Consider the following 262,641-nt stretch of genomic DNA (forward strand, 5'->3'; position numbering starts at 1 on the left):
GCAGGCTTCCTCTTCCCTTGCAAGGAAAAGGAACACATTATTGCTATACCCCATATCCTTGCATGACTGGTTCCACTGCATGGTTAGTTCTTGGCTCAACAATTACCTCCCACTAGAGCAGCACCCCAGGATCCATCACATTACGCTTTCTATTTTTATTTTTTTACAGCACTTCGATCATCCGAGATGACTTTGTTTATTTGTTTTCTTGCTATTATCTTTCCACCTCCCTCCAGGATGTAAGCTGCCTGGCTTTCCTGTTCATGGTTCACTGTTGTTATCTCTGCTGCCTGGATAGCAGTTGACACACGACTGGCTTTCAAAAAGCATTCTGCATAGAACCAGTTGTGCTTCTTTCACGGTCCTACATCTTTTTTTCAGAATCAAGTACACATTCCTCCACCTGCCAGTGAAGAACCTGCGTGGTTTTGCCCAATCCGCTTGCTATAAATAAACTATGCTCACATAGCTTCCTTTTTATTATAACAATTTACACATGAAGTTGAAATTAGCCACCTGGGTTTCTGTCTCCTAACCTTTGCTCCTCAAGGTGAAGGTTGTGGATCAGTATCATTGGCATCACCTGGGAGTTCTTGAGCGTTACAGACCCTGAAGCCTGCAGACCTACTGACTCCCCATTCCTATTTTAACAAGAGCCCAGGTGAATGGAACGCGCCTTGGGCCACACCTCATAATTACTAAAGGGGTAATATTAGACCACACAATCACCCAGTGTGTTTGGGCTAAACTATTCAGTATTCCCGCTTGGACACCTCACAGGCATCTCAAGCTGACAGTGTCCAAAACCGAACTATACTATTCCTCCAAAAAATGTCATTCTTTTCCAGTGTTCTCAGAAAATGAGAGCTATTGTCCTAAAATAATTTGTGAGCTATTCAAAGGCACAAACTCAGTATTATTCACCTTCATTTCCTATATGGAACGTCCTCAATGTTCGCTGAGCTGAATTTATTTTATTTTTAATTGATATATAATAGATGCACATATTTCAGGGGTACCTGTGAGAATTTAATGCATTTATATAATTTGGTTTTGTGTGTATGTGTGGGTGTTTGAGACAGACTCTCGCTCTGTTGCCCAGGCTAAAGTACAGTGGCACGATCTCAGCTCACTGCAACCTCTGCCTCCCAGGTCCAAGCAATTCTCCTGCCTCAGCCTCCCCAGTAGCTGTGACTACAGGTGTGTGCCACCACACCTGGCTAATTTTTTTTGATTTTTAGTAGATTTGGGGTTTTACCATGTTGTCCAGGCTGGTCTCAAACTCCTGACCTCAAGTGATCCTCCCACCTCAGCCTCTCAAAGTGCTGGGGTTACAGGTGTCAGCCACCACGCACAGCCCATTCATATAATTTGTAAAGATCAGATCAGTGTAATTGGGATATTCATCACCTTAAATATTTATCTTTTCTTTATGCTAGAAACATTCAAATTATTCTCTTATAGCTATTTTGAAATAAACAAACAATTGTAAACTGTAATCACCCTACTAATCTATCAAACACTAGATCTTATTTCTTCTATCAAACTGTATATTTCTACTTGTTAATCAACTTCTCTTATCCGCCCACCCTCCTACCCTTCCCAGCCTCTGGTAACCACCAGTCTACTCTCTATCTTCATGAGATCAATCTCTTTTAGCTCCCACATATGAGAGTGAGAAATGTGGTATTTTTCTTTCGGTGCTTGGCTTATTTCGTTTAATGTAAAGACCTTCAGTTCCATCCATGTTGTAGTAAATAACAAGATTTCTTTATCTTTTCTTTTATTTTCTTTCTTTTTTTTTTTTTTTTTTTTTGTGAGACAGAGTCTTGTTCTGTCACTTAGGCTGGAGTACAGGGGTGCGATCATGGCTCACTACAGCCTTGATCTTCAAAGCTCAGTCAATCCTCCCACCTCAGCCTCCTGAGTAGCTGGGACTACAGGCATGTGCCAGTACACCCCACTAAGTTTTTAATTTTTTGGAGAGATGGGATTTTGCCACGTTGTCCAGAGTAGTTTCAAACTCCTGGGCTCAAGTCATTCTTTTTATGGCTGAATAATATTCCAGTGTCTACATATACCACATTTTCTGTATCCATTTATCCATTGATGGACACTTAAAGGTGGACTCCTTATTTTGATTAGTATGAATAGTGCTGCAGTAAACATGAGAGTGCAGATATCTTTTTGATATATTGATTTCCTTTCATTGGAAGATATACTCAGCAGTGGAATTGCTGAATTATATGGTAGTTCAATTTTTAGTTTTTTGAGGAATTTCCATCTAGTTTTCCATGGTGGTTGTACTAATTTACATTCCTACCAACAGTGTACGAGGGTTCCCCTTTTCCCTACATTTTTGCCAGCATCCATTATTCCCTGTCTTTTTGATAAGTGGGATGAGATGATATCATCTCATTGTTTTTTGGGTTTTGTTTTGTTTTGAGACAGAGTCTCACTCTGTTGCCCAGCCTGGAGTGCACTGGTGTGATCTTGGCTCATGCAACCTCTTCCTTCTGGGCTCAAGCAATTATCATGCCTCAGCCTCCCAAGTAGCTGGGACTACAGGCATCTGTCACGATGCCTGGATAATTTTTGTGTTTTTAGTAGACATGGGGTTTCACTATGTTGCCCAGGTTGGTATGGAACTCCTGTGGTTTTCATTTGATTTGCGTTTCTCTTATTATTAGTGGTGTTGAGCATTTTTAAATGTACCCATTGGCCATTTCTATGTTTTTTCTTTTTTTTTTTTTTTTTAGAAAAGTCTATTCAGATCTTTTGTCTATTTTTTAATTTTTTTTTTTTTGCTCTTGAGTTGTTTGAGTTCCGTGTATATCCTGTTTTAAACTTTCTTGTCAGATGGATAGTTTGCAAATATCTTTTCCTACTCTGTAGGTTGTCTGTACACTCTATTGATTGTTGCCTTTGCTGTACAGAACCTTTTTGCTTGATGTAATCCCATTTGTCTATTTTTGCTTAGATTGCCTTTGCTTTTTGAGGTCTTATACAACAAACCTTTGCCCAGACCGAAGTCGTGGAGCATTTCCCCAGTGTTTTCTTCTAGTAGTTTAATACTTTCAGTTCTTAGATTTCAGTCTTTAATTTATTTTTATTTGATTTTTGTATATGTGACAGATGGGGGTCTCGTTTCATTATTTTGCATATGATTATCCAGTTTGTCCAGCACCATATATTGAAGAGTGTTGAGCTGAATTTTTAAAATTTATAGTCTAGTGGAGGAAATAGCCTAAGCAATAACAACGTGACAGCTACTTAACTAATCCAGTGAGAACTGGCAAGGCTCTGAACTTAGGAGGAAAAGTTAAGAAATACTAAGGAGCTAGAAGTGACAAAATGTGGTCACCAACTGGAGTGATAGTTTATTTACTGGAAGGAATTTTAAATGACTCCCAGCTCTCTGCTTTGGAAACTGGGTGCATGGGAGCGACAGTCTCTAAAACAGGGACTGTAGGAAGAGCAGGCTGAACTCAGGAGAGATCTCAGGGTTCAAAACAGATTGTAGAGTTAACGTGCGACAGCCAATGTTGACTCAGTAGTTACACACCAGTGATCCTACCACGTTCCCCGAGTCCGTTACTCTCCTACCCTCCAAAGTGTTTATGTCACACCCCATTCTTTCTCCTTGAGCCTTCATCACCTCCTGCACAGACTTAGGTCTTGGCTGATGGCCTTATTTTCTATTTCGTGGAAATAGCAGAAGCGGCGAGAAGAGGATGTGCTTAAACTCACATCCCCACACCTATAATCTGCCTTTTCTCTTGATGAAAACTAACCAACTTTTCTGTTAGTTTTCTGGGTCTCATCCCTTTTCCCTTTCCCAAGACCTCATTTCAGTAATTCTATTCCCTCTCCACTGCATCATAAAAATGTCAGTGTCTATTAGCTTATTTCTATTATTGGTCAAGCATATTGAATCTCCTACCTTAAAAGCAAATGTAAAACCTCCTTTGACTCCACACCGTCCTTTAGCTATCACCCCGTTCTTCTCTCCTTAACAGCAGAGCTCCTTGTCAGAGTTGCCTATACTTCTGCCTTCACCTTTTCTCTTCCCATTCCCTCTTGTACCCACTATTGAAACTGCTTTGTCAAGGTCATCAATGACATCCACATCACTAAATCCACCACTCTGTTCTCAGCCTCCATTGTACTCCCTCTATCAGCAGGGGACACACTTTTCACCTCCTCCTGGCCTCTCTCTCTGCACTTGCCCTTGAGGACCCCACACACTCATGGTTGCCCTCCTTCCTCCAGGGCCACTCCTTAGTCCCCTTTCTTGGTTTCCCTCCTCTCCCTGACTTCTTCATATTGGCATTCCCAATTCTCGGTCCTCAGTGTGCTTCTCTGTTTTAAGTGCATACCCTTGGCGACCTCATCTGGCATCACTGCTTTTGAAATCCACTAGGTGCTGATGACTTCCAAAGTTCTAGCTTTAATCCAGACCTGTTTCTTAAACTCTACATTCACATATCCAATGTCCTTCTCAACAGCTACACTTCGATGTCTAATAACCATGTAGAATTGAATTTACACCAAGTTGATCTCTGTATTTTCACCACTCTGTGCTCCCCCACAGTCTCTCTCTCTCTCTCTCTTTTTTTTTTTTGGAGATGGAGTCTCACTTTGTCACCCAGGCTGGAGTGCAGTGGCACGATCTTGGCTCACTGCAACCTCCACCTCCCAGGTTCAAGCGATTCTCCTGCCTCAACTTCCTGAGTAGCTGGGATTACAGGTGTGAGCCACCATGCACAGCTATTTTTTTGTAGTTTTAGTAGAGATAGGGCTTCACCACGTCGGCCAGACTGGTGTCGAACTCCCAAACTCAGGTGATCCACCCGCCTCAGCCTCCCAAAGTGCTGGGATTACAGGCGTGAGCCACTGTGCCCGGAGGGTCTTTCTTATCTCTGAAAATGACAACTCCCCTTCTGTTTACTGGGGCCAAAACCTTTGAGCTCCATCTTGATTTCTTCCACTCCCCACATCCAACAGAAGACAGTGTTGGTCTCACCTCCAATTATGACTCAAATTCATCGTTTCTCACTACTCTACCACCACCGCCCTGATTCAAGCCCCCACTATCTCTCACTCTGATTATTGCAGTGGCCTTCTAGGAGCATAAATCAGATTATATCGCTCCTCTCCTTAGAATCTTCAACAGCTCCTGTTTCACTCATGGTAGAGGCCAAACCCCTAACATTGCCCTCGCAACCCTGACTGATCTGCCTTCCTGATCTTTTCATCCTCTTTCTCCCTTCATTCTAGCCCCATGATGATTCCTTCAAGATGCCAAATGCAGTCCCACCTCGGGGCATTTGTGCTTGTTATTGCCCCTGCCCAGCCTCATGGTATAATCCCTCCCTTATTTTAAGTCTGTGCCTAAATGTTGCATTATTAAGGAGGCATTCCCAGGGACCCCATAATGAATAGAAGGGTCTGCTCATGGCCGCCCTATCCTACCTACCCAGCATTATATTTTTCCACAGCATTTCCTCCATCTAACATATGAAATGTTTATTTCATTTATTCATTGTCTGTCTCTTCATTAGAATGTAAGTTTCATGAGGGCATGGATTGGTCTGATTCGTTTATTGCTTTATCACCAGCATAAAGAACAGCACCAGGCATATAGTAAGCACTCAATAAATATTCGTTGAATAAAAAATGAATTAAAACAATGTGCATTGAATGTCTCCTATGTGTCATGCACATATAAATAGGAGTTGAAAGTGTGGGAAACAATGGGACCTCACCTCAGGAATTGACAGGTGAGATTGAAACATAGGGTGAGAACACAGTTTGGGGGGGAAAAAAAAGAGGACCCTGGAAGGGAGCATGAAAAGGAGTTGCTAGAGAGGTAGATAGTAAACCGTGAGAAAATTGTCATGGAACACAGGGCAAGAGGGCAAGGTAGAGTTTAGAGGAAAAGGAATTGACGGCTGGGTGTGGTGGCTCACACGTGTAATCAAGACCAGCCTGACCAGCATGGTGAAACCCTGTCTCTACTAAAAATACAAAAAAATTAGCTGGACGTGGTGGCGGGCGCCTGTAATCCCAGCTACTTGGGAGGCTGAGGCAGGAGAATCGCTTCAAGCCAGGAGGTGGAGATTGCAATGAGCTGAGATCGCGCCATTGCACTCCAGCCTGGGCAACAAGAGCAAAACTCCATCTCAAAGAAAAGGGAAGAAGAAAAGGAATTGCCAAGAGGAGTGATGCTGCAGAAAGGTAAGGTAAGAGAAAGAAATGGAAAGCACCCATTGGATCTAGAAAAGCATTTGGAGGACCTTAGTGGCTCCTAGCAACTGTGATAGTATTTACTCCCCTAGGAAGCCTCTTTACATACCTTTATCATAATGCTTAATAATCAGAATGTGAGCTGACTGACCTGTCAGTTATCCAGCAAGTGAGACTGTAACCTGCCCAAGGGCTTTGGGCAAAGAAATGGTATTTATTGGACAAATCTATGGGCCAGGCACCTGCCAGGTAATTTGCATATACTAATATACTTGATTCTCACTGCAACCCAGTGATATAGGTGTAATTTCCCACTTCACAGATGCAGAAATTGAGGTTCCACAAGGCCAAATAACTAATCCAACATCCAACAACTACCAAGTAGCAATGCTGACCCTAAAATTTTGGTCTTCCTGACTCTGCGCTTACTAGGGAGTGGGGTTGGGCGTGGGTAGTGTATCTTCCCCTCCCTCCCAGGTCATCTGAAAGTCTCTTATTGAGGCAGCCACTGCTGGTTTCTAATCCAATAACTATCCTTTCTCCCTGCTAAGGGTCCTGAATTGTGTTTCTGGATGGGGCATCTTTGTGCTTTGGGAAAGACTGAGCCTTTTATTTTTTAATTTTTATTTTTAAATTTTACTTTACGTTCCAAGATACATGTGCAGAACGTGCAGGTTTGTTACATAGGTATACATATGCCATGGTGGTTTGCTGCATCTATCAACCCGTCATCTAGGTTTTAAGCCCCACATGCGTTAGGTGTTTTTCCTAATGCTCTCCCTCCGTTTGCCCCTCATTCCCCAACTGGCCCTGGTGTATGATGTTCCCCTGCTTGTGCCCATGGGTTCTCATTGTTCAGTTCCCACTTACGAGCGAGAACATGCAGTGTTTGGTTTTCTGTTCCTGTGTTAGTTTGCTGACAATTATGCCTTCCAGCTTCATCCATGTCCCTGCAAAGGACATGAATTCCTTTCTTTTTATGGCACAGACTGAGCCTTTTCTTAACCCCAGGAGGTAAAATGTGACGGTCCTAAACCAATTAGGACCATTTCATTTGCTTTGTTGTTGACAGGCTTAGGAACAGGCTTGGGGTGCAATTCTGCCTCTAGGGCTTGTGGATATGTCTGCTGGGGAGTAAGCCTTGGAGGAAGAGTGTTTCTAGGAAAGGAATCATCTCTCAAAAAGAAACATAGGGATCCAAAGAAGAGTGGGCCTTCCTTTTGGGTTTTTAAATTTATTTTCATTTAGATGTGGTTGGGAATGCACCGCCTAGAGCTATTGTGACAGTTTGCAATCATGAGGGAACCAAGAACTTCAGACCAAAGCTGATATGAAGAGTTCTATGGAACTGTTGAATTAACAGATGCTGGGTCCACCCTACTCCCTGGACTCTTGCTTGATGAAGCAGCAAATACCTATTGTTCAACCCAGTATAAGTTGTATTTTTACATTATTTGGAGTAAAAATATCCAATCTACGTAGTCTCCCAGACCATGTCTGTTTTTACTCACCAGTTCATTCCAACTCTGAACACAGTGCTTATTGCTCGAAAAATATGTTTTGATTGACAGCAGGAAGACTGTTATTTTAAAAAAGTAAAAATGAATGAATTTGGTTAATTATTATAAAGTGTAGGAGGCTGAGGACACAATCATTTTTAGAGAATTCTCTCTAAAAGCGCAACAGGAAGAGAAAATGTAGCATACCACAAAGACAAGTTCCTCCCAACGCTCCGCCGGCATAGTGCCACTGGGGACATTATGTGCTATGACCCCTATGGATCAGATGGCCATTCACTCCCATGTAATTAATTAAAATGAAATCAGCTTTTGTCCCCGATTACCGAGGCTCAAACTAAAAACAGCCCAGAATGTATTCTCAGTCAGGAGGTGGCTGTGTTGGAGATTTGTGTTGGCATCTCTGAGCTGTGGCCACAGCACACATTTTTGTGGGAAATATCGGATGACACTTTTCCAGCAGCGTTCTTCCATTAGGAAGGTGGGGGAACGGGGGGTGGTGGCAGCATTCTTCCATTAGGAAGGTGGGGGAACGGGGGGTGGTGGCAGGGCTCAGTGGACCCAAGAGACCTTTTCTCCTTCTAAAACTCATTTAAACTCGTTCTTCCCTAGTTAATGAGGCCATTTTGCACCCCTTTCAGAGCCAATGTAACTGGAGAAACCAATGGGTGCAAAATTTGGAAACATCAGAGTCCCCTTCCCAAAGCCTTGTTTTGCAAGGCCCTATGTGGTTTGTGGGAGCAACTTGAGGTCCTGGTTACTGATAAAAATGATATAATTTTAGAACTTTTCAAATGCCAGTGTGGCCTCCTTGTTAAAGAACAGCAATTAGAGCCTTGAAGTACTGAGTGCAGTTAACTAAACTGTTTTCCAAATGCCCATATTCAGTCTTGGTTCTGGGGACTGATGTCTTCCTCCCATTTGGCCCCTTCTCACGCTCATTCATTCAGCTACATTGTTCTAGCTGTGGTCCCGCAAGAAGGCTCAGCTTCAGTATATGCAGGGGTGAGCCAGGAAGAAAATTCCAGCCCAGGATTTGGAGAAAAGTCTCTCTGTGCCTGCCCTGCCTGTGGTGCTATACTGAGGGAGGTGACCGTGAGTGATTTCGTACGTGCAGATTGTCACGTTTGACCCCATGATCTTGGCTGATGGAACCAGGAAATGGCAGTTGTCTTTGAAGACAGTCATCAGCAAGCTGGCTGGCAGCCAGGAAGATAACACAGTGGGAACCTCTACACGATAAGGGTTGCCCAGTGCCCTGTAGCGAACAATGAACTATATCAGATACTTTCTTTTAGGGAACTTGAAAATGACACAGAGAGAAATGCAAGTGGCAATAGGATCCAGAAACCGAGAGACTCATGGAAAGGAGGCAGCTGGTGGAAGCAGGAGACAGCAGAAACCAAGCCAAACAGCAAAAGGATATTGAAAGGAGCCAGAAGGGGTCATCTGAGAGATATCAAGAGTGGCAGCAGAAACAGACAGGGGCCTCCTGTGCCAATGCCTGCTTTTGAGAGATCAAGATCATGGTATCTGCAGACTGAGAACAAAGTGTGAGGCTCAGACCTAAGTCCATTCAAGCTCCGCATTTCTTCGTTATGTCTCTTTCATCAGTAATTTCCATTAGTTCCTTACATCTCTTTCATCATGAATTTCCATTAGAAAATCTAATTGCATCAGACTCTCTGAAAGAGTTTAACTAATAGATCCAATATTTACGAGCTTTGTGATCTTGGGTAAGTCACGTATCCTCCATGAACATCAGTTGTTTCATCTCTATGTGTGATAGGCAGAATAATAGCCCTAAACATGTTCATGTCCTAATTCTCACAATTTGAGACTATGTTACCTTACATGGCAAAAGGGATTCTGCAGATATGATTAAGTTAGGAACCTTGAGATGGGGTCCTATATTATACATGTGGGCCCAGTCTAATCACATGGGTTCTTAAAATCAGGGAGAAAATTTCCCAGCTGTGGTCAAGGAGAGATGTGACGAGGGAAGAATGGTCAGAGAGATGCAGCACTGCTGGTTTTCAAGATAGAGGAAGGGGCCATGAACCAAGGAATGTGGACTGCCTTTAGAAGCTGGAAAAAGGCAAGGAAGCAGATTCTTCCCGACCCAGGGAGGAGGAACACAGCCCGGCCAAACACCCTAGCTTTAGCCCTGTTAAACCTATGTTAAACTTTTAACCTGTAGAACTGTAATATAACAGATTTGTGTTGTTTTAAGCTGTTAAGTTTGCAGTAACTTGTTACAGCAGCAAAGAAAACTAATACATTCTGATGGCTAACACTACCTATCCATGGGAAAATGTCTAAAAGAATATATTCTCCAGTGTAACACTGGTTTTGTCATCTTTTCAAATTATTTATTTTTTCTGGTTTCAACAATGACTGTATGTTATTTCTATAATAAAGAAATGATGGAAATGTAAAGAATAAGTAATATGTACTAAGTTAAGTTAGATTACCTCTAAGGCTCCACCTAACTGTGGCATTATCTGAGCAATCCAGCTGGTGGCTTAATTGCCAATCCATATCCTATTTCTTCTTGGATGCCATGGACAGGTCTTAACTCCTCCACAAAGGAACCAGAAAGAGCAATTTCAAATCACTCCTGGTGTCTTTATTTTCCATATCTCAGATACAAATAGGTATTCACCTGTGTATGATATCAGTGTGTTTCTACATATTTATGTGTCCTTTATTTATATATATATATTTTACAAATTATAATCAGATATAATTATGGGGTGCACAGTGATGTTATGGTGTATGTATACCACATGGAATGTTGGAATCAAACTAATTAACATATCCATCCCCTTAAATACTTATCATTTATTCCTCCTAACTCTTTCTAGCCCTTCACCACCACCTCCCCATTCCCTGACCTCCAGCTTCTTGTATTTTTACATTATTTGGAGCAAAAATCATTTTACCATCACTTTACTCTCTATTAGTTAAATTATTCTAGACTCCACGTATGAGTGAGAGCAGGCACTATTTGTCTTTCTGTGCCTGGCTTATTTCACTTAGCATGATGTCTTCCATGTCCATCCCTGTTGTTGCAAATTATAGGATTTCTTTCTTTTTAAGGCTAAATTGTATTCCATTGTGTGTATATACCACATTTTCTTTATCCATTCGTTCACTGATGGACACGTAGGAAAATTTCCTATTTTAGCTGTTATAAACAGTGCTGCAGTAAACATGGGAGTGCAGATATCTCTTCAACATAATTCCAAGTCGTTCGGATATATATATATCCCAAAGTGGGACTGCTGGATCTACATGGACTTTTTTTTTTTTTTTTTTTTTTTTGAGATGGAGTCTTGCTCTGTCACCCAGGCTGGAGTACAGTGGCCGGATATCGGCTTATTGCAAGCTCCGCCTCCCGGGTTTACGCCATTCTCCTGCCTCAGCCTCCCCAGTAGCTGGGACTACAGGCACCCGCCACCTCGCCCGGGTAGTTTTTTTTGTATTTTTTAGTAGAGACGGGGTTTCACTGTGTTAGCCAGGATGGTCTCGATCTGCTGACCTCGTGATCCACCCGGCTCAGCCTCCCAAAGTGCTGGGATTACAGGCTTGAGCCACCACGCCCGGCCACGTGGACTTTTTAAAAGATTTCATTGTCCAGGCGCAATGTCTCAAGCCTGTAATCCCAGCACTTTGGGAGGCTGAGCCGGGTGGATCATGAGGTCAGGAGTTCGAGACCATCCTGGCTAACATGGTGAAACCCCGTCTCTACTAAAACTACAAAAATTAGCCGGGCGTGGTGGCTTATGCCTGTAATCCCAGCTACTCGGGAGGCTGAGGCAGGAGAATCACTTGAACTGGGAGGCAGAGGTTGCAGTGAGCCAAGATTGCGCCACTGCACTCCAGCCTGGGCGACAGAATAATATTCTGTCTCAAAAAAAAAAAAAAAAAAAAAAAGATTCCACTGATTGGTAAGTAATGATACACAATACATACATATATACAACAAATATGTGTTGTCTTTATGTTGTGTAGTCTTGAGGTCATTCAGATGATGTATGTTTTTAAAGTCTTCATGGGTCCTGCTATGGTGCATTATGACAGATCTCAAAATTGTGTTGCTAGCGCTCAAGATTAAAAAGGACATTTTTGAGAGTTTGTGGCCAAAATAAGGCTTGCCTATTGTTACAGTCTCCCAGCAGCCTCACCTAAAGTCTTAAAAAGCTCATTCACGATCCACTCGATGTCAACAGGTGAGGGCTACTAGCTGATACTAGAGTTATCAATACTGATGACAAGCACAGCAAATGGAACTGTGCAGCTCATTAGAAGATACTTATGAACCACTTAAACTTAAGAACTTGGCTTTAGTGAGTTAAAAATGCAGAGTATGCCCTGCAAAACCAGTTCCCACTTGAGCAAGAATTTGTTAGTTCTTATCACAGCCAACCATCTTCCGGACTTTGAATGGCCCTAAACCTAATTTGGCGTTTTGGACAGGACAATAGGTACTTGCCTGACATGGTTGGGGAATAACGCACAGCTGTTTCCCATTTAGGTCACTTTGATCTATGACTGAGCCAAATACCTGGGCCTGTCCCCAGCCAAACTACATCCCAGAGGAATGAAGGAAATAGAGCAGAATTTTAGGAGTAGGGATCTCAGTACATTTTTAAGCATGTTTTTATTCACCAAATATTTGTTGGATGCTGTAGATGTGTTCTCAAACATTTATGTGCATAAGATTTACCTAGGAGAGTCCCACTACCCAGACAGACAGAATTTGGCAGCTCAGTCATGGGGCCTGGGAATCTACATTTAACCAGCTTCGTAGGTGATTCTGATAAGAAAACTCCATGGACTACTTCGTAAAAGTACTTTGTTTAGTTTGGTCTCCAGAATGAAGAAACAACAATTCCCTGCCCTCTGGAGCCTCAAAGTCCAGGGAATGGAGATACACTATTGTGACATTACGTGATTAATGCTATATAGAGGGCCTGGTGACAGTGAGGGAGGAAAGGATGATTCTGTCCAGAGGATAGCAAGGGGTTGCCAGAAAGACAAGGAGAAAGGGCATTCTAGGCAGGGGAACAGCCTTTACAATGCCCTAACCATGAGAAGTTATAGAATAGGAGGGGACAGAGAGCAACCTCAATGTTTAACAAATTAGCAGCCTCAGGTATTTCTTTATAGCAACACAAATGGACTGAGACAAATGGAAGTGTGGGACGAGAAGGCTTGCCCCTGATTTAAATGGGATGAACTTATCCAGAGAAGGCAGGAGCGTGAGCATGTGTGGGGCCCAAGGGTGAATCACAGTTTGATGTGATGGGAAGGTGAAGGGCACTGCAGAGGTGGACAAGGCAGGAGAGAATGTAAAGAGAAGAGTGGACTGCCATTCACCGGCGCAATCATTTCAATTCTGTTTTGTAGGCAACAGGAAGTTGGTAAAAGTCTTTAAGCAGAAAGTGAACATGAGAAGATATGAAGTTTGTCTATGGAAACATCTAATATTTTGAAGATGTTCATTCAATTAGTATCTCCTGAGGACCTGGTGTCTTGGCCCTTTCAGGCTGCTATACCAAATAACTAGGACTGGGTAACTTACAAACAACAGAAAGTGATTGCTCCCAGTAGTGGAGGCTGGAAGTCCCAGGTCAAGGTGACAGCAGATTCAGTGTCTGGCAAGGTCCCTCTTCCTCATAGATAGCGCCTTCCAGCTGGGTCTGCATGTGGTGAGAGGAGCAACAGGCTCCTTCAGGCCTCTTTTATAAGGGGACTAATGCCATTCATGAGGGCACTGTCCTCATGTCCTACCCACCTCTCAAATGCCCCACCTCCTAATAATAACACCTTAAGAATTAGGTTCCAACATATGAATTTTGCAGGGGGACACAAAAATCTGAACACAGCACCTACCATGTTCCCAGCAGTACTCTATAGAGGCCAGAGGAGGACCTCGCAACTAGGAATTGTTGTAACAGTCTGAGCAATTAATGTCTAAACTAAGAAAGTGGCAAGGGACACACAGAGAGGGAACTGAATGAGTCAACAAGATTTGATTTGAGATTTAATTAAGAAAAACAACAACACAGAATATGGTGACTGGTTGGCTTAAAGACACAGTGAGGAAAAGATTTTCGGTGTTTGGGGGCAGAGGGACTGAGAATATGGTAATGGCATGAATGGTGCTATAGTTTGGATGTTTGTCCCTCCAAATCTCATGCTGAAATTTAACCCCCAATGTTGAAAGTGGGGTTGAATTGAAGGTGTTCGGGTCATGGGTGCAGATCCTTCATTAGTGCAGATTAGATTAGTGTCTTCCCGTGACAGGGTGGTGAGTGGGTTTTTAAGCTGTTAGTTCCCACAAGAGCTGGTTGTTAAAAAGAGCCTGGCACTTCCGCCCTTTCTTGCTTCCTCTCTCATCACGTGATCTCTGCACATGCAAGCTTCCCTTCCTCTTCCAACATGACTGAAAGCTCCCTGAGGCCCTCCTGTCCCTCCCCTAGAAGCACTGGCACCATGCATCTTGTACAGCCTGCAGAACAATGAGTCAAATAAAGCTCTTTTCTTTGTAAATGACCAGCCTCAAGTATTCCTTTATAGCCATGCAAATGAACTAGGACAAATGGAAGTGTGGGAAGAGAAGGCCCCTCTTTTAAATGGGATAAACCTACCCATAGAGAAAGCAGAAGAGTGAAAACGTGTGAGGCCCAAGGGTGAATCACCACAGCAGTAAGCGGTGAAGTGTACTGAACCAGTAAGAGGGGAACCAAGGCAAGACATGTCCTCCAAAGAAGTAGAGAGGGGCCAGAGAGGAAAGAAGTGGTCAACCACTTTCAGTGCAGCAGAGAAAAAGACTTTGTAGTGTCTGCTGGTTTATCATCCAGGTTCCTGAGGGTGATCTTAGCAAAGACGATTTCAGCAGAGAGCTGGGGGCATGGACCAGATGTCAGGATGGAAGGAATGCAGTGAGGAAGGAAGGAATGAAAAATGTGGAAGTGGAGGTATGGAGTGTAGACAAATGTTTTAGGACAACTGAGTATGAAAGAAAGAAGAGAAAGAGGCCAAGAAGAAGATGGAACTAAGGAACTGAGTTAGGACTGCCAGGAAAATGTGGACATAGGTGTTTGTTTATAAGATAAGAAAAGTTGTGGTGAGAATAGAGGAAGGGTAAGTTGGATTTCCAGTTTAAATTTCCATTGTCTTAGAGAAAAAAATAATTGTATAAAAACTAAAGGGAACAAACAGGGAGTGCTGGAGTTTTAACTATTAGGGATCAGTAAAAAATATTTCTCAATTTAGAAAGTAGTTAACCCACAATATGGGACTGTGAAATGGAGGCTGCTACAAGAGTCAGGATAAGGGAAACGTCCAAGGAAGGAGAGAGGTAAACAGTTGGTCCTTGTGGAGAAAAAAGTGGATGTAAGTAATCACGGCACTTGGCATCCCTCCCTGTGTCTGGGGTCATTGTCAGGGGCAGCTTATGTATGTATCAGGGAAGGGTTGTGATTTGACTTGATGTTTTGGCTAGGTGATTGTGAAGGCAGAAAGGAAAATCCCCGAAATCATTTTATCAAATGGCAAATAGACCTTTGGTATTTAATCCAGGAATCTCTACCCAGAGGTAAATCAGCTGGATGTGAATCCACATTTTTATGTATTTAGAAAACAAATGGACGAAATTCAGAAAAACTGGGGAGCCCCACCTCTTCAACCATCTAAAGCAGCAATGCAGTTTTGTTTTTTACATTCTCGTGAATAAGATGTTGTTTTCAAGTTGCTATTTCATGTGAAACCAGAACAGCAGTTTATACAGTTCCCTCAGAAACCGAGGATAGTACGGTATGGTGGTTTCAGTCTCAGGTTCTGTTTGTGTGCACACGCATGCTCAAGGGCAAGGGTACACATGTGCACAACTGCAAATTGACAGTGGTGACATATATTTATATGAATGCCTGAAAATGTCTTAGTAGAACATACCTCAAACCAATAGCGAACGTTCCCTGTGGGCAAAGCAAGACAGAAAACTACAACTAGGGCTGATGGGCAAAGACACTTTGGAGAATTTCATCTGCAATGTTAGTTCTTTACAAGATAAATTTTATTACTTGTAGATTTTAAAATTTTGTCTTAAAGTTATAGAGAGATTAGCACTAATTAAGTTTTACCAAGCATTTCTTGAGAAGTCAAAGATGGTTATTATCTAGTGGAAAGGTAGGCAAACAGGGTGTAAACCATGGAGAAATATGTGCTTGCCAGATTCCTAAATGCGATGAAAGCTTGCAATAAGTCAAAATCTTTACAATTTGCCATCACTTCCGTCTTTAAAAGTGTTCAGTCTTTCTTCCTTTTGCTCTTCTAGGTGCCCATGTTTTCTCAAACAGCTGTTCTATGACAAGAAGAATGGTTTCATCTTTGCCAATGTTGTTTGCCTCCTGCTGATATAAATTTAAAATGGTAGCTATTACTATCGTTATTAATTGGGTGGTGATGCTTGAAGCCGTCATTCAAAGGACTGAAAATGAACAGAGAATGGGGAACAGTATGGAAGAAATGGTGAAACTGCAGGGATCACAAGGCATCCTGAAAGAGCTCCCATCAGGAGACCTTACCCTAGGCATGACAGGAGGCAACGGCTAGGCTTAGAGCTTTTAAAACATGAGAAAAGTCTGGAAAGGATACCACAGGGGACCTGACAGACAGCAGGAGATGAGAAAGAAAATTCTTGAGCAGCAGAAGGGCCTCAATTAAGGTTATTGGGGAGAATTTGCAAGGAAACAAGTTGCCTTTATTAACTTTCCCAGTGAGTCTGGATAGCTTTGGTGCAGGAGAGAAAGTGGACGGACAGGGATAGAAATGGGCAAGGTGAAGACCCCGAAAAACAAGAACAAGGAAATCTACATTGTACACATTGCTGAAATAGGTCATGGAGGTCGGCAGTGTAGGAGGGCTAGAGAGCCCAGGACTTGGCTGAGGGACTGGGAGAACAGAGAGGCAAAAGACAAAGGTGTCCTGTTAGGGGAGAGAGAAAAATAGGTTTATAAGGGCAAGAGAGCAGAAGAAGAAGGTGAATAAGGCTCATTCTTCCATGCGTTCCAGAAGGTCATCTCTCTTAAGGGAGAAACCGATTCTCATTTCTTTTTTATTTATTTTAGCACATGTTAAATAATGCTTTTAAGATCACGAATGAACTAATTAACAGAAATAGTATCTTGCTGGTTTGTCTCCCGCTGAGCTACAGGGTTCTGGAGGGCGTCCTGTGGAGGGACATATGGACAATGCCCGGGAAAGCTCAGGAGACTTCGCAGGTGTGCAGTAGTTAATGAATGGGGAAAAATGACCGGGATCTTTTTGAGTTCTGATGTCCTCATCTAAAAATAAAAACCACAAGACAAGCTCCCATTCCCAAGAAGGGAGGAGGCATCCTTGATAATACTAGACAACTTTGCTCTTAAAATTTGCCAGACCTGCCCTTGAGCATTTTCATTTAAATTCCTCAGTGGGCAGTTGATTCCCCATGGCTCATACTGTCTTCCATTGTGGAGGGGAATGAGTCAAGCAAATGGAATCATAAATACCCACATGCGCATGCGTGCACACACACACGTGCACACACACACGTGCACACACTTTGGCCGTAGATTTTTCAACCTTGGAGTCTTCTCAAATTCTCCTCACTTTTCCTTCCCCCACCCTCATCCTCCACTCCACAACAGCTGCTCCTTGGACCAGACCTCCAAAACAAATTCAAAACAGTTGCCTGGGGTTTGGCTACTGCTTCACAGGTAGTTATAAAGCATTTTGTGGTGCAAACCAAGATTCCAGCTAACTGAGATGGCATGAAGGAGCTAATTAAAGCAATCAAGAAGCTGGTTTAAATAAAGATGAAAATGTAAGCCCTGTCCTCATTGGACAGAATGATTAGAAATTAAAGTTGTTTGTTTTTTGTCAGAATCATCTGTGGTTTGCCAAAATGTGGACATGCAGCATAACCTGCTACTAATCAAAAAGAAAATAAAACAAACCAAAGAAGAAGAAGAAAATCTAGCACTGTAAGTAGGAAAACAGACATAGAAAACCGGCATCTTTGCAAATGGGAAAAGTATTTAACTTGTTTTTCTAAAATAAGTCTGATCTGTTTTTGGACAAAGTCTCAGTTCCTTAGTTTGCCTTGAAAGACATGCTCTCTCTCTGTGTGTGTTCTGAAAAACTCAGTAGTGGGAGGTCCAGGCAGCTCAAAGTGGGAAATGAAGCCATAGGATGAAGATGAAAGAACAGAGTTCAGGATAATAAGGCTGTCAATCTCAAGTATTTTATGTAAAAGGAGTCCAAGCTTAGCATTTTTAATATCTCTAGTGTGTCACTGACTTATGCAGACAACTTGATGGCGTTAATATTCAAGTCATACTATAAAATTATGTTTTCTAAAATTTATACATTTAAATTTGTACTAATTAAATGCCTAATGAAGAAAGTAATTCCTTACCTGATATGGTATAATGGGAAATGCATAAAAGGACATTTTGATAAAACATGTACTATCCGGACTTCTCTGCCTCCATCAATTTATTATAAATACTCTGTACTATAAAATAAAAACTTCAGAGTAGAATAATTCTAACTCAAATCTGGAACCATGTGGATACATAGCACGTACTCAAGAATGGTTTTGTAAGGAGAGAGAAAGAGAAGAAGGAAGAATAAAAGCATACCTTGATGAATATTGTTCATTGCCCTTAACACGTACAATATATGTATGATGATTAATACTGATGTTCTTGTTACTGACTTATTCATAAGACCCAACTGTACATGGCACTGAGCTGAGTGTTTATTGCTTTAAGTGTGGCATCTTTGTATGAGCAGAATATTCTTTAGCAAGATTTGAACAAGCTCAAACATTTAAAATTAAATGAATTTCAGAGAAGTCTTACAGAAAATTAAAACAAAACAGAACAACAACAAAAGAGATGCCACAAGAGCGCAACACACATGAGCTGAGTCTGATGGGTGGGACCAAGGGCGGCCCTTTCTTTGTCTTCATGATGGAGCAGGAACAAGTTGGAGCAGAAACATCAGGCACCACAGGATCATTTGGGGACATCCATTATTCAAACCACCTCTCTCTCTTTCCTCTCAACCCTCTATGTCCTCAAGGCATTTGCTAGGCACGAGCAAGGAGTGGAAAATGAGGAAGGGTAGGAAAATAGCAAAGATCTCAGTTGATAATAATACAAAGTTGCCACTAATGATCATAGCAAACACTTACATTGTGCTTACTCTATTTGTGCCAGGCACTCTTGGAGTGCTTTACATGTACTAATTTGCTTAATTCTCACAACACTCCTGTGACTGTTCCCATTTTACAGATGAGGAGGCCGTGGCACAGAAAGGCCAGAAGTGTTTAAAGAGCAGAGTTATAATTCAAACCCAGGAGGCTTGTCTCAGAGCCACTTGTCTGCTACTCGAAAGCACAGAATGAAGAAGACAAAAGGTGTGGGCTTTCAAATTCCCGTCCACATACACAGATCTAGGCTTCCATATCACATTGTAAGTAGGAAACTCTTTGAGCACCTAGCCCCTAGCATAGTGTCTATTCCAGTGTACAAGCTCAATAAACACTTGTCTTATGAAAGAATGTTTTGTGTCAATTAATAGTGGAACCCTTTGCAACATACGAAGTCCATAAAACCATAAAATCCCAATTCAGTTGGCTTGGAAATGCCTAACTTTTGCTTCAGTGCAGCCTAGGAGGGAGCTTATGCCACGCAGAAAAATACATTTTGACAAATTTCCTTGCAATACTAATTTAAAGATCACCTTTCTAAAAATAGCAAAGAAGCCAGATGAGAACAAGCTTTCTTACCTGTCCCTAAACTACAATGTCCTCAGCGAATCAGAAAGTGTGACCGAGAAAAAAAAGAAGAGGCACAGAGAGGAAATGAACCAAGACAACATCACTTCACAGCAACCGGAAGGAAAAACACACATATACATACGCCACTCACATCCGACGTGTGTGGTGGCTCAGTAGGGAAATGCTTACAGCTGCCTTTAGAAGCAAGTCCGCTCGCTGCATGGAGAGGGAAGCATGAGCCTGCAGCAGGACTAGCTGTCACCTCCCGCCCGCCGGCCCAGAGACAGGGCCAGAGCGTCAGGGAGGCAAAATGATCCATCGACGGTGCCATCCTGCCCTTGGGTGAGTTCTCAGCCACTTGCCGTGGCCTGTGGGAGAGGAGGGACTCACTCAGGCTCCTACTTCCTGAGTCGGTGCCAGACATCTGGTGGTGTTTCCCCACTGTGAACACCCCTCAACTGGGTCAGGGAGGATCTCCACGTGCCCCAAAAGAGGAATGAGTGACTCCAGGTCTCCGAGTTGACCTGGAGGTGCTGGTTTTAGTGCAACATTCAAACCCGCAAGATTTCTACTTTTGAAATTGTTCTGGGTGGATGCTTCCTGGTGCGTAAGTACATGGCCCCTCCCCTCTTCTTACTGTTGTCAGAGAGCTTACCTGACAGCAACTAAGCTTTTTTTTTTCCTGAATTATTTCAGTACTTCAAGGTGTGAGCCGTCACTTATTCTTTATGATGGATTAGAATCATTTACGTCCTTTTCAGCCTCTTTGGGCATGAGTCCTGACTGGCTAGAAATGGTGACTGAGAATTGGATTCTGTGTGTCCTATCCCTGTAGTCATTAGCATCATCTCCAAGGGACTGAGGACAAGTGACAGCACACTGTGTTCTCCCTGTCCATAGTGGGCCACCCAAGAGTTCCATCCTTACTTTTCTCTATGTTTATTCTTTCACTTAACCCATTCATTCATTTCTTCCTTCCTTCATTCATTCAATTGCCTTTCTTCCATGAAGGACTTGAGGCAACCTTTTCATCTTGCTGAAATTATTTCAAAATGAAGACCATCTATAATCACAAAGGGGACGATCGTTCTGAAAGGGTTATATGTAGTTCCAAACTATGCAGAGATCGGCCACCAATCTTTTCCCTTTGCTTGTGTTGAGAAGTGAGAGTAGGCACTCTAGTCATTTAAACTCCTGCATAAAGAGGCCCTCCTTCCCCTGCCCAGAAGCTGGTTTCTCACCCAGAATTGGGTGTAAAGAGCAATTGTCCATGGCAGAATCCTGGAAATCAGCCAAATAGTTTTCTTCTTTGTTTCTGTTTTCTTCCAAGCTTGGTTACTTTCAAGGACATTCCCGTTCTAAGAATGTGGGGAGTAGAGTTGGTGGAAAAGAAAGGATATGAAATCAGTGTTCAGCTAGCGCTCCACCATTTCTTGTTAATTGGTTAATTTATTTAACACCTATTTAGTGGCTGTCACTTTGTACGTCACTACTTAAACAAGATAGCTGGGCGCAGTGGTGTGTGCCTATAGTCCCAGCTTTGCAGGAGGCTAAGGTGGGAGGATTGCTTGAGCCCAGGAGGTCAAGGCTGCAGTGAGCTATGATTGCACCACTTCACTCCAGCTTGGGTGACAGAGTGAGATCCTGTCTCAAAAAAAAAAAAAAAAGAAGAAGAAGAAGAAGTAGGAGACTAGGAAGATAGAAGCAGAGGTGTAGGAGAGGACAGGCTGTACGGGTCAAATGATGTAATTCCTGGTGTCTCTTCCTCTACATGTAAATAAGGGGAAAGAGCTATATTGAATGGCTGTGGTAAGGATTAGATTGGAAAGCAAACATTTAAGCATCTGGCAGAGAAGGGGTGTCCGAAGTAGTCAGTGTCCTGCCTCCCTCCTCCAGGCCTCACTGACTGAGCTGGCTGCTGACAACCTGAGTCTTTAACTCATGACCTGAGAGCTTTCTCCAAGTCACATAGGGCCAACTGCAATTGCCCAAATGACAGACGAAAATTCCCAGAAATGAACTCCTCAAAGGCTGTAAATATTTCAGCTCCCTCAGTCCTGAGTGGAATAATCTACATGGGATCAAGCTCCAGTTGCCCACAGTGGTGGGGCCCTTTATGGCTTCTCTCCTTCCCTGTATACTCCTTCACTCCCCGTCAATGCTTCCTGGGATCATTTCTTAAACTACGTGTCCTCGAACTCTGCATTGGGTCTACTTCCGGGGTAACCCAAGCTAAGACCACCAGCCACCTCCTGCTGTAGGTACTTAAAGAGTTTAGTACTCTGTTCTCCAATGATCAGCTCCATCTCCATTTGACCTTAGACTCTGAGTTTTGATTTCCCACATATCCATTCAAGGATCCCCCTTCTCTTCTTCTGGATTTGGCTTGGAGAAAGGGCACAGGCACAGCTCAGGGAGAGCACCTTAGGCTCAACGTTTCTTCATGCAAACCCACACAGCACAAAGATGTGTCCTACTGCAAATGACCTTCACTTTGTCCTGCTTGTCTGTCACCTTCACAACTCATTTGATCAAAATTTCTGTAGTGTGAAACACAAATAGGAGAATTTTGTGTAGCACAAGATGCATAGACAAAGCATGAAGTCACATTGAGCCTGATCTTAAAGCCTTTCTAACTCTTGGCTCCTTACTGTTTTAACAAAGAGAAACTCCATCTGAGGCTCGGAGCCATCAACAGGCACTGGTAGCTAGCTACAAATTATTAACATGGCTTTATTTTCCTGTACGTGTTTTTTATGATTACCTTGTATTAAACCACAATGGCCTGTTTTTTTTTTTTTTTTTTTTTTGTAGGAGTGGTATAAACATTTCTTTTAAAATATAAATGTATTTAAGTTTTTTAAAAAGTGAGTTTATGATTATTATTTTTTTTGAGACAAAGTCTCGCTCTGTCACCCAGGCTAGAGTGCAGTGTGACTCACTGCAACTTCTGCTTCCCAGGTTCAAGTGATTCTCCTGCCTCAGCCTCCCAAGTAGCTGGGATTGCAGGTGCCCACCACCACGCCTGGCTAATTTTTGTGTTTTTAGTAGAGACAGGGTTTTGCCATGTTGGCCAAGCTGGTCTCAAACTCCTGACCTCAGGTGACCCGCCCACTTTAGCCTCCCAAAGTACTGGGATTACACGTGTGAGCCACCGCACCCAGCCCAAAAGTGAGTTAATTTAAAGAAAAACTCTTTGCTGACAGTTCTGAAAGCACACAGAATATGGCAAACCCTGGAAAATGGGGTTTAACTAAGAGAAGACTAGGAAAACCACACTAGAACGCAGGCTCCTCAAGGGCACGTCTGCGTCTCCCAGCGCCTTCCACCCAGGGCCTGCCTGGCCTGTGCCACTGGGCTAGAATTGTGTGGATTGTGGATATCCCAGGAAGCAGGGGTCCAAGCTGCCTTTGTTAGCCACTGGCTTTTTTGGTCTTCAAAATATAAAACTTCACTTTGCCCACAATAGCTCCCAAATGTCCCAGCAGTGATGCAGGATAGTATAGACTCTTAAAAATGGGTACAACACAAGCTCCCTTGTATGGTAGTTCCACCCTAAGTAAGAATCCATGGGACTCTGACGTAACTCAGCAATGTGAACCAAGGGGACGGGTGAAGGTATTTGCTGATCTGCATTCCTTTTCACTTTTGCTTCAGATTAGAAGCTGTGGTTCCTGAAGGTCTGTATTTCACTTAACTAGAGGTCAATGAATGAGAATTTTTTTAAAACAGCTACAAAACCCTCTACTTTCCAAGGAAAGTGATACATGAGGGTGAATCATTTAGATAAATTTAGCTGAAGAAATTTTTAAAATATTGTAACATTTTATACTGCAAAAAAGTATATATAAGTTATCCCTATATTCTAAATAATAATAGGAATAAAAACATAAATACACATCCACCTGTTACCCCACTACCCAACCCTGAAAGCCTGCTGTGTGCCCCTAAACAATTGTATCCATCTCCCCCAATGCCCACTGGGTTAGTCTATGTTTGTGTGGCTATAAATACCTGAGGCTGGGTAATTTGCAAAGAAAAAAGGTTTAATTGGCTCCTGGTTCTGAAGCTGTATAAGAAGCCTGGTTCTGGCGTCTGCTTCTGGTGAGGCCTCTGGAAGCTTACCATCATGGTGAAAGATGAAGGGGCGCCAGCGTCACTTGGCAAGAGGGGGAGCAAGAAAGGTGGGAGGTGCCACACTCTTTTAAACAATCAGTTTTGTTTTTTTTTTTTTTTTTTTTGAGACAGAATCTCACTCTGTCGCCCAGGCTGGAGTGCAGTGGTATAATCTCGAATCTCGGCTCACTGCAACCTCCATTTCTGGGGCTCAAGTGATTCTCCTGCCTCAGCCTCCTGAGTAGGTGGGATTACAAGTGCGTGCCACCACACCCAGCTAATTTTTGTATTTTTAGTAGAGATGGAGTTTTGTCATGTTGACCAGGCTGGTCTTGAGCTCCTGACCTCAAGTGATCCACCCACTTCCACCTCCCAAAGTGCTGGGATTACAGGCATAAGCCACTGCACTTGGCCTAAACAACTGGATCTCATGTGAACTAACTGAAGGAGAACTCACTCATCACCAAGTAGATGGTGTTAATTCATTCATAAGGGATCCACCCCCATGCTCCAATACCTTCACTAGATCCCACCTCCAAAATTGGGGATCACATTTCAACATGAGACTTGGAGAGGACAAACATTTAAACCATATCATTCTGCCCCTGGTTTCCCAAATCTCATGTCCTTCTCACATTGCAAAATACAATCATCTTCTCCCAGTAGTCTCTCAAAGTCTGAATTGATTCCAGCATCAAGTACAAAGTCCTGTCTCATCTAAGACTCAAATCTGTCCACCTATGAGACTCTAAAATCAAAACAAGTTAGTTACTTCCAAGATACAATGATGGTGCAGATATTGGGCAAACATTACCATTCCAAAAGGGAGAAATTGGCCAAAAGAAAGGGTGTAGAGGCCCTACACAAGTCTGAAACCTAGCAGGGTAGTCATTAAATCTTAAAGGTCCAAAATATAATCTCCTTTGACTCCACGTCCCACATTTAGGGCACACTGTTATAGCAGTGGACTCCTAAGGCCTTGAGCAGCTCTGGCCCTGCAGCTTTGCAGGATGCAGCCCACATGGCTGCTCTCATGGGTTTACGTTGAGTGCTTGTGGCTTCTCCAGACAAAGGGTGCAAGCTGCCAGTGAATCTGCTATTCTGGGTTCTAGAGGGTGGCAGCCCCCTTTCTGCAGCTCCACTAGGTAGTGCCCTGGTGGGGACTCTGTGTGGGAGCTCTATCCCCACGTTTCCCCTGGCATTTCCCTGGTAGAGTTTTTCTGTGGTGCCTCTGCCTCTGAAGTAGGCTTCTGCCTGAGCACCCAGGCTGTCCCATACATCCTCCAGAATCTAGGTGGAAGCCACTAAGCCTTCTTCACACTTGCATTCTGAGCATCTGCAGACTGAACCCCACGTGGCAATCACCAAGGTTTATGGCTTGAGTCCTCCAGAACTGTGGCCCAAGCTGTACCTGGGCCCCTTTGAGCTGAGGCTGAAGCCAGAGTCTGAAGTTCAGCAGGGCAGTGGGGCCCCAGGTCTGGCCCCTGAAGCCATTCTTTTCTCCTAAGCCTCTGGGCCTGTGATGGGAGGGGCTGTCCTCAAGATTTCTGAAATGCCTTTGAAGCCGTTTTCCCTTGTCTTGGATATTGGCTTCCTTTTAGTCATGCTCATCTCTTTAGCAAGTGATTGTTTCACAGCCTACTTGGATTCTTTCTCTACCACAGATCCAGGCTGCAAATTTTCCAAACTCTTACACTCTGTTTCCCTTTCAAATATAAGTTTCAATGTTAAGTCTCTTCTTTGCCCCCATATGTGATTTAGTTTGCTGGAAGTAGCCAAGTCACCTCTTGAAAGGTTTGCTGCTTAGAAATTTCTTCTACCAGGTACCCTGGGTCCTTACTCTTAAGTTCAAACTTCTGCAGATCCCTAGAGCATGAATACAGTGCAACCAAGTTCTTTGTTAGCGCATAATAAGAATGACCCCACTCCAGTTCTCAAAAACTTTCTCATTTCCATCTGAGACCTCATCAGCCTGAACTTCACTGTCCATATCTGTATCAGTATTTTGGTCACAACCACTCCAGTCTCAGAAGTTCCAAACTTTCCTTCATCTTCCTGTCTTTTTCTGAGTCCTTTAAACTCTTCCAGCCTCTCCCTTACCCTGTTCCAAAGTCACTTCCACATTTTCAGTTATTTTTATAGCAATGCTCCACTTCTCAGTGGAGCCACTGAGAAAATCATACCAATTTTCAATTTTCTGTGTTAGTCCATTTTGCATCACTATAAAGAAATACCCAAAGCTGGATAATTTATTAAGGGAAAAAGTGGGGACTGACTCACGCCAGTAATCCCAGCACTTTGGGAGGCCAAGGCAGGCAGATCACGAGGTCAGGAGATTGAGACCATCCTGGCTAACACGGTGAAACCCTGTCTCCACAAAAAATACAAAAAAAAAAAAAAAAAAATAGCCGAACGTGGTGGTGGGCACCTGTAGTCCCAGCTACTCGGGAGGCTGAGGCAGGAGAATGGCATGAACCCGGAAGCCAAGATTTTACCACTGCACTCCACCCTGGGCGATAGTATGAGACTCTATCTCAAAAACAAAAGAGAAAAGAAAAAGAAAAAGAAAGAAAGGAAGGAAGGAAGGAAGGAAGGAAGGAAGAAAGGAAGGGAAAAAAGGATTGATTGGCTTATGGTTCTGCAGGGTATACAGAAAGCATGGTGCTAGCATCTGCTTCATGTGAGGCCTCAGGAAGGTTACGACCATGGCGGAAGGTGAAGGAGGAGCCAGCATATGACACGGCAAGAGAGGGAGAAAGAGACAGGAGGGAGAGGTCCCAGAGTCTTTTAAACAACCAGATCTTGGGTGAATTAACTGAGTGAAAAGTCACTCACCATCAAAGGGATGGTGCTAAGCCACTCTTGAGGGAACCGCCCCCATGATCCAATACCTTCTACTAGGCCCCACCTCTAACATTGGGGATCACATTTCAGCATGAGATTTGGAGGGGACAAACATCCAAATTATATCACCTACCACAAAAGGAACTATTATCTTAAAATTTTGTTAGTCATTTCCTTACTTTACTTTTTGATTGACCTCCTAAGTCTAAGTGTATGCATAGACATATATGCATAAGTACATACGCAATTTGCATATAGTCCACTTCTGCCTGTTTGGAAACTGTAAGTAAATGTAATTATATATATGCATTCTTCCAAGACTTGCTCTAGGGTGAACATGATGTTTCTGAGGGTTATCCACGTTGATGCCAAGAGATGTTGGTAATTCATTTTCACAGCTGGATAGTATCCTATTATATGAATGTATGACAATCTATCATTTCTATTAGCTGGCAGTGCTAAGTCATTGACAAAAATGATGGTTCAGAGTTAGGATTTCAGGAAGGCACAACGGCCACCAAATTTATCCCTGTTTCATGCACAAACTACTTGAGCAGAGAAGTGAAGCTTTGCCTCAAGTTAGAAACAGGGTTTAGCTAGGGGATATCAAAGGAGGGAAGGGGTCTTAAATGGGAGAGGAAGAAGGGGATAAAGTGACTCCCCAAGATTAAAAAATAAAAACAAAAAGAAAAAAAGAGTCTCCCTGGACAGACAATTTGTGACTGGGCCAGCCCATGCTGATTGTGGGCAAATTAAGGCTTTCACTCTCACTGTCACTTCTCCTCCAGATAAACCCTTGGGGAAAAGTTCTATGTGAATACTTAATTTACAAAAGCATTGTTCCCCAGACCAGCAGATTGGGTTCAATGAAGGTTCATCACTTTGCTTGATCCTGAAGAGAACCAGGTTTCATATAGTGCTCATCTATAAGCTTCTCATTGATGTATTTTTTATGTTCACCTTTTTTTACAGCATATGGGACTATGTAGCTACCACACAGTTATCAAATAGTAGTGTCCATGAACCTTTAGTAACCTTTGACTAGTTTCCATGACTCTGAAATTCCCCACCCACAGCTTCACTTGTAAAGAGTGGAAATATTTAGAGGAAGTGAGACTATCAGCAGCTTAGCGTCACCATGGGAAGCATGTTCTTCTCAAAGCGCAGTAGTAAGCTGGTGCCTTCTGTCACACTATCAGGACATGGCTTTAGCAAGTGCAGTGTCCTCTCTGCACCTGTTCCTCGTGCAGGTGCTTTGCATCACAGAAGAATCGAAATGTTAAGGAGGTAATGCTCTTTGTCACTCCACTGGAGTGGAGAAGTTAAAGCCAAGAGTGTACTTCAGGGGTTGTATCACTGGTTTGACTTTACTAGTTGTGAGGTCTTGATGGGTGAGAGTGATCTCTGGCAAATGACATATTGATTGATTCATTGAGTTAGGAAAGGAGTAAGGTGGGTGTATTAGAGTTCTCCAGACAAACAGAACCAATGGAATGTGTGTGTGTGTGTATTTTATATATATATATATAAAATATAAACTTCATAAAATAAATCTCTCTGTGTATATATACACATATATATGTATATATACATATATAATAAATAAAAATAAATAAAAAGAGGTCGCTCTTTTTTCTATTAAGGTCTTCAACTGATTGGAGGTCCACCTATATTATGGAGGGTCCTTTGTTCTGCTCAAAGCCTACTGATTTAAATGTTAATCTTTTAAAAAAGATAGCTTCACAGTGACATCCAGAAGACTGTTTGATCAATATCTAGGTACCTTGGCTTAGCCAAGTTAACATGTAAAATTAACCATCTCAGATATTGTATCTCATTTCAGAAAATAATTTAGTAGTTATTAATATTCATTGAACATCTGTTAAGGACTCTGTATGGGCCAGGCACCATATTAGGTGCTGGGGATTCAGCAGGAAAGCCAGTCGAACAACATTCCTATTTTCAAGGAGCTTACCTATGGGAGGGTGGGGGTCCAAGTAATTACGAACACTTGCAGTAGTTTTCATGCCTTCAAGAAGCACTGCAGATACAACTTAAGTCAATCAAATCCATTCTCCCATATACATATGGTATTGGGGTGTAGTGAAAAGAGGAACAGAGGTTCTGACTTCTTGGACTTCGTCTTCTACTGAGGACTTCAGGTCTAAATTATATGATGACCATAGACACATTTAACAATTATATACAACATGTTATTCATTATGTAGCTTTCAAAAGCACATATAGTTCAGTTATAAAGGACAATGAAGATGAACAAATTGCATACAATTGTATTTAAAATAAAGTGACAAAGGTATTCTGTACATAGTTATTTCATTTTCTTCACGAGGTTTTTTTTTTATTATTATTTTTATGGCAAAACAGTTCAAAGAACCACTTAATGAAGGTGTTTGATTTCAAAAGAATTGATTTGGAAAGACAGAACTGCTTGATGATGTCTGTTTCTTTGTTGGCTTTAAGTAGCTGGTTTACTCAATCGGCCTCTTCCTTCATTGTGTTTTGGGGTTTTTTGACTGAAGCAAAGACAAGCATTAGAAATAAAGAAATTAGTTTATGTTGTTTAGAACTGAGAATCCATTTCTTAAAAAAATGAATTGGAGTATCTATGCCAGATTGCTCCTGCATGATATATGTAGCCATGGGAAGAGGAGGGTTGCATTCTTAATTTATGCCCTGAAAGAATATCAGTCTTATTTCTCAAAAGAAAAAATACAAATGGCAAGCAGGTATATGAAAAGGTGCTCAACATCGTTGATCATCAGAGAGATGCAAATCAAAACTACAATGAGATACCATTTCACCCAGTTAAAATGGCTTCTATGCAAAAGTCAGGCAATAACGAATTCTGGTGAGAATGTGAAGAAAAGGGAACCCTGATATAGTCTCAGTAGGAGTGTAAATTAGTATAACCACTGTGGAGAACAGTTTGGAGGTTCCTCAAAAACCTAAAAATAGAGTTGTCATATGATCCAGCAATCCCACTCACATATACCCAAAATAAAGGAAATCAATATATTAAAGAGATATCTGCAGTCCCATGTTTATTGCAGCACTCTTCACAAGTGCCAAGATTTGGAAGAAACCTAAGTGTCCATCATCAAATAAATGGATAAAGGAAATGTGGTACGTATACACAGTGGAGTACTATTCACCCATAAAAAAGAATGAGATCCAGCCATTTGCAATAACATGGATGGAACTAGAGGTCATTATGTTAAGTGAAATAAGCCAGGCACAGAAAAACAAGTTTCGCATGTTCTCACTTACTTGTGGGAGCTAAAAATTAAAATAATTGAACTCATAAAGACAGACAGTAGAAGGATGATTACCAGAGGCCGGGAAGGGTAGTGTTGTGGGGGGGTTATGGGGGGCAGGGTAGGGGAGATAAACAATGGGTACAAATCATAGAAAGAATGAGTAAGACTTAGTATTTGCTAGCACAACAGGATGATTATAGTCGAAAATAATTTAATCGTACATTTAGAAATAACTAAAATATTGTAATTGGATTGTTTGTAACATAGAGGACAAATGTTTGAAGTGACGGAGACCCCATATAATGTGATTATTACACATTGCAAGCTTGTATCAAAATATCTCATACAACCCGTAAATGTAAACACCTACTATGTATCCATTGAATTTTTTAAAAAAGAAAAAAAGTATCAGACTTTAATTAGAATATTTGCAGGCTAGGGCTAATAATCCAATTACAATTTTAGGTAAGGGCTGGAGGACGCAGGGATGCATAGCACACGTTGATGTACCTCAAAGAGAGGAATTCTTCTAAGAAAGCATCATCATGATTTCTCACCTGTTATCTACAACCTTCAACCCACTACTCTAAAAAAATCTTACATTTGAGTTGAACCAAGAACATATATGTTTGTAAAACAAAAATCTCATTTAAAAAATAGCTAAATATGTTGCTAAGTGAAAGAAGCCAATCTGACAAAGCTGTATATTGTATGATTATTGTATCTAGAACGTTCTGGAAAAGGTAAAACTATGGTACCAGTAAAAAGAGCAGGGGTTCCCAGGGACTGCAGGGAGGGAGGGATGAATAGGTGAAGCATGGAAGATTTGAGGGCAGTGAAAGTCCTCTGCATGATATGATGGTGGTAGACACGTGTCACTGTGCATTTACCCAAACCCACAGAATGTACACCACCAAGTGCAAACCCTACTGTAAACTATAGACTTGGGGTCATGATGGTGTGTCAATGTAGGTTTATTGATGTTAGCAAATGTGCCAGTCTGTGGAGAGAGGTCAACAGTGGGAGAGCCTGTGTGTGTGTGGGAGCAGGAGGTATATGGGAAATCTCTGTACATTTTTCTCAATTTTGCTGTGAACCTAAAAGTGCTCTGAAAAATAGTCTTTTGTTAAAAGAGCTAAGTAGCCTCTTTGATGTTTCCCCCAAAGGCCAAGAAAGTGTCCAACACTGGACTTTTGCACTGACAGTCCCTCTGCCTGGAAGGACTTTCTGGGAGATCCCTGCCAGACTCCGCCCCCTTCCTCATTCAGCTCTGGGTCACAGGTCGCCTTACCCAGCAGTCCCCCCCCACCCACATGCCATGCGAAATGGCCCCGGGGCCACCTCTGTCACCCTCCCCATCGTCACCTGTCCTCAACACCACCCGACGCAGTGCAGACTGACATACTGGCTTACGGTCTGTTTCTTCCTCTGAACCGTTGGCTCTGCGGGTGGGTGAAGGACTTTGTTTTGTTCGCTGCTGTGTTCTTAGCACATGGGAGGTGCTGGAGGGACATCTGCTGAAGAACGAGTGAGTGAGCCAGTGAGTGGATCACCGGGTGAGCGTGAGGGACGGGTGCTACCAGGCAGAGAAAGAAGCAGGGAAGCCTGCTCAGAAGTGAAGCTGGTGTGGCCCTTGCAAAACGGGAAAGATATAGAAAAGCATGAGGAGGCCGGGCGCGGTGTTTCACGCCTGTAATCCCAGCACTTTGGGAGGCCGAGACAGGCGGATCACGAGGTCAGGAGATCGAGACCATCCTGGCTAACACGGTGAAACCCCGTCTCTACTAAAAAATACAAAAAACTAGCCGGGCGAGGTGGCGGGCGCCTGTAGTCCCAGCTACTCGGGAGGCTGAGGCAGGAGAATGGCGGGAACCCGGGAGGCGGAGCTTGCAGTGAGCTGAGATCCGGCCACTGCACTCCAGCCCCCGCGACAGAGCGAGACTCCGTCAGGGGAAGAAAAGGCGGCTTGAGCAGAGCCGTGTACAGCCAGTGGGTCTGTGAGGGGACCCTTTGGACTGGAAGGCAGGTCTGGGGAAGACAGGGGTGGGAGCCATCCGTCTCGCACACCTCGTGGAGCACAGCAGGCCCGGCAGGCCCGGGGAGAGGCCAGAAGCCCACGCCCTCCCGCAGGGTGTGCGTGCTGTAGGCAAAGGCAGGCTTTTCCTCAGGAAAGCAAATTTGGATCCATTCCAGCATTTGAATAACAGCCTGATTGAAAAACAAAGCTCTACTCGACATAGCAGAGCAAAGAATGGTTCTGGTCAGAGCATTTTTCAATGTTCCTCGCTGCTTGCTTCAGCATAGGAAAACATCAGCTGAGCTTCGGTGCAGTGTCTTCTTCTAAGCAGGCCTGTGATTCCGGGACTGGCCTCCTGGGTTCCTGCAAGCATGATTTAGCAGAGAGATGTGTCTATTTCATCATTAAATGAAATATTTCTTAGGGAAATGACGCTTTATGTACCTCAGTGAACATCCCTAAGGATATTCCCTGAATACCCAGAGTGTTAGCCTCCTCAATGTCATACTTTCTATCTGCTGAGAAATTTCTTTCTTAATTGCACAGAAGAGCTACTTGGCCCAACACCGCCTATTTGAGTTCAACCTAGCACAGATTTCTTTCTTTTGAGGCTATGTGAAATGCAGTTGAGCATGATATTGGAAACATGAACACAATCCAAAAGTCCATCAGTAGGGTCCTCATGACAATTTGGCAGTCCACACTGTGGAGTACTGTGCTACTGGTGAAAAAGAATAAAGAGGAGATACACAAAGATATGAAAAGATGTGAACCAAATACGAAGCAACAAATGCAAAAGAACACACAGTACAAGCCCATTTTTATCTATCTCGTTTAGAATAAAAGTCTAGCAAAATATTGACCTCCAAATATTTTTAAATGTTTTGGGGTTGGGATTATAAGACAGGTTCACTTTCTGAAGTAGACACCGTCTGTCTTTGGATATTTAAAAATGAGTTTATGTTGCCTTGTGATTGAAAACTGGCTCAAATTTTTAAAACCCTGTGTGCGTGCGCGTGCACCATCACTCATGCATGTCAGGTTGTGTGGTAGACAGAAGCAATGGTTGGAGAAATGGGGAGTTCCTAATAAAATTTAACAGTAGGAATGTGTTTTTAAGATTATTTTACTTAAAAATAATAATTCTTCTACCCTCATCAGGCTTATCTTTTGACCATTTTTGTTTTGGTTTGTTTTCTTGTTTGTGAATACATAATTTGTACTTTGTGAATACATAATTGACAAAAATAAACAGCAAAGCAAAAAAAAAAAGTTCTAAGCAATGTAAGAAAGAGTCATGGGCAGACTCTCTAAGGAGATTCTTTCTCTGCAGCATGGGAACATTCACAAAGCAATGATCAAGCAACATAAGTTGGGGAAATGATCATCAGGGTTCAGGAAATGAGCAGATTCAAGAAGGCTGGAGTGCTTAAGAGAGAACCAACGGCCTGAGTTCAAATCTGACCTCTACCACCCCCCTGCCATGTGCTATTGAGCAAATTACTTTACTTTTCTGTTTCTCAGTTTCTCATCTGCACAAAGGAGGTAATAAGAGCCCTACCTAACCGGTGGTTTTGAAGGTTTTATGAGTCGATGGATGACTTTGAGTGTTACATGAGTCAACACACACACGGCACCTAAAGTGGTATCTGACACATTAAGTGCTCAATACATATTAGCGAGTGGGAGGAAGAGGAGGAGAGGGAATGAGGTTTCATAAAAGAAAAGGGATGTAAAGAATGAGTAGGGTTTGACAGAAAAAAGAATTCCAAAAGAGCAAGAAAAAAACAAAAACCAAAGGCTTATAGGATGCATGAAATGATCCAGTTAAATTCAGCCCAACCTCTGTAAAGAAAGCCGAAATGATGTTTCATGACTAGATAATAAACATAAGCAGACAGGTACAAGCACTCAAATGAAATAGACGGAGGATGTTTTAAAGTTAGCTTTCCTTCATTATTCTGTAGACCCTTCTGTGTGTCAGTCATCAGTCAACAAATTCATGTGGAGCCCATACATATGTGTGCTAGTGGTGGCATAGCCCCCACCAGCATGGAACTTTTTCCAAGTGGATTTAAAGTTGGAAAACCATGGCAATCATTTGTTTATTGTGTGTTGATTAATAGCGTATCCAAGAGTTGTGGTAGTTACTTCAGCGTGACTCATTCAGGAATAGAAGAAAGATTCATTGTATTACTTTTAAAATATAAACAATTCTTAATTTTTCTGTGCTAATGAAGAACCACAGGAATAAATATAGTCGATAGGTTAGATTACATTTATTTTATTTATCAGTAAATTAAGCAAATCTTCATTGTTTTGCCTTTTTGAACCTTTTCTCCATGTTTGCGTTTCTGGTTACCCCCCAGCCCTGGTATCTTCTTCCCAGCTTGCAAATAGCAATCAGGGCCCAAGAGCAAGGTGAGAAGTCACTGAGGGCCAGGTTGTGCACAGGAGCTTCCAAGCAGGCCCTTGGTAATTGAGTTGCTTGACCTTGGCAAACACAGGGCCAGCCTCACCCACGAAAACACATGTGACTAGGTCCCTGAGACTGACGCTTTTGATCACTACCCTTGACCACACCGAAGAGCCCTTTTAAGAACTAAGGTCCAGTCTTATACAATCCTGAGAGTTCAGACAAGAAGGTCAGAATTTCATAGCTCTGCAGGACTTACTTGCAAGGGGTGCTGTGTAGAAGGTGCCAAAATGGCTAGTACCTAGGTTTAAGAAATTACAGTCACTTACAGTCACTAGTTGGTTCAAAGGGATGCCATTCACTCCTGGAATTCTACTGTCAATGATTGGGCTGGGGAGTTTGGTCTCCAGGAAAGAGTTAAACATCAGACAGGAACCATTACAAAAATTTTCACTGAAAAATACGTTCCTTGTAAGAGAAGTTGAGAGACTTGCTAATTGCAGCTTACTCTAAACCTAATGACAGTCTGTATCATTTGCAAAGAAAGTACAGGACGTGTGAATGATGGTGAGGGGAGTGGGGAGTGTTGGCAGATAGATCTGACTCTGATAGACGCAGTTGGTCCTCTAGACTGATGATCCATTTTGGAGTAAACTAGATTGGGAGATCGGTCAAATTTCCTTTCTCCAGGATTCTTACCAACAGTAGATTGATAAAACACATTTATGCTGCTGTGTTTTCCAAAAGTTCGACCATATAATAACTTTAACAGACTCCCTAAATTTCAAACATTTCCTTGATGTAGGATGATCACAATAGAAAGGAATGTTATTCTTATCCAGCCATCGGTAAAGTTTTGTCTTCCTTAATCCCAGAAACTAAATCACTGGCTACCTCAGAGGCTCTGACCTAAATTTTAATTGATGCCCACTGCCCATTTAGACCACTGTGTGTGATTTTAACCAGACAAACCCAGGAGGAAGGATTAATGAAGAAAGGCTAATATTTTAACCAATCATAGAGTCCATTGGAATGCCCTTTCCATTTTTAACTGAGCTTTATAAGGCTCTCCTCTCGAGGTAACCCTCTTTTCTTAATGTTCAGTACAGCAAAAAATAACCTAGGTTTTCTTGTTAATGTTTGATTTATCTTTTCAATCTTGGTGCTAGGTAACAACATTGGATCAAAATATTAACAGCCAAGATTTAGATATTATTTTACAATTAACTCACTACATTGACTCACATCATATTATTTCAGTTTCACAGTGGTCCTGGGGCATGTTTATTGTATTTCCCACTCTACAGATAGCGAAACTGAGGAGACTGTGGTGGGATAGATGAGGTAACTCACATGAAGTTGGGCAACTGATCAGATGACACAGCTAGGACTGAAGCCTGGGTCTCCTAAGTCATTTGCTTAGAGCTCATTCAATGACGAGGCAACTCCTTGCTGTGCCTCCTTTCAGCACACGTCATTGGTGTGAAGACACTAGTTTTCATCAGATTAAAATGCATCTTACTTCAAGATAGGCAGTTTCTGTTTTGGTTTCCACCTCTCACACATTGCTTTTAAAGTGCTAACCTCCAATGGCTATCTCATGAGAAAATCTACGGTAAGTATGAAGTGACCCTTGGTACTACCAGTTTTTCATCCTAAATCTCCTTCCTTTCTTCCTTCCTTCCTTCCTTCCTTCCTTCCTTCCTTCCTTCCTTCCTTCCTTCCTTCCTTCCCTCTGTCCCTCCCTCCATCCCTCCCTCCCTTCTTTCTTTCTCTTTCTTTCTTCCTTTCTCTTTCTTTCTCTTTCTCCCCTCCCTCCCTCCTTCCCTCCCTGCTTCCTTCCCACTTTCCTTCCTTTCTTCTTCTTCTCCTTCTCCTTCTCTCTTTCTTTCTCTCTCTCTTTCTTTCTTTCTTTCTCTCTCTCTTTTTCTGTCTTTCTCCCCTCCCTCCCTAACCCTAACCCTCCTTCCTTCCCTCCTTCCTTTCTCCTTCTCCTTCTCCTTCGCCTTCTTCTTCTTCTTCTTCTTCTTCTTCTTCTTCTTCTTCTTCTTCTTCTTCTTCTTCTTCTTCTTCTTCTTCTCTCTCTCTCTCTCTCTCTCTCTCTCTCTCTCTCTCTCTCTCTCTCTCTTCTGTCTCTCTCTGTCTCACTCTGTCACCCAGGCTGGAGTGCAGTGGCACCATCTCGGTTCACTGCAACATCTGCCTCCTGGGTTCAAGTTATTCTCATGCTTCAGCCTCCTGAGTAGCTGGGATTACAAGCATGTGCCACCTCACCTGGCTAATTTTTGTAGTTTTAGTAGAGACATGGTTTCATCACGTTGATCAGACTGGTCTCAAACTCCTGACCTCATGATCCACCCACCTCGGACTCCCAAAGTGTGGGATTACAGATGTGAGCCACCACGCCCTGCCTCTTTCTTTCTTTTTTTGACATTGTCTCTGGCTCTGTCACTCAAGCTGGAGTGCGGTATCATGATCTCAGCTCATGGCAACCTTTGCCTCCTGGGCTCAAGCAATTCTCCAGCCTCCGCGTCCCAAGTTGCTGGGTCTAGAGATGCACGCCATCACATCCACCTAATTTTTGTATTTTTAGTAGAGACAGGGTTTCACCATGTTGGCCAGGCTGGTCTTGAATTCTTGAGCTCAAAGTGATCCGCCCTCCTCGGCCTCCTAAAGTGCTGGGATTACAGGTGTGAGCCACTGCGCCCGGCCCCATTTTCTTTTCTTTCTTCTTTTTCTTGGCATTTGTTATGATCAAGCCTTTTTTTTAAAGTACTGAATATCCATGGACTCCTTCCAGTTTTACTTCATCAAAATGTGCTTGCAGGGAAGGATTTGGTCTCATTGATTTCAATTAATATAACTCCAAGCCACTACTCTTCTGCTATTTCCCTTTTAATCTGTATTTCTTACTATACATAAGAAGCTTTGCTTCTCTACTGAAGAAGAATTTCAAGGAGTGTAGGGTGAAGATGAGGTTTTTAAATTACAATATTTTTCTTCAGTCCCTTCCTCCAAATTCTACACGTAGATGTACTGTGCTTCAGCCAACTTATCTCTAACTAGGACATTCAGATCTACCAACTAAGCTATGACTTATTATAGCCAGGCGGTCAGCAGGAAGAGCTGTTTTTCTTTGAAAGTAGGACAAGAATAGGTCTATGGAATGCTGGGGTCACTTGGTTTCCTCAGTGGAAAGAAACGGGATGTTTCTGCATTAACTAGAGTACTTGAAAGCTAGGGAGGGGTGAGGGTGATTGAGAAATAATGATTTCAACAAACAGAACATTAAGTACTCTGTCAGACAGCGTGTTCCCATCTGGGGGGTGAGTGGCAGAAAATATAGTCGCCATCAGGAGAAGGGCTCCCCTAAATCTGCCCACCCACCTCCAACTCTCGCTCCAGTCAGTCTTTCTGAATGCCCAGGCTGCTACACTGACCCTCACTGCTCTTAGCCCTGTGCCAGGGTGAGAGAGGCCAGGCAGCAGGTAAGGAAAGAGGAGAGGAAATGCAGAGGCTCCATTTGGCTTATAAAGGAACTGTACTGTAATAGATACTGTTGTTTAAAAAAATAGCATGACATCCATTCCATTTCTCTCCCTCTTCTTCAAAGATATTTCAGCCTCAGGGACTTTCTGCTTGTTAGTGGGTTGATGAAAAATTCATGATAGATTTCTAGTTAGCAGGTAGAAGGGATGGGAGATTACATCCTAATATACTAGGGTAACTATGTCTTATTGAGCACTTAATGTGTACTGAGTGAACATACCTGCTTTCATTCACAACCATTTAATGAGGGAACTTTGGAGCCTCCTTAGGGGTTAGAAGCAAAAGCTGCGGAGCCAGCTTGCCTGGGTTCAAATCCTGGTTGTGCCATGTACTTGCTGTGTGACCTTGGTGTAGTTACTTCACCTCTCCATGAATCAGCTTCCTCACCTTAAAATGGAGATAATTATAATGTCACACACCTTTCGGGGGGATTCCCAAGGCCACCCCCAGGTTCTATAACTCATTAGGAGGACCCACAGGATTCATCATAGAGTCATACCCACTGCTAAGTTCTATTACCTCAGAAACATACATCAGAATCAGCAAAGGCGAGAGCAACAGAAGAAACCAGGCATGAGCTACCAAGAGTCCTCTCCTAGGTGAGCCACACCGGACACAGTTAACTCCTCCAGCAACGAGTTCTGACAGGTATGAAATGTTGCCTACTAGGGAAGCTCAGTAGAGACTTAGTGCCAGAGTTTTGATCTGGAGCTGGTCACTTAGACATCCTCTGTCTGGCGTGTAAACAAATTCCTGACTCCCAGAAGGAAAGCAGGTGTTCAGCATAACCCATGTTTTTTGCACACACAGTTAAGTCACAGTGAGCCACTCATATCATGGACCAGCAGGAACCCCGCACATGTTCCCAGATGCCAGCCAAGGGCCAGCCTTGCAAGCAGGATTGAGATAGCAGTCTCAGGCCTGCTACGTGAACTCTTCTACTTGCTACTTTTTGATTGCTGTGAGATGACATAAGGTAATATATATCCATTGCTTACAACAGTGCCTTATTTGTGGGAAGCCCTACAGATTTTTTTAGCCCTTACTATTATGTGGAAAAAAATACTGAGGTTTAGAATGACTACACAGTCAGAATTGGACCAACTGGAATCTGAATTCACATTTCCCCCAAAAACGTTCATGCAATCTATTCACATCACTGTAACATGAGCAAAATAGCATCCTTCTTCAAACTGTAACTGGATATGGAGTTGGTGGGTCCCTTCCTTTTCAGGTTCACAGCAGATGGAGCCTTTCAGTCCAGTTGTGTTTTGAAGACAGAGCTTCTTGGAGCTATAGGCACCATCAGGTTGCTTCTTTCTCAGGTTAAACCTACTCAGAGTACATTTACGGTCTGGTAATGCCCCACATGAGCATATTTTAGACTCCCCCCTACTCCATGAGGCACGCTTTGTTGATGCCCTTCATTTTTCAGGATACGTATCCACAAAGCCATAATAATTTTCTTCCATAAGATCTAGATAGTGCTAATCATCTCACCGTAATTGAAATCATCCCATTGTAAACCATTTTTAGGCTTAAAAAAAATTTTGAGAAAGTAATTTCTCCCACCTACTTCTCCCAATGCAAAGTAGTTAGTCAATCTCTTCAATCATAGGATTACCTCTGTCTTACCTTTCTCCAGGTTTTCTGGTCTTTGGTTATGTCAATGGGCAGGGCAGCAGAATGTCCCATAGCTAGCTGTGAACGCTAAGCAACTGTAGTAGAGGTCAAATCAGTTGCACCACCAAAGTCTGTGCACTGAAATGAAGTCATTGACTGCAACCAATTGAGAGGTACCTTTTAGTATTTTGTTTTGTTTCTGTTTTTGTTTTTTAAAAAAGAAGAATTTCAAAACGGGAACAGGGCTAGAAGAATCCTTTCAATTTTTATGTTAAAAAATACGCATCATCAATGCAGATTGCCATATGGTCATAGAGTAAGATGAAACAGTCTTAGAGCAATCGTTTATTTCAACATTAGCATTGTTAGTTGTTATACATCTGTCCCTTCCAATAAATAAAAATTTTGTAAACTTCTTAGTCATTTCTAATCCCACAGATCCAAGAATAGAATTCACACATGGTGACTGTTTATTAAAGGTCTGCTCCATTAACACTCAAATGCTAATGCACTTCCATTTAATAAAAGAGCTTCATCTTTGGGTCTGGCAATTCATGGCATATCCCAAGTGAGTAGGTGGCTATTTCCCGGGTGACTGTAGTCAACGCAGTGCCAGATTTTGACACCTACACAAACATCTCCTTTTGGTGAGAAAAGCAAGCAAGAGTTGTAGTGAAAGAATAGTGTGACTGTGGTTAATACCATAATTTGAAGAACAAATAAGGGCATCTAGAAAAAAATAAGATGGTTAGCTTTTAGAATATAAGGATCAAAGTGCTTATGGTAGCCCTGGTTGCTACTAGCTGAGTCTAAATGGCTGCGACTAAATGGCTGAAGACATGCAAAGGTGAAGCAAGAGGCAGAACACAGAGAACAGAGAGAGAGAGAGGGATGAAAATGGAATTATGTCAGTGTCCTCATCAGTTTGGGCTGCTAGAACCGAGTAACATAGACTAGGCGGCTTGTAAACAACATACATTTATTTGTCACAGTTCTAACATTCTGAAATCAGGGTGCCTGGTGAGGGCCCTCTTCTGAGTTGCAGATTGCTGCCTTCTCATTGTATTCTCACATGGCAGCAAAAGAGGTAGAGAGCTCTCTGGGATCTCTTTTATAAGGGCACTACATCCATTCAGGAGGCTTCACCCTCATAATGTAATCACCTCCCAAAGCCCTACCCTTCTATCACCATCACATTGGGGCTTGGGAGTTCAACATATAAATTTGGAGGTGATATAGCCATTCAGTTCAGTACAACCAGCACAGCACAGTTCATGAAGACTTTTTTCTGGTGTGCAGTCTCCTAAATATTCCTTGAACATCTGTAGCTCTGCCTTTGCTCAGACTAATTTCTCCTTTCTCTCCATATGCCAGGCTCAGCTCACATACCACCTACTTCTTGAACACCCCAGCCCATCTCAGCCCCCAGTGCTTTCTCCTTCCTATAAACTCCTAGAGCTTCCAATGTAATGTTGAATGTTGTTCTTTAGGGTCGCAATTAGATTGTATAAATGTTCTTTGTATACTCCTAAGTTTCTTAAATAAAAATGACATGATTTTTTTCTTTCATCAGCTATAAGCATTTCCTAACCACCACTGTGAACAGGGATGATATAGTTCAGGTTTTTGTCCCCACCCAAAAATCTCATGTTGAATTGTAATCTCCAGTGCTGAAGGTGGGGCCTGGTAGGAGGTGTTTGGATCACGTGGTGGATCCCTCATCACTTGGTGCTATCTTTGTGATAGTGAGTTCTTATGAGATCTGGTTGTGTGAAAGTGTGAGGCACCTCCCCCCTGCCCCCTGCCACTCTCTCTCTCTTGCTCCTGCTTTCACGATGTGACGTACCTGCTCCTATTCCACCTTCCACCATGATTGTAAGCCTCCTGAGACTTCCCCAGAAGCAGAAACTTCTGTGCTTTCTGTACAGCCTGCGGAACCATGAGCCAATTTAACCTCTTTTCTTATAAATAACCCAGTCTCGGGCATTTCCTTATAGCAATGCAAGAATGGCCTAATACAGGAGATAAAGAGGATATGACCTAGAGTTTGGCCAGACTTTAACCAGGACCCCCATCCCTACAGCTCTGACCCCATGACACTGCTGTCTGAGGACACAGGTGTCCTCTAGCAAAATCCCAAACCAGCCTTGTCAAAGGCTGTTTTCTTATTTCCAGAACAAGTTGCTTATTTCTGGAGACCATTCCTCCACTATTTCACTTTTTGAATAAAGCTTGAGTACCCCAAAAGTAAATGGCAATAAGAAAAAAGTACCACTCATGCATCACACACATGTACGCATATAGTCATACACACAAACAAGCTGATACATTAGTTTTACTTTGGCCCACCTCTAGGATCTGGGTGGACACTCCTCTCTGCCTTTTCTGTTCTTTCTCTTCCATTGCCCACAGAATGTGGAGACCAAAGTGCTCATTGTTGCTTCTTGAATGCTCCATGCAGGCAAGGAGTGGTACCCTTCCCTGATGTATTAGTTAGTTCTCACACTGCTATAAAGAAATACCTGAGACTGGGTAATTTATAAAGAAAAGAGGTTTGATTGGCCCACGGTTCTGCAGGCTGTACAGGAAGCATGATGCTGGCACCTGCTCAGCCTCTGGGGAGACCTCAGGAAACTTTCAGTCATGGCAGAAGGTGAAGGGGGAGCAACTACATCTTCCATAGCTGGAGCAGGAGGAAGAGAGAGAGAACATGGAGGTGCCACACACTTTTAACCAATCAGATCTCATGCGAACTCACTCACTATCAGGAGAACAGCAACCAGGGAAAAATCTGCCCCCGTGATCCAATCACCTCCCACCAGGCCCCACCTCCAACACTGGGGACTATATTTCGACATGAGATTTGAGTGGGGACACAGAGGAAACCATGTCACCTGGCTAAGTGGTGACCACACAGTTCTCACCCGTGTGTGGGTTATTCATTTTCTGCTCTGCCTTAAGACTCTTCTTAAATCCCTGGCAGACTCTTACTCATACTCTCCTTTGGGAGTTCTTCTTCTGCTCTACAATACTTTCTGTATTTGACCCCTTTCCTCATATATCACACCCTCTTCACCCTGACAGAGGTTTCTTTTGCTTGATCGCTCTTTAATCCATCCACACTTTCCCTTTTGAGTGGCACCCAAGACTGAGCCTCGTTCCAATAGCAGTGCCCTGGAACCACAGATTTGGGAGCTGGATAGGACTGTCGTCTCTTCGCTGTGTCACACACTAGTGATGGAAGCCTGCAGAATTCTCCCACAGATGGACAGTTTAGTTATGAATCCCACACCAACTTCTGCTCATCAAACATCCTCCTTTCATGATACAGGCAGGAATTTCAGAGGATTATTTGATCAGGCCTTATTTTATTTTATTTTTTGACACAGTTGTCAACCATGCCACTTCAAGATGTGGTTTGTCCCCCATGGCATGAAGCAGGTCTCAAACGACTTGCTATCTGGCAACAAAATGGTGCACCAATACATTAAACTCCCTCAACAAGAGAACATCTTCATGACAAAGCCAGTGGTTCGCAGGTTGAATGCCAATCTTATAGGATGGGTTTCCTTGGAGTCCAGGGTTAACATGTGGCAACTTGTTTGGGATATTATGAAAGACAAAATTATTCAATTCTGCCTTAACCATGGCGGAAGCGGCCCTTGAGGAGCTGCTGTAATGACTTCCAGCCATCGTTCTAAAGGAAGATGGCTGGAAGAATGTGGGGGCAAAAGTAAAGTTTGTACAGAGAATGAGAGGAACTTACAGATAACTTTGAACGGGTGTATCTGTAGTTATCTCCATTAATGTGAATTTACAAAAAGTGAACTAGTGAAATAGGGACAGATAGGGATTTGTTCTCTGAAGCCATTTGGGTACGTCTTCAGAATTCCAGGACACTGGGCAGAGGCTTCCTCTATCCGCTTTCTCAGAGAAATCCAAGTATGGCAAATGACCCTGTAGCCTCCTGGGCAAAGGCCCATTTGCTTCTGATTCTTTCAAGGGTAAACAGGAAGGCTTTATAGAAAGCTTCAGCTTGTTTCTCCAGCAGTTTCCTAACACAGAGATAAATATATACCCTCCCCTGACATTCCTCCACCCTGTACCACGTGAAACCATTGCTGGCTCTCTGTCTCTGTAACCCCTCTAGCCTTTCCTTTCTGGGGGGTTTGCCAGCTTGCCACTCTACCTGGAGAACAGAACAGGATAGAGTAGAACAGGAATTTTAAATTCTCTCCATTATATACAGAAGCTCTCTCAAGTCTCTCTAAGCTTTTCAGACTTAATGTGCCTCTTACAAAATATTTGTTCCCGACTCACCATTAAGAAGATGAACTTTGAGAATTGCACAGTTTGCCTCTCCCCCGTGATAAGATACATAGCTAAGCACAGCAAGGCTGCCTTTCTCACTCTTCCTGCCTGCCGATGGTGTGACCTTAGCCCCCCTCTCAGTGTTTGAATTTCCTAGGTCTTTATGAATGGTAACAGTTGTTTAAAACTCTCGTTGCAACACTCCCTCCGCCCCCCTCATCCCATAATCTTTCACATGGAAGACTACATGTATTTTGTAAAACCCGGGGGGAACGTCCTGATTCTAAATCAATAGGCAATTATTAAGAGTGGCACGCAGGTCAGTTATAGTCCTTCCTCCAACCACCCTGTCAACCACCACCTCCCATGTTCACAGAGCCTGCAAGGCTACCTACGAGAAAATACCCAGCTTTCCTCTAGGGTGATTTGACTCTTCAAACTGCTTCTCAGTGGAAAACTTTTGAAACGCTCCATTTTATTTATTCTCTAACACAGTTTTCCTGTCAGCCAGGTTTGGAGGTGTTTTCTGAAACATGGATGTCATTAATCCAACACCAAAAAGATTCCAGAACTTTCCAGGGCACACATGGCCAAGCCTTCCAGAACAGTTTGCACTGGAGGAGCACTCTGCACGGACAGGTGTTTCTGTAGCTTCTGACATCAGGAAAGGGGGGTTATTCCTGCAGTGCTGCTCACGTTATATAATAGTAGAGTCATTGGAGTCTTGCTCTGTCACCAGACTGGGAGTGCAGTGGCTCCATCTCAGCTCACTGCAACCTCCCCCTCCTGGCTTCAAGAGATTCCCTTGCCTCAGCCTCCCAAGTAGCTGGGACTACAAGCGCACACCACGCACACCTGGCTAATTTTTTGTATTTTTAGTAGAGATGGGGTTTCACCATGTTGGCCAGGATGATCTCGATCTCCTGACCTCGTGATCCGCCCGCCTTGGCCTCCCAAAGTGCTGAGATTACAGGCGTGAGTCACCGTGCAGCCTCATAGCTTCTTCTTCTTCTTCTTTTTTTTTTATTTTTTTGAGACGGAGCCTCGCTCTGTCGCCCAGGCTGGAGTGCAGTGGCGCGATCTCGGCTCACTGCAAGCTCCACCTCCCGGGTTCACGCCATTCTCCTGCCTCAGCCTCCTGAGTAGCTGGGACTACAGGCGCCCGCCACCTCGCCTGGCTAGTTTTTTTGTACTTTTTAGTAGAGACGGGGTTTCACCGGGTTAGCCAGGATGGTCTCGATCTCCTGACCTTGTGATCCACCTGCCTCAGCCTCCCAAAGTGCTGGGATTACAGGCTTGAGCCACTGCACCCGGCCCTCGTAGCTTCTTTAGTTGAATGACTGCCTCCGGAGGCGGGACCCACAGGGACAGCCTGGGTGGAAGAAAGGCAAAGGCTACTTTGACTCATCACCACAGACTCACTGCCATTCAGCTAGGCCGTTCTTGTAGAACTGACTTAGAAAAGATTACTTCTCCATAAGTATATGTTCTGGTCAGAACCAAACTCTCTTTCCAAGGAGGAGTTGGGAAGGCCCGCTGCTTCCTGCCTGTTTGTGCACACATCTTGTTTTCTTGGGGGCAGTAAGACTAGATACTAATTAATCGACCGTCTGCATAATCAGCACGGAAGCAAGAGCCTGAAAAGAGAGGGAATCTTTTTTAAAAGTTACTTTATTATTTGTATTTATTTTCTGGGTGTTGTTTCTGATTCCAAGTAGTTACATAAAAGTTGCAAAGCCAGTTAAACACCCTCTGAATGTTCCTGCAGAACTTGGACCGGGCGCTCCCTATTTAGTGGTTAATAATGGTCAGTGGCTTTCTCTTCCTTTCTAACTTTATTTGGGGTGTGCCTAGCCTTGAGGTCTGGGTCGTGGCCATGAATAGGTCTCTGTAGTCCAAGAAACATTTCTCAGACTGCTGAAGATGTGTGGAAAGACAGTGCCAAGCTGCCCGCCGCTGTGGCAGCACCAACGGAGAAGAAAAACAAGCCAAAGGATGCGGGGGTGATCAGGGCCTGCGCAGGGATTGGAGTGGTCATTTGGGGCTTCCAGAGGGATAATGACAAGTTTATCCACAGGAGTAAAGTGTTAGAGCAGCAAGAAGACGTTTGTGTAATATCCCAGCAAATCAATTTAAAAACTTAAATATGACAACATGCTAAAGAAAGCCAGAAAGGAATTGGTGGGTGAAAAGGAAATCTGCCAGCCTTCAAAAGTGAAAAACGAAGCAAAATGGAGCTCCAAGAAATGGAGCCTTGACGAGACCCCAGTGGGCTTGGCTAGAGGCTCCAGAACAGAAGGCGGCAGTCGCCTCATTGTACTCAGCACAAAGTCTCTAAAGCTGAGAGCGGGAAATCCTGTTGCCCCACCCATGTCCTCAGCTGAGGTCCCATGAGACAATACTCCTTAGATACCAGCAGGAACTTTTCTTACATGTGAAAGGGTGTAATTCACAATATTCTTTAGAAAGATGGTTGAAAGGTCACGTCATTAAGGCCATAAAACATTTATCCACACATTTATTCATCAGTAATTTACTGAGTGCTGTACCAGGGGGAGGAGAAAGGGTGGGGTGTGGGTTATAATGATGACACCGATTAAAGAGACCAGTCAAGACACTCAAGTGAACCTGTGATCTAAAATGATGCTACTGGATGCTACTGAAGGTGGCAGACGCCCACCTGGGAGTATCTTAGAAATGCAAATTCCAGCCCCGCCCAGCCTTACTGAAACGGAAACCCTGGGGGTGGGGCCCAGCCATCTGTGTTTTAACAAGCTTTCCTGATGCATGGAAAATTTAAGATGTGTGGGAACATGGTGTCTCAAACAAAGATGTGTCCTGGCCATTTGCGAGATGTGTGGAAAGTAATATATTCTTAATGATAGTTAGCATACCGACATTTGTGAATAATTTATATGTATGACACCTGCAAAGATTTTTTAAAAATACAGATCCCTGGCTCCACCCAATTCCAACGGAGTAGAAATATCCAGGTGTGGTAGCTAGTAATTAGTTTTAAGGCTTCCCAGGTGACTCTTAGGATCAGCCAGGTGCGGGAACCAGTGGTCTATAAGAGCCATTTGCCCCATAACAAAGAGAAAAAGTCATGCAATTCTAGAGGGAGGTCCCTCAGAGAGCAGGTTTCCCCACCCCTAACAAATGTTAGGCAGATCTCGATTGAAACACATAGAAAAGAAACTCCGTTGACTGCAGCAGAAGTGGAGTGGAGGTTGCTTCATACTTTCCTATCCGCAGTGGCCGTTGCAGCCCTTTATAAAAATCTAGAGCTCTCAGCTGGGCACGGTGGCTCACGCCTGCAGTCCCAGCACTTTGGGAGGCTGAGGCAGGTGGATCACGAGGTCAGGAGATCGAGACCATCCTGGTTAATATGGTGAAACCCTGTCTCTACTAAAAAATACAAAAAATTAGCCGGGCGTGGTGGCAGGCGCCTGCAGTCCCAGCTACTCGGGAGGCTGAGGCAGGAGAATGGTGTGAGCACAGGAGGCGGAGCTTGCAGTGAGCTGAGATCCGGCCACTGCACTCCAGCCTGGGTGACAGAGCGAGACTCCGTCTCTCTCTTTCTCTCTCTCTCTCTCTCTATATATATATGTATATATATATATCTAAAGCTCTCAAAAATATGGTATGAAAACCATGGATGTTTCTACTACCACCTCCTCCTGCCACATAGGCCCCATTCATTGATGAAGAACCAAGGCTCAGAAAAGTAAAATGACCTGAAAACATGTGACTGACCATTCAGGTCTGCCCAAGACTGAAGGTCTCCCAGAAATTAGAGCGTTCAGTTTTAAAACAGTGATAGTCCCAGACCAACCAGGATGAATTCGTCACCCTAGATTGGAGACTTCACTACACCCACAGTTCTTGCATTTTGGCTGATTTATTATTGTTGTTGTTGTTGTTGCTATTATGCCATATTACTGCAAGAAGAATTCAAATTACTATTGGTTTTTATTTTTATTTTTTTATTTTTCTAGCCCCCTTGAGATGTTCTTACTAAATTACTATGGTTTTCTTTTAAAAACCATATTTGTTTTTATTCCCTCATTCCAGAAGGATTTAAGGGAGTAATACCCTTATTTTATGTGTTTTGAAATACTCATAAGTATTCTAAAATACTCTGGACTATTCCTGTGTCCATGTCTCCTCTATCTGACTTCAGACCCACCATACCATGTACATTTTCTCTCTAGTTTCCATATATTTGTGTGATGTTTGCTATGGCACCTACTGTGCCCTACTGAGATCTGTGTATTAGTCAGAATTCTTTAGTTTGCCAGTAAAAGAAAACAAAAGGATGGAGTATATCGGCTTAGGTAGCAGAAAAGAGCTTCAGGCACAACTGGATACAGGGGCTCCATCTCATCAGGACATGTCCCCCTTTGAACCCATAGCAAGATGGTCAGATGCAGCTCCACACACCCCCATCCTCCCAGAAACCCAGCTGACGGCATCTCGTCCCCAGTAGCTTTTATACAAGTCCCTAGGATGGACTCTGTTTGGGCTGACTTGTGCTATGCCCCTTCCCTAAACCAGTTGCTGCCCCCAGGACAATGGAATACTCTGACTGTCCAAACTGTGACCATGCACCCATCCCTGGCACCGGGGTCTAAGAATAGAGAAATGCAAGTCCCCCAAAAGAAAGTCCAAAGATGGTTCCTAGAAGCAGAGGAGGAACAGATGCTGAGTAGGTGAAAACAGCAAATGTCCATGGTAGTCTTCAACAGTTCAAGAGGGCTGACCAGCTGATTGGCTGAGGCACGGGCAACAGCGTGCGGCCCATGTCTTCCTCTGTCCCCGCTCTGCTGAGATCTAGGTACTATTTTCCCCTGAAACACTAAGTTGCATCATTGTCAGTTCTAATTTTGAAGACACGCACCACGTTTAGCTGAAGCTAGCAGCAGCCCCAGAACCCACGGGACTCCATCCGAAAAATGATAAGCCCTTTGCTGGGCTCCCAAATATGGAGCTCCTGAGAGCGAGGAGCTGGTGACTCACGTTCTCTGTTCTTTGGTTGCCCCCACGTTTTCCAGCTGGGTTGGTGACATGGGACTCAGTACTTTCTTCAATGCGTCCTGTACACAAAGAATAAATAGCCCCGGAGCTCTTTCTTTTTCTTCCTGCCTTTCTTCCTGTAATTCATTCTCAGCCCAACTGGGCTTTGTTCAAACCACAGTATTTCATGTTGCCTGGCAAGTTCTGACACAGCTGCTTGCTTTATTCTTTCAGTCTTCTGTTAAGCCAGAGGTAAAGTTATACCTTGTGGCTAATTTTTAGTCTGTAAACCTTATCCCTTGTTCAAGCTGAAATCTTAGATTAAATCAGCATGAAAATGCCAGCTCCCCGAGACCGTTGAATTATGGCCCCCATCACTCTTCCTGCCGTGACATTCATTTAATCCTTTTCAACTTTTACGAGTTGTTTTCTCTTATCCATGAGCAAGGTGGTGGCTTGGGTCTTTTTAAGCAATTTTCTTTTTTTCTTAATCACCCTGCCCCGATTCCATCCAATCTATTTCATTTTCTATATAATGATGTAACACAGCTCCAATTTGAGTCACCAGGTTTTCCATGTTAAAGGTGGACTTTAGAAATGTTTGTTTTACAAACTAATAAACATTTCAGTCCTATGGACTCTAGTAGTGGGGCCACTATGTCAGCTTCCCAGAGCTGCTGTTACAAAGTACCATAAACTGGGTGGCTTCAGATCCAGAAATAGATTTTCTTACAGTTCTGGAGGCCAGCAGTCTAAAATCAAGGTGCTCGCAGGGCCACACTCTCTCTGAACCTTCCGGGGAGGATCTTCTTTGCCTCTTTCAGCTTCCAGCAGCCCCGGGCATTCCTGGGCTTGTGGCAGCATTTCTCACACCCGTGCCTCCATCTTCACAGGGCCGCCTTCTCCCTCTATGTCTCCCAGCATTCTCTTCCCCTTTGACAAAAATTGCAGTCATATTGGATCAGGGCCCATCTTCATGACCTCATCTTAACTTGATGAAATCTGCAAAGACCCTGTTTCCAAATAAAGTCACATTCACAGGTGCAGGGAGATAGGGCTCCCACATACCCTTTCATGGGGAGGGAAGACACAATTCAGCCCCTAACAGCCAGGAAAGAGAAAAACAGGGACAGAAAAATAACAATCTGATCTTGGTCAACCGAAAAGGGGATCCCGATGTTCTCAGAGGACATTCTCTGAGAAAGAGACTGGGACCCGACGGGAACATCTGGAGATGGAGGCGAAAGCCTAGCAATAAAGGTGATTGTTCAAGGGGACAGGAGAATCCACTGGCGGGAGAAAGGCAAGGACACATTCATGCTTGAAGAACCTACTGTGTGCCGCATGTGCCTTTATCCCATTGAATCCTCACACAACTCTGCCTGGGGACTCCTGGCAGCTCCCTAAATATGCAAAGATCTCAGCTTTCATGGAGAAACTGAGGCTCTGATTAAATAATGAGTCCAGATTATACACCTGTAAGTAGAAGAGCGAGATCGTCATTGCTATTACCGCTGCCACTTCTGTTTTTAATAGGCATTGGATCGCTCGTGGTACTGTATACCAGGATGTTACCTATATTAACTGAGATCTTCACAGCTCACAAAGCTAGATATTGATGGCCTTATAGAGATGAAGAAACAGAAGCTCAAAGAGGTTTAGTCACTTGCCTGAAGTCACACAAGTATTACATAATTGAGCCGAAATTTAAACTCTGGTCTTTCTGACTGACAGTACCATTCCTCACCATGATGCCATGTTGCTGGTGGACATTAGGGTATCTAAATTAAGATATTCTTAGCTTCAGATAAAGAAGTTGTATAAAGCAACCAAATGATTAAACTTGAGGCTTAACTAAAGCAATATAAAAAGTGTATGTTCTGGGGGGAATAGGCAAAAGAGAAGAGAAAGAGGCCAGCCACCGAGCCGCTGTGGGTAAATGAGTTAACCAAAGAGCAAACGTCCAGATTGGATGGTGAAATGGCAGAGCAAGTGGGCTCGGTGTCTGTAAACATCTACACTGCCCACAAGGACAAGATCTGTATGCTCCATCTACACCCAGAGGCTGAAGGAATATTAGTAGACAACCAACTTTTCTAGAGAATGGAGAAGGGATTAGACATGTTAACCCTGAAGAAAAGGAAACTTGGGGCAGAGTAGGCTCAGAAAGTCTTCAGAGATTGGCAACATGGCCGGTGGAAGAGCAGGGAGACTGGAAAGGGCCCCCACCTGTGTCTGTGTGGAGGCAGCTCTGGGACCCCCTTGAACATACATGGGTGAACCACTTGACCCACCTTACAGTGAAAGAAGTTGGCGCCCATGGGCCACTGGAGAAACCTCAGTAGCCATCTGGTGTTCCCCGATGACTGTGTTGCTCACAACCCTCCAGGGTCCCTTGTTGCTTTTGGGATTGTAGGGCTGGCAAGATGTCTTCTCCCACTGCTAGATTCATGGCTGAGGCCCCTATAATGAAAAACAGACGAACAAGAGAAGAACATACAAACACATAGAGTACAAGTTTTACATGACACAGAAGTCTTTGAGAGGAAATGAAGACTCAGAGAAACGGAAACCTGTGGATTTGCTATGCTGGGTTGGATGAAGAGTGGACAGTCATGGAGAGGTGTGACCGAGCAAAGCGGGTGATAACCTGGAGAGAATGTCGCCAGGTCTTTTGGCTCAGAGTCTCCTCTGTGTCCTTGTGTCTTCAGAAATGAGGATGTTCCTTTCCTCTGAGTATGTGGACATCACTCACACCAGGGTCCAACTTCCTACTTCAGGGGAAAGTCAGGAAATCCTTCCTGGGACTGATGACCTGCCTCAGAGAGGAGGGCAGAACAAGGGAAGGTGAGAGTGGCCTTCCTGCTTCTGCTGTTTTCTCAAATGCCAATGTTCTATTTTGGGGGGCAGCATGTCCTGAACCCCATCAGGATGAAGTCCTGACTCCATGAAGCCCCTCCTGAACTCATCCATCTTACTGCTCCAGCCTCAGCTCCCTCTGCTCCTGGCCTTGAACTTCACATTCCAGCCTGGGGACTCCTGGCAGTTCCCTAAATATGCAAAGAGCTCAGCTTTCTTTCCTGGTCCTGGTCCTGGTCCTGGTCACTTGGCCCTCTCTGTCTCTCCCCTCCTTCTTCCCATCTCTCTTCCTTTCTGGCTCACGTCCCTCTCACATGCTGTAAACTCTTCCTGGAACATCTCTCTTCCACCTGTGAATCTCTTGCCAGCTCACTTCTTTTCTCCCTTTAAGAATCCACTTCTCCAAAGAAAATGGCAACTCTGTGAGGTGATAGAAATGCTGGTTCATTTGATTATTGTGACATCCACGATGCATACATAAAACAAATTGTACACTTTACCCTGTATAAATTTTTGTTTGTCAATTATATATCAAGAAAGACAAGGGAGTGTGGAAAGACTCCACCTCTGCCAACACAGCTTTCTGACCACCACCGCCAACCCTGGGTGACATTCCCTGACATGAGCCCCCGAGTGTTTACCTACGCTATGTGTATCAGGGCATCCCGACCCCTTGCTCACTCACCTGTCTCCCCACTGTGAGGTCAGTGGCAGGGCCTTGTTCAATGTCTTAGTCATATCCCCTCCAGCACCCACCATGACCTCTGGCACTAAGTAGGGGCTCAATAAGTCAATCATTGTGTTGATGTACCAGTGACATTGAGGGAAGACCAGGCCTGCCAACCTCCAAGATCCTGCCCACTCAGAGAGTCTGTGAGTCTGTATTTCTGCTCGACAGTTAGTCATGGAGGAAATTGCCAAAGCAGATGATGAGATTTCTGTTTGAGGTTGCCCAGGTCTGCCTGGCCTTTGCAATTTGTAATCAGGTCATTAGAAAGAGAAACTGAACTGAGAGAAAAACACAGTTTGGATGAGGCAAGAGTTGCAAAATAATGAGTTATGTAATGGTGATGGTCGCCTTTGGTAGCATCTTTGGCCCTGCCCAGATGATACAAGACTTTGTATGTATACCCTTGAGCTTGGCCAAGAGGATAATTGTCAAAACCATGGCTTGAGTGTTCAACAGCCTCTTTTCCCGTAAGGTGTTGCCTTTTGAGGTCAGACTGAAATCCTGTACCTGCAATAATTTCCTCCTTAGGACTGGATATACATGAAAAGATTGGAGAGATATATATGTTACCTTGTTTGTATACCATGTAAATGGTATAACCCTTGCACTCTTTGGCCATTAACAGCCAACTGTCAATTAGTTTATTGTGTATTAGATCAAACTGTATTGCCCAGGCCAGTTACTCAAGAACTGTGAACTGTGAACCTCTCAGCCTAGAAGGATAATGTGACCTTCAATTTGCACACCATCCATTGTCCTTTTCAAACTAAGAGCCTCTCTGAGCTAGATAGTCCAGGGATTTTTTTTTTTTAACTTTTACTTTAGGTTCAGGGGTACATATACAGATTTGTTACATAGGCAAATTCATGTCCTGAAGGTTTTTTGTATAGACTATTTGGTGACCCAGGTACTAAACCTAGTACCCATTAGTTGTTTTTTCTGCTCCTCTCCCTCCTCTCGCCCCCACCCTCAGTTAGTTCCCAGTGTGTGTTGTTCCCCGACATGTGCCCATGTGTTCTCATCATTTAGCTCCCACTTATAAGTAAGAACATGCGGTGTTTGGTTTTCTGTTCCTGTGTTAGTATGCTGAGGATAATGGCTTCCACCTCCATCCATGTTTCTGCAAAGAACATGCTCTCCTTCTGTTATATGGCTGCATAGCATTCCATGGTGTGTATGTACCATATTTTCTTTATCCAGTCTATCCTTGATGGCCATTTAAGTTGATTCCATGTCTTGGCTATTGTGAATAGTGCTACAATAAACATAACGTGTGCATGTGTCTTTATGATGGAATGATTTCTATTTCTTTGGGTATATACCCAGTAGTGGAATTGCTGGGTCAAAGGGTATTTCTGTCTTTAGGCCTTTGAGAAATCCCCACACTGCTTTCCACAATGGCTGAACTAATTTACACTCCCATCAAAGGTATATAAGCATTCCCTTTTCTCCACAATCTTGCCAGCATCAGTTATTTTTTTATTTTTTGTTAATAGCCATCTTGACTGGTGTGAGATAGTATCTCATTGTAGTTTTGATGTGCATTTCTCTAATGATTAGTGACATTAAGCTTTTTTCATATGCTTGTTTGTCACATGTATGTCTTCTTTTGAGAAGTGTCTTTTTATGTCCTTTGCCAAATTTTTAATGGTGTTGTTTTTTCTCGTAAATTTGTTAAAATTTCTTATGGATTCTGGATATTAGACCTTTGTCAGATGCATAGTTTCCAAATATTTTCTCCCATTCTGTAGGCTGTCTGTTCCCTTTGGTGATAGTTCCTTTTGCTGTGCAGAAGCTCATTAGTATAATTAGATTCCATTCGTCAATTTTTGCTTTTGTCGAGATTGCTTTTGGCATCTTTGTCATGAAATCTTTGCCAGTTCCTAAGCACAGAATAGTATTGCCTAGTTTGTCTTTCAGGGGTTTTATAGTATTGCGTTTTACATTTAAGTCTTCAGTCCATCTTGAGTTGATTTTTGTATATAGTATAAGGAAGGGATCCAGTTTCAATCTTCTGCAAATGGCTAGCCAGTTATTCCAGCACCTTTATTGAACAGAACTCCTTTCCCTGTTGCTTGTTTTCGTCAACTTTATCAAAGATCAGATGACTGTAGATGAACGGCTTTATTTCTGAGCTCCCTATTCTGTTCCATTGGCCTATGTGTCTGTTTTCATACCATGCTGTTTTGGTTACTGTAGCCCTGTAGTATAGTTTGAAGTTGGGTAGTGTGTTACCTCCTGCTTTGTTCTTTTTACTTAGGATTGCTTTGGCAATTCAGACTCTTTTTTTGGTTCCATACTAATTTTAAAATAGTTTTTTCTAGTTCTGTGAAGAACGTTATTGGTAGTTTGATAGGAATAGCATTGAATCTGTAAATTGCTTTGGGCAGTATGTCCATTTTAATGATGTTGATTCTTTCTATCTATGAGTATGGAATGTTTTTCTATTTGTTTGTGTCATCTCTGATTTCTTTGAGCAGTGTTTTATAGTTCTCATTGTAGAAATCATTCACCTCACTGGTTAGCTGTATTCTTAGGTATTTTATTCTTTTTGCAGCAATTGTTAATGGGATTGTGTTCTGATTTGGCTCTCAGCTTGACTGTTGTTGGTGTATAGGAATGCTAGTAACGTTTGTACATCGATTTTGTATCTTGAAATTTTGATGAGGTTGCTTATCAGCTCACGGAGTGTTTGGGCAGAGACTATGGGGTTTTCTAGCTGTAGGATCATGTCATCTGCAAACAGAGATAGACTTCCTCTCTTTCTATTTGGATGCCCTTTATTTCTTCTCTTGCTTGATTGCCCTGACCAGAGCCTCCAATACTATGTTGAATAGGAGTGGTGTTAGAGGGCATCGTTGTCTTGCTCCAGTTTTCAAGGGGAATGCTTCCAGCTTTTGCCCATTCAGTGATGTGCTGGCTGTGAGTTTGTCACAGATGGCTCTTATTATTTTGAGGTATGTTTCTTCAGTACCTAGTTTGTTGAGAGTTTTTAACATGAAGGGATGTTGAATTTTATTGAAAACATTTTTTCATCTATTGAGATGGTCACATGGGTTTTGTCTTTAGTTCTGTCTATGTGATCCATTGCATTTATTGATATGCGTATGTTGAACAAGCCTTGCGTCCCAGGGATAAAGCCTAGTTGATTGTGGCAGATTAGCTTTTTGATGGCTGCTGGATAAGGTTTGCTAGTATTTTGTTGAGGGCTTTTGCATCAATGTTCATCAAGGATATTGGCCTGAAGTGGTTATTTTTGTTTGTTTGTTTGTTTTGTTTTGTTTTTCGTGTTGTGTCTTTGATAGGTTTTGGTATCAGGATGATGCTGGCTTCATAGAACGAGTTGGGGAGGAGTCGCTCCCCCTCAATTTTTGGGAAGAGTTTCAGTAGAAATGGAACCAGCTCTTCTTTGTACATCTGGTAGAATTTGGTTGTGAATCCATCTGGTCCTGGGCCTTTTTTGGTTTGTAGTAGGCTGGGGATTTTTATCCCAGATTTATAAATACAGAAACTGAGTCTCAGAGAGAAGTGACTTGCCCAAAGTTGCAGTTCATGAAGATAAAAAGAAGTGGCCAGACATCCAATCTTTGTACCCCAGTGCTCCTCTCCACTCCGCACCTCTTGGGCCTGCTCTTCTGGTGGAAACACAAGGACCTGAGGTGAAGCTGGAGAGTGGAGGGGACGGTGGGGAGGGTTGAGGAGAGCAGGCTGGTGAGCTGTGCTTTGGGGCCTCTTAGCCCATGGGGATACATGAAGGATGAGGGGAAAGGGTTGGAGCATAGAAATGGAGTTTGGGGAACAGGTAACAGGAGAAGCTGGCTGACCTTTCGCAACACAACTTTCAGGCCAGTCCTGACTAAGATGCTCTGGGCCGAAGCCAGCTGAGCGTGAGCTCCCACAGAGAAAAGAGGTTTGCACATCCTCTCCACATGGGTGCCCATGAGCCGGGACCCTGCTAAGCACAAACTCAGGGTTCCTGCCCTGAGCAGCTACTGGCTGAGTGATCAAAGCAAGTCAAGAGCCTTGAAAAGTTGAAAGTGGCTGCTCAGCCAGCAGCCAGTCCAGATCCTATCTATAACTCCAGTCCTCCCCAGACCCCTCCTTCCCCGACAAGAGTCCGGGCCAGCCTCAAACAGAAACTATGGAGATGAATCAAAGACAGAGCCAAGCCATCTTTGCCTGTGAATTCTAGTGTATCCATCACAATTGGGTTTATTTTACCCAGTAAAGAGAGGGCTTTCAACTCACCTGGGGGGGCCTCTGACCTTCTTATAACAACACAACGAAAGTGAACCACAGACATTCGCTCCCTTAATTAACAGCGTTGCTCTTTTGACTGGGTCTTGAACTGTTAGCACTGGTCTCCCACATTCTTTAGTTAGTTAAGGGCTGCCACCATCATGACGTGGAATAGTAGGACTGGGAGAATCTACTGGATCAGTACCTGGTGCAGAACAAAGCCCTTCCATGGAAGATAAGAGGTACAAATATTACATTCACAGCCATGTTTGTTCATTCAAAGAGAATCTAGTGAGCACTTTCTGTGTGCCAGACACTGTCCCCAGTGCTGGAGAAAATAGACAAGATCCCTGTTATCATGAAGCTCATATGCTAATGGTGGAGACACAAAGAAGCCAAAGAAATAAATAAACACACTAGACCATGTCAGAGAGTGACAAGTGCCATGAAGAACCTAAAAATGAGACATGGTGTTGTAGGAGATGCCTTACATAGGGAGGTCCTGGAGGCAGAGTACCTGGAAGTCTGAGATCAGAGCTTTTATGCAAACAGAGCAGGTGCAGAAGTTGTGTTTGAGGAACAGCCAGAAGGCCAGTTGGCCTGCAAGGCATGAGCCAGGGAATGGTGGTACAAGATAAGCTTGGAAATTGTTTATGCTCTATCTCTCGCACCGACTTGGCCTTTGATCTCAACTAAAATGCTGCTTTACTTCCTACTGTATTGGTGTTTGCAACCAATGCATGGTGTGTCACGTACTTTCTACTCAGAGAAAAGTCCTCTACCAGTGTTGATGAGGGTGAAAAGATCATTCCTCCTCCAGGAAGTCTCTTTGGAAACTTGGTGGCAGAAGACAGGAGAGCTAAGAGCGGGTCCCATCTTGTATGATCTAAGGTTCCCCCTGGATGTGAAGCCATGATCCCCTGCGGCTATCACAGCATAGGGATGTGGGGAGATCCTGGCTCCATATATAGTTGGCAGGAGGCGAGTCTCCTTTAAGGTGTTCAAATGTAGCACACACACACACAAACACACACACACACGCACTCTCTCTCTCTCACCTGCTGTCTTGCTTGATGCTCCATCTCTTCTACTGCCGTCCTGAGAACCAAGACAGCTCCATGTACAAGTAACTCAAAACCCTGACACTCCCTCACACTGCCCAAAGCAAGACACTGTCAAAATAAGTCACAGATGTCACCGTTCCTTGCCACTCAGTTTTCTTGGCTCAGATTTAAAGCATTAGATCAGCTCATCTTCATCTCTCATTCCCCAGCCCCAGCTCTTCCCTGCTGAGTTATCTTCAATATTCCCATGGGTGGATTTCTTTTTCCTCCTTCTTCTCTAAGAATCTCTAAGTTTATTTTCTCTCTTACTCTCACCCCCCTTCTCATCCTGCCTCACCCCGGTCCCTCTTTCTAAGCCCCCTTCTCTGCCACCCTATTCTAGACAAGATCTTACAAAAATACCTTTCTTCCATAATACCTTCTCTACTTCCACGAGAATTCCCCCAGATTCCTTTCCTTTGTATCGAAAGGGTCGACTACTGGCATTTATAATTTTAACCATCGGAAGGACTTGGAATGAGAAGTATGAGTACTCCCGACTCTTTTCCACACCTGATTCCCAATCTCCAGTTTTCTTGAATACTGACTCTACAGTGGGTGGAGAGTAAGGGAAAAGAAGGAGAGATGGAAAAACAATAAATGAAAGGGTTTTTTAGTGATAAAAGCGATGAGGAGATAAGGTAGCTATGTTCTGAACATCAGGGCTGGAGAGGCTGATGCTCATGATGGACAGGGGAGGAGAGGTGCAGTGCTAGCTAACAACCCGGACACAGCACCAAGCAGGTTGTAGTTACATGCTAAAGTATGTGCTGTGCCATCTAAGTGCAGTAGAGATCAGCCATCGGCTGGAGTTTGCCCCGAAGGAGGTGGCATTCAGGTCACACACTGCAGAGTCATCCACCTGACTTTGTAGGTTGGAATCTTATTTTATCAACTGCTTACCTGAAATAAACATGCCCCACCTGAAATTTAAATGCAGCTTGATCTTTTCTTTGGAAGAGTGTGATGCTTAGGACAGGAATGTGTTGCCATGGGATGCTGCTATATTTTGTCCCCACTCCTATCTGAGCCTTTCGCCACTTTGAAGGTGCCCTCTTTCTCCAGGATAAACATCTTCAATAGCGGGGACTTTCCAACAGAGTGGACGAGGTGAATTTTTGTAACTGTCTGGAATTCAATGCTATGTGAGATTTCTAACTCTGTGGAATTGCGCTCACATTCATGTTAGAATATTATGTCTATCACGCGTTCTTATCAGCACATTTTTGTAGCCAGAGATATGTGCAACCCAAGTGTCATGAGCCCACTACACCTAAGAGTTGATACTTACGAATTCCCTGAGAACTTAAAAGGGGCCTGAATGTAGTAGCTTGCTTGGTGATAGATAGCAGCCTACTCACCCTGTCTCTTGAGAAATAACTTCACTTCTCTCCCCCTTACCCTAATTCCCTAAAACACCCCTATCTTCCAATGGATAAAGTACAGACAAATATCTGGTTACCTTTATTGTAAACATCTATAGTTCACCCGAGAGCCTAGATGAAGCACCTTACACAGCATGCCAACTGTTGGCCCATGTATTTAGTCTATGTTTAATACCCTTTTACTTGGGTTTCTCGCCCTGTAAATTTGAATTAGACTAAAATCTGGTGTCTTGAGTTTCACAGCATATTAGTACAGTATGATTTTAGCCTGTCTACTCCTCTTACATCTGATAACAGTAAAGAAGGTAAATTCATTCATTCATATATTCCTTTATTTATTCATTCATGTAAATGTATTGAGCATGCATTATGTGCTAGGCACTGTTCTTGGTATGGTCCACAGCTCTGAACATAACAGGCAAAAGTTCTTGCCCACATGGAAGTTACACTCTAGGAGGGAAGATAAAGCAAGACAAAAATATGCAGTGTGTTAGACAGAGATATGTGCTAGGGAGTAGTGGAGTAGTGGGGTGCAGTTTTAAACAGGGTACTCAGGGAAAGCCTCATTGAGTAGGTACTTTTCTGTTTTCTTTTTTTTTCTTTTTTTTTGAGATGGAGCCGCCCTCTGTTGCCCAGGCTGGAGTGCAGTGGCACCATCTCCACTCACTGCAACCTCTGCCTCCCAGATTCAAGCAATTCTCCTGCCTCAGCCTCCTGAGTAGCTGGGATAACAGGTGCACGCCACCACACCCAGCTAGTTTTTTGTACTTTTAGTAGAAACGGGGTTTCACCATGTTAGTAAGGCTGGTCTCGAACTCCTGACCTCATGATCCACCCGCCTCAGCCCCCGAAAGGGCTGGGATTACAGGTGTGAGTCACCGCACTGGGCCACAGTTACCTTTTTTAAGGGTTTTTATTTTTTTTCTCAACCAGTGTTACCATGGTAAAATTTATCTTCTGTAAAATTCCCACATTTTAAGTGTACAGATGAGTGGCTTTTGACTAAGGTATACATCCACTACCCTAATCAAGCTATAGAAAGTTTCCATTTCCTTGAAACGTCTTCTTTCTCTTTCATAGTTAGTCTCCTACTCCCACTCGAGCTACCACAGATATTATTTACATCATAATAGGTTAGTTTTTCCTGTCCTAGAATTTAATATAAATGCAACTATGCATGTTAAGTCTTTTGAATGTGGCTTCCTTTGCTTAGTTTAAGCCATGTTACCACATTTATCAGTCATTTTTTTTATTACTGAGTCTATTGTATGAATGCTTTATAATTTGTTTACTCAGTTACATATTGTTTCTAATACTCTTCATTCTTTGTGTGGTTTCTTCCGGGTACTATTCTCTTTATACTGAAGAGCATCCTTTAGCATTGTCTGTAGTTCAGATCTGCTTATGATGAATCTTCTCAGATTTTGCTTATCTGAAAATGTCTTCATTTCACCTTTGATTTTGAAGCCTATTTTTATTCAATTTGTATAGAATTCTGTGTGAAAAGGATTTTTACTTCAATACTCCTTGTCTTCTAGCCTCCACTGTTTCTGATGAGAATTAGTAGTAATTCTTAACTTTGTTCCCCTGTATGTGTCTTTTTCTTTGGCTGCTTTTAATATTCTACCTTTACCTTTAGTGTTTAGTCATTTGACTGATGTCTTACGTGGGGCTTCCTTTATCTTCATCCTGCTTGGGCTTCGTGGATTTTTAAGTCATTTTTAAAAATTTTGGGAAGCTCTTGGCCACTATTTCTTCAGATATTTTTTTCTGCTGTCTTTCTCTCTCTCTCTCTCTTCTCCTTCTGGGACACCAAACACACGTAAGTTAGACTGTCTGATATTTTTCCACAAGTCTTTGACCCTTTGTTCATTTTTCCTTAATATTTTTTATTTCTGTTCCTCAGATTTGATATTTTCTACTGTTATGTCTCCAACTTCACTTTTTCTTCTGTCATCTCCACCCTGCCATCAAGCTCCTCCAGTGAGTGATTCATTTCAGGAATTACATAATTCTAGAATTTCCATTTGTTTCTTTTCATGGTTCCCATTTATCTACTAAAAATTCCTCATTTACTCACCACTTAGGACCATTTTTCTCTAATTAATTAATATATATTTTGACTATTTTGACTATATATTGTAAAATATATATGTTTTAATGTTTTTATTTTCTAAATCCAACATTTGGTCCATGTTAGAATGGTTCCTTTGCTTTTATTTTTTTACTATGGATTACATTCTTCTTGTATGGTTTTTGTTGGTTTTTATGTCTAGTGATTCATCTTTGAATACTGGGCATTGTGAATGTTACATTGTAGAGGCTCTAGCTCAGCCCTCGTCAATAGCACCTGCAATGAAGAAAGTGTTCTATGTCTGCACCATCCAACAGGACAGCTGCTGGCCACATGTGGCTATTGAATACTTCAATGTGACTAGTGTGACTGAGGAACTCAATTTTAGTTTTCATCTAAATGCTTGCATATTTACCCCCAGAACTGCTCAACCTCTGTTATATTGTTTCAGTCTCAACCTCATAGCAGCTGACATCTGGCAAGCCTCAGATGGTTTTGCCTGCACATATACAGTCAAGCCCTCAGCCGCGGACTCATGGAGGGGCTTCCCACATGCATGCACAGACTTTTAGGACTTTCTCTTTGAACAGATTCCAGCTATTTCAGTTACCTCAAACTCTGATCCTTGCCTCTTCAGCCTAGCAAGAGACTTGTGCTCTGCTCAAACTCAAGTCTCCAGACAGACAGCTGGACTACTGTGAGGCTCACCTCATACTCCCATCTCCCCATTTTTGCAGTCTGTTGTTGTTTATTTTCCATTGTCTGAAAACTATCTTGCTTCACATACCCTGTCCTGTTTTCTAATTGTTTACAGGGGACGAAATAGTCTGAAACTAGTTACTCCATCACAGTCAGTAGCCTGAGAAGTGTCCCTTTAGGTCATACGCCAAAGAAGATTATGGGATAACTAACGAGGGAAAGAGAGTTTCAAACAGGAGGACGTCAATGGAAGGGGTGGGAGGCAGAAGCATGCCTGGCTTAGAACGGTAAGGAGGCCACATGGCTGAGCACAGGAGCTAAGGACAGAGAGAGAAGGACAGGAGGTCAGAGAGGCATGGTGGTGGGAAAGACACTGTTTGATTTTATAGGCCATTATCAGAACTCTAGCTTTTACTCTAATGAGAGGAAAAGTCATTGGAAAGTTTGGGGCCAAGAACTGATTTGGGTTTTAACAGGATCACCCTAGCTCTTGGAAACACCTCCAGGACAAAAGCAGCGTGCTGAATTAGAAGGCCATTGAGAAAATCTATTGACTAAACTTGAAAATCTAATTAAAATTCTGAATTATTCAAGGTCGATGGCTGAGTTTTTATCCGTTTCCTAGAATTTGGGGCTCGCGAGCAGACAGGTACCTTAGTGTGGAAGATCACATCATCTAAAGCCTGATTAGCTGTGTGAGTTTAGGCAAGTGACTTCAACTGTCTTTCTTTATTTCTATACAATGGAAATAATAAGAATACCTATTATGTAAAAGATATTATGACAATTAAATGAGATAATTCCTGTAAAATTCTCTAAATGATACCCAGTGCGTATGAAGTAAGCGTTCTACAAATGTTAACTATTACTATCTGAGAGGCTGAATGTCTGATGATTATTACTTTACCCTGTGGACATTGACCTTGGTCTGCTCTGTGAATAAAGGGTACCACACTCAATTCTGATTCTCAAGAGATATGGGCAGCTGGCATAGAAAAACTATCTCAAAGACAAGACTGAAGGAAATAAGAGCCAAGTAGAGGTCCATACTGTCAGCTCTTGCATAAGGAGGGAAGGCTGAGGCATTATTCATTCAGGCTGAGGAGATCTTTGAAGACTATTGAGAGACAATGAGTTAGGGTTTGAAGAATGGATTAGATACAGAGACTGTGGAAAGGGAAGGGAATTCTGAAGGTCACCTGAACTTGCGGCCATCACTAATGTTTAAAGAGCTTCTTAAATTCAAAGTGAAAAATTACGAGTTCAACATGGTTATTATCCCCTTAAGCTCACATTTGGAATCAACCATATGAAGTAGGAGGATATCATTACCGTACAGCTGAATGGCTTTATTAACTTATTTTTGGAAATTAGATGATAAATGCAAGCACAGTCTTGTTTAACAACAAGCATTTCCCAGTTGCTTCTATGAGAATTTAGGAAAGGTTCTAGAAAAGCCAATAGAGAGAACCCAGGCAAGTCCTGAAATCTCAGTGCAGCAGAATTGAGAAAGTGAATAATGGCCCACAGGTCACAGGAAGGCAATCAATACACTAATCAAAGGTTGTGATGAATCTATGTTGTCTCACATTGCATCTGGCATAACATGTATCCAATTGATCATTTTTAGCATAGTTCATCAGAGGAGAAAAACTTGGTGAAATATGATGTAGTGGGGCAGGGTGTACCAGTTGTACAACAGACATAAGCTGCTCTGCTTTGCCACACCTGTATAAAACATGAGAAAATAGGTTTTCATAGAGTTTGAGGCATATCCAACAACCTCAGGTAGAAAGACTATCTATTTATTTAATGGGGGAGAGAGCAGTGGAAAGGCTCAGCCTCATCCAGACTGAGAAGTGATTACCTTGGAAATGTTGTTTGTTTTGATTGAGAAAGTCAGCTGAGAATGTATTTTAAATGGGCAGAAAATACATCCATCAAAGAAATAGTATGCAGTCATCAAAAAGAATGAGGCATGTTTGATATTTTAATAGCGAGTTATCTCCAATGTCTATAATAAAGTGATAAATGCAATATATAGATAATTGTATAGTGTGTGACAATTATGAGAAAAATGAAATATACATTTGCACATACATAAGGTTGTACACACAAAGGATGCCTGTGGGGGAGGGAAATTGGATAGCTGAGACTGAAGATAAAGATAAACAGGAGACTTATGTTTTAGTCTATATCTTTTGAATTTATTTCTATATGCACCTAGATTCAGATAGTTTTATTTATCACTTGAAAAAATTTAAAAAGAATAGGAAAAAAGAAAATAACAACCATAATTTAATTTTTTTTTTTTTTTTTGAGAGAGAGAGTCTCTCTCTGTCACCAGGCTGGAGTGCAGTGGCACGATCTCTGCTCACTGCAACCTCTGCCTCCGAGGTTTAAGCAATTCTCCTGCCTCAGCCTCCCGAGTAGCTGGGATTACAGGCACACACCACCACGCCCAGCTAATTTTTGTATTTTTAGTAGAGCCGGGGTTTTATCATGTTGGCCAGGGCTGGTCTCGATCTTTTGACCTCGTGATCCGCCCGCCTTGGCCTCCCAAAGGGCTGGGATTGTCGGCGTGAGCCACCGTGCCCGGCCTACTTTAATTTTTAAAAGAGCTGGAATACGTCCATTCCTTTCCCATTTGCAAAGGGCTCCAGAATCATCCCAGATGATGGCTTTCAAAATGATAGCTCAATAAGGGAGATTTAGGAGAAAGTGGCTTCTTTCTCATGCTTCACTTAAGGATCCCTGAGAGTATTAGTTTGCTAGGGCTGTTGTTTTAAAAAAAAACACACACACACAAACTGAGTGACTTAAACAGCAAACATTTATTGTCTCCCAGTTTTGGAGATTAAAAGTCTGAGATCAAGGATGTCAGGAGGATTGGCTCCTTTCGAGGGCTGCAAGGGAGAACCCATGGCTCTCTCCTAACTTCTGGTGTTTGCTAGCCGTCTTTGGCATTCTTTGGCTTGTAGAGGCATCACCCTAATCTCTGCTTTCATTCTCATATGTCACTGTCCTTGTGCGCATGCGTGTTTATGTCCAAATTTTCCACTTTTATAAGGACACCAGTCATATTGGATTCGGGTGTGCTCTAGTGACTTCTTGTTAACTAATTACATTTGCAACAACCCTATTTCCAGATAAGATCACATTCTGAGGCACTGGGGCTTAGGACTTCAGCATAAGAATCTGGAGGGGACAGCACTCAACTCATGACACTGAGGGACACTTACCCAGAGTTACATTGCTTACTGAGAGCGGGTATTTTGCTATGTGTCTATGAGGTACCGGTAGTAACATGCATCTCTTCATGCCCCAGATGTATAAAGTGAGTACACACTGGTATGATTGAATACCTTAATATTTTTTAATGCATTACTGTCCTCTGAGGAAAGAAGAGAGCTTAAACCTGATTAGCTAAGAACAACAGCTTGTTAGAGCAATAAATCCATGAAACAAAACTCAGATCCCCTGCTCTTCCCTCCCCATCCATGCCAGCTAAAGGCATATGCACGCAACAATGTTTATTAAACACCTACTGATGCCCGATGCTGCACTGAGAGCCAGGGAAGGAGCTGGACAGAACATCCTCCTGCCCTTCAGTTGGAGAAAAGACACTTAAATTAATGCACATATGCACCAAGTGACTATGCTTCAGTCAACGACAGACTGTATATAGGACCGAGGTCCCGCAAGACTATGATGAAGCTGAAAATTTCCTATCACCTAGTGGCATTGTAGCCATCCTAACATCACAGAACAACGCATTACTCACATGTTTGTGGTGATGCTGGTGTCAACAAACCTACTGCGTTGCCACCACATACAATCGTGTACAGTCTATAATATTTGATAATGATAGTGAATTACTATGTTACTAGTTTGTTTTTACTATAGTATACTTTTAGTCATTACTTTAGAGTGTATACTTTCTCCTTACTTTCAAAAATTAACTTTAAAATAGTCTCAGGCAGGTTCTTCGGGAAGTATTCCAGAAGAAGGCATTGTTTTGGTTTTGTTGTTGTTTTTGAGACAGAATCTCACTCTGTCACCCAGGCTGGAATGCAGTGGCATGATCTCGGCTCACTGCAACCTCCGCCTCCTGGGTTCAAGCGATTCTTCTGCCTCAGCCTCCCGAGTAGCTGGGACTACAGGCACGCTCCACCACGCCAGGCTAATTTTTGTATTTTTAGTAGAGACAAGGTTTCAACTATTGACCAGGCTGGTCTCGAACTCCTGACCTAGTGATCTGCCTGCCTCAGCCTCCCAAAGTGCTGGGATTACAGGCGTGAGCCATCGTGCCCAGCCAAGAAGGCATCCTAGGATATGGCAGGTCCCTTTGTGTCATCACTCCTGAAGACCCTCCAGCACGGCAAGATGTAGAGGTGGAAGACCGCAATATTGCTGATCCTGACGCCATGTAGGGCTAGGCTAATGTATGTTCTTGTGTCTTTCTTTTTCATTACAAAAGAGTAAAGAAGTTTTAATTTTTCTTAAGTTTATAAAGTAAAAAAAAGTTATAGTAACCTAAGGGTAATTTATTATTGGAATAAGAAAAATTGTTTGATAAATGTAGTGTAGCCTAAGTGTACAGTATTTATAAAGTCTACGGTAGTGTATGGTAATATCCTAGGCCTTCACATTCACTCTCTGACTCACCCCGAGCAACTTCCAGTCCTGCAAGCCCAGTCATGGTAACTGCTCTATACAGATGTGCCACTTTTTACCTTTTATATCCATATTCTTACTGAACATTTTCTATGTTTAGATAGGAAGTATTTACATACACAAATACTTACCATGGTGTTGCCATTGACTACAATATTCAGCACAGTGACATGCTGTCCACTTTTGTAACTTAGGAGCAATAGACTAGACCAAATAGCCTGGATGAGTAGTAGGCTCTACCATCTGGGTTTGTGTGAGTACACTCTATGCGCTTTGTACAATGACAAAATCACCTAACAATACATTTCTCAGAACATTTCCCCATGGTCAAGTGGCACATGGCTGTAATTATATCAATATATTATAGTAAATGTAGAGCTGTGACCAAGGCAGAAAGAAAACCCTTAACTCCACCTGGCGATGCCGAGAAAGGTGTCCTATGAGAAGTATCATAAAAGCTGACTGTGGAAGGCTGACTCCGAGGGAGGTGAGGGCAGGGGGAGGTGAGGAGGGAAAAGGGAGTCCTGGGGCATGTCATGTCTTAAGCGAGGGAGCCCAGACAGACTCCTGGTTACCAGGAATGGAGACAGGAGTTGGAAGTAAATCTCAGGTGCAGATGAGCTTCTGAAGGATCTTATTTTCAGCCTGAGGATTTGGGACTTCTTTATCCTCCAGGAAACCCTGGAAGATTTAGAGGAGTCACTTGGTCAGATATCCTTTTTTGAAAGATATTAGATTGGTGCAAAAGGAATTGTGGTTTGGGACTCTGAATTTTAGATCCTCATAACTAGGCTCAGACACATCTTTATTAATTAAAGTAGGAACAATTACATTCAACACATTTTTGCCAATGAGAAATAAGTTTGTTTATTCCTGCAGCATAAAGATCTATGCTTTGGGATTCAGCGAACTCTTGAAAGCATTTTCTGCACACTGCTGGTTGTGGAAGCAAAAAGTTGTTGAGATGCTTGAAGAAATGATAGTCGGTTGGCGAGAGGTCAGGTGAATATGGTGGGTGAGGCAAAACTTTGTAGCCCAATTGGTTCAACTTTTGAAGCATCGGTTGTATGATGTGCAGTCGGGCATTGTTGTGGAGAAGAATTGGTCCCTGTCTGTTGACCGATGACAGCTGCACGCATTGCAGTTTTCCGTGCGTCTCATTGATTTGCTGAGCAGACTTCTCAGATGTAGTGATTTCACCAGTATTCAGAAAGCTGTAGTGGATCAGACTGGCAGCAGATCACCACACAGTGACCATGACCATTGTATACAATGGACCATCACTGGTTGTTGTATAAAATCTACTTTTCATCGCATGTCACAATCTGATCAAGAAACGGTTCATTGTTGTTGTATGGAATAAGAAAAGACAACATCACCAAACGGTGATATTTTTTACTTTGAGTCAACTCATGAGGCACCCACTTATCGAGCTTTTTCACCCTTTGAATTTGCTTCAAATGCCAAAGGGACGGTAAAATAGTGGATGTTGAGTTCTTCTGGCAACTTCTCATGTAGTTGTAAGAAGATCAGCTTTAATGATTGCTCTCAGTTGGTCGTTGTCAACTTCCAATAGCTGGCCGCTACACTCTCATCCTCAAGGCTCTCGTCTTCTTTGCAACACTTCTTGTACCCCCCTGCACCGTACATCCTGGGCCAAATGTGTTGTTGATGCTGCGAGTTGTCTCTGCTGCTTTACGTCTCATTTTGAACTCGAATTAAAAATTTGCTTCAGTTTGCTTTTTGTTTGACATCATTTCCATAGTCTAAAATAAACATAAAATAAACAGCAAGTAATGAATCATTAGCAAAAAAACATAAAGCGAGAAATGCTCATTAAAATGATGTATAACATAACCACATTTATTTAAGAATGTATTCCAATATCAAACAGCAAATTCCAACAATGCAAAAATGCAATTACGTTTGCTCCAACCTAGTATTTTCAGAGAGAATGAATAATGGGGAAAGAAATTGAAGAGAAAATAACAGGCAAGGAGATTTTTGCAGGTGAGAAAAAAATTATGACCGGTAGTCTAAACTGTGATAGTGGTGGCATGAATAGAGAAAACAGGGGCACCCTTATCTTCTCCTATTTGTACAAATTCAGTTAATTCTGTTTTAACTTCTTTATTTTTTCAGATGGCAGAACATAAGACATACTCACTGTAAAAAATTTTGGATTAAAAAAGTTAAAATGTGTAAGGAATAAAACAAAATCACCCCTTAATTATCCAGAAATAAGCATTCTTATTAATGTTTGTGTATCCTATGAAGTTCTTTTCAAAATCATATCTATGTGCATATATAGACATTTAGTCAAACTGTTTTATAAACAGTTTTTTCCACTTTATATATTTCCCTATTAGTAACTTTATAGAAGTTGGTTTTTGGTTGATGTGCTATATATATTTATTTAGCTAATCTAGAAGACAGATTTGAAAACTGTGAAGGAATTATAAATAGCAGTAGGAGGTGATTAATTAGCTGATGGGGTATGAGGGAAAGGAAAAAAACTGAGCGACCCCAACTTTTGGGCTAAAGCCCTTCTTTTTACAGCTTTCTTCTTGTTTTGGCCAGAATTGGAGGGTCCATTCTGCGAAAAGGAGGTGGCAGAAGGATCCGTGAATATATATTACATTCAACCTCAACAACGGTGAACATAATCACCGTTCAGGACATGCAGACACAGCCCCACGTTCACAAGCTGCCAGAGCATTCATTAAAGTGGATAAAAATGGCCTGCAATGAAATCCTCAAAGGATGTGGTAGATAAAGCAAATGCCCTCCTAAACACAGCTGCAGGCTGCCAAAACCCCCAGCCACGCCTGATGAGCATTCTCGGAGAGGAGCAAGTAGAGACAGCCTTCCCCGCCAGGAGGGAGGCCCTCTCCAGGCTGTGTGGCCCTGGCTGTGGTCTCTGCACCTGCCACTCACCTGATGGCTTTCTTACATTCTGGGAGCGCATGCCTGTCCGAGCACTTCCTCTGCTCAGTCTTTCCACAGCGAGAGGAGGAAGAGCAAAAGGAGTCAATATCTGTGAGGTACAATCAATCCAACTGAGGTGGATAGTAAAGCATATTCATTTCCAAAAACTTAAAAGGCAATGTTAGGGGAGATATTAGGAAAGAAACTGACTAATTAACCCAGGCTTTCATGTCAGGCTCAGTTTGGTTTCCATTGCCTAACGCAAATCTCCTACGCTCCTGTGCCTCTTCAGAAATGGCTTCTGGTTGAAACACAACCTGTGTCTTTTGATTGATTGGGAACTGAAAGATGTTCCTCTTTTAATCTCATGGATGGAATCCAATATATTTCACTTTCTTCTTTGTGCTCATGGACAAAGCCTCAGAAAAAAGTACTATTTAAATAATATCTTTCACTGACAGTAGACTCATGGGAAAACTGTCCTTCCTTCCTTCCTTCCTTCCTTCCTTCCTTCCTTCCTTCCTTCCTTCCTTCCTTCCTCCCTCCCTTCCTTCCTTCTTCCTTCCTTCCTTCCTTCTTCCTTCCTTCCTTCCTTCCTTCTTCCTTCCTTCTTTCTTCCTTCCTTCCTTCCTTCTTCCTTCCTTCCTTCATTTTTCTGAAGTGTATGGAGCATTACTGCTTTTACTTTGTCTTATTTGGCTTATGGGAAACTGTGGGACTTCTCATATATCTACGTGCTGAGCTGACGTAAGGGGGACTATTAACTGCTTCTATGCAGCATTTATTCTGCTGAAGAGAAAACATGGGGTGTGGCTTTGTTGAAAAGCTCCCCATCATTCACTGTTCACTGAAACTCATCCATTCAGTCGTCAAGCACAGATCTACCTCTGCCCCACTTGTGCCTGGGATGGTGCTAGATGCTGAGAACGTGCCATTGCCTGCATGTTCTCAGCAGCTAACAGAAAGCTCAGTTCCAGAGCACCTTCCCCCAGCTTCTGGAATCTCACAGGTTAGTTGGGAGGTCACTTAAATAGAACATGATGTGTGCTGTAAACAAGTTAAGCACAGAGTGCAAAGGAGCATCTAATTTGAGAGCTGCTTAGTAAGATGGTTTCACAGAGAAAGCATGTATGATTCTAAAATGAGGGCATGGCATGTGTAAGGCTGTGGTGTTACAAGAGAACATGGAGCATTTGGAGAAGTGGACGTAGCTCAATGTGAGGCAAAAGAAGAGAGTGGTACATCCTAGCAAGGAGATTTCCAGTCCTGGAGGTAATGGAGAACGATTGATGAATTGTAAGTGTTTTAAGAATAGGCATAATGTAGTCAAATTCACACTCTGTGAAGTAGTCCTTGAACCATTGTTCACTGCACCACATGGTCACAGTCTTATTAAGCTGAGAGTTGAAAGGCTCATTGGAAAACCAACCTGGCAGCTCTTGTAATGGAAACATGAAGGTAATGCAGGGCCTACAACTCTAGGTTTCAAAAAGATCAAGGACATTTCATAGATCTTGCTTACTTTTCCTCTCAGGGCAAAACACACATTACAAAGACCCTCAAATGATGCTCACTGTTACCAACATTTTTTTCTAATCTTACATCTTTCATCCTAAATGCTCATGAAAGACATGCTGCTTCTGGTTCAAACTTGGGCCAATGACAATGCTTTTCATGTTTGTTGACCCAATAATCAGCCATTGCACTCAAAGACTTAGAGCGGATCAGTTTAAAAACAGCTATTACTGCATTTGAACTACAGCTCCCCTCCAGTCCCCCGTATGTCTGGGCTTGCTGCTGCCACAGGAAAGCTCCCAGTTCTACCCAGGGAGGGATTGTGTTTCTCAGCTTGTTTCAGCACCAACCCGTAAAAGCTGCTTATGTCAAATGTCAGTAAATTGCAAACTTACCCGTGAGGTTTCATTGACCTTATTTCGCAACAAGAGTGACCATATGAAATAAATCCAAAGACTCATGATCAGGCAGGACTAAGTGTTGCGTTTTGGAGAATGGCAAGGGGTCGTTTCAGGAAGGAGATGGAGCACCTTCCTATGCTAATCTCATGAGATTAGCTTTAAACATCTTTAGTTTCTCCAGTCAATAATTTGTTATGGAACTGTCATTTTACACTTAAACATTTTTTTGAACTCTTAGTTTTGCACCCTTTAGCACTGGGATAAAAGATTCTTAAGTCATATCTCCTCCCCACTCCCACCACCACCACACTGTTTTATATAATACTTCCTTTTACTAGTTTACTGTTTTAAATTTATCTACCTTCCTCTCCACACCCCTCACCCCCTCCTCACCCTGTTGCTTCAGAAAAACTCCTGATTTGTGGAGGAGTAAATGCTCACAACTATCTATTCTCTCAGCCCTACATCTCTCTCAACTTGCGCCTCTCTGGACAGAACAATTTTTATCTTTTTAGCCATTCTTATACCGCAGTTCCCCTTCACTGCCATAATTCTGGTGAACTCACTGTTTGAGATCAGTCTCCATTGTTCCCCATGGAGATCACCAAAACTGATACTAGCAGGAGCTTACATTTGAGCCCCGCAGAGCATTTAGGAAGGAGCATTTTGGGTTTGGTTTGAGTTGTTTCAGCTATTTTTTTCTGTCTCTAGAAGCATGGGTAGATGGAGCTTGCCAGGTGAGGTTAGTGGCTTTCTTCTCTGGAATCTTTCACAATATTCCATCTGTGAAAATTTGCACAATAGACTAGATAAACAATGGATTACGGAGAAAAGAGTCCTAACACTCAGACCCTAAAGCAGTGCTAGGTTAACAACAAGGTGCTTACTTGCTTGGGGTGCCAGCCGAAATCAGAACAATGAGGCTTTCATGGACTTATCCAGAATTTTATAATTGATAAAAAGAAAAATCATTTTATGTTTTGTGGTTTAGTATCACTTTAATTTGGGTTTATACATGGGAGGAGGCACCAAAATATTTCAGTGCTTGGGGACTTAGACTAAGAACCACAAGGAGGTGGAGAGAGAGCAGGAAACAGGCTGCCCTTTGTCACAGACCTTGTCTTTTCTGGCACTCTTTGGTTCTGGTTTTCACGGACGTGAGTCTGATGAGAATGCTGAGTAATTGGCTTCTAGTCTCAGTGAGTTGCCTTTGCTATCTCTAGCCTATGTCTCCCCATCCGGCACCCCCCTCCCCCCATCCTAGTTAGCCCCTCCCCAGGCTTACCCCCTGGTCATTCTCACGGGGTCCTGTTTTTTACCCTAGGCCCCTTAGTGCTCTCTGTTCCCACCAAAATATCTTTCAGATCCATTAGTCATATTAAATTAGCAACAGCTCTTTACAAGTTAAAACTCATCTCTCTCCTACAGATAATGTCATACAAATACGAGTTAAAGTCTTAGCTAAAGAAGGAGTGTCTAACTGTGGACTTTCAGTCATAAACCAGTGGAAAGGACATCTGACTAGGGGCAGGTGATCTCAGTGCTTCTAAGCTCTCATTGTATGGACTTGTGCTGTCTGACAGAGTAGCTACCAGTTGCAAGGGACCATTACAATTTAATTAATTAAAATTACATAAAATAAAAAACTCACTTCCTCAGTCACACTGGCCACATTTGACACACTCAATAACCACATGTGGCTGGTAGCTCCCACATCGGACAGCACAGATACTGATCATTTCTTGTCTGACAGGAAGCTCCACTGGATGGTGCAAATCTAAATAATTTCCTTCTTGGCTTCCTCGGAGGCAAGGCCTTCCCCAGTGCAGGGTTGCTCAGGCTTAGCACTATTGCCATCTTGGACTGGATTCTTCTTTGTTGGGGGGTGGGGGCATCCTGTGCATTATAGGATGTTTAGAAGCATTCCTGACCTCTATCCCCTACATGCCAGTAACAGCCACCCCCACCACCCAGTTGTGGCAATCAAAAAATGTCTCGAGACATTGTCAAATGTCCCCTAGGGGACGTCTATGCTGAAGCTGGCTGGAGCTCTGGGGATCAGGGAGGACGTCTGTAAGCGTGTTTATGAGTTGTAAGCTCTAAGACGGTAGGGACATTGCATAGGGCAGGTCAGGCACATTGTAAGTGATCTTAAAACATTACAATTGAGAAGAATTTCAGAGTGACGTTTATAGCCAAGAAAGATATTCTTCCCCCTACTGGGGCATTCCCTTGATGTTAAATTGTCATGTGTGTCAAAACCCTAAAGAACTGCAGGGAAGCCTATAACTCCAAAGGAAGGCAGAGGAAGGTCCCAGGGGACAGGTTGTGGGGTGAGTTCACTTATTCCAGTCAAGGTGAAGGAGTTGCCTCTGGGCTTCACTCTGAGACTTGCAGCCTAGTGTGCTAAGCTCCCGGTTCCCAAAGTGGCCATTCCCACGCTGAACGGCATTACTGCCTCATCAGCAGCTTGTCAGCTGTAAATTCTAATCCCAGGCCGGGTCTCTCTTCCCAGGACCAAAGTCATAAAGATGTTTGCCCTTGCACGGGTGTTTGACATGTGCTAGGCCACATTTGTGTATTTGTCTTAGGGCCCTCTTGAGAGCTTAGCACTTCTCTCTGACCCAGGCTAGGCTTTATGTGCTGCGCATTCCTCCTGAACATGATGTCATGTGCCTCACCATGGAATTCTGCAGCCAGGCACAGGGGCTCAAGTCCAAAGATGGGAGGACTTAAAAGGCTTAAACAAGCAAATGTTTTCCATTATTTAAGGTTTTAAGAAAACTGAATTCTGAAATATTTATGGTCCTGGACTCCTTTGTGGGTCATCAATGACCTCTTTCTTTTTAGGAGGTATCTCATGGAGAGGGCGTCTTGGCCTGCTCCCCTCTGGGGCCACTAACTCACACCAGAGCTGACTCAACCATTCCAGGGGAAGACTGGTAAAAAGTTTACTCACCACACACGTCTAGCTGAAATGAATGAAATCAAACTCAGCAGAAGTCAACACTTAGCATGGAAGGCAAAGTAGGGATGAAGGGTCACCCAGCTGCTGCACACCAACCTTTAGCTTTAGCTCAAGTTGTTCTGCTTTGAAGGACAATGCCAATCATCTTGTAAGTAAATGAAGACAATGGTTCAACAATGCTGTCAAGTCTGAGAGAAAAGAGAAGCCATCCCTATGCCCAAAATTTAGTATATGTTAGGATTGGGGTGGGTTGCCCAGTGCCTTCTGAGATGACCTGTGCTCTTTTCTTTTATCCAGGAGCAAATAGAATCAATGTGCTCCATCTGGAAGTTCTGCCTAAGGGTCTGGCAGCATAGGAAGTGGTCCAGGATGATTTTAACCCTGTTACAGGATCCAAATAATTCCTGATATGTATGAATGTAAAGCCCATTCTTGTATTCAGCATTTCTCAGTGGAGATGGTTTTGACATTTTGGGTGGGATGAATCTTCCTTCTGGGAGTGTCTCCAGCACACAACAGGGCACAAAATGCAAGTGGTGTCCTCCTCTGGTCATTGTCACAACCATCCACCCACCAATGCATGCATTCCCGGGCACCACGTGATGGGTGGCCCTGCCCCCACTGAGCACATTGCAAGCTTATTGCCGTAGAAACTAGAATGCTAGTACTACCCATGGGAGCAGGCAGCAGGCCTGTTCTTTATTTATTTTACTCTTTGATTCTGTAGACCTCAGATTTACCCACTGTTATTGATCTGTGGAGGGCTTTTGACTGCCCATTTTCCCCCTAGAGTGAGCTCATATGAGTGGAAAAGAAGCAAAGAGGTAGCTATTACACAGCTGTTCCATTCCTGCTCTCTGTTCATCTCCTAATGTTGTGAATACATCCTAAGAATTCTCCCAGGTGTGGATTAAGATGACTTAAGCCAGGAAGAAATTTGCCCCAAGGTAAATTTCCCCATCTAACATCCTCATACAGGCCCTCTTGCTAGACCCACATTAATGAACTACAGCTTCTGACTCCCAGCAGGCCCTCTTTCATTTTCCATCATCTTTCTCTGTCTGTATTTTATAGCACAAGCTACTGAAATTATCAGGTGATCAGAGAAGTCTAGAACTGGATATAAACCAATAGATCATCCAGGAACGTGGCTTTCAACCTCCAGACTTTGATGTCTATTGACTGTGAAGATACTGGAGGGGACTCAAAAGCTATTATCATTTTTAAAAATGGTGTCAGAACTGTTCAATGTACTTTAAATAGGACTCACAGGTGTATTAAAATGTCAAGCTTTCTTTTGCCTAAAACTGTATGAACACGGTGCAGTAACTGGTTGTTTCAATGCTGACAACAGTTCTGACTGACAGAACTTGCACTCATTATATATCACTCAGTACCTAACGGATATGATAATTTCAAAATCAGGAAGATTGTGGAGAGAGATTAGTAAGAGGTCCTTAGTGGTAAAAGGACTAAGGAAATTGTAGCCCGATTGTCTCTTTCTTCAAAAGTTGAGGCCCAGAGATGTGAAGTGACTTGCTGACAGTTGGATGATTAGTGCTCTAGAACTGTGGTGGCCATGCCACACCAGGACAGTTCCTATGTGCTCCTGTTGTCCCAGTACCATCACCAATAGGAATCCCTGTCGCTCTCAAAAGAAATCCAGTTTGATTAATAAATTACATGGTCACTCTACCTAAAACCCAAGTCTCCCACTGCCAATTCATCCCTTTTCTCGCCACAAAACTCTACCTCTTTCTCTCTCTTTCATGGTTCTCAATATTGTTCCTCCTCCCTGATTCCATCTCCTATGTTTTCACAAGTAGGTCATCCTCCACATTTGGGTGACTATAAATGACAGCTCCAACTCCAGATGGCCTGAACCATGGGACCTTTTGTTTCTGAGTGGAGGAGGAAGGAAGATGGTACAGGGGCAGGAGCAGCTGGGCCCCAGGCAAGCCAGGGCCTTGCCCGAGCCTCAGATAGCCACCCACGTGCTCCTATGTTCTCAGTGACAAAGGCTGGGAGGGGCAGAGGGAAGCTGGTGAATTTTTATGATTTAAAATATGTGAATCCACACTGGATAGAAAACACTACAATGTAAAACACCACCCATGCAGCTCTGAAAGTCCAGAATGTCCAGGTGACTCCAGTATGGTATTCATAGACTTTGGCAATACTTTGAAAACCTCTGTGAACAATAAAAGTTAAGCATGAGAAAGAAAAGATTTCCCATAAGAAAATATAAACCAAACCCTTTTCCTTGTCTGCCACATGGGGCCAAACATACCAGTGTGTTTAATTGGTAGATCAATACCACTCTCAAGAATTTCTTAGATGCCATAAACACACAATGCAATTTTGGTGGAGTCCCACAGCAAGCTATAATCATGAGAGGGGAGGACCTGGGTTCAGCAGCTGTGCTTTATTCCTGTGTTGCTTTGAACTCACAGCAGAGCTAAATACCCGGCTCACAAGACCTTCTGATAACAAAGTCCAGCAGACTTGGGAGTAACTTGGTTGTTTTTGGTTGTTGTTGTTGTTTTTTGAGATGGAGTTTTTGCTCTGTTGCCCAGGCTAGAGTACAGTGGTGCAATCTCGGTGCACTGCAACCTCAGCCTCCAGGGTTCAAGAGATTCTCCTGCCTCAACCTCCCAAGTAGCTGGCATTACAGGCATGTGCCACGACACCTGGCTAATTTCTATATTTTTAGTAGAGACAGGATTTTGCCATGTTGACCAGACTGATCTCGAACTCCTGGCCTCAGGTGATCCGCCCGCCTCGGCCTCCCAAAGTGCTGGGATTACAGGCGTGAGCCTCTGCACCCAGCCGAGAAACTTGTTAAAATGAAAATTGGGTCTATGTAGACTGGGAGATTAAAAATGACTCCTTTTTAATATAAGGAACCTTGCTTTACTGTTTCATTAAAAGGTTTGCCAGTGCAAACTGAAAATGTAGGAGCCCTTTTTAAAAAGCAGGAACAAAAACAACAACCTCTGCTGTGAAAGGTACTAAAATAAAAGCTGCTTTTTTTTTCTGCAGTCTCTCTTTTGACTTGTCACAAGGCTTTTAAAATCATTCTTATTTGCTATTTAATGCCAGTCTAAGTAAAGGAAAATTAAAATTTTAAATTGTTAGCATGAATCTTACCTTTCATCTTTATATTGTGCAAAGCCAGCTTTAAATGAAAATATAAGAGCATTTAATTTGTATGCTAAATTGTTCAAAATGATGTAATTTGCATATTTCATTCTTATCAGAACAGTGGAAAACGCTGCACTAAACTAATTCAATGCTTTCATTTCACTTCTCAATAATGCACATTTTTTTTTTTTTTTTTGAGACACAGTCTCGCTCTATCCCCCAGGCTGGAGTGTAGTGGCATGATCTCAGTTCACTGCAACTTTTGTGTCCTGGGTTCAAGCGATTCTCATGCTTCAGCCTCCTGAATAACTGGGATTACAGGCACCCGGCACCACGCCCTGCTAATTTTTGTATTTTTAGTAGAGACAGGGTTTTACCATGTTGGTCAGGCTAGTCTCAAACTCCTGACCTCAGGTGATCCACCACCTCGGCCTCCCAAAGTGCTGGGATTACAGGCGTGAGCCACCGTGCCCGTCCTGATACACGCACATTCTATCAACACTCTCTATCTTTGGCTTACTGAGAAGTAAGGAAGAATTGAAAAAAAAAAAAGGCCTATGGGTTGCTTTATCTTTCCCTTTCTCTCTGTGTCTTCATTTTCAGTGTAAGTTGTTTGCAAATGCAAAGAAGTAACATGAGTAAGAAAGGACAAACCAAGTTTCCTCAGTCATATGTGTTTCTTAGAATACCATTGCTGCCTTTGTGTTTGAAGCAAGTTTTGGTTCTCAAATGGAAAGTGTGGCCTCTCAGGGCTGTCAGCGTCCCTCCCCCTCCCCAGCTAACTCAGTCATAGACAAAACACACTTTGTAGTCACTTAGAAGCTCCATGAACTCCCACATATCATGAATACACCAGAATTCTGAGCTCATGGACAACGCTCCATGTGAACGGGGTGACAAGAAAGGACGGGCACACGTATCTCCTGTTTCTGCTCCTTCCATGTTGTCTTATCAGAATTCACTTACAAAATACAAGTTTAAAGAGGAAATTATTACAATTTTAATATGGTGGCCGCAGAGCATGAAACTCATCAAGAAGTCCTTCTGAGCACCAAGTCCTATGCAAGCACACAGGCGATGTGCCATGAAGCTGGCCCTGCACACGGGGTGGCAGCATGCATGAAAATGGTGAAGAGATCACACGGGATCGGGTGGTACACTGAGAAGGAACTGCGGGCATCCGGAACTGCACACTGGGCAGTGTGCACAGCAGGAGTCCAGGGCAGCCAGAGATTCACTACCAGAGGTACAGCCCGAGAGCACAGGCATGCCAGGAAAGAGGAGACAGGCAGAGACAGGAAGATCAAAGTGGAAGGAGAAAAGCCATAGCGCTGGTTAACTAAGACACTCAGCCGGCAGTATCGGGAGAGATCCACAAAATGAAGGCAAGGGAATCACGGCAGCGAGATACTAGCAAAGGGGCATTGGAAACCAGTGGCCACGTGGCTCTGATCCCAAGCACTGAGTGCCCTCCCCGGCATCTCTGTGGGGCTGTGAGGTACGTTTCATGTGTCTGGACGCGGCTCCTCAGCGTGTCCTTCCAGCTCCTCTCATCCCTCTGCCCTCTTGGTAAAAACAAGACATTTTCTAGGAGTGAGGCAACCTCCCTCCCCGCTGCCCTGTAGAGAGCAACCCTTCTGCTTTTCCAGTGTTCTGAGAATACTTTTCCTGATTTATCGTAATGAGAACAGGCGGGAAACTAGCTACGTTGAACATGTGATGTACAAGGTGGTTAATGGTGACCCGCCAGTGAGCAGGACGCCGGGACCTTGTGCAACCGTGAGACTTTGCAACACCGCAGCGGAAGGCTGTCCCTCAGAGGTGTGTAGCCACCTAGGGGCCTCCTTCTATCACCCATGACTAAGTCTGCATTAGCTTAGAGCAGGGTTTCTCAGCCTTGAAACCATGAACACTCACGGCCAGACAGTTTCCTGTTGTGGAAGACTGTCCAATGTACCGTAGAATGTTTAGGGGCCTCGCTGGCTTCTGCTCACTACATGCTAGTAGCAACCCCCTTTCCCCACCGTGTCACAATCAAAAATGTCTCCAGACATTGCTAGATGCCCCCTGTGGGAGATCATCACCCTGGGTGAGAACCTGTGACTTTGAGCACATGAGCCCTGCAGAGGATCATGTCTGAGAGGACGCCACTCCCACCACGTGCTCTTCCAGCTGGAATGGCTCTTCGTCTTTGCAGTGCCTGCTTTTCTGAAAGTGTCTCTTTATTGCTTTGTCTTCCTTCTAACACTATATCTCCCACTCCTGGACAAGTTAGTAAGGCCTGGGGGTGTAGTAAAATCACTCAGTGGGCAGTCTCCTTGCTCTGTGTCCACCCAAACAGAGTTAGGTCAGCCTTGAAAGTCACTGCAAAATATACATATCCTGAGGCCTACAAAGATTTTTGTGAGTTCACCATCCCTTTTCTAACTCTCTGGGGTACTGTGTACTACTATGTACTATGCTCAGTGTTTGCCAGCCTTGTCATATGTTTTGTCTCATTTAATCCTCAGAGGAAAAAAAAAAAAACTCCTGTAACATAAAAGCATATCTCCTATAACTCTTAAAAAAAAGTTCCCATAAAATAGTATTGACTCCCATGCTGGGAATTAATAAGTAACTTGCCTAAGACCACCCAGGTAGTAAATGGATTTGAACTTGGGTTTTTTGGCTGCTGATCTAAGACCTTTTCTATCAATGTTTCTCTGGCTAAGTGCATGTAAGAATCACCTGTGGGTGTTTGCGAACAATGCAGGTTCCCAGGCCTCGTCCCTAGAGCCTTGGTAGGCAGGTTTAGAGCAGGCCCCTAGAATCGGAATTTGAAACAAGCAATTCCGATGATGGCGGTGCAGGTGACTGCCCCTTGAGAAACACTGAACTCCATTATTCTGTGATTCCTGGAGAGCTGTCGGGGAAGGAGAGAACAGAAAAGAGAGGAGAAGGACTGAGAGAGATTGAAAGCACTCAGACTGATGCAGGATTGAGAGGCATTGGTTCCCTCCTTCCTCTCTCGTCCTTGCAGGCTTAGCCACATGTCTGACAAGGGCAATACCATGTCCAAAACTCCACACCCATGAGATGCCCCTTGACCTCTCCTGCCTCTGTGTGCTTGGGCAGCCTGGGTGTGGGTTCCCCCAGCTCAGTCCTCAGGTGCCAGGACCCAAGCTCCCATCAGCGAACCTGACTAATTCACAAAGCAGTTCTTTTTTTTTTCCTAAAGTTCTGGGGTACATGTGCAGAACGTGCAGGTTTGTTACATAAGTGTACATGTGCCATGGTGGTTTGCTCACCTATCAACCTGTCATCTAGGTTTTAAGACCTGCATGCATTAGACATTTGTCCTAATGCTTTCCCTCCCCTTGTCCCCCACCCCCCAACAGGCCCTGCTATGTGATGTTCCCCTCCCTGTGTCCACGTGTTCTTATTGTTCAGCTCCCACTTATGAGTGAGAACATGTGGTGTTTGGTTTTCTGTTCCTGGGTTAGTTTGCTGAGGATGATGATTTCCAGCTTCATCCATGTCCCTGTAAAGGACATGAACTGGTTCATTTTTATGGCTACATAGTATTCCATGGTATATATGTGCCACATTTTCTTTATCCTGTCTATCATTGATGGGCATCAATTCACAAAGCACTTCCATTAGCTTCATTTGATTATGGAAATTAGCCCACTAACATTGCATTTGTTTGTCCACAGATGCTTTCTAAAATCCTTGGCCTTCCCTAGAGATTTTTCCTGGAATCTTTGTCTCCGCTGGCTAGATCATGAAAAACCTGGATCAGCCTTAAGTTGGATATCTGTTCATTTTTGCATTTAAATAGTCTGGCAAAGCAAGAGGTACAACACATCCTGGTTTAATGTACTTTCCAGCAAAAAGTATTAGCAAAACAATAATAATATTCAGAGGGCTCAGTTCCCAGTAGAATTCAGCACATACTCCAGATCTCCTGAGGTTCAGGTCTAGTTGAAGGGAAAGGAATGACTGAGATAGGTTTGAGTTTCAGACTTGTGTTTCTCCCAGCTCCCTTGAAAGACAAAGAAAACCTGCCGATAAACACAAAACACAGCTCATTGCTCTGCTACTTATTTGCAAGCAATCGTATGTCTGTCCTACACACCTCACCGGGCTCATGGCACTTTAAACAGCTTTCTGTGTCGGAGTCATGACTACGTGGTCCTTCACTGCTCAAACCATTGCTGCTGGTGGCCTTGGCTTTTATTTGTTAAGCTGTAACTTCAGGAAAGAGCCAATATCCTCCCTCCCTCCCTCCCTCCCTCCTTCTTTCCCTCCCTCCCTCTTTCCTTCTTTCCCTCCCTCCCTCCTTCCTTCCCTCCCTCACTCCTTCCTTCTTTCCCTCCCTTCTTCCCTTCCTCCCTCCTTCCCTCCCTCCCTCCTTCCCTCCCTCCCTCCCTCTTTCTTTCTTTCCCTCCCTCCCTCCTTCCTTCCCTCCCTCACTCCTTCCTTCTTTCCCTCCCTCCCTCCTTCCTTCCCTCCCTCACTCCTTCCTTCTTTCCCTCCCTCCTTTTCCTTCTTTCCCTCCCTTCTTCCCTCCCCCCTTCTTCCTTCCTTCCTTTCTTTGCCCCTCCATTTCTCTGCCTCTTCTTCTTCTCTTTTTCCTTCTTTCCCTATCTCCCTCCCTTCATATTCCCCCCCCCCCCCTTTCTCTATCATGGTTAACAACACATGCTTCAACAGGTTTTTTGACCTCTTGAGAAGTATGTGGTTAAAAAGTCTCTTTGCTATTCCTGTCTTGCACCTAAGCCACCTGCCCCTACCCCACCCCTGCCATACACACATTCATACACACAAGTAAACCACTGGTACTGACTTATTGTTTTTCTTTCCAAAGTGTTTTCAACATATATGTAAGCACATTTGAATAGATGTTGTCAGCCCCCAAACGACAGCCTGTAAAACACAGTGTTTGCACCTTACACTTTCCACTCACTATTACGTCTTAGAGATCTTTCCAAACATAAAGACCTCATTCATTCTTTATTATGGCATCTTAGTACTCCAGTTGTATAGATTAGCATAATTTATGTAGCCAATCCTTTATTAACAAAAATTCAGGTTGCTTCCAATACGTGGCTATCACCAACAATGTTGTAGCAAGTAGCCCTGCACTATGTCTTTCTGCACATGTGCCAGTCCGTGTGCAGCATAAACTCCTGAGGATGGCATTTGGGGATGCGTGGGTGTGCACACGTGCAATCTGGATAGATATGAACAAATCGCTCGTCGTAGGCACTGCGTGACCCTCTCTTCACCAATAGCACAACAGGGCGTGGCAGTCCCTATTGCAACGAGTTCCTGAGACTTTCCTGGGATAAGAAAAAGGTGAGGGAGTATAGAAGGTTATTTAATTGGAAGTCCAAGTTCCCCCTCTCACTTCCCATAGCTGCAACCATCAAAATTCTCAAATCCGATTCTTTATTATACAACCCAAGAAAGATGTATTTTTATATTTAGAATTGTAACCTAATGAATTAAGATTTTTTTGACTGTGAGTAACAAAATACAGTTCAACTCAGCTTGGTGGCGGGCTGGGGGAGAAAGAGGGGCAGGGGGTGGTCACTGTAAGGAGAAGGACACGTTTCATGGTACTGGACGCAGGAGTGCAGCCACGCTCCCAGAAGGGACAGCATCTAGGAGCTGAGAGACCCCAGAACAGCTGGGGATACAGGGCCTGTCACCCATTGCTGCTTCTATTTGGGTCTTCTTTCTTGAAATATTTTTTTCCTGTCTTCTCTTCAATCCTTACAACAGGTACAGGTGGAAGCTCACAGTGACCAAATTCACAGTTGGAGAGACTCACTGACTTTGTGTGCACGTGTGCATGTTTGTGTGTGAGTGTGAGTGTGTGTGTGTGAGTGTGCATGAGTGTATCAGTGTGAGAGTATTCACTTGTTAGTGCGAGTGTGCACCAGTGTGTGAGTGTGCATGTTAGTGTGTGAGTGTGTGTGACTCCATGTGAGTGTGCGTGTGCGAGTGTGCACGAGTGTGAGTGTGAGAGTGTGTATGTTAGTGTGCATGTGTGTATGTGAGTGTGTCAGTGTGTGAGAGTGTGTGACTCCATGTGAGTGTGCGTGTGCGAGTGTACATGTGCGAGTGTGCACGAGTGTGAGTGTGAGAGCGTGTATGTTAGTGTGCATGTGTGTATGTGAGTATGTCAGTGTGTGAGAGTGTGAGTGCACGGGATGCTTTTCTGCTTTGATTTCCCGTTCCCAGAAAAGGGTGTTGGCCCTGAACTTGGGGCCAGGCCCCCATGCCTGGGCCAGGCAGCTGTGAACAGCAGAGCTTGGTTATATTGTCCAAGCCGAAATGTGGGTCCTGCTGTTCGGAGTGGGCAGAAGAGCCAGGGGAATCTCTCCAAGCTGGGCAGATATTCCACATGGCATCTGCACAGCCACAAATACAGTTGTTTATCTTTGTCACTTTAATTTTATAACAAACACATTATAAAAACAAGGCAGAAACATAATGAACTCTAAGTGTCTAATAAATCTCTCGGTTAAATGGCCCTAGTGGTTTCTGAAGTTATCCCAGAATAGGATAATGGCAGAAATGAAGCAGGTATAAACTGGACAAATTCTCACCTCTCCTGTTGTTTCTTTTCAGCAGATAGTTTCCTAAAAACTGGGTTATCAGAGACACTTTTTTAGAGTAAAACAATTTTTTTTTACATTTTTGAAAACAAAACTTCTCTCCCATGAATATCCAGAAAGACCATACATTTCAGGGCCGGCCTACAGGACATATTTCAAAATGACATGTAATGTCATTTTAGAAGAGTGAGCTGGTTTTTTTTTTTTTTTTTTTAACTTAAAGACAAAATGGCCAGGGAAAAAGCTGCCAAGTCTCTGAGTAATCTTATTGAGGGTTCAGTTTTCTAAGTATGACCTTATGCTAGCAACAGCCCCTGAGTAACAAGAAAACAAGCCAAGCTAGGAAGCCTTGTTTCTATGAGACAAATTTGTAAGACAGCAAAGTCTGAAGGTGAATTCTAATTATGTAACATGAATGAGTCATCAATGCCGTCAGAGATCACAGACAATGAAGCAGTGACCCGCCGTCTCCCCACATTTGCAAAGCACACAGGCTCTGTTTCTCATCCCCCCCACACCTTCCTCTCACCCTCCCTTCCTTCCTTCTTTTCTATTTTTCTCTTTTCTTTTCCATTTTGTGCTGCATTACTCAGGGTTCTCCAGAGAAACAGAACCAATAGGATGCACATATATATTTAGAAAGTGATTTCTTGTAAGAACTTGGCTCATATGATCACGGAGGCGGGCAGGTCCCAAGATCTGCAGGATGAGTCGGCAAACTGGGGACCCAGGAGAGCTGATAGTGTGGTTCCTGTCTGCGTCTGAGGGTGTGGGACCCAGCAGAGCTGATCACGTAGCTCTAGCACAAAGGCCAGCAGTCTTCTGACCCAGGAAGATCTGATGTCTCCATTTAAGTCCAAAGGTGAGAAAAAGCCAATGTTCTAGTTCAAAGACAACCAAGCAGGAGGATTTCTCTCTTACTCAGGGGAAGGTCCACCTTTTTCTTCTATTCAGGCCTTCTACTGATTGAACAAGGCCCACCCACATCGGGAGGGCCACCCGCTTTACCCAATCTACTGATATACACATTAATCTCATTTCAAAACACCCTCATGGGAACACCCAGAATAATGCTTGCCCAAATGTCTGGACATCCTGTGGCCCAGTCAAGTGGACATGTAGAACTAACTATCACATGTGCCTTCCTGTTCTTGGGTGCACTGGTCACACATGCTATCACCCATTTCCCGTTTATAATCTTTTCTTTACAGCAAAGTTTCTAGAAAGAGAAGTCTAGACTCTGTCTGCAGTTTCTCATCTCTCATTCGCAGGTCAACCCAGCGACAGTTGGTGCCTGTCCCCATCATTTTGTTGAAACTGATCTCAAGAATCTCCAAAATTTAATTGTCAAGTTATTTCCTCTCATCTTTGTGTAATAACACACCATCCTGAATCTCCTCCAGCCCTCTTTCTTCTGTGTGGCCCTCTAGGAGTGATAGTCCCCAGGATCCTGCCATCTTCCTCTCTCTCTTTTTTTTTAATTTATTTTTTTGAGACAGAACCTCACCCTGTTGCCCAGGCTGGAGTGCTCACTGCAACCTCCACCTCCCAGGCTCAAGCGATTCTCCTTCCTCAGCCTCCCGAGTAGCTGGGATCACAGGCCTGCACTCCCATACCCAGTTAAATTTTGTGTTTTTAGTAGAGACAGGGTTTCACCATGTTGGCTGGGTTGGTCTCAAACTCCTGACCTCAGGTGATCTGCATTGGCCTCCCAAACTGCTGGGATTACAAGTGTGAGCCACCATGCCCGGCCCCCTATCTCATTTAAAAAGCTCTGTCTGGCTGATGTTATAAGCGCTCTTGCTTTAACCACCAGCTCTAAGCTCATGACTGTAAAATCTCTGTCTTCAACATTCTCTCTCTCTGAATCTCAGACTTGGGATATATAACTGCTTACAGATTCTCTCCCCATTGGACATTCTCCACATGAAACTGGAACTTAACATGCCACATTCAAATTCACCATTTCCCCCATAGACTCAATTTTTAATTTCTTCTTTCTCAGAATGATACTAGCATCCATGCAGTCTCCAAAGGTTTTTTCGGGAGACATTTATGACCAACGGCTCCCTTGTAATTCAAATCAGTTACTATGCTCTTTTGGTTCTCCTTGCTAAATATCCGTTTCCTCTCCTCTTCACTGTACCTGTCTCCGGCTTAATCTGAACCTTCCTTATAATTCTTATCTGGAGCACAGCTTTATAATGGATTTCTCTCCACCTCCATTTCAACTGCCCCTTTAATGAATTAGCGACTATTTTCAGTGTGATTCTTATGCAAGAAAATGTAATCAAGTTAATTCCCAATGAAAGCGTTTCCAAGCCTACCCCACTGCCTTTAGGATACAATGTGAAGACAATTGCAACAGTCCGGGAAAGAGGCTGTGAGCTAAGACAGAGGCAACTGAGATGGAGACACAGGGCAGAATGAAGGGAGCTGGGTGATCCTACAAGCTAGAAATGCCAAGATCCCATTACTGGTGAGACGATCAGACGTGGGAGTGAGAGTAAAGGGAGATGAAGGAAATCCTCTCCATCTTGACTTTGATAATAAAGTGAATCATAGTCTTGTCCTCTGAGCTGGGGAACTCTAGATCCTGACTTTCCTCAAAGCAAACAGCAAGTGAACTTACTTGGGTGGGGCACCCTGTCTGGGGAAGCAAAGCCTTCAGGAAACTCAAAGGTCTGCGTAGAGATGAATCAGAGACCCAATAATGAAGAAATCAAAATTAATACCAGATGGGTGAAGGAGGCAGTTGAAAGCCCTTGTAAATAGTCAGCGTCCAAGAGCACTGGAGGAGTAGAAGGTGCCACAAGCAATGCTCTTCTGCCAGGAGATTCCTAAAAATCTGCTGGCAAAGACCAGAGAAAGAATCAGAGCCATGTGCCCAGCAAGACATTACCTAAGCTCAAAAGGGTTTAAAGGACTTATAACCCTGCCTTTTACCCTCAATTATTTCATGATCACCACCATGCCCTTTTTCCTGGTCAGGTGGTTGGCAGTAGTTTGGAATATCTTGCTGTTTGTAGAACACGTTAAAGCATGAATGATGTGTTGCTTTGCCTTCAGGGTGCATATTTGGATGCACTCACAGATGAACTAATAGCTCTTTTCATCTCACTTTCCTTATTGAGTCTTGCCCATTTACAACAAAGGAAAGGCTTGTTTTGTAGATCTTTAAAACACACCTGAGGATTTTGAATTCATTTATAAGCCAATCCCCTCTAGTGATCATTCAGTAAGAACCAAAGTCATTTGCAAAGCTATACACCAACAACATGTAAACTGGTTAAATGGAGCCAAACCACCCAATTTGACTGTTCAGCCAAATTCAAGTACATCCAATGCATTGGGATATTAAATCCCAACAAATTCTTCTTTGGCATGGCCTGACAAGGTCACTGGTATTTATTGGTTGCTTTTATACAAATGGAAAGAAATATATCATAACCAAAAAGTTTTCCCAGGCAACCTTGGTAGAATCTTGCATGAGACCCAAGAGCGGGCTGAAGAACACGATCTTTGCTGCCAAAGAGCAACCTTTTGCTCTGCAAGCAGGTGGCTGATGAGCTGTTTTATGAAGGGTTTAATGATCTCTGTCTGCCTTAGTTACCTACCAAAATAAACTGTGTGAATCCCATCGTGGTAGAAGGACTGACTCCCTCATCAACTGCCAAGCAAAATCTTGGTAGGGCTCCACAGCCTGGGGAAATAAAGTTGCTAAGGAAGACAAGTCAGTGACTCTGTAGTTTCAAGGGACCTCTGCTTCAGATACTGTCAGCAGCCCAGGAAGTAGCTCTGCTGGCTGCATTGATCCTGGGCCCAGAATTACCCTCAGGCAGAACCATCAGGAAGACAGAGCTAAATCAGTCTCCATTCCCTTAGGACACTACTCATTTGGCGACAGGCTAACCAGAGAGCTTCACTCAATTTATAACATTCATAACTGATAAAGGCCTTTTCTGGTATCCCACTAATTATATATCCAGGTTATAACCTAAATAAGATACAAAACTGAGGATGTATTTTTGTGTGATTTCTTTATTTTACACACGAGGAAACTGAGACTCAGGAATGGCTGAATTGCCCGAAGTTGCACACCTGAGAGTAGAGCCCAGGCCTCCTGACTTGCAGGTTACAGTTCTTCCCACTGTGAACACCATCACAAGCTGCCAGCTGCACATGGCTGAATGGGAGTTACAGAAGTTTGGAAAACCTGGTGTATCTCTGCAGCTGCCATGTGGCTTTCCATCAAGGACCTTAAATATAAGGGTCAGATATCAGACTAGAGGAACACCCAAGGAGGGATGAGAAAAAACGTAGACTGGATGGTCCACAAGCGTCAGTGTAGGAAATGAAGTGGATTAGCCAGGAAATCAGGAATCTAGACTATTTTGAGGGGGGCATAAAAGCTGCCTTGCTCAATCCTGCTTATTTCAATCTATAGAGAGAACCGCCCTACGAGCAGAAGCCCTGCCATTTTTACCCATGCCTGAGCCAAGAGTACGTCTTCCTTCATCCATATTTCTAGCTTTCTCCCTACACTCTCCTTTCTTTGGAAGGAAGTTATTTTCCTTTCCTATCACTGAAAATTCTAACAGAGCCCCACTGAGAGTCTTCTTCATCCTAGGTCCTCATTTAAAGCAAAATTTTACTGAGCACTTACTATGCACCAGGTGCTCAGCTGGGGTAACAAAGATGGAGCAGTCACAGTTAGAATCCACAAGGATCTCCTCATCTAAAGGTCCTGTTTATGTAGAGTGCTTGCTTGCAGCATGTGGACAGTGAGCATACTTCTAAACCCCAAATCTCAACATATGGTCCAAGAAAAGACTGCTTTTCTAATTTGCAAATGTTTTATGTGAGTTTCTTTAAAAGGCTTACAAATTGAATTGTGTTAGTAAGTCCTATAACAAGTTCCTTTACTAGAAAAAAATAACTTTTATTAAATCAGGATTTTTGAGAAAAGTCTGTACTCTGTGTTCACCAAATCCATATGCTTTAACTTGTAAAACCTCCCTGTAATCACAGTCTATTGCAGTTGGGAAGGATCTGAAATGTCACCTAATCCAGCAAATGTAAATTTTTTATTTTTTAACAATGAAACAATTTTTTAAAACAAATTTTACTGTGACTTCCAAAATAGTAAAATAGTTAAAACTGGCACCTCTCTCCTAAAAAATGATGAGCTTGTTTACTCTTCCTGTTGCAAATGAGGAAACTGAGATCCAAAAAGAGTGAGAATTCAAAGGTCTCAAAGAAAGTTATTTGCAGAGTGAGGGTAGGAACATAGGATCCTTTCCTACTCTCTTTCCACCCATTCATCCATCCATCCATCCATCCATCCTTCCATTCACTTAGCCACCCACCCATCCATCTATTCATCTATCCACCCATCTATCCATCCATCCACCCATTCACCTATCCATCCACCCATCCATCTATTCATTCATTTGCCATCCATCCATCCATCTACCCACTCATCCATCCATTCACCTACCCATCCATCCACCCACCCATCCATCCACCCACCATCCATCTATTCAACCATCCATCCACCATCTATCCACCCATCCATCTATTCATTAATCCACCCATCCATTCAACCATCCACCCATTCATCTATTCATACGTCCATCTATCCACCCACCATCTATCTATTCATTTATCCATCCATCCATCATATATCCACCCACTGATCTACCCATCTATCTAGATATTCATCTATCTACCCATCCACCCCCCATCCATCTATTCATCCATCCATTCATCTACCCATCCCTCTGTCTACCCACTAATCCATCTATCCATCCATCCACTTCACAAATCTTCAATAAGCCCTGGGGGTCCTGCACTTGAAAGAAAGGTAGACAGAGGCCAGACCATGTATGGCCTTATGAGTCATCTTAAGAATTTTGGACACTGTCTTAAGAACAATAAGAAAAACATTGCAGTACTTTTTGTTTTGCTTGAGTTTAGGGATTTTGTTTCAAAAATATTTTATTGTAGAATGTTTCAAAATTAGAAAGAGTAGTATCAATTACCTAGATTCAATAATTCTCAGCACATGGAAAACCTTGTTTTACTGTCTCCCCACTCTCCCCACCCCACTGGATTATTGGTCTGCAAATACTCAGTGTGAATCTTCAAACGATAAGGACTCTTTTTTATATATATATATAGATATAGATAGATAGATACACACACACACATATATAATATAAAATCGTAATACCATTATCAAACTTAAAACATTTCCATAGTAATTCCATAATATTAAAAATTCCATCAGTTGACTAAAAAACTTCAGGGATTGGTAACTCACGTGACACAGTTGACATTTTAGAGACATTAGCTCTGGTTGCAGCATGAAGAAAGGATTGTAGAGAGATGAGCCAAGTCTCAAAGGCCAATGCAGTAATCCAGATGAGAATGGAAGTGGCCTGAACATGACAGCAGTAGGGACAGAGAGGAATGGAGAGGTACAATAGCACTGCAGGAGGCATCATTGAAAGGACATCTTGAAAGCCATGGGGAAGATGGACAATGGAGACCATTAGGATGAGGCCTAGCATCTAGTGTGGGTGGTGGTGCCATTCACTGAGAGGAGACCAAAGCTGAAAATATCCATTTGGATTAGCAGATGGGGTGTGTCTTTTGGAGAGGTGGAGCACAAGGTGGGAGAGGGACATCAAGGGAAGCTGTCCAGGGCCAGTTGGAGAGAAGACCCGGGCTGGAGAGACAGGTTTGGGAGTCCTGAAGCTGTAGGTGGAAACTGAAGTTGTGGTTGCAGGTGGTGAAAGCAGAGGAGGCTGAGGACAGAACTGGAGGCTCAGTGCCATGATGGGAGATGAAGAGAAACACCCAGACAGACTAGCACCAAGGAAAGAGCATCATTTAAAAGGGGAAACATGGTCAATGATGTCAAATTTTGCAGAGATGTCAAGTAAAGTCAGACTCAAAGTGGTCCACTGGGTTTAGGAAAAAGGATTTAGAACAAAGGGTGTTGGGAAGAGCCCCTTTGGTGAGGTAGAGAAAACAAACACCAGACGGTCACCAGTGAAAACAGAAGAACTGGAAGTTCCTCCGCACCCAACCCAAAGTGCTAGCATTACAGGCGTAAGCCACCGCGCCCGACCCAGTCTGTGATACTTTATTATGGCAGCTCTAACAAACTAATACAGCTGGGCACTGTGATTAACGTGGTACTTCCTTCTTCTTATTTAATGTTCACAACAATCTCATGCGGTAAGTGCTCCTGCATCTCCTTTTCTAGATGAAGAGATTGAAGCTTACAGAGGGAAACACGCTAACTTGCATAAGGTGGGAAAGTTAATAAGCAGAATTCTAATGCAGTTCCCCAGGGATGCTGTCACTAAGCACCACAGACTGCGGGGCTTAAACAGAAATTGATTGTTTCACAGCTCGGGAGGCTGGAAGAGACCAAGGGGTCAGTAGGGTTGGTGACTCGAGAGGGCTGTGAGGAAAGAATCTGCCCGTGTTTCTTCATATCAACTTTCCTCTGCATATTACTCCTCTTTACAAGGACATCAGTCCAGTTGGATGAGGGGCCCACCCTGCTCTGGTAGGACCTCATCTGAACTAATTACATCTGCAATGACTTTATTTCCAAATAAGGTCCCATTCTGAGATACTGGGGATGAGGAATTTAACATATTAATTTGGGGGGACACAATTCAACCCTCCTGCCCTGCTTGGATGAAGGCCATGCGAGCTGAAGGACTCAGTCAGCTAGGGGAAAACCTGACTTCAGGGTGTTAAAGGAAAGGCATGACTGCTGGGAGCAAGTCAGGAGAGAGGTCATATACGGAGAAAAGTCCCGTAGAAGGCAAGACAGGATGGCATTGAGTGACAGGTGGAGGGATTCACTTGGGCATGAGAGGAGACATTTTCCTTATTGTCACAAGGATGCGGGAAGGAAAAAGGGATGAGTTGAAATGTGAAGTGAATCTGCAGATGTGGAGGAGGGAAGTTGAGGAAGTTCATTTCAGAGGGCTCCTGCTTTCTTTGTGGAGCAGGTGGGGAGACTGCCTACGGAGGTCAACAGCAGGGTTTAAGATTGGGGCACGGAAGACGGACAGGCAATAAAACCAGAGACGTTGGAAAACGTGGCGAAAGCTTGAAACATCCAATGTGTATAAACTGCAGCAGCCTGCTGTGTCTAGAATAGGCCCCATTCAATGTAGCATTGCAGAAGATAATCTACTCTCCTTTTAATTAGGAAAATAGGAGAACAGGAAGGTGAGATGGCCAGGGAACTCCAGAGGGTTGCCTGACAGCAACAAGGATCTAGATGGCATTGGTGACCGTGAGTTTGCAGTGGCACCGTCTGCAGGGTGTGCGGTTTTGCCAGCCATGCTCAATAGCTGGGCGATTGATGCAGAGTAAGTAAACAGTTGAGCTCATCCAAGGCTGGGCTTTGGCCAGGGCAATGCATGAAAAGGACAAACGGCAAGGAGGTTGAGTATATTGGCAAGAGGAGGGTGAAGTGGGGAAGCTCAGGGGTTCAGTGGGCAGAGAGGGAAGTGGGCATGTGAGGAGGCTGTGGCTATTTCTGCTGAAGAGGCCTGCTCATGGCCCTTGCTTTTGGAGCACATGGCTGTTGCTGCTTCCTGGAGGAAGACACGCTGTCAGATGTGGCATACTAATGAGCTGCAGGCTAACAGGCTCCCCAGCTGGTCTCCCTCTTCTGCAGTGGTCCTGACTGGTCCCAGCTGGGCAATTCAGCAATCTGTGCTCAGTGCTGCCACAACTCTCAGAGCATGCTCTGGGGACACACACCCCTGGGAAAGGATGAGGTGGGTACCAGCTGCCTTCCTAGTGGCGTGTCGATGTATCCCTGGGTCAGTCTGTTCATTTCTCTGTTATTTTAAAATGCTGTATGGGCTGACTCTGTTTACATCTTGGATTTTATTACTGTAATCTTCTAAGACTACCAATCTTCCTTTAGCTGCCATATTTCAAATAAAAGCTATAGATATTATTATAAATATTATTGATGTTACTATTCTATACATCTACTAATATTATTAGCAGTCAACTTGAAACTCTAAGTTACCATATTCACTTCAGTATCTTCATATACAAATAATAGAGAAAAAAACCATTAATGTTTTACAGGGGTGGTGACACACTACTATTATTCCTAGTACAAAATGGTCAACATTTAAAAAATATATACTAAATATTGTCAGAAGCAATGGGAGCTATTATACCTTGTTGATGAGAATATCAATTGATACAACCACTTTGGAAACAGTTTGGTATTTTCTGTTAAAGCTGAAAACAAAGCGGGCAAGGTGCTATGAGCCTGTAGTCCCAGCTACTCAGGAGGCTGAGGACAGAGAATCCCTTGAGGCAACCTGGACAACACAAAGAAACAAGGAAGGCAGGAAGGCAGGAAGGCAGGAAGGGATGGATGGAAACCTATCATCCAGCAATTCCATATAAACACAACAGAAACAGATAAAGATCTGTGTAGCATTATTATTCATAATGGGCTAGTGCTGGAAACAACACAATTGTCCATGAACATTATTAATAGAATGGAAAAATGCTGGCATATCCATACAGTGGAATACCATACAGCAATGCAAATTACAAACTACAGCTACAGGCAATAACAGATGTATTGCTCAAACATAATGCTGAGTGGGAGAAGCCCACACAAAAGAACTTATGCTGTGATCCATTTATCCAAAGTTTAAAAACAGGGGAAGTCACTTTATTGTATAGGAGTGCCAAGTGACATAGTAAAGCACAGAGAAAACTAAGGAGGGAATGACCAGAAGAGTCCAGATAGTCACCTGTGGGCAGGCCCACCCTCAACAGAAAACTGGCACATTCAGTAATTGAGGACATATAAATATACTTTAGACACTGCTTTGCTTATATACAAATAAAAATCTGCAATATATGTCATATGGAATTATTCTTTTCCTTTGACATGACTTCAAAGTACATATTATCTGATTCTTATCATGAGTTTAAAACAAAGGATCAATGTCTGACATTCTTCCAAATAATAAATTGACAGGATTCCTTGGAGCATTACAAAGAAGTTTTTTTGTGGGGCTTAAGGTAAAAGTACAGATGGAGAACTGCATGTTATGGGCCTAATATTGTATTGTATTATAAAATTGTAAATTGTAAAATTATAAATTAAACTGACAAGCTGTTAAATAAAAGATGTCCCATCCTCCTACTTGGACAAATATCTCTTCATAGTGACCTGAGAAACCACGTTGGATCTTAGAATTCTTGGACTGCTTGGATCTTCCTGCTAGAACATGTGCCACAGGAAGAAGCTTCCCCTAGATCCAGCCATCCACCCTCATGCCCCAGCCCTGTTCCATCCCATAACCCAAGGGCCTTGGTGCTCATATATATCACTCTTGAGCCCTCAAGTCTAAACTTCACCCGTGGCCTTTTACAAATATCTGCCTCCAGGTTCCCCTCAGGAAGAAGGACGTAAAGACGAGCCCACAAAGACCAGGAAGTAAGTTTGGAATCATTTGAACAGGAAGTCCCAATGTCCTGGTCCTTGGCACGGGGTCTCGAAAGGGAGACATGGGTCTCAGGTAGGCGTGGTCTCTTGGTCCCACAGACCTCTTTCCCCTTCAGAAAGTGCATGGCTGGAGGAAAGATGGAAGCCCAAAAGCACAAGGCCCAACAGAGTACCCGGTGCATGTGGATAAGGGTAGTACCTCCTTTATGGGAAAGAAAGAGGTCACATTGGAAAGGGCACTTGGAAAGCTTCTGGAGTCCTGGCAGTACTCTATGTCTTGACCTGCGTGGCTGTTAAATTTATGACAATTTATTAAGCTATACATTCATTTTATACAGTTTTCTATATGTGTGTTATATTTCCCAGTAAAGAATTAATGATGTGTGTGTGTGTGTGTGTGTGTGTGTATATATATATATAAAATTTCTGGTACTGTAGTTTATGGTATCCCCATAGACAAATCAGCTCTGAGAGGTTGCCTTACAAGCGCAGACACCTTGGGCAGTTAAAATGCCTCAAGGTGTGAGTACCTAAAGAAGCAATAGACAGGACGCTGGAAATGCAGTAACTCTCCCTTCTGGTTCTCCACCCCGTGTGGGGCCAAGATACTGGGAAAACCACACATGGGTTCAGGCAGAGCAAATGAGTCATGGGCCCGTGTCCTCTTGCCTAGCCACTGCAAGTGCCTCAGAGGAAAATTCCTTTTTGCCCCTCCTAGCCAAGACTATAAACACTGTGTTTATCAAACTGAAATTACAGGAGGCTGTTCCCATCCTGGTAGAAGCGAAAGGAGACCAACTCCCAATTATCCTGTTTGGAAAAGAGTTCTAGGAAGACTTCCTCCTAAGGGCAGCTGCATAGGTTCATTAAATTGTTTGCTGAGCTTCTATTATGTGCCAGGCACAATTCTTATTTTTCTGCTTCCCCTTTTAAAGCAACTTCTTACATTATTCTTGATAGGAAAACACCGTCCTTTTACAAAGATTCACATTACCAATTCTCAAAAAGATATTCATGTGCCCTGTGTGGTTTAAATATGAGGGTTTTTCTAAGAATATACATCCCAACTATAACCTACAAATGCATACACATACACACACACATACCACCTCAAAACAGGCTTCCAGCTGCAAGATGTTGAAAGAGAAGTGAAAAATTGGCCAGTACTAACTCACCGAAAGCCCAGTCCATGTTTTTCCCAAAAAAATCAAATTCTGGGCTTTGCATCTAAGCTATTTAAAAGCCACATTTCCAAAACACTAGTTTTTCTCCTTTTCTGGAAACAAGAAAAGCAGATGGCTCCAGTGACCTTCGCAAGCTGCTGGTAAGAGGTAGAGTCAGCCACATCTTGTGGCTTCAAAATGATAAAAGCAGTAACATATTAAGTTGGTTTAAAGGGGGATGGTGAGGCCATAGGGATGGGAGAGTAGAAAACAATCAGTGAAATCGATGACCATACTAAAACTGTAGGTTACAGGCAAGGAAATTTCACTCTCACCTCTACTATCCATACAAAACACCTGGCAAACATCTACCCATCTCTCAAGACTCCATTCAAGATTGACCTTCTTCCTTTGTGCCCTCACCGGACCCACTGCACATTTGACCCGAAATGATGTAACATTTTATTGTGCGGTGTTTTTGTTTGTTCAGTGAGACTGTGGGATCCTTGAGGACGTTACTATAGTTTATGCGTCTTTGAAGTTCCAACTAAAGCATAGTAAGAACCCCATAAATGCTTTCTTTGATTGCATGAATGAATGGATGATGGATTCCATTCACGAGACTATGGATTTGGCTTTTCCAACTGCTCTGATGCAATCCCTAAATGATGAAAAGCATCTCAATTTTTTTCAGAGTTTACCAACCTTTCCATCTCTATCTCCTGTTTTCAGATTCAGTAAGCTGTGAGGTCTGTAATGTCAGACACTGGCAAACATCACGTGTTCTTCAAGTAGAGTTATGAAAACGAAGAAACTGGTCGGCAGAGTAAAACGTCGGAATTGTCCTTTCCAAGATCCAGAGCCGCAACATTCCTTGGGGGAAAATGTGGACAAGGGTGAGTACTGAGAGAAAAAAACAGACAATTTGTGATTCCCCTTTTTCCAGTTTGCTCAGCCCCTGCAATAATAATACAAATAGTGGGGAGTTTTTTGCTGGTTTTTTTTTTTTTTTGGTTTGTTTTTGTTTTTGTTTTTGTTTTGGTCATACATACCTGCAACTAACATTTGGGGAAAATACTGTTTAGACTGCCAGATTTTGCTCTGTTAGGTGAATTTTTTACATGGATACACTGATGCCCACAGGGCATCCTCTTCCATCCTGAAATCTCTGGGGAAGCAGTCTTCTGGGATGCAGATTGATTATTCCAATTAGCATAATGGTGCCTGAGCAAGCCTAGAAGTTATACCCACTGAACTACTCATTCAGAAGCTGATCGCCCAGGTTTGGAAATAGCCAGTTCTTCGGTGCCTTGTTTCTCTGTTTGCCAGTCACCTTTAAACCATTCAACTTCCATTCGGCCATTCCTCAAGAAAATCAACTTGGCCTGGGGTACAGTGTACGATTAAAATAATCAATTTTTCTATCTAACCAAGGCTTCCTAAAGGTTTTATGAAAATTCATAGAAGAAATGATGTGTAATTTTACCTATTAGTTGGCCTCTAAAGGAGGTAGGCATAGTCGCATGGCATAGTGGCAATGAGGGTCACAAAGATCTGAGTTTTGGTCCTTGCTTTTCTGTTTAGTAGTAGAGTTGACCTTAAGCCAGTGACCTGACCTTTTTGAATCTCTGTTTCTGCGTTTATAAAATGGTGACAGGAAGATTGTTCAGAGGATGAAATGAGAAAATGCACATAGAGTAATTCGTGCTTCAAAAAAAAAAAAAAGGTGAATTCCCTTATCTGTTGAGATTGATCAACTGTTTTCTGTATCTCAGAGAATCAATCATCAACTGCACACAAATGAAAAAGCTCTGGGCACCACATCAAGCCAAGGACAGCCCCATCTCCTTTCTGGGGAAAGGTTCCAAGTTAAATATAACGAGAAATGTTTTCTTTAAATAATTTGATAAGCAACAAAAAGATTTCCCTGGAAGGCATTAAATACAAGTTTGATTGTCATATCACAGTGATTTTTTTAAATTATACTTTAAGTTCTAGGGTACATGTGCACAACATGCAGATTGGTTACATAATTATACATGTACCATGTTGATTTGCTGCACCCAACAACTTGTCATTTACATTAGGTGTTTCTCCTAATGCTATCCCTTCCCCAGGTCCCCACCCCCTAGCAGACCCCGGTGTGTGATATTGACCGCCCTGTGTCCATGTGTTCTCGTTGTTCAACTCCCACCTATGAGTGAGAACATGTGGTGTTTGGTTTTCTGTCCTTGTGATAGTTTGCTTAGAATGATGGTTTCCAGCTTCATCCATGTCCCTGCAAAGGACATTAACTCATCCAATTTTATGGCTGTATAGTATTCCATGGTGTATATGTGCCACATTTTCTTAATCCAGACTATCATTGATGGACATTTGGGGTGGCTCCAAGTCTTTGCTATTGTGAAGAGTGCTGCAATAAACATATGTGTGCATGTGTCTTTATAGTAGCATGATTTATAATCCTTTGGGTATATACCCAGTAATGGGATCACTGGGTATTTCTAGTTCTAGATCCTTGAGGAATTGCCACACTGTCTTCCACAATGGTTGAACTAATTTACACTTCCAACAACAGTGCAAAAGCATTCCCATTTCTCCACATCCTCTCCAGCATCTGTTGTTTCCTGACTTTTTAAGGATCGCCATTCTAACTGGTATGAAAGGTATCTCATTGTCATTTTGATTTGCATTTCTCTGATGACCAGTGATGATGAGCATTTTTTCATGTCTGTTGGCTGCGTAAATGTCTTCTTTTGAGAAGTGTCTGTTCATATCCTTTGCCCACTTTTTGATGAGGTTGTTTATTTCTTGTAAATTTGTTTAAGTTATTTGTAGATTCTGGATATTAGCCCTTTGTCAGATGGGTAGACTGCAAAGATTTTCTCCCATTCTGTAGGTTGCCTGTTCACTCTGATGATAGTTTCTTTTGCTGTGCAGAAGCTCTTTAGTTTAATTAGATCCCATTTGACTATTTTGGCTTTTGTTCCCATTGCTTTTGGTGTTTCAGTCGTGGTCTTTGCCCATGTCTATGTTCTGAATGGTATTGCCTAGGTTTTCTTCTAGAGTTTTTATGGTGTTTAAGTCTTTAATCCATCCTGAGTTAATTTTTGTATATGGTGTAAGGAAGGGATCCAGTTTCAGCTTTCTGCTTTCTACATACAACTAGCCAGTTTTCCCAGCACAATTCATTAAATAGGGAATCCTTTCCATATTGCTTGTTTTTGTCAGGTTTGTCAAAGATCAGATGGTTGTAGATGTATGTTGTTATTTCTGAGGCCTCTGTTCTGTTCCACTGGTTTAAATATCTGTTTTGGTACCAGTACCATGCTGCTTTGGTTACTATAGCCTTATAGCATAGTTTGAAGTCAGGTAGCATCATGCCTCCAGCTTTGTTCTTTTTGCTTAGGATTTTCTTGGCAATGCGGGCTCTTTTTTGATACTATATGAAATTTAAAGTAGTTGTTTCCAATTCTGTGAAGAAAGTCAGTGGTAGCTTGATGGGGATGGCATTGAATCTATAAATTACCTTGCACAGAATGGCCATTTTCATGACATTGATTCTTCCTATCCATGAGCATGGAATATTCTTCCATTTGTTTGTATCCTCTTTTATTTCGTTGAGCAGTGGTTTGTAGTTCTCCTTGAAGAGGTCCTTCACATCCCTTGTAAGTTGAATTCCCAGGTATTTTGTTCTCTTTATAGTAATTTCGAATGGGAGTTCACTCATGATTTGGCTCTCTGTTTGTCTATTATTGGTGTATAGGAATGCTTGTGATTTTTGCACATTGATTTTGTATCCTGAGATTTGCTGAAGTTGCTTATCAGCTTAAGGAGATTTTGGGTAGAGATGATGAGGTTTTCTAAATATACAATCATGTCATACACAAACAGAGACAATTCCTGTTTTCCTAATTGAATACCCTTTATTTCTTTCTCTTACCTGATTTCCCTAGCCAGAACTTCCAACACTATGTTGAACAGGAGTGATGAGAGAGGGCATCCTTGTGTTGTGCCAGTTTTCAAAGGGAATGCTTCCAGTTTTTGCCCATTCAGTATGATATTGGCTGTGGGTTTGTCATAAATAGCTCTTATTATTTTGAGATACATCCCATCAATACCTAGTTTATTGAGAGTTTTTAGCATGAAGGGCTGTTGAATTTTGTCAAAGGGCTTTTCTGCATCTATTGAGATAATCATGTGGGTTTTGTCATTGGCTCCATTTATGTGATGGATTACATTTATTGATTTGCATATGTTGAACCAGCCTTGCATCCCAGGGATGAAGCTGACTTGATCATGGTGGATAAGCTTTTTGATGTGCTGCTGGATTCAGTTTGCCAGTATTTTACTGAAGATTTTTACATCAATGTTCATCAGAGATATTGGCCTAAAATTCTCTTTTTTTGTTGTGTCTCTACCAGACTTTGGTATCAGGATGATGCTAGCCTTATAAAATGAGTTAGGGAGGATTCCCCCTTTTTCTATTGACTGAAATAGTTTCAGAAGGGATGGTACCAGCTCCTCTTTGTACCTCTGATAGAATTTGGCTGTGAATCTTTCTGGTCCTGGCCTTTTTTTGGTTGGTAGGCTATTAATTATTGCCTCAATTTAAGAGCCTGTTATTGGTCTATTCAGAGATTCAACTTCTTCCTGGTTTAGTCTTGGTTGGATGTATGTGTCCAGGAATTTATCCATTTCTTCTAGATTTTCTAGTTTATTTGTGTAGAGGCATTTACAGTATTCTCTGGTGGTAGTTTGTATTTCTGTGGGTTTGGTGGTGATATACCCTTTACCATTTTTTATTGTGTCTATTTGATTCTTCTCTCTTTTCTTCTTTATTAGTCTTACTAGCAGTCTATCTATTTTGTTGATCTTTTCAGAGGTGTTTATAGTATTCTCTGATGGTAGTTTGTGTTTCTGTGGGATCAGTGGTGATATCCCCTTTATCATTTTTTATTGCGTCTATTTGATTTTTCTCTCTTTTCTTCTTTATTAGTCTTGCTAGCAGTCTATTTATTTTGCTGATCTTTTCAAAAAACCAGCTCCTGGATTCATTGATTTTTTTGAAGGGTTTCTTGTGTCTTTATCTCCTTCAGTTCTGCTCTGATCTTAGTTATTTCTTGCCTTCTGCTAGCTGTTGAATTTCTTACTCTTGCTTCCCTAGTTCTTTTGTGATGTTGGAGTGTCGATTTTAGATCTTTCCTGCTTTCTCTTGTGGGCATTTAGTGATATAAATTTCCCTCTACACTGCTTTAAATGTGTCCCAGAGATTCTGGTATGTTGTGTCTTTGTTCTCATTGGTTTCAAAGAACATCTTCATTTCTGCCTTCATTTCGTTACTTACCCAGCAGTCATTCAGGAGTGGTTGTTCAGCTTCCATGTAGTTGTGTAGTTTTGAGTGGCTTTGTTAATCCTGAGTTCTAATTTGATTGTACTGTAGTCTGAGAGACGGTTTGTTGTGATTTCTGTTCTTTTACATTTGCTGAGGAGTGTTTTACTACCAATTATGTGGTTAATTTTACAATAAGCATGATGTGGTGCTTGGAAGAATGTATATTCTGTTGATTTGGGGTGTACAGTTCTGTAGACGTCTATTAGGTCCACTTGGTCCAGAGCTGAATTCAAGTCCTGGATATCCTTGTTAACCTTCTGTCTCGTTGATCTGTCTAATATTGACAGTGGGGTGTTAAAGTCTCCCATTATTATTGTATGGGGGTCTAAGTCTCTGTAGGTCTCTAAGGACTTGCTTTATGAATCTGGGTGCTCCTGTGTTGGGTGTATATATATTTAGGATAGCTAGCTCTTCTTGGTGAATAGATCCCTTTACCATTATGTAGTGGTCTTCTTTGTCCTTTTTGATCTTTGTTGGTTTAAAGTCTGTTTTATCAAAGACTAGAATTGAAACCCCTGCTTTTTTTTTTTTTTTTTTTTTTTGCTTTCCATTTGCTTGGTAGATCTTCCTCCATCTCTTTATTTTGAGCCTATGTATGTCTTTGCACATGAAATGGTTCTCCTGAATACAGCGCATTGATGGGTCTTGACTCTTTATCCAATTTGCCAGTCTGTGTCTTTTAATTGGGGCATTTAGTCCATTCACATTTAAAGTTAATATTGTTATGTGTGAATTTGATCCTGTCTTTATGATGTTAGCTGGTTATTTTCCTGTTAATTGATGCAGTTTTTTCATAGTGTCAATGGTCTTTACCATTTGGCATGTTTTTGCAGTGGCTAGTACCAATTATTCCTTTCCATGTTTAGTGCTTCCTTCAGGAGTTCTTCTTATAAGGCAGGCCTGGTAGTGACAAAATCTCTCAGCATTTGCTTGTCTATAAAGGATTTTATTTCTCTTTCACTTATGAAGCTTAGTTTGGCTGGATATGAGATTCTGGGTTGAAAATTCTTTTCTTTAAGAATGTTGAATATTAACCCCCACTCTCTTCTGGCTTGTAGGGTTTCTGCCAAGAGATCTGCTGTTAGTCTGATGGGCTTCCCTTTGTGGGTAACCTGACCTTTCTCTCTGGCTGCCCTTAACATTTTTTCCTTCATTTCAACCTTGGTGAATCTGACAATTATGTGTCTTGGGGTTGCTCTTCTTGAGGAGTATCTTTGTGGTGTTCTCTGTATTTCCTGAATTTGAATGCTGGCCTGTCTTGCTAAGTTCAGGAAGTTATCCTGGATAATATCCTGAAGAGTGTTTTCTAACTTGGTTCCATTCTCCCCGTCACTTTCTGGTACACCAATCAAATGTATATTTGGTCTTTTCACATAGTCATATTTCTTGGAGGCCTTGTTTGTTTCTTTTCATTCTTTTTTCTCTAATCTTGTCTTCTCACTTTATTTCATTAATTTGATCTTCAATCACTGATATCCTTCCTTTCACTTGATCAAATAGGCTATTGAATCTTGTGCATGAGTCACAAAGTTCTCATGCTGTGGTTTTCAGCTCCATCAGGTCATTTAAGATCTTCTGTATACTGTTTATTCTAGTTAACCATTAATCTAACCTTTTTTCAAGGTTTTTAGCTTCCTCGCAATGGGTTAGAACATGCTCCTTTAGCTTGGAGAAGTTTGTTATTACCAACCTTCTGAAGCCTGCTTCTGTCAACTAGTCAAACTTATTCTCTGTCCAGTTTTGTTCCCCTGCTGGCAAGGAGTTGCGATCCTTTGGAAGAGATGAGGCACTCTGTTTTTTGGAATTTTCTGCTTTTATGCTCTGGTTTCTCCCCATCTTTGTGGTTTTATCTACCTTTGGTCTTTGACGTTGGTGACCTACAGATGGGGTTTTGGTGTGGATGTCTTTTTGTTGATGTTGATGCTATTCTTTTCTGTTTGTTAGTTTTCCTTCTTACAGACCCCTCAGCTGCAGGTCTGTTGGAGTTTGCTGGAGGTCAGCTCCAGACCCTGTTTGCCTGGGTGTCACCAGCAGAGGCTACGGAACAGTAAATATTGCTGCCTGATCCTTCCGCTGGAAGCTTCGTCCCAGAGAGGCACCCACCTATTTGAGGTGACTGTCGGCCCCTACTGGGAAGTGTTTCCCAGTCAGGCTACACGGGGGTCAGGGACCCACTTGAGGAGGCAGTCTGTCCATTCTTGGAGCTCGAACACCATGCTGAGAGAACCACTGTTCCTTTAGAGTTGTCAGACAGGGACATTTAAGTCTGCAGAAGCTGTTTGCTGCCTTTTGTTCTCCTATGCCCTGCTCCCAGTGATGGAATCTATAGAGGCAGTAGGCCTTACTGAGCTGTGGTGGGCTCTGCCCAGTTCGTACTTCCCGGCCTCTTTGTTTACACTGTGACACTTTGTTTACTCAAGCCTCAGCAATGGTGGATGCCCCTCCCGCTGTCAAGCTGCAGTGTCACAGGTTGACCTCAGACTGCTGCACTAGCAGTGAGCAAGGCTCCGTGGGCATGGGACCCACCGAGCCAAGCACAGGAGAGTATCTCCTGACCTGCCAGTTGCTAAGACTGTGGGAAAAGTGTAGTATTTGGTCAGGAGTGTACCATTCCTCCAGGTACAGTCTGTCACGGCTTCCCTTGGCTAAGAAAGGGGAATCCCCTGACCCCTTGCGCTGCCCAGGTGAGGCGATGCCCTGCCCTGCTTCAGGCCTCCGTGGGCTGCATCCACTGTCCAACCAGTCCCAGTGAGATGAACCAGGTACCTCAGTTGGAAATGCAGAAATCACCCATCTTCTGTGTCGATCTTGCTGGGAGCTGCAGACCAAAGCTGTTCCTATTTGGCCATCTTGGACAATAGCCCACTCACTGTGATGTTTTAAGGTCAAGGTAATGACCTCTTAAAAATCATTCCTAGTACTAGATTCTATGGCAAAAATCTGTCACAGAACTGGATACTTCAGAGATTTCCACCAAACCAAATTAGTAATCCAAACTGGAACAAACTATATTTATTTGTGAATCCTCAATCCATTCAATACAAATACGAATTTCTCTATGAATAGTGAAACAAAAAATGTCTCTCTTCTCATTTTTTATACCTACTCAGCCAGCATTACTAAACTGAGGCCAAAACAGAGAGAGACAGGGAGAAAAAACATTCCCTGAAGCAAGTCAGTATTTCATTCCAGCTGTATCTCTGCAATTAACATTAGCTCTATGGTATTTCCAATACATGCTGAGCCTCAACTTTTGGAATTCTAGACCTAAAAAACATAATTTCACCATCTAAAATTTTTAATTTGCTTTAGAATTATGTATGTTGAGTCAAAAGGTCCTTTGAGGTCTTTAATTCCATTACTTCTGAGTGATTTTTCCCCTTTATTAAACTTTATTTAACTTTTCATACACACAGATACACACACACACACACACACATCACTTCACACTACACATATGTATATTTCTACTGCTCTTTTTCAGGTAGGATGCTGGTTAAAAATATGGATTGGGGCTGCGTGCAGTGGCTCACACCTATAATCCCAGCACCTTGGGAGGTCAAGGTGGGCAGATGATTTGAGGTCAGCAGTTCGAGACCAGCCTGACCAAGATGGTGAAACCCTTTCTCTACTAAAAATAGGAAAATTAGCTGGGTGTAGTGGTGTGCACCTATAGTCCCAGCTACTCAGGAGGCTGAGGCAAGAGAATTGCTTGAACCCCAGAGGCAGAGGCTGCAGTGAGCTGTGATTGCACCACTACACTCCAGCCTGGGTGACAAAGCAAGACTCTGTCTCCAAAATAAAAAGAAAAGAAAAGAAAAATATGGACTGGAAGCCATACTGCCTGGTTTGAATCCCAGTCCTGCCTCTATCAAGTAATAGGGCCTTGAACAAGTTATTAACCCTCTTTGTGCCTCAGTTTCTTCAGCTACAAAATGAGAATGAGAATAGTACCTACCTCGAAGGGCTTGTGATGATTAAATTTGCATGTTGCTCGGAATTGTGTTTGGCACCTACTAAGCCCTCAATAGAAGCTTCCTGAGTTTTATAGCACATAAAAAGTCAAGTCAGTGCAGCTAAAAGAAATCATTGAAGGAGAAGATGAGAGATGCAGAGCATAAGGAAAGGCCTGGTGGGAGAACAGGCCTTGAGAATCTGGATGGGGCTAGACTTGGTTGCTCACCTGAGCTTCCTTAAGCTGTGATTTTTCTGGTTCCAGAGGTGACAATGAAGACATCATGAGTGAGGGCATGGACAGAAAAATTCACTGGGGAAGCCTGCGCTAAACTCATAAATACTCTTAAAATTAATCCCCTTACAAGAAGCCTCAGCAAATAAAAGCAAGCCCTGAGGAAACTGCACTAATATCAGTGTGAGGAGGAAGGCAGAGAGGTCTCCTCACACCTGGAGAGCTGTCCTTGGCTGCAGAGAGGCTGGCACCCTGCAGCATTCTTTTCCCAGGATGGTTCTGTTTTATTTCATTTTCAAAGAGCTGGTAGTTAAACATTTACCAATGTTCCACTGGAGACAATAAAGGATAAAGGAGCTGGCTCAGAAAAAATGAAAACCTAAAAAAAAAAAATTAAACTACAAAGCTTTTTCACCTTTGAATTAGGGCAGGAAGCCGGCAGCCAGACATGGCATGTTACAGTTTATCTAAAGAAAAAAAGCTAAATTGACTGGGCGTGGTGGCTCATGCCTATAATCCCAGCTCTTTGGGAGGCCGAGTTGGGTGGATCACCTGAGGTCAGGAGTTCAAGACCATCCTGGCCAACATGGTGGAACCCCGTCTCTACTGAAAATACAAAATTTAGCCAGGTATAGTGGTGTGCACCTGTAATCCCAACTACTCGGGAGGCTGAGGCAGAAGAATCACTTGAACTTGGGAGGTGGAGGTTGCAGTGAGCAGAGATCATGACATTGCACTCCAGCCTAGGCAAAAAGACTGAAACTTCGTCTAAAAAAAAAAAAAAGAAAAGAAAAGAAAAAGAAAAAAAGGCCAAACCATAACCTTGCTTCACAGAGGACCAGAAAGTGTTGACTGACAGAATTTGAAAAATTTCAGGCCGGACATGGTGACTCATGCCTGTAATTCCAGCACTTTGGGAGGCCGAGGCAGGTGTATCACTTGAGGTCAGGAGTTCGAGACCAGCCTGGGCAAGATAGCGAAACCCTGTCTCTATTAAAAATACAAAAATTAGCCGAGCATGGTGATGTGCACCTTTAATCCCAGCTACTCTGGAGGCTGAGGCAGAAGAATGGCTTGAACCCAGGAAGTGAAGGTTGCAGTGAGCCCAGATCATGCCACTGCACTCCAGCCTGGGTGATACAGCGAGACTGTCTCAAAAAAAAAAAGAAATAAAGAAAGAAAGAAAGAAAGAAAGAAAGAAAGAAAGAAAGAAAATTTTGTCATTCTTTCCCACTAAATACAAGTTCACTGCAGGTGCAAAGTACTGATCCACACCGTGTATTTACATCTGCCCCAGGTTTGTGGTAAATGCTATAAACAGAGAGATGTGATGAAGAGAGATAATGCATACTCTTTATCACCTCTTTAAAAACATGATTATCCTGACATATTCCCTAGAATATGGAAACACTATCTAGTGAGAATTACCATCCTGTTTCATTATACTTAAAAGAGAATTTAACCTGTTCAGATTTCTGAGTTGTTCCTTAACTATAAAAATGAAAGAATCAGGATCAAAATGAAGAACCTCTAAATCCGCCTATTGTATCCGCTTCGGCTGCCATGACAAGGTATCACAGAATGGGGGCTTAAACAACAGAAATTTATTCTCTCACAATTCTGGAGGCTGGAAGTCCAAGATAAGGTGTCTGCAGGGTTGATTTCTCCCGAAACTTCTCTCCTTGGATTGTAGACCTTCGTCTTTTCCCCGTGTGGTCTTCCCTCTGCTTGGCTGTGCCCTCATCTCCTCTTCTTATAAGGACTCCTGTCATATTGGATTAGGGCCCACCTCATTTTAACTTAATTACTTCTGCGAAGACCCTATCTCTAAACACAGTCACATTCAGAGTTCCTGGGTGTTAAAGTTTCAACATGAATTTGGGATGGAGGTCGCAATTCAGTCCATCATATGCCTAATGTGAGTGTAATGCGTCTACAGGGACAATTTGATTGAACACCACAGGTTGCATTCCCAGAGAAGCAAATTTTGAGATGGAGATTGGTATGCCAGAAGTTTGTGGAGAGTGCTCTTGGGAAATTGTTAAAGCAGCAGAGGAAGCAGGACTAGGCAGAGGAAGAAGCTGAAATCAGGATAAAAGTCCCACCAAGTCACAGAGGCCCTCCAAAGCTGGGATGTCCTTCCATATTGTCTGAACTGAGGCAAGGTAGTTGGAAGTTTATGCCCCTTCCTGGACAGTCACTGCAAGCAGGCCACCCCAGGGAGGAGGCATGCTATGCCTCAGCTGGGGACAATCTCAAGAGGGGACTCTGCAGTGAGCTGCTAGGTGCCAACCCTTCCATAGCTGACAGAATGATTGACTACTCAGCCTGAAGTGGGTCTCAGGTCTTGGACCCCAGTGTCCACTACAAATCTGAAATTTACTCTCCTCAAGTGAGTGGAAGGACTTACCATTATCTTCTTAAGAAATTTCTCACACCCTACAGAATGGGAGAAAATATTTGCAAAACATTCATCTGATAATAGGTTAATAACCAGAAAAATATAACGCACTCATACAATAAAAGCAAGGAAACATAACCTGGCTAAAAAAAAACGGCCAGAGAACCTGAATAGACATTTGTCAAAAGAAGACATATAAAATGGCCAAAAGGTACATATAAAGATGTGCAACATCACTAATTGTATTAGTCTGTTCTCACTTCTAATAAAGACCTACCCAAGACTGGGTAATGTATGTAGAAAAAGAGGTTTAATGGACTCATGGTTCCACATGACTGGGGAGGCCTCACAACCAATGCAGAAGGCAAAGGAGGAGCAAAGGCACGTCTTTCATAGCAGCAGGCAAGAGAGCTTTTGTAGGGGAACTGCCCTTTACAAAACCATCAGATCTTGTGAGACTTATTCACTGCCACAAGAACAGTGCAGGAAAGACCCGCCCCCATGATTCAATTACCTCCCACCAGGTTCCTCTCACAACATGTGGGAATTATGGGAGCTACAATTCAAGATGAGATTTGGGTGGGGACACAGCCAAACCATATCACTAATCATCAGGGATATGCAGATCGAAACCATAAAGAGATATCATCTTACCCCAGTTGGCTATCATCAAAAACACTAACAAGTGTTGTTGAGGATATGGAGAAAGGGAACCCTTGTATACTGTTGGTAGGAATGTAAACTGGTATATTAGTTTGTTCTCACATCACTATAAAGAACTACCTAAGACTGGATAATTTATAAAGAAAAGAGGTTTGATTGGCTCATAGTTCTGCAGGCGTTACAGGAAACATGGCTGCAGCGGCCTCAGGAAACTTAGAATCAAGGCAGAAGACAAAAGGGAAGTCAGCACATCCTATATGGCTGGAACAGGAGAGGGAGAGAGCAAAGGGGGAAGTGCTACACACTCTCAAACAACCAGATCTCATGAGAACTCACTCACTCTCATGAGAACAGCAAAAGGGAAATCCACCCGATGATCCACACTTCCACCAGACCCCTCCTCCAACACTGAAGATCACAATTCAACATGAGATTTGGGTGGAGACATAGAGCCAAACCATATCAGCTGGTATAGTCATTATGGAACACAGCATGGAGGTTCCTCAAAAATTGAAAAATACAATTGTCATATGAACCAGTAACTCCACTTCTGGGTATATATCCAAAGGAAATGAAATCAGTACCTCAAAGAGTTCTATGTACCTCCATGTTCACTGCAACATTACTCCCAATAGCCAGGATATAGAGTCAACCTAAGTGTTGATTCCATTAATACATGAATGGATAAAGAAAATGTGATACACACACACATACAGACACACACACACACACACGCACACACACACACAATGGAATTCTATTCAGCCTTGAAGAAGAAGGAAGTCCTGTCATTTGTGACAACATAGATGAACCTGGAGGACATTATGCTGAGTGAAATAAGCCAGGCACAGAAAGACAGATACTGCATGACCTCACTTTACATATGGAATCTAAAAAAGTCAGACTCATAGAAGCAGAAAGTAGAATTGTGCTTACCAGGGGTTGGGGGACTGGGAGGATTGGAAAGATGTTGGTCAAAGAGTACACTTTCAGTTACAAGATGAACAAGTTTGGGGAATCTAATAAATAACGTGGTGATATGGTTAAAAACACTGTATTTAATAAATACTTGAGACTTGCTACTACAGTAGATCTTAAACGTTCTCAGCACACACACACATAGACGGTCACCGTGTGAGGTGACAGATAAGTCAATTCGCTTGGTTGTGGTAATTATTTCACAATGTATACGTATATCAAAGCATTATGTTGTACACTTTAACTATATACAATTTTTATTTGTCAAATATGCCTCGATAAAGCTGAGTGGGGGGCATAGAAAACAGAGACATTTCTCATAATATCTCTCAGTAGATCAAAGGGTAACATACTATGAACTCGAAAATATTTGGCCCAACCCTGGGCTGCTAACATAGGTTAGTGGAAAAAGTGCACTGTGGAGCCAGAAAGGTCTGGGTTCAAATCTCTACCTTGCTGTTTGCTAATAATCCTTAACCTCTCTGAACCTCCAAAATGAATATAATAATACCAATCTTATTGGACTGTTGCAAGAGTTAAACAAAAAAACCCCCACAGACTTAGATTGTCTAGCAACAACCCTTGACACAAAGAAGGCATTTTAAAGGCATTTGTTCCCTTCCCCTTTTTGCAGCAAATAGTTCATTGCGGTGACTGATTACAAACTAGAAGTGTTTCTCAACTTAAAGTGGTTTCTCAAGTATGTGACTGGAACCACCTGTACAGATTGTTAAACTACAGATCCCTGGACCCCACCCCGCTCTTAGTGAATCTAGCTCATGGGTTCTAGGGTGGAGGCCAGGAATGTATAATTTTAGCAAGTTCCATGGATGTTTCTGATACCCAGAAAACCGTGAAGCCCTCTGCTTGAGTCTGAGCTCAGTAAGAATATTCTTTATATTAGAGCCCAGGGAGGTCTGTGCTTAGAGGATGCCTGAGGACATTTGCACCTCCCTCCTTGTCATGGGTTCTGTGGATGTACATCTCCACATCACATCACAGAGACCACTGCCCCTTGTGTAAATACTGTGTATTCCAAAGCCAAAACATGCATAAATCACATCAGTTATAGACTCAAACCAATTCTCTTTTTTGAGATGTCATTTTATTGAGTTATAAATCACCACTAAAAGGCAATTTTGTGCAGACAGAAATTTTATTGGAGGATGCAGATCCCCTGAGCTTGTCTGGAAAATGAGAAGCGTATTCAAAGACGAAGTATCCTGCAGGTGGGAGAGTCATTGGGCCTGCAAACAGGCATGTCTGGATGGAGATTTAACTTTTTCATTTAAACCAGATAAAAATGGAGCCCCCCCCCCCACCCAGATGGGATTGCTGAAGGCTTTCTGGCTTTGATTACGGGTCACAAAGTCCAGCTGCATTGCAGAAATTACACTGTCAAGAAGACGCTGACCAAGGTCCAGAAAATAAATAGGAGCTGAGATGCAGAAAGTGACCTCGAAGCTTAAACAGGCTTTCCCAGGCCTACCAGACGCTTTTCTTGATTTAACGCCGGGTCATGTGGTTTTTCAGTGTCTTCTGTGGCTTTCTTTTCCCACAGATGGGCCTCACTTATTCTAAAATACAAAGTTTTGGGGGTTTCTTGAAAATGGCCCTTTCACTCAGTAAAAATAAGTCTAGATGATAACCTTATCTGTGGGAATCCATTCTGAAGAAGGATTCAAGTAAGTCTGTTTTCCCCAAACGACCAACAGCCACCCAGACCTAATGACTTTTTCCATGATGAAAAAGATTCTGGAAGCAGCACAGCAAAAATATGACAATGACAGAGAACTCAAAGGTAACCCTGTACTCACCATCTCCATGCAAACATCACAAGTGCGGGGATGGGTAAACCCTTTAGTTGGAGATCTATGTTGCTAATAACAAGACATTCTGAGTTCTCTTCTTATTAGTGAGAGAGCCTTCCGTGACCATTTCCCCATAGTTTGCCTTTATTCTTTTCTAAGAAACTATTTTTCCAGGTTTGACCAGGGTGCTGTAACCCACAGAGGCACTGTTATGCCCAAACTACGCATCCCTATCTGTTAAGTATTATCCAACGCCCACTCGGGTTTTCACTGGCTCATTTAGAGAAGCACCTTTGAGAACAATATCCAATTAAACAGCAGGTTTACATGGAGTGCTTCCTGCTGGTGTTAAAAATCTCATTCTATTTCTGCCCTGTGCTCTGCCATCCCCTAGATACACAGAATTCTGGACGCAGTAGAGCACTTTCATGAGGATAGTGCTGCGGTGAACCGCAGTAGCAAGGAAATCGTACAAGCTCAGTATCTCAGCACATCACACTGTTCTCACTCGTGCGCCAGTCAGGGACTCTCCCAGACAGCTGACCTCGGGGATCTGGGTCTCTTCCATCATGGGGCTCCAGTATCTCAGGGCCTTTCACTTCCAGCACGTTAAACACTCCCTCTTCTTCAAGAGGGAGGGTATGGGACATTTTAGGGAGCAGGCTAGAAAGCAGGGTACATCACTTCCACTGGCACTCTATCATCCAGCACTCAATCACATCATCAATATAAATCCGAAGAAAACAGGGAGATAGAGGGAAGAGCACAGCTGCTGCTAGTGCCTGCCTCGGAGAGACGTTAGTTGCCCCTTTCTTTCAACCCCCTTTTAAGGTTTTGCAGTTGAGGCAACTGAGACCCGGAAGACATGTTACCCACAGCTAGTCAGTGACAGCCCAGCTCGGTGTTCACCAAAGGGCCTGTTGCCCATCCCTATTAATTCCAATTAATGGATAAAAGCATTCATATGGTCCCAAGGTACAGTTGGAGCTTTGTTTCCTGCTCTTCTATCCAGGACTCCAGGGTGAGGAGGAATATGACTACTCTGCTGCAAAACCAGCAGTTCCAGGCAATGCCTCTTGGTCTGGGGAGCTGGACAGATGAATACTTCAAGGAGCAAGTGCCAGTAGCCTACCCTAATTACAGGAAATGCTTCTTGGCTCCTAAGGGATATAAAATTACTTGGGGGAAAGTCAAGGAAAATAGAAACAGAATACCCCATAATGCTTTATTTGGAGGCCAGAAGTCACCTACTAAGGCTTGTATTTTGTGTTTGATTCTGTCAAGATAGCTTAAAAGGTGGAGACAGCCTTTCAGGGGAGTGAAGGTCTGGATGGTATCAGCCTGACTTGCAAGCGTTGCTGTGGTTCATGAAAACATATGTCTTGAAAGGTTGCCCTCCTCGCAATTCCGAGCAAATGTGAGAAACAACAGAGGTTTCCAACAAATGCCTGCTAAAGAATGAGGAAATGGACACAGGCAAATAGGCCAATGGAGTCTCCTTAACGGATTCTTAAGGCTGTCTGGAGGAGGTAATGCTAGTGGAAAGAACTCCTGTGTGAAAACCTTCATGCATCTTTGCCCCCGTGGAACCGTCTACACCAGTGGTAATGGAGCAGTTAGTTACGTACCTATTTTTTTAACTCTGATTTTACCATTACAGAGGTTATATACCGATAGGATTTTTTGCCTAAATTTTAAAATTTCCACCTGGAGATCTGGCATTGAATAATTAAAGGCTGCGTGTTGTTCCTCTTATTCTTAAGGATCTTGGACAAATTATTTAATAGTCTGAGATCTCCTTCTCTCCTTCCTTATCCTCCCCACCCCTGACCTATAACAGCTAGGCAGAGAAAATAAATATAAATAATATCTGCTGGCTGGGCATGGTGGCTAACGCCTGTAATCCCAGCACTTTGGGAGGCCGAGGCGGGTGGATCACGAGGTCAGGAGATCAAGACCATCCTGGCTAACACGAGAACCCGGGAGGTGGAGGTTGCAGTGAGCCGAGATCGTGCCACTACACTTCAGCCTGGGTGACAGAGCGAGACTCTGTCTCAAAAAATAAATAAATTAGTAAATTAATAAAATAAAATCTGCCATTTGGCTGCAAAGTATGGTGCTGATTTAACCTAAATATTACCACATAAAATCAAACAATAATAATAGAAAACAGATTTATAGCAGTACCAAAATTATATTACTTAATTTGGCTGTCTTTTCCCAAAATATAATCACACTTCCTAGATTTTACAGATCAGATATAAAAGAGTACAACGGAAGAATTCAATGACATGTGCCTTTATTGTTCAGTTTTTCATCTCAAGCTCTTCTTTTCAAGCTAACTGTTCCGCCTCTTCAAAAAATGTTTGTTCTTGTGAGTCAGAAATATTGTACTCATTTTATTAACAGCCTGTTTGAAGCCAATAAGATGAATGGGTTTGCTGAGTATAGGTTAGTTTATGGCAAAATCTGGACTCAAATCAATGGCAGGAGAGGAGACGCAAGCTGGTTAGATAACTCCAAAGGACTTGGAAGTAAGGAAACTTTCAGAGTTAAATTAGCAAAATGCATACATTCAATACATACACACTAGTGAAACAAAATGGCTGCAATTAGCTAATTACGGACGTAAGCCAATAAATCATCCATCTATCTGTAAAATAGAAGAGTGTGGGAACTTCTTAAACTTCAGTCCTACTGATCCAGGGTATAGTAATGAGGAAGATGAGTATATGGTTGTAAGTCAGTGAGCAGAATGCCAAGTTGCTGCATTGTGCCTGATTGAATGAAAGGTATGTGAACAGAAGGGGTTGGTCAGCCAAAGAAGCAGGAAACAGGGAGAATCAGAGGGTCAGAAAGGCCTTCTGGATGGCATAGCCCTTGGACATGGAAGCATCTAAGAAAAACATAGTCTTGGCAGTATTGATCAAAAGTATTACGGTTCCCTTTGTGAGACGTTCGTTCCCTGTTGTGAGCCTCAAGCCATTGACAGCACCATTCTAAGATCTATTAGGAGCACTTGTTCTGATCCTGTGGACACCAAGCAACCTTGTGATAATTTGACTCCTCATATAGTGAGACTATTGGCAGCTCTGCCTCAACACATTCTGGTCTACTTGTCAGTTGTATAGAGTATTTTAAACTAATTTAATTATATCTGACGTAGTGTGCTGACTCCACCCTAAGAATGCCAACAAAATCACTTTTATGAGCCTAACAGACCTTAGACCAGGGTGTACTCTTTAAGGTAAACATCACCCTACGGCGTGCAGCTAGACAGGCAGTAATGTTGCCCAGCAACACCCCAGGCCACACGCCATACTCCTCTTGAACTGTGGCTGAACCAGCCTGTGTAATTTTGACTGAGCCACGTGTAAAGTCAAGATCAGGATGTTCTAACAACATGACCACCTCTAGTGATCTGACCAAACAATTGGCATATCACAAGCCAGGAGCAGTCTGCAGAGTGGAGGAATGGAAAGAACCTAAACCATTTAACAGGCCATGTGCTGATTTTCAGTTGTACCTGGGACCCTGCCATAGACAGCTTCATCGAAGATATCAATACTGTTGACAGAGTAATGTTTTCCAAGTTTTATACCACCCTACTTAGTTGCAGTAATTGTTAGGTGATAAAGACAGTGACAGCTAATTACAAAATTCAGCTTCCAAAAGCTGGAAGGTTAAGTGACACCTCTTACCTGCTGGGTGATGGGTTAGTGTCTTAGCCTGATCCCTTTGCTACTCTCTGCCCCCAACTCCAACCCCATCTGGAAGCTTGTGCACTTGAGGCAGTAGATTTCACACAAAACCAAGTCAGAAGGCTTTACAACAGAACGTTAAATAGGAATGTGTAGGAAAAGTACGTAGAGGAGTATGGATGAAGGGGATGAAGAATATTGCCTAAAAACTCAAGAGCATTATCTGTAGCCCCTATAACACTTTTTATTTGTGTGTTTTGTGTGTGTGTGTGTGTGTGGATTTGTGCACTACTGTGCCTTCATACCAGCTTGTCAGAAATGTATAAACCTATGTCCATAGACATTAACTACTTTTCTGTTTTGTTTTGTTTTGAGACAGTCGCACTCTGTCACCCAGGCTGGAGCACAGTGACACGATTTCAGCTCACTCCAACCTCCACCTCCCAGGTTCAAGCAATTCTTCTGCCTCAGCCTCTTGAGTGGCTGGGATTACAGGCTCATGTCACCACGCCTGGTTGATTTTTGTATTTTTAGTAGAGACAAGGTTTTGCCATGTTGGCCAGGCTGGTCTTGAACTCCTGATATCAAGTGAATCCACCCGTCTCGGCCTCCCAAAGTGCTGAGACTAAAAGCGTGAGCCACCGTGCCCAGCCTACTTGGCTTCTTTAAACAGCTTTATTGAGGCATAACTGACATACAATAAACTACACATATTTAAAATATAAATTATTTTAATCTTTAATTATACCTTTATTTTTTAAAAAATTGTGTGAGCCCAACCAGATAACCATGAAAAGTTCCATATTAATAATAATTGTACTAAATAGAGAAGCCTCCACTTAAAGTAAATTTTGATAATATTGACATATATATACACTGGTGGAACCATCACCAAAACCAAGATAACAAACATCCATCACCTCCAGAAGTTTTCTCATGCCCTTTTGAAATCCCACCTCTGCTGCTTCCTACCCGCATCCCCATTCCTAGGCAACCGTTAATCTGCTTTCTGTCACTATACATCGGTTTGGATATACCAGAAAATTATATAAATGATGCATCTCTTATATACCCTTTTTCAGGCTTCTTATACTCAGAATAGTTACTTTGATTTGTATCTATGTTGTAATATGTATCAATAGTTCATTTATTTTCATTATGGCTGAGTAGTATTCTTCATATGGATGGACCACAGTGTGTTTATCCATTCACCTTTGATAGATATTTGGTTTATTCCCAGCTGGGGGCAATTAGAAATAAAATTCTAAAAGCATTTATGTAAAAGGGTTTGTATGGCACAGGCTTTCTTTTCTCTTGGATAAAAACCTAGGAATCAATGACTAGATTATATGATCAGTGTATTCCTAACTTCCTAAGAAACTGCCTAACTGTGTTCCCATCACCAGTGTTTGAGAGTTCCAGTTCCTCCACATCCTTGCCAACACATTTTATGGTCAGATTTTCTTTCTAATTCTTGCCTTTCTAATAGGTATGTAGTGGTACCTTCTAGTAGCTTTACTTTGCATTTCTCTAATGCCTGATGATGTTGGGCATCTTTTCATGTGCTTATTTGTCATCTGTGTATGTCCTCATCAATAAAATGTCTGGTCAAATATTTTGTCCATTTTCTATTTGGGTTGTTTGTTTTCTTATTATTCAGTATTGAGAGTTTCTTATCTATTCTGGCTACAATCACTTTGTCAGATTTATATATTGGAAATATTTTCCTCCAGTGTCTGGCTTGTCTCCTTATTCCAGTAACAATGTCTTTAGAAGAGCAGGTGTTTTTAATTTTTATGAAGTCCTATTTATTAGTTTGCTCTTTTATGGATTATGCTTTTGGTGTGGTAGCTAAGAAATCCTTGCCTACCCAAAGTCACAAACATTTTCTCTTATATTTTTATAGTTTTAGGTTTTATATTTATTTCTGATCCACTTTGAATTAATATTTATATAATGAAAGGTATGAACTGAAGTGCACTATTTTGTATACTGATATCCACATGTGCTAGCACCATTTGTTGAAAGAACTGTTTATCTGCTAAAGTTTCTTTGTGCCTTTGTCAAAAGTCAGTTGTCCATATAGATGTGTAGGCCTATTTCTATTCCGTTGATCTATTTGTCAATCTTTAAGCCAATATCACATTGTCTTGATTAGTATAGTTTTGCAATTCTTGAAGTCCAGCGATATTAATCCTCCACGTTTGTTCTTCTTTTATAAAGATTTTTGCTTTTGAGGATTTTTGTTTTGCTTTTTGTTTTTGCTGTTCTAGGTCCTTTGTGTTTCTATATGAAACTCAGAATCGATTTGTTTATTTCTACAAAAAAAAAGCCTCCTGGGCTTTTGATTGGGGTGATATCAAAACTATAAATCAATTTAGGAAGAACTGACATCTTACCAATATTAAGTCTTTGGATTCATGAACACATTATATCTCTCCATTTATTTGTATCTTCTTTAATTTTTCTCAACAGCGGTTTTATGGTTTTTGGTGTACAGAGAACTGTAAACATTTCTCAGTATCAGACTGTCAGGAAAATGATCAATTTCCCTTTCAAGACTGACAAGCTAAAGGCACCAGAGGCTTAGGCTTCTTACAGCAACACAATGCAGGGACTATAAAAAGGAAACGATAGCACCTATTTCCTAAAGTCATGAATGTTAAGTGAGTAAAACATTTATGCAGTTTAACATAGCACCAGTTGTGAAGGCAAACTGCCTGAGTTCAAATCCCAGCTGCACCACTTATAACTGAATGGCCTTGGGAAACTCACAGTCTCTCTAGAACTCAGTTTTCTGATCAGCTTAGTGCAGAAAATACAGGCACCTCCCTCAGAACAGTCTTCATAAGAATAAAATAAGCTCACTAAAGACTTAGAACTATTCTTGTCATATAATAACTAATATATATTATATTTATATATTAATATAATATTAAAATATATTATTAATATATATTAATTAATATATATTAACATGACTGATATGTATTAGTTATTAATATATAAATATTAGCAATCATTGTTGATTTTCATAGCACTTAACATAGTATTTGGAACATAATGAGTATCCAATAAACGGTAGATATTATTTGCTTATGTAGCAAACTAGACCACCTGGTTAACACCTTCAGGTATGCTTCTCAACTGTTTTGAATAACCGAGGCTGAACTGAATTTGCTGGAAGTAGGTTTGTTCTTTTTTTTTTTTTTTTTGAGACAGAGTCTTGCTCTGTCGCTCAGGCTGGAGTGCAGTGGCACAATCTCAGCTCACTGCAACCTCCGCCCCCGGGTTCACGCCATTCTCCTGCCTCAGCCTCCCTAGTAGCTGAGACTACAGGCGCCCACCACCAAGCCCAGCTATTTTTTTTTTTTTTTTGTATTTTTAGTGGAGACGGAGTTTCACCGTGTTAGCCAGGATGGTCTCAATCTCCTGACCTCGTGATCTGCCTGCCTCGGCCTCCCAAAGTGCTGGGATTACAGGCATGAGCCACTGCTTCCGGCCAGTAGGTTTGTTCTTAAAAGGCCTGACCCTGAACAGGAACATTCCATTCTTTGGATGCTGTATTTAAGATGCTATGGCAGACATCTCTAGGCAGGATCTCACCAGGATAGGCAAATCTCCACCACAATTAGCTTTACTACTGGCTTCCTTAATCTCTCTCTGGCCTATCTTGGGGTCTAAAACCCTGGAGGAGATTGTATGAATTATATTTCCTCGTTGCTCCTGCAATCGTTAGAGAGTTGACATTTTCATAAGGATGCATCTACACTAACCCTGGCCCTTGCTCTAGAGTAAAGAAGTGACCAGATCACCTCTCATATAAGCTAGACTGGTTTTATATTGTGATATGATTTCCAAACCCAGGAAGACTCTGCATGCCTCTCATCACTCACCACTACTATCCTCCACCCTTGCACACACACACGTGAACTCTCCCTCCTGGCTTGGTGACACAAACTGTCTAATTGGAAATCCATTTCTGTGCTTGCTGACTTTGTTCCCTATAAAAACACGAATTACCTTTGAAGGAAAAACAATCATTAACCTTTGTGTGTAGGAGACGGTATTAAAGTAATAGAAAGAGAAAAGAATTCAAGATTCAAGAAAGAGGCATTCAAGATTATTAGATCCCAAATCTTTCCTCTTTTGCAAGAGGAGGTTGCCATGGTCATTAAAGCCATGTCACTGGGTGAGGTCATCCATAAGGTGACTATTGCTAGAGAGGAAAACTCTGGAATCTAATCATCTCAAATGCCTTTTTCCCTCCTCTGGGAGGAACCAAGATTCTCCTCAAGTTCCGTGATCTACAATAACAGGATGGCATTTAAGTCATTCATTCATTCATTCAGCAAATCCTCACCACCCTCTCACCATGGTCAGGTATTGTCTTAAGAGCAGGGGATGCCTGTAATCCCAGCACTTTGGGAGGACGAGGCGGGCGGATCACGAGGTCAGGAGATCGAGACCATCCTGGCTAACATGGTGAAACCCCGTCTCTACTGAAAATACAAAAAGAAATTAGTTGGGCGCGGTGGCAGGCGCGTGTAGTCCCAGCTACTCGGGAGGCTGAGGCAGGAGAATGGCGTAAATCCAGGAGGCGGAGCTTGCAGTGAGCCGAGATTGCGCCACTGCACTCCAGCCTGGGTGACAGAGTAAGACTCCATCTCCAAAAAAAAAAAAGAGCAACGAACACAACAGTGAACAAAACAAAATCCCTACTTCCACAGAGTTTATATCCAAGCCAAAGAGATAGGTAATCAGCAAATAAACACAAAGGTTCTAATAGGTTGTGAAGGAGTAAGGGATTTCAAGAATAAGAAATAAAATAGGGTATAGAGATGGAGAATGTCAGGGAATGCTAGTTCTTTCTGAGGCTGCAACAGTTGAATAGAGACCTGAAAACAGTGAGTGAGGCGACAGCTGGCTAGCTGGTAGAACATTCCAGGTATGGGAGTGGCAAATGCCAAGGTCATAAGGTAGAAGTTTGCTCAAAGTGTTTGAGGAAAATAAAAGAAGCCTGTATGGTTGCAATAAAGAGATCGTTGGAGAGGCATCCAAAGGCCAAACCATATAGGGCATTGTAGGTGATCATAACGACTTTTCTGTATATTCCAAGTGAGATATGAAACCACTGCAGAGTTCCAGAGGGAAAGTGAAGATCTGACCTTGTTTAGAAAAATCACTTGGGCCGATATACCCAGAACAGATCGGGAGCCAGAGGAAAGCAGAACAGACAGTGAGGAGCTGTTGCCGTAGCTCAGGAGAGAGATATTGGTGGCTTAGATGAACAAAGAAGGTAGTAGTGAGACAGGCAAGAAACAGATATGTGATCTATGTTGAAGGATGGGATGTAGGGTTTAGGTTCCATGCCATGAAAGAAGAAAAGAGTAAAAAATGACTCTCATATTGGGTATAGCAAAGGAGAATGCCATTTACTGAGATATAGAACCATGGCAAAGGTTGAAGTCTGTTCTGGAAATGTGAAGTTGGCATTGTCTATGAGATATCCAGGGTTCGTGTTGAGTGGGCAGTTGTATACACACAGCTGGGCTTCAGGGGAAGAGTCAAGGCTAGAGAGACTTCCATTTGTGGTCATCACTGTCTGCATGGCCATTAAAGCCATGGCACCGGATAAGGTCATCCATGTAGTGACTTGCTAGAAAAGAGAAGAGGAGCATCAGAGAAAAGACAGTGAGGGGGAACAGCCAGGGATGTCAAGAGAGTATCTGGAAAACATGGTAACATGGAAGTCAAACTGTAAAAATGCTCCAAGGATGAAGTGAGCAAAAGCTACTGAGAGGTTCAGATGATGTTTTTAATCTCTACAATTTATTACTGAATTAAAGGAGATTAATACCTGAAACCATGTATTAGGGTACCTTGTGCTACAGGTCAAGTACCAGAAATCTTGACTAAAAACAGCTTAAGCAGTAAAAGCATTTATGATATCACATAATATAATTCTTGGAGAAGAGTAATTCTGAGGGCCAGGCACAGTGGCTCATCCCTGTAATCCCAGCACTTTGGGAGGCGAAGGTGGGTGGATCACTTGAGGCCAAGAGATCTAGACCAGCCCAGCCAACATGGCGAAACCCTGTCTCTACAAAAATTAGCTGGGTGTAGTGGTGTGTGCCTGTACTCCCAACTACCCAGGATGCTGAGGCACGAGAATCATTTGAACCCAGGAGACAGAGTTTGCAGTGAGACGAGATCACGCCACTGCACTTCAGCCTGGATGACAGAGCAAGACTCTGTCTCAAAAAAATAAAAATTAAAATAAAAATTAAAAAATTTTTAAAAAAGAGTAATCCTGAGGTTGGTTAAGTCATTGGCTCAAACATATCAAGGACCAAGATTTCTTCATCTTTGGGCTGTGCCACCCTGTTGGCCAGGTATGGTGGCTCATGCCTGTAATCCTAGCACTTTGGGAGGCCAAGGCAGGAGGATCCCTTGAGCCCAGGAGTTTGAGACCAGCTTGGGCAACACAGGGAGACCCTGTCTCTAAAAAGATAAAAGCAAAAGAAAAAAAGGGGGGACTACTGTAGCTCCATATATCACATCTTCTCACACCAATGTCCAGAGGTGGAATAAAGGGAATAGCCTTTAACTGTGTCTCTTTCTAAGAGTGTAAAAACTTTACCAGCAACCTCCTGCATAACACTCTTTTCAATGAACCCAGAACTGTACCATGCACCCATGTCTGCAAAAGTCCTGGAAGGGAGAATGATATAAATCAATATTACACGGGGCTGGGGAAGAGCCCAGAGCCTCTCAAAGGACATGGCTACTCTGAGGAAGGTGGAAGAAGTCAGGGTTCTGTCAGCAAGAAAGAAGAGTTAAAAGGGTAGTTCTTGGTTCAACAACCGACACTATCTGCGACGCGAGCATCTGGCATTATAAACATGCCTGTCTTTCCTCCATAGTAATGATACAAATATAGGAAGTTATGAATAAATATTCATTATCTCTCAGCCAAGAGGATAAGGTTTTTCTTCTCAGGCTAGTGTTTGAGCAACCATTGAACACTTATACATGTCGTAGAATCTGTGGGTTCAAAGAGACCTTGAAGGTCCATGTATCCTCAATATAAAATCCCCATGACTTCCTGTATTAGACAAGATCCCAGAAAGAAATATAGGACACACCCAGACTATCCTAATGTAACAGGAACTCAGAGGATTTGATGCCAGGACTAGCTACAAGTGAGGCCAGGGTGCGGCAAACCCAAAGGGCAGTGCAGTGGCCAGGGCTAGTATCAGGGAAGCCTCCCTCACCATACCTAAGAGGCAGAAGAGGGCTCTAAGCATGGAGCCCCCAACAGGAGTCAAGACCGTTGGTTGAGGGACACAGTCAGGCCACAGTGACCTTGTAGGGATGAGAGAGGCGGGGGAAAATATCCAGACTTTACTTCCTTCTTCACCCAACTGGAAGCCAAAGGGCAGAGGAGCCGCCCAATGGAATACCTGCAGATCAGACTCTGGGGTGCAAAGCAGGGGAGAAGAGGGTGAAGATGGTCCTGGAGAAGCAAATGGAAGACGCCCAGTCCTCCCCATGGTGGGGGCCAGCCACTCCTCAGGCTGCTCATTTCTCCTGGCCAGCTCTGACTGCTGGAAAGTTCCGGGTCAATCCAGGGTCCATACAAAACAGGTCTAACTCTTCACTTATATGAAAATACTTTAGAGAGAGGACAACAGCCCATACACCTCACAGCCAAGTGGTGGAGTGAACGTCCTTGAGATGTTAGTTTAGTTCCTTGGCCCCAGGGTGCCCAGTGTCTGATGGAGTTGAAAAGCTAAGGTCTCCATACATCTTCTCCTTGGCATGTTGTTTCTCAACTGGAGGTGATTGTATCCCCCACGAAACTTTGGCAATGAATAGAGACATTTTTTTATTGTCAAAAATGGGGGAAGACACGCAATTAACATCTCGAGGGTAGAGACCAGGGATGATGCTTACCGTCCTATAATGCACAGGGCAGCCCCCACCACGAAGAACGATCTGGCCCCAAATGTCAATAGGCCAAGGATGAGAATCCCGCCCCGGCAGGAGCTGAGCCTGGACAAGCCTGTAGCTGCAAGACCTTTCCCGGGAGCCACCCCCAATGTTCCTCTGGGACATCTTTGTTTTCAAGGTGAGCTAATGCAAAACAGTGCTAGAATCCTTGAAGAACTGGAGGGAAGGAATAAGCAGCAGTGGAGTTTCAGAGGTACCGGGAGCGGGAGGAGAACGAGAGCTATTTGTTTACAGTGGGAATGGCGATTGTTGAATTTCCCCTTGCCTGGCCCCGGCTTCTCAGCTAATGCAAGGGGGAGCCCTGAGCCAGCCTTGATATCCTGCGAGCCATCCTCACATCACAACATCAGCTTTCGCAGGCAAGCATGTAAACAAGAAGACCAGCCACGAGAAACAGAAGAAAGAAATAAAAGTTGTTTGGTCTGCTGTCAGGAACAGATTGTTGGAATATTCCAACCCCAGTCCAAAAAGAACAACCAACAATAACAACCGGGAGACCGCAGCCCACGCTGAGACACACGAAGCCTTCGCCTTCCCGGTGCCGCGGACCATTTCCAGCAGAACGCGCCACTGGCATCGTCCTCTGCTTTTGCCATGGACTGGGGAGCTCTCGTGTTTGTCCAAGCACCCACATTAGGGCCAAGAAATATGAAAATGTCATCTGTGAGCATGAATCAGGAGCAAGTGAACTTCTCATCTGCTGAAAGTCAGCAGGTGTGAGTATTCCGAGAAACATGTGCAGTCCCGCAGTAATTCCTCATTTATTTGGCATCAACAGATCAGTTGGAAATATCATATTTTAAGTGAATCTTCCAGATAGGTCAAGTTTACCCTATTTAAGAATATCCTTAATGATGTAGCCTTTTAGGATAAAGACTACTTTCCAAAAGGTATCTATTGGCTTTACTTCAATCAAGTCTATTGGCAATATTTCTATTTTTTAACTGGCTCAGAATAATGAGTACAATGTTATAATAAAAATAATCTCTTGTCTGCAGACCTAGGGATAGTTTGCCCAGACATTAAATGAACCCAGATCAGACCCTTTTCCCTCCTGCTTTTTTTTTTTTTTAACTCTTTATCCTCCCTTTGTGTAGCTGTCAGCTGTTACTCTCTACTTACATCTCCCAACCTGTCCGTCTGTAACCCCTGCCTTCTAGTAATTGCTGCTGTGGGCTAGGACAGTGGTTCTGAATGTTGGCAGCTGAAATCTCCTGGGTTCCATCTTCAGAACTGTGATTTCACTGGCCTGGGGTATGGCCTGGGCATGAGGACAGTTTGCAACTCCCCAGGTGACTGTGTTGAGTAGCCAAGGCTGAGAACCACTGAGATGGGAAATCCAGTATCTTATCTGTTAGAATTATGCACAAAATAAGAGTTAATATGATCTGAGAGATTTTCCTACAAATAAGCTTTAGTGTATAAACCTTCTTGGCATGTATTTTGAGCTCTTTGAATCTTCAACTTTCTCATTCTTAGCTGTGCCTCAGCAACGTGACCTCAAGCTAGGAGACAGGTAGAATGGACCAGTGGTTAAGTGCTTGGGGTCTAGAGCTCAATTACCTAGGTTCAAACCTCAACTCTGTGGCCTTGGGCAAGTATCTTAACCTTTTTGAACCCCAACCTCATCTATAGGTGTTGGAAGGACTCAGTGGGTCAGTGCACAGAGAGGGCTGGGGACAGGGCCGGGGACATCACAACACTCAGCACAGCCGGCAGGGTCTGGCAGGGCACAGAAGTCACTTCAGATGATCAAAGAGGAGAGGCAGAGGTGTGGACAGGGAAAAGAGCACAATTCTGTTGTGGTCCCCAGAGGCTGGCAACAGTGAGAAGCTTGACTAGCCTGGGCAGGAAGAGGAAGGGGAAGAAGCTGTGTTATTAGATCCCAGGGAAAGCTGAGGCTGTGGAGAGAAGCAGGGAGGGAGCAGAGAGGAAGCAGCCGGCTCTCATTCTCCCTCCAGCCTCTGACCTCTTGCAGGAGCCTCCCTCCCGCTGGCTGGACCCAGTGAGAAGCCAGGGAGTGCAAAAGAAGCAGTCCTCAGGCTCAGCTTCTCAAGACGCACTCCCACAGCAAAGCAAGGGAAGAAAGAGAATGAATATGGGTGGGTGGCAGGGAGGCAAATGGAGAAGAACTAGCTGAGTTAGCTATTACTAATCATTCTGTAGCTGGGAAGTCACCAAAGAAAGTCCCTCTTGCCCTAGAGTGGGTGAACGCTACACAACATCCGCTGTAGAATCAGAAAGAGAATTGCCCCTCAAGCCCCCACATGCTGGAAGAAATGTGCCTCCACCACAGACCTTTAGCACCAAACTGAGATGGTTCAACACTGCTATGGGCAAAAGTCCAATTTTTTAGGATGTCTTAGGCTCCTTGAGAATCTCAGGGCTGAAGGCAACGTGCCTCATCCCTGTGGGCTGGCTCATGCTGCTCTCTGAGCCTTTTCTCACCAGCTCGCCTCTGTCTCTTTTCCATCTCCTGCCCATGCCTGTCAGAACTCAGACCTCCTAGCTCACTTCCTTTGCTAATTGAAACACATTCCTGAGTCCCATTTGCAGCATGCTTTGGAATTTCTTCCTCCACCACTTCCCCACCCCCAAACGCCACCCCTCTCTTCTCACTCATGAATGTTGACCTTTTGTCTAATAAAAGCTTCATTCTTCCAACCTCCCACGATTGACTTAAGTGGCCATTCTTTTCCATTTGCTCTCCAAAACCAGTCTCATTACCTATCAAGTATTCAGTGGTGCAAGTAGAGGCAGAAACCCTTTTCTTCCAGCAGCTTCCATTTTAAGTGTAAGGACAAGAGGCATTGCTGAGTGACTGGTGGCTTTCCCGGCGGATGTCTATGCCGCGTGCTAGCTCTGCCCCATGCTTGCCACTGCACCATATTACAAATGAAAATTAGTCACTTCCAGATGCACCCCCTGGGTGTTGGAGCCCTCTCGTACTGTGCTGGTACACTTGCTTTGCTACCTTAGAAACTCAGCAGTGACTTTATTTTCATTTTCATCACTAGTTGTTTTTTTTTTCCAGATCATCCTATAACCAGAGACATATTCCTTTACCGGGATCTAATTGAACTATTCATCCTTGTCACTCCATTATGTTCCTTCCAAATTCCTTTGAATCCCTCTTTCCCATCACATATGCATTATGCTATAATAATGGCCACTATTTGGCTCTGTTTTCTCTTGGAGGCCTGGCACATGTTCCTACTGTGCTCTCCTGAGTAAAGAGAGAAGATGGAATCAATCCTGTTCCCCTCAGTACTCAGATGCCCTTCTCCAAAAGCATCAGAGTCAGAGAACCAGGACCTCCAGAAACAGCTGGGGTTGAAGTTTAAAAAAGCCCTAATGAGATTTGACTTGGTAGGATTTTAAGCACTGATTTGGGTTCAGGTGAGCCAAAAGCGTGAGTAGCAGCAACAGCAGCACCCTCTGTGTACCCACTCCCTGGAAACTCCTGTTCTAGTCCCTTCCCTTAAGGAACTTACATTTTAGATAAGGAGAGAAAACTCAGCATGCACGCATGCACACACACACACACACACACCACACACACACACACAACCCATACACAAACACACACACAACAGACACACACATACAGAGCCAATGATGCAGGCTAGCATATGATGAATGCCAATTAAGTAGTAGCTAAACAATAATAATTAACTTGCCTTTAAAAATCTATAACACAGGCCTTTCTCTTAATCAAGACTCATTTTCTCCCAGGTAGTTTCCATTTTAATCGGTATTGGTGGAGGTTTTTAAATTAGATTTCTTAATCTATCTCTGTTTCTATTTGCACAGCTGAAAGGTGTCTCCCACTTCCAAATCTAGCATATTGTTTGAAATTTTGAATTCATGACATCTCCACCAATTTACTATAGATTGATCCATCAGTATCTAATGATGTCTTGAGATGATTTCTTATGATCAAAACACTTTGAAGTAGTGATTATCTAAAGTATAATCTAACTTCCCGTTTGGGGAGGTTGAAATATGTGCTTCCTATCTTCGGTTCTCATTTTTTTAAATGTGGGTTCTGCTTTAGCAAAGTCAATAACTCCAAGAACATCCTCCCCTAGTTTGAGTAGATGTGTCACTAGAAAAGAAAAAGTCCGACTGGGCGCGGTGGCTCAAGCCTGTAATCCCAGCACTCTGGGAGGCCGAGACGGGCGGATCACGAGGTCGGGAGATTGAGACCATCCTGGCTAACATGGTGAAACCCTGTCTCTACTAAAAAAAATACAAAAAAAAAAGAAAGAAAAAGTCCAATGCTGAGTGATTTGAGTGGTTTGGAAGAATTTCCCGGCTTGCAGCTTATACTGACGAGCATTAATACAAGTAAACCATTAACTCATCAGTCACACCTGCTCTGTTTGCTCTGTGCTTGTTTCTACCCTAGCACCCTTGACAAGGTGCTGAGCTTGCTGCCTGTGGGCACGTCGGCCTCCTTGCTAGACCATTTACTAGCTGAGAACATGCAGGGGGTCTTTTAAAATTTTTTTTTGTGTATATATATATATATATATATGTATTTTAAATGACAAATAAGAATTGCATATGTTTATGATGTATAGCATGATGTTTTGAATGTTTGTGCAATGGCTAAATCAAGCTAATTAACATATGCATTAGCTCACATATCATTTTTTAAGGTAAAAATACTTAAAATCTGCTCTCTTAGCAATTTTTGAGTGTGCAATACTTTACTATTAACTATAGTCACCATGACACACAATAGGTTCTCTGAACTTACTCCTCCTGTCTAACTGAAATTTTGTATCCTTTTACTAACATCTCCTCAATCCCTGTACCTCCTGTCCCCAACCTTAGCCTCTCATAACCACGTTTCTACTCTTTACTTCGATGAGTTCCACTTTGTTATAGCCCGCAAATAAGTGAGATCGTATTGTATTTGTCTTTCTGTGTCTGGTTTATTTCACTGAGCAAAATGTCCTCCAGGTTCACCCATGTTGTCACAAATGCAAGGATGGCCTTTTTTGAGGATAAATAGTATTCTACTATCTGCATGTCCTGCATTTTCTCTATTCATCGACATTTTTTCATTTATCCATTATCCATTAGGTTGATTCCATAACTTGGCTCTTGTCAATACTGCTACAGTGAACATGGGGGTGCAGAGAGCTCTCTGACACACTGGTTTCATTTCCTGTAGATATGTACCTAGAAGTGGGTATATATCCAGACTAGAGTGGAATTGCTGAGTCATTTGGTAGTCCTATTTTTAATTTTTTGAGGCATTTCCCTACTGTTTTCCATTAGACTGTACTAGTGTACTTTTTCCCCAGTAGTGTATAAGGGTTCTTTTATTCACATCCTCACCAACATACATCGTTGGTTTTTTCATGTTTTATTTTTTGGTAATAGCCATTCATATATTATTGTGATGCAGTAGGTATTATTCAGCTTGGTGTTCCCAACAGAGAGTACAGTGCTCTGTGCCTAGCAGACCCAGAAGTGGATTAATGAGCTGGTTGAATATTGATTACTGGGAAATAAGGAAGGCATTAATACTCCCAGAGAGCAAGGATAGACCTAGGGGTGCTTGTGAGAAACCAAGGTTGATCTACAGCATTCACAACCTGGTGAAAGGGGCCCGGAGTGTGGCACCAGCTGCAGCCCTGTCTGCACCGAGGGCCAGGAGAGTGAGATGTGACTGGGTACCCCTTCCAGGTCCAAGGCAAGGTCTGAAGAGTGGGGCCCACATCATCCTTCACAACATAAGACATGGACACTCCCTGACCACAGGGACAGCCCCTTTATAACAAAATACTCCATTATTACTTCCATAAAACTTGGAAATTGGGATATGTACAAATGAAGGTATGTTCCGAAAAGCTCCTAACAAATACTAACTCCAATTCTAATCTGGTTCTTGTGCTTGACATAGAGAGGGAGAGAGAGTGGAAAAGGGATTTGGTCTCAAAACAACTTTTGGAGTTTGCCTGGAAACAGTATCTCGTAAGCATGTTCGTTACAGCCTTTGGCTGATTTCTATTATTAGAAAGAGGAAAAGCACATTTGAATGTTGACATGACATTCAGGTAGGCAGCATTTCTTTGCTCAGCTTAGGAAAATGCTAATGAAGAAGAAACCAATCATATAAAAAGAGGTCAGAGCACGTCAAAGCGCCTGTCCACCCCCATAGTCATTTTCCTTAATCTTGACATCTGAATCACTTGCTGTCTGGGTGAACAGAGGAATTTTCCAGGGAACAATTTCATATTGAGTGAGGCTCTACTCACAGTTGCCCTACATGTCATGGGTGTCCATTTCTGCCTTCCGTTGTATGAAGAATGCCCAGGGTAATTTGGATCTTGATAACATTGACTCACAACCTCAAATAAATGAAGTCATATCAAGCCACTGGCAGGATGGAATCTGCTGGCCGGAAAGGGAGTAGAAGGCTTGACCACAGGCGGGGACTGTGTCGAGGGCAACACAGGTGAACGCACACAGATAGGCGCAGTTCCCGGCCGTTCGCACCTCAGCATTGGTGGCACTGTGTGGCACTTGTCATGATTCAGGTTGCCCTTGCTTTTCGCAAATTCAACCCTTTTGCACACTTGTTCTTATAGAAACTAAATTAGAAAGGGATTGTTCATTTACAAATGAATTGCTCATTTTAACCAGAGTCTTAAGTAGCTGACACCTCTGTGCTAGTTATAATTTTTTTAAATCTCAACTTGGATACACATTTTCAAGAATGTATCTATTAGATAAAGTACACTCACATAACAAAAAGTAGATGGTTAATTGTATGGCTATTTAATTCCCAGTATCATAATCTTGGACACTTCTTTCAATAAACCTTCACCTAGCCAATTCCCAAGAAATCACTTGTCAAGTGAGTTAAATTGGGCAACGGTTAAGCAATAGGAGTGTCTTTTTTTTGGATGCCAGCACAGAGCCACTTATTCCTGTTAATCATGAAGACTGGAAGACAAGCAGAGCTACGTGACGGATATACTCACCAGGCCCTATCTCTGTGGGAGGTGGTGTTTTGGCACAGATAGGCTGATGGTTTCAGGGTCAAGAAGGAAGTGATTAATCCAACTGGAAAGAAGACAGAGGAAAATCCAGCAGACAGTCATGAAGAGCATATAAAAACAACCACCACCCAATATCTGTATGAGTATACAACACTCGCTTTGCACACTGGAGAATGCAATGAAGTGTTACCAGGATGAAGCTGAAAACAAAGAAATGATCCTTCTAACTGTGGCTCCCAGTCATGGCTTTTCTTTCTGCCCCTTGGAGACTCCTCTGTAGCTCCATTCTCATCCCATACCTCCAGGGTCTGTGCACACCAAGGCCAGTGGAAGGGGAGGCAAGGAACTGAGCAATCTGAGGTTAAGGGGGGAAAGGAAACACACCTTCTACTATTAGTGCAAAATGGGAATTTTCCCAGTTACTGATCTTGAAATAAATTCATCAGATAATAGCATTCTCCTTGTTCTTTTGCCCCTTCTTTTGCTCACACATCCTACTTTAATTTAAAATATTACAATGAAAGAGAAATTTAAAAAGCAAATCCAGACCAAGCTGCATTCAAATGTGCATGTGGCCAGAAACCTTAAAAGTAGAAGGTGATCATTTTGTTTTGTTTGAATTTTTTAAAAAGTATAACGTCTGTCAGGTCCTGACTGTGAATACTACATCTTGTGCCCAGTCGCCCCTCTCTCCTATGGGACATTGGCAAGCAAGAGGAACTACCATTTGTGATGGACGAAGAAAGATTTGCAGGTGGAGGGAGTGACAAGACCTGATTTGTTTTCTGCACATAATGAGTAATCCTTCAGACACAGAGATCCTCATCTGCAGCATTGAGAGAAAAGGTAAACCAAGTCCTCAGGCTCGGCACCCGTGGAAATGAGCAGAGGGAGAGAGTCCTCTGATTTGGCACACCAGTTCTGCACCAGGCTGTCCTTTGATATGACAGCTGTCTTCTGTGGTGGGGCCACCTAAGAAGTGCTTGGGAAAAAATCTTGATAGGAGAACTAGACAGAAACATGCTTTCAGAGAAAGGATGCGTCTTGTTGCTTATTGTGGTTTTTCAATACATGAGCCTAGTTTACATAGCAGGGGCCCAAATGCAGCTCTGTATAATATTGTCATACTTCAGCTATGTGCATGTTTATCATTTCTTTACCAATAACAGCTGGAGAAAATGGCTGAGATTGGAGAGGAGGGAGCAGAGGTAGAGAGGAAGTCAAAACATTGGAATGGATGACGTGCAACTTCCCTGATGTATGAAGCTGCAGATTCAGCCACATGTAGTTGATGTCGCCATGTCAAGACTGCATTTTTCCTTCCAAACACAGAAGTATGGGGTAAGCTTAAAGCAGGACTATGAAGATGAAGCCATGGAGGCCCAAGACTTTATCTTGATTTCTTCGATTCCTTGGATATGTTTACCCCCTCCCCACACTGGGCCCTTGTAGCTGCTTAGACTGAACCTACTGGCCCTTCTCTTGCTGGAAAGTTGCCCTCCAAGAAGTGCAGGAGCTCAGATTGCACCTGCTAAGTGTTAAGACCAGACTCAGCCATGCTACCAAATCATTCTGCAACAAGGCCAGCTTCACACTGCCTGAGCAGACCTTTCTGTTCTGCCAAAGGCAGCTGAAGCAGGGAAAATGGATCAGCAAAGGTATCTGGGCCAGGCGCAGTGGCTCACTCCTCTAACCCCAGCACTTTGAGAGACCAAGATGGGAAGATCACTTGAGGCCAGGAGTTCAAGACCAGCCTGGGCAACAAAATGAGACCCCCTTTCTACAAAAAATAAGATTAAAAAAATGAATCAGGTGTGGCAGCAACTATAGTCTCAACTCTTGAGATGCTACAGCGGGAGAATCGCTTGAGCCCAGGGGTTTGAGGCTGCGGTGAGCTGTGATAGCACCACTGCATTCCAGCCTGGAAGACAGAGTGAGACCCTATCTCGAAAAAAGTAAATAAAGGAATCTGAACTTGAAGAATGGACCAAAAAAGATTGATGCTCGACTGTCGTTCCTCTTTGCCTGTGCCGTCACCTGGGATTGGAATGCCCCATTTCTCGTCCCCAGTTCCCTTCTCCAGTCATCTAACTCCTCTGCTTCCTCCAATACTCAGCTAAGGCATTACCTCCTCCTAGAAGCCTTCCCTGAAATCCTCAATCTGTTCTCTTTCTTTGGCTTCCCTCTTTGGAGCCTCAACTGTCTCTTTGGGTTTGCCTGTCCTGCTAGACTGAATGTAAATAACTAATTAGAGTATCTGCATGGAATGGAAACGGACCCTTCCTAAGTGCTGTGTTAAGTAACTTCACTGAACCAGACGAGAGCATTAGAGCAGCTGCTCTCTAGGGTTCTGCCAGCTCCTGTAGGCGGACGTGAGGCTGCTGGGGATGTTGCTATTAGTGATAAAGTTAAGGGCCCAAGAGGTTCTTTGCTTCACGACTACGTCATTGGAGGCTGATAAGCCATGGCCAAGTGTGTTCAAGGTCTCCAGCTGTCATAAAAGTGCCTGCTTGTTTATTTTAGGTAGATAAGTGTTACTATTATTCCTGGGATGGCAGGAAAAGCCTGGGGCAAGAAATCACTGTATGAGGATATATTGAGATCCCTGGAACATTAAAAAAAAAAAAAAAAGGCGGGGGAGAGAGAAAAACCACATAGTCTGCATTTGGTGATACTGTAATTCTAGCTCCCTTTAATTACAGTTAATCACTACTTACTATTTTGTAATCTAAGGTAATGAACACTGTAGCTTTGCTTGCTAATTGAAGTTGACAGAATGCGAGAAAGCGCCCCATGGCAAACCCCTTTCATCAGGGGAGTGTTTTATCTTTGTTTATCAACAAGAGAGTGGGTTTGTTGTTTGCTTGTTTTAAGACAGAGTCACACTCTGTTGCCCAGACTGGAGTGCAGTGATGCGATCTCGGCTCACTGCAACCTCGACTCACTGCAACCTCTGCCTCCCGGGTTCAAGCGAGTCTTATACCTCAGCCTCCAGAGTAGCTGAGAGATTACAGGCACACGCCACCACACCTGGCTAATTTTTGGACTTTTAGTAGAGTTGGCCAGGCTGGTCTACAACTCCTGACCTCAGGTGATCCACCTGTCTTGGCCTTCCAAAGTGCTGGTATTACAGGTATGAGCCACCGCATCTGCCTGAGAGTGTTTGTTGGTTTTTGTTGTTTTTTTTTAATGGTTTACTCTAGGTTTAATTCAGAGGAAGTAAAGAGATTATTCTTCAGAACACCCTTGGGTATTTAACCCGGCACAACCCAATTAATAAGTGATCCATTTTACTATCACAAACTGAATTTATCTTTGGAAATACAGACAGACCAAAACAACCCAGAAACTACACATATCTGTTATGTATGAATTAAAAAGGAAAGAAATCACAAGAAAGGAAAAAAAAAAAAAAGAGTTATTTAATTGAGTGCATGGCCCCATTGGGGCTATCGGAAATCTGTATCTAAATTGGTATGCAATTTTGTGTATGTATTTTCTGGAAAGAAAAGTCATACTTTATTCAGACACCCAAGGAGGTCTGTGATATCCCCTCTGCCAATCTCAACTTAGATATTAGTGTTTAGTGAATGAAATAGTCCATAAACCAGATTGCCTATAAATCTGGTAATAGTGTTGTAAAATAAAGGTTTTCCACGCTCTACAAAAAAAGACCAAAACAAGTAGCATAGCTATAATTCTCTCAATCCTCATCCCCATATTCTCTGTAGCTCCCTAAATAGCCTAAGACATCAGAGAAAGTCAGAAATTTATTGTCACAGCAGCTAGAATGACCTGTCACCTAACCACCTAACCAGACAAAGTCCAGAGCAGAGCTGGAGGAGCAGAAGTTCTTAGAAGGGCTACCCTGCACTGCCATCACTCATTTCCAGCCCAAAACCTTTAACAGATACTTTGTTTGTAGTGAATGGCTTAACTTCACTGAATTACAGTTAACCTCAGATGTTTGGGTTTTTTATTAAATGTTTTAAGACGAAAGGAAAATACCACTTTTTTTTTTTTTTTTTTGAGACGGAGTCTCACTCTGTCGCCCAGGCTGGAGTGCAGTGGCTGCATCTCAGCTCACTGCAAGCTCTGCCTCCCGGGTTTACGCCATTCTCCTGCCTCAGCCTCCCGAGTAGCTAGGACTTCAGGTGCCCGCCACCTCGCCTGGCTAGTTTTTTATATTTTTTAGTAGAGATGGGGTTTCACCGTGTTAGCCAGGATGGTCTCGATCTCCTGACCTCGTGATCCACCCGTCTCGGCCTTCCAAAGTGCTGGGATTACAGGCATGAGCCACTGTGCCCGGCTGAAAATACCACTTTTATGTAATGAGAAATTTCAGATACTTGACCTTTTTTTAAGTTCACAGATTCCCATCTTAATTTTCATCTTTACTGAAATTTCTTACAGATAAGTAAAATCCCTCTTCCTAATTTCAAACAGATTTAAATACCTCTGAAACTAGGTTAAAACCTATGATATGATATAATTCTCCCATTTGGGCCAGTTGAAATAAATATAAATTTAGCCCTTTTTCCCCAAATATTGGTAGTGTGTGTGCACGCATGTGTGTGTGTGTGTGTGTGTGTGACGAAGTTTTGCTCTTGTTGACCAGGCTAGAGTGCAGTGGCCCAATCTCGGCTCACTGCAACTTCCACCTCCTGGGTTCAAGTGATTCTCCTGCCTCAGCCTCCCAAGTAGCCGGGATTACAGGTGCCCACCACCACGCCAGGCTAATTTTTGTATTTTTAGTAGAGACAGGGTTATACCATGGTGGCCAGGCTGGTCTCAAACAGCTGACCTCAGGTGATCTGCCCACTTCAGCCTCCCAAATTGCTGGGATTACAGGCGCGAGCCACTGCACCCAGTCGGTAAATTCTTTATCATCATTAAAAGCCAACAATTTTAACTCAGTCTTATCTATATATCTGTTCTTTCATTCTTCTTGTATTTCAATGAATGCTTCTATAAGTACACTGACTTCAGCCGGGAGTGGTGGCTCCCACCTGTAATCCCAGCGCTTTGGGAGGCCAAGACAAGAAGATCAATTGAGCCCAGGAATTTGAGACCAGCCTAGGTAACCCCGACTCTATTAAAAAAACATACAAAAGTTATGCGGTCGTGGTGGCGCACGCCTGTAGTCCCAGCTACTAGGGAGACTAAGGAAGGAGAATCTCTTGAGCCTGGGAAGTTGAGGCTGCAGCAAGCCGAGATCGCGCCACTGCACTCCAGCCTGGGCAACAGAGTGGGGCCCTGTCTGAAAAAAATAAAAGTATATTACAGATGCCATTTTTACCTTGACTCACTGACATCCAGTTTCAGAGCCTGCAAAGCTGAGACCCAACTCTGCTACGGTCTAAATCTGTTGTAGGGTGAAGCCTGAGGGTCAGTTTGGTGCCCCCTTTTACTTTTGTCTACTTAAATTCAATCTATTCTTATGGCATAGTATTTAGAAATAAACTTTCTATTATAAGCCTTAGATATACTATTCAAAGATAATTAGTTTATTGGAGAACTGGAGAAAGGCCATTTTCTAAATAGTTTATTGGAGAACTGGAGAAAGGCCGTTTTTCTCCCCCAGATAAGACTCATATCTCCACAGGCATTGACAATAGCTTCCTAATTTTTTTTCTCCTGATTAGTGCTATGTCTAATGAATTGCCCATACCCTTATTCCCTAGGATCATTGTTGAAAATTACTAATATATACAGCAATCAGCATATGTATTTAGTTGAAAACCAATGTCTCCAACAGCCTTGAAAGCCCAACTTTCTCTTCCAATATCAAAATATTCTATTTTACTAATAAGTCATTTCTTAAGCCATATAAAATAAAGTCTAAGTATAAATCTTAGGGCATTATGAAAAGATACTTGGGAACTACATCCCTGCAGCCAAGGAAGTGGTGGCTTCTTTTTGCAAAGACATCTGACCTTATCAACGCTTCAGACCAAGAATTCAGTTCATCAGTTCATCTGCTATCTAATAAGCACAACAGCCACTTGTCCTTCACATGATAAGGTCATGGTACATTACAAGCCACTTGCAGGTTTAGTTTTCTTGAAAGGACACATTTGCAGGGAGCGCTACCAGACAGAAACGACTGACTGAAATCAAATAGTTGACATCAAGGGATACCAATTTCAGAAAAAGCAATTGAAGGCGGCAGCCAGAAATGCTGAGATTTTCATATGAGGGCTGTTTGTAATCACAGGCCAACAGGTAATTCCAGCATGTGCAGATTCTCTTTGACATGGTGCTATGAAAACTGTTGGGCTAAAAGCAAAATCTCCACCTGACAGAAGCAATCCTCACTCCCATCTATTGATACTCTGCTCCTGATTCACAGCAATAAATGGTCCTTAAAGCGAATGAGAAGAGGGTAATTCATTCCCTACACACACACACCAAGATGAACCCAGTCTTCTTGCATTAACTTCTTGCTGAATGCAATCAATCCGGACCATTGGCTGGTTTTCCAGAGACTTCAAATAGCCTGACTTGGCTTGTTCAGCCAGTAGGGTTGAGATCAGAGACCCCTACATCAAGGTCACTGAAGGCACCATTGGAAACTACAACTATCCTAGCTTAGACTTAGACTGCTGGTTACAACTTCCCATTCCTAGGTGACAAATATAAACTCATACAGTAGTTGAAGACAAAGGACCAATAAAAAGCAGAAAAGTTGTTTTTATAATAATAAATACACCTGGCTAAAAATTCTAGTGGCCAGATAGAATAAATTTAGCATCTTAGCTTTCGTCGCTAAAATAGGATCTGCTTCCAGGCTCACTCTTGTAAGGGAATTGTGTAGATAATGGCTTCTTTTTCAAGAGTTTAGGGCAGGGTTTCTCAGCATCAGCACTATTAACATTTGGGGCCAAATAATTATTTGTTGTGGAGTTTCCCTGTGCATTGCAATACATTTGTCAGCATCCCCATATGCTACTAGATGCCAATAGCACTATGTCACCCCTCCCCCAAATCCACCTGAGTATGACAATCCAAAATGTCTCCAGATATGGAAAAATGTTCCCTGGAGTAAGTGAGGGGGGGGGCGGTGCAAAATCACCCACAGGTGAGAACCACTGCTTTAGGGCATTATTTATTTATTGTATAAATTTATGGGATCCAAGAGCAAATTTGTTACATGCATAGATTGCATTGAGGTCAAGTCAGGGCTTTAGCCTATCCATCACTTGAAAACTATACATTGTACCCATTAAGTAATTTCTCTTGGTCCCCTCCTTTCCCACCCCCTCTCCCTTCCAAGTCTCCATTGTCAATCATTCTACTCTGTATGTTCATGCATACATGGTTTTTTAGCTCCCACTTATGAGTGAGAGCATGTGGTATTTGACTCTCTGTGTCTGGCTTGTTTCACTTAAGATAATGGCCTCAGTTCCATCCATGTTGCTGCAAAAGACATGATTTTATTCTTTTTTATGGCTAAAGAGTGTTCCATTGCATTTATACACCACGTTTTCTTTATCTAATCCTCCACTGATAGACACTTAAGTTTATCACATATCCTTCTTATTGTGAATAGTGCTGTGATAAACATGTAAGTACAGTTATCTTTAGGGCGTTATTTAATAAACACATTTCATCTGGACCAATGACACCTCTCCCCCGATTCCTTGCTCTCCAAAAGAACTTCCCTCCAAAAGAATTGCCTTTTCTTCTGTAAAAAGGTGACCAGTCTTAGTTTGAACAACTTTTCTGCCAATATTACTAGTCATAAGGACAATACACTAATTGATCCAATTGTTATTTCAGGATAGAGAAAAGTGCTTCCATCCATACATGCTGGAAAGCTTTAAGTATAGATTGAAAGAACAAAATAAGTTAAAGTCCAGAAAATACTATAGCAATATTCAAGTCATGAAGAAAACCAGAAAAAAATGAAAATTTAAAACTCATCTGAAATCTTCACCTGAAACCACACAGAAATAACCATTGCTGATATTTGGTGAGCATTTTTCCACTTATCTCTCCTTGTCCATATAACAGATATAAAGCCTGGTAGATACACAGAAGTTCTACGAAATATCCCAGGTTTCAGTATCCTGTAGTTTCATATCGACATTTAGAACAATGAGAGGATATTCATGCAATTTTAAACTTGAAGTGTCTGATTTAATTTTCTTTGAATTAGCAGGTTTAAAAAAACTGAAAACTGAAGAATCTGATGAACTTTCTACATTTCTTCACTGCTAGAGATACTAGTTCTTAAAAGGTCCCTATAATTTAAGAAAAGGTGCAAAACCTATAGAGCTGGCTGGGAGCAGTGGCTTACACCTGTAACCCCAGCACTTTGGGAAGCCAAGGCTAGAGGATTACTTGAGCCTAGGAGTTTGAGACCAGCTGGGGCAATATAGTAAGACCCCCCCCCCATCTCTAAAGAAACAAACAAACAGAAAAACTTAAAACAGCTGAAGTTATTGTTATTTTTAAACTGTGCTTTTCACTGTTGACTCTTTGACAGGAAAGATGAGGAAGTTAGTTAACATATTTTTTTCAACCTTTTTTCTTCTATTACCAGTATGATTAGTTATACTAAAATACTTACTTATGACCTTTAAATTCTCTTTTTCAGCCTTACTCTCCAAATTGTTTGGTCTCAGTTCTATTTTAAACGAATCCACAGCCTCTCAGTTTCTGAGTTCTTTATTTTGATTCATTTTTTATTTGGCTGGATTGGTTTTCAAGACACACTTTTTATTTGCAAAAAGAACCCATGGATGCTGTATTTCTTGAGGTTTGATTCGTTCCTAAATATCTGCCTCCTGCTTTCTTACTCAAGAAACAACTGGGCTAGAGATTGAATTCTTGGTCACCCTTTCTCTCGCTCAATATTTACAGACACCACTCCACCATCCCTGGTGGTTCCCCCAGCAGTGACCCATGAGCACGGGATGCTGGGGCGTGTGGCTCCTCACAGAGCCCTGATTCCTCCTCTGGGGGCGCCATCTCACTCAGACTGCAGCCTGGGCATGCTCCTGTCACCTCGAGGAGGCGATGGGGGTCCAGCTCTTGTTGGGCGCCCTCTCGCCATGGCTCAGCCCCCTCAGCCCCTGGGCTCAATCTGCATTTCCGGCGGGGAGGTAGCCGGTTGCAAAGTCCGTTCTCCATCTACAAGAACGGCAGCAGAGGCTGACCCTCCTTCCTTGCCCCAGACATGATCCGGGGAACTCTGATGGCTGCCGCTTCCCTTCTTCCATGCTTTCCATGGAGTCCAGAAGGCACCCTGCAGTCACTTCCTCGCCTTTCCCTGAGGAGGCCACCATTTCTCTCTCTCATCTTTCTGTCTGATTTCCTTTGTTAGGACCTTCGATTTAGTTCTGCTCTTTGGGTGCTTGTGATGCAGGGCAGGGGGCTCCAAATCTGGTCTTAGGCCGGGAGGGTTCTTGGCTTTGCTAAGGAAAGAATTCAAGAGCAAGCGGTGGTAGAAGATGGTAGAAGAAAATAGCGTTATTGAGATGGCAGTTATAGCTCCATGGCTGGTCCTGCAGAGAAGGGCTACCCCATAGGCAGTGTGCTGACAGTAACAGCTCAGAGGCAGTTCTGCAGTCAAATTCATACCCACTTCTAATTACACGCAAATTAAGGAGCAAATGACGCAGAAATTTCTAGAAAAAGGGGAGTAACTTCTGGGTCATCGAGTCCTTACCATGGAAAGGGGCGGTAAGGTTGGAGTATTGCCACGGAGTGTTGCCCCATCCTTGTTTTAGCTAGTCCTCAGTTTGGTCCGGTGTCTGAGCCCCACCTCCAGAGTCCTGCTTCCTACCGCACTTGTAGTGACTTTCATGGGTACGAAAGAAGTCTTTTTGTATATTCTTAATGTATGCTCATTCCAAAAAGCACATACCAAATAACCAAGAATTCATTATCCCGTGATTCCATATGTACATTTTAGTATGGATTAAGTAGTACATACCCTTCTAGACATGGACATCTCGAACTTTTTCAAGAAGTATCACCCAGTGTGCTCTTGCCTACTCTGTCTCCTAAATGTTGCCTGTATTTTTAGTCAGTTTTACACGTCTTAGCACATGAAAAGACCAGACCAAATGAATAGTTATAGATTGTGGCAAAAAGCTTCTCAAAATAGAATATCCTCCACAGAGGTCTTCAGTAAATATTTATTGATAAAGAGGCCATATTGAGAACCCTATTAATATGTTCCAGGGCTCCAGGGAAAAAAAGGATACATAAGGAAATACCAAAAATAAGTGTAAGATCAGGATAAAGATTATAATAATAATCAATGTTAACTGAGTGTTTCCCTGTGAATGGCACTGCTTTAAGTTGTTTACACAAGTGGTCTTGTTCAATTTTTACAACCACCATATGAAGGAGGTTCTACTACTGTCCCTACTTTAAAGATGAGGACACTGAAACATAGAGGAATTAAGGAATATGCTCATGGCCAGATAGCTAATAAGCCTCAAGTCTAGACTTGAACCTAAGAAGACTAAGAGATGCTCTGATATCTACATGGATTATTGTGAGGGAAATGGACTCTATCTTGACTAAGGTTTGCAAGGATGTAGGCTTACAGAAGCATACATTAAAATTTGGGTTAGGACTAACAAAAAACTTCCTTTCTTAAGAGCAACAGGGCTCAGTCTACCAAAAGAGGTTATAAGTACCCTGTGTAAATGTCCCAGACAAAAATGGCACCTATGCACATGTGACCTAATGGCACCTATCCACGTGTGACACCCTTCCAGCCAACCAAACAATGACCTCATGATGTCAAAGGCCAGGAATGTGAATTGGGAAGGCGAAAATAACAGCTTGCTTTCACTTTCCAAGCACAAGCCAGCCAGCCCAAGACGTTTCTCTCTGCCATGTGCTCCCTGCAGTTCAAGAGGGCCATCCATGCGCCAGACAGATTAAACACTAAAGGAATTTGAGACGATCACTCCTGGGAGGGTTTTTCCACTACTTTCTAATCCAGTGAAGCCTGGGCTGGCAAAGGCAGTTGAATTGAGAGTGGCTAAATATGCAGAGTCCTTGGAGGTTAGAATACAGTCTGTCTACAAAGAGAAGGCATTTTGCCTTCAGTCTGTCTGGATTTCTAATATCTACTGCAGACTATTAATCATGAACGCCAGACTCTTGAACCTCTTTGAGTTGTTTCACATTTAATCAGAATCCTCCCCCTTACACACACAAAAAAGCTACAAAATCCTGCCTGGTTATATGATTTACATGAATTTTAACATTCAAACAATGGTTTATCTGGAACATATCCCCTGCATTGAACATATATTTAATAGCTTTGAAATGAAGTCAAACAAAACCAAAAATGCAATTACTATGCATATCGTGAAATCATCAGAATTAAAAATTAGCCAAGGTCATACTGTTCATTTCCTTTAGATTTCCTATTAAAACATTGGTTACCCCAGATTTTCACCATAGGAAATGGGGAAAAAAAACTGAATAACTCATTTTCTATAAGACAATTTCCATCAAATTGTATTGGGTGAGAATTGGGCCCAGAATTTACACTTTAATGTAGGATTTTGCATTTTAAATGTCACCTGATTTTATTTGTGACGTTCACATTAAGCAGATGTCATAATTTACCTGAATTCCATGAATAGCTTCTCTTCTTTGTTCATCCACATACCCATTTTCCATGTATTTAACTGGGCTTTAACTTATTTTATTCTTTTAGTGAATGTATCCTGTGTTTAACTCAGACTTTTCTAGTTTAGCTTTCTGAGATGTGAGGATGGAAATGCTTTTCTCTAAGAACCCTATTCTGGGATAGGGAAGCCAAATTGGAAATGTAGAGCCACACTGGTATACAGCTTCCAGAATAGTCATATTTCCCCGTTCCAACCACACATAAATTCCTAAACTCACTTCACACAGAGAATCTGGGAAGTGAACAAAGCCTGTGTTTTCCCTCTTCTACTCTCCGAAGGGTGGGTTGTGTGTTGGCACCTTAGGACAGGGAGGGAATTTAGACCGCATGCTCTTGATTGCACAGTCTCGGAGGGTATAGGGTGGTAAGGACAGCAAATGTTCAGCCAGGCCAGTAGAATGTTGCTAACAATCTGTCACCAACGCAGCTGCCAAAATTTTAAGATTGCCGAGAAAGTAAGTCTTTAAAGCAAAGCCTCTTTGTGCCTTCTTTTTGGAAGTTTCTTGCTAATTTGCTCTGCTGCTTCACTGGCAATCTGAGAGCTAGAGCTTTTGTACCATCAACTCTCAGCAAATAGAAGCTGGGTCAGCAGACTGCAAAGCAAAGGGTCTCATTAAACCACAGCCCTTTGCAAGTCAGGTCCGGGCACATGTTTGGCACCAATTTTCTCCACTGGGGCATATTCCAAAATACATAAGGCTTTCCATTTTTCTTTTTCTTTAAAAGAAATGCTCCAAAGTCGGATAAAGTTAAGGAATTTGAAAGGTGTTTAAGGTGGAGGTTTCCACTAGGAATAATTATTCCAAGGAGCTGAGTTCCAAATTTGACATCCTCAGGGTAAGACAAGAATCTAACACATCATAGCAATAACGACTGTCTGGTGGTCTGCAAGCTTCACCGCTGGGTCGAAGTGGTCTTTCACTGCACACAGACTTTAGTTGTTTGGAGATTTTAGCAGAGCAAAAACAAGGCGAAGAGAGAAAATAAGGTAAAAACAAGGTACAAGTTGTCACAACAGCCATATATTCTGGATTTTCCATGATCCACATCCATATAATCTCTCTGATTGTTCCCATAAAGGCAGTCATGCTCGCCAGTTTTGAATTAGAAAAGTTAAAAGCATAAAGTTGGTATAGTTTATAACAGATAAGATACAACTTTATTGTTCTTTGAGAGCAATGATTGTGCCCTATTTGTGTTTCTAATGACTTGCACATGACAAAGAGCTCAATTTATGTTGAATGAATGAATTGAAATACAAACATGCTAATGAAAATCAACAAAAATGTGGGAGGATAGTTATTGTATTAAGCATCATTGTTTTACCTCTATGACTGATTTTAACATACACCAAGAATGCAAAGACATAGGTTCTAATTGTGATTCTGCAGAATACCAGGGAGAAAGTTACTAATCCTCTAAAGACTCATTTTGCCATATAGAAAATGGGGTTAATAACTTCCCTTAGCCGGGCGCGGTGGCTCAAGCCTGTAATCCCAGCACTTTGGGAGGCCGAGACGGGCGGATCATGAGGTCAGGAGATCGACACCATCCTGGCTAACACGGTGAAACCCCGTCTCTACTAAAAAATACAAAAAACTAGCCGGGCGAGGTGGCGGGCGCCTGTAGTCCCAGCTACTCGGGAGGCTGAGGCAGGAGAATGGCGTAAACCGGGGAGGCGCAGCTTGCAGTGAGCCAAGATCCGGCCACTGCACTCCAGCCTGGGCGACAGAGCAAGACTCCGTCTCAAAAAATAAATAAATAAATAAATAAATAAATAAATAAATAAATAAATAACTTCCCTTACTTAGCTTATGTTATGGAGTTGTTATGTAAACCACCTGAGACACTGAATGTGGAAACGCTTGGTAATCTGAAAAGATGCGAACCAATGTACATTTTCATCATTATCGTTATTATTGCTAATCATCACTGCTCTGGTACTCAGGGATGCTCAGTCATCTCAAATCTTGCAAAAAGAAAACTGCTGGGAGCCACAAAACATCTCATGCCACATGTGAGCTTACTTTCCAAAATGGCTTCATTTTTATAGTCATTAAAAAATAACTCAAAACCTGTCATTCTTTGTCCCTAGTGAGCCAACCAGGACATGATCAAATGCGAAGAATTATGGAGCATGAACCCTAGAAAGAATTCTTTTGCAACACACACACACACACTCACATGTGTGCTCACACACACATGCTCACACACAGTATCACATCCTTTCAGCACTGAGAATGGTTAATAGGTGTGAAGACTCACGCACCGAAAACTGAGAAATAGTGTGTGACTATTTCTGTGATTAACACACTTTCTATATAATCTTCCTCTTCAATACCATCCTTACCCCAGATGTCCAGGATCTTCAAGTTACTTAGGCCCCAGCGTACATGCTGCTCAACTTCTACCACTTCTGTAAGTCATTTAATTCAAGCCCATTCACTCAATGCCCAGAACTGGAGTGACAATGGATGGGATGAGAAATCATCATCTTCTTCATCACCATCTTTATGATCTTCATCATTTCATGAACATTTACTATGTGGCTTTACATTCATTATCTCTGTCTATCGTGACAACACCTTATGAAACATATACTATTAACCCCACTTTACAGATGGGCAAGTTGAGACTCAGAATGATTCATTTTCCCAAAGGCACACACCCTAATGTGACAGACTCTGGATTTGAAACCAATTCCACCTGATTCTAAAGACCATGTTTTTCACCACCTCACTGTCATGCTGAGTGTTTTTAGCACAGAATTTTTGGTGTGCTAGGACAGAGGTTGGAAAGGCCTGCTGGGAGCTTCTCAATGGACATTCTCTACTCTGTTTATTTTTGTCTATATACCAACATATATTTTTGAACACTTTTTTATATATGGCCAATGATGCTAGGCCTGGAGGAATATTAAAAACAATTATTTCTATAATGTAAGTGACTGCTAGTTATTTAATTCCCTTTTTCTAGGGTTATTTGTATTTTAAAAGAAAGGCTATATGCTATAAGCCAAATGAACGAATCCCTAATGGTACGATTTCTGACACTGAGACAAGTAGATGGAGAAGGATCTTTGTTTCTCTGGTGGGGTGTGTGTGTGTGTGTGTGTGTGTGTGTGTGTGTGTGTGTGTGTGTTAAGGGTGCAGTGAAGCACTGCACTACTCATACCATACCATGCAACCATCTAATCTGATCTCTCAAAAGGTTCGATAGTATTGGCATCATTCTCAATATCCTCATCCTACACTTTAAAATTGCTAATTAATATTAATATTTGGTGACTCTATCTTAAAACAATACCTACTTCTGTTATTAGGAAAAATAGAAATTATATCGATTGTTCCTAAAGATACAATTTGTTTCTCTAACTCCAAGGGAAGTGAAGGAATATGTTTCAGACCATACATGTCTCTGTATTATTTGTTTTTGTAAGGTGGTTTTTGTCTTTTGCTTCGAATTGAGAGCATATGAACAAAATTCCACTGTATAAGCAGTCAATTTTGCTAATAATAACACATGCCTAAAGCACTAAGATTAAATTATTACACATACTAATAAAATTATTCACAGTGATACTCCTTGGTAATGCTGTACAGACAGAACCCATCTTCAAAGTCAACCCTGTAACTTCAAGCCTTTGTAGGGTCCTGCTGTTTCCAAGGATACAATCCAATGCTTAGTTTGCAGGAATCTGAAATCATCTGCTGTTTTAAAAACTTGAGATTAGCCATTGCTGCCCCCTTCCAGGTTGGCCTTTGGAAGCGAAAAGTCTTTAGGCTTAAGTGAGCTGGAGAATATTTCTGCTCCAGGTGGAGGGTACACTCCAAGATACCTTCGCTTGCCAAAACAACACTCCCTGCAAGGTTATCAGAGAAAAGGCAGTAGAAAGAGCCCTCCTGCTGCCAGAGTGTCTTGTTGTGCAAGGCTTCTCAGCCTGCCTGCAGCCACCGGGTGAGGAGGTGAAAGAACACCTCCCCTGGCAGAGCAGCACAAAGGTCAGGCACGTTTCCCTCCTGATCTTGGAGCTGGGTCCTCCTCCTTCACGTGAACTGTCCAGGGCTTGGTCATATACCCGATGCCCGGGTCCCCCTCAGTCCTGCCCAGAGTGACTCCACTGGTCTCCCCAGAAAAGACCAACAGCACAGAGAGACGAGGGGTGTCTGTTTTCTGGTTTCACATTGCAGCTCTTCTTGCTCTTCTGACGACAGAAACAACATCTGCGATGCCAGAGACCTGTGAAGTCATAAACAACCTTTCCCCCAGCCCTTGACAAGCACTACCTTGCTTTGAGGTGCAATCAGTTCTGACAAGTTTATGGCTTTGTGTCCTCCAACCCAATGGACATTACCCTCTGGGGAAGTTTAATGACCCCTCTCAGCTTCACACTGGCTGGAAGGAAAGGGCCAGAAGTCAGTAATGATGTGTTATGACTTGCCTGGCTTCAGGTAGTTCAGAACCTGAAAGCTTTAGTTGAGATTACAGGAGAACTCAGATGATGAACTGGCTTCCAAAGAAAGCCAAATAGGAAAAAAAAAAAAAAAAAAAAAAAAAAAAAAAAAAAAAAAAAGGCTTTTTCAGCCCAATAGCTGAGTGACCTGAAATTTAAATGCAAAAAAATGCATTAAAACCCACAAAACCACTTCCTTTAAAATTCTTGATAGCGAACATGTTACAGTATCAAGTGAACCTTGCTCTAAGCAAAATTCAGAGAAGAGCATTCACACCTCTAATAGAAGAGCCAGCCAGCCGGTGTGCTGGGGCCCAGCTCTTGAGAAAAATGCTGATGTGAAAGCCTTGTTGGCCTGGTTCAGCCCCTGAGTCTCCCTGGTAGGCACACGCCAGGCTCAGAACATCCATAGCTGAATGCTCTGAGCCCTGTAAAAATGCAGTTACAATGGGAAATCAACTCTTAAGTATGCTGTGGGATGCTGTGATAAAATTTGAGTTTCTCTACCTTCAGTTTGCACTTTGGTTCATTTAGAAAACAGTCCATAATTGTGTGCTTCAAGAGTGCAATTCCATGGCTGTAACAGAATTGAGCCCTCTTTCTTCTGGCCTTTGCCTCTTTGGGGATATTCCAACTCTGTGGAAGGTGATCATTTGTGATTATGATCAGGTATTTATATTTTGCTGTTAATGAAGACTTCAGAGTCAGTTTCAAACAACAAGAGATGGATATAAGGACATGTGCTTATGAGTAGGGGACAAATAACTAGAGACAAAAAATAAAAAGAGACAAGATATAAGACAAGATAACCTTTGGTGCACACTACACACACACACACACACACACACACACACACACACACACACACACACAAAGAATCTACATTGTTTCTGTCACTCTGCCCGGCTGCTGGAAGGCAGAAACGAGAAGCATCAGCCCTCATCTTGTTTAGAGTTTTCCCTGGGCCAGGCTCTTCTGCTGCATTGGAATTCAACTTTGCAAATCTCAGTGTTTCCAGGTAGACCTTGGGAGAAAGGGGACCCCAGAAAAAATTAGAACAAAAAGGAAAAAGTAAGGAGCAGTATCTAGAATGAGAACATTGACAAAAAGAAGCAAAGTTCAGGAAAAAAAGGTCTATTTGTGGGGGCTGTTAGACAGACCTGGACTAGGCTAATTCCAAGGTTGCCTCCTTGGGCCCTCAGAAGGCACTCTTCCCTCTCTTCCCTCTCCAGATCCTAGTCTTCCCATTAGATCAATGAGGATGGAAGACTACACCAGGGCAACCAACAAGGGGCAATTTTACCTCCCAGGGGTTATTTGCCAATGTGTAGAGATATTTTTGGCTGTCAAAACTGAAGGAGGTGGATGCTACTGGCATCTAATGTGTACAGGCCATGGCTGTTGCGAAACATCCTGAAATACACAGGATACTCTCCAACACCAAAGAATTATCCAGCCCAGAATGTCAATCATGCCAAAGTTGAGGAACCCTGGCTCCACCATTTGAAGGATCTGATACAGGTGACTGATGGTCCCCCAGAAGAGTATCAGTCTGGAACCACGGGTCCAATGGCCATACTTTACATTTCTCCAGGGCCTGAGTGCCAAAGTGACCTACTATCCTTATCGTCACTTTGTCACCCTGTTTCCTGGCGTTCATGAGCATGGGAGGTTGAAAAACACTTCTCCAAGAGAGGCTTGGTCTGCAGTCAAGTTAAAAGGTGAGTGAGAGTGGGTCAACCTGCAAATATGCCATCCACGTGGGGCTGCTCTGAGTTTGCACAAAAGACAGAATGTCACCTAAATCAATTCACATCTATTGATACAAACAGCCTACTGCAAAGGCTCTATTGAATCCAGGGTTTGTAATAAGTATATCAGAATTCGACCGGGCAGGGTGGCTCACGCCTGTAATCCCAGCACTTTGGGAGGTCAAGGCAGGAGAATCGCTTGAGGCCAAGAGTTTGAGACCAACCTGGGCAACATGGCGAAACCCTATCTCTACAAAAACAAACGTAAGAATTAGCCAAGCATGGTGGCACACACCTGTAGTCCCAGATACTCAGGAGGCTGAGGTGGGAGGATCACTTGAGCCGGAAGGTCCACACTCTAGCCTGAGTGACAGAGTGAGACCTGTCTCAAAAAAAAAAAAAAAAAAAAAATTTAAATACTAATAAATACTGTGAAAGAGATACCACCTACACTTCTTGATAATGGTTTGGTGAATACAGCCAATAAGAGCAGAGGTGCGTCTGTGGTGGTGCTAGAGTGGGCCGGAGCGTTTCCACAAGTTTGCCAAGTATTACAGAAATATTCTGCCCTCCTGCTGCACATACACCTGGCAGGAGAGGAACCAATGGGAGATGGTCTCACAGGGAAGATTCCAGCCAGATGGGGGCCCTGCCTTGGCAGGTGCTTGGCATAGGAAAGGTGGTTCTGAAGCGCCAAGGCCAGGTGGCTTGTGAATCTGCCTACATTCCCTTAACTCTCTGAGGCTTGAAATATTCCCTCAGGGCTCCAGAGAGTTGCTCTTGTTCAGCTATGATACCCCATGCCCTACCAGCCTCTAGCAAAAACCATACATAATGACTTGGGAAATTCTTTTCACTTTGCTGGGCCAAGACCCAGATGCTGTGTGGGCATGAGGATGGGGGCCTAGTGGTGTTATTCCTGCATTCCTCCGTAGCAAAAAAAAAAAAAAAAACCAGTATTAGGAGAGATACAGGGAGAGCAGGAGAATACAGGGTCCCTTCAACTTCTGCTCAAATTTCTGCAGTAGCCTCCTAACCAGTCTCCTTATAACTCTCTGGTTCCCTTCCAATCTCTCCCCTCCTATGCAACCAGAGGGATTCCTTCACACTGAAGGCTGATTATGTTACACTCCTGCTTAAATACATAAAACGATTCCATAGTGCTCAGGGATTAAGAGAAAAATCCTTAACAGATCTCAAAAGGCCTTGTATGGCTCCAGTGGCTATGTGGATCCATGCAAGGCCTTTTGGGATCTGTTAAAGAATGTTGTGCCTCTCAAGCCTAAAATCCCACCATGCTCCCTGTGCGCCAAGCTTGCTTTCAGTTCCTTGGATGCCCCGTGCTTCCTTCTGCCACAGGGCCTTCACACATGCTGTTTCAGCTGCCTTAGTTCTCCTCCTCCCAGGCCCTCACCACCTCTTGTCACCAGACTAATTCTATTCCCCTCAGTCTTTACCTCTCTCACAAAGGCCTTGGCCAACCTCCCTCACCAGATCATGCCTCCTACACCACCTTTCATGGCAACACGAATTTCTTTTACATAGTTCTCCACACAATTGCAATTTTACATTAATTTATGCATTGGGATTCAATAAATATCTACTGAATAAACAAATGAATGAATGAATCACGCCCTCCTGGGTTGGAACAGAGAATCCCTCCGACCACACATTCTTCTTCCATCTCTTTGGTGATTCTGTCCTCTCAGCACGGGGAGCTGTTGATTTCTATCTCTGCCCGCAAGATTTTTCCTTTCTGGCCAATCCCATTCATCCACTCATTTCTCCATGAACTCTTCTCTCATCTCCCACTCCTCAGAGAACTTGCTTGTCTCACTCTATGAATCCTGTTGCGTTTTCTCTATTTTTCCACACTTTGCCTTGAATAGCATCAGCTGTAGACACGCTAGTCTTCCCTTTGGGGCTCTGAACTTCTTGAGAAAAGAGACCCAACCCAACATATTGTTCTGCAAAGCAGCATGTGCTTAATAAGTATTTGTGAAACTGAAATACCACTTGTGAAAGTTCAGGTGATAGGAATAATCTCGGGGGACAATTCTAAGATCACACCAAGATACCAACGCCACTTTCATTCCACTCATTCCGACTTCTAAGAGAGGATGTAGAATGTAGCTGGGAAGAGGGTCTCTCTCTGTGGGGAGAGAGAAGCTAGAAATGCTGTGAGAGTTTTCTAATTAGCAGTAAGTTACCACGACCTCTGGGGCCCGGTGGGATTTCTTCTTTTGCTCCAGATGGCTGTCATGGCAGTAACTATTTCTCTGCATGTAAGGTGGTCAGATCGAGCAAATAAAAATACAGGGCTTTAAGTACAGTGTACACTGCTTGGGTGACAGGTGCAGCAAAATCTCAGAAATCACCACTAAAGAATCACAACCTGTCCCCCAAAACTATTGAAATAAAATTTTAAAAATATAAATAATTAATATTTAAAAATACAGGGCTCCCAGTTATATTTAAGCTTCAGTTTCAGATAAACAGCCAGGCGTGGTGGCTCACGCCTGTAATGCCACACTTTGGGAGGCCGAGGTGGGCAGATCACGAGGTAAGGAGTTCAATACCAGCCTGGCCAATATGGTGAAACCCTGTCTCTACTAAGAATACAAAAATTAGCCAGGCACGGTGGCACGCACCTGTAATCCAGCTACTTGGGAGTTTGAGGCAGAAGGATCGCTTGAACCGGGGAGGCAGACATTGCAGTGAGCTGAGATCACGCCACTGCACTCCAGCCTGGGTGACAGAGTGAGACTCCATCTCAAAAAAAAAAAAAAAACAAGTTTCAGATAAACAACAACTACATTTTTGCACAAATATAACCCAAATATTTCATGGGATGTCCTTTTACTAAAAAGTTCTTCATAGTTTATCTGAAATTCAAATATAATTGGCCATCCTGTATTTTATCTGACAACTGTAACTTCATGCTTTTAGCATAAGCTGGTGACTCCAAATGACAAGTCATTAAAAAAAAAAAAAGTACAAAATCACCAGATGTGTGTAATTCCTTCTCACTGTATCTTTGTTTGTCTGCATGTCTGTAATATCACTGCCTGAGTCATTATTGTCTTAGAGGGTGGATGCTGGATCTATTTTATTCTTTTTATAGAATCCTGATGTTGCATTCACATACACAATTAAAGCATACTTGTGTTGCTGCCTGTGATGTCCAGAAGAAGGAATGGACTTTGGTAATAGTTTTTATAATGTTCCCACAGAAGATTTAAATTCCAAAATGATACCATAGTTTCCCACACTTAAAATTTCACATTTCAAAAAACACCGTAAAATTTAAACATGGAAACCAGTTTTGAACATTTGAAATAAGTTAACATGAAGTTCAGGTTTTCATTCCCATGCAGTATGAGTTTGTCCCAGGGCACGGGGTTGTGCAGGGAAAGAAAAGGTATATATTCTCCAGCCATTTTCCTGGAGACTTTTCAAGTAAGAGGAAATAAAAGTGAAGAATGAGACATATCCCCGATCAAATTTTACCTTCAGAAATATTAACTGCTACAGGACACTTACTCCCCGCAACCTCAGTGGAGGAGGCCAGATTCCTACAAGCAGGGAGACCTTGCTTGATTTCATTATATCTTTTCCTCCTTTACAATCCTGCAATGTGATACTTTCTCTTTTATATCAATGGGGGTTGAAACTCAGCTTGATTTGACAAGGTTTTGTAAGTTCAATGACGGCGCACATTCATGAAAGTGCCAAAGAGATGGGAACCTGTTAGGACTAAAATCCAAGCGTTTTCTTTTGACGGTACCCTCATCCTTGTCTAGAGGTTCTTAAAAAACTATGGCCTGACTTCTCCATGACTCAGATGTTTGCAAGACCCCTAGATCATTAAGACATACTTAAACATTCTCGTGCCCCTACTGTTCCGCACAAGATAATGTTTTGTTCTTAAGCAACTGCTGGAAAAGCATTAAAAACATCTAGCTCAAGCTCAATTTTCCCAAAAGAATGATTTCTTGTTTGAAGTTTAGGAGAAAAAAATATATATTCCTATCACTTCCATTTCTCTGTGTCTAATTTTTATTTATTTATTTTTAGAATATGTAAAATATGTATTTTCTTAGAATAGTTAGGCCCTGGGGCATACAACCAATTTACTCAAAAGCAAACCCTATATTTAAGAGACAGAGTTGTTTTTTTTTTTTTCCTGGGAAAACGAAACTACAGGCTAGGAATTTGTTTCTGTCCTCTATTTGTCATTTTCAGCTTTGATTAAGATAATAATGCTTTGCTTGTGCAGAAGGCTCTATATAACTCAATAGTGTAAGTGACATGGACCTAAAATGTCTATTTCCTACAAGCTCTGTTCTGCTCTCTACAGGGTTTCTTTGACCATAGAAGGGGGTGTTTCCAGGAGGCATGGGAGGTGGCTGTGGGCAGTGTTAATTTGTTTAAAGGATGGATAGCCTACTCAGATCCATAAAGAATTCTATTAACATAGATTTTGCTGAAGCATTCAAAATAAACAGAGATAATACATGAGTTACTATGAAATTGGGATGTGAGAGCTGGTTCCAATATTGCAATAGGAACCTACTATTCTTTTGCTTGACTGGCATCCTCTTAGAGCCTCCAATAGCTTTTCTCAATTTTTATGTTCATCTGTATTCTCAACTCCCAGTGAGCCAGAAAGTTCATGACATGCTCAGGCTGATAGAAAATGAGAACACCCGTCGGCTCTCCAGAGGGCTCCGCTGGCATAGCTAAGAGCCCCAGGACAGACGTGAAATGAAGATCTAGCTGAGAGAGCACCACAGCGCCCAGCTAGAAGATATTAACACAAGCCCTGATTCACATGGAACAGCAAAATATAATCTGTGTTTGACAGGAATCGACACAGCCTTCAACCCCGAGGTGGAGCGAAAGCACCCAGATATGCTTTTGCATTGATGGGAAGTGCAAGCAGGAGGTGAGGGGAGAATCTTGCCCATCACTCACCATCTGCCCCCCGCAACACACATACAGAGTCATGCCAAGACATGAAGCAGCACAGAGACCCCAGCATTCAGCCACCCCTGGCACTGAGACACAGAGAAATTAGTCAAAGACCCTGAGGGCAGCTAGAACACAAAGGGTCATTTCTTTTTAGAAACACCAGAGAAAGGACCATATTCTCCAGCTAAACCTTGCCTGCTCCTTGTTTTGCTTTGTTTTCCTCTTGTAGCACTGTTCCTAAACCCCTAAAGTGGTTGAGCACCGTGTCTGAGGCCAGAAGCTTTCGTGGGTCACTAGAAAAGAGCCTAGTTGGGGGAGGAACTGGATTGGAACATGGAAAGCTGGAGTCGGGTCTGAACTGCCCTGCCGCCTTGTCAAATCACTCCTACAGATAATGAGTGGGCCTCAGCTTTCTCACCTCCAAAACTGAGATCCTGATGTGAGTCCTGCCCACGTTAGAGAGGAGAGAGAAAACCATGACCATCATGGAGGAAGATGCCTCAGGACACAACTTCCGCACAGGGAAGGTTGTCAATTTCCTCTGTAGTATGGATTTATGTTCCTCACCTAACCAGCCTGGACTCCAGTATCCATATCTGTTTAATATTAAGCTCTCTGAAATGTCTCCACCATAGGTATCTCATTAGTAGAGGACAAGAGATAAAGGTGATTTAATCTAAACTGCCACCACCCCTACAGCAAAACACCTTTACTGATTCCTGTAACCACTATCTTTCCTGAAATGTTAGTATAGGATTGACCATATTGGTTACATTTGAACTGACTTTTCCATGTTGAGAGAATTAAGGTCAAGAGAATGAAATAATAGCCAGCCAGTTTTTACACAACAACATTTTTTAAAGGATAAGATGTATTCTTTCCATTGTAGGTTATATTTCTTTAAAGCTCAAATTAAACAGTCACTTATCCTATACCCCATCATCTCCTTAAATCTCCTTACAGCAGCAAAATTTTGGAGACATTTTCATAGGTGGAAAATACAGGCCCAGTACCTAGAGAAATTAAAATATGGAACACTGGCTCAAAGTTCATGATTAAAGGTAGTAAGGAATTTGCAGGTGTGTAGTTTTTTCCCCCAGTCTAGTAAGAAGAATCATTTTAATGGTGTTAACCAGTGGGTTCAGACTGGAACCTTGTTAAATTGATTTGCAAATGGGAACTTCGAAACATCCTAGAGTGGCAAAGTGTAACGGAATGAGAGATGGGATGTGGGGCGCTGTGCCCACAGTGCATTTCCAGTTCCTTTATCCCAAAGGAACAGTCATTGTCAAGCTCAAAAGCCAGGGCTGGACTCAGCTTCCAGGTCTCTCCTGGGGACCTGGGGAGGAGCGATTCCCACTGGATGAATGTTAGCAGAGAATGGCATGCCGGCGAAGGGACGCCAGAGAACTCTCTGGTCATAGGACAGGCAGCAAAAGTGTCTTCGGTAGATTCAGGACGTGATTCTGGGCAGTTAGCAGCCTCTCTCCCCTGCGGCGTGTTAAGAATACTTGAGGATGTTTTCCCCTAGCATTTATGATGCTGAGGAAAAGAGATTTTGGAAACTACCTTGACAAAGAAATTAATGGAGGGTGACATGGGGATTCCAGCAAGGCCAACATACAATTGCCTCATTTTCATGGTATGTCAAATTAGATTTAGGCTTTGGCTACTGTGCTTGTCATGGGGGCTCTAACTCTCACCCAGGGCCAGCATCTCACAAAATTTTATGACTTTACACTGACTTTGACCTCCAAGGACAGGGGCCAGTGGGGAGAAAGGCCAGCAGAGGCCCATTCCTCCTCTAGTCTCAACCTCTCTCTCCCTCCCTCTTTCTGGAACTTGTGCTCCTGGGGTGGATGTCTGACTGCGTCTTTGGCCACAGCCAGTCATTTGCACATCTGTTCCTGTGAAGTGACAGGCAGCGAGGGGGCTCACCGCCCACTTCAGGACCCAGACAGCTATGGTCCAGGCACTGCTGTGGGTTGGAGAAAGCTGGAAAAGACCTGCCTGTGGCAGGAATCTCTGGGTGCCTTCACCATGATCTCCACACTCACCATGTGTGTACCAGGAGGGCAGATCCTGACACAGGGGCTAGAAGGAAGCCCACACGAGCCAACAGAACATAACCTGCAGGCAGAAAGAGGGAAATGCACTCTATTACCCAGTGCCCTAGCATGACTACCTACCATGAGCAGAGGTCTATCCAAATAGGCAAACAAAACCTGGCACATGTACATTTATCAAACAGTTATGGAGGATCTACTGTACATATTTACCCAGTAGGTACTTGTGGCCAATACTAGCAGTCATCCTCTGATACCCAATGTCCTCTTCCTTAGTCATGAAATGACCACCTAGAATATAGACTACACCTCCCAGCATCCCTTGCAACTAGCTGTGACCATGTGACCAAGATCCAGCTAATGGGAAGAGAATGGAGGTTCTAGGAGCACCTTTCAGGGAGGAGGCACTTTTTTTTCACCTCCTTCTTTCCTGCTGGCTGGAAGATGCTATTTAGAAGTGATGTCTAGAATTTGAGCTGCCTTGGGCCTTGTACTGAGGATTTCAAAGCACAAGGGAGGAGAAACCTGGGTCTCTACACACTTTATAGAGACCTGAACCAACCCAGGAATTCTAATAAATAAGAAGAAAATTAACTTCTGTCTTTTTAAACTCATTCTTCTATGGTTTTTCTGTTACTCACAGTCAAACTTAACTCTATAGGACTCAATATATATTTGTTTTATTTAGGCCTTCAACTGATTGGATGAGGCCCACCAACATTATGAAGGGCAATCTTCTTTACTCAAAGTTCATTGGTTTAAATGTAAATCTCACCCCAAAACACCCTCACAGAAATATCCAAAATAATGTCTGACCAAATACGTGGGCACTGCAGCCCAGTCATGTTGACATATAAAATTACCCATCATGGGGATGAAAACTAGTGGGTCATTGGCAGGTGAATAGCTGGAATGACTGTGGACGCTGGGGAGAGAGAAGAGAAGGAGAAGGCAGGGACTGAGGAGCATCATTATTCAATGATCAGATGGAGGAGAGGGCAGGTAGCTGGCAAAAGAGACGGCTGACACTTCACCAAGTCCTCAGAGACCAATACTGTAGGGAGAGCCATGTGCAGGTAGCATGGCCATTCCAGGGCCAAGGTGGAGCCTCAGTCTCCCATCGAGCAAGTTTCCAGAGCCAAGTGAGATCAGGGTAGCACTGGTGTGCTGGGGGCTTAGTGCCAACCAGAACTTGACCATTCTGGATGGGCCTGGCCTTGGGTATGTGTCAGGTCAAAGGCTCTGATATTACAATTAAGAACGGAGGGCCACAGAAGCCAGGAGGACCCTGAACAGCCAGCAGAACAGTCAAGCCGCTTCCCTGTCCAGCTGTTCTCCAAGACCAGAAGATGTAATAATGCCTATTGCTGTTTTCTGTACAACATCAATTTTCTCATTAGGATACTTTTGGGGAACCAGTTTGAGAATATATAGAACTGCAATGTTGTTCAAAACCAATAACAAGGTTATAAGCATGAGGTCTGAAGCCAGATGGGCCTTGGTTAGATCTTTGCTGTGATCCTGGGCAAGGCAGTCACTCCCTGAGGTTCAGGTTCCATATGTAGGATTACTAACCCCTCCCTGATTCATCATTATGGAGAAGAGATGGTGCACTTAGCTGTATCTGGCACATGACTTGTACATGGTAAAGGCTGTCCTTTATTTCTTTATTTTTTTTTTCCTTCTCAAATCTACTGTTTTTATATTTTTTAAGTAAGCAGTGGTATATACATCATCTTTTTAAATGTTTCTTTTGGGAAGATCTTATAGAAAAAAAATGGCACCCTGAAAGTTTCAGCTCTATATCCCAAAAATTGTCTTTCAAGAGTTAAAAAACTCTTTAAAATGAAGAGGCTTTTAAAAAAACTCTTTATGAGTTAAAAAAAACTCTTAAAAATGAAGATAATATACCTGGCCTAAATCAAAATAATCTGAAAACTAGATGTGTCCCAGTGGAAAGCCAACAAAGGAATAATCTCCCATCTTCATGGGACCTTCTTTCTCCTTTCTTTCCAAAAGCCTTCACCAACACACACCCCAAATTTTGCTTTTCTTTTCTATTTTATTACCATTTTTTGGCTGTTATCACTCCATGTTCCCTTGCATGTGTTAAATGTATACATGTGTTCATGCAACTGAAGTCATCTTTTGAAATACATACAAAAATGTTAACAGCCAATCTCATGTTTGTGTTAGCCTTTGAAATCAGGCTTAAAATAAAAATGCATGAAGTCAGTTATAAATTGCTATTGCCAGACAGAAATGAGATGACTATTTGCCAGAGGTCTGGGAGCATGGGGGCAAATGGGGAGTGATGGCTGCTGGGCATGGTGTTTCTTTATGGAGCGATGAAAACGTTCTAGAAGTAGATAGTGATGATGTTGCTGTAACTCTGACTATCCTATAAAACGCTGAAGGGTACACTTTAAAATTGTGAATTTTATGTAGGTGAATTATATCCCAGTATAAACAAGTTTCTATTGCTTGGGTCAAATAGGGGATTGCCTACTTCTAAGGTCAAGTGTTATGAAAGGCGGAGCACCATTAGGGATTCATACATGGCAGACAATGGCGCCATGACCCCAGTGTTGAACCAGTAGAACTGACTTCAAGCATATTCAGGAAAAAGGACTCATCTAGAGAGGCTGGAGTCAATTTTAGGAGGACAGACTTACAGACTTGAGCTGAGTATACAGGGAGGAATGAATTGACTGGAAGAGCAAAGTAAGAGATATTCCAAAGAGGAATTCAGAAGGAGGGAGAGATCATGATGCTCTCTTTACTTGGTTACTGTTTTAAACTTTCATTTCATATTGCAGTGTTTTCAAGGGGAGATGGGAAGATTGGACTTCTAGGCAAGGGAGTTGGGAGCACAAATCTTGTTTGGCGGGGCAGGGAAGAGCCACATTAGAATGTCCCTTCACAAGCAACCCTTATCTTGATGTAGGAGGTTGCAGGACACAGTCATCTGAAGCCCGGAAGCCATGAACAGTCACACATCCTTCATTCTGATGCGTCTGAACTCCTGCATCCTAAGTCACGTAACTGGAGGCAAAGAGGGCCTGTTGCATAGGAAACATGTTGACTGGCCCAGCCTTTGCAGCCTTTCCTTTGTAACAGATGTCTAAGCTCTGTTTGAAACAAATGAGGTTCCTTCGTTTTAAGGACATAGAATGCTGCAAGGCAGAGGGGGAGTTTCCCGGGCTGCCATCTTGTTTTCTGTGGGTGTGAAGTGAAAAACCTCTCATTTTTGGTAAGCTGAGCAAAGCCCGAAAGCAGGAGCAAAATGGGTCCACACTCGAACTTTAAATGCCACTGTGAAAATTCAAGGCAGGCTTCATTGGCTAAACCGCAGTCTGTCACGGAGGCTTCAGCAAAAAATGCTGGAGAGAGATCTTGATTATTCCATAATAGGCCACAGGATAGCGGCCGTACTGCCCTGCCAGGTAACTGGTGAAGCCCGGGGCCTGGGGGACCACATCATGATGGTTCATTCCTGGGACCTGGGATCCATCTGCCTTTGCCTGTCACTGGAACCCATGATAGCAGTGGACTGAGCCTGTCAGGGAGGACGAGAGAGATGGAAGCAGCCCAGGAACTCCCTCAACCTGAGGCAAGTTGTGCCTCTTCCCTGCTGCACTATGCCAGGCCCCGAGCCAGTACGGAAATGGCACTTAGGTTGATATCTTACATTCAGTTCATTTTGCTGGAATGTTCTATAAGCCCCCTCTTGGAAGTCTGGGTCCATGACATCCTTTTATCCTTTGATATTAACATTACTATTGTGTTAGCAGTATAGCACAGTATGACTGCTATTTAAATATCCATCCCCATCCCTCCCCGTTCCCCCACCCAAAAAAAAAAAAATACTGTCTGCCCTGAAAAGAAGTGGTTTGGCATAGTGAAAGTTTTTAAATATCCATTTTCCAGATGGATATCCTTGTTAAATTTAAAAAGAAAAAGAAAAAAAAAAAAAAAAAAAACTAAACCATGTGGAATGCTCCTAAGTGAATATTATTGTTTACTAGACTTATTCCATCTTACGGCATTTTATGACAAAATATCAGCAAGCTCATAAAGAGGGCTTTTTTTAAGGTCCATAATCTTTCTAACCATAACAAAAGGGTGGTAAATATATTGTACAAGAGCACGATGGAAAAATGTGCTAAAGTATTTCCACAAATCAAATGTAGCACTTTGGCATTGGCTCTAAAGCATTAAATTTAGTAAATTAGAACCAGATGATTTTAAAATAGAAACTTACATAACTTTATGGTGTGATTTCTTTTTCCCCCAACACAAGTTTATCTTCCTGCAGCCGCGTTGGCTGCTACTGTAATAGGTATTTAAGAAGCTGGGCAGCCTCTAGGTATTATTCATCTTTGTAGCTCCCAAGGTGCCTAGCATTATGTTGGGCAATTAGTAAGTATTGGTGGATGGGCGAATGACATCTCAGTAGGGATTAACAAGTACTAGTTAATTGGCAAGGAAATGTAATATAAATATTTATACAGATCTACAGGTAGACAAAACGCTGCTGCTACCCCACACATAATAGTGAAAATATGTGTTGCTTTTCCTTTCATTGTTAAAGTTGTGGATTAAAATCAATGAACCTGAAATAAAAGGCTGGATCTTCTTCGCCTTTGGGTCACCGTGCTCCAAACCACCATCACCCTGGAATGTTCCTAATACATAAGTTTCATTTCTATTTCTGCCATCATAGCAGCCACGGAAAATGCTCCTTTTGGTCATGTCTCCCTCTCCTCCCACACACAAAGTTCACAATGTGGCTAATACCTTAAAGACAAGCTGGGAGTTCAACACAGCATATTGACTGAGTACCTTTAATCTCCAAGACCCTGTGTGTGCTGCCACAGGGGGTGCAAATGAATAACGTATAGTCTTTGCCTTCTAGGAAAATACTTCCTGGTAGAGGGTTAGTCAGCACACTGTCATTGCAGGTGAAAAAAATCTAACTCATGCTAGGTTAGTCAGGAAAGTGTATTTATGGCCTTCTAAATTGAGTTGTCTAAGAGTAGACTTCAGGCATGGCTGGATCCAGAGGCACAGACAACAGGATTAGGGTTCTCTCCATCTCTCCACTCTAAATGTCTTTGCTTCTTTTTGCACATGGACTCATTCTCTCTTGCTATTGACTGTCTCTACAAGGGGAAAAAGATATTCACCAGCAAACACGCATTTACAGTCTATGATCCAAAGACAGAGAAGCCGTATCTCTCCCAGGCTTCCCATACAAATCTCAAAGAAGAGCTTGGATTGACTCCGAGTTACATGCCAAGTTCTCAGATTAATCACTATAGAAAAGAGGATGTATTCTATGACCAACCAGGCCTGAGTGGTGGTTGACTCTCCCTTTGTGGATGAATGAAAAGGAGGTGATTTATGTCTTAAATATTGATATTTAAATATTGATGTGGCTTGGCAGCTGATTGGATGTGGGAAGTAGTTGAGAGAAAGAAATAAAAGATCAGTCTGAGGTTTTGATTCTAGGTGACTGGTAGGGTCATAAATGGAAAGAGAATGGTTTAAAACAGATGCTGTTTCAAAGGGAATTTACCATTCACATGTGTATTAATCAGGGTTCTCCAGGACGTGTGTGTGTCTGTGTGTGTGCATGTGTTTGCGTGCATGCACGTGTTTGTGTGTGTGTGTCTAGAGAGAAAGAAAGTAAAAGATTGGTTTGTTTTCAAGGAATTGGCTCCAAGTCCAAAATCTGCAGGGTAGACCCATAGCATGTGGACCCTGGGAAGAGTTGATGTTGCAGCTTGAGTCTGAAGGCTGTTGGAACAGAATTCCCTCTTCCTCAGGGGACCTCAGTCTCTTTTCCCTGAAGGCCTTCATCTGATTACATGAGGCCCACCCACATGGTGGAGGGTATCTACTTTATGCAAAGTCTACTGATTTAAATGTTATCTCATCTATAAAATACCTTTATAGCAACGTTTAACATCTAGACTAGTGTTTGATCAGATATCTGGGCAGCACGCATGGCCTATCCAGGTTAATATATAAAATTAATCATCCCAATATTTGACTCTAAGGAGCTTATGAGATGCCTCTGGAATATTTGGGTGCAGTAGAAAATGAGGGTTTGGAACTCAGAACACAGGTTAGGAGATGTGATTGTCATCAGAGTAAAAGTCATTGGAGGCCGGGCGCGGTGGCTCAAGCCTGTAATCCCAGCACTTTGGGAGGCCGAGACGGGCGGATCATGAGGTCAGGAGATCGAGACCATCCTGGCTAACACGGTGAAACCCCGTCTCTACTAAAAAATACAAAAAGCTAGCCAGGTGAGGTGGCGGGCGCCTGTAGTCCCAGCTACTCGGGAGGCTGAGACAGGAGAATGGCGTAAACCTGAGAGGCGGAGCTTGCAGTGAGCTGAGATCCGGCCACTGCACTCCATCCAGCCCAGGCAACAGAGCGAGACTCCGTCTCAAAAAAAAAAAAAAAAAGTCATTGGAGAGCATGACATAGATGAGGGAGAAAATACACAAGGAAAAGGGACTGAGAATGGAACCTTGAAGAAAGGCTCCGGAAAAGAAGACTGAAACATACTGGCAAGGGAAGTCGAAGAATCAGAAGAGCCCACTGCTGTGGAAACCAAAGGAGCTAATTTCATAACAGGGGAAATAACAGGGAGTTTCAGGAGTTGAGGGGAGATCAAAGAGTTGGCAGGCAGAGAACAGTCCCCAGCTTAGACAATAGAGGCTGGGGGTTCCCTGAAGCAGGACTCCTCAAATGTGATCTGCAGACCTGCACCAGGCCACACACTGGACAGGCTCACCAACAGGTAGGTGCAGAAATGGCAAACTAGTGCTTAGAAGCTCTGACAGCCATTAGAGAAGAGTGATTTTTTATCAGCTGAATTCAGTTATCATCATGCTCATCATCATCATCATCAAGGCTGGCATTTTGCAAGTCTTTTTCATTTCTTTTTTCTAGTAATTTCAACACTACTCCTATTCTGTGCATCAATGGCTTTTATTGGTGGAACAGGGGTCAGAAGCAGATGCCTGGAGGACTGAGCAGGAGGCCAGGATGCTGGACCACTCACTCTCTGGTCATGGCAAGTGAAAGATAGAGGGCACTTGGTCAATGTTGGGGAAGGAGAGGTGGCAAGGGGAAGATCCTGAAGACCCAGAGAACATTGTTTGTGGCTCATATTCACTCATCCACAATAACAAAATGTAAAAATCTGGGGTATTTTGATAGATCACTCAGCAGCACAGCCTGACTGGAGTTGGCCCGAGGTGATGTGTATTCTTTTAACCACTTGGCATGACTCTTTGTAGATTCGATTGCTGAAACATGCATGCTTTTGTTTATGGGACGCAGCCATGGATTTCACTGGGAGTGTCTTATAATATGTGGTATATGCTCTAAATCTCTTTCTAAAATCTGAAATATTCTGAATTCCACAAGCTCGTCTGGCCTCCAGCTTTTTGAACAAGGAACTGTGAATCTGTTTTCAGGGTAAGGAAGACCTGAACTTACTTGCAGAGAGAAGGGTGGGAAAGATTAGGGGGCACATGAGAGAGGGGATGATTGGGGAGCTGAGTCCCAGAGTGGGCTTGAGAGGAGAGAAAAAATTGCACAGAGCTATCTGGGTAAAAAGGAAGGACTTTTTTTTTTTTTTTTTTTTTTTGCCTGGTGACCAGACTGCACAGGTGATGACTTTTGAAAACGTAGAGTAATTTTAAGATGGCAAAATGAAAACCGGGGGGAAGACATGGCCTCTGTCAGCTAGGCCCAGGAGGGTACAGCATTGCTTCTTGTCACTACTCTCCACCCCTCCTAAGACCAGAAGCTCCAAAAGCGGGTTAGAGCATGAATCAGGAGAGCTGCATGCCCTGGGTTCAAAAGCACCCTTGCGACACTCCCTTGTCTACATCCTCAAGTCTGAAATCACAGGGTGCCAGGCCTTCAGCAAGTTAAGAGAACTTACACTTAGTGCCTGTAAAGCTCAGGGGTACCAGTGAGCAAGACTTCAAGCCCTGTGCATGCTCCTTGCCGGGCCCCCCTTCGGCTTTTTGTATAAAGAAGAGAGCTGCTCTTTATTTCCGGGCTTAGTGGGCAAAAAGCAATGCTCCATCCATATTCCGTTCGGCAAGTCAAGGGTGGACACTGGTGTCTTTACCACCACCCAGTCCTCGGCCCACTCTGGCAAGGCATTCCTCTAGCAGACAAAATAAAAGACTGCTGATAGCTGGAGCACTTTGTTTGTTTTCTAAAACGAGTCAAACTCTTCAAAAGCTTGGCTTGAACCGTGCAGGGTGTGCTGTGTTCCCCACCACATTCCTCTCACCCGCCTCTCCACCAGACCTTGTATTATCCGGATTCCTTTTATGCGCTCATGAGCGCCAGCTGGCGGCTGCTTGGGCTGGCCAGACAGGCCAGAGGCCCAGGGCCCGGGGCCTGCTGGAGATTGTCCGGCCTCAGCCAATGAGAGAAGCCGGGCACGGGAGGGAAACCTTCTTGGAGGGCCGGGTCAGCTGGGCTCTTTTAGGGCACAAAGGGGAGAAAATGCATCTCCAGCCCCTGAAGAAATGATGTACCCTGGGCATTACTAGTGGTCATTCAGTGTTTAAAATACTCCCTTCTCCCCCACTCTGTGCCGTCCCTACCTCCGCCCCTGGAGCTATGCTAGATGCCTGGTGTGGAAGATGACTTCCGGAGGCCAGTGTGCACTGGAGAATGGCAAAGCTCGGAAGTAGACTGAAAACAGAACATCTGACCCAGCTAGGAAGCTTAGGCACACAATCCATGAGCCTTTTCTGCTTAGTCCAGCTAGACAATAGCAAGACGTGGAGAGTGGAAGAGGGCTACGAAGTCCCATCATATCACATGACGTCATGCCATGGCAAGAAGGAAAGATCATGTCTTATGCCACATGACATCACATAGAAAGTGCTAACATGTGTGCCAGAGAAGGCAGGAAGACTTTTCAAACGTAAGAACATGCAGAGGAAGCACAGAGGGTTAGCAAGAAGACCTGATGCCTTTGCTCCCCGTCATTTAATAGGTATTTTGCACCAAGATGATTGTGTCGGGCAGTGCTTCCAGAAAGAGGGGACAGCCACTCTCATTTCAGCCATGGAATTCCTGTTTATTCGATATTGACAGATCACCTCAACCTTTGTAAAAATCCACAGTGTGAAGTTTCTATTAGCAGAAAAGATTTCCATTGGCCGGGCGCGATGGCTCAAGCCTGTAATCCCAGCACTTTGGGAGGCCGAGACGGGCGGATCACGAGGTCAGGAGATCGAGACCATCCTGCTAACACGGTGAAACCCCGTCTCTACTAAAAAATACAAAAAAAAAAAAAACTAGCCGGGCGTGGTGACGGCGCCTGTAGTCCCAGCTACTCGGGAGGCTGAGGCAGGAGAATGCCGTAAACCCAGGAGGCGGAGCTTGCAGTGAGCTGAGATCCGGCCACTGCACTCCAGCCTGGGCGGCAGAGCGTCTCCGTCTCAAAAAAAAAAAGAAAAAAAGAAAAAAAAGAAAAAGAAAAGATTTCCATGACAGTTTCATATAAAAAGTTGTTTATTTGGACACACTAAAGCATGTAATAAGAGAACATCTCACGGCTAGAGAAAACAGGTGAGGCGCTTTGCAGGCAGTCTGCACAATGTTACTATTAAACTCCTTTTTTTCCACTGAACTCCATGCCTTTACCTAGCTGGGGGCACATAAATACTAGAAATGTGAACCTTGCACATTTATGGAGATAAATAAGCCTAAATCTTTATGTGTTTCTAATTTTTCTTATCACTTCACCTTTAAGTTAATTTCTCCAAGTCCTTCATATAAAGAAAACGCTAAAATAGAGCTTCACAATTGCTTGTCACATTTCACTAGAGTCGAGTGCATTTATTTAACACCTAATTTAATCTGTCAACGTTTTTCAATTCCTTGAAGAAAAAAGGTAGTAATTAAGTATTCCACAGTTATAATAACACTAAACATCAAAACTTCACAATCGCACAGTTTTTTAAACATCAAGTCAAGATATTACCCATAATCACTCCACTTTAGGTGGTCTGGCTGGGTTTTTAGTAGCATGGTAGTGACACGGTTTTACATGTACTATTTCATGGTTTATCAAGAGCTAGGAGGGGCCTAAGACATCCCATTTTAGCACTTCACTCTTGGGAGAATTAAAAGCCACCTCAAAGAGATAGAAGGCGGAGAGCAGCAGGAAGAGGGCTCAGTAGGAGTGGTGGTTGTAAGGCGCTGTACAGCGATAGCCTGCTCAAGCTCGGCTGAGTGGTAAGAGGCACCAGGCCCTCCTCAAGTCTTCACAGCGTGGAGATCCACCACATCGCTGTAACCTAGATCTAGAGAAACCGCTTCCATTCTCTGCTGCCTAGCGCCCCACCCTCCCCAGGCAGCCTGTCCTTGAGAGCGAAATGAGTTAGGAGGGAACCAAATGAGAAGAAATTCAGGGATCATGAGTCAAGGAGCCTTTTTAGAAAACACTACCCTCCATCTGCAGAAACAAATTTCTTTCTTTTTTCTTTTTTTCTTTTTTTCTTTTTTTTTATGAGATGGAGTCTCACTCTGTCACCCAGGCTGGAGTGCAGTGGCGCAATCTTGGCTCACTGCAACCTCCGCCTCCTGGGTTCAAACGATTCTCCTGTCTTATCTTCCTGAATAGCTGGGACTACAGGTGTGCACCACCACGCCCAACTAACTTTTGTATTTTTAGGGGAGATGGGGTTTCACCATGTTGGCCAGGATGGTCTCAATCTCCTTACCTTGTGATCTGCCCACCTCGGCCTCCCAAAGTGCTGGGATTACAGGTGTGAGCTGCCGTGCCTGGCCTATTATTTTTTTTTTAATATTGCCTTAACAAGTCTTTCAGAAAATAGAATGTGTTCCTAGGACACTGTTGCTAAAGAGGTAGCTGAGGGTAAGGTCGGGTAGCCTTCATGAGGTCTCTTGTGCCAAAATATTAGTGGAGGGAAAGTGAATGAAAGCCCCATTTCACAGCATATAAGGAATCAAGCATTAAGACTGTTCTTAGGCTTTTCTCTAATAATAGGCTTTCATTCATTCCAAGAGCTTGACCAGTTCAGCAGATAAAAGAGGTTTATTGCCTTGAAGTGAGAAGAGCTCTTTCCCTTGCCGTCTGAGAAGTGGCTTACTTTTTCCCCCTGTTGAATTCAGTGAAGGCCGTGTGCACAGAAAAGACACAGGGCTTTCAGAGGACAAAAGATGGGATTCAGTCACCGACATAGGTGCAAAACAGGATACAACAAAAGAAAAGACAGAACCTTCTTCTATAAACTGCTCAGAATCTCATTGTGGAGAAGCAACTCTCACAAAGGAAACCGTGTAAGGCAATACCAAGCACTGAATGGTGTGTCATACACATAAAACTGACTGGGGATCATATGCAGATTTTTTTATTTTTATTTTTTTAGAGACAGGGTCTCACTCTGTCTCCCAGGCTGCAGTGCAGTGGCACAAACACGTCACACTGCAGCCTCGACCCCCTGGGCTCAAGTGTTCCTCCCCACTCAGCCTCCTAAGTAACTGAGACTATAGGCATGCACCACCACACCTGGTTAATTTTAATTTTAATTTTTGAAGAGATGGTGTCTTGCTATATTGCCCAGGCTGGTCTCAAACTCCTGGGCTCAAGCAATCCTCCTGCCTTGGCCACCCAAAGTGTGCGGATTACAAGTGTGAGCTACCGCTGGGTGCGGTATGGATGAAGATCACTTTAAATGGGTAGATTCCATGGCCTCATACTAAGCCTACTGAGGCTCATACTTAAAGGAGAGAGGCCTAGGCATTCCTTATTGTTTCTTAAGGGAAATCGGATTTGGGAAGCACTAACTTAGGCCACAGGTGATGAGAGTCCAGAGATACAGAGGAAGATTGGAGGGAGGAGAGCAACAATGGAGAGATTTTTCTAGGAAAGCTTTTATAAAGAAGATGGGGTACAAGTGGGAGGCATAATGGGATGTAGGTAAGCAGAGCCACAAAGGGTGGCAGAGTGATGAAAGAAGAACTACATAGACACAGGCTCGAACGTGCAAGTGAGTAAGGGGTGTGTGTATTTGTATTTACACTGCTGCATCAGCCCTCCTCACAACTCAAGAGCAATACCTGCTGTTTCTTAGTTGAGCTTAGTCCCACTAGGGTGGAGACTTGACCTTATTGAGCAGACAAACATGTGCTCAGATAATGAAGTGCATTAATTCATTCATTCATATGAAGAGAGGAAGCCTTTGGCAGGAGTATAGCTCCATGGTCAGGGCCACACAGACTCAGAAACCAGAAAACCTGGGTTCATAAACCAAACGTGCCATCACCCTGTAAGTTGGCACATGCTGTAGAACTTCTCCAGTCTTGGTTTTGTGAAGTGTAAAGTAAGAACAATACAACCTACCTCACAGGGGTGTTACGTGAGATGAATATTAAATGGACTCATGTTTGTAAACATCTGGCACAGGGCCTGGCACCTGGGAGGGTTTCAGTGAAGGCTGAATGAACCAAGGGTCAGTTAAATGGAAGGAGAAAACCAAGGGTCAGTTGGATTGAAGGAGAAAACTCTCAATGGCTGGTCTTTGGGGAGGTTTCTGGAGACTTGCAAAAGACTGGAAAAGTTGCTGCCTCTAATTATTTTTGAAATAACTTTGGTATATGTAGATTGTTTTTAAAAACTAATGTTAAACTAGAAATGATAAAACATGGCCCTAGAATGGTTCCTTTTTAGGACTGGACTTGTTCCTCTGGTCTAGCACCCACTCAGCTTCCAGATTGTTCCCCTGTAGATGTGGAAAGATCTGTACTTTATTCTGAACTCAGGCATAGATGTACCTTGCACTAATCTAGAGTGTGGGTCGGCAAACTTCTAGAGACAACCATATAATACTTTTTCTTTGGCTTTGGGGGCTTTGCCATCTCTGTGGCATCTGCTCAGAGTCTGCCATTACAGCTCAAAAGACATCCCTACATGAAATAGGGATGGCTGTGTTCCAATAAAACTTTATTTATAGACATCGAAATTTGAATTTCACATCATTTTCATGTCTCATCTTTGGTTTTTTTCCCAATCACTTAAAAATGTAAAAGCTATTCTTGGCTCATAGATGCAGAACTAGCAACAGGCCTTGAGTTGACTCTGAAAAGGTTCATCCTAACACCATTTTAAATAAATGGAAAACTCACAGCGAAACTCAAACACACAGCGGAATATGTCTTCCCTGTTCCCTTCCTGGGCACCAAACAGAACCTCATGATAAACATACGTTCTTTGAAGTTACATTTATCTTCTTACTCATTGATGCTGCAAGCATTTATGTACCTGGAAGGTATACAACAGGACAGGGGACACGGAGATGAACAAGATACCACCCCGTTCCCCAGGAGCACGTATCAGAGCTGGGGAAACAGACATCAACAAATCATCATGAGACAACGTGGAAAGCTCTTATAATAGAGCCGTGTTCCAGTACAATGGGGGCATAGTGAAGGGAGGGAGGAGTTAGTTCTGAAAGGGCGAGGTGGGTAGGGTGGGGGTTGTAGACAAGGATACACAAAAGAGTTAGTGTTGAGGCCAAACTTGACAGCAGAAGAGTGAAGGGAGGTCATTCTCAGCAGAAGGGCCTGCCTGTGCAAGTCAGGAAGGTGCAAGCCCATCTTGGAATCAGTAAGTTCCCCCCAACCCCACACCCCCAAGTACAGCTAGAGTGTGGGATGGGGGTGGGGGGTAGAGGGAGAAAGAAAGGGTAGATTCAGATGGTGGTCCACACCAAAGTGTCCGGATTTTGCTTGCTAAGCCATTGACGTGTCATTAGAGGTTTTTAAACATGCTAGTAATGTGATCGGCTCTGTATTCTAGGAATTAAACATGTAGTGATCAATGTGGAAGATAGATGACAGCAGGGAGTTAGGCAAAGACACTAAAAAGAAATCATTAGAATAGACCAGACCAAGAGATTCAGGGACCTGACCTCACCACTGATTGCTGTTATAACTCAAGCTGGTGGGGCCCTGTGTGAGGCACTCAACCTCTCTGAGCGACAGCTCTGCCCTCTCTATGAGTGACTGGATTAGGTGATTTCCAAAGTCACTTCCTGCCCTCACATGCTCTTCACTCTGCCCTTCACTCTTAGAGAGCAGTCACATGGGTTCCTTCCCAGTTGTCAACAGAAATATTTCTTCCTTCTAGCTTCCTCTTGATTTTTTGCTGTATTTATGCCAGTGCCCAGTCGCAGCTGGAAAATCATTAGAATGGCATCCGGTGCCATTTCCCTGACTCCTGCCTGCACGAGCATCGGGAAGGAAGAGTGCTTGGTCGAGGAGCAAGCAGGTGGCGAGGATGACAGGCGGAGATGCCCGCCAGAGTGCTGGCAAGTGCAGGAGGTGGAGCCGGAGCCCCAGAGTTCTAGCCAATTTTAGGGGGGTCTTTATGGGAATACTAGGGCTGCTGCATAAATCAATTACATAGCCCAGTTTAAATATCATTTTTGCATCGGATAGTAATCAATGAGGAAGGGAATTGTTTCTGTATTCACTGGACAATTTGTGTTTCCCTGAAGAGTTTTGAGGGAAACCTACTAAATGACATGAATAAAGTAACAACTATCTGCATTATTCAAGCTGCATTAAGACAGCCTGCTGTCCTTGAGTGTTTAACAAAACAGAGAGAAATAGATTACTCCCTGCTCGAAACACCGCAGAGGCTTCATGTCACACTCAGGAAAAAATCCAAGCTCCCTACCACCTACCTCTCTGAGCTCATCCTCTCCATCCAGCCCCGTGTACACCACGCTAAACACACCGGACAGCTTGCTGCTCTCAGACACACTAAACTCATGCCTACTGCGGGCCCTTTCCCTGGGTCACTTCTGTCCCGAATGCTCATCCCTCAGATCTCTGAGTGGCTGGATCCCTCAAATTATTCAGATTTCTGCTTAAATATCATCTCCTCAGAGGAGCTTCCCTGACCACTTTATCTAAAATAATACACATCCTGTCCCACCCGAGTCTGTTTTCCTCCAGCAATTTTCCCTGCTTAATTTTTCTGCATAGCATGTATCACTGCAAATCATATTATACATTCATTTAATTATTTTCCTCAACTCTCACTAGACAGTAAGCTCCATGAAGATGGGAACTTTGTCTGGGCTACTGCTGTATCCTCCCCTCCTAGAAAGGTACCTGGCACATGCTAGGTGCTCTAGTGATAATAGTTCAGTGACAAAGCTGCCCTGTGAAAGAATGGCACATGGAGGAGGGGGTTCCTCCAACTTTTTCTCAATGCCTACCACACTTATCAACAATAGTCTAGTAGTAATACTAGCTATAATTAATACAATAATTAAAAAATAATCTACAATAGAATAACACTAATGTCATATAAAATATTAACAAAATAATATATCATAAATCTGATATTAATATTAAAATAATAACTAATAGCAGTAATAAGAATAAGCAACCATTTACAGTCTTATAATGTAACAAGTACTACTAAATTCTATCCACATTATCTTATTTAATCCTCATTATGAGGTTAGCAGGTATTATTATTTTCTCTGTTTCATAGTGAAGGACACCAAAATTAAGAAGTTCAACTGGCCAGGCACAGTGGCTCATGTCTGGAATTCCAGCACTTTGGGAGTCTGAGGCGGGTGGACCACCTGAGGTCAGGAGTTTGAGACCATCCTGGCCAACCTGGTGAAACCCAGTCTCTACTAAAAGTACAAAAAATTAGCCAGGCGTGGTGGTGGACACATGTAATCCCAGCTACTTGGGAGACTGAGGCAGGAGAATTGCTTGAACCCGAGACGCAGAGGTTGCAGTGAGCCGATACTGCACCACTGCACTCCAGCCTAGGCAACAAGAACGAAACTTTGTCTCAAAAAAAAAAAAATTAAAAATGTTTTGAGGTTCCAGCACAGCACAGGTTTACGTGATTCCAACACCCTTGTGCTTTCCTTTATGCAACTCACTATATACTGACCCAAACCTTCTTGAAATGAACGTCGGGACATGTGTCTTAATTACCTTACAGGACAGAAACAGGAAAGCAGGAGGGCCACTTGTTGGGAACCAAGCCTTCTAGCTAGAGAATGAAATTACAAAAACCGGCAGCACAGACTTTTGGAAACTGTTTGAAAACATTAAAATAGAATAGGACAGCACTCATTTATTCAATGATACTCATCAAACAAAACAGAAAGAGGATTCAGCTTGACCACTTAGGAAGCCAAAGGAATGTTATCTAGATCTCTTGGAGGCCACCAGACTCATCTTACAGATGGGAAGGGCTTTGAATCATTGTCCTCCTTTATCCAGGCAGACACCAAAAACGATTTCCTGCAAACTAACGACTCTCCAGTCAGTCTGCAGGATTCTTAGATCCAATATGCTGCATGCTTGGTAAGTGTTCAGAAAGGCCTTGCACAATTGCTCAGGCTTATTTTTGCTCTAAGGACAAAGGAGGAAAAGTAAGGCCTAAGACAGGTTGGAACAGGTATGTCAACCTCATTAGGATGGCCTGGGGGGTCACGTCCCTGGAATCGGTGCCACTTTGAACTGCAAACGAACCTGCCAACCCTGCATCTGGAAACCACTTTTGTAGGACAGCTGCTCTCTCATTCCTTTTGCTTAGATCATAAAAGTAGAGTTTTCATCCATTGGGAATTTGTGTGTTACAGGCAAAGGGAATCAGATTCTGATCCAACTTGGTCAGGAAAAAAAAATAATAATAATAAGGGCTGATTTTTCCATCCAAGTCATGTAGTCTGGTTGGAGTGCATCCCACTCGGGGACAGCTATTGTCTGGATTCACCAAGTCTCAGTCTTGCCCAGGAAAAAGGAATTTTTTGCCTCACTGCTCTATCCTTGAGAAGAGTTGCAGAAGGTGACCATTTCTGTTTTCTGGGTGATTCTTTCTCTATAGAAATCCTAAAGTGGAACCTTTATAGAAATTATGTTCTGTGCTTCACTGGACAGAGACTGGTCTTTTAAACCAGGCTCATCAAACAGTGGGCATTTTCGTTTCCCTGAATAATAAGTGTTGGTGGGTTAATGGGTCATCCTCAGGACAGAGGTCAGAAGGAAAAACACTGCAGTGTTCAAAGCTGGAGCTAGAAATGCCAGCCGTCAAAAAACACAGAACTCAGTGGACGGTGATGATGTATAGGGCGTGCACTGGCCAACTCCATCTGAGAGGTCACATCTAACCTTTATCCTCAGCAAAGCCACTGAAGGTCGCTCAATATGTGTGACCTGCAACTCTGAGGCCCTGGTGAGAAGCTGTCCAGGAAAACGCTGGTGCGTGTGCTAGAGGGTTCCTTTTGACTAAGGGAGAATTGTCTTCCAGCTCCTTGTAGACTGACATCGCGAAGTACTTTGAACGTTGAAAAGAACAAAAAAAGCAAACAGTCACACACACACAAAAAGGAGGCGGGAGGAGGGGGAAAGAAAAAGGGACAGAGAGAGAGAGAGAGAGAGAGAGAGAGAGGTATCAGCAGGGGTGGTTAGTAAAAAGGGGCCCGGAGACAGAAAACCTTTTGTTCTGGGAGTTCGTTTCATGTAGAGATTGTGAGGTGAATGGCTTTGAAACGAAATGGGTTTATGAAGGAGTTGCTAGATCACAGGAAGCGCGACTGTCAGACTGCTTTTGTGAATTCAGTTTCTTTAAAATTTGGGTTAATCTTAAAAAGAATGTATCTCCTTTTCCTGTTCTTTCTCTTTCTTTCTGTCTTCTCCTTTGGCGGGGGCGGGGGGACAGAGTAAGGTTCAAGACGGCTCCCCACTTTCTGTTTTATTTTCCACCCTCTGATAAAGCAAAAAGAAGAGATCACATTACAAGTTCTTTGTCAGTTTTTCAGAATTAGGGGTGGGCAGGGCCTGAGCATTACCTTGTCCCACTAGCCAATGGCGGGGCGGCATGCAAATGAGGTCCGCGATCAGCCTGCCTCAGTCACAACAGTGAGCTCAGAGACTTTGGGGAGGCGCTGCGACTGACAAGCGGCGCTGCCCGGGACCTTCTCGATTTCCTCTAGCGCTGCACTCAATGGAGGGGCGGGCACCGCAGTGCTTGATGCTGTCTAACTAGTGCAGGAAAACGGCTCAACTCAACGCCGCCGAAATGAAGTATAAGGTAAGAGAGTGCCTTTTACAGGTTTCCTTGCAAGCTGAAGGCTGTGCCTGCGGGTGTGTGCGTGTGTGTGCGTGTTCCCTACTGTGACAGTCCCTTGTGCGTCCGGAGAGTTCTAAGATGGGTCTGGGTCACTGAGGTTGGCATGTAAGCAGGCAAGCAAAGACCCACTCCAGGGGTTCACAGTACTCCCGAGTCCAGCTGCTCTGAAAGTTGCCGGGGAAATACCTCGGTGAGAAGTTAAGACTTGGAGCCGCTTCACAGCAGCCACTGGAGACCAGAGGGTGTCTGACTTGAATCGCGGCAGGCATTGGCTCAAGTCTCCTCGGCTTCCCCAGGCCTGGCTTCCACTGCCCTGGGGAGCAGTAATAAGGGAGGAAGGAGGACTGCATAGTCTCTCTCAGACTGGCTCTTAGTGCAAAGTTTTCCAGCCTTTCCTTTAATCGTTTGGTCTTGGAAGGAGCATGCCATATGCACTTTTGGTGGGAGAAATTGAAAGCCCAGATTACACAGCTGAGGATGGAAAAGGTTGACATCCTTATGTGATATTGGATGTAGGAATAAATAAGTATGAGCCATTTCTTGAAAACATTTTTATTGGAGTTTGAATGGGGTGAGAGTGTGACGGCTCAGGCTGGCTCACTGCCTGAAAGCTTACCGAGTGTCATAGTCATAGTACTTCAGCAGCGTTATTTTCCAGTGCATTTTACACCATTGTTTGTGTATTTTTCTTGCCAAAAGGATTTTTGACTTGCTCCATATATTCCCCCCTCCCTTTTTTTTTAAGTCACTCCCATCTAAGGAGGCAAGCAGCTTCCAGGGGACACAAAGAAAGCTGACTGCAATGAATTGGGCATGGATTTTTCTTGAATGATGAATAGACATGAGTGCTAGTGCTACTGTTTTATTTTATGCTATTTTAAACAAAAGTGTCATTATTAAGATGGATTTGGGCAAGGGTGCTAGGCTTTTGGATTGACAATTTATATTAACTGTACACTAGCTGGAAGCTACTTCGCTTTTTTTCTAAATTTTTCTGGTCCATCCTTTTTTGATGTAAGGTTGTAAATACTTGGTCTAGCTGATAGCCACTGACTAGCCTTAATAATAAAGCTTTTGTTCAAAAACTGTGAATCTTATTCAAAAGCTTTAAATCTAAATGTCGAGAGTCTTTATTGTAATGCCTACATTACCACTGTCTGAAGACACAGGTATCAGCTATTTCTGTTTTATCAGCTATTATCTTCTTCAGTAGGGAAGATCAGAGGAAAGGGTCATCCTGAAGACTATTAATATTGACTTTAGGATGCAACCAGAAACAAATCCCTCTACCTGGCAGGAAAGTTATCTTTCTTAAAGTGGGTCACCCCATATTTCCTTATTTAGAACAATGATAGGACCAGATATTACTCAGCCTGGAGTGACTTTTTTGCTCCTCCTTTCCTTGTTGTTGAATAAGAACTGGCTTGCAGAATAAAAGAGAAAGTATGTTCATGTGTCTATTATTGGAAAGTATTAATGGCTGAAATTAACATTGAGTGCCGTAATCTAGAAAGTGACGAAAGTGACAAAGTCTCAAGTCACTTTTGTTCAATGATCTCATCGTGTTTAGCTTTACTCTTTATGGAAAGAAAATCTAAAGGCAACCGATAAAGTGACTGACAATGTAAACTGCAATTGGCATTCATGGAGAAACCTGCTTCTCCACTGGGCCTTACTGGTGCTGAACACTATGCCAAATGATGTAAACACACGATTTTTATCAGCCTGTGGGCAACTTCACCGGCAAAGAAGCTAACTTCTCTGACCAGTCAAATGACTTACGCCCTATGATGACTACTGTATCAACCAACAACTGAAGAAATCCACTTTCCTTTTTCATAAAGTTTTCTTTCTCTCTCTTTAATAATGAACAGCTTTACTTCAGGAAAGGATTTTGTTATTGTAAGTAGAGGAGAGACACAAAGGTAATGACGTAACATTAATTGAGACTTACTGTGACAATACAAGATTGTCATATTCAACTCTCCCAATAGCTCTATAAGGTGGATATTATTTTTATACTCAATTTCAAATGACACAGAGAGGCTAAGTAATTTATCTAATGCCACACAGCTAGAAAGTGGTGAGCTGGGATTAGAACTAAGGCGATCTGGCTCCAGAACTCATGACTTGAACCACTATTAAGAGAAAGAACCATCGTTGACCTCTCTAAAATATGGCTAGTGTTTTCTTTTCCCAGAAAGTTTAAGACTATTTCATCCCAAGTATTCCTGCAGGATAATTTCTTTTTAAGAGAGTAGCTCTACAAAGTAAAATGAAATGCACGCTTGGCAGGTATTTGTTTAACTTGAGCCACTTAGGTAGTAAAACCAGATAATTATTAGATTGTAAAATCCCGGAGACAAGAATTATCTTTAAAATACTACGTTGCTCTATGTACTGTAAATTTAGCACAGATCTTAAAATGTTCACTGAAAGACTTATGAATCAGGCCCTATAAGATTTTTTGTCCTTGTTAACCTGACTATCTGGTTTGGCTGCCCCAGGGATCACAACTACAGAACAACAAACCTTCACTTATTTTGCACTTAACATACACAGCTTCAGGTCAGGCAGCAACATACTTGCAACAATCCTGAGAACTGTGGAATGTAAGCTATTATTCCGGACAGACATTTCTGGTTAGTACATATCTAGTCTGTCTTTATTTCCCTATATGTTTTTATTTGTCCACAGGAAGGTTGCAGTCACTGTCATATGTACTTAATTTTCCATTTCTCTTAGAAGGGATTCAGCCTGTGGTTATGTGATAGTAAATTATGGGGGCTTCATTTATTAAGAGTTTTCTACAAAATCCCCTTCACATACAGAGCATGTTCTTAATTGGGCGGGGGCTGGGGGGTTAGGGGATTGCCTTGATGGCCTTGGTTTGCTTACCCAGTGAAGGCTGCTCCTTAGGGTCTGGAGGTGGATGGTTGTGCTGTTTGCCGGGAGGGTGATGGAAGGGTCTCTGAGCAACTGTGTTTGAGCAGAAGCCCCGAGAACCCGCCCCGTTTGTGCCTGCCAGGCCCGAGGCCCCGCCCACCTCAGGCCCAGCCCTGGCCGGGGCTCAGCAGCCACTTGGCCTGGCTGCTAATGGCTGAGCAGAGATGCTTCTGTGGCTTTGCCAAATTTCTGAGCCCTTACGTGCCTACATTAAAATTCTAAATTATTTATCTCGTCTACCATACAACAAATTCATTCTTTAACGTTTTGACTGAAGAAAAATTACAGACGGAGCTTACAATGCCATTAAGAAAGCTGCATTCCGAAAGTCAGAGCCCTGTGTTCTGGTCGAATGGAGTAGGTCAGGGAAAGGAGAACGTGTGTGCTGAGAAACCGTGTGCTTTGGAAGGGACTTTGAAAGTATTCGTATTTTCTCAAGCAAGACTGAGGAAAATAATGACAGACAGTCCTTGATTTAGTCAATATGGTCATGTATAACCTATAAAATTCCCAATTATTTCCTTGCTTTGATATTTTGGTTTAAAATGCTTTATTTTTCTCTATATGATTTTTGCAACCAATCCAAATGTAGGACTCCTGCCCTTTTCCTTTTTAAACCTTGTATGAGATCTATGGATTTAAAAGCACTAAAACTTGCTTTGAAAAATATCAACTTGGTTATTTATGTATTTATGCATTTATTTATTTATTTGTTTATTTATTTAGCAAACCCATTTGCAGAGCTAAATGGCTTAACTGCACAGAGATAAAAGCCTTTAGAGAACTGAAGGTGCCTGATAATACCAAATTTAGCAAGTTGCACAGTGCGTAACATACCAAGGATTCCTTTAGCATCCTTTCCTTGCTGGGATACACGTCAGTCCTGTTCTCAGAATTCAGTGACTCCCTGTCTCTCCCTTCACTCCAGTCTTCTGAAAAAAACACCTTCCTCTCCACTTTTCTTTTTTTCTGTTTTTGATGTTGAGTCTCACTCTGTTGCCCAGGCTGGAGTGCAGTGGCACCATCTCAGCTCACTGCAGCCTCTGCCTCCTGGGTTCAAGCGATTCCTCTGCCTCGGCCTCCTGAGTAGCTGGGTTTACAAGTGCCCGCCACCATGCCCGGATAATTTTTGTATTTTCAGTAGAGACGGGTTTCACTGTGTTGGCCAGGCTGGTCTTGAACTCTTGACCTCAGGTGATCCACCTGCCTCAGCCTCCCAAAGTGCTGGGATTACAGGTGTGAGCTACCACACCCGGCCTTTTTGCAAATTTCCTCCCTCTTTCGTGCTTTATAACCTCACCGGTTCTTCTTCTTCTTCTTTTTTTTTCTGCTTCTTCTTTTCAGGCTTTCTTTATGCTTCTTTAATACTGACTTCGGTAGGTCTTACTTCCAACCCGTACTCCCCAGGCCCCTCACCGCCACCTGTCTATTGCTGCCCCCTCGCCCCCGACACATGGATGTGACATCTTTAATGCACATCCTGTAGCCCTCATTTTTCCTTCTCCTTAGACTCTGCTATGGGAAATCCTGGTTCGCTGCCCGCATTTATCTGCCTGTCTCTTTGTGCTTGCATGACTTGAGAGGCCCGTCAGTCCCGCTAGTAAAGTCTCCTCATCCAGCCACTCTGTTTAAACAAACAGACTCTGAAACCTTTGTCTCCTGGACTGTCCTATAATCCCTAAAATAGGCTGTTATGTTTTTCCTCTGCCCTACTCTGTTAGCACTACCTTACTTATTAACCTCTTTCAATCAAATCATTATCTAAAGGATACATGTAACTCAGATAGGTTGCCTACTGGGCCTGTTTAGTTTTAAGTAAACCCCACTGAATATGAGAGACCCACCCTTTATTTGTACGTAGAGGCAGATTGATCGAAAAGTCCTTGAATAAAAAGCATGATCTAGGGTCTGTGAGGTTTTGAGGGGGCTGAGACTTGGTCTTTTATGCTCTTGTATTAGAGACATGATAGCGCATGGGCTTTGGAGAAAGGCATTTCTGTTCCTTATGGCTTATAGCTCTGTGACCTTAGGCAAGTTAAGCTCTCTAAGCCTCATTTTACAGCATTATCTGTAAAATAGGGATAAGAATAACTGCCTCATACTATTGTTCCAAGACCTGAGATAATATATGAATGAAGTACTTACTATGGCTCTTGGCATATAGTAAGCAGACAATGCTAGCTGGCTCCAGTTCTCTTTGTATAGTAGATGCTCAATACATGTTGAAAGGATGGTGTGTACTCAAGACTTGGTGACAGAATTATGTCAAAATCCCAGTTGCTAGGTTGAGATGGCTGAGTATTGTTGAGTATTCCCTGGGCCTGGATGTGTATTGTAAGCATACGACCCTAATAGCATATAGCCCCGCTTGCTAAAATTCTTTTGCCTTGGTTCCTTCATTATTGTTCATTGGACTCAATATTCCTGAAATTATAAGCCTTTGCTCACAGGAGATAAAATGTATACACGAATAGCCATTTAAGAAGATCTTAACACTATATGGCATAGTAAAAAAAAAAAAATTGGACTTTCTTTCAAATCCCACTTTTGTTACTTTCTAACAGTATAATTTTATGCAAGCTACTTTAAACCCCCTTTTCCTCATTTATAAAATGGGAATAATACCTGTCTTATCAGATAGTTATAGGATATATGACAATTGTCCTTTCCAGCAGATAGTAGGCATTTAATAAATGGCAGCTATTATAGGATGTTATATACACATACACACAAAGATATACAGATATATAAATATGGAAGTTTTATATAGATAAAAGTTTAAGAGGAAACATTCACTAGAATTGTTTACCCATAACACAAATATCAGTGAGGAAAAGAGAAAGACATCAATTTGAAAAACCAAAGGTAAAATCCAAAGAATGTAAGTTGGGAGTACATGAGAAGTTCAGGGTAAAATCTCTTATCCAACCGCAGTCAATTAGAATGACATAAATGTAAAGTAAGAGGTCTTGGTTGTCTATGTTTAGATCATTTTAGGGTCAGAAAGAAATCGAAACAAATTGGTTTGAAATGCCAACCACTAGGACCAAGGCAATACTCTGCAGGAACATATAAGCTGAATTACCAGGACTTCTCACTAAGACAAATAAAACAGCGCCATTGGAAAGAAATACTATATTTCTAACTTAAAATGCCAGAGAGTAACTGACGGTTTCCTAGGTGATAGATGATTGCAAAGAGTACGGGCATGAAAAGGGGACACACACACACCAAAAAAACCCTGTTTATACTTTGCCAACAACACCCCCTCCATCTTATTTACTTTGAACATTCCAGCCATCTCTCTGCAGTAATTCCTGCTGGCTAATGAGGACTCCACACAGCTAGGGAACATGACAGCCTGCAAAGGCCTATTTTCCAGAACAATCTGCATTTTAAGATAAGTGACCTTGTTGGTGACCTTTTCTACCCTTCGCTGGAAAAGGTGACTCTCTTAGAAGACAGTTTGACTAAACAATGAGATCTAGGTGAATGTGAGGAAGATAGAACAGGCACTCCAGAAATATGGATAGTGGTGGTGTTGAGGGCAGTTTTTCATGGTTGAGGTAGGGAGTGGAGGCAGCTCTCATGGAGATGTTAAAGTTGCCAGTGTCCAATACATATGCCTGGGCCCCACAATGGACTACCAAATCCCAGTTATTCTTTAAAAAAACAAACAAAAAAAACAGCTAGTATCTTTCTCCCTAGTCCCCTCCCTAACCACTACTGGTGCTTAAATGGTGTCTAAGTAGGTAGTTCATGATCCTCAGTCAAAGCCTGGGTCCAGTGATTTGCAAGTGTCATGACTGTTGGCAAATCTCAGTCTTGCGAATTAGAATTCCCCTGATATGTCTCACATGTCAAGGTAATAGTTATATGATGTTGCCAAAAACGTCCCTCATGTGAAATGTTCTGTTTACGCCCACCGGAAACAAAGATTGAGCAACCATGAATATGTAAAAGTGAAACCATTTCAAGCAACAAAAATATTTGATAGCTATTTTGAAATTAATTTTAATTCCTTTTTTTAATGTGTGTGGGTGGTTGACGTGGGGGCAGTGGATGGATTAATTATCTGTGAAACCCAATAGAAAGTTGCAGTAACCAAAACACAAGTAAAGTTCAGATTTGAACCAGATCTCCTGTCTACTTATTAAGGCATTATACATTTAGATAACATGATGTGTCATTAATGTTTTTCCTCGTATTTTTTGGTTAGGCAGAAACCTTGTGCTATCACTTGGTAACTGTGAGTTAGCCTTAATCTCAATGATTCATAATAGTCCATTTGTTTTCCTTAATTGAATGCCTTACTCCCACAGGAGATGAGGCTAACTGAGGACTCAGCTAGAGTACTCTTTAAGAATGAGCTGGGCTTATCTGCCCCCCAACACCCTCTGTCTCCCAAAATAACCATAACAGGCAAAGCCAGCACACAGAAAATGGCAGTAAAGTGGACTTCTAGACACTCCAGCTACTTCTGAGTCTTTAGTGTCAGGGCACGTCAGTCATCTGTCGATTAGGTTTTTTTCTCCTTTTATTCTTTGGTTCTTGTTACGAGTCATTGTGGCATGACCGAGAGTTTGGCAGGAAATGGGTTCGTGGACCCTCAGTGCGGCGGCGCTAGCACAGCAGCGTGGGCCTAGCAACATGTCGAGCCCTCTTTCCCTTGCGTGCTCCCCTGGGGAAGAAGTCCAGTGTTATCGCCGCTTCCCTGACCCTCTCCACTCAGAGCCCAGCATGACAAGCACACCTTTAAATGGTCTCGAGGAAGGGAATAGCAGAAATGCACGCAACCGGATAGCCTCCTTTCTCTTAATAACCCCTGTCACTGTGGAGCTGGACTTCTAGGCAATCTCACAGAGGCCCAGAGGCCCTGGAATAGATCTCATTTCCTTACAGAGATCACCTTGTCAATTAGAGAACACATACGTTGATTGAATCTAAGATTCTTATCAGTGCCTAGCTCTTTTTCTCCCAAATCGGAAATTCAACCATGGCAGATCCATAATCAAGAAACATACTTGCATTCCCATCCTTTGTTGTTGGTTTCAAAACTATTTCTTTTTTGTGAGTATGTATCCATGTTTTACAAACCAAAAAAAATGGGACATATGGTCTGACAAAGGAAAGGATATTTGAACCTGGGGACTGCCTGGGAGAGTCCGGAAACACATGGTCACTCTAGAGACTGTCATCAAGAGCTCCCCTTGAGATTAACCCACTGTCGAAGGCATTATCCCACCTCCCTTACAGCAGCCTTTTGCGGGAAACTATCTAAGATGTTGTGGGGTTTTTTTTTGTTTTTTGTTTTTTTAACATTGACTTGTAAATAACAAGGTGCTCCCTTTCCTTTTCTTTACAGAAATAGGCATCTTTAGAAATAAAGCCATGCCCATTTTGAAATATGGACTTGTTTGGAACACCTGAGAGTGTTAAGCAGTGCGGGGGATTTGCATCCAATTGTTCTTGCTTTAAACCTGGCATGGGCGCTCTTGCCTCATAGCCCACGGCACCTGAATCGAGCCTACTGCCTCCCTTATTAAGATCTTAATTACAGACTCAGCTTAGTTCATTGCTGAAGGGAAAGAATTTCATTTCTCTGAAGTGTGTCTGTTTTTTGGTGTGGCAGGTGTAATCATGATGAGATCATTTCTGGTTTTTTGTTTTTTTGTTTTTCCTGGAGGAATTTTTTTTTCCAGGGAGAGGAATACAGTTCTTAAGACACAATTTCATGAGCTCATCTTGGCACACTAATAATATCTGTGCTTTGATTTCACAGAGACCCTTTTTTCTGAAGAAATCAGAGCATTTGGAGTATATAATTTCATGATTCCTCATACTTGTATAAAGAAGAACGTGTCTATTAATATTTATTTTGCAGACAGGGAAACAGAGACACAAAAGGCAGAGATTTGGTGGTCCATTAGTCTTAAAACGTGAAGTCTGAAGCTAGACCCTCCTAATTCAGTCTGGTGTCCATTCCTCTATCCAGGGTTTCTCAACCTTGGCACTATTGACATTGAGGGCCAGGTCATTCTTTGTGGTGGGGGCTGTCCTGTGCACCGTAGGATGTTTAGCAACGTCCCTGGCCATTCTACCCACTAGATACCAGTAACACACGTGTGCATGCACACGCACACGCGCACACACACACACGGTGACAACCAAAAAATGCCACTAAACATTGCCTGTACCCAGAGGGACAAAAATCTCCTAGTTGAGAAGCAGTGGTCTAATCTCTTCTACTCCTTCTGCTTAAAAAATAACTGCCCTACTGGTTTTATGTGACAGAAGAATAAAAATACCCCCATAGAACTGATTGCCATAATTTTATCATTACCGATGTTGAGCTTAATGTAACAGGTCCTAACCAAAAAGCAACTTCCTCTTACAGGCCTAGCCCCAGTTTGTTTCAGCGAATACCACAAAATACTAAGAAGCATAGTTTCATTCAAGTCAAATGTAAAACCCATCAAACCATCTCTAAGGCAACTTTAAAGTATTTCTCTGGCATCTCTCTCTACAATATGTACCTCATCATGGAACATGCATTTAGAGCTGGGTCTTTAAGAAAGCTATTTTATTCTCATAAACTGGTGTAAAACATGTGCGTGTAAGAGCTTGTCTCTCCACCTCGGCACTGAACAATTTCACAATGAGGGTTTTTTGTTCCCTTTGCTCCTGCCACCTTTCCCCTGTCTTCTGAGAAACTGCAGCTTCGAAAATGCTTCCTGAAGAGAGCCTAGCGGCTGCATTGCTGACAGCGTATGACTGTACACACCTCTCAGCCAAGTGTGTGAATCTATTTTCTAAAACTCTCTGAGGACCTCACAAGTGAAGTAGATAATACCAATCAGGCACCAAACCCAGGTCAGGTGACATCTAAAAGAGTTCCAGGGAGGGTGGCATCCCATTTCCATCAGCTCGGTTCTGGCTGGAAGATGGACAAGAGTTGCCAGGATGTGTATGCATCTGTGTTGGTGGATTTAGGTATAACCTTGGGCTGCATAGCTTGGTGAAGGAAGATAAGAGAGATGGGAATGGAAAATAGGAACCTCTTTCTCTTCTTTCAAACACCTTATCAGATGTTATAACTTGTGCATTTTGACTTTGAGAAATGACATCATTTTTGGAAGTATATTGTAATATAGTGGATTGCAGTCTCCTACTCCATTAAAACTTAATTCTTATTTCTCTTCCCTTAGTACCTGGATGTTAGAGGGATTTGTCTAGACAGGCAGATAGATATGATCCAGTGCCAACACTGTAATGCTGGCTGAAATCCAGATGGTTGTTTTATTGTTAATAAAATCTATCTTGGGGGTGGGTGGGTGTCAGGCCTTCATCATTATATGGTGCCTGTCAGATTTATCTATGGACGGAACTCCGAAAAGAGTTTGTGCCTGCCCTGCATTTTTGACCCCTTGCCAAGATACTGTACTGAAATCTATCAAAACTGGGCAACCTGGGACAAATGCTTCAAAATTCCAAGGCTTAATAGCAACAGTGCTGACTTCTAAGATGGAGAAGATTCTCAGGAAGGGCATCCTTGTCTGGTGGAAAAAATTCTAGATTAAGAGGTGAGCAAGATGCTAGCTCTGGCTCTGCTGCTAATCTAATAAGAGACCGTCTGGGCTGTAAAATAAGGAGACTGGGTTAGAATGGTTCCTTCTTACTAATCAACTCTGCTCAAGGTATGGGTGACTTCTGGTTCTAATACCTATAAAAAACCTAGGTGTTCTTCCACCTTCTTTTTTTTTTTTTTTTTTTTTTTTGAGATGGAGTCTCGCTCTGTCACCCAGGCTGGAGTGCAATGGTGCGATCTCGGCTCACTGCAACCTCCGCCTCCTGGGTTCAAGCAATTCTCCTGCCTCAGCCTCCCGAGTAACTGAGATTACAGGTGCACGCCGCCATGCCCCACTAATTTTTTGTATTTTAGCAGAGACGGGGTTTCACCATGTTGCCTAGGCTGGTCTCAAACTCCTGAGCTCAAGCAATCTGCCTGCCTTGGCCTCCCAAAGTGCTGGGATTACAGGCGTGAGCCACTGTGCCCGGCCTCCACCTTCTTTAAGACTCTCAGGAGTTGCTTCGGTAAACCCAAAGACGAGTGAAAAATAGAACTCAGCAGTCAAATTCGTCTTCCACCGTGGGCCAGGAAATAATAGAAGTTGACTATAACATTGCACATATACACACATATATGCAATCTGCCTACTAACTTTTTGCCCTAAGATTTTGTTGGTTATACAGTAAACAAATCCTAGCATATGAATGCGTTTGTCCAGCATGAACCCTAAATCAGGCAAGAATACATGGCATTCATTCAAGTGTGGGGAAGGAGAGAAACCCAGCTTTTGAGGAAACCCTTTTTAATTGCACAGCTATGTTGTCCATATCATGTTACCAAATCTCGTCAGATAGAGATTTCTTTCTGAGATCCAAATATCCAAATTTGCAATGAGCATCGGATCTTTTCATCAGCTCTCAAAAAGTACCTTCACTTTGGTATATCAGCCACCAAAATAGTGCTGGGTTCCAAATGATCCCTCATCAGATTGGATTGACCAGTGTGGAAGAGATGTTAAGATTCCCAAACCCTGGATCCACAACCACACACAGGGCGCTGTCCCATAGCACATCCAGGGAGTATTAACAGCGTCTCTTGCCATGCCAAAGAGTACCTTCGGGAGGCAGGTATCTATTGCCACATTTCTGAAACCTTCTCCCACTCAGACATGCTCAAAAGAGAAATCTATAGCTAAAGTTCACAAAGCTGGAAACTCCAAGAAAACTTGAGAACTCAGGACAGAGTGAATGATGTCAAGATTCAGAGAGGGTCCAAGATACTCACGTAAGCTTTGTAACCATCATAGGGGTCTAAAAGAAGCACTTTACAGAAAATAAAAATTACTGCCTGAAATGCAATCTGGGTGACAGAGGAGTCCTTGGTGGGAAATGCTGAACACCCCTCACCAGTGAGCAGAAGGATGACGGGGATTAGTGGGACAAAGTGGGGTCCTGCTCTTGCCTTTCTGTGAGCTCGTTCAGCTCACCTAGTGAAAAGTGTGTCAGAACACAGTCAGCAAATAGTACTGGGAAAAAAATTATCATATCATAGCATATCTTATATCATATCATAACTTATCATATCTTCTGTCTCCTGAATGTGAAAGTTTCATGTCTGCAACTTCATAATCTCAAGAGGAACCAACTAAAAAAATTCAACATTCCAGATCTTCAGATGCAAGAACCTAAGTGTAAACCAAGTATTCTGAGAATTAAAATCCTGACACTTATAGATATCCATGTTTTCTGACTATGGCTGTTTCCTTCTTTGGGGAAAGCCCACATCCCCCTCTATCCCAAAGGTGATGATGGGAAGGATAGGAGAAATGTAGCCAAAATGGTTTGCAGTCCTCAGACCAAAGCTGGTTTTCATCAGTATGCACAAAAGCACATGAGCCTTTCTCTTCCCCGTTGTGCCCCGAGACTGACCTTGACAATGTTCATCCATCCCTCAGCCGCCTGCCTTAGGATTGACTTCCTTGATGATGGCCATTTCCTTGAATGTGTCTGTTTCTCAGGGTCTGTCCTCTGCATGCATTTGTGCATGCAGGCACGCAAACCCACAAAAGTCCAGGCTAAAATTCTGGGGGATTGGGTACAGGAAAATAATGTCATTGAGAATGGGGCAACCCTGAAGCCATGGCAGGATCTCCTGCATGACAAATATAGAATGAAGTAAAAATAATCAGAGGAAGCCAGGCCATTGATGATGCTATCGGTCTTAGTGGGCTGATACACCAGACATAGTGTCTCATTTCTCTTAAAAGGACCGCATGAGTGATCATGGAAACTACAAGTCACACCTCTCCATATATGGAAAAGCAGATTGTTTCTCTGACATAGGAGTAATAAGCTTTCTTGACATTTTGATAGCAGTGAGGGAAGGAAAAAAAGGCAGGGAGCAGTTGGAGGTGGGGTGAGGGGTAGAAGTCATCATGTGACCTAGAGTTCTCTGTACCCGTGTTCTGGTCAACTGTACAGTATTTTCTTCCTTCTCCTCAGGCATAGCTTGGGAACCAGGAACAGCAGAACCCAAGTGGTCTGGCAAAGTGTCTGAATGGTGCTCTGTCACCTAGTGCCAAAAGCAGATTGCTACACTGAAGGGAGAAAAGCTCTTAAAAGAGACCATTGTGCTTAATCTCACTGGGATGGTCAGTTCCTCTTGGCCTTCCTGTTTGCTCCGTAGTTGCAAACACTAGTTTCAGGGGGGTCAGGCTACCGATCTGCGTCATTATCCTGTTTTAATAGGGAGGGGCAGGCACTTTCCTGCTGTCTGTCTCCCACAGTCTCTGGCTGTGAGGCTTGAGTGACTTGGATATGACATTTCTCTTTCTGGTTCATTCATTTTCCCCACTTCCATCTGAAAATTCTAACCAAATGTCTTGCTGAACTCTTTAAGTAAAACAATTTCACCCTCCCTGCAGACAATAAGGAAATCAGAGTCCAGAATCTATTTCAACTTAGTAAACATTTAATGAGTCTATATTTCGTTTTGGATACGGGGGTAAAGTTCTGGAAATGCAAAAGGAATTTGCATGTCTGAACTTAAGGAGTTCACAGTCTTGAACAGGACAATCCAAGTTGTACTGTAAAGAAATAGTATGATCGAGAACTGGGAAGGGAAACAGCCTTTGGATAGATATGCAGTCTGGTTAAATGGAAGATGGGTTTTGAGGGAGGAAGAAGTTTAATGCAGGAAAGCCAACTGGGAAGCAATCTCTGTGCTACAGAAAACAACAACAAAAAAAGTTGCTAAGAACCTGAATAAAGGGTGGCAGTGAGGTGGAAAGCAGGGCCCCACTGATGGGTTGCAGGTCATGAAGAGACATAACAAACCTCTGCGGCTCCTTCTGGGCAGCTGTATGCATGCTGTTAACCAAGCAAAGCAAAGCAAAGCAGGAGAAAAAGGTGTTTGCACTTGCTTTTAGAGAGGAAGATGCCCATTAGACTGGATATAAGGGACTGGAGTGCAGAAGAAATATCCAGCAAAAACGATGGCTTTAGGAAATATCTGTGTGTTCAGATGCCATCCCATAGATGAGATTCCCTCTAGAGAGTAAGCACATAGTTGAGAGGAGGAAAGTGCAAAGGAGAAATCTCTCTTTGGAACATGATCACTTTAGGGATGGGAAAAAGATTTAGTCTCCGATGGAGAATAAGGATGAGAGTGGTCAAGAGAAGAGGGAGAACTAAAAAGTGGTATCGTGGAGGTCAGAAGAAGACAGTTTCAAGGAAGCTTGGGGTGGGGATCAAGGCTAGAGGCTGCTGCAATCAGGGTTCCCTCAGATAGGGCTCATGATCCCAAATGCTGGTTTCCAATCCTGATTAGAGCCACAGCTTGTGTTGCACCTGCATTTCACTTGACTAAATTCTGTCCTAATTCTGGACCTGAAGACAAAAGGCCTGAATTCCTATCTCAGCTCTAAGACTTTCTTGCCAGGTGACTTGGCAAATCATTAACTTCTTGAGGCTCATTTTTTTCTTTTGTAAAGTAAAAGGGTTGGACGGTAATTGTTTAAAGTTCCTTCTGGCTTTCAAGTTCTGTGCCCTAACTGTTTTGGCATTTTGCCAAGCTCTAGCTGCACTGCTAACTGCCAGCCGCTGGAGACTAACCATCCAATTGAATATAGAGTTACATAGTTCTCTTATCTCTCCTTGATTTGTTTCTGTGTTGACCTTCCCTACCCTGGAGATAAATATCCAAGGTGGTGGGGCAGGCAGGAGAAAGCGTAGATCTTGAGTAGACGAAACTGCTTCTCTGGGGTTTTTCTAAGATAGCAGATCATCAGTTTCTGACTTTATGGCCTCAAAGAATCACACCTTTGCACTGAAGGAGAGGGTCCCTCCACCTCCTTGCCAGAAGAATTCATTCTTGATTTTCCTACTTACGAGTGATGTGCACTTTTGAATGAGATGGTTTATGGTCCAGCTGAAATTCATTTGACTGTTAAGGTCTTACTGAAACCTTGTGCCAACACCAAATCTTTTCAAAAGCCCAACTCCTGCCCCATGCCTTTCCCTGCTTGCTGATGTATTATCTGTGTTGGAATCTGATGAGATTTATCCATAATTTATCAAGTAGTATCATTATTAATATGTTGTCTTAGAAGTTCCCTTGAATGCAACCAATGGTTTCACTATTGCTGTTTGTAGGCAGATACTCAACAGGAGGTTGCAGTGACAAGAACTCATTCATAATTCAGAAATATACTGCTTTGAGATAACAGTTCTTCTGAAATGTAATCGTGAGATAAATATCAGATAGGTATAAAACATACATAATAGCATCATTAGAATAGGACCAAGCCTGGACTGCGAATGGAGAGGAGGCAAGGCGGGGAGGGAGCCTGAAGCCCAAGGGCCATCTAGCAATTAATTAAAACATCACCATAGCTTACCAAGGACCAGGAAACTAAGGCCCGAAGGGGAGCTTTTGCCTGGCAAAGTAACACAGCTAGAACCAAAGACCCCAAATATCCAATTTATTCCATAGACATGAAAAGAAGAACCAGTCCTCTTCAGTACTTTATCATATAATGGAACTGAGCCCAGTAACAAGGACGCTGTGTGGCTGAGCTAAGGTGGCTTAAAGTTCTGGAAAGAGGATTAAACTGAAAGAGCGCAATTCTCTTTCCATCGCTGCCAACAGTGTGGCCGTGGGCAAATGATAGGCCACCCCAGACCCATTTCATCATCTGTGACTCAAGGGCATTGTGTCCAGGTGTCTCTAAAGGTCTCTGGAGCTGTAAGCTTCAGTTTAGGAGAGTGGTTGGATGTAGACATTGACTCTCTGTAGCTTGCACAGATATTAAATAACTCATACTCCTGTTCAGCCAAGGCTGAGAATATGTATCAGTGTGTGAACAGGTGTGAGACTAGTGCCGGGGTCCTGGCTACTAACAGCAGTGTCAAGCTGTGCCTGAAACCTAATCTCTATGGGCTCTGAGGAGGACCGCTGGGAAGTCCTGACCACCCGTCCGGAGGACTCACCTGCGGTGCCTACATCAGCCCAGACTGTGGGGCTCTGAGAGTTTTCCCCGAAAAGCAGCTCACAGGCCGGTGTGGAAACATTAGCCGGCTGCTCACCAGGTGGTAAGAAGGTTACTGGGACAGGAGACAAAGAACGCCCAGGACGACTCTCGCACGGGGATTTCTATCTGCCTCTGATCAATCATGCTCCGGTGATCCACTTCAGTACCTCATGGTGCTCTTGGAGTTGGAAGTGGCCCAGTTCCAAATGCTTTGAGCTGATTTATGCTGATTAGATCTGTAGCCCTTTGCCTTTCTACTGTTTTCTGTTTCTCTTCTTTCCCTTCTTTGTAGCCAATATAATTGCACAGCTACCAACCCCCAGCTCTCATACAACTGGCCCGACTCTGTTACTTCTGATTTCATGTAGAGGCTTCCCGATTGCTGAATGGGCCCAGAATAAAGGGACGGACAGAGGCCAGAGTGGTCAGCTCTCTCGCCACTTAATAATCTCAGTACAACTCTGGTGGAATCATTTCATGGAGGTCATTTTAGTAAAAGGACCAGAATCTTGTCCTCTATAACTCTGTAATTTCTCTTGTGAAATACAGAACACCCAAAAGATGGGAGAAGAGAAACAGAGGCAATTTTAGGATTATGACACCATCCTTAAACGGTTCCGTGAACAGGATAAACTGCTGCCTGATTTTATCTTTATGTATGTGAACTTTTAATTGTTAGATTAAAAGTTAGAAACCCAACGCCTCCTGGAATATTAACTACCCAGTGAATCCTTCCCCTGAAACACACAGTCCTCAGTCTCCCTCTAGCTTCCGTGGCCACTCACCTTTCTGTGTCCCACACTTCCTGGATCTCATAACTATCAAGAAAAAGGACTTCAACCTTATTCTTGAAGAGTATCACAAAGCTTGCTGAGGACTGTCCTCTATGTTTATCTCCTTTAATTGCCCTGGCTAAGAGGAACCTGGCTCACAGCAGCAGAACTGGACCTTCCCAACTACTGAATAGAGGGCAGATCCCTTCCATTGCACAGCCCTCCAGAGTGGAGAATGCGCACAACCCGTGGCAATGGGGCTGGCACAGGGGGACGTGAGTGGTGCAAGTCAGCCTCAAAGAAATGAAAAGCTCGAGGCTGAATGATCAAGTCCACGTCGCTAGAGAAGAAAACAGAGGGCAAAAGTCCAGACAACCTCAGCCGAAAATCCCACGAATACGTCATGGTATGAAATAAAGTCACGAACCTGCCCCATCCAATCCGCAATCCCTTCTTCCATAAATGAGCCCCACCTCAATGACATTAAGTGCATCCAAACATCTTCACAAAGCACTAGAGATCACTTTTAGTGTTCCGAGGGCTTGTGCTGAATCAACAACGTCCCCGACTTCTCTGTGCTCTGGGAAGGGGGCAGGCATGCGGGAATGGCTGCCCGCGTGCTGGGAAACTTTACTAATGCCAAGAAATGAAATCTTCCCAGCCTTTGAAAGGCCTCCAAGAATGTCAGCACGTACCGCCTGCCCACTCTCTGCTGAATGCCTACTTTGGCTGTCTGCTTAGTACTGAATGTGCCAGACAGGCCTTCATACAAAGACGGAGAGTGTGTTGGACCCATGAAAGGGGAAGGCACAGCTTTTCCAATGTGAATGGCGAGATTCAAGAAGTAGGTGACGAAAGGGGAGGGCGAGGAGGGGCCCTCAGGAAAGGTATGCATAAAAGACCGAAAGAGAAGAGTTGGCATCCTCCTACGTGTTAATAAATTCGTTGTCAAAGCTGGAGATGTAGATGACTGCCGGCCTGTGCTCCATGCTTGATGGCATGTCTGTATGCCTTGCTTGTAGATTCTCTCTGGATCGGAGGCTCCTGTCATCTGAGAACAAGAATTTCTAAGCCCTGCCAAGGCATATATATGTGGACTTCTGTTGATTTTTCAACTCCAAATATAAATGCTATTTGTACTGTGTTATTTGGGATTTTTCTTTTACTCTTTTCACCTCCAGTATAGAACAATATTGAGAAATGTTCATTGTTGTACATCTGAAGATCTTGGGATTTTTTTTTTCCTTAAGCTCACTTTAAAAAAGGAAGAAAAACATTTTGAATAGTGAACCATGCTCTAACTCTGTAACAGTGCTACTCATAATTCCTTGGCACGGCATCTCCTGCTAGAGGAAAGAACTCTTCTGGTGTTTTGAGCTTTTCCAAGGAGGCAGTCTGATGTCACTGGTGGCAGATGCAGTGTGTATGTATCTGTCTTTTGTCTGCACCATCTGTTTTTCTCCTTACAGTCTATTGTTCAGATTTATGCTTCTCTCTTTCCAGGAAGTGTGCCTTTCCATAAGAGCACAGGCCTTAGGTGCTAAAGGGATTGACCCAATATTCTAACATGGTTTCCTTCTCTTCCTTCTTTCCTAGAATCTTATGGCAAGGGCCTTATATGACAATGTCCCAGAGTGTGCCGAGGAACTGGCCTTTCGCAAGGGAGACATCCTGACCGTCATAGAGCAGAATACAGGGGGACTGGAAGGATGGTGGCTGTGCTCCTTACATGGTCGACAAGGCATTGTCCCAGGCAACCGGGTGAAGCTTCTGATTGGTCCTGTGCAGGAGACCACCTCCAGTCACGACCAGCCTGCCTCTGGACTGATGCAGCAGACCTTTGGCCAACAGAAGCTCTATCAAGTGCCAAACCCACAGGCTGCTCCCCGAGACACCATCTACCAAGTGCCACCTTCCTACCAAAATCAGGGAATTTACCAAGTCCCCACTGGCCATGGCACCCAAGAACAAGAGGTATATCAGGTGCCACCATCAGTGCAGAGAAGCATTGGGGGAACCAGTGGGCCCCACGTGGGTAAAAAGGTGAGTAAGTCACTAACTAAATCTTTGTTCCTACTTATTTTTTTTTCCCATTGCACTTGGAGCATTTGGAAATGTTCCCAAAATAATAACTTGAAGCTGCCAAGAAGTAGATATAACCAATACCTTAGCTCAGGTATCATGTATGCATGATTTTGCCATTCATCCATTATTCAGCAAAACCTCTTTGAACTACCACGTGCTGAGTATGGTTGATTTCCAGCCCTCCTAAGTTCCTGTGTCATCCTGGGTTACATGGGTTGTTAAACTGTTTCTCTCCATCTTTCTCACACATTAGCTTCTAAGCCTTCATTCTGTGCTCAAATAGTTTCCTATCTTTTCTGTTTCTTCATGGAGTGGAACAGACACCAAATCTCATACAAGCCTGATGATGCAACAAGGATCCTCCCTTGGCCAAAAGCTGAATCATGACCTCGGTGGCCTGGCTGAACAAGGAACCCACCCAAAGTAGTGAGAGTGAGGAAACTGGGAGTAGGTCATGCTGACCAACTCATTCTGTAGAGCTGTCAGCTTAGTTTGACTCATTTAAAATGCATAGATACTAGTGGAATTGGAATGAAGCTGTCCTCCTGTCCTTCAAGTCATTCTTATAATAATGCCTGAGGCAGTGGGTGAAAACAGTGGAACTTGGATATTTAAGAAGAAATTAATTTAAAAATACAGTGTGGGGGGCTCTGCAACACCCTGTATAATCCCAAATACTTTAGCAATTTGAGGTCAATAGAAATTCACTAATTGAACAATGAATGTTGAGCACCTAATATATTTTTGATGCTTGTGATACAGTGATTAATTAAAGATAAACAAAGCCCTGGTGATGCTTACATTGCCGTGGGGGAGACGGAAGCAACCAAGAGAATGCTAGGTGGGGACACGTGCTATCAGGAAAATAATGTCAGTGGACTGATCGGGGTAATATCCACAACCAAGATGATGCTTATGTGAACATCACAAGGGAGGGATTTCCTCTTTCATTTACTGGCAAATTCCAATGGGTCCTGCAAGGTTTGGTATTAGGAATGAACCAATTTAACTGGGTAAGAAGATATCCCTGAATTACAAGAGGAAAGATGCAATTACATAACCAGAAAGAGCTTGTTGACCCTTAGAACACTAGCTATAGATCTGCCCTGTCCCAAGTAAATCTAATATGAAGTCTGATCTTACAAACCTCTGTAAATTAGGGAGTATCCATTTGATGCTATTAGAATCCTCGGTTGAAAAAACAAAGGATTCCTTTAAACAATGAAAGCACGAATGCATTTTTGGGTACATGGAAAGAGGCAGCCTAGAGACCCAGGATCAGGATAGTGCCGAAAACCCTTGGTGTTTGGCAGGGGATGTGCCAGGGCCACCCTCCTGCCCTCCCCATCCTGGCCATGTCACCACCCCAGACCCTGACTGTGCGGGTGGATTCCTTTAAACAACCAAAGCACTAATGCATTTTTGAATCACCTTTTATATAAAAAGCATGTTTTACAAAATACTTCTCAAGAGCACACATGTGGCATGAGCTGAGTGTATGTTCCTTAAGAGGGATTCCTCAAGGGTGGTGCACAGCTTTTAGACTTGTACTGCCCATGACAACGATGCCGGCCTAGAGGTGATAAACTGACCTGTGGCTTTTCAGTCTTCCTTGTCCTGGGAATTGTAGATTCAAAGGGAAAACGAAACCTGGCCTCTATCTCCAGAGGGGAAAAAAACAGTTGAAAGGTGTAACTATAAATAAATAACTTCTCTCATTCTTAGTCCTGGTTGTTTGCACCTTAAAAATAGCTCTCCCACATCTGAGCCAGTGAGGCAGATGGGGAGGCCAGAACAGGAAATGCTTGGCGGAGAGGTGGTGGGCTCTAAACTTTCATCACGGTTGACTTTGGCAGGAAGGTAGTGTGTTTTCCTTTTTAGACCCAACCTTTTCAGCTCCAAGTGGGAGAAGCCTAAGCCTTCAGACTTCTTCCCCTTGTGTCTGCTGGGACTGCCCTGCAGGCTTTCCCCATGGCTCCCTGTCCTTCCAGAGGGCAGAAATTTGGACTCATCTTCCCTTGGATTGATGTCAAAGGGCTTGGGTGCTGGGGTGACCCTCAGGCACTCACATTCCATGTTTTGTTTTACTTTAAGTCTACACTCAGTAGAACATTTTCTGTTTAGCAAAAGGTAGATGAGTCCTGCAGGAGGAAATCAGCTTCTGAAAATGCCCTGTGCCAGCCCTTCCAGGAGTTGCAGCCAGGGCTGAAGAGTAGGTCATGCCTGAAGCATCACACAGTCGGGGTCTGGGGTAGTGACATGGCCAGGATGGGGAGGGCAAGAGGGTGGCCCTGGCACCTTCCCTGCCAAATACCAAGGGCTTCTCCACAGTATCCTGATCCTGGGTCTCTAGGCTGCCTCTCTCCATGTACCCGAGACCAGTGGTTCACACCCGTGGGAGTGTGGTTGCCTCTTCCTTTCTTTTCACTCCCTTCCTCACTTCTCTTCTCTCTCTCTCTCTCTCTCTCCCCCCCTCGCCGTCCTTCCCTCCTTCCCTCTTCCTTCTTTCCTCCTTTCCTCTGTTCCTTCCTTTCTTTCATAGTGGAGATGGCTTATCTGCTAGGAGGTGATTTTAGCCTTCCTGGCAATTGCAACTGCTTTAAAATACATCTGTCAACATCTTCCTGGGTATAGGATATTCTCAGTGGGTGGGAATCGTTTTAATGACTTAAGCCTAGGCCCTAAGCGATAATCCCAGCGCACTGGGGATCAGGCGTGGCTTATTCATTTTTCTGAGTTTGCATTTTAGCAGTTTTACTGACTTGCTTAATGAAGCAATTTGCTCATTTTCTCTTTAAATTTTTCATCTGTAAGATACTGGTGAGCCCAGAACTAGATATGCTTGATAGTTTAAGCTATGGTCTTTAAAAGCTCTTGAATAATAAAATGAGGAGACAGTGGAATCTTATTCTGAACCACCAGGGTGGGGTTTAAAAATGTTAATGGGCATAGAATCACCCCTAGAGGTAGGGACAGTGAGTTTAAATGCAGATTCCCAGGTCTTTCCCTCAGAGAAGCTAATCCAGTAGGTCTGGTTTGGAGCCCAGGAATCTGCATCTTATTGAGCTCCTTGCATAGTTTTGGGGGTGGTGGCCTAGGACTAGATCTCGAGAAACATTGTAAAGGGACCATGAAGGAGCTGGGACATGTTCCAATCTGATTATGATTTGGGACTTTCCATAGTTCAAAATTCCCTTGATATTGCTACAGACTGTGGGCTTCAGAAGTTTTATCCAGCACTGCTTTGTTCTACTAATGAATCACTTAAGGAAAAAACAAACAAACAAACAAACAAACCAAAGAGACAGTGAATTCTGCCTTCTATTACTTCAACTTTGCTCTTGGAAAGTCCAACCTCTATCCACCCTCTTTTATCCCCTCCACACTAACTGACATTCATCACTTATTAAATCAGCATTTAGAGAAAGAAATATGTCATAAAATCCCCACCCTTTTAGGAAACAAGCAGACAGTATGAGAACTGTGGAGAGAGTAAGGCCTTCAGGGTTCAGCTGATGCCGGGTTGTTTCTCCATAGCTGTATATCCTTTGTTAAGTTACCGACCATCTCTAAGCCTTGGTTTCTTCATCTGTTTTATGGGAACGATCCTAACTACTTCATAGGGCTGTCATGAGAATTAAATGGAAGTATACATAGAAGGTCCCTGACTCAGTGCTTAGCATGGCAGGGTCTTAAAAGAATGCATTCCCTTCACCTTGCGTTTCCTTTCTCAGAGTTTATTTTCTACTACATCAGCCCTGTTGTGTTTCTTACTACACACCGAAGGTACAAGTGCTTTCTTGCTAACACATATGCTGTGCTCTTTGAGTGTGTGGCTTTCTCTTTGGTTCTACAAGAATTCTGCAAAGCATGGAAAAAAAACTCTCCAAGTTATCTGAAAACCATATACGCTGACACCTTTACTTAATTTCATTGGTCGTTTTCACTCTGGGTTTTATGCACAGGGCCGTTTTATCCATTAGGCATTGTAGGCAACATGCCCAGTGCCTATAAGAATGTTTGAGAGCTGAATAAAAGATCTTTTGGCTCCAAAATATGAAACACAAAAACTGCAAAACAGAAACTAATAAACATTTAGGCCAATGTCTAGGAAACCATATTATGTCTACCCCATTAATTGTTCTATTTAGGGCTCATAACTATTTCATCATATTAGAAAATAATATGTAGGTTATATTTTTCTCACTTTGCAAAGATTTCTAAATATGCATCGTGATTGCCAAGAACCCATAGGCAATCCTAAATTAAATGAGTTACTCATAGTCAAATAATTTGAAAAGCTGAATTATAAAAGAAGAAAAAAGTTTTCAATTTTTAACAGCAAAAGTTCTACTTAATATGGGATTATGGTTTGGGGTAAATGAAACCTACAAATGTTCAAAACCAAAAGCCTAAAAAGATCTAAAATCGTCTCATTTCTCTGCTTCAAAGATCAGTGAAATTGTCACCTGAGCTCATTCATTTCACGGTTGATCTGCATGGGAAATTATGTGTGCTTCTCTGATTATTCTTTGGATGTGTCGCTTTTATTCTAACTGCTGGAACTATTTGTTGTACCTCTTTCTGAAGATCAGTTTGGGGCTAAATTACAAGCTCCATCAACGCAGGGGCCATGGCTGCCTCCTGACTGCTTATAGGCTAAGCACTTGGTAGAGCATCAGCCCACAGATAGCAGCCCAGTGAACCAATGAACAAGGTGGAAGCGAGAATCAAAGTGTTAAATTAGAGTTAACCTTTAATTAACTGAAAGGTGGTTCTGATCTTATCACACATCCACCCTCACACGCTGCTGCTCCAATCCCATGGTCCAGCTTATTGCCATCTGGTATGAGAGGTGTCAGATTATATACAGTCACTTCCCTCGCTGAAGGACCTTTCAGAATGTCACTGCCTGTGTGCTCTAAGCGTAATTAATCATACACAATAAATGAGTACCTTGAAGCAAAGCATGAGTGATATAAAGTTGGGCTTATCTGAGAGTTTAACTTCTGTGCATTTTGCCCAATTTAGACAAGATTAGTTAACTCCTCTGTGGTCACCTAAGGAGGAAAACTAGCCTTTTTTTTTTTTTTTTTTTTTTTTTGAATCAGGGTCTCGCTCCGTCACCCAGGCTGAAGTGCGGTGGCGCCATCTTGGCTTACTGCAACTTCCGGCTCCTGGGTTCAAGCGATTCTCATGCCTCAGGCTGCTAGCTGGGACTACAGGCATGCGTTACCAAGCCTGGCTAATTTTTGCGCTTTTAGTAGAGATGGTGTTTTGCCCCGTTGGCCAGGCTGTTCTTGAACTCCTGGCCTCAAGTGATATGCCTGCTTCAGGTTCCCAGAGTGCTGGGATTAATAGGCATAAGCCACTGTGCCCGGCCTGACTTTTTCCTCTGAGGAGCAGAACTTCCTTTCCATATGTTATGATTTACCTAGAATGCCTTTCCCGTCTATTCTCCCAGTGAACTCCTATCCATTCTTTAAAACCCACTCCAAGGTTCATCCCCTTCATGAAGCTTCCTCTCTGCAACCCAGCAGTTTCTCCCTTCTCTATGGTCCCAGAATATGTTGTATATTTCACTGATCTCAAGGGCTCCTTAAAAATGGAATGGTCTGCCATAGCAATGCGTGTGATGGTCTAGACTGGGGTAAGTATTGCTTTGAGGTGGCACTTGGAAAACTCAAGTAATATTCAGATTTACCAAGATCCTATGACATCATCTTTAAGGACCATTTTCTACCTTCCAAAATGGGTCACAGCCAAATGTTGGCAGGAAATGATTCAAAGGTTTTAGCCAGGTCTTCCAGGCTCATTCCTGAAAGGTAATGTAAGAAACAGAAATAGATTAGCTACAATGTTTGTACCTTCCTAGACACTGAGTCATCACAAATTACACACATACACGTACATACACATACACACACACACACACGCAGACACCCATAAGCTGTTGGCTAAGGAACAAGGACTTCCCTTATTGGAATTTGAGGCATTGTGAAATCTGGTTGCCCAGAGTGTCACTCAGATACTAGCCAACTAAGTACTATATATTAGCTGCATGACTTGTCTAACAACAAGCAAAAAATAGGTTTAGAGGAAATGAAAGCTTCCAGAAAAGTTAAACTCTGACTTCACCTCACTTTCGCCTATTCCCTGCCTATACACACACAAAATACACACACACCCAAAAAAATACTTCTAGGGCAGAGGGTACTTCAGTTTCTTCATTTATAAATCAGTAAAATACAACTATGTTCCAGAATTGTACGTTTCTACATAAAGATAATCCTAATTTAAATGAATTGTTTGCCTCGATACATGGTTTTCGGGGCTATGCAGAGAACTGAACTTGCCATCTAAAATGTCACCCCTGAAGTTTCAAGATACATTTTAATACTACACAAAACTGGAGGTCGTTCAGCACTTGAAGGGCAGGACTTTATGAGCTCACTTTGCAAATGAGAAGTATCTTTTCTCAGACAAGTCACCAAAGCCAAAGCAATGAGCAAACTGTAACACCCCTCCTTAAAAATTAACAAAGGTCCTTTTTGTTTGGCCAGTGCCAAAGCCTTCAAACTCAGTTGCACTTCGTTCTAAAGTTTATAGATAATGCATATTTCTAAGAGTGCATTAGTAACTTCTTATAAACCCACACCAAAGCAAACAGAGGTTAACCCTCCTTTCTCAATGATTTCATGCTAAGTGACTGTGCTTATCAGAGTGAAGAGGTAAGAGGCTGCTTTAATATGACGTCTGGCTAAGTAGGAGAACACTGTATTTGTGAGAGAGAGAGAGAACAGAATAAGTTTATTTATTTAATTTCATGATAAAACAAACAATATTGGTTGAACACATCTTTTTTTGAGACAAAGTTTCACTCTTGTTGTCCAGGCTGGAGTGCAATGGTGCAATCTCGGCTCACTGCAACTTCTGCCTCCCGGGTTCAAGTGATTCTCCTGTCTCAGCCTCCTGAGTAGCTGGGATTACAGGTGCCCACCACCACGCCGGCTAATTTTTGCATTTTTAGTAGAGATGAGGTTTCATCATATTGGTCAGGGCTGGTCTTGAACTCCTGACCTCAGGTGATCTGCCCACGTCGGCCTCCCAAAGTGCTGGGACTACAGACATGAGCCACCGCACCCGGCCTGGTTGTACAAATCTTTAAAAAAAGACTTGCTTGAATACATCATGTAAAATGCAGAACTAGAAACGGTCAGCAATCAAAAGCACTTCATTCTAACTAACTGTGCCTTAAACGTTGTCAAGATAACTTCTAGAGAGACGTGCTGCTCCTGTTTAAAGTGTGTCAGTGCCACTCACATAGGACAATGTGTGTTCCTCAAAAGTCGGATGTAGGCCGGGCACGGTGGCGCATGCCTGTAATTCCAGCACTTTGGAAGGCCGAGGTGGGTGGATCACCCGAGGTCAGGAGTTCGCAACCAGCCTGACCAATATCATGAAACCCCGTCTCCACTAAATACAAAAAAATTAGCCGGGCATGGTGGTGCATGACTGTTAATCCAAGTTACTTGGGAAGCTGAGACAGGAGAATCTCTTGTACCTGGGAGGCAGAGGTTGCAGTGAGCTGAGATCACGCCATTGCACTCCAGCCTGGGCAGCAAGAGCAAAACTCCTTCTCAAAAAAAAAAAAAAAAAAGTAGGATGTAACTCCAGTAACATTTGAAGAGTACCAAGGAGTCCTCTCTTTAAAGGGATTCCATAGTATATCAGTTTTTTGAAGCAAAGAAGCCTTTAGCAATGCCACAATCACCTCTGATTTATTTGATTAATTTTTGTAATACTTGGTTTTCTTAAAGCATGGCACACTTAAACCAGTTATTTATTGGATGAGTTTTTGTTTTCAAAGTCACCACCAATTGAATGTGCAGCCTTCACTGGTGTCATTACCCCATGCTTCCATCTCATTTTGCAAGATAGTTTTAGAACCAAAGTGGGAGTGACCCCAAGGCAGCTTGAACCTTGGCTCCATATCAGGGATCCTAGAGAGGTACTGCCACCTGATCCTCTCCACAGCCTCGTGAGGTGCACCTCACAGCGTTCACTGTTCAGAGGAGGGAACTGAGGTCTGAGAAGGAAATTCACTTGCTGAAGTTAACTTGCTGCCTCCAGTGAGAGGATTGATATTTGAGCCCACGTCTGTCTGACTCCAATGCTAATGATTTTTACATCCCGGCTGAAGGATGATGTTGCCAGGCCCTTAAAGAAGAAGGCGTATTTGGACACCTCATTAGCAATTTGGGTGCTAAATCATACCCTGTTGGCAGGATGAATTAAAGTTGCTGCCCAGGGCTCCCACCTCAGGTCCAGGGAGTAGCCTCAATGCTGAGGGAATCCGAATTAAGGAGCATGGAAGTTCCTCCCACCCAGCTGTAGTGGGCAGCTTCAGAGTGGGCTGATCCAGGAGTCCCGAGCAGGTCACTAGGGTGATGTCTAGACTCCAGTACCACTGAGAACGTTGCTATGTTGGCTTTCTCTGCCACATGGAAAGACTACCTTTTTTCTTTTTTTTTCTTTTTTCTTCTTTTTGAGACAGAGCCTCGCTCTGTTGCCCAGGCTGGAGTGCAGTGGCGCAATCTCGGCTCACCACAACCTCCACCTCCTGGGTTCAAGTGATTCTCTTGCCTTAGCCTCCCGAGTAGCTGGGACTATGGATGTGCACCACCATGCCTGGATAATTTTTGTATTTTTATTAGACATGAAGTTTCACCACGTTGGCCAGGCTGGTCTCGAACTCCTGACCTCGTGATCTACCCACGTCGGCCTCTCAAAGTGCTGGGATTATAGGCGTGAGCCACCACGCCTGGCCTAAGACTGTCTTTCCAAATGACTTCAAATTCCTCCAAATGGGTAACTTCATTTAACCAGGTGGGGGCACCTCCCAAAACACAAGTTACCCAGTTTTCAAGTTGTGGCTGTCATATAAGGAAGTAACTTTTTTAAAGAGAATTTACTTGTGAAATTAGGAAAGTAGTAGATTTCTGGAAAATGTCTAACATGTATTGCTAGTGTAGGCCGCAGGGCATTGAGAAAGGTGTACCGCTGCACTGCTGGCCCAGCTAACCAACGGTCTCCTCCACTTCTCTGTCATTAATAGCCTGAGTAACTAACTCCACTTGAGTTCCCTCAACTGTGAAATGGCAAGTGACGCTCGATTATCTCTAATGATCTTTGCTAAAATTTTATGATGCAGATATCTTTATCTGATTCTTTCTCAGAATCACTTTAACAGTTTAATAAAAATGGCCTGACATCAAGAGTCTTTTTTTTTTTTTAAAGAAAAGATACTCAAGCATTGATTATAAATTTCAACTTGACCCTTAAGTTTTTGCAGATTTTTCCCACTCTTCCTTTAGGATCCAGCCCACCATCCCATCCAGAACCACAGTGCACTTTGGAAGACAGAGCTGTGTCAAAAGACAGCAGGAGCAGGCAGGGACACAAGGAGGCAGGGGCTGGAGTGTGCTGAGCCAGTGAGAATCAGTCTTCGACAGACCCAGGTCTTGTACCCAAAAAAACTTCCAGAGTTCCCCACTAAGGAGCACCCTCATCCCTGTTTTGTTACCAAGAGCTAAGAAAGCACTTCATCCTGGAACTCATTGTTTTCTGCCCATTTTCCCCTATTTAATCCTATTGGATTTTACAGAAGACATTTTAGGCCTGGTGTCTCTGGACACGACAACCACCTTCAGAGCAGGCACCGAGTTCTGCCTCGTGAGTGGTTGGCCTCATCAGCTACTGCCTCTCTTCTTCCAGCGAAACCATGAGAGTTCTCCTATTTAGGAGGAAATGATACCAATCGGCATTTGGATCCCAAAATTCTCATCTCTCACCTCCTCTCCGTAGTCCCATTCCCCTTAGGGCAGTCTGTGGGCATCTCTCTAAAATCCATTTCCCAGTGTAGATGTAGTGCTCAGTGTCCTGTTGAATTTATTTGGACATCAGAAGAGCCAAAATACCTGTGCTTTTTTATAGTTTTCATTCAAAGAACGTTTCAGTCCATGAGACAGGAAAAAAAAAAATGGCTTTGCTGTATCCAGCTTGTCACAGGCTTGTATTTGGCATTGTTCTGAGAAAGACCTCAACCACTTGTGAAACCCAGACGTCATTTCCCGTCGTGTTCTTTCATGTTAAATGCTCCTAGCTGCTCACTGGTGCTTGGTCACTCTATAACTAAATATTGCTTTAGCACTTGCTACACAAAGAGCTTCCTGAAAGCAGCAGGGGAGACATGCTAGGGGCTTAACAATCGGGGCACTGTTTCCATTGAGCGGGTTTGCTGCCCAATGCTGTGTCAAATGAAAGTGACCCAAGAGCGCCACTGCTCCACTTCTGAGCGTCCAGTTGTGACTGTTTCCTCGCTGGGGAAAGAAGCTGGCTGTGATTTAGATGTGGCTAGCAAAAGGTTTGCTTCTGGCATAAAATCAGGCATCAGAACGACTTCGAAAGAAAGTAAATCACCTCCCCAAAATACATGGGAAAAAAACTTCATGAGCACAAGGGAAGCATTTGGAAAGGTTAACCACGGACACAGCTTACGAGGGTATATTTTTAAGGCCAGACTCAGTTTTCATTATATTGTTGCTATGCAAGTAAATAAATGAGCTCACTGCTACACCCAAGCTGGGCAGAACAAATTTACAGAGAATTAATAAACCCAGGGTAGGCAACATGTGGCTTTTCCTCTGGTCGTAGAGAAGCAACTAGTACTCTTGGATTTGAAACAGGCAAACCTCTGTAGCTTTAGTTTCTGAAAACTGGATCCCAGTTCTTATGGGCAGGCAGTGATAATGGTAATGTTTCTTTTCCTCGGGTTTTCTTTAAAGGGAAGGGATCAAATAGTTCATTTAAGACAAAGAGGTTATTATAAAGTCTAATAAATACTGTGGTAGCTCTGTTAATGCTTTTCAAGGGCATTTAAGTGAAAGAAGTCCTTTCCAACAGGCAGTTTTGGAAAGCTAAACACTCTTGTTAGTTCATGAAACACAAAGAGAGATAATATAAATAAATCAGGGGCTGGGGAGGAATTAGAGATAGACAGGAAGCAGTCAAATTTTACTTCGCACATATGCCAAGAAAAGTGCAAATACATGGCTGTTAATCAGTAAAACATACTTTTAAATTCAGAGAATCATAGGTACTATGAATGGTGAGGTTATAAATCTGTACTCATTATGGCACATGGACACTTTTTAACTTCTCACCAATTACCCATTGTTATTTCCTGAGCACCTCCTGGGTTACCTAGCTCCTCACTAGGCCTTAGGGAAGGACACAGAAGCTGATTCCACACATTACTGCTCTACTAAATTCATGGGTAAACTCCACTGGCCAATAATCAAGGCATTATCTATATTGGAGGCAAACAATTGCACAATTCAGGCTATTTGTAATGTTGCTTTGAATTGTAGAGACTTAGAGAATCATGGGACATAGACTCTAGAACAGGTCTGTGTCCCATCATTCTCTTAGAAGAAAACCTTTCAAGTACTATTTCTTATTGTTTTTTAAAATCTTGTTAAAATGACAAAATTTATATATTTTTATAATTTTTAAATTTTTGATGCATACAAAGATAGATACAGATAGATAGATAATGTAGAAGTATAAATAATATTAAGTCACTAGAGCATGATCAACTAGCGAAGTTACCCAGTCTTCTCTCCATCCCATCTCTCTGTCTCTCATCCACTCCACCCAATTCTTCCTTTCAAAGAGTAGGATTTTTCTGCTTCATTTTTTTACTGCTTTGTTCTTACTTAGGGTTGCTGGAAGCACATGGAAGGAGGGAAATAGTTAAAACAAGGCAGTGTTGGGAGGGGAGCGATGAGAAGTCATGATAAGTAGGTGGATGACCCACAGGGCTGGCATCAGAAGGAAACATAGCAAAACATGGTGGATATGAGGATTGCTGTGGGGAGAAGGATTGGCCTTTGTGAGTGACAGCCATCTGCTCCCTTCCCACTTCCCTTAGTGCTCCATTGAGCTAGCAGCACGTAGCTGAGAAGTTGAAGTTCTCCTGACCACATGGCCTTTGCTGCCACTGCTCTGCCCCATCCCAGGCACCTACCCAGCTCTGCATTAAGGAGGTGAAGTGGATGCCCAAGGAAAGAAGTGCCCCCAAGGAGACTTGCTGAGACCTTGAACAAGTGACACAATGTGAGCAGAAGTTGTCTTGATAGAAAATGCTTTGTTTCTAGGCATTCCAGAGAGATGGGCAAGTGTCCTACTTCTTGGCAAGATCCTCTAAACAAACCCAGCTTGTGAACCTCCCCTGAAAAGATCTCATCTGATGAGCATTTTAATAAAGTGTCCTGAGTTTGCAGCCTTGCCATCTTTCTCTTGGATAAATATCTTTATCTCCTAGACTTGGAAAAACACATTTTCTCCTAGGGTTTCCCATTGGTGCGTCTTGAGCTGCTCTGGTGATAACCGTAATAATGCCAATACTGATATGAACAGCAGAAAACAGTAACCCAAAGAACTCTACAGATGATCATCAAGGACCACTGTTTCTTACCCATTTGCTGCTTCGGTTTGAAATTCTCACGGCCTCTTACATCTCACTTTGAGCACTATACATTCCTAAAGATTAATTTCTTTCTATCTGACTTAAATTTAGGAATGATTAAAACATGATTAATGTTTTCTCCCATGATTTGATCATAAAACATTTTGAAAGGAAACAGCCTTGAGATCTGTGATTACTAAGACATACATAACATTCTTATCGCATTAGAAAGCAAGAATGGACTGTTGCTTGTCTTGTTCCTCTTGTCTTGTCCCCTGAATTCCTGTTCATCTTTGATTGTATGTGGGACATCGCATTTTTAATACATTTGTAGAAATAATGTGAAGCCTATAAAGACGTTTTCTGCCTCCAGAGAGAATTTTCTTTCCTTCTGCCAGCCTCATAGGCAAGCATCCATCTGATTCCATGCTTTGAGATGTTCTGGCAACCCTGATGTCTTCAGCCTGTGCAAGGGTGGGTTTACTTCCACTTAATCCTTATTTTGGATACGGTCCTTAGGGTTCCAACCCAAAGTCGGGGGTGGTTTGGGGTCCCTACTTTGGTGAGCCCTATATAGTTCAATGTTCCCCCTTACCCAAAGCAGCTGTAGAAAACCCAACACAGTCTCCCGGGCACCTGTTTCAGATCAGCAAAAAATAGCACATGCCCCCAAGGAAAAGCAATCTAACCTCTATTAATTCTTCTCCCAAAGTTTGACCTAGTTATTATCCTTTAACTCTTGACACTATTAAGGAGATCTTTTCTAGCTCTTCTTCATTTTTCTAAATTGTCTTCAGCAAGATGGTTAATTCAATTACCTAGTTCATGATTTCTGGAAGTCAAAGTCGAAAGGTAAAATCTATATAGCCTAGGTGACAATTACAATAACAACAGCTAAGGCTTATTATGGCTTTATGCCAGGTACTTTATGTACCTGATCTCATTTAATACTCATATAGCCTGTGAGGGAAGTATAATTTCTATTTTACTTATGAGAAAATAGGCTTAGAATGGAACCTTGGTTCTCATAGCTTGCGAGTGGTAGAACCGGGATTTAGATCCAGCTCTGCCTGAGTCCAGCTTCTGTTTGTCAGTCACTTCCCTCTTCAGACCTAATTCTTCCAATAAGCAACAGAAAAAGACCCAGTGGGGCCATGGCCTCTGACACACAGCTTCTCATGAACGAGCCTATCACACATCCCCAGAACTAAAGCAAGCGTATGTTCCTTCTGATGTCAAGGTAAAAAGCAGGGTTTGTTTTGGTTTTTCTTTTCCAAAACACTCCCCCACATGTTTCTGGCTTGTGGTTAAGAAGAACCCAGGTGTTCATGTCACATACGAGCTCAACTGGGGAAAAGGAAACCATCCAGCAGCCCTCCTTGCCCTCCAATAGTGGCTTCACCCAATCTGAGGTGCATTCTTCTACAGTTTCTGATTTCTCAACTTCACCTAACATTCCCTTGCCTTCTTGGCTCCCTCTCTTGCCCAATACTACCATGCATGGCTGATAGGGCACCGTTCTGCCCCGTATCCCATGGGTTCTACTTAACCCAGAGCTGGCTTACCTGGAAACCAAGCTTATTCTATATTGGCAGACCTCACGCCATCTTGCTTAAAAGCCTTCAGTTTTCCTTTGGTTGATTAATGTATCACTCAATAGAGTTATGCAAGATCTACTGGGCTGGACACTGTACTAGGCCCTGTGGTTTATATTTAAATGAAGAAGGAATGATTTTGACTTTAAAATGCTGGAAGAAGAGATGAGATGCATCGAGACCGTCAAACCACAAGTGATTAAGTGCCATTAGAGATGTGTGGATCACTGGCTCAGGGAGTTCCAAGGACAGAGACATATTATCTGTTTGAGAAGGGCTTGATAGGGGGAAAAACATTCAGCCAGGCCTTGAAAATCAATTCAAGTTTGAATATGAGGAAAGAAAGAAGAGTGTCTCAGACAAGGACACGGCATGGATGAAGACACGGAGGTGTGGGCGTGCAGGGCATCTGTGGAAATGGACAGCTGAGTTCTCGCCGAGGAAGGGAGTTGGTGCAGAGCATGGGGACCCTGCCTTCAGAGGATTTCCAAGAGGAAGGAGGGCAAAAATACACAGATGAAGGCAAAGACTGGCAGCCCAGAGGCCAAAGACATGTTTAGTTTGGCCAAGACACTGTTTTTAAAATTTAAGCCAATTTTGAAAACCAGGTTTCACATAAAATTCCGAATTTCTGGCTTCTCCTGAAAACATGAAAGATCTGGCAACATAAGGCACAATGACTTCCTCCTTTCAGTAGCAGGGGGTTCTGTCTCCCCAGCACCCAAGCCTGGCTTGTTTCTTCCCTACACCCTACTTGCTCAGTCCTCGAGCATCTGACTATAGGACCCTTGCTCTGCTATAGGTACCAGCTCAGGGAACACAGATGCAGAAACATCAGAAAGAACCCTAAGGGCCTCTCATCCAGCTTGCTGACTGTCATCATGTTGGTTCTCAGACCTCCCTATCCCTCTCTGCTACCCAAACACAGACCCTCTTTAAAATTTCAGCATGCATGGCTTTCAAAATTATGAGGCATGAAAGTGTCAAAAGCATCTCCAAAAACTCATGCCGCCAGGATCTGAGACTCAAAACAGTGTGGATCAAACACCATCAAAGTGTGGGGCGGGGCAATCCGAGTTTGTTTTCTTGTTTTTATGTAAGCAGATTAATTAGAAAACTAACATAACGCCAGTCTTTGGGCTTTTGATCCTACCCTGCCGGGATCCAGACTTGGAGATGTATTAAATGGATTCTTCTTTTTCTAAGTGTCTGCAATCTGCCCTTCTTGACTTCATAGCTCTTCTCAAAGTCTCTGTCTTGGACCCTCCTGTTAGTTACGGAGAATGGCATACTAATATCTGAGAAAGGTTGAATTCCTCCTAGGGACAGAAAATCCACATACGGAAAGTGCAAATCCTGTGCCGAGTAATCACTAAAATAGTTGCAGTAGCTTTGGGTCATAGAGCCCCAGGAGACCTCACAATTTAGACCCCTTCCTGGCAACACTAATGAATTAAGAGGTCAGTTTGGTAATTCCAAAGGCTAAGCCTTTGTAACTATAAATAAATACATAGAATGAAAGGAATGTAGGAAAAAAAAAAAAAAGCAAACAGAGGGGGAAAGGAAATGAAAACCTGACTTGATTTCATTGAGAAAATTAGTTTAAAAATGCCCTTTGTGTAGCAATTCCTTTAATGCCTCACCGAACAAATGCCTAGGAGAATTCTTCCAAACTTGAGGTCCCCTTAACCAGACCTTGGCGTGCCTCTTAGACTGAAGTTCGGCAGTTCTGGGAGGTGGAATGAGGAGAGATCGTAGGAAGGTTTTTGTGTACTTATGTCAAGCAGCAAGAAAAAGCCTTAATGAACCACAAAACTGGAGACTTTGTAAGGTACAGCTCAGTCAGCACTTTTCCTCTGAGGAGAGAACACACAATTGGCATGAAAGTGACCCAAGCAACAGGTCGAGGCAGAGAATGTCCAAAAGTAGAATACTTCCAGCTCCCTGATCTTCCATACGTCACAATGCGGATTGCTGCACTGGACTTGTCTGACCAGATGCAAAATGCTGGTCCCATTTAAATGCCATTTGTGGACCAACGTGAATTAGATGGTAATGTCAGGAAGGCTGGAGGGGGGCAGGGGCTGCTGTATCTAGTTGGCTTTTTCCCCCTGTGGTTTTCACCATCTGTTTCTTTGAATGCATAAACAAGGAAAATGACTGGTTTGGAATGCAGAGTTTTAAAAAACCAGATGACCACAGGCATCCTCTAAATGAGAAAGAGAGAGCAAGTTGGGGTTCTGTGACATTTGTCAGGAAGTGAAATGTTAAATACCGGGAAGCATTGGCGCTCTCTGCCAGGGAAGATCTACAAAGGCAAGGAAACACTTTGGCGGTGACCCTGCCTTCCTTTTCTGAGGTCGTGCTATGTGTTTATATGTCACGTAGTGCTATTTTCAGACACCAATGCCACCCACTCTAGCTCCCAGCCCCCTTCTGGGTTTTTTGTTTGTTTGTTTGTTTTGTTTTGTTTTGAGACAGTCTCTCTCTGTCACCCAGGCTGGAGTGCGGTGGCGCAATCTTGGCTTACTGCAAGCTCCACCTCCCAGGTTCATGCCATTCTCCTGCCTCAGCCTCCCCTACAGGCGCCCGCCACCACGCCCGGGTAATGTTGTGTATTTTTAGTAGAGACGGGGTTTCACCGTGTTAGCCAGGATGGTCTCAATCTCCTGACCTTGTGATCCATGCGCCTTGGCCTCCCAAAGTGCTGGGATTACAGGTGTGAGCCAGCATACCTGGCCTGTTTGTTTGTTTGTTTATTGAGATGGAGTTTCACTCTTTTTGCACAGATCTGGAGTGCAGTGGCACAATCTCAGCTCACTGCAACCTCCGCCTCTTGGATTCAAGTGATTCTCCTGCCTCAGCCTCCCAAAGTGCTAGGATTACAGGCATGAGCCACTGCGCCCGACATGCCCCCTTCTGTTTTTTAAACGAAAGAGGAACAGTTAAGTTGGACTTCAGCATAACCAGCCTTGGTTTTCCATTAGCATTATTGCTAAGTTGGCAACGTTGGATAAAATCCACTCTTGGAAACTTTTAAGCTGAACAAAAGCTGCACTATGAGCAGGTGCTATGATAAAGCCAAAACAGTCCTCTAAGTAGAGGGGCTGGTGAAATAGACTAAGGGGAGATCTTCATTTCTCTCCTGGACAATAGTGAGTATAAAAAAAACAATCATATAAGGGCATTAGGAACACAGTGTGTTTTTCTTTAGCAAAGGGCATCCTGCTTTAAAAAGGAAAGTTTGCTATGCACAATACAGTGGCCACTCTATAAAGTGGTTCTGTATGCTCCATGAGGTCCATGCCAACAGACCTCAAAGCAATAGGTTCCTTTTTTAAACCCAAGACAGTGGAGAGACTTAATGGAAATTTTGAGTGCATACTAATCTCCTTTACCTTCGCTGCAAGAAATAATCAGTCGTAAGCACTAGGGATTTAAAGCCAAATTGAACTCAGGCATTTTTAGAGCCCCTGGGGAGAAGGGCATTGGTGCATTTGGCTGAGTTCCACCCATTTCAGCATAAGACGGACGTGGAGCATTTTTCACATAGTTTTGTAGGCAGCCTGACGCCAGAGTTTTCACTTCAGAGAAAGGATAACAAGTTGATGGTTTCTTAGGGAACAACCAACTCTTCCTAATTTGCAATGTCTGGTCTCCTCAAAAATGTCGTGGGCAATGCTTGACATGGGCACTGTTAATGACCTGACGGGTGGGGGTTAGGCATAAACAAGACCCTGTGCATTTAGAAGCCCTTGGAGGATTACATATGTTTCCAAATGAGTTAAGTTCAAATAATTTTTTGCTGGTGCTTAGCACACCAATGAAATATGTAGATATGAAAAACAGGAGGCTGTTAGGTAAGATTCATTTTACTGGCACTGGTTCCAGATGCCAGCATCGTGATGAACGCTATTTGACTTCTGACATCCCTTGACGTAGGTACTGTTGGGGATGTTTTCTTTCCTGGTGGAAATGGGAAAATGATTAGAGACCAGAGGTCAGGCGATCTGAACTCTGTTCCCGGTGCCTCCCTGGCTCAGTATTTTGTTTGTTTGATAAGTTAGATCGAAAGCTCCCAGAGGTTTCTAAGGATAGCACAGTTGGAGCATTGGCTTTGTAAAAGTACTCTGGTGAGCTGTGGAATTACAGTTATAATCATCATCATAATGTCCAATGAAGAGGCATACTGAGGAAGGCATGAGAGGAATTTTAAGTGGCTGAACTCTATTTGCATTATTCATTTTACAAATCGTTTCAGAACCCTAAAGCAAATTTCAGTATGCAGTACTTTACATGCAAAATGCTCCTGTAGGACTTTCATAAGTTACACGCAAGTATCCCTTAAAGTATATTTTAGAAATATGCTTACAGTGCATCAACTCTATCTGATGAACTCTGAGATGATCACAAGGAAGGGTGACAGAGATATTTTAGGGATATGTTTCTCATTGGGATTCAAGAGGGATTTAAAATTTTACTAACCTGGGCCAGACGCAGTGGCTCACGCCTATAATCCCTGCACTTTGGGAGGCCGAGGTGGGCAGATCACCTGAGGTCAGGAGTTCGAGACCAGCCTGACCAACATGGTGAAACCCCGTCTCTACTAAAAATACAAAAAAATTAGCTGGGCGTGTTGGCGCGCACCTGTAATCTCAACTACTCAGGAGACTGAAGCAGGAAAATCACTTGAACCAGGGAGGCAGAGGTTGCAGTGAGCTGAGATCGTGCCACTGCACTCTAGCCTGGGCAGCAAGAGCAAAATTCCATCTCAAAAAAAAAAAAAAAGTTTACTGACCTGGTGTCTACTTGTCTCCTTCCTGTTGTGTCTTCTTTCTTCAGTTTCTTTCTATCTTTTTATGAGGGAGAGTTGAGGGATGAGTACTTGGTTAGCAGGCAAGGAGATTCAATGACTCAGGCTTGGAAATTTATATCTTTGTGCCTTCTCTCCCACAGGTGATAACCCCCGTAAGGACAGGCCATGGCTACGTATACGAGTACCCATCCCGATACCAAAAGGACGTCTACGATATCCCTCCTTCCCATACCACTCAAGGGGTGCGTACCAGAACAAGGTCACAAGAGGAGAAGAGCTTCTAAGGGTAGTGTTCCTTCAGGGCTGTAGAGAAAATGGAGTTCACAAATTATGTATTAATATACGTCATATAAAGCTTTATTTAGGTTGTCTATCCAGTAGCCACTTTAGCCAATGCTATTTAAATTATGTTTTCTGGATTTGCTTTATCAGGAAATCCTAGTATTTCACCCAAGAGAGCTTATGTTCTACAATTTTACTTCAGAAAGTAGAATTTTTTTTTTTAAGACAAAATCTTACTTTGTTGCTCAGGCTGGAGTGCAGTGGCTTGATCTCAGCTCACTGCAACCTCTGTCACCCAGCCTCAAGCAACTCTCCTGCCTCTGCCTCAGCCTCCCGAGTAGCTGGGACTACAGGTGCACACACCACCATAGCTGACTAATTTTTGTATTTTTGTAGAGACAGGGTTTCACCATGTTGGCCAGGCTGGTTTTGAACTCCTGACCGCAAGTGTTCTGCCCACCTCAGCCTTCCAAAGTGCTGGGATTACAGGCGTGAGCCACCGCGCCCAGCCGGAAAGTAGAAAATTTAAACTACACTTTAAAGTACAGGCAGTGTAGATATTTCACATAAGATCATCTTTTTTTTTTTTCTTGTTTTGTTTTGTTTTGAGACAGAATCTCGTTCTGTCACTGGGCTGGAGTACAGTGGCACGATCTTGGCTCACTGCATCCTCCACCTCCCGGGTTCAAGCGATTCTCGTGTCTCAGCCTCCCGAGTAGGTGGGACTATAGGTGCGCGTGCCACCACACCCAGCTAATTTTTGTATTTTTAGTAGAGATGGGGTTTTACCATGTTGGCCAGGATGGTCTCGATCTCTTGACCTCGTGATCTGCCCCCCTCAGCCTCCCAAAGTGCTGGGATTACAGGTGTGAGCCACCGCGCCTGGCCAAAATCATTTTTATATTCAGTCTAAGTTAAAAACCACAAAATGTATAAAGAAAAAAAAAAAGGTAATCAATTTGTTATAACATGGAGCACTGCTAAAGATCAAGCTTGTACACAACCTGGTAAATAAATCCGTAATTAAGCACTTAGGAGCATAAAAAATGACAAGTATAAGACATTTCCATTGTGGGTAACTCATGGGTTTCTCTCCAGGTATACGACATCCCTCCCTCATCAGTGAAAGGCCCCGTGTTTTCAGTTCCAGTGGGAGAGATAAAACCTCAAGGGGTGTATGACATCCCGCCTACAAAAGGGGTAAGTGAGTGACTACAAAGCAGCAAAAAGGAGTGTGAGTGTGTGTGCGTCTGTGTGTCGAGGGGCATGGGGTCGGGAGGAGGGTGGGTAAGTAGTTTATTGGAATAAAACAAGAAAGGCAAACCCAAAAGGGGAAAATGTAGTCTTGGTGAGAGTAAAGGAATGAAGCAAAAAAGGAAAGGCTCATTAAAGATAGCTCTAGGGATTTCATATTGAGGAGCCGCAGCTAAAAAACATTGGGAGGCCAATAAGGAGAACCCTTTGGCAGGGAAGATAATTAGTTTGGCAAGTACTAATATATATTTGTAGAGGGTTTGTTTTGTTTTGTTACGTTTTGTTTGAGACAGGGTGTCGCTCTGTCACCCAGGCTGGAGTGCAGTGGTGCAATCACAGCTCATTGCAACCTTGACTTCCCAGGCTCAAGCAATCCTCCCACCTCAGTCTCCCAAGTAGCTGCCTCTTACCTCAGCGTCCCAAGTAGCTGTGACCTCAGGTGCATGCCACCATGCCTGGCTAATTTTATTTTTTTGTGGAGACAGCATCTCCCTATGCTGCCCAGGCTGTTTTTGGAACACATGGGCTTAAGTGATCCTATTACCTTGGCCTCCCAAAGTGCTGGGACTACAGGCGTGAGCCACCACGCCTGGCCTGTAGAGGGTTTGACAGTTTTCTCAGTCTGTATGTTTGGGTGAACTCGTTTGACTCACTCTGTTACCCTCTGGGGTATGCCTGCACAGAGCACGGTAATCCCTACTTTACAGACAAGGGGACTGTGTTTCAGACACCTATGCAGCTCATTCAGCATCACACAGCTGGTGTAATAACCGAATAGACCAGGGGAGACCTCCGGTCTTACTCTGCTGCTCGGCACAGATCAGCAGAGAAAGGATACCCAGGAAGTGGTCAGAAATGTAGGACTGGAACACAGGGGTGAGCAATTTAACCAGCAGGGTTGCACATGCAAGTCTACACCAAGAATATGTGGGTGGAGACACTTGTCAAAGGACAAGGGAAGTGGCAGCAGAATAGCGGGGAACCTTGGAAGTGCCTAACATGGGGGGCGGGGGAAGGCGACCGAAAAAGTGCCAGCAAATAGGACTGAGCACATGGGACCGCATGCTCCCACGAGCCAACACAATAAATAGCATTTCGCTTTCTACTCGCTTTTCAGGTATATGCCATTCCACCCTCTGCTTGCCGGGATGAAGCAGGGCTTAGGGAAAAGGACTATGACTTCCCCCCTCCCATGAGACAAGTTGGAAGGGCAGACCTCAGACCTGAGGGGGTTTATGACATTCCCCCAACCAGCGCCAAGCCAGCAGGAAAGGACCTTCATGTAAAATACAACTGTGACATTCCAGGAGCTGCAGAACCCGTAGCTCGACGGCACCAGAGCCTGTCCCCGAATCACCCACCCCCGCAACTGGGACAGTCAGTGGGCTCTCACAACGACGCATATGATGTCCCCCGAGGCGTTCAGTTTCTTGAGCCACCAGCAGAAACCAGTGAGAAAGCAAACCCCCAAGAAAGGGATGGTGTTTATGATGTCCCTCTGCATAACCCGCCGGACGCTAAAGGCTCTCGGGACTTGGTGGATGGGATCAACCGATTGTCTTTCTCCAGTACAGGCAGCACCCGGAGTAACATGTCCACGTCGTCCACTTCCTCCAAGGAGTCCTCACTGTCAGCCTCCCCAGCTCAGGACAAAAGGCTCTTACTGGATCCAGACACAGCTATCGAGAGACTTCAGCGGCTTCAGCAGGCCCTGGAGATGGGTGTCTCCAGCCTAATGGCACTGGTCACCACCGACTGGCGGTGTTACGGATATATGGAAAGACACATCAATGAGATACGCACGGCGGTGGACAAGGTGGAGCTGTTCCTGAAGGAGTACCTCCACTTTGTTAAGGGAGCTGTTGCAAATGCTGCCTGCCTCCCGGAACTCGTCCTCCACAACAAGATGAAGCGGGAGCTGCAGCGAGTCGAAGATTCCCACCAGATTCTGAGTCAAACCAGCCACGACTTAAATGAGTGCAGCTGGTCCCTGAATATCTTGGCCATCAACAAGCCCCAGAACAAGTGTGACGATCTGGACCGGTTTGTGATGGTGGCAAAGACGGTGCCCGATGACGCCAAGCAGCTCACCACAACCATCAACACCAACGCAGAGGCCCTCTTCAGACCCGGCCCTGGCAGCTTGCATCTGAAGAACGGGCCGGAGAGCATCATGAACTCAACGGAGTACCCACACAGTGGCTCCCAGGGGCAGCTGCTGCATCCTGGTGACCACAAGGCCCAGGCCCACAACAAGGCACTGCCCCCAGGCCTGAGCAAGGAGCAGGCCCCTGACTGTAGCAGCAGTGATGGTTCTGAGAGGAGCTGGATGGATGACTACGATTATGTCCACCTACAGGTAAAACAGCCGAACTCATAAAACACCTACGCTCACTCACATGCAGGGAGCCTGAGACAGATGCCTGTAAGGATGTCGGGTTGGACTACCAAAGGAGAGCACACGATTAATGTTAATCCACATGGTTCACAAATTGGAGGGAGTGTTGTAGAGTAGGAAGAACGCTGGACTGAGAGTCCTGAGTACTCACTCAGCTCTAGCCCTTTCTCTGACATTTACTGTGTGACCAACTTATTCAACCTCCTTGGGCCTTAATTTCCTCATTTGCAAAATGAATGGTGTAAGGGGCTGGATTAGATCCCATTGATACCTCAGGTAAGAGGAGACTCACCAAGTAGGATAATAGGCCCTCTAATGATATTACCAACTGAGCCTCACCTGGTGCTGAGGGAGGGAGTGGAGAGACAGGATGGAGGCATTGAACATTCACCTTACTCGTTGTCTGACTCTGCACAGTGGGAAATACTGCCTTGGAGCAGAAATCTATAGATGATTTGAGGGAACTGGAAGTGAGAGGTGGACCACATTTAGACCTGCGTTTGGGGGTTTACGGGTTCACATATAATCTATGAGAAAAGAACTCAGAGAAGTAGTACATTTATATAGGAGATTTTAAGGGAATCATGAGTAGCTCTCTGAAAACTGTAAGGTGCCCCAGAAAGCTGGCACCCTATATGGCAATGGGCTTTATTTTTCTGCCACCCCTGTCTAGGGTTCACAGTGCCTCACTGAGCATTTGAGATGTTGCCAAGGCAGTGGAAAATAAAGAGTATTTACTCATCTGTCAATGAAATTGTTAGCATAAGTGAATCACAGTGATGACATAATAATGTTCTTTATGTTGAAAATTAACAGGGTAAGGAGGAGTTCGAGAGGCAACAGAAAGAGCTATTGGAAAAAGAGAATATCATGAAACAAAACAAGATGCAGCTGGAACATCATCAGGTAAGTTCAATCAGAGCAAAAGCTGCTTGGTGTTGGAAAGATTTCCCACCTAGTACTAAGGAGAGTTGTAACTTCAAGAGATTATGATTTCGATTCTTCCAGCTCACTGGCAAGAATCAGCTCTAAAGCACGGAATGGGGTTTAAAAGCAAAGAGAAGGTTTATGACCTTGCTAGTTCATCTGGGTGTACCTGGGTTACATCTAAACAGCAATTTTTTAAAGGCTAAACCTGCGTATCTAACATATGAGGACTACTTGGGTTAAGGCATTTGGTCTCAAGAAACAAGACCCATTCAAGCTAGCCTAAGCAAGCAAGTTTACAGTAAAGTCATAGGAGGGGAATTCAGTAACAGAAAATGAAGATATAGCCAGGTCTGGTGAGGACTAGAACTGTACATTCTCTCTCCTTCTTGTACTTCCTTTGCTTTTTTCCTATAAATCTGTTCACCCTCCCCTATTTTCTGGTTTTCTCTGCTTATCTACTCATTTGGCTCCCCTGTAACTTTGCAGAACCCATAAATGGCCACTCAGAACTTCTATAGATGGCTTCTCATCTCAGCTTCCCCTTCTGATGGTTAGCTCCCTTCTCTTGTTCATCAGATTCCTAAGGAAGAGTCTGATTGGGCCATTTTGATTGGGCCATTTCTCTCTCTCTCTCTCTCTCTCTCTCTCTCTCTCTCTCTCTGTGCGTGTGTGTCTCTACCTCTCTCTCGCCAACAACACAAGCCTATGCTTTGGCTGGCCTTGGTCCAATCTAAGGGTACGAGAGCAGAATTCAATGTTTTCAACATATATCCAGGCCCATCTACTGAGGACTTTGGGCAGGGCATGTTCACTCAAAAGTTGGGTATGAGTAGGGCAGATAATGATGAGTATTGGTAGGACAAGGGCATAAAAATAAAGAGAGATGGATTGAGGATTTATTTGCAAGCCTTTCAAGATGAAATGAAGTGAAATGGCATGTAATGACATTAAATGGCATGCTGTATTTAGGAAATCTGAGTTCTAATCATTTCTGGCCAACCAACTATGTCAAGTGAGGTAACCTCCCCAAGCTTCAGTTACTACTCTATAAAATGGGAAAGTACCCCTTGCCCATCTAATGGTATGACACATTGATGAACATATTTGCATAAAGCCTAAGATATATAAAATATAATCCATTATGATTAAATATCTTGGAATATCACCTTGTACCTGTTTGTTTGCCTTGGCATCTGGCAAGGTAAGATTGCAGGGCTTTGGGGAACTTGTTGAAACCATAGCAATCCCTAAGAAGAAAATGGATTCTAGAAAAGTAAAGCTGGCTATGCATTTCTCAGAGAAGCTGGGTGAGGTGATCACTGCTCCAGCTCATCTCTACCTCCAGGTAGGAGATTAACTGAGTCCTAAGCTCAGGTCACAGATAGTCCTTACCTGCAGAAGAGAGGTCTCTCCTGAGTCTTAGTGGAATCCCCAGAAATTATTATATTGCAATTTAAATAATACACCATTTGGGAGCAATGAGGAAGGAAGGAAGAAAGCCAGCACCTGATGCATCTGACTCTGGGTGAGACCCCCTTGTTTTAACAGCTCTGGGGGACTAAATATTATGATGCACAATTCCCATTCAGACTTCTTTAGAAATTTTTTTTTCCTTAAGTGCTCATATATTTATATGCATTAATCTTCCTGTAGCGCTGGATCATAACATGTCTATCAATCTTGACAGAAAGAGTAGGATAAACAGAAAGGGGTCATGAATGGCCATTTCATCTGAGCATCCTGAGATAGTCGAGGCTTTCTCTGAGAAGGAGCAAACTGTCAGGGACTTACCTGACAAGGAGGTCACTACATATGGTTTTCCCTTGCCACCACTCAACATTAATAAACATTTACATAGAGCCTATTACATACCAAACTATTCTAAGCACTTTGTAAACGTTAACTATTTTACCCCCATAAAGGTATGGGTAACAGGGCTGCGGTTTAAACCCTATGCTGCCTTCTAGCCAGAGGTTACAAGAGACCAGTGGTCCAATCATAAAAGGTCTAAGCTTGAGGATCATCTTTCCCAACGTGTACATTTTACAGTTTAGGAAAGCAGGGCAGCTTGACCCAGGTTGCAAAGCTCACATGCATCTAACAGTTATTAGGGACTAAAATCCCTGTCTTTTAACTCCAAGCCCTGGTTAATTTCCATTGCAACACATTCCCTTGCTCTAATGAGATCTACTTTCGCCTTCCTTGCAGCTGAGCCAGTTCCAGCTGTTGGAACAAGAGATTACAAAGCCCGTGGAGAATGACATCTCGAAGTGGAAGCCCTCTCAGAGCCTACCCACCACAAACGGCGGCGTGAGTGCGCAGGATCGACAGTTGCTGTGCTTCTACTATGACCAATGTGAGACCCATTTCATTTCCCTTCTCAACGCCATTGACGCGCTCTTCAGTTGTGTCAGCTCAGCCCAGCCCCCGCGAATCTTCGTGGCACACAGCAAGTTTGTCATCCTTAGTGCACACAAACTGGTGTTCATTGGAGACACACTGACACGGCAGGTGACTGCCCAGGACATTCGCAACAAAGTCATGAACTCCAGCAACCAGCTCTGCGAGCAGCTCAAGACTATAGTCATGGCGACCAAGATGGCCGCCCTCCATTACCCGAGTACCACGGCCCTGCAGGAAATGGTGCACCAAGTGACAGACCTTTCTAGAAATGCCCAGCTGTTCAAGCGCTCTTTGCTGGAGATGGCAACGTTCTGAGAAGAAAAAAAGAAGGGGACTGCGTTAATGGTTACTAAGGAAAACTGGAAATACTATCTGGTTTTTGTAAATTATCTATTTTTGTAGATATTTTATATGAAAATGGAATATTTTAACATTTTAAGGGTTAGACAACTTTCAGAAATTCAGGGAGCTGGAGAGGGAAATCTTTTTTTCCCCCGAGTGGTTCTTATGTATACATAGAAGTATCTAAGACATAAACTGTACAGAGACTTGTCCACGTGCTTTTGTATGCCTGTGTATTCATGTTTGTTTGTAGATGTTTGTCTGATGCATTTCATTAAAAAAAAAAAATGAATTAAGAAGCACCTTAGTAAGCACCTTCTAATGCTGCATTTTTTTGTTGTTGTTAAAAACATACCAGCCGGTTATAATATTGTTCTCCATGTCCTTTTGATTCTGAGCCTGGCACTCCCAAATCTGAGAAGTATAGTATATTTGCAAATGTTCACCTTCCAAATCATGAGACATAGCACGACTTATTCTTGTTTTGAAAACTTTTTTCAAAATTGATCATCTTAAACACATGATGGCCAAGTGCCCAAAAGCCCTTTTGCAGAGCAAATTTCAGAATATGTATGTGAATCCAAGCTCTGACAGTTGAGGTGCTGGAGGGAGGAGAGACCTGTGTGTTTAGAGGCCAGGACCACAGTTAGGATTGGATTGTTTCAATACTGAGAGACAGCTACAATAAAAGGAGGGCAATTGCCTCCCTGGGGCTGTTCGATCTTCTGCATTTGTGAGTGATTCAGTCATGAGGTTTTCCAAAAGATGTTTTTAGAGTTGTAAAAACCATATTTGCAGCAAGGATTCACAAAGGCGTATCAGACTATGATTGTTCACCAAAACAGGGGAATGCTTTGATCCGCCAGTTACAGGTAGAGGCCTTTCTGACTCTTAATATTCACTTTGGTGCTACTACCCCCATTACCTGAGGGAAACTGGCCAGGTCCTTGATCATGGAACTACAGAGCTACCAGGATGTGTCCTGCTCTCTAAGGGAATTTATTGCTGTCTTGCACCTTCTTTAAAACTCACATATGCAGACCTGACACTCAAGAGTGGCTAGCCACACAGCGTCCATCTAATTTTTACAATTTCCTGTGGCCGATGTGTATAACCCCTACCACTATCTCACAGGTAGTCACAGTATCCATTCTATAGTCTGTCTCCTCACACCTGTTAGTATTGACATAGCACAAACACCACAAGCCATCATGTTCTTCATGGGGCAAGCGAAATACTTCTACCCCATGGGTAAACATATTTACATATTACCAAGAGAAAAAGCACATTATCTATGATCTTTTGGTCCAATTCTTATTTAGCATTTTTATTCCAGCCTATTTGGAAACATGTTTTTAATTGCAATATATGCCTGACTGAATTAAGCTTGCTTGTTTTAAACAACCAAATCATTGGAACAGAAAAGGATTTAAAAAACAAGAATGCATCTCAGAGTGATTAAAAAAAAATCAGTGGAAATAAATGATCATAGAAGGTGCTTTTCAAAACCACTGCTATTACAATTCTCAAAGTCCTACTCTGCCAAAAGAAGACTAAAAGTCATAAGTTACATGACAAGGAAATGTTTATGTGGGAAGAGGGTTGCTGAAAATCAACAACACTTGAAGTTTAAAGTGCGTCTTTGTAGATTTCATTGTATAATGTGTATTTCTTAGAAGATGGCTGACTTGATTGATCTACGCTAAGTAGAGACATTTCACATTTTTAAAACCAAAATGTTCAATCTGTATTACTCTTTGCCATCTTGTATGTAGAGGCTATTTTTAAAACATTAAATTTTTAGATCTCTGTTTTCATAGCTACTGGGTTTTCTTTTTCATACTCCGTCACAGAATTAAATATTGGCTTACTTTGGTACTCCTCATATAAAAAGTTAAATTACGATTATTTTAGCAATGCTATAGGTCTGGATTTTTTTAGGAAAATTGAGGGTTGTTTTTTTTTTTTTGTATATGTGTCACTTCCAAGTGTATTTGCATTCAAAGAAAATTCTGGAACCTGTGAACACTATCTAATTCAAATATCTGGAACAAGGCTTGTGTTCCCCCAAAAAACCCACACATTCAGTAACGTGTAGGATGATTTGTTTTCATAATATGGGTGCTACCAGTCATGTGGTTTTTAGAATCAAAGAAAAAAAATTTTTTTTTTTGAGACGGAGTCTCGCTCTGTCGCCCAGGCTGGAGTGCTGTGGCCGGATCTCAGCTCACTGCAAGCTCCGCCTCCTGGGTTTACGCCATTCTCCTGCCTCAGCCTCCCGAGTAGCTGGGACTACAAGCGCCCACCACCTCGCCCAGCTAGTTTTTTGTATTTTTTAGTAGAGACGGGGTTTCACCGTGTCAGCCAGGATGGTCTTGATCTCCTGACCTCGTGATCCGCTCGTCTCGGCCTCCCAAAGTGCTGGGATTACAGGCTTGAGCCACCGTGCCCGGCCATAAGAAAATTTTTCTATTTATTTTGGAATAGTCATAAAGAAATAATTTAAAGCAAACTGTATTTAATGAAAACAAGAGATTTGTAACCATGTAATTATCATTTTTAATGGTTGCTCACTCTTTCATTCAGGTATCCCACTGAGATTTACAGACAAATTATTTAAATGTATCATGTACCATTTTGCCCACACATATAAGCATTAACTTATTTTTGACAAAATGTCAAGGCACTTCCATAAGGGAATGAAAGTCTTCTGAAAAAAAAATGGTGCTGGAACAACTAGATCTATGAAATAAAATGAATACGTGCCTTACGTTCTACCCAAAAAATTAACCCAAATGGGTCACAGACCTAAATGTAAAACTTAAAACTCCTAGAAGAAAACATAGGAGAAAATCTTTGTTATCTTAAGTAGACAAAAGTTCCATATTTGAAACACTTTAAAAACTTAACTCAGAAAAAAAAATGATATATTGGACTCCGTCAGAATTTAAAACTTTTATTCTTCTGAGGATACCATTAAAAAACCAAAAGTCAAGCCAGAGAATGGAAGAAAATACATCACATCTATCAGCCAAGGACTTATATCAGACTTAGGAGACAAAAAACTAAATTTTTTTAACACGGCAAAAATTTGGAGAAGAAACTTCATAAAAGAAGACATATGTAGGTAAATGGAAAAAGTAAATAAACACCACACCAAATAGAATCACTAAAATTAAAAAGACTAATGATACCCCGTGTTGGTGCAAGAAAGGGGAGCAAACGTAGTTCTTGTACATTACTGGTGAGAATGTTAAATGATACAAACACTATGGAAAACAGATTGGCAATTTCCTGAAAAGTTATATCTATGTCTACCCTATGACCTAACAATTTCTCTTCTAGGTATTTACCCCAAAGAAATAAAAGCATATGTCCATACAAAGACTTACATAAAAATATTTATAGCAGCACTATTTGTAATAGCAAAAGCTAGAAAGAACCCAAATGTTTGTTCATCTATGTGAATGAATAAAATCACTGTGGTATATCCACACAATGGAATAGTACACAGAAATCAAAAGGAAAAATATTGCAACAAATAGCCAACATGAATGAACTTCAAAATCATTATGATACAAAAAAGAAACAAGACAAAAAGAATACATATGCTATGTTTCCATTTATACAAAATTTTACAAAATTCAAACTAATCTATAGGGACAAAAAGTACATAAGTGCTTGTCTAGAGAGAAATGGTGGAAGGAATGGATTCCAAAGGAGTCCATGGAAACTTGGGAATGAAAGCAATGTCCACCGTCTTGATTGTGGTGATGGTTTCACAGGTGTATGCATACCAAACCTCTTCAGATTGTACACTTTAAATATGTGTAGTTTATTCTTCATTAATTTTTTCAAAGTAAATGGCCTAGGCACTCCCATTAAGAGATTCTCAGCCTGGATTTTAAAATGCAAGACCAAATATATGCTATTTAAAAGATGCTCGCTTTAAATAAAAATACACAGATAAATTAAAAACAAGGGGCTAGAAAGAGATGTACTATGCACATTCTAATTTTTTTTCTTAAAAAGTCAGAGCAGCTATATTATTAACAGACAAAGTAGAATTCAGAATAAGGGCAAAGAGAGGCATTTCATGATAAAGGGATCAATTCATAAAAAAGACAAAACAAACATTCCTAAATGTGTGTGTACCAATCACAAAGTCTCAAAATACATGAAGCAGAAACCGATATAACTGAAAGGACAAATAGAAAATCTATAATGATAGGTAGAGATTTCAACACTCATCTCTCAGTAATTAATAGAACAAGCAAACAAAACAAAACAAAACCAGTAATAATTGGTAAGAATGGAACCCTCCTCCATTGCTGGTAGGAGTGTAAAATGGTACAATCATTTTAGAAAATGGTTTAGTAACCTCTAATAAAGTTAAACATATGCTTTCAACATAACCCAGCAATCCCAATCATAGGTAATATCGGAAGAACCCACTCCCGATGTTTAACGTGGGTTCTTCTCTATTTCCCAAGTGTCTCGGCTGGGTTGAGAAATAAAGGGAAAGAGCACGAGAGAGAAATTTAAAGCTGGGTGTCCGGGGGAGACATCACATATCGGCAGGATCCGTGATGTTCCCCAAGCCGTAAAACCAGCAAGTTTTTATTAGCGATTTTCAAAAGGGGAGGGAGTGCACGAATAGGGTGTGCATCACAGAGATCACATACTTCACAAGGTAATAAAATATCACAAAGCAAAGGAGGCAGGGCGAGACACAGGACCACCAGATGAGACAAAATTAAAATTGCTAATGAAGTTTCGGGCACACATTGTCATTGATAACATCTTATCAGGAAACAATGTTTGAGAGCAGGTAATCTGTCTGACCACAGTTTATTAGGTGGGAATTTTCCCATCCTAGTAAGCCTGGGAGCAGCATAGGAGACCGAGGCTTATTTCATCCCATTGACTTCGACCATAAAAGACTGGACGCTGTCTATAGGCCTACCTTCAGGGCGTATTCTCTTTCTCAGGGATGTTCCTTGCTGAGAAAAAGAATTCAGCGAAATTTCTCCTATTTGCTTATGAAAGCGGAGGAATATAGCTCTGTTCCGTCCAGCTCACCGGCGGCCAGTTCAAAGTTACCTCTCCTGTTCCCTGAACATCGCTGTTATCCTGTTCTTTTTTTAAGATGCCCAGATTTCATATTCAAACACACATGCTCTACAAACAATTTGTGCAGTTGACACAATCACAGAGTCCTGAGGCGACATTCATCCTCCTCAGCTTACAAAGAAGATGATGGGATTAAGAGATTAAAGACAGGCATAGGAAATCACAAGGATATTCACTGGGGAGGTGGTAAGTGTCCATGAAATCTTCACAATTTATGTCCAGAGATTACAGTAAAGACAGGCATAAGAAATTATAAAAGTATTAATTTGGGGAACTAATAAATGTCCATAAAATCTTCACAATTTATGTTCTTCTGCTGCGGCTTCAGCTGGTCCCTCGGTTCAGGGTCCCTGACTTCCCGCAACAGGTATTTACCCAAAAAAAAAAACAACGAAAACATACATGAATATGAAAAACTAATTTCTTTATTCGTAATTGTGCCAACTAGAAACAACCAAAACGTCATCAACAGCTGAGTAGATAAGTAAATTGTGGTCTATTTATACAACGGAATACTATTGAGCAAAGAAAACGAGTGAACAAATTAGACGTGTAACAACGTGGGCAGATCAACCTCAGAAACATGCTGAATGAAAGCTGGGCAAATAAAGAGGACTTCTGTATGAACCTTCAGAAGGCAGGAATCTAATCTGTAGTGGCAAAAATTAGACCTGTGATTTCCTAAGGCCAGGGGTAGGGGTTGGTGATTTTTTGAGAAAGAGCACGAAGGAGCCTTTTGGTAGGATGGATAGATTTGATTTCATCACCGTCCAACACTGCAGAACTTTCTGCAATGGTGAAAATGTCTTTCATTTGCACTGTCCAATATGCTGAATATCAGTCACATGTGGCTACTGAGGATTTGAAACACACCTTGCAAAACTGAGGAAGTTTTTCATTTTAGTTCATTTGACTTGAAATAGCCACATGTGGTTAGTGGCTATTGTACTGCCACTATCTAGGCTTTCCTCTGCCAGCACAGTATCTATATCTTGACTCTTGCAGTAACTGTGTGCATGCATAAGTTTGTCAAAACTTATTATAAAATACACTTGAAATAGGTGCATTTTATTGTATATAAGCCTTACCTGAATAAAGTTGATTTTAAAAAGAGGCAAACATTGCCCAACTAACTTTTTTTTTTTTTTTTTGAGTCAGAGTCTCGCTCTGTCGCCCAGGCTGGAGTGCAGTGGCCTGATCTCAGCTCACTGCAAGCTCCGCCTCCCAGGTTTACGCCATTCTCCTGCCTCAGCCTCCGGAGTAGCTGGGACTACAGGCACCCGCCACCTCACCCGGCTAGTTTTTTTTATTTCTTAGTAGAGATGGGGTTTCACAGTGTTAGCCAGGATGGTCTCGATCTCCTGACCTCGTGATCCGCCCATCTCGGCCTCCCAAAGTGCTGGGATTACAGGCTTGAGCCACCGCGCCCGGCCTGCCCAACTAACTTTAATGCTCCTATTTTTCAAGTCAATATTATCAGTTCACAGAAATATCTGCAGTTCCATAGAAAGAGAACAAACTGAAAAGCCAAGCTTCTAAGTCCATAGCAGGCTATTGCTTTAGAGTCAATATTGAGTTAGTTCGTGTCCCATCAGGAAGACCAATGTGGTTTCCTAACCCTGAATCAGTGAAAGCCTGCCTGGGTTTTAGATGCTTCCCCATCAACCACATCTACATTCTTTATATTTTTTGAGGGATTATGACAAAAGAAATATTGTCATTCACCAAAGAATGTAAAAAACAAGGATTCGCTTATTCATTGAACATTTCCTGCCTGGCCAGCCAGAGCAGGCAAATCTGCCCAGCGTATCAATAAGGCCCCAGCTGTCTCCGCCAGAGGAGTGGGCCCCACCTCACAGACAGTGTCTGTGTGTGCTCAGCAACGTGCTGTGGACCAAAGGGACAGAAAAAGAAGAGGAGACGTGGACTCTGCCTTTCTTTGTTTGAAATAAAGAGTAAACATGTCCTTTAAACAATTTAAGGCAGATTACAGACAAATGTTTACGTCATTTACAGGCAAAAACTTTAGAGAGAATGAGTAAAATCAAAGTGATCTGGCTGGTGAGAAACAGCCTCTTGCCAAGGGTGGGGTTGAAGAGGTTGATCATAAAGAAAGGTGTCTTCGTCTATACTGTGCTGCTATCACAGAATACCAAAGATTGGGTAATGTATAAGGAACACAAATTTATTTCTCACAGTTCTGGAACCTGAGAAGTTCAAGGTCAAGGGCTCATATCTAGTGAGGGCGTTCTTGTTGCATCATTCCATGACGGAAGGTAGAAAGGCAAGAGAGCATGAGAGAGCAAGGGATTGAACTGGCAGCCTCAAGCCCCAAATTTTATAATCCCCATTAACCATGCATGAGGGTGGAGCTCTCCATACCTCCCAATAGGCCCCACCTCCAAATGCTGTTGCAATGGAGATTAAGTTTCCAGCACATGCTTTTCGGGGGATACATTCAGACCATACCAGAAAGGCTAACTGGATGGCAGAGGAAAGCCTAGCAAAGGCTGGTGGCCAGGAAGGCATGCCTCTGAGATGCAGAGAGGTTGGGCGATGAAGGGCTCTCTAGAATCACACCACAGTGACTTCGGCTTTGCATTTTGTACCTTCAGATAATTCATTCAGAATAGACATACCAAATATTCATCGGCCTAAGGAAACTGGGCATTAGATGGCATCATATTCTTTCAAAGAAGAGAAAGGAGAGAAGGTGGGGGAGGGGCCTGGATGAGACAAAGATGATAAAGACACTGAAGCTATGAAAGGATAAAAGGGATGGGATGGAGAGCAGAGGAGAGGAAAGAGCAGAGTAGAGAGACAGAGAGAAGCAGCAAGAAAGACCCTGACACACGGTTATTAGAAAAGAGTCAGTGAAACAAGTAACAGACTGCAAGAGAGACACAGTATTGCTAAAGCAAAATGCTATGTTCTTTGGTCATCTAGGTTCTCAAGATATAGTCAGAAACAGTCAGTAGCCATAACTTGAAAACAGGGTGGCACTGTCATTTTGAAAATATCACATCATGTATCTGTCTCTTGGAGAGACCTACTACTCGTGAGAATGTAAAAGGCTCTAGGCCGGGCATGGTGGCTCATGCCTGTAATTCCAACATTTTGGGAGGCCGAGGTGGGTGGATCACCTGAAGTCAGGAGTTCAAGACCAGCCTGCCCAACATGGCAAAACCTCGTATCTACTAAAGAAACAAAAATTAGCCAGGCGTGGTAGTGGGGGCCTGTAGTCTCAGCTACTCGGAAGGCTGAAACAGAATCACTTGAACCAGGGAGGCGGAAGTTGCAGTGAGCCGAGATCACACCACTGCACTCCAGGCTGGGTGATAGTGACACACTGTCCCAAAAAAAAAAGAAGCTGGGGAGTGTGGGGGCAGGACCAAGAAGTCTTACAATATAAAAGCTTGCCTTGTCTACTATTTCATAAAATTATTTTGACCCTAAGAAATGTTTTCTCTCAACATTTATAAAAACCTGGTCTAGGATATTCAGATAGTTCTCGTTTTCCTCCCCCAACAAAAGGATGAGGCCTGCCACTGTGACTCAGCTCACAAACGCATCGTTCTTGACTACATTTATCAAAGTCAAATCCTGTCTTTAACAGCCTTTTAGAACCAACAAACTATGGGGCAGCACCTGTTCTGCCCTTTAGCACCCATACTCACCCTGAATTCGTACAAAGCGTCTAAGTATGTGAAGATACTTCATTATTTCCTCCATTTATTATTTGTTTCTGGTTATCTGAGTTTGTCTTAGCTGAAGGAGGAAACAAGTCAGTAATATGCATGAGCTTTCCCAAATAATCCACTACTTGGGACTAGAATTTTTTTTTTTTTTTTTTTTTTTTTTTTTTTTTTTTTTTTTAGGAATGCTTTGGAAAACCCAATTTTATACGAAGAGTTTTTAAATAAAAATCTTTCTCAGGATGTGTTCCGAATTGGTTCCTTCCGGTGGGTTCTTGGGCTCGCTGATTTCAAGAATGAAGCCGCGAACCCTCGCAGTGAGTGTTTTTAAGAGGGTGTGTCCAGACCATGTTCTTTTAGCTGTTAAGATGTGTCCGGAATTTCTTTCTTCTGGTGGGTTTGTGGTCTTACTGATTTTGGGAGTGAAGCCATTGACCTTCACTGCGAATGCTACAACTCTTAAACATGGCACGTCCAGAGTTGTTGGCTGCATCCCAGTGGGTTGGTAGTCTCCCTGACTTCAAGAGTGAAGCCAGAGACCTTCACAGTGAGTGTTACAGCTCATAAAAGTAGGGCGAATCCAAGGAGTTAGCAACAAGATTTACTGCAAATAACCAAAATAAAACCACTCCCAACCTCCGAAAAACACCCGAGTTACCTCTGCTGACCCTGGTGGCCAGCCTTTATTCCCTTATTTGGCCCTGCCCACGTCCTGCTGATTGATCCATTTTAAAGAGTGCTGATTGGTCCACTTTACAGAGTGCCGATTGGTCCGTTTTTACAGAGTGCTGATTGGTGCATTAACAAACCTTTAGCTAGACACAGAGCACTGATTGGTGCGTTTACAATCCTTTAGCTAGACAGAAAAGCTCTCCAAGTCCCCACCCGACCCAGAAGCCCAGCCGGCTTCACCTCACAGGAAGCCACAAGAAGAGAACCAAAGGTGAAGCCGCCTTCACCTCGCAAGAAGAGAACCAAAAAAAGTGGAAGAAAAATAAAAAGCATATAAATGGGAAGATAAATAGAGTCAGAGACACATTGGCCCATCTAGAAATTTAATCTAAGAAGAGGTGCTTGATGCATGGAAAGACTTTTGAAGGTGGCAAGAATGATAAGGACAAATACATACTTTGAAAAAATATGTATTAAGTGGTTAAACCCCAGCTATGTTAAGGCATAACATCAACAGATGTGCTACTGTATAAATGACATCAATCTCCACCATTTATTGGTGTCTAGTTTGAGTCAGCAGACACTACATCAAGCACATTATCTTTGCCCTCATAGCAAACCTCTTAGATAGTTCTTATTTTCACTTGACAGAGGAGGAGGCTGAAGCTAGAAGGGAATTAAACAACTTGGCCCAAGTTTCAAGGCTGGCAAATGAAAGTAGCCCTTTCCCTACACCACACAAGCATTCTACGAGCTGCAGGTAGGAAAGTGTACAAAGGATATTCTCTGGGTAATTGCATTTTAGTCATGACCTGAAGGGGGTTTAGCTGGTCGTTTTACCCCAAATCAGGTAAGAGGCATGGACAAAAGATATTTGCATGCAATTTTAAATATTATGACATTTGTATGTGATTTTGAATATGGTCTTCTTTGCAATTAATTTTCCTAACAGTAAAATATTCACATTGTTTATTAATTCATATAACTAGTCTCTCTCCCCACAAAGACTAAGGTGCATACAATATTTTCGTGTTAGAAGAAGACAACTGAATAAAAAGAAAATAAAGGTAAAAAAAAAAGACGTAACTGCTAATGTAGTTCATACACAAAATGCATGTTGTAAAGGCCTGTGAACTTTGGCCTTGAGCTTTCTGGACAGCCCATGACATAAAGAAAATGAGATCCAGCCAGGCGCGGTGGCTCACATCTGTAATCCCAAAACTTTGGGAGTCCAAGGTGGGCAGATCACCTGAAGTCAGTTCACGACCAGCCTGGCCAACATGGTGAAACCCCATCTCTACTAAAAAACACAAAAATTAGCTGGGCGTGGTGGTGGGTGCCTGTAATCCCAGCTACTCTCGGGAGGCTGAGGCAGGAGAATCCCTTGAACCCGGGAGGCGGAGGTTGCAGTGAGCGGAGATCACGCCACCGCACTCCAGCCTGGGCGACTCAAGCCAAGGCTCCATCTCAAAAAACAAAAAAAAAATCAGATCCATTATATGATTTATAAGTATCCATAAATTGAAATCAAGCCCACTGTTTCCCATGCTGAGACCTCAGAGAGATTTCTCACCAGGGTCGTCATAAGGGGTTACTATAACACAGTGAATCATACAGCATCATGCCGTATCATCTTTACGCTAAATATAGTGAGACCACAGCTTGTTTCTAGTACACCATCCCTTATGTGCTATTATTCTTTCTCTGAAGTCTAACAGTTTAAAGTGTGTGACGTGGTTTTTAAGGCCCATCATGATCTAACCCCAAATGGCCCTTTCACTCTCATTTCCTACTATATCCTTTCATGAATTCTCCTGAACCGCCTCTCCGAGCCACTCAGTCTTTCCTGAGTACCTTTGATTTTTCTCTTCTTTCACCCTATTTACTCACTGTTATTCACCTTAATCCCCGACATTCAAAATACAAGTCAGGAAAGGCAGAGAGTAAATTATACACACCTGGTGGGTGGCATTTTTTGGACAGGCTTTATTAGCCTTTCCTCCAAGTTTGCACTATTATCAATACAACTTCAATCATTCATTTGTTCTGCAAATACTTATTGAACACCTATTATGTACCTGGCACTGAGGGTATAAGGGGAAGCAATAAAAATTTAATACATTCCTTGCTTTATGAAACTTCCAATCTGGTGAGTGAAAAGAAAAAAATGTTGGTTTTGTCAAAAAATAAAAGAAATGTGCAACTCTATGAAATGCCATGAAGTCTAGATACATAGCTCCATAAGAGGGAATATTGGCACATCCTAACGTAGTGTGGAGACCAGGGATGGCTTTCTTCTGGAAAAGATGTTTGATGTGAGATCTGATGAGTGAATGGACTTTATCCAAGCAAAACTGGGAAAGGACATTCCAAGCAGAAGTAGGAGTAAGGGCAAACGCCCTGAGAATCCCAGGATCCTGCTATGTTCTAGGACCAGGAAGAGTCCAGTGTGCCTGGAGCACAGCAGAGAAGTGGGAGAATGGTGAGAAATGAAGTGGCAGGTACCTGGCCATGCAAGGCCTTCAAGGCCACATTAAGTGACTGAAATATTATTTATTTATTTATTTATTTATTTATTTTGAGACAAAAGCTCTGTCGCCCAGGCTGGAGTGCAGTGGCGCAATCTCGGCTCACTGCAACCTCTGCCTCCCAGGCTCCAGCAATTCTCCTGCCTCAGCCTCCCAAGTAGCTGTGACCACAGGCGTGTGCCACCATGCCCAGCTAATTTTTGTATTTTTAGTAGAGACGGGGTTTCACCATGTTGGCCAGGCTTGTCTTGAACTCTTGACCTCGTGATCTGCCATCTCGGCCTCCCAAAGTGCTGGGATTACAGGAGTGAGCCAGCATGCCCTGCCTTGTTTTTATTCTTTAAGAGACAAGTCTTGCTCTATTGCCCAGGCTGGAGTTCAGTGGCACAACCCTAGTTCACAGCAGCCTGAACTCCTGGGCTCAAGCAGTCCTCCCATCTCAGCCTCCCAAGTAGCTAGTATTACAGGTGCACGCCACTATGCCCAGCTAATTTTTTTTTTCTGGAGAGACAGGTGTCTTGCTGTGTTGCCCAGGCTTGTCTCAAACTCCTAGCTTTGAGAGATCCTCCACCCTCAGCCTCCCAAAATGTTGGGCTTATAAATGTGAGCCACTGCACCTGACCCAATTGAAGAATTTTAAACAGTTGTATGACATCATCATATTTTTGCTCTGAAAATAGCTCCCTGGCTGCAGTGTGGAGAGTGGTGAAAAGGGGCCATGTGGATCCCGGCAGCTCAGTTAGGAGGCCGTTGAATCAGTTCTAGGAGAAGCGATGAAGACAGGTTGGATTAGAATGGAGGAGCGGAGATGGAGAGAAGAGGATAGGTTCCAGGGATGTGGGAGGGCAAGTCATTAGGAAAGGTGATGAACAGCACCTGGTGCATCATGAGGAGGAGCCCGGGAAAGGGCTTCTTGCCTGACCACCTGGATGGATGTGGATCCATTCATGAGCTAGGAAGTGCCAATGGTATCTCCATCTCCACAGAACCAGCGTGGGGCGCAATCCCCACTTACTGCACTCCCCCTCCCTGGCACTGAGCAACGTGCATGAAGGAGGAGCAACACTGGGCATGAACCTCCAGACTATCTGAAGGAGGCTGAGTTAAGCCCACTTTACTTCCTCCTAGGGCGTGGATGTGTAGGCACATGCTTATTTTATGGTTGGAAAAAAAGAAGGAAAAGAGAAAAACAGCCTTGAAAGGGTTCTAGGCCAGGCACGGTGGCTCACACCTATAATCCCAGCACTTTGGGAGGCCAAAGCAGAGGGATCACGAGGTCAGGAGTTCAAGACCAGCCTGGCCAACATGGTGAAATCTGTCTCTACTAAAAATTAAAAATTAGCCAGGCATGGTGGTGGAAGCTTGTAGTCCCAGCTACTCAGGAGACTGAGGCAGGAAGATCGCTTGAACCTGGGAGGCGAAGGTTGCAGTGAGCCAAGATCACACCACTACACTACAGCCTGGGCAACAGAGTGAGACCCCGTCTCAAAAAAAAAGAAAAAGAAAAAAAAGAAAGGGTTTTAACAAGTGGAGGCCAACCTGCACGGGGAGAAACCTCTACAAGGGCAACTGAAAAGCTTCAGCACGCTGACTGACCTTCATCTCAGACTTGACTATTACCAATCTCTAAGGCAAATTCCTCTGCAGCCTGGGAGGGGGCATTGAGGGGCAGGAACCACCACCATGCCTCACAGCGTGATTTAAGTCATCTCCCAACAACTATAATTAAGAAAACTGAGTTAACAGAAAGGGCACCTTACTTTGTCTACTAACTGTCAATTTTCCAGAGACAAGAGTCAGCAGGAAATGATGTTAAATGAAAACATATCCCTAATTGTCTCTGGCCTGCCTGGCAGTCAGGAGACCACCAGACACCAGACATTGTCCATCTCCCACACACCCCCGCACCCAGTCATCACCCAAGAGCAGTTTATGAGTCTTCTTTATGACCCAGGCAGCCCAACAGGGTTTTTTTCCAGAACCATCTGGGCCCTTTGTGACTTAAATTCCTATTAAAGAAGTTGAAGTCTCCAAGAACAATGGTTGCGAATTAGACATTTTAAACAATGGTCAAAGAAGTAACTTATTTCAGTCTTGCCCACTGTTGAAATATCAAGACAAAGGGCTGGTATGGGTGTATTTTTAGGAGGATATAAAAATGTAAATGGACAACTTAGTGAAGGCTGTCCTTGCCCTTGGGCAATTATTTCTACCTCTCTGTCTAGACATCCACTCCACACTGGAAAGGACCTATGATTTGACAAAGGAAGGTTTTAGTTAAATAATGGGTCCCCCAATCCTGTTTGCAAAAGAAAAATCAACAAGCAAGAAAACAAAAGATCTGCAAGGAGCACTGAGAAGGGGACATGTAGGCACCTGTGTGCAGAGGAGAGCATTCTAGGGAAAAGTTACTGGGTTCTCTGTGGCTTGCAAAGGGGAGTGAACTCGTGGGTGTTTACATGTCCCAGGTGGCTCCCCTTTGGAAGGGGGCCCCCAGGAATCCTTTATATCGCTGACAGTGCAAATAGCTAGCACCCATTCAGCTCAGGTAACAAGGTCTTTGGGCACCGCCTAAGATGTTTTGAAGCCCTTCATTCAGTGCCCAGCATTTTGCAGATCTAAAGCTGTGTTTGCTTGGAGCCTTCAAGGAGCCGCCTCGCACAGCGCCCCCTTGTGGTCTGATGGGAAATGAAAGGTGGAAGAGAACAATTGGGTTTTTATAACTGATTTCATCTCTAACGTGCCTGGGAACTAGGAATGCTAGTGCAGACCTGACTCGCTGTTGTGAAAATAAGCTTTCAAAATAATTCTTAAGTGCTCCACAAACACGCAGAAGTACGATTACTTCCTTGCTGCACATCTCCCTAGCCTATTGTATGTTTCAGATCTAGGGCATCTTTGACCATGAGTTCATCTTCCCCATCTCACCGTCTGGCTCACACAAGGAGCTCAATTCATGTTTGTTGAGTGGCTAACTGACCAAAGGAATAAATCCACCCCCAAGCCCCTCCGCACCCATCCCACATTGGAGAGGCCGGTTTTTTTGGTTTTTTTTTTTTTTTTTTTTTTGAGACGGAGTCTCGCTCAGTCGCCCAGACTGGAGTGCAGTGGCGCCATCTCGGCTCGCTGCAACTTCCCCCAACTTCCGCCTCCTCACCGCCTCAGCCTCCCGAGTAGCTTGGATTACACGCAGCTGCCACCATGTCCAGTTAATTTTTGTATTTTTAGTAGAGACGGGGCTTCGCCGTGTTGGCCAGGCTGGTCTTGAACTCCTGACCTCAAGTGATCTGCCCGCCTCAGCCTCCCAAAGTGCTGGCATTACAGGCGTGAGCCCCCATGCCTGGCCTAGAGAAGCCCTTTAAAGCAAAAAGGACATTGCAGGATCCTTAACAGTAACTAAAAACAAAATTCCTTCAAAAGGCAGGATGTAGTTCCCATGAGTTACTGTTGTATTGTTTCCCCTTTATATAACTGTTTTCCATCATTTACTTTAGTGTCTTTGGTTGTTCTCATTGAATGACTATGTGATTTCTCTGCTGTAAGTTCCTGAGGTTGGATTTCCGCTGCACAACAGGTCCCTACAAGTCCCCTTCTCAGTGTTCCTTGAAGATCTTTTGTTTTCTTGCTTGTTTTATAGTTCCCGGTGATCTCAGCTGCAAAATACTCCTTTGCGAAGTTGCTGTAACCAGAGGCCAAAACCTGTCCCTAGATTTAGAATCCATGGTTTGGGATGACTGTGACGTTAATCACCCCACACTCTCTGTCAACATGACCCAACACTGTCGGTACGTCCCCATCCTCATCCTCGGATCTTCAGCACTTACAGCATTTACAGGCCTTTCAACCATTGCACCAACAAGCAAAACAACAATTACAGAGAAAATGGACAGAAGTCAAAAACGAAAGAAAAGTTTTATGATCAATGAGCAAATTATAGGCAAACGTATTCATATTTAAGCATCAGGGGATATTTCATTTCTTCTGAGTAATCAATATGCTTTTCCTCATGGAAATGAGATTTTTGTAATTACCTGATCATGTTCTCCTTTACTGTAAAGGTCAGAGACAAATTTGATGCCCAATATCAGTAACTAGTAACTTATGGGCCCATCTGGGTTTTACATTTTCTCTCTGTATCATCTTTTCTATCAAAATTATTCCTCTCTTTTTTAGCTACTATCTTTTTTTTTTTTGAGATGTAGTCTCACCCTGTCACCCACACTGGAGTGCAATGGCACGATCTTGGCTCACTACAACCTCTGCCTCCTGGGTTCAAGCAATTCTCTTCCCTCAGCCTCCCAAGTAGCTGGGACTACAGGTGCATGCCACCACACCCAGCTAATTTTAAAAAAAAAATATTTTTGGGAGAGACGGGGTTTCACCATGTTGGCCAGGCTGGTCTCGAGCTTCTGACCTCAAGTGATCTGCCCGCCTCAGCCTCCTAAAGTGCTGGGATTACAGGCATGAGCCACTGCGCCTAGCCTTTAGCTACTATCTTTGATCACATGTGATTAGCCACATGTGAGAGCTCTGATGCTCGCTGAATGTATAAAGCAGCATGGGCTCTGCTCCTCCCTGTGCTGAGCCAAGATGTTCCAGACTAGAAAGGGAGGGGCTCCAGAACTGTGGCTCATAGCAAGTTTTCTTCCATACACATCCACCACCAGGGTGCCAAGTGGAACAACTTGGTCTGTTGGCAATTTCACATCCTAAATCAACCTTTCCTTGCAACTTCCTCCTGCCTGTGGTGTGAAACCAGCCCAGACTTCCATCTCTACCATTATCAATCTCCCCTCCAGAGACCAATGCCCTTCCCAGAAATCTAGCCTCAGATATGTTTTTATATGTTTAACCCTCAAAGACAGCAGTCAGGGTTAGGATTCCATTTCTTTTTTGTTCAGGAGGCACCTCTGCCACTTTGTAATATCATCAATGCAAGCTTGACTTATTGGTGCCTGAAAACATCCACGCCCCAAATACTTTACCTGGAACCTGGTCTAGGCGCTAACCCAAAGCCCTGCGACGTCATCCGTAAGCCTTCATCACTGAAAGGCACACAGACTTCCCAGTTGCAGGTGGAGGAAGTGCACCCTCCACTCTCCTCACGTTCCCCTAGAAGGGAAGGGCTTCTCTGCATCCTCACACACACACACTGCTCCTTATAACGGTGCCTCCACCTGGCAAGAAACATATTTCAGCCTCCCCACAGGCTGCTTATTAGATGCAAAAGGGAAAAGTAGTAATTTACACCACGGGGAAATCAATCAACGCCCTGGAGGGGAGGAATGATCAAAATCAACAATGCCAGTGAGGTGAAAAGGACATCAGTGTCTCCAGAAATGAGACTTTTGGAGACAGACGCAGGACGACTTTCGCAGTATTTCATTTTCTTGCCACATCAGGAGGAAATGTCAGACAAAAACGCAATGAAGAACATTTGTTCTCTCCTTAAAAGGCACAGGGAAACCTACTCTGCTGCCTTTCATTGTTGTGAAAGATAAAGGAAGGCTGTGGGAATGTTTCTGATTAAAGGAGGCTGCAGAGACATGACAACTAGATCCAAATGCCGGGCCCTGGACTGAATCCCATCCCAGAGGAAATAAGAAAGGGCATTATTGGGTCAACTGTCATCATGGAAATACAGACTACCGTTGAATAAATTAAATCAATGTTAAATTTACTCAAGTGGATAAATACTTGGTGGTTCTGTAAGAGAATATTCCTCTTTTTAGCAAAGATGCACTCAAGTATTCTAGGGTAAAGGTCACTATATAGGCATGTGCGTTTCAGAAAAGCAATTTTATCCGTGTTAACAGTAAGTGGATCTCAGCAGAGGGTGTGTGCTAGTCTTACTCTCAAAGCTTTTCTGAAAATTTGGAATTATTTCCAAATGAAAAGCCAAAAAAATAACAACACTTCAATCTCATCTAGAAGAGTTTGCCCTCAGTAATAGAACCTGGGTTTAAATCTCATCTCTGGCTCTCTGATGAGCTACTTCACTTTCTGCAAGTCTTGATCTCCTCACCAATAAAATGGGCATAATCATAGTCGCTATATCATAGGCTTGTTAGAAGGCTGAAACTTACAAATTAAAATTTACAAAGCATTGAGAACAGGGTCTGGCACATAGTCAGCTTCATACAAATGTTTAACAAATATATTCCCATCACCATTCTGAAATTGAAAACAAAAGAAGCACACAAAAATTTTCCAAATCTAAGAATTTCCTCTTGGGATCCGCTGACTGACTAAAATAATGTTAAGTCAATGTTTTCATAGATTGAGCATGAAGCGTGTGTTAATTGTTGGGTGACCAAGCAGAATCAAGTACAATTGATCAAGCTGGGTTGGAAACGTGGACAAGCTTAAGCTACTCACAACATTTCACTTTTGCAAAAGCCGTGAGATATATTAAATAGATAATGAGCTAAACTAAGCACAGATAAAATAACTACTCAGTAATCTTCTAAACACATCTTTGGTATAATACTGAGCTTTCAGGAAATCAAGGGGGAAATATGATAATATCCTATATGGCCTAGCCTTGTTATAGGGTGCAAAGTAATTAAACATCACAGGAGAATGACTTGTTACATACCAAACATGTGGTAAAGGAAAGGCAAAAACTGCCTATCTTTGGCCTCTACAATAATTTTTTCCTGGAGGAGAGCAGAGTTGGGGCAACTAGGAGTCTCTTTAGAAAGCTCCCAAAGTCTCTGGCCATTTGGCCGGGAAAGCCCTCATGTCAGCAGGGCTGGTGTGAGCACTGTCTTCACACCTCCCAGGGTCAGGTAGCTGCAGGCATCTTTGGGAAGCCACATGGTTAATCCCCCAGGTTCCAGGAAGTTGACTACCTACAGCATCCAGGTGGATGGCAGGTCAAGGTGACTGCATTGAAGTGTGATGAATGTTCACAGAGGTTTCTGCAAAGATTTACAAGTCATCCATCCCTCTAGCTATGCTAAGCTTTATCCTGATCAAGCTAAGCCACCCATGAGTTTGCACCTGGACCACCCTGTCTTGGCCTCTCATATCTCATAGAACTCCTCTTCCTCTCTGACATAACAGCCCTGCTCCTGTTATAAGAAATAGCTTCACTGTTCTGTTGATAAAGTGATGAACTTTTTTATATTATTATTTTAAACAAGAAATGGATTTAAACAGCAAGACACTTGACTTGAAAGGAAATCTACCTAGGATTCATTTGTTTTAGAGGAATTTGTCCCACCTTAAAAACTGATTGTCCTAAATGCAACAGCTATGTACAAAAAAAGTCCTAAGATTCTCCTTGATTTCACAATGATAACTGAAACATATTAGAATTCTCTAATCAAATAAGTGTGCAAAGGAGTCTGTTGTCATTGCTATTGTTTGTCAAACAATGAAAGTAAAAACCTTAATGGGAAACAAAAATAAAAGTGGAGCAAGCACACCCAGCACACCACTAATGCATTTTTGTTTTTTTTCTTCCAAGACAGAGTCTTGCTCTGTCGCCCAGGCTGGAGTGGTGCGATTTCAGCTCACTGAAACGTCTGCCTCCCGGGTTCAAGTGATTCTGCTGCCTCAACCTCCTGAGAAGATGGGATGACAAGAGCACGCCACCATGCCTGGCTAGTTTTTGTATTTTTAGTAGAGACGGGGTTTCACCATGTTGGCCAGGCTGGTCTCAAACTCCTGACCTCAGGTGATCTGCCCACCTCGGCCTCCCAAAGTGTTGGGATTACTGGCGTGAGCCAATGTGCCCGGCCTAATGGGTTATTTTATAAGAAGGCTTTTCTCTACCTCATTTCCTTTTATTGTCATTCAACGATATCAGTGACCATTTAGTTAAAAAAAAAATAGCTTTATACAATAGATCTGGTCACATTATGCCAGTTACTTGATGTACAGTGAAGGGAAGGTACAAATGATGGGATAGAGAGAATTATGTGTACAAGTCAGGATGGGCTGGGCTCCAACAGTAATTTGCTAACTCAAAGTGTTTTCGTGTCTGTGGGTTCTGGTGTAAGATCATGCATCATGTGCATTTTCTTTTCTTTTTTCTCTTTTTTTTTTTTTTTTTTGAGATGGAATCTCACTCTGTCGCCCAGGCTGGAGTGCGGTGGTGCAGTCTCTGCTCACTGCTGCAACCTCCGCCTACCAGGCTCAAGCGATTCTTCTGTCTCAGCCTCCCAAGTAGCTGGGATGACAGGTGCACTCCACTACACCTGGCTAATTTTTGTATTTTTAGTAGAGATGGGGTTTCACCATGTTGGCCAGGCTGGTCTCAAACTCCTGACCTCAAATGACCCACCTGCCTCGGCCTCCCAAAGTGCTGGGATTACAGGCGTGAGTTACCGTGCCCAGCCTATCATGTGCATGTTCATTCTTCATTTCCAACTGTGCAGGTGCATCTGTTTCACTGATTATCTGCCCGTCAAACTAGAATGTGATCAGCCTCGGTGACAAATCCTGGCCTTCACACTAGGTTTGTATTCAGTCACTAGTGCTCTGTGTCTCCTCTTCACCAGAATGATCCTGTCCTACCTCCTTCAAATGAATTTGATGTCATTTCCTGTTTTGACCCTCCTTAGGTTTTGCATCAGCTGTGGCAGGGGCTGAGGACCCCTTGGTTACCACACCACAAAAGATATGCCAGGTCTGCACCCCACAAGCATGGGAGAAGCCAAGGAAGGTGCAGCAGGAAGAAGGGAGGAGGGAGTGATGCTTTTAAGTATTCAGCTACACACCAGTGTCTCTTTTTTTTTTTTTTTTTTTTTTTGAGACGGAGTCTTGCTCTGTCGCCCAGGCTGGAGTGCAGTGGCGCGATCTCAGCTCACTGCAAGCTCCGCCTCCCAGGTTCACGCCATTCTCCTGCCTCAGCCTCCCGAGTAGCTGGGACTACAGGCGCCTGCCGCCAGGCCCGGCTAATTTTTTGCATTTTTAGTAGAGATGGGGTTTCACCATGTTAGCCAGGATGGTCTCGATCTCCTGACCTCGTGATCCACCCGCCTCGGCCTCCCAAAATGCTGGGATTACAGGCGTGAGCCACCATGCCCGGCCAAACCAGTGTCTTTCTAAGGACCACCTTGAGAAATTAAAGCCAAGCTCTCCTGAATGGCTGTGTTGGTTGCTGCAGGGCCCAAGCCTTGCTTCTGTGGCCCCTTCTGTTCTCCCTAAGGGAGCTTACCTAATCCACCAGCCTGCTCCAAACTGCAGGCGTCTCTGTCTTCACAGTAGCCAAGGCCTTTCACCTGGCCTCCTTGTTTCCCCACTCGCCGGATACAATACAAGTCCCACACAGCAGCCAGGAGAGCCTTTACAAACAAGAACCACATCCCACGCCTCACCTGCTCAACCCCGGCCAGTCCTCCTCTTTGCCCTTTGCCTCGCTGACCTCTGACCTCAGCTCAACCTCACCTCCCACATTCCAGCCACGGGAGCATCTTCTTGGTCTCTCAGATAAGCCAAAGCCATTCCACTAAAGACCTTTGCACCAGCCACCCTGCCGCCCTGCGGCTCCCCTCCCGGACACTCAGGAGCCCCCTTATTGTCACCCAGAGCCCAGCCACCTACGCTTCCAAAGTCCCCTCCAGCCACCTCCCAGCACACTGTGGTCTCCAGAGTCTCTCAGAATGCTCATCGCTTGCCTTTTTCTCTCTTTCTACTTCCACCTAAAATGTGATCTCACGAGAGAAGAAACCTTGCTCCACTGCCGTGTTCTCACAGTCAAAAAGTGCCTGGAATAGGATATCCGCTAACAAGCATTTATTGAATGAGTCTAATGAGCATGGTAGATTTAATTTCCATGTGTGATTTTCTCATTGCTATGATCCCTAGGACACTCAGAGTCGAAGGCAAGGCTCACTTCTCCTACTTGCACAAGACCTTACGATGTGCATTTGAGGGACCCATCGCAGCTCTGGCCTGTTTCTCTCCTATGTTCCTCTTGTACCGATTTGTTCATCTTAAGAAATATTTATAAAAGGCTGAATGCATCATTGAGCCTTTCTCAGCTCTTAATAAAACGTGGTGTTGTGTAAATACATTGGCAGCTGGCTTTTGCTAAATAGCACAAGATAGATTTCTGCAGGGAACAAGAGAAATCAGTCCTCAGTGTCATTCACCAACCACAAGTGGGGAGAGCAAACTCAGATGCCCTCCCTATTGGAGTCAGTGCTGCAATGGCCCAGAAAACATCACGTCCTCTGCAGGAGGCAGGTGTGAATTCCCAGGTCACAGGTAAAGTCGGTCAACAGGTGACAGGAGAGCAGACACCAGGCTGAGCCAGCCTCAGGGCCACAGCAAAGGCAAACAAGGTAAGAAGGAAGCAGACTATCCACTCAGAGGCATCCATAGGACACTTTTAAATTTTTTAAGTTTTATTTATTCATTTTATTTATTTATTTATTATTTATTTATGTATTTATAATTTTATATTTTTCTGAGATGGAGTCTCACTCTGTCTCCCAGGTTAGAGTGCAGTGGTACAATCTCTGCTCACTGCAGCCTCCACCTTCGGGTTCAAGTGATTCTCTTGCCTCAGCCTCCTAAGTAGCTGGGATTGCAGGTACATGCCACCACGCCCAGCTAATTTTTGTATTTTTAGTAGAGACAGGGTTTTGCCCTGTTGGCCAGGCTGGTCTCAAACTCCTGACCTCAGTTGATCCACCTGCTTCGGCCTCCCAAAGTGCTGAGATTACAGGCATGAGCCCCCGCACCCAGCCCATTCATTCATTTTAGAGATGGGTCTCCCTCTATCGCCAGACTGGAGTGCAGTGGCACAATCAGAGCTCACTGCAGCCTCAGACTCCCAGCTTCAAAAGATCCTCTCACCTCAGCCTCCTGAGTAGTTGTAAATCAAGTAATACTTCTTTATTTCTTATAGCATTTCTTTCTTAAAATTTTTTTAAATTTTTAATTGTGGTAAAAATTTTTAAGTGTTCAGTTCAGTAGTGTTAACTGTATTCACGTTGTTATGCCACAGACCTCCAGCACACTTTCATCTTGCAAAGCTGAAACTCTGAACCTGTTAGACAGTTCTCCACTCTCCGCTGCCCCAGCCCTTGAACCATCATTCCACCTTCTGTCTTTATGAATTCTGAAGTCATACAGTATTGTCTTTTTGTGACTAGCTGATCTATCGTAGCATAATGTCCTCAAGGTCCCTTCATGTTGTAGCATGGGTCAGAATTTCCTTCCTTTTTAAGACTGAATAATATTCCATTATATGTTTATACCATGTTTTGTTTATCTATTCCTACATTGGTGGACATCCCTTGACCATGGTTGAATGGGACACTTTGACATCTAAGTATGTCCGGCTCTGATCTGAGGGACATCTGCCCAAGCCAGGGCATCAGTCAGCACCCACCTCTCTCATGAGCCAGGAAGAAATCCTACAGCCACGCAGACCATGCCAGTCACAGTCTCCATATTCAGTTAGAGCCAGACTGCTGAGCATGCTTTTGATCAGCTTGCCTTGTTTTATGTATCTGTCTCAAGCCTAGTCCACTTTTCCCACACCTTCCAGCATGCATAACCACTCTGCCTGCATTTTGCAGACAACCTCTGCTTGGGTGGTCTGGCCTAGCAAAAGGCACTACCATCCACCCAACTTATGAAGCCTGAAAGGAAAATCATTCCATTCCTGCAGGCCCCATATCCAACCAACGGCCAAGAGTAGTAGATGTGAACCTCTAACATCACAGAATCTGCTCACTTTCATTATTCCCATGGCTGTTTCCTTACTGCCAGGTGCCATCATTGCAAGCTGGGCAACTGCAAGGGCCTCCTAACTGACCTCCCCGATTCCACATACCCTGCCCTTTCCCATCTGATCTCCACCCTGCTTCAGGGAGACCATCCCCTGATTCTGATATGATCCTGCCACCCCCTAAGGGCACCCCAATGCCCTCTCTTGGTGTGGCCTACAAGACCCTCCTTGAGTGAACCTCATCTCCTGCATCTCATCCTGTCCACATCTGCTTCAGTCTTGCATGAAACCCCTCTACACGCACAAGACCTGCCATACCTTCCTAAATCATTCCTGCTGTTTCTCCTGCCTGGCACACATTTACCTTTGCTTCACCGGCCTGATTCTACGACATCATTCATGAAGCACCTCGTGCTCTGCATCATTCCTGAGCCCAGGCCCTTTCCTCCCGTACAGCCTCAATATTGGAGCACCTGTTTCACACTCCTCCTTCAGTTGTTGGAGGAATCATTTCTTTCCCCAGATTCCCACAATCAGTCTGTGTTCTTTGCACAAGTCCTCAGGGCAGAAGGTCATATTCCCATCCCCACTCCCCCACCACCTTCTTTTCTATGGTAAGGAGACATTTCGTAGTGTAATAGTACATAAGAGCTTTTCAAAAGCCCCATTGTTAAGCCTGAGTAGCATATAAACAAATGCACTTAAAAGGAATGTTTAAATTGTGAATTATAGGTACAAAAGGCACCATAAACAATTTAAACTAGTGAAGAATTGCCCTGCTGTGTGTCTCTGTTCTACGCAAGTATTCATGCACAAGGGCTGAGTCACAGATCAACAATGAAGAATGGGCATTCAGTTCCGTGGCAGAAACCGTGAATGCTGAGGGCATAGACAGACATTCGTTTTATGTCCCCTGGTTTCAGCAGTCGATGAAAAATTAGGCTTTCTGTCTGAGGCTTTCTTTGTCTGAGCTCAAATTTCATTTTGAAAATTCCGAACAAGCTCTCTTCAATTAAAATGAATCATTTTCCCACATTATAAGAAATGTAAAACGTTTCTGAACAAAGTTGGTTGAGCTTGGGGAACTGGTTGGTCAAAAAAGAATGAAGGCTGTCAAATGACTTTAATAAGATTTTGGATGAGTGGGATGAGGTTTTTAAAGGAAAGATGTTTCTTGAAGGCACATACCTTTTTTGTATTAGCAGTTTTGGGAAACTGGAATTTGGATAATCCTAGTCTTAAGCAGGAATAATAGAAAGAAAACATGGCCATCTGCTTTTCTTAATGTTTTCATGGAAAGACAACTTTTAAATTTACAAGACTAACTACAATGTTCTCTCCTGCAGATCCAACTTCATATTTTAATGTGAATTATCTCAGATTGATTATCTCAGTAGAACAACATAATACAGTGCCATATTTGGAATTTGGAAATAACATTTTCAGGTTTCTCAAGAAGGTGTCTGTCTTCATATTCATGTTTTAAATTAAGACAGCACCCTTCGAAAAGCAACTGGAAATTTAGAAACTTGAAACTAAACCCAATTAATTAATTTTCACTCAAAAGTAAGAAAAAACAACAAAACTAACCAAAACGAAGTAGAAATAATAGTAGAGATAAAAACAAAAGGAATTTAAAAACAAAAAAAAAGTAGAATTGATGAGTAAAACCAAGATTTTTGCTTTTAAAAGTCTAGCAAAAAAAGAAAAAAGAAAAAAGATTAACCTTTTCTGACATTTCATGTAAATGATATCACACAATAGGTGGACTTTTGTGATACTTATCATGTTTTTGGGACTCACCCATATTGTAGCATATATAAGTACTTCAGTTCTTTTATTGCTGAGTAATATCCTATTGCGTGGATATGCTACATTTTGTTTATTCATCAGTTGATAGACATTGGATTGTATCCACTTTCTGGCTATTGTGAGTAATGCTGTTATGAACATTCATGTACACGTTTTTGTGTGGACATGTTTTTTTTTTTTTTTTTTTTTGAGACGGAGTCTCGCTCTGTCGCCCAGGCTGGAGTGCAGTGGCGCGATCTCGGCTCACTGCAACCTCCACCTCCCGGGTTCACGCCATTCTCCTGCCTCAGCCTCCTGAGTAGCTGGGACTACAGGCGCCCGCCACCGCGCCCGGCTAATTTTTTTTGTATTTTTAGTAGAGACGGGGTTTCACCGTGGTCTCGATCTCCTGACCTTGTGATCCGCCCGCCTCGGCCTCCCAAAGTGCTGGGATTACAGGCGTGAGCCACCGCGCCCGGCCATGTTTTCATTTCTCTTGGGTAGATTCCTAGGAGTGGAATTGCTAGGTTACATGGTAACTTTATGTTTAAAGTTTTGAGGAACTGCCAAACTCGTTTCCAAAGGGACTGCACCTTTTACATTCACACTGGCAAGGTATGAAGTTCCAGTTTTCTCCACATCCTCACTAACACTGGTTACTGTCTGTCTTTTTTTATTATAGCCATTCCAGCGGGTGTGTAGCAGTATTTCCTTGGGGGTTTTAGTTGTACTTCTCTAATGACCAATGATGCTGAGCATGTTTTCATGTGCTCATTATGCACTCATTATCTCCTTTGGAAAAATGTCTATTCAAATCCTTTTCCCACTTTTTAGTTGGGTTATGTCTTTTATTATTGTAAGAATTCTTTAGATAGTCTGGATATGAGTCCCTTTTCAGATACGTGATTTGAGAACATTTTCTGTGTGTGTTTTTTTTTCACTTTCTTGATGGCATTCTTTGAAGCACAGAAGTTTTTAATGTTGACGAAGTCCAATTTATCAATCTTTTCTTTTATCATGTGTGCTTTTGTTGCCATAACTAAGAAATCATTGCCTAATTCAAGATCATAAAGAGTTACTACTGTGTTTTCTTCTGAGTTTAATGATTTTAGCTTTTATATGTAAACATGTGATTCACTTTATTCTGTATGGTAGGATTTCAGGGTACAAATGGATTTTTTTGCATGTGGATATTCAGTTATTCAGTTCTTTCAGCATTTGTTGAAAAGGCTATTATTTTCCCATGAAATTGTCTTGGCTGCTTTGCCAAAAATCAATTGACCAAAAGCATATAAGCTTATTTTTGGATTCTCAATTATATTTTATCGGTCAATATGTCTATCCTTATAACAGTAAAAAACAGTCTTGATTTCTATAGTTTTGTAATAAGTTTTGAAATCAGGAAATATGAGTAACCAATTTTGTTCTTTTTAAAGATTAATTGGGCCACTCTGGTTTCCTTCCATGCACATATGAATTTTGATAGAAATTGTGTTGAATCTGTAGATGAACTGGAATATTGCCATCCCAACAATATTGTCTTTCAATCTGTTAATATGGAGTATCTTTCCATTTATTTAAATCTTCTTTAATGTTTTTCAATACTATTTTGTAGTTTTCAGTGTACAAGTTTTGAGTTTTGTACTTCCTTTGTTAAATTTATTTCTAAGTATTTTATTCATTTTGATAGTCATGTAAAGAGAATTGTTTTCTTTATTTCATTTTCAAACTATTTATTACTACTGTATAGAAATATAATTGATTTTTTATATTGATCTGTTGAACTTGTGTATTAGTTCTAATTGTTTTTTAGTAGATTCTTTGATCTTTTTAATATACAAGATCATGTCATTTGTGAATATAAATAATTTTACTTCTCACTTACCAATGTCAATCTTCCTTTCTTTCCTTCTTTCTCTTTCTTTCTTCCTTCCTTCCTTCTTTTTTTTTTTTTTTTTTTTTTTGTTCTATGGTACAATGTGGAAATGGAAAGAGTGACATCCTTGTCCTGTTCTGAACTTACTGATTTTTAGATATTTGATATATTTCTATCAATCGCAGTCATTATTCTCTTTGTGACCTCAAATTCTCCCATTTTTTGGCCAGTGGGAGCTTCTTCTACTTAATTCCTATGGTCTTTAAATGTAATCACACCAGTCTTTGATTGCTTCCTCACTTTCTAGTGCAATAGTGTGCCCCTAGATCCAACTAGTGTTTTCCTGCCCCAGATCTAGGATCATTCAGTTTCCCAAAAACTCATTTCCTTTATGTTGGAAACAGTACTGAGAGACCACAATCTGGATATTAGAAGTGACCAGTGCTATGAGTAATTATTGCATCTAGATCCTATTTGACAAGGCTAGGAAATAAGATGGTGGTGGTGGTGTTATTTTATAAAAGGGAAAAGCCACAACCTCATAGTTATATTTTTAACTTAAATAAAAAAATAAAGTTTTACTTATTTTCTCTTATTTTATCCTTTGATCTCATTTCTTGTACACTGAAAACCTTGATTCCTTTTAAGAGTAATATAATTATTTGTTTGTCATATAACAGTCTCAAAGTAACAGTTTGAATATTCATATAACAGTTTCCAAGCAACAGTGACAATATTACTACTAACAATTAGATACTGAATACCATTTGAGAATTTTTGGTAGTTCTTCTCATCAGTAGAATATATTATCTGAGATGTACAGTCAAATTACCATATCCTAAATTCACTTGCAATATCTTCCTCTTTATGACTCTTGCACCAACTTGATAGACAGGTTCATTTGTTTCCATCCATTTACCATTTTTATTGATTATTTTCACTCCTTTAAAGTTTAATTTTTGTATTTTAATTATGTTAAATATTTATAGGGTTTTATAACAAGATATTTTCACAGAGGTTCACTCCCATTCATGTCCCTTCTACCCTATTCCTACCCTCCCCATAAGTAAATATTTTATTAGTTTTTATTTAACCGTCAACTTTTTTCTTTTTGAAAAGTACTCCAGTACAACCTAGGATAGAAATGGCAAGAGTTGACATTCTTTAGTTATTTCCATTTTCAAGGTAAAACTTTCAGTATTTCACCATTATGTATAGTGTTTTCTGAATCATTTTTGTAGTACTTTATCAGATTTTGAAAAATCTATTTTATTCCTGATTTGCTGAAAGGTTTTTTTGCTTAAAATGTTTAATGAAAAATAGGTGTCAATTTTTAGCAAATGTATCTTCCGTATCTGAGATGCTTATATGATTTTTTCCCTTTTTTTCCTTAATGTGGGGAATTACATTGATTGATTTTCAAATGTTAAACCAACCTTGCAATTATTTAAACCAAAATTGGCAGTATCATATTATCCTTTTTATATACCACTGGGTTCAATTTGCCAATATTTTGTCTAGAATTTTTGCATCCATGTCTACGAAAGAGACTGACTCAAGAATGCCCTTTTTTGCAATTTCCTTGACACATTGTGCTAGCTTCATAAAAAGAGTTTAGAATTGTTTCCTCCTTGCCCATTCCATTAATGTGAGCTAAACTGATTGAAGTATTAATCAAGCTTTTTATTGTAGCATATAGTTATGTTTTGTTCTTCAAACCAGTTTGACAATCTTGATATTTTACTTGGGACATTTTATGTATTTATATGGGGAGTATTTTATATATTTATCTCAGTAATATAAATATATAAACTACCTCAAGTAAAATATCAAGTAATGACTGATATATTTGGGTTCATTTATACTTATTATTTGTTGTATATTTAGCTCATGTTTTTCCTTCCCTTCTTGCTTTCTTTTGAATTATTAATAGTCTCTCCCTTTATTAGCTTTTCAATCATAAAATATTTTACTATATTTTAGTGCTTATGTTAGAGATTATAATATGAATCTTTGACTTACTACTGTTAAATACAAATTAGTACTTACACTTCCCCAAAATATGTTCATTCCTTAGGATACTTTTCTCCATTTGCCTCATGCTGTCTTTTGTTTTATGGCTGTCATATATTTCAATTCAACATTAATTCTAAACCACAATATCCAACATTATTGTTGGATAATGTTCTTTCCTCAGCACACTTTTCTCTATTTGCCCCATGCTGTCTTTTGTTTTATGGATGCTGTATATTTCAATTCAACATTAATTTTAAACCACAAAAGACATTATTATTGTTGGATAGTCAATAGTCACTTATATTTACTGATATATTTACTTTTTCTATTGATCTTTATTCCTTCCTACATCTCTGGATTTCCATCTGGGACCACATTCCTTGTGCCTAAAGAACCCCTTTAAAAAAAGAAGTACTGACTTTTTGGCATACAGTTCTATGAATTTTAATGCATGTATAAATTTGTATAAGCCCTACAACAATTGTGATGCAAAACACGAATAACTCCATTTAACATTTCTTCTAATAGAAGTTTATCGGTGACAGACTCATATTACTATTAGTTTATGCTTTTCTGGAAATATCTTTATTTTGCTTTTATTTTGGAAGGATATTTTCACCAGATATAGAATTCTAGACTGGCTGTTGTCTCTCTTCTGCCTTTTAAAGGTGTCATTCCATCATTTAGTTTTCATCACTTCCATTGAGAAGTTAGTTATTAATCTTATCATTGCTTCCTTGAAGTAATGCATCTTTTTTCTCTACTTGCTTTTATGATTTTCTTGCCTTTAATTTTTATTAATTTGATTATAGTATGCCAAAGCGTCGTTTTTGTTGCCTTTATTTGGCTTTAGGTTCTTAGTAATTTTTTATTCTATGACTCAATATTTTTTACCCCTTTTGGAAAATTCTTGTTTATTATCTCTACTAATATTGCTTCTGCCACATTCTTTTCTTCCTCCCTCCTTGAACTCCAATTACACAGGTTAGAAAGTTTCATATGATAGACCATGTCTTATATGTCTCCTATACACTTTTGTGTTTTCCATCCTTTTTTCTTTCTGTACTTCAGTTGAGATATTTTCTACTGACCTATCTCCAGCTCACCAGTCCTTTCTTTGGCTGTGACCAACTTGCTGTTAAACCACGTCTACTGAGTTCTCCTTTTTATTAACTGTATTTTTTTTCTTCGGTGCTAGAATTTCTACTTGCTTTTTTAAAAATATAGATTCCAGATTAGCTGGTGGAGTTGACCCCCTGCAGAGGTCATGTTTAGGTAGCAAGGGGGGTTTTTAGTTCATAATTTTCATTTTTTTTTTCTTTTGAGATGGAGTTTCACTCGTCACCCAGGCTGGAATTCAATGGCGTGATCTTGGCTCACTGCAACCTCCGCCGCCTCAGTTCAAGCGATTCTCCTTTTTCAGCCTCCTGAGTAGCAGGGATTACCAGCACCTGCCACCACGCCCAGCTAATTTTTATGTTTTTAGACGAGATGGGGTGTTGCCATGTTGGCCAGGCTGGTCTTGAGCTCCTGACCTCAAGTGATCTGCCAGCTTTGGCCTCCTAAAGTGCTGGGATTAGAGGCGTGAGCCACCATGCCCTGCCCCTAGTTCACGATTTTCTAGCTGCAGCGTAAAATACGAGTGCATAGGTAAAATCCGGATCCAGAAGAAGAGGAAGTGGTCAAGATTCTTCCAGGCCAGCTGGACCTGTGGCTGCCCAGAGGCCATGATGAACAATCTCAACAAGAGGAACCACCAGCTGAGAGTCAGGATATTGAAGCTGGACAAGAGAGAGGAGGAGGAGCACCTGTAGCTGAAGGTGAGGAGGAAACTGAACTGGAAGGTGACTGCCAGGAAATGGGTCTGGGAAAGAGTGGGAGTGAGTATGGAGATGGCCTCAGTGTGAAAAGGAAGATTCTGCCTAACCTACAGTGTACTAGAATTCTAGAAGGTGGTGGTGGATGGGCAGCTGTGATTTAAAAAGAAGACAAGCTGAGGCCACAAATGCTGTTGGTATATTGAAATTTTGACTTACTAAATTCTCTCAATAAAGCTTTACAGTTCTCTCTAAAAATATATATACATTCCAGTTCTCTAGTAAAATTCTTCATTTTGTAATTTCTTTTCTTGATCACAATAATTACAATTAAAGTCTGCATCTGATAGCTACAACAATCTGGGACACATGTGAGTATATTTCACCATGTTTTTTCTCTTGACCCTCTTTCTTGAATCCTACTAATTTTGAATTGAATGCTGATCACAGGGCCTAGAGGCTCTGGATGGAGTTACTTTCCTCTGAAGAAGGGTTACCCCATGGTCTGACAGGCTGCTGGAGTAAGGTCGGTTTATCTCAATCCAATCAAGGACTAAGATGAGGAAGGCTGGGTTGCAGTAAGGCTTGATTAGCCCTCATGCACTCCCTTTCCAATGGTCTCAACTGAAAGCCTAGCACATTTGCTAAATGCTACTTCCTTGAATCGCGTGAACCCGGGAGGCGGAGGTTGCAGTGAGCTGAGATTGTGCCACTGCACTCCAGCCCGGGCGATTGTGCGAGACTCCGTCTCAAAAAAAAAAATAACAATAATAATAAAAATAATAAAATGCTACCTCCTTGTCAGTTCCCAAACTCTGTTTTTTTTTTTATCTCCATTACAACACAAGACTGCTAAAATTCCACTCTGCTTTCCAGTTGCTTTTCCCGGCTTGACTTTCACCCTACGTGGCTAACACTACGCACTTCAGAGAGAAACCATCAGATGTCAGGGTCACTCCTCTGCACCTCTCTTCTTTGTGGAACCAAGACTTCTTGAACCTAGCTGATTTGGAAACCCCACACTCCAAGTTTTATCACCTCAGACCTGTAAGACTGTGAGGATTCTGCTGCTTTTCCTGCCCTTCCAAGTCTCTACCAAGCCTCTCAGCCTCTTTCTTCGTGCCAAGAATTAGCAAATGCCAAGCGGAAAAATCAGCTTTCAGAATGTTGGGCTCACTTCAGTGGGATTCTCTTCTCTCTGGTTTTGACCCTTCATCTCTGAGGTGTCTCAGCGACTCTCTGAAGACTTCAGACAGATCCCTTTCAATCGTATCTCTCTTTTTCTGTTGTTCTCAGTGGAAGCATCAGTTTTCTACTAACTATTCCATCGTATCTAAAAATGGAAAGTGTCTTCTTGTTTCACTTTCTAGATATACTGTAGTTTTTATTCAACCCATTCTCTGCTGAAAAACATTTGGGTTGTTTTGCAGCCTTTTGCTATAACAGATAACGCCATAGAGTATAGCACCACATGTATGCATATATCGCCACTGGATATGTGAGATCAAATCCTGGAAGCATGATTGGTGGATCAAAGGGCACATACATATGTAATTTGCATATACTGATTTGCCAGTTTCCCATCATAAAATTTGTGCCATTTTATGTCCTCGCTTGCAGTGTATGAAAGGCCTTTTTTTTTTTAACCACAGCTTCACCAAAAATTTTACATTGTCAGGGAATTTTGTCAATTTGACAGATGAGACAGTGTCTCAGTAGTTTTGACATGCATTTTGTTTACTGTGCATGAGGGTGATTAGCATGTTTTTCTGTGAACTCTCTATTCATACTTTTGCCTTTTGTGTGTGTGTAGAAGAGAGTCCTTTTTGTCTCAATTTTAAGGAAATCATTATATTAAAGCATGTTAATATTTGGTAATAAAGGTTGCCAAATTTTTCCCAATTTGTAATTATCTTAGACTTTCCTTATGTTTTTTTTGTTTTTTTTTTTTTTTCAGTGTTGTCAAATTTATCAATCTCTTATCTCTAGTTTTTAGTCATAGTTAGAAATCTCCACTCGGGTTAGAAAAATAAAATACATGTTTTCTTCTAGTTCTTATATGGATTTTGTTGTTGTTGTCGTTTTTCATTTAGACCTCCAACACATTTGTAAATTATCCTGGGGTATATTTTAAGATACAATTTTATCTTTTTCTGTATAGCTATCCAAGTCCCCAAACCTTAATGTTTAACCTCTGACTTCGCTTGCTTTGTCATATGCTAAATTATCCTTATACATATATTTCTGTATATTCTATTCTGATCCACTGGTCTATAAGTCTTTTCCTGAGCCAGTATCCCACTGCTTTAATTTAGAGGATTTAAAATGTTTTACTACATTCTAATAGGATTAGCCACACGCTACATTACTGTTCTTTCCAATTATTTCTTGGTTATTCTCAGTTGTTTATTCTTTCATACAAACTTTTTAATCAACTTGTCTAGTTCCAGGAAAAAAGTATCTGAGAAGATTTTTATTAAGATTGCACTAAATTTATAAGATCTTTATCACGCTGAATTTTTCCTTCAAAAATAGTGTTTTTCAATTTGTTCAAAATTTTTAAGTCCTTCAAGAATGTATTAGTTTTCCTATTGTTCTAACTTTTTATGTCTAGGTATTTAAATTTTTATTATACATAGGGTGTTCTCTTCAAACTGCTTACTTGATATATATGAAAGCTATTGATTTCTGTATGCTTATTTTCTATGCTGCTACTTTATCTTATGGTTTTAGTACTTTTCCATTGATTCTTTTGGGTTTTCCAACTATACAGTTAAATTCTGAACAAAGACAGTTTGTCTCTTTCTTTCCAATTCTATGCTTCTAATTGTTTTCTCCTGTTTAATTGCATTAGCTAACATGTCAGTGCAATGTTCAACAATTGCAGAGATGGTGGACATCCTTGTCTTATTCCTGACTTTAGGAGAATGTTCCCTGAAGTGTCTGACATTTGAAGATTAAGTATGATGCTGGCTTTTGGATTGCTATGCACACATTTTACCATGTTGAAGTAGAGCTGTGCTATTTTTTAAATTGCGTGCTAGACACTTGGTTTTGAAAAATTATTTGTAGAAATAATTTGAGGCCTACAATGACGTATCTTGCTCCAGAGGGGATTCTTGTTGCTTACTCCGTAACCCCAGGGACACTATCAGCAATCTGGATTCGTCCTATTCTACTTTTAGAGTGTGAGATTTTGTAGGCCTGCAGATTCACCTGAAGAGAGGCTATGAGCCTTATAAAGACTCATTTCGTTATCTTCACCCTTCCTTCTTGGGCCAGCTCTTCAGCGCTCTACTCCCAAGGTGTAGGTTACCTCCCAAAACTTCTGCCCCTGGCAGGTTCCAGACCACAGCTTTTTCTCTCTGGCTCAAGGGGTTTTTTACACTGCAACTCTGTTCCAGTTGCCTTTTGAAGATCAGCAAATGTTCCCCAGGACAGAGAGAGCCTTAAATATGAGGCTCTCTCTCCTGATTTGTGTGTTCTCCCAGATCTTGCCCAGTAAATCCTTATGACCCTTTAGCTCTTCATGATTTTAAAACTTATCTATTGCATCTAGCTTTTACTAGTTATCATGAATGAGAGCTGGTATGAATTACCTAGTCCTCCACCGCCAAAACTAAACTCTTATATGGAGACAACTTTTAAAACCGATAAAGAGAAAAAAGAAAGCAAACAGACTTCTTGAAATCATATTTTTTAATATGTAAACGATTTCCAGATGTGTCTAAACTACCTTTAGAAACAGGTGCTTCTCTAAAGACTGCTAACAGCACGAAATTCATACGACTAAGAAAATTAAATTTACTTCCATAAGAAGTCCTCCAAAGTAGCATAACTTTAGAGCCACACCTTACGTTTTACCCAATTTACATATTACCTAGGCTCTCCTTGGCCTACCTTCTGGCACAGGAAATGTTATTCTTTTTATAAAAAATTGAACTCTTTACCACATGTGAAGCTATCAATACCTATGAAAAGAGGTGGTGGGTGGAGGAAGAAAGAAAACGTGAAGCTATTCTTTGATTCTTATCTGTTACTAAGTAAATTTCCGCATGGCAATCACTGTTCTCACAACGCAGGCAAAATAAGTCAATAAACAAAAAAAAAAAGAGAGACGGAAACTACAACAAAAACAGCAGACCATAGTCTCCTACTGCAAACCATAGAGGAGTTGGATATAATGGCAGTTACTTTAATTGCAGTATTCATAATCCAGCTAAAAAAGAAAGAACGGCAGGTCACCAGCAGCCAGAATAAAGATAGAAATCAAACCCAGAGCAGTGAGAAGCAGACGCATCCCTGGTGCCTTGGATACTTCTAGTGTTCTCACCTACAGAAGAAAATGCTTGGTGTTTTTTTTATCATCCCAACAAATTCAATATGATGTAAGATCCTTTGCCTGGACTATACACTTTCATGGGACTCTGTCTTTAGGTTTCTCAATCTACTTTCTTTCATGCACGAAGTTCACTAAAAAGCCTTGCCTCATAGACTTAACAATACTTTAAATTAAACTCAAATGAACCGCTTTCGTTCCAGTTTAAAAAATCAACTGCTGGCCAGGCGAGGTGGCTCACACCTGTAATCCCAACACTTTGAAAGGCCGAGCTGGGCAGACGCCTGAGGTCAGGAGTTCGAGACCAGCCTGGCCAACATGGCAAAACCTCGTCTCTACTAAAATACAAAAATCTGCCAGGCCCAGTGGTGCACACCTGTAGTCCCAGCTATTTGGGAGGCTGAGGCACGAGAATCACTTGAACCCAGGAGGCAGAGGTTGTGGTGAGGCAACATGGCACCACTGCACTCCAGCCTGGGTGACAGAACGAGACTGTCTCAAAAAAAAAAAAAAAAAAAAAAAAAGGCAACTACCCCAAAGATTACAGGCAGGAAGCTGGCTAAAACAATAATGGCAGTTACTTTCATTGCAGTATTCATAATCCAGCTAAAAAAGAAAGAACAGGAGTGACAGAAGCCAGAAGATAGAAATCAAACCCAGAGCAGTGAGTAGAAGATGCATCCCTGGTGCCTTGTGGCTCACTACGACTGGCACTGATAAAAGCCCTAGGACCTGGCGTATTAGCTCACATGGACCTCCAAACTGCAGAAGACAAAGAAATTGGACCAAGCCCTGGCAGGCATCCCTGAGCCTTGTTTATGAAAGGTCAACTAGAAATGTCTGCACACTAGCCCAGGAAACAAAAGAAATGTGGCCATCTGTGCAGGGACTAGAATACGGGGAAAATCATCCCGTCTAAAATAAACATGCCAGGCATCTGCCATATGTGGATGTGAAAGAACATAAATGCAGGGCACTATCTTATATCTTATAAAAACAAACTCAAAATACTTAAATATGAAAGAGATTAAAATCCTGCAAGAAAATCTATACAAGTATGAATTGACTACAAAGGTGGCAGAGATTTTCTTAAGACTACAAACCCAAGAGCTATTTAATAAATACCAACAGTATATTTGACTCTATAAAGACATCTGCCAGGCGCGGTGTCCCATGCCTGTAAGCCCAGCACTTTGAAAGGCTGCAGCGGGTGGATTACTTGAGGCCAGGAGTTCAAGACCAGCCTGACCAACACGGTGAAACTCCACCTCTATTAAATATAAAAAATTACCCCGGTATGGTGGTGGTTGCCTGTAGTCCCAGATACTTGGGAGGCTGAGGCATAAGAATCACTTGAACCCAGGAGGCAGAGGTTGCAGTGAGCGGAGACTGAGCCACTGCACTCCAGCCTGGGCAACAGCTAAACTATCTCAAAACAAAAAACAAAACCAACGCAGAACAAAGAAACCAGGAAACACGTCGGTATAGCTCAAGAAATCTCAGCTCTTAAATATGCCACAATGATAATGACTAGTAATTCAGGTGAACAAAAATATTCAACCCCAATCACAAGAACGTCGGATAGGATGAAATATTTAATACCTCCTGAATTCCTGGTGTTGAGAAGCAAACAGTGTCTTCAAATTTTGTTCAAAACTTTGTTGAAAGAAAACCAAGGGTGGGTGGGAAAAAAGAGAAACAGGAAAAGAAAAAGTAAAGGAAGAAAAAAGAAAGGTCCACCCATGACAGACTTTTTAGAAGCAGGGAACAGCAACCAACAGGCTGACTTAAGCACGAAAGGGGTTTATTAGAATACTGGGCCAGGCCTGGGGGTTCATGCCTATGATAGCCGCATTTTGGGAAGCTGAAGTAGCTGGATCACGAGACCAAGAGTTTCAAACCAGCCTGAGCAATATGGTGAAACCCCCTCTCTACTAAAAATATGGAAACTACCTGGGCATGGCGGCACGTGCTTGTTGTAGTCCCATCTACTCTGGAAAGCTGTATACAGAAGTATCACTCAAATCTGAAAGGCAGAGGTTGCAGTGAGCTGAACTCACCACTGCTCTCCAGCCCTGGGCAACAGGAGTGGCTGTCTCAACAGAAAAAAAAAAAAAATAGAACATCCTGTATTTGAATATAGTCAAGACAAGCACTAGCGATGGGTCCGGAATTGGGGGACTTCTAATCTTGCTGACTTCGAGAATAAAGTTACGGCCCTTTGCAGTGAGTGTTACAGTTAAAGATGGTACGTCTGAAACTTCTTCCTTTTAGTGGCTCACGTGGTCTACACTGGATTGAAAAGCAAACCTACAAACCTTCCCGATGACTATTGCAGCTCTACAACCCAGCACGACTCCGCATTTCCTCCTTCCGTCCCGGTAAGTTTGTACCCTTGCTAGTTAGAAGAATGAAACTTCCGACCTTTACCCAACAGTATTACAGCTCTCAAAAACAGCACACCTCTCAGCGGATTAGTGGTCTTACTAGCTTCAATAGAACACTGTGTCCCTGTCTATGATGTCTATGAATACTACAGTTAACAACGAAAAAAAAATCCTACACTTAACTAACCAGTACCAAAACTCATCACAAAAACTAAAACACACACACAACTCACACACTACTGAAAACTACCCACACAAGTTGGTCTAGGCTGCTGCTGGCGGCCTGCTTTTATCCTCTTATCTGGCCCCACCCACATCCTGCTGATTGGTCCATTTTACAGAGAGTTGATTGGTCCATTTTACAGGGAGCTGATTGGTCCATTTTACAGAGAGTTGATTGGTCCATTTTACAGAGAGTTGACTGGTCCATTTTGACAGGTTGCTGATTGGTGCATTTACAATCCCTGAGCTAGATACAGAGTGCTGATTGGTGCATTTACAATGCTTTAGCTAGACATAAAGGTTCTCCAAGTCCCCAGTAGACTCAAAAGTGCAGCTAGTTCTGCCTAGTGTCTACTCTCCAGGGCTGTTGGTGTAGCTGCTTGCCAGACCAGCGCGCGGCTCCTGCGCTTCTCAGCCTTTGGGGGGTCGATGGGACCGCAGGCACAGCAGAGGAGGGGGCGGCCCCCGTGGCGGAGGCTCGGGCTGCGCGGGAGTCCACCGCCGGTTGGGCGGGCTGGGGCATTGCGGGCTGCACTAGCCCTGCCCCACGGGGAGGTGGCTGAGGCCCGACGAGAATTCGAGCGCGGTGTGGTGTGGGTAGGCTGGCGGTGCTGGGGTACTCGGCGCACCCCCCGCAGCTGCTGGCCGGTGTGCTAAACCACTCACTGCCCTGGGCCAGCCACGCTGGCCGCTCCGAGTGCTGTCCGCCAAGCCCGCGCCCGCCCGGAACTCGCGCTGACCCGTGAGCGCCGCGCTCAGCCCCGTTCCCACCCGCACCTGTGCCTCCACACCTCCTTGCAAGCAGAGGGAGCCGGCTCTGGCCTCGGTCAGCCCAAAGAGGGGCTCTCACAGTGCGGTGGTGGGATGAAGAGCTCCTCAAGCATCCCCGCAGTGGACGCCAAGGCCGACGCGGCGCTGAGAGCCAGGGCTACTAGTCACCTTTCAGTAGGACCAATACCACGGTCAGTGCGCGGAGCTGGCCTGTTGATAACAGGACAACCCTTGCCTCCTGCACTGCTCACGCCACGTCAGCATACACGTGACCCTAGAACACCTCGGGGTGGGCAACTTAAGCCATTGCAGCTGCCACTGCAGATCCAGAGCAACGTTTCTGTCGCAGCCTCCTGGGGCTATGAGCTTCTACTCTCTCAACCATGGCTGGGAACATGGCTGTAGGGACGAGGTGATGTGCTGGCACCATCGCTGCAGTGCAGGGAGGGAGAGAAACCAAGGTCTGGAGTTTTATTTATTTTCTTTTTCTTTTTTTTTTTTTTTGTTTTGTTTTTTTGAGACAGAGTCTAGCTCTGTTGCTCAGGCTGGAGTGCAGTGGCGCGATCTTGGTTCACTGCAACCTCTACCTCCCAGGTTCAAGCAATTCCAAGTAGCTGGGATTACAGGTGCGTGCCACAATGCCCAGCTATTTTTTTTTTTAATTGGATTTTCAGTAGAGATGGGGTTTCACAATGTTGGTCAGGCTGGTGTTGAGCACCTGACCTTGTGATCCACCCCACCTTGGCCTAATTTTCTTTTAGGCCACAGAGAAGACGGACTTGGCCTCCCAAGACACTTGGGGGGGTAGACACATGCATTTCCTCAAGCGATTGTCCACTGAACCACCCCAAAAAATTGACATAGGTCCACTATAACATGAAAATAATTTAAATAAGAAATTGCCGGGCGTGGTGGCTCAAGCCTGTAATCCCAGCACTTTGGGAGGCCGAGACGGGCAGATCACGAGGTCAGGAGATCGAGACCATCCTGGCTAACACGGTGAAACCCCGTCTCTACTAAAAAATACAAAAAACTAGCCGGGCGAGGTGGCGGGTGCCTGTAGTCCCAGCTACTCGGGAGGCTGAGGCAGGAGAATGGCGGGAACCCGGGAGGCGGAGCTTGCAGTGAGCTGAGATCCGGCCACAGCACTCCAGCCTGGATGACAGAGCGAGACTCCGTCTCAAAAAAAAAAAAAAGAAATTCCTGTAGAGAAGAAGGTGAAATAAGGGTAACTTAAGACAGAAGATAGGAAAAGAGAGAGGTGCAGGGTGGTATTTGTTACCTAGGACTGCAGTAGCAAGGTACCACACACTTGGTGGCTTAGAACAACAGAAGCTTGGCTAGGTGCGGTGGCTCAGGCTTGTAGTCCCAACACTTTGGGAGGCCAAGGCAGGCAGATCACCTGAGGTTGGGAGTGCAAGAACATCCTGACCAACATGCAGAAAACCCGTCTCTACTAAAAATGCCAAAAAAAATTAGCCAGTGGTGGTGGCACATGCCTGTAATCCCAGCTACTTGGGAGGCTGAGGCAGGAGAATCTCTTGACCTTGGGAGGCACAAGTTGCAGTGAGCCGAGATTGCACCATTGCACTCCAGCCTGGGCAACAAGAGCAAAACTCCGTGTCAAAAAAAAAAAAAAAAAAACCCAGAATCTTATACTTTCACTATCTGGAGGCCAGAAGTCTGAAATCTTGGGCAGTCTGTGGCCTTCCTCAATTTGTCAACGTCTCCATCTTCATATGGTGTTGCTGCTCTGGGGCTTTGAATTTCCCTGTTCTTACAAGGACACTAGTCATTGGATTAGGGCCCACCCTAATTCAGTATAACCTCATCTTAATGTGATTACATCTGCAAAGACCCCATTTCCAAATAAGGTCACAGTCACAGGTTCCAGGTAGACATGAATTTTGGAAGGACACTACTCAAGCCAGCACAAGGGGTAAAGAAAGGGTAGTAATCACCTGCAGGGACACACATTGAAAATACAGCTTCTTAGTCCAGACCTCCCAAGATTCTGACTCAGTGGATTTCAGTAAGAAAAGGCCAAGACTCTGCACTTAGCAAGCACGCAGGTGATTCCGCATGCTGAGAACAATTGTCTAGAAGGAGGGACAAGTGAAAGATCTCCTGGAGGTGCCAACAGAAGGCCACAGGATCACAGGGGTCCAGGGAAGGCTGCATGGAAGAGGTGGCCTTTGAGTTAAAGGTGAGAGGACATCACGCAAGGTGATTGGCATTTGCAGCAGCACAGGGCAGGACTGATGGATGGATGGTGTGGGCTAGGAAGGAACCAGGCTGGAAAATAGGCCAGGGCCCTGGGCTTCTTTCTGTGTTTCATTTTTTGGTCTGGAGAGGAGCAGAGGACTTGTTTCTACATGTAATCACTAACGAGTATGAGTTAACCTTACAACACTCAGTGCAAGATCTGTTATGTATTTGGGTTTGTTTTGTTTCTCAATCAAATTAAATGTGACTCTGAGTCTACTTACCAGGGTTAGTGAGACATTCAATATTAGTCATCATTGGCAACATATCTCTCCCTCCCTAAGAGCCTAAAGGGTCCACCACAATCCAGAAAACTTAGCAACAGCCTGTGCCCTTCAGGTCGTCAGCGCTGTCACTGAGATGAGCATCATCCAGCCCTATGGGGCCCATCTTACTGCTCACAGCATTGCTCCCTGGGTCCAAGGTGGCCACAGAAAACATGGCTACAGTTTCCAAAGCCAGAGCTTAGCATTCAGATCCCGAGTATCTGCAGGCCACCCTCACTAGAGACCTACCACCTGCCAGACTATGTGGACATGGGGTGCAGGTTTCTCCTATTAACCTCTGGGAATCCAACCACAATGCCCACAGGCCACTTGCTCTTGTTAAATGCACCTTTCTTCCAAACCCTTTGCAAGTCCTCCCTGTTGGACAATCCAGATCTAGAACCCCAGTGAGTCAAAACCTGTTGAGTCCATATGGAGTGAGAGAAAGCCAGTGCTACACCAAAACTCTCTCCATGCGTTTATCCAGCCAGGTATGTTCGTATAAATTAGGGCTTCATCTTGTGCTTGCATTTGAATATGCATTCGTTTTCCTTTGTTTGAATGGCATACAGTGATTTGAATGCTTTAAGTATTTCCCCTTCTCTAAGCGACAAGGCAGAAGCCCGGGGTTTGCACTTACCACATCCATGGCCGAGAAAGTGCATTTCAATTTCTTCCCGTGTAAAGTAAGGATAATACTTTTCCTTCCTTCCTTATCCCTCACAAAGCTGTGAAGTTCAATGAAGGCAGTATATGGAAAGGATTTTGCAAATGAAAGGTACTTCAACACAAAGCTTTACTATTTTAGGCTGGGCACAGTGACTCACACCTGTAATCCCAGCACTTTGCAAGGCCGAGGTAGGTGGATCACCTGAGGTCAGGAGTTCGAGACCAGCCTGGCCAATATGGTGAAACCTCATCTCTACTAAAAATACAAAAATCAGCCAGGAGTGGTGGCTCACGTCTGTAGTTGCAGCTACTCCGGAGGCTGGGGCAGGAGAATCACTTGAACCTGGGAGGTGGAGCTTGCAGCGAGCCCAGATCACACCACTGTACTCCAGCCTGGGCACAGAACGAGACTCCGTCTCAAAACAAAACTTTTAAAAAAGCTTTATTATTTTCAAGACATTTCACCAAAGGTAGAGTTTCTCTGACTCCAACAAATAAATATGTGAACCTTTGGACCAGTCATCCTCTCCTTACTCATTTTCTGAAATGATTTACTTTCTGGAGTCGTACACAGGGAGATAAAATTCAAATGTTATTCGGGAGCGCTCCTTTTCTCTCCAACTTCAAGCCTTCATTAGTAGGTGTCAGAGAGACTGTAAATATTGTCACCTGACTTGGCTTTAGAGGGAGAAAAAAGATGCCCCAGTGTGGCTGGCACAATCCTGTTTTGTATCTATTGTCCTGGCCCAGTGATGTATAATCCACTCTCCTCCCATTCACTCTCAAGTGCTCCAGTTTGATCAACAGCTTCTATGCTTGCCCCAGCTGCTTTAGCTAAAAAACGCTAGGTAAAATGCCTATGACATAAAACAGGGTGCCATATAACGACCAAACAAACTTCCATCCAGCGACACCCTTTTAAAGGAGCGCACCCCTGACCAGACCTGAACAGAAGGCGTCCTCACCTGCCAACTCTTGAAAACTGTCGCCACCTCGTGGTTGCAAGCTGCTCTTCTGGCAGCACCGGGCGGGATCCTTTGACCTTTGCAGAAGAGATGAAGGAGTGAAATGGACACAGAAGTTGCAGGATTAGGGGCTTGAAAAAGATGCATCTCATTAACATACACTTTCGTGTTTGCTGATTAAAGAAAATCGCCACTTTCAGGAGATGCTCATTAGGCAGGAATAAGGCATCTTTTATAATATTTTAAACTCTCAGATTCCAATAAAAAGACTGTAGGCTAAAATGTTATTTTGATATAAGTTCTACTTTATATTAAAATATTGTTTAACTAATTCAACATAGTGGGAATGGTGACACTTAATTAAAAAAAAATCCACCAACCAATGTTCAATTCTCGTCTGGGATCAGGCCACTGAAGGAAAGGAAGCCTTCTCTGTGAGAGTTTGTCTGGAAAGGGGGCTGTGTTCACAGAACGCTTCCCTGAGAACGTGATTTGTGAGCTGAAATTGAAAGAAGGACTGGAAGATAAGGAGAGAGAAGGCAAGTGTGTGAGTGAGGGGCACGGCCAGTGGAAGGATCCAGTGAGTAGGGTGGGGATGTCTGAGTGAGGACGGCATGTTTGCGCAACTGAAAGATGACTCATGTGGCCACAAGCATATAGAGTAAGAGGATGAGACGATGCTGAGGAGACTGCAGATGCAGCCGTGCAGCATGTCACTGGCACGTTGAAGCTTTTCTACCTTTTTTCTAGGAGCGATGGGAACCTATTCACATGTTGTAAGCAGGAAGACAAATTTGGGTTGTGAAAAGCTCATTCCCAGTAACAGATAAGAGAAAATACTAAAGATGGGCTGTAGTGATTTGAAACAGCCACTACTGTAGTGGCCCAAGTAAGCATTATCATGGTAGGGAATAACCGATATATGCTGGGCACACTTCTAAATGCTTTGTATATTGACTCATTTAATCCTTACAAAAGCCCTATGAGCTAGGTACTAC

At 42.9% G+C, this 262,641-nt stretch overlaps 1 protein-coding gene and 1 long non-coding RNA gene across 3 annotated transcripts; one reads left to right on the top strand and one right to left on the bottom strand.

Annotated features, from left to right (window-relative positions):
- Positions 1-19,766: 19,766 nt before the first annotated feature.
- Positions 19,767-220,355, top strand: NEDD9 (neural precursor cell expressed, developmentally down-regulated 9). Of its 2 annotated transcripts, XM_005554037.4 has the most exons (8): positions 19,767-19,950; positions 96,532-96,695; positions 191,496-191,942; positions 211,068-211,169; positions 212,308-212,409; positions 213,581-214,822; positions 215,678-215,767; positions 218,000-220,355. In XM_005554037.4, the coding sequence occupies exons 2-8, from the start codon at positions 96,684-96,686 to the stop codon at positions 218,507-218,509; spliced, it is 2,505 nt and encodes an 834-aa protein (XP_005554094.1). In that variant the 5' UTR covers positions 19,767-19,950; positions 96,532-96,683; the 3' UTR covers positions 218,510-220,355. The 2 variants fall into 2 exon arrangements, with proteins under 2 accessions (XP_005554094.1, XP_005554093.1); XM_005554036.4 differs by lacking the exons at positions 19,767-19,950; positions 96,532-96,695 and adding an exon at positions 172,878-173,041.
- LOC135970705 (uncharacterized) lies at positions 64,683-96,676 on the bottom strand. Its single transcript, XR_010586545.2, has 2 exons — positions 96,505-96,676; positions 64,683-68,310 (listed from the first exon to the last, which is right to left on the bottom strand). It is a non-coding gene; the product is annotated as an uncharacterized lncRNA (long non-coding RNA).
- Positions 220,356-262,641: the final 42,286 nt, after the last annotated feature.

Source organism: Macaca fascicularis, chromosome 4 (assembly GCF_037993035.2).
Source record: "Macaca fascicularis isolate 582-1 chromosome 4, T2T-MFA8v1.1".
In the NCBI taxonomy this organism is placed as follows: domain Eukaryota; kingdom Metazoa; phylum Chordata; class Mammalia; order Primates; family Cercopithecidae; genus Macaca; species Macaca fascicularis.

What these genes read in the sequence shown, in the direction of transcription:
- NEDD9 (XM_005554037.4), top strand. An exon ending in ACATCCCGCCTACAAAAGGG is followed by an intron (nt 212,410 to 213,580) that starts GTAAGTGAGTGA and finishes CTCGCTTTTCAG; the next exon opens with GTATATGCCATTCCACCCTC. An exon ending in TGCAGCTGGAACATCATCAG is followed by an intron (nt 215,768 to 217,999) that starts GTAAGTTCAATC and finishes CCTTCCTTGCAG; the next exon opens with CTGAGCCAGTTCCAGCTGTT.